The 288358-nt window shown below is 43.3% G+C and overlaps 2 protein-coding genes across 4 annotated transcripts; both read left to right on the forward strand.

The window, feature by feature from the left end:
* Positions 1–39217: 39217 nt before the first annotated feature.
* LOC119660843 (flocculation protein FLO11-like) lies at positions 39218–155857 on the forward strand. Of its 3 annotated transcripts, none has more exons than XM_038069741.1 (5): positions 39219–39869; positions 40591–40727; positions 40803–40937; positions 154551–154777; positions 154831–155857. In XM_038069741.1, coding segments are annotated over exons 3-5 (1056 nt in total). In that variant the 5' UTR covers positions 39219–39869; positions 40591–40727; positions 40803–40935; the 3' UTR covers positions 155658–155857. The 3 variants fall into 3 exon arrangements, with proteins under 3 accessions (XP_037925667.1, XP_037925669.1, XP_037925668.1); XM_038069740.1 differs by having other exon boundaries at positions 39219–39823; XM_038069739.1 differs by lacking the exon at positions 40803–40937 and having other exon boundaries at positions 39218–40471.
* Positions 155858–195845: 39988 nt separating this feature from the next.
* LOC119660838 (putative uncharacterized protein DDB_G0282499) lies at positions 195846–197066 on the forward strand. Its single transcript, XM_038069713.1, has one exon. It carries the CDS (start codon positions 195846–195848, stop codon positions 197064–197066), a length of 1221 nt encoding a protein of 406 aa, XP_037925641.1.
* The last annotated feature ends 91292 nt before the right edge of the window (positions 197067–288358 follow it).

The following is a 288358-nucleotide window of genomic DNA, read 5'->3' on the forward strand; positions in this document are numbered from 1 at the left end:
CCTTCGAAATCCCTACTTTTCACTTAGATTCCACCTTAGTACCCTTTTCTCCTAAAATTTTCGAAATTTCCACTTTTCCTCCAAACTTGACCAAAAGCGAAATTTCATTCAAATTTTCCACTCAACCTAAGTGTGAGTCACGGATTTCAATCACACTTCCAAGGTCAACATCTAGAGCGGAACAACTTTGTCTGAAAATTTATTTTACTTTTGTACTTTTACTTTCCCTGAAAATTTATTTTTCCACCACAACAACCCTAATTTACCGAGAACGGCAACTCCTTTTCGCCAACTCCGAGTGGCTTTCAAGCCTATCAATCAAGACGAACATCGTACCTTCAGTAACCTTTACTCTAAAGCAAATTTTTGGTTACAACAACCTTAATTTGCCCAAAACGGTAACACTCTTTCCCCAACTTAGCTAGGTAGCTTCAACGCCTACTCCTTAATAGAAACAACTTTCACTCACACATTTCCACTCTAAAATTAATTTGGTTACGGCAACCCCAATCTCCGTCCACAGAGTACTCACTACAACTCACTTCGAATCCGCCTTCAAATGGTCCTTCACCTTCAAAAATCCAGTCTTCTTCAATTTCAATTCAATTCTAATAAAATACCCAAAAAAAAAGCCGATCGCAACGGCTCTTTTCAAAAGTTGGTAAGCTTCACCAACACTTTTTATCGATATCCACGTTGATTGCACTACACTTAGCAATTTTCATGCACTGTGTACGGAAAGTTTCCAAAACAAATTCACTTACAACACAGTTTACGCACAGTTTGCACTATACTAAGTAAGATTAACGAATTTTATCCGCAGATTACTACGTATAGTTTGCAAATTCACTTTCCGATCGCGCACACACGTCCGATCATCTCGAATGCTCTAAAATGACAGTACATAGATAGGCACATGAAAGTCCTGGGGGTTTAACTTAAGTACCTGCCAAGTAGGCATAATCCCACGGTCCCCTTCGGACACGGATTGATTTTGGGACCACAATCAGAGCCTTGCCATGACTAGCACAGCGGTGCTGGTTTATACTGAGTGGAGGTTCAGCATTCATACCAGTGGATGCGAGGCCTATCTAACACCTCTGCTGCAATTAAGGGGTACGGCAGCCGAGTTGTACAGCGTAACTCCACGCTTAAGCTCCGCGGAGCTCTGCCGCGTGGTAGGCATAACCACAACCACCATGAAATTCCAACTAGGGGCCAACCGCAAATAACCGGGCCGGGAACACATCTTCCAGGAATTCACCCGGGGCATATGTTCTCAGAGGGCCATCCCGGTTCCCATGGTACCAGATAACCTCCGGTGAGGCTTCGTGGCAGAGCCACTTGAGATGAGTCCCTTGCAGGCTCGGGTCTGATGGCCCTCCTCGAGTACGTGGGGACGGAATTCCCCAACGGGTTAACTGGAATCACCCCGAAGCGGAGAACCGCAGCGGAACCTTTCACCAGCTAACTAGCGCTCTGCGTACAATACAATACAAAGGACATCACAAGACAACACTAGCACCAAACACGCAAGGCTCGCGTGTAATCATTAGCACTTTTACGTATCCCACTGCTAGCAAGGCACTGGCTAACATCGAAGATACCATTCCCCACGTCAACGCCCATGTCGTCTAGATTGCGGATGTCCCGGTACGCTGGACAGACACATAGGTCATGTAACCAGTCCTCAGAACCTGCCCCACACAGAACACAGCCCTGACTGGAGGCGAAGTTGCGCTTGAAGAGAAACTCATTCAGGCTACCTTGCCCCGTCAGGAGGAAGCCCATCTCGATTCCGAAGTCCACGACGGAACTTCCTCTGGCAGACACGTTTCTAACGTACTCATACGTGACCCGACCTTTCCCACATTAATCCCATCTAAGCTGCCACTTAGATGTAACACTTTTATTTAACAGCCTTTGACCGCAAGCGGTCCTAACCCCTCCACCTGTACATCACCAGCTAAATCTATTTGAAGCAAAGGCACGCCCCTCCTGATCTTGTAGGCCGTGCCACGCCGGACTACCTCCAGATAAAGAGGAGAAACACTCAACAAGACCTGCATGGCGTCGGTCGAGACCGTACGATGCACAGGAAGTCACGCTAAAAAAGCCACACGCTTACAAGCGTAGAGCAGCTGCCTGCTCTGCACCGTCAGTGCCAAACCATACAACATAGGGGACCCACACATAGAGCATGCAAGAAAGAGTCCTATATAAATGGATCTAGCAGCTCTCCTGCTTAGACCCCACTCACACCTCATCACACGCCTCAACATACACACCAATTTGGTAAGACGCGGCTGGAGCTCGTGCAGGTGCGCACCCAAAGACATGCGTTCCGCGCTCGTGACTCCCCGGTTTTTCAAAGATACTCCGTTAAATTTGACGCAAGGCGGACGACGTAGGATGCCTTTTAGCATCATCGTAACGGTTTTCTCGTTTGAGATCGCCACACCGACTTTAAGGGATCACGCGCTAGCGATGCGCATGTATTCGGTAGCCTGCTGCTCGAGCTCAAGGCGAGGCAACAAAAATGAGGAGATCATCCGCGTATGCAACACAGTCAACGACGGTCGAAAGCTCACCCAACAGCTCGTTTATCATCAGGTTCCATATAAATGAACCCGCGATGGATCCCTGTGGGCAGCCGCGTTCAACATTCACCCATATACGCTCATTGACACCTTGGACCAATGCTTTCCTACCATGGAAGTAGCTCTTCCACAGAGCTAATTCCTGGCAGTCACACTCACGATTGTGCCTTCGAAATCAACAAAGATTCCAAGGACGCACTTGCGAGGACAACGGACAACAAAGTTCTTAACACACATTAAGGCGTCGTCGGTGGACCTACCAGTACAGAAGCCATACTGCCTGTCAGACGTCAGATGGGATGTTTTCACCCCCAGTCGCTGGACTATAATCCTCTCCAGGACCTTGCCAAGGGCCGGGAAGAGAGATATCGTCCTATACGACCGAGGATTACTCTTATCCTTTCCTGGCGACTTCAGGAGCACAATCATCCTGGCAGTCTTCCAGAGTGCATGGAAACAGCCCTCCCGAAAGCAACAATCAAACAAACACTTGCTTTGCACATCACACAGGTTAGGAATTCAATCCCCTCCCTGAGCACGACCGTCCGGAGACACCGAAGGATCGGATCTCGGAAATAGTTCACCTAGCAGAGCACAAACACTGTCACGCCAAGTCAGCATAAGTTCTCCGTTCACCTTGATGCCAGCTTTGTCGTGACTTCACTTTCCTCTGCAAATCCGATAGACCTTACCTCAAGGGCCACCACAGCGCACACCAACGAATCGCCTCCAGTCGTCTTCGTTCGACTGTCTCTGTTAGAATCATACCAAATAACATAATAGCAGTTCAGCTAAAATTAATAAGTGCATCGACACATTGGTCTACTTTCGCAAAAGTTAATAGAAATTACGTCAACATAATAGCAGTTCAAAGAAAAAATGCTGAACATGCGCTTGTGCCAGAAACGAATCAATAGGTCATGTAAACAGAAATGTGTCAATTGTAAATTGCTTAGTTATAAGATTTCTTTTATAAAAACGAAGTGATAGTAATAGACCAGGCGACTAGCCAAGGAAAGGTGAAACCAGTAGTTTCTTCTTGCTTCCTCCAGCGTACAATAATTTGAGGATTATTGCACCTATCCCGGCAGCCATCAACAATTTAAGGATTGTTGACTAGATATCAATTTAAGGATTGATATCTGCCCCATTTTTACAGTCTCAATAACTCCTTATACGACGAGACACCTCCCTTATAGGCGAGCCTAAGCTGGTCAAACTCAACAACAGAATCGAGATCACTTTGACAACGCACCTTTTGGAATCTTTCCTCAGGCGACCGACTTCCCTCCGCTTAACACGGAGAGGATTCGTCCACCACGTAACATGCTTCCGAGCCCTTCGTTCGCGCTTTGTAAGCATGTCGTCATTGATGCAACACATCCACTGATTCAACAATGCAACCTTTTCATCCACAGACATAAGGACAAAATCAGAGAGGGGTAAGCGACCGGCTAACTCCTCCATCCGAGCAACAGGTTCACCCCAATTACACCCACGTGTATTCCAACGCGCTGGCATAAGCGGGGGATCCACACTCATATTCGCGCCCCTATTGACCAGCACAACCTCAATAGGAGTGTGATCACTAACATTACACCCAGGCAATAATCTCCATGACTGGACAAACGCCTTTGCTGCAAGATTAACACACGTAAAGTCAACATCGCTGACGCCCCTGGGGCTTTTAAACGTGGAAACACTTGACGGTATATTTAGACAAAACAAATGCTTAAGCAGCACCTCGGACTATACCTCCACCCTACGTATAGTACGGTGGCAAGATATGCGCAAGGCAATCTTGCTGTGCTACATAGGGGAGACCGTATGCGCATCTATGCCCAGGATGAATGATGTTCCACGAATACGTGGAACCACCTCATCCAGGTTCGCGACATACTGCTCCAGGTCCTCTGTAGGTGGACAGTACATACTCAAACAGTACCACGGTCCTAGAGGCCCCGTGATTGAGACACATACGCCCCACTCATTAGTGAGCCTCTCAACACAGACGCAATCTAGACGCGTATCATTAAGGGGGTCATCCCGTGTGTCCTAAGGTTTATGGACAGTACCATTGTCCTAGAGGTGCCGTGATTGAGACATTAGTGAGCCTCTCAACACAGACGCAATCTAGACGCGTATCATTATGGGGGTCATCCCGTGTGTCCTAAGGTTTATGGACTAGATATAGCAGATTAATCGTCAGTTAAGGTTTTATGGCTAAAAATTGCATTCTACTTTTTAAATGCGTTTTTTTCGAAACTGCATGTTGAAAATCGGCTACCACTGTAGTCCAAAATCTATCCAACGAAATTCTTTAAAATTTTCAGGACTTATTCAGAATGTATTTCTACGGTTCGCAAACCAGGATAATTGCGATTCATTCAGTATTTTTTTTTTATTCATTGAAAAAACGTCAAAATTCATAAAAAAAAGTTTAACACGGCACCAAAAATTTAGTTTTTAATATTTTTTAATAATCCTTGCGGATTGTAGTTAAGTCTGTACGTTAAAATGCTGTTTACTTTTTTTCTTTAAGATGATCGCAGCGCTCTCTAGCGTGGCAGCAGAAAAACACCTTCTTTGGAGATGGGTGTATAAATTCCTCTGTATTTCAATAACAAACTTTGCGATCGGGCTGGAAAAATTACTATGCACGCTCAAGATATTAATAAATCCCTGGTGAAAAATTCGTATTTGTATCTTTATCCAGTTCTTCATAAAAAAACTTTCTAAAAAAAGCCAAAAAAAAAATGACCTCCACACGGGATGACTTGCCTAAGAACAGCTGCCTTGGTCGACCCCATAGCAGTGAACACCCGCATATCGTCAGGTAAGCCTCTGACGCAGTCATTGCCTGCCAAGGGTTCTTGCAACATAGCCACGTTAATGTTGTTCTCGCGCATGTGCTGGCCGAGATCATGCACCACGGCAGCTGCTCTGGAGCAGCTCAGCTGCAGCAGTTTGAGCGACATGGCACTCAGTGACGAGCGATGGCTCTAGCCACCCGTGCAGTGTAGATGGGGCACAACATCGACCTGAGCATATCCCCGGCCGGACTGCACTGTATCTTAGGAGTACCTGAGCCTTTCGGACGTGCCCCCTTCCCTTCGGGATGGCTTGATTTCTGGCTTGGCCAGATGGTAGATTTCTTGCAAAAATGGTCTTTACAAGTCCCTCACCGGGGGTTGCGACTCTAGCTTGTCGACTTGTTTAACACCACAACCACCTCGAGTCCAACACCAGTGTTGAGTTCCGCGCTAGGACGCGAATGGACCATATTCAACCCCGAGGTACGCGTTCGATGTAGATTCCTCGACATCCGGTGTGATCACCCGTTCGACAGCCTTTAGGCTATTCTCGTAGATTAAGGAAACGCATTTCCGAGCTCATTACCGCCAACGACAATTGTAGGCAATGGTTGTTTCGCTTCGTTGACCTCGCCAGCGGGCTAGGCGACTCTTTTCACATACCGCTTCCAACCCTAATTCTGATTCGTTCATTAAGCACCCATTCTAACACCCTGTGGCCCCAGTTACTCCATTCATCCGATTATCATACTCTCCTCTAACTCGCAGAATTTCTCGAACTTAATGTCTTCCATAAGTCCATCCACCCACTTACGTATTCAGTCGCAACTTCCAATTGCCTTAAGTCTAAAACCCTAGAGGCCTTTTTAGTTTTAAGCACTTCCTTGGAGAAATCATTAAATGCCCAGCAGCCGAAATCACTGCTTCTGCTGAGTCCAAATTTAACTAATTTGCTCCTAAAATCCGCATGCCCCGTGAGGAATTGACTCACATAATGGTTAAATATGGAGCCATTTCATCTTCACTCTCTTTGCTGCATCAGGGAAGAAACTTTTCTTAACTCTTCCTTTTTCACTACTATCCCATTCACTCTGCCATTTCTGTATGATGGGAGCTGTTAGCTTCACCCTTTTTGCCCTCCCTCAGACAAATTCTCGTTGAAGGCCTCTCCTTCAACCGAGTACCTAACTTGGTTCCTAAGCTTATTAGCAAAATATCCCTGAAGCTTTATCGGTAACGGCATCCGTTGAGACAGTCCGGTATGCACCTGTTGCTGCCATAAGCGCCATTCGTTGGGCGGATCTAATTGGCCCAGTATTTGTGTCGCTCGTGACTGGCGCTCACCCTACCGCTCCATACGTTATAACGGGTACCGACAATCCTCTATATATGATGGTCTTGGCCTTATAACCTGATCCCCATCCTCCTCATCAAGCACCAGGTTCCACAGACTTGGTCCAAGTATGGACTCTTGTGGGAAACCCTTGGTGATCATTTTCTCTTCCCTCTGAAAATTTTCTTCTACTGCTACCATCCGATTTTGGAGGTAGCTATAGATGAGCCCATACAGTGCAGGCGCACACCCTCTCTCCTGCAGCTCTTTCAGCACCGCTGGCCACCATAGGTAGTCAAAGGCGCCCTCAATACGGAAGGCAATTGCCAAATCATACCGTACCATGTTGAAGGCCTTTTTGAGGCCAATTGAGACTATGGCGAATGGTCTGCCTGTTTTGGTCTTGGACCTCATAAAATTCCTCAGACACAAAGTGTTGACCCAACAACCAGTACATGTGAGCCAATGGTGATTGGACTCCAGTTGAATATGTCCTCCAGCCCGATGTCCTTTTTTGGTACCAGGACGGTGCGATTAATGTTTAGCACCGGAGGCACCTTTCTCGTCAGGGTGATCGCGTTGAAGAAAACCGTTAGTGTATATATCGGTATTTTTCTCGGCCTGGCGAGATCGATCCCATCAGGGCAAGGTGATGACGGCTTGACTTTTTTAATGAAGGCCTGGATCTCTTCGCAAGTATTGGATTTATAGAGATCTGGGCTTTTTTTCGGCCTTTGATTGGGACTGATGAGCAAGATACTGCAAACAGTTTTGAAAAATAAGTTATTATTTCAGAGTGTTCTGGTTCCAAAGTGACCGCGTCGAAAGACTTGCCGTCCAGCAGTCTTTGGGCCGCCTCCCTAGGGCCGGAGGAACTGTCAACGCTCACGCATGCAGTGAGTTATATTCTTTTGCGTTGAATTAAGGGGGGGGGGGGTCCCCATACATGCAAAAGGGGGGTGTAAACTTTTTTTTCATCAAATATAGTGATGTGGGGTATCAAATTAAAGGCCTCAGTTAGTACTTTTAAAGGCCGGTCTTAGTTTTGACATTTGTTGGAAATGTGGAGAGTGCGGGGGGTTGAATGTTATCATTTTTTTAAGGGGGCCATTCTTAGAAACTACCCAACCGAAAAATCTGAAAAAAATCAGGAGTCTGCCACTTTATGGTGCCTGAGCTCCGAATACCTTCCATACCGATATCTGTTCAAATAAAGTTAATAATAATATACTACTATAATTTTTTGTAATTGGCTAGAAACCCCCCTTAAATTCATCCTAGCACCACAATAGGCTATAATGTAGAGAATGATCTTACCAAGTTTGGTGGAAATCGCACTATTACTAACAAAGTCATAATACGTCAAAATTGTTGCTTCTTTGAAAATTGAAGACTATGAATGTCAATTTCACCCGAAAGTAGATACTCTCAAATAATATATGGATATATTACGTGCTACGTACTAAGAAATACACAAAACCTTCTGTATCTGAAGCGTCCATCTTTCGTGTTTATATGTACATATTTTTTTTTTGTCTATATCTATTAATTCTCTTAATGGATATTAAGTTCAACTTCACCATACGCACGTACAACAATGTTAATATTCGCTAGAATACTACCATTTCGATACAAAAAAAATCGTATTCACACTTGGAAATACAGGTATTATAAAACAGAATACATATCAGTACTCATAAATACGAATACGATTTTACGAAATTTTTTTGTATCAAGAATAAGTCAGTTCTGCATCTACGGTGAACCGTCCTGTAGAACGAGTCCATTCAACTATACTAGAAATCATAAGATGCCCTCACCAGCAATACCCCGATCTTTCTGAAAAAGAAATAGTCGATATTTCGGTAGACCGATACAATAATGTATCATAGTTCACTCTATAACAAATATCAAACCAGTGGATATATTCTTCGGGAGGTCAGAACGAATCAACTACCAGTAGCTATTAAATTGTTGTATCAAATTTAGTCAGGATTTAAGGGTAGGGTAGGAAGTAACAAGGAAACAAAAAGTGCAACTTGCTCGCCATAATCAAATCAAATACCAACAGCTGATGTTTGGGGTAAAAAGGTTTTATATTCATCTTATGCCAGAAAATTTCTACGCACTTTTTTCCATTCGTATATTGTTAAAAACCCAAAATATTCCTCTATATTTTCTCCAAACTACAAGATTTCCTTACATATTGCAGTCGTAGATATTATGCTCAGCCTAAAAGAACAAAAATTTCCTATTACCGGATACTATGTTTACGCATGCACGTATATAAATTGCTTGCACACATATTTCCAATTTACTTCGTGCACAAAAGCATACATATATGCATATAGAGGACGTATACTGAATACCGTTAGTTTAATGTACCACTATGTATATCTAGTTCAGCAGTCAAAATTTTGAAAACTTCTCTGCAAAGACAATGAAATGCGTGTAAAACTTTTATTTTTTCGTGTATTTGAAAAACGAAAATATTTTGGAGCTTCCTATATATTCCTTTATATGGATATCATTGCTATGAATTTAAATTTAAAAAAAAAATAGATAAATGCAACAAAAACAGAAATCGTCAAGCTTTTAACCCATCAAAACTTTGGAAACTTTAGTTCTAACGTTACAGTTTTTAAAAGATGCCTCGTACTAAAACACTCAAAGAAATGAAGGAACTAATGATAACTACAATCGAGAATGGTAACATTTACGGTATGGTGAGTAAAAAAAAAAAATTGTGGAAAGGGATGCAGTAGATCATTCAAAATGAGGTGGACGCCCATCTAACTTAACGAAATCAATGGGCAGATCCTTGATTAGCGTTCCGCAAAAAAATCTGCCTCAAAATACATTGTACATATGTTTGAAAGCAGCTGCTGCATTTTACACCATGTAAATATCGACACTAGCTGCTCTGCGTCTTTTCCGGTAGCGAAACTATGCTGCCATGCTTTCCTAATATTACCTAATTATAATAACTTCTAGTAAAAATGGACTAACGCTATGAAAACCATAAAAAAAACCTTTGATTTCAAAGAACAATATAAAAGACTAAAATTTGGGGAAACGGATACACACTAATCAGTCGCTGATTAGGGTCGCGTTTTGTGTAGCGACGAAAGCAAGCTTAGTCTGTTTGGTACTAATGGATTTAGATATGTTCATCCACCAGGTGGAGCCTGAAACGATCCCAACTTCCAAGTACCAACAGTGAAGCATGGTATTATTTTTCTGTGAAATTTTCAGCACTGACTACATTTATTACAGGGTCCTTTTCATGCCTGGTGCTGGTCCATTGATCCAAATGGAAGGAGTCATGAGATCACCAATGCATTGTGACATTTTGGAAAAGCACATGCTGTCACATGCTCCTGACAAGATGGGAAAAAAGACACGTCGAAGTTTATTTAGAATTGGCTAAATGATAACCAAGTTACAAAAACAGCCTGGCTTTCTCGAAGTCTTCATCTGAATCTTTTTGAACATTTTTGGGAAGAGCTAGACCGACCTATTTGAACTTAAAACTTTCCTAAAACAGCTGAACTAATGGGTGATCTCCGAAAATGGATCGCAATTTCAATAGATGTAATACTAATAATAACTTAGTTAAATCTATTCCGCACCAATGTGAATCAGTAATAAAAGCTAAAGGCGATTCGAAAAGATATTAAAACAAGCCGGAATACCGGAAGCTCGTGCTTCGGGTATAAAGGTTTTGTGTTCATCTTATGTAAGAAACTTCGACGATATGTGCACGTATATAAATTGATCGTAGCATCCATATGTACACATATAGTACGTATATTAGATACGGCTGGTTTAATGTACAAATATATCTATCTGAATTAGACACTACCCGTAAACTTCATTAGCACGCAAATACTATCATATATACCTACATACACAAATGTCTGCCCGGTGTAATTGATATTCATATACAAATGACTAAAAAACTAAAACAAAATAATTCTTTGCGACCCCATTCATAAGAACTCATTTCGTTATGGTATTGATGAACTGAAATGTGATGATGACGTCATATAGGTTGTGGAATGTACGAAATTCACAAAAACTGGCAAAGTTTCACCCCCCATAACTTCTTCTCCCCCCTAACTTCTTCAAACTTCACCAACTTGTGCACTATGTTTTTCATTAAACTTATGCCAAAGTTTATACTTCTGGAATGAACATAAGGGGGGTTGCCGGGTAAATTTCTAAAATGTGAAAATATACTATTATTAACTTTATTTGTGCAGATATCGGAACCGGATGTATTTTGAGACCTAGATTTAGTAGAGATGCACCGCTGTGATTTTTCGGTTGGGTAGGTTTTGAGAACGCGATTTGTTGCACTTTTTGGAGGCCATATTTTGAGCCCTCACTCCCCTATTTTTCACCCAATACCAAATATGGAGCCAGCACTAATTGAGCCCTTCCGTTTGATACTCCATATGGCCACATTCTGTGAAAAAAAATTTTCCAGTCACCTTTCACATATATGGGGAGCCAGGAAAGCCAGGTGATTACACTCAAGAAGGAACAAGTTGGAACGTCAAGTAGTAGAGCTAAGGTCAAAATTCATATACTGAGTGGACAACAACCAACAAACACAACTGCTCAAAAAGCAGGGACAAGCAAAAGCACGTCTGAGATAAATATATCAGACGTCAGGAAGAAAACAGGTCTCAGTGGCGCAGGTGCTCAGTGGTACCTGCGTTATCTGAGGGAAGACCTGAAACCAGAAGAGGCCGTTAAGGAAGCTCAGGACAGACTTAGGCCATCATTATTGGAGCCAAGCGGGGAGCAGTGGAGATAAGCCCGCATAAATTGAATGCTCCCAAAAAATCCAAACCTGAACCGAAGAGGTGAGAAAACCCGAGCAGTGGTGAAGCCAAGAATCAGTAAGCCCGCCATTAGCTACGCTAGTGCAATCAAGGGCATTCGAGTGGCCATACTGCTAAAAATGTTTTCTGAGCTAATACTCACTCGTGAAGAGCAGGAAACTGTCGCAGACCTTGCCGTCAGGCAGATGTGGAAGGGATGGAGTGTTCACTCCGCAACGTTAGACACAGTTCCTAAATTGCCAGATTGGGAAGGAGTAGAACTGTCAACCTGTGCTGGGGGTTATTTACCAAGAGCGCACATGATGACAGTGTTCTCCCGAAAGCCGCAACAATGAAAACGAAAGATCTCCTGGGTCTTCAAATCGTTCAGAATGAGGATCTCCATGCGCGATTATGGAGAGTCTCCGGAAGTAAGGCGGAGGGCAAGGGTAGACTCCTTACGATCGGGGTAGATGACAGATCCCTGGTGGCAATCAAACGCCGGAGTTGCCATACCAACATACCTGTGAAGTGCACAGGGAAAAGCCGAGGAAAGACGCCTCGAAGGAGACACCGGGAGGAAAGTATACCGAAGTCCCCGAAGAATTCTCAAAAGCCACCGGAGCTAGCCGCTAAACTGGTGAAGCGCTGTGAGAAGAGGACGTTACCACTTCTCCTCGACTGCGATACCAACGCCCCTCACTAAGTCAATCGAAGAGGTGAACACCTTCTTGAATTTATTCTTAGCAATAAGTTAGAAGTTGGAAGTCCCGACGAAATTGATAAGACTGACTAGGCTGACCCTGACCAATGTGCGAGGCCAGATAAAATCAGAAGGATCACACTCCACCATTCGACATCAACAACGGTCTACAGGATTCCCTATCATGCGTCCTCTTTAACCTGGCCCTCGAGAAAGTGATCCGCGATGCTGAGGTAAATGCAAGAGGTGCAATCCTCTTTAAGTCCACCCAACTACTGACTTATGCTGACGATATCGACATCATGTGAAGAACGACCCGAGACGTACAAACTGCCTTCATCCAGATCGAGCAGACGGCGCGAGATCTAGGACTGCACATCAATGACAAGACAAAATATATGGTGGCAACGTTAGCACCGAAAACCAATCAACCAACAACATCAAACCGCAGTGGTAAAACAGGAAGAATAAAGATAGGAGAATAGAACTTCGAGACCGTTGATTATTTCACATATCTAGGGTCGAAAATGCCAACCGATAACAACTATAATGATGAAATCCATGCACGGTTGTTGTCAGCCAACAGCGCCTATTTCAGCTTACAAAAACTGTTCCGCTCAAAGCGTGTCACCATAGGGTCAAAGCTTTTACTGTACAAGACAATGATCTTGCCATTCCTCATTTATTCCTCGGAGACTTGAGTTCTTAGCACGAAAAATTGCGAATTCTTGGCCGCGTTCGAAAGAAGAATCCTCTGAAGAATTTTTGGCCCCTTACATGAGGATGGACGATTCCGTAGCCTACATAACGACGAAATCTATGAGCGATACCATGATCGTCAAGTTGTGGATAAAATCCGGCTCAACAGGTTGCGGTGGGCGGATCGTCTAATTCGTACTGAAGAGGATGATTCAGCCCCGAAAGTGTATAAGGGCAATATATATGGTAGGAAAAGAAGACGAAGCAGACCCTGCCTAAGATGAAGCGATGGCGTAGGGCAGGACGCCAGACAGTTTTTGCGCCATTGATGATGATGAATAAGTTAGAAATATACAATCATAGGGAACATTCGAACATTTGTGACCAGCACTAGACAAGAGGTTCTAGATATAACTCTAATGAACGGGCTGGTCAGCAATTGGAAAGTGTCGGATTAGCCCTCTATATCTGCTCAGAAAATAATCAGATTCGACATTGAGGGCAACTCCGTAATAAAAAGAATAATAAGGAATCCCCGAAGGATGGATTGGGATTCCTATGCAGCACACCTGAACAACAACATGGGTCACCTTCAAGGAGGCGGTGCCATACAGAGACGGGGAGCTTTACGGGTGGCGTCTGCGTACCACACAGTCTCTGAACCGACCGTGATGGTGATCGCGGGAGTTATCCCCGTTGCTCTTCTTGCTAGGGAGCGTCAGACCATATACAAGCGCAAGGGAGATGAGCCAAGGGAGGTGGTTGTTCGCGAAGAACGGCAACACACTCTAGACGAGTGGTAGCTTTCTTGGCAAAATGAAACTAGAGGCAGATGGACTGCGCGGCTCATCGGCAACTTAGGTGCGTGGCTGAATCGGAAGCATGGTGAGACTGACTATTTCCTTACCCAATTTTTAAGTGGGCATGGAAGTTTTCAAGTCTTACCTGCACAAGATTGGAAAGGCGCGTTCTCCGGATTGTGTGTTTTGCAATGGGGTTGTGGACGATGCCCACCACACTTTTTTTTCTTGTGGAAGGTGGGTGGTTCGTCAGCAGCTCTATTTAAACACAGGGGATCTCTCTCAGACAACATTGTGGAAGAGATGCTGAGGACTGCTGACAGGTGGAACCGTGTTGCCCATTACGTTCGGGCTCTTCTCGTTGCTAAGAAGATAGAACTCGACCGGTGGAGGAGCCGGATGGCAGGGGGATCCTTGAACTGACAGTTCCCTTCCTCCTCTCCCCTCCCGTTGGTGGTGTGGATGGAGGTCAACCTTTGATCCTCTAGTGTTTCATAGAGCAGGGAGCGGTTCCTCAGATAGTCCCTCAAAATCCGTAAGCGATAGTTCGGCACGTTGAAGTTATTGTCCAGTGTGCCTAGAATGTCTTTCCATCTTACGGAATTGAAGGCGTTTCTGACGTCAAGCGTTACGAGGAGCACCACCCGTCGAGTTCGGCGGCTATGTGCCCCTGCTCGTCGAACGGCGTCCACGACCTGCATGACAGCATCAATTGTCGATCTCCCTGCCCTAAAACCAAACTGCCGGGGAGATAAATCTCCGACAGCGCGTATCGCTTCAGCGAGTCTACTTCTGATGAGTTTTTTGAACACTTTCCCAGCAGTATCAAGCATATATAGTGGGCGGTATGAAGACGGCAATTCGGGATCGCCTTTCCCTTTAGGGATCAGTGCAAGCCAGCCTCGCAACTTTCCAACGAGCAGGGAAAATGCCCTCTTTCAGGTCTGGCCGGTGTTGGAATACCAGTTTGTATACCTCTGCTGGAATACCATCGGGTCCAGGCGCCTTCTTGTTTTTCATAGAGAGGACTGCCTGTTCCAATTCTTTTATAGAGAAAAGTGGTATTTTGAGGCTTAGATTTCATACAGTTGCACCACTGTGATTCTTGGTTGAGTAGGTTCTGAGAATGAGAACTGTTCCACTTTTTAGGGCACACATTTTGAGCTCTCACTCCCCGATGTTCCACCTAATATTAGAAATGAGATCATTTTCGGAAAGTACTAATCGAGCCCTTTCATTTTACATAACACACATGACCATATTCGGTGATAAAAAAATTTACACCCCCCTTCGCATCTATGAGGAGCCCCCTTCAAACACAACACAAAATGGCGCTGCATGTAAAGGACCACGCAGACCACATCTTCCCACCAAATTTGGTGACACTCCGTTCAGCCGTTTCCGAGTAAATCTGGTGTGACATATAGACAAAGACATAATCGGACAGACAGACATTGAACCGACTTTAATAAAGTTTTTTTTCACACAAACCCCAAAAAATAGATTTCACCGAAGTTATTGAGGGGTTCAGGAAAATGAAGGCACGAAAATATGTACATTAGTTTGTTGCTGGTTCATATTCTTATATGCAGGGGAGGAAAAAAAGTATTGAGATTCACGTTTTTATGTGAGGTAAATGCGAGGGTCCGATCCGCTTTAAGTCCACTCAACTACTGGCCTATGCTGACGATATTGACATCATGGGAAGAACGACTCGAGACGTACAAACTGCTTTCATCCAGATCGATCGAGCACGCGGGAAGATATCTTGGGCTGCACATTAATGAAGGGAAGACAACATATATGGTAGCAACGTCAGCACTAAAAACCAACCAACCAAAAACACCAAATCGCAGTGTTCAAACGGGAAGGATAAGGATAGCAGACAACAACTTTGGGACCGTTGTTAGTTTCTCCTATCTAGGGTCGAAAATCCATAAGAGCTTTGATGATGAAATCCGCACACGGTTTTGACAGCCAACAGAGCCTATTTCAGCTTACAAAAACTGTTCCGCTCGAAACGTCTCACCATAGGGTCAAAGCTCTTACTGTATTCCTCGGAAACCCGGGTTCTTAGCAAGAAAAATCGCGAACTCTTGGCTACGTTCGAGAGAAATATCCTGCGAAGAATTTTCGGCCCTTTACATGAGGATGGACGATAGTTTGGGGTAAGCTACGTCGAGCGGAGAAGCGACTTAACAGACGGAAAAAGGAAGCCTGGGAGAACCAACAGGTCTGCGAACTCGAAAAGTACAGGGAGCAACCTTACCGGGCGCGAAAGTTTTACCAGCAAGTCAGCAGGATGAAGCCTTACACACCTCGATGTTCATCCTGTCGAGACAAAGAGAGAAATCTTATTTGCGACAGGATGGGCATATTGGAGGGATGGGTTGAGTACTTTGATGAACAACCGGAACATCGGTCCCGCTAACTGACGACGACGGACAAATACTGCCACCATCAAGTATAGTAGAAACAGTCCGTACAATTCATCGGCTTAAAAATCATAAGTCGTCAGGAGCCGATGGAATTACAACCGAATTAGTTAAATATGGAGGCGACCAATTATACCAAGTGGTTCATCAACTTGTGCTCAAGGTATGGGACAGCGAATCAATGCCTGACGACTGGCAAAGAGGCATTATCTGTCTCATACATAAAAAGGAGCGATATCGCACAGTGCAACAATTATAGAGGTATCACGTTGCTGAGTACCATCTATAAGATATTCTCCGCTATCTTGTTAGGCCGGATAGTCCAGAACATCACTGCCCCATACCAAAGAGGCTTCAATCCAGGCAAATCAGCAACAGATCAGATTTTCTCTCTACGGCAAGCGATGGAAAAACTGTTGGAATATGGACACAAGTTGCACCATCTATTCATCGACTTTAAAGCCGCCTATGATAGCATAGCCAGGGTAAAACTCGGTATCTCGATGAAACTAATAAGACTGACTAGGCTGACCCTGACCAATGTGCGAGGCCAGATAAAAGCAGCAGGATCACACTCAAGACCATTCGACATCAACAACGGTCTACGACAAAGGGATGCCCTATCATGCGTCCTCTTTAACCTGGCCCTCGAGAAAGTGATCCGTGATGCTGATGTAAATTCAAGAGGTTTAAGTCCACCCAGTCCACCCAACTAATTACCTATGCTGACGATATCGACACCATGGGAAGAACGACCCGACACGTACAAACTGCCTTCATCCAAATCGAGTAGGCGGCGCGAGATCTTGGGCTGCACATCAATGAAGACAAGACAAAATATATGGTGGCAACGTCAGCATCGAAAACCAACCAACCAACAACATCAAACCGCACTGGTCAAACGGGAAGAATAAAGATAGGAGAATACAACTTTGAGACCGTTGATAATTTCTCCTATATAGGGTCGAAAATCACAACCGATAACAGTTACAACGATGAAATCCATGCACGGTTGTTGCCGGCCAACAGAGACTATTTCAGCTTACAAAGATTGTTCCGCTCGAAACGTCTCACCATAGGGTCAAAGCTCTTACTGTAAAAGACAATGATCTAGCCAGTCCTTATGCATTCCTCGGAGACTTGGGTTCTTAGCAAGAAGAATTGCGAACTCTCGGCCGCGTTCGAGAGAAGAATCCTCTGAAGAATTTTTGGCCCCTACATAAGGATGGACGATTCGATTCTACATAATGACGAAATCTATGAGCGATACCATGACCGTCCGGTTGTGGATAAAATCCGGCTCAATAGGTTACGGTGGGCGGGTCACTTAGTCCGTATGGATGAGGATGACACAGCCCGAAAAGCCTAAAAGGGCAATATCTATAGTAGGAAAAGAATACGAGGCAGACCCTGCCTAAGATGGAGCGATGGCGTAGATCAGGACGCCAGACAGCTCTTAGGGATTACACATTGGTGGACATCGGCGCAAAACCGGGATGTCTGGAGTTCCTTATTAAGGTAGGTTTTGACGGAATACCGGTTGTTGCACCGTTGATGATGATGATCAGAACGGCGAACCGGTTCGACAGTGGAAAATATTTCTGGCCGTCCATGAACCAGGAGAAAAGCGTTCGCGAAACGTCAGGTTCGCCCGGCAACTCTATTTGTGGGATTACGTCCTGAGTTCCTCCGCTGAACCCGCGCGGTTTCATTTGGGAGTGGAGTGACGTGGCGCACATCGGAGGCATGAACCACGACTGCATTCATCATCATCAACGGCGCAACAACCGGTATCGGATCTAGGCCTGCCTTAAGAAAGAACTCCAGACACCTCGATTTTGCACCGAGGTTCACCAATTCGATATCCCTAAAAGTTGTCTGGCGTCCTGACTCTTCTTTTTCTACCATATATATTGCCTTTATAGACATTCCGGGCTGGATTATCCTAACCCATATGGATTAGGTGACCCGTCCACCGCAATCTATTGAGCCGGACTTTATCCGCAACCAGACGATCATGGTTTCGCCCATAGATTTCGTCGTTAGATAAGCTACGGAATCATCCATCCTCAAGTAGGGGCCCAGGAATTCTGCGGACCATTCTTCTCTCGAACGCGGCCAATAGTTTGCAGCTTTCTTCGCTAAGAACCCAAGCCTCCGAGGAATACATGAGGACTGGTAAGATCTTGTCTTGTCCAGTAAGAGCTTTGACCCTATGATGAGGCGTTTCGAGCGAAGCAGTTTTTGTAAGCTGAAATAGGCTCTGTTGGCTGACAACAACCGTGCGCGGATTTCATCATCGTAGCTGTTATCGGTTGGGATTTTCGACCCTAGATGAGAAAAATTTTCAACGGTCTCGGTCGATGTAATATCCTATCTTCATTGTTTTCATTTGACCAGTGCGATTCGATGTTGTTCGTTCTTTCTTTTTTGGCGCTGACGTTGCCACCATGTACTTCGTTTTGCCTTCATTGATGTGCAGCCGAAGATCTCGTGCCGCCTGCTCGATCTGGATGAAGATAGATTGGACATCTCGGGGTGTTCTTCCTATGATGTCAATATCAGCAGCGTAGGCCAATTTCATTTTTTGGCTGACTGAGAAACCTACTCCGAGCACACGGTTTACTGGTTGGCCGCTCTAATATATGGTGGAGTGGCTCTTCTCCAGGAAAGCGGTCCCTGTCCAGCGCATCTCTTGCAACGCTGTTACATTAGTCTTGTATTTGGACAGGCGATCGGCTACCTGTTCAGCAACATTCGGCCTGTACAGGGAGCGCATATTTCATGAGAAAATGCGCAAATCGTTAGTCCGTTGTCGTCGCCGGGTTCGTCGTTTTAAAATTCATCCTGTCCGAGACTTGTTCCGTGGCTTCGTAACTACCGTTTTCCATGTAGGGTTGTCAGCACAACCCAACCCTCTACCTGGAGGACCAGTAGGTACAATTTGTCCTGTTTTTGGGCACGGGAGACTCGCCTTCATGCTTCTCCATCTGTAGATTTTCATTAAGAAAGGACTCCTAGCGATCACCACGTGGAGGTGGAAATAGGGTTCGGTAGTAGAGCTGTTGGTGTTGGTTCAGTAGGCGTTTCCCAGATTGTATGCTCCGTCGTGGGCTACCAATCGTATCGCGGCTTAGCACGAGGCTTACGGCAGGTGGGGATCAACTTGCGGATACTTACGGAACGGCAGAGGGTCGACAAAATGGAATACCGGCAACGGGAGAAGGAAGAAATCTTGTTTGACTCAATCAGTAAACAGTAATTTTCAATCAGATATACCCGACTAGGCTTAGGGGTGAAGCTTACCAATTAATAATGGCAAACCAACCTTCAACTTCAAGAAGCTACCTATAAGGAACCACCTAACAAGGAATACATACCAAGAATTGGTTAATAAATTGCTAACAATGAGGCAATCAGCTCTCAAACCCTTAATTACTTTCTTGTCCAGGTTGAGACAACACTTTGGAACATGCAAAGAGGCAGCTTCTGCAAAATACGGGTCAACTCGCTACCTAGGTGTTTTGCTATCGACACAATGAGAAACGGAATTGCCAATCAGTATTTGTGTCAGTATCCTCTTACACTTGGTGATAAAGGGAAGGAGAAGCGCAGAGAGCATTGGACATGAAAAGGCTGCAGCAAACGGCTTTCCATAAAATAGGTACATACCCAGAACCCGGTTTTCCCCGGTTATTTCGGTGCTCCACCATCCACTTTGTTACCAAACAATACAACCAATGCATATTTGAATCTTATAAGTATTAACTTGGGTACTAGCATATCACCAGGAAACACTCAAAAACAGACTAATAATAACATGTTAGATATCGCCTTCTGTTTGTAGTTAAGTCCAAAATTAATAGACTAATGAAAACAATTACGATTCTATGGTTCTATTTATACTAAAAACACTAATTACCTAAATTACTTTTACCAAGAAAGAAAATAGAAAAAAACATTAAATTATTAACTTAATTATCTATTAATTACCGCGGCAAGTCTTATTAGTTTTGAGGGGCAATTACCGGAATCTGTATTTAATAACCGCGTCGCGTCTTCTCTTAGAATTTCCAGACTTTCCCAAGGGTCCAGGGTTGTCGTTCGGTTTGTATGCCTCAAGAGCTCAAGGTTATCGCGTTGAATGCTATGGGCTTCTTCGATTATGTGCGCTGCCACTGATGACCTTATGGACGATTTTTGTTTCCGAACACAATTTACCGCTTCCCTAATATGCTCGTCAAATCTCGTCGTTATCAGGCGTTTCGTTTTTCCTATGTATATTTTGTTGCAGTCGCTGCACGTTATTCGGTAAATCCCACTTTTCTCGTTCGCTCCCAAGGGATCCTTAACGCTGCCCAGTAAACTCCGCAAGGTGGATGATCGACTCGAACCTACGATTTCCAGTTGGTACTTTTTTGCCCAATGTTGTTGAATAGGTAGGAGTATGGGATACTTATTCGTCTGGTGGTTGCCTCCTTCTGCTGCGAAAATAGCGTTGTATAGGCATGCCTATTATGTTGCCTAACTTTCCTTCCAATCAATTTCTCAATGGTCTGAGAATTATACCCATTTTTAACAGCGGTGTCAATAATGTACTCTCGTTCTTTATTGAAACCGCTTATTGAAAGAGGGTATGTGATCAGTCGGTGAATCATGCAATTATAGGCAGCCATTTTTTGGGGAAACGTGTGATGTGAAGTTACCGGTATCGTTCTCTGCGTTGCTGTAGGCTTACGGTATATCTCGAACTTAAGCTTTAAGCGTTAGAGTTGACGACATTTAGATCCAGGAACGGTAGAACCCCATCCTTTTCTACCTCTAGTGTAAACTCGATTTTATTATGAATCTTGTTTATAGAGGAGATGACCATGTCGTCCCTACTAACGATCGCAAATACGTCGTCTACATACCTAAACCATACTTTAGGCATTATTCCCCTCGATTCAATTTCTTCTTCGATTGATGACATAAACCTTTCAGTGAGTAATGGCGAGAGGGGGTTCCCCATCGCTACACCCGAAGTAGTTTTGTAGAATTTGTCCCGAAATGTAAAATAGTTTTCGTTCATGCAGAGCCTGGCAAGGTTAGCATAGATACGAACTTTTCTTCTCCATTCCGGTGGTGTGTTGGGAAACAATGCCTTTACATCAAACGACACCATCACCTCGTCATCACCCATCCTCTCAATGCGTTGCAGCTTCTCTATTAATTCATGGGAGTTAGCAACTGAGTACTTGCTATTCGTCGTCCCCAGGTTCTGGCACTCATTAATCAACCACTTGGCTATGTTGTACGTCGGTGAGTTCGAGTCAGCAATAATTTCTCGCATCTCATCTCCTTCCTTGCGGATCTTCGGCTGACATCTGATTCTTGGAAGCGCAGGATTAGGCATTCGGAGTCGCCCAATATTCGGGAATACAGCACTAGCTTCCTTCAATGCTCGATCAACCCTTTTGATGGATTCGGGCAGTGGATTGTTCCGCAGTTCGAAGAAATTTCCACTCTCCAATTTTCGAAAAACAGCCTGGTCATACTTAGTTTTTTCCATGACAACGACGTTGTTCCCCTTGTCCGCCTTGAGAAAGTATAGCGGCTTATCACGAAGTTCACGTATTATTTTTAATTCGCGTTTACAAATCTTTAACGGCGCGTTATTCCGAATGATTTTTGTCAGACCCGAACGAATTTCATCCTTGGTTTCGTTATCCAAGAATTTTATACCCGCCTCGATATTTACCACGGTTTCGTCGACAACCTTGGTTGGTGGTACCGCGAAACCACCAGACGAATAAGTATCCCATACTCCTACCTATTCAACAACATTGGGCAAAAAAGTACCAACTGGAAATCGTAGGTTCGAGTCGATCATCCACCTTGCGGAGTTTACTGGGCAGCGTTAAGGATCCCTTGGGAGCGAACGAGAAAAGTGGGATTTACCGAATAACGTGCAGCGACTGCAACAAAATATACATAGGAAAAACGAAACGCCTGATAACGACGAGATTTGACGAGCATATTAGGGAAGCGGTAAATTGTGTTCGGAAACAAAAATCGTCCATAAGGTCATCAGTGGCAGCGCACATAATCGAAGAAGCCATTCAACGCGATAACCTTGAGCTCTTGAGGCATACAAACCGAACGACAACCCTGGACCCTTGGGAAAGTCTGGAAATTCTAAGAGAAGACGCGACGCGGTTATTAAATACAGATTCCGGTAATTGCCCCTCAAAACTAATAAGACTTGCCGCGGTAATTAATAGATAATTAAGTTAATAATTTAATGTTTTTTTCTATTTTCTTTCTTGGTAAAAGTAATTTAGGTAATTAGTGTTTTTAGTATAAATAGAATCATAGAATCGTAATTGTTTTCATTAGCTTTGTACTGATGAAGGGAGTAAGTTACTCCCGAAATATATATATACATAATAAAATAAAATTGTAGTTGGGATTAAGCTAATGGTCTATTAATTTTTAGACTAATAATAGCTTGCAAACAATTTCAAAACGAGTAATTAAGAAAGTTACATGTTTCTATTGTAGGAAAAAGTACGATGAGCTTTTCAAACGGAAAAACACACCTTACTGTACGGAGTGCAAAATGTACAATCATGATGTACAGAATTGTAATAAAATAATTTGAGAATCTAGCGCAAACAGTGTTACAGGGCCTCAAAAAGAAGATCAAACTGGAACAACAAACCATACACATTCAGGAAGGGAACATGGTTGTTATTTTTGTGGACAAACAGAATATAGCAAAAGATTGTCACGCGGGAATCGCGTCAACAGGAAAACACCCAAAGGACGAGCTAAAATCCCTAAACTCGGTCAATATAGATAGTAACTTAGGGTATAACCACACATCACGAGTAACAGTTTCATCTGTCTGTGTACCACTGGATATAGCGGCACGGAAGGAGGTAAAACTTGTAGACACTGGTGCGGAAGCAATTCTTCAGTAAATCATGCAGAGGCATGCAAAATATGTACGAGGCTGAATGGGATGGACAAAAAAAGAACTACCTCGTTCTGTAAAGTTACACGTTTTAAAGAAGACTTGTTTATTCTCGAAAAACCAATTATAATCAGCGATATTAGAAATACGTTGTTCTGGTGACGATCTAATTTAGAATACTGGCCGCGAGAAGATATGCGTGAGGTATCTTTATTACCTTAAAAAGCTGACTGTGCGTCTGGCAACTGCAATTAACGTGAGAAACATATTTTCTCACGTTTTGCATATTGAGGTCATGTTTCTGGAATGCAGACGCTGATGCATATCAGCGCGGTAGCGAAAGAAAGCAGCTCTCCCACCTTGCAGCTTGAAATCTCTCTGAAGTCACCAAAGAATGGTTTACCCACTGTCCGCAGTCTGACTCTAACCAGAGCTGGGCAATCGCAGAGAAAGTGCATGAGAATTTCCCTTCCTTCTCCGCAGCTTCGGCAAAGCGAATTGTAGGGTATGCCGAGCCTAGTGGCATAGTCCCCTATGGGCCAATGCCCCGTGTAGACCGTCGTAATTTTGAATGTCTGGCACAGGAGCTCTGTGTCTGTTATAAGCGGGCTAAATTATCCTTGACTTAGCACAGCTCGTAAGCCTTCGCCATCTTAGGCCCGCGGCTGCTAGGTAGTGCGAGTAAACTCGGCCCCCGACAGCCGCCAGCGAAACACCGACTGTATTCGCCGAAGGACTGCCAAGTGCAGAGCCTCGCCCTATCACTCCGTCAGCCCGCTCATTCCCCTCTATGCTTCTTCCTTGAAGTGTGTTACACCACTTCATACAAGACCGTAACGGTACACAACAGAATTAAGTTCTCTATGCGAGGCAGCTTACAAAAACTGTTCCGCTCGAAACATCTCACCATAGAGTCTAAGCTCTTACTGTACAAGACAATGGTCTTGCCAGTCCTCATGTATTCCTCGGAAACTTGGGTTTTTTAGCAAGAAAAATTGCGAATTCTTGGCCGCGTTCGAGAGAAGGATCCTCCGAAGAATTATTGGTCCCTACATGAGGATGAACGATTCCGTAGCCTACACAATGACGAAATCTATGAGCGATACCATGATCGTCAGGTTGTGGATAAAATCCGGCTCAATAGGTTACGGTGGGCGGGTCACTTAATCCGTATGGATGAGGATGATCCCACCCGGAAAGTCTATAAGGGCAATATCTATGGTGGAAAAAGAAGACGATGCAGACCCTGCCTAAGATGGAGCGATGGCGTAGGCCAGGACGCCAGACAGCTTTTAGGGATATCGAATTGGTGGACATCGGCGCAAAACCGGGATGTTCCTAATTAAGGCAGGCTTAGACGGGATACCGGTTGTTGCGCCGTTGATGATGATGGGAGGCAATGTGGCCAGTATTGCGCTCGCCCGAGATTTCTATCCTGATTTGAGTCAGGTTCTCATTCACAGCTGAGTCGACTGGTATCCGATGTCAAATCACGATACAAATCCCACTGCTACCAGTGAGTGCCTTGTGCTCTAACTATTGAGCTATCCGGACACATAGCCATACAAAATCAAAATTACCATTTTCTAGTTTTATCCAACGACCAAAAAGAATGCGAATGGTGCAAACTCACCGAAGACTGAATTGAAGATACCCTCCGGGGGGTGGAATTTTTTTCGAAATGACCGCTGAAATCAAATGATCAATTCTAGGCAAAAAATGGTTTATGAAATTTTTTTGAGCATGTAGTAGTTTTTGAGTAATTTATGCTCAAACATCAACTTCATAAAAAATGTATTTTTTAAACGGGTTTTTGCAAAAACCGTACGCTTCATGTGAAGCTCCGGTGTGAAGCAAAAACAAAGCACATAACAAGACGAATTTTCTGTTTTCTTAGCACTGCACCTAAGAAAACACTAACGAAGTTATACCTCGATAAACGTAAACTTGCAATGACTAAATGAAAAATTAATATTTTCAATCTCAAAGTTGTTCCCTTCTTCTTTGTCCCGTTCATAAGCGAGGTCAACCCGTCGTGATCGGTTGCGCCATTTTATTTTATCAAGGCCTGATATGGGTTTAGTCTTGATGCCATCACTACATGACTGCATGAATTACATGACCGTGCCATAGAAGACGTCTCCCTCGTAATTTTTCCACGATCGGTGCAACCCCATATCGATCGCGGATATCCTCATTTTGGATGTGATCAAAGTGTGTCACGCCACTAGTTCAACGTAACATCTCCGTCGCCGTTACCGCAGACGCCGTTCATTGTCCTCGATATTCAGTCAACACTCAGAACCATAGAGGCGACACGGTGGACTACATTGCGGTAAATTGTAGATGTGAGACATTCATTGACGTGTCGATCGCGAAGAACGCCAGTTCTGGAACGCTCACTTCATTAAGGTTACGTTAACGCGTAAAGCAATTTCATAACGCAGTTTTGGTTGCTAATATTGCCCCGGGATATTTAAATCGCTTAGTTCTGAGCAGGTCACTGACGGTCATTGACCGCGATACTGGCTATTTCATGAGGATCATCATCAACGGTGCAACAACCGGTATCCGGTCTAGGCCTGCCTTAATAGGAACGTAATAGGAACTTCACACATCCCGGTTTTCCACCGAGGTCCACCAATTCGATATCCTTAAAAGCTGTCTGGCGTCCTGACCTACGCCATCGCTCCATCTTAGGTAGGATCTGCATCGTTTTCTTTTTCTACCATAGATACTGCCCTTATAGACTTTCCGGGTGGGATCATCTTCATCCATACGGATTAAGTGGCCCGCCCACCGTAACCTATTGAGCCGGATTTTATCCAAAACTTGATGGTCATGGTATCGCTCATAGATTTCGTCATTATGTAGGCTATCGTTCACCCTCATGTAATAATAATTATAATAATCGTTGGCCCAACAATCCATATTGGACCAAGGCCTTGAAGTGGGTTACAGCACTTCATTCACGACCGTAAAGGTACACCACAGTGCACTGTGGCAATGTTGTCAGCATTGCGCTCGCCCGAGATTATTACCCTGATTTGACTCAGGTCCACATTCACAGCTGAGTCGACTGGTGTCCGACATCCAGTCACGATAACAAATTCCTCTGCCCCCAGCGAGATTTGAACGGCGACCTTTTATTACAACAGCTCAGCGCTCTAACCACTTGAGCCACTCATCCTCATGTAGGGGGGCAACACTTTCTGGGAGGATTCTTCTTTCGAACGCGACCAAGAGTTCGCAATTCTTCTTACTTAAAACCCAAGTCTCCGAGGAATACATGAGGACTAGCAAGATCATTGTCTTGTACAGCAAGAGCTTTGACCCTATGGTGAGACGTTTCGAGCGGAAAAGTGTTTGTAAGCTGAAAAAGGCTCTGTTGGCTGACAACAACCGTGCACGGATTTCATCATCGTAGCTGTTATCGGTTGGGATTTTCGACCCTAGATAGGAGAAATTATCAACGGTCTCAAAGTTGTATTCTCCTATCTTTATTCTCCCCGTTCGACCAGTGCGGTTTGATGTTGTTGGTTGATTGGTTTTCGGTGCTGACGTTGCCACCATATACTTGTCTTGTCATTGATGTGCAGCCCAAGATCTCGCGCCGCCTACTCGATTTGGATGAAGGCAGTTTGTACGTCTCGGGTCGTTCTTCCCATGTTGTCGATATCGTCAGCACAGGTAAGTAGTTGGGTGGACTTAGAGAGGATCGTACCTCTTGAATTTACCTCAGCATCACGGATCACTTTCTCGATGGCCAGGTTAAAGAGGACGCATGATAGGGCATCCCCTTGTCGTAGACCGTTGTTGATGTCGAATGGTTTTGAGTGTGATCATGCTGCTTTTATCTGGTCTTGCATATTGGTCAGGGTCAGCCTAGTCAGTCTTATCAATTTTATGGGGATACCGAATTCCCTCATGGTCGTGGACAGTTTTACCCTGGCTATGCTATCATAGCCGGCTTTAAAGTCGATGAATATATGGTGCAACTGGTATCCATATTCCAACAGTTTTTCATCGTTTACCGCAGAGAGAAAATCTGATTTGTTACTGATTTGCCTGGAGTGAAGCCTCTTTGGTATGGGTCAATGATATTCTGGGCGTATGGGGCTATCCGGCCTAGCAAGATAACGGACAATATTTTATAGATGGTACTCAGCAACGTGATACCTCCCTTCTTATGTATGAGACAGATAATGCCTCGTTGCCAATCATCAGGCATTGATTCGCTGTCCCATACCTTGAGCACAAGTTGATGAACCGCTTGGTGTATTTGGTCGCCTCCATATTTAACCAATTCGGCTGTAACTCCATTGGCTCCTGGCGACTTATGATATTTTAGTCGATGAATTGAACGGACTTTTTCTTCTATACTTGGTGTTCAGTATTTGTTCGTCGTCTTGAGTTGGCGGGCCCTCCAACTCGACGGCTGTTCAGTAGCTCGTCAAACTACTCAACCCGTCGCTCCAATATGGCCATTCTGTCGGAAATCAGATTTCCCTCTTTGTCTCGGCAGAATAAGCGTCGAGGTGTAAAAGGCTTGATCCTGCTGACTTGTTGATTAAACTTGCGCGTGGCGTGGTTGCTTCTTGTACTAGTTCACAGACTTGTTGGTTCTCCCAGGCTTCCTTTTTCCGTCTGTGGAGTTGTTTCGCCGCTCGATGAAGTTCGTGATAAGTCTCTGCGCGTATCCGCGTTCTTTGAGAATGCAACATTATTCGGTATGCGCCATTCTTCCATCCCGTTGCTAGCTTACTTCATCGTCAAACCAGCCGTTCCGACTCCTTTTGCCGCTGGGGCCAAGTATGTTTGTGCCGGTATCAATGATAACGTTCTTCAGCTGATAGTGAAGATCATTTGTTGATGCTTCATCTCGAGGATCTCTGTTGACTGCGGTTATTATGGCATCCGTTTTCCTCTTATAGATGTTGCGGAGGGCTAACTCCGCCATGCTATTAACATAGTATGCTGGTCCCAAGCCCAGGTAAAGGAGGAGGGTTTGAGGCGACGTACTCTGTACTATCCTCAGTAAAACAAAAATAAAGTGCTGAGATCAGGGAAAGAGATAAATAGGGTATAGTTGGAGTTATTCTACTACGCTAAATCCTACCTGATTTCTCTTGGTGACAGGCCCCGCGACAGGTCGACCAAGAAAATGCATACAATGTCGTTACACAAACATGATGATCGGATTGAGTCACAAGCCTCGGAGAAATGCTAGGGTAGGGCAGGCCCCGGTCCTGTCGAGAAATGGGCAAGGGTTTCTGACGCATGGACAGCGTCAGGACGTAAGCAAGTTAGTACGAACGCAACGAACAAAACAAATACGTGTCTGCACGCTAACTGTTGGTACCCTAACTGGAAAGACCGAGGGACTCGCAAGAGCCCTTAGGAAAAGGCGCATTGATATCTGCGCCCTGCAAAAAATCCGATGGTCTGGTGCCAAAAGCTGCGACATTGAACGCGAACGCGGTAAAAATGGCCACAAACTTCTCTATTTTGGTAACCCACACACTCAATATGGTGTTGGCATTACCATCTCAGAGCGTTTTCGTGATGCCATTAAAGAAGTCGAACGATTTGGTGATCGGCTGATGAAGTTCATCATTATATTAGCTGATCGCACTATTCACTTCTTCACCTCGTACGCACCACAGACAGGTCGACCTGATGCCGAGAAAGATGCCTTCTGGCAACTTCTCGATGAAAAGACTTGTCACGTGCCTGCTGACGACTACATAATCATTGCCGGCGGCCTTAATGGGCATGCGGGGGAAAAGGCAGAAGATAACAGGTGCCATGGAGGAAAAGGGTTCGGAGCGCGCAATGAGGCTGGCGATCGTATAATCGATGTTGCGGACACCCATGACCTTGTACTTATGAATACATGGTTCATCAAACGATTGTCTCATCTTCCTACATTTTATAGTGGGAACAGTAAAATGCAAATCGACTGTATTCTCATAAGACGCCAACATTTTATCACCGTCACTGATGGCGAAGTCGTTCCCTTTGTGACCATCACACCTCAACATCGGCCGTTGATTGCCGTCCTGCGAATTAAGCCACCGATAAAACAGCATGAGGAACGCACTGGCCTGCGACGCATTAAATGGTGGCGATTTGGTGAGAAGAAAGAAGAAACGACCTCACTCATACGCGGCCTCTGCAACCCTCGGGGTCACCAAGCCCGGTAAGCGGTACATCAACCGAGATACTTGGCTTTGGAATGATGATGTTGTAATGAAGGTGCGTGAAAAGAAACGCCTCTACCACATATTTCTCGACGATAAAACGCCTGCTAATTGGCAAATTTATAAGAATGCCAACCGGGAAGCAAAGAAAGCGGTCGCTGTCACCCGTGCGAAGCATTTCAAAAATCTTTATAGATGTCTGGTAGTCCGTGTGAATACATCAGAATTGAAGTCGGAAGTGAGTTTTGAAATTCCAAGTGTTACGAAGTAATCTTATTCGAGGCGCTTTGTTGCTAGAACTTACATTTCAATAAAGGACAAGTGAACGTTTATAGTGCCAATAGTAGCGAGTGGGATAAAACGGTCCCGGGAGGATTCCCCGGAAAAAGTGCTCATCAGAGACAAGTTGAAAATGCCTAAAATGGCTAAAAGTGTTGGAGTGTCGTCACAAAGTCACTTTTCGGTTTTGGCTGATGAGGTTATTGATCCCATAATTCCCGAAAAGGAACCAGCGCCAAAAAAAATTAAAGTACTGCCAACAACTTTCACGGGGCTACAACGTGGGACTATTCTCGCTATGCTCGGGGAGTTGAAAATTTATAAATGTTCCATTAAAATTATTATATTTCAATTGGATGCAGACTATTGCTAAAGGATATTGCGGATTATGATAAGTTATTGGCTTACTTAACGTAAAATATTTCACTTTCCAACGGCCAGAATTGCGCCCCATTAAAATATTGTTATCAGGGCTGCATGATATGTCCTGTGAACAATTGAAAAAGTATTTGAAAGCGGACTTCAACATTCCCTGCTTAGAAGTTAAAACAAGTCGGGGAACCGGAAGCTGGACGGTTCAGGTACGAAAGGTTTTGTGTATTTCTTAGTACGTAGCACGTAATATATCCATATATTATGTGAGAGTATCCACTTTCGGGTGATATTGACATTCATAGTCTTCAATTTTCAAAGAAGCAACAAATTTGAGGTATTATAACTTTGTTAGTAATAGTGCGACTTCCACCAAACTTGGTAAGATTATTCTCTATATTATAGCCTATATCACTGCAAAATTTCATGGTACTAAGATGAACCTAAGGTGGGTTTCTAACCAATTACAAACAATTGTAGTAATAGACTATTATTAACTTTATTTAAACAGATATCGGCATGTAAGGTATTTTGGAGCCCAGGCACCATATAGTGGCAGCCTCCTGATTTTTTTCAGATTTTTCGGTTTGGTAGTTTCTGAGAATGGCCAACTTAAAAAAGTGATCACTTTCAACCCCCGCGCTCCCCACTCTTCCAACGAATGTCAAAACTAAGATCGGCTTTGAAAAGTACTAATCGAGACCTTTAATTTGATACCCCATATGACTATATTTGATGAAAAAAAATTTTACACCCTCCTTTTGCATGTATGGGGACCCCTCCCTTAAATTCGAAGTAAAAGGATGTAATTCACTGTATGCGTGAGCGTTCACAGTTCCCACCTTTTTACGAAATTTGGTGTCAATCGCAATAACCGTCTCCGAGAAAAATGCGTGTGACGACAGACAGACAGACACACAGACAGTTTACACAAAACCTTAAAAATCAATAGAAAAGAGGAGGTGCTCAATAAAAGCGTTTATCTCCTCTATTTGGAAAGGGAAACGAAAATAAGTTCGCTCAGAGCGCATAAAGCATTATGTACACATTGGTACATTGGAGTTACTACGATAATAAAAGGCGTGGCCCCACGCAATGTAGAATATGTCAAATGTATGGGCGGTTGCTCTCATTGTCACCTCTCTATGAAGTGTATGATTTGTAGTGGCGATCATCATTTTTCCCAATGCGAAGTTAACGATAGAAAACCTGATCGCATCAAATGCGCCAATTGAGGAGAACGTCACTTAGCCAGCGACAAAAATTGTAAACGTCGAATTGAATATGTTGATTTAAAACAAAAGCTGTCGCAGAAGAGTGGAAAGCAGGTGAATGTCGCTTCAGAGAAACAATTCAAAGTTTCCGAATCTTTTTTTCCGAATTTAGTGGGTACAAACTCCGTTGCTAAAATTAGTGGAATATCCAAACCTAACCAACGTACGGAAAATACTCAACTCAATGTTAAGTCAGCGAATTTTTGTGATAATCTGTTCTCTGCACATGAGCTTCTGCTTCTATCACGGGAACTACTGTAACAACTATCGAGTTGTAAAAATAAACATGAACAATTCGATGTTTTAGTTAAATTGACTAACAAATTCCTATACAATTAACAAATTTTTGAAATGTTTGATATGGAACGCTAGAAGTTTAGCAAATAAGAAAACGGAATTTTTTGAGTTTTCATTGTCGAGCAATATTGATATTGCATTAGTTTCGGAAACTTGGTTAAAGAGTGACAGTGCTTTTACGGATCCAAATTTTTTTGTATAAAGAAAAGCAATCTAAGGGCGGTGGTTTTGCAATTTTTATACGAAGAAATATAAAAAATGAATTATTGCCTAACCTAGGAACAATAGCTATTGAATCTATTGGAGTGAAGGTTAAACTTCAGTGGGGCACAGATTTGAATATAATTGCAGCTTATTTTCCAGGTGGGAATTCTAACGACATTAGCGAAAAATTATTTATCAGCGATTTACGGAAATTATGTAACCTAAATGGAAATTTTCTAATTGGCGGTGATCTTAATTACAGAAATACTATTTGGGGTTGCAAGAGGAACAACAAATGGGGGAATATTCTATATAAATACATCCAACCTCACCCCGTCTCAATGTTTTTCGCAGATGAACCAACGTATGTCCTATTTAACAAAAAAGTTTTGCCATCAAATCTAGATGTGGTACTGTGTGATGTCCAGAATATCTGTTCTGCACTAGATGTAGTTAACGAGCTAAACTCTGATCATTTGCCAGAAATCGTAGTGTCCCGAAAACACCTGTTAAAAAATTCATTCATATTTGCTTTTCCCCAGAATTGAAAAAGCTCATTGCGCTCAGAAACGCCTATAGACGTGACTGGCAGAGACACAGAAATGCCAACTCAAAATCTAGGTGGAAGCAAGTAAACTCACTGATTCAAGAGTTACTCATCATTTTAGGAACAATCAGTGGAATAATATGTTGAGCAAACTTAAAAAAGGAGACAAACCATTTTGGAACATTGTTCGAATTTTAAAAAACAAAAATAAACATATTCCGACTTTAGAAGATTGTGGCGAAATTTATATAACTAAGAAAAAGAAGGCGAACCATTTAGCAAGTACATTTGCTAAAAACTTTGGCGAAAATGAGGAACTGCATGATGCAGCAACAGAAATCGAGGTTGAACGGACAGTTAGAAAGTGGAACACACTTTCCATGTCCGAAAGCTTCCCAACGATTAAACCAAAGATTATATGGGATATAATCAAATCGTCTAAACCGAAGTTATCCACGGGCTTTGATAATATCCCCAGCATTTGCACAGGTTGAAGTTGCCAAGGAAAGCAATCGTATTTCTTATGCACATCTTCAATGCATGCATCAAATGTGGCTATTATCCAACTGTTTGGAAATCCGCAAAAATCATCCCGATTTTGAAGCCACAAAAACCTGCTCATTTAGCTAGTAGTTATAGACCTATACGTCTTCTGAGCAATCTTGAGAAGATCATCAAACAACATCTTTCTATCCACGTGGAATGTTAAAAAATGATACCGGACGAACAATTTGGATTTAGGAAAAGGCATTCAGCAAACCATCAGTTATTGCGCGTAAAAAATGCTGTTGAATTAGCTTTCAGTTCAAAACAATCTATGGCCTTAGTGTCCCTAGATATAGAAAAAGCTTTTGATAGAGTTTGGCAAATTGGTTTACTCTACAAGCTCATAAAGGCGAACTTTCCGGCTTACCTTATTAATCTGGTGAATAGTTTCCTTAGTGGCAGATCATTTAAGATGCACATTTATAATAACAGCAGGAGTTCCACAAGGCTCAGTGCTGGCCCCACTATTGTACCTTATATACACACATGATTTTCCTCAGGCAGACGGCGTACAAATTGCAAATTTGCGGACGATACTATAATTTATACAGCAGACACTCTCTATTCTAAAATCCAAACAACAGTGGAACATGCAATAGGTGTTATATTAGAATATTTTCAAAAATGGAAAATTATAATTAACGAACTAAAAACTCAAGCCATATTTTTTACTAAACGTAAATCTATTCCTTATATACCTACCTCAGATTTATCCATAAATGGATGTAAAGTAAAGTGGACTAAGCAGCTTAAGTATTTGGGGTTTACGTTCGACAAATCTTTAATTTATAAAGATCACATTACTCAGACGATAAATAGGGTTAGGGTAGTCTGATTAAAGTTCTGTACCCACTAATTAATAGAAAGTGTCAACTAAGCATAGAAAATAAGCTGTTAATTTTTAAAATGATTTTCCAGCCTGTAATGTCCTATGCAGCTCCAATCTTCGCTACTTGTGCTAAATCGCATACCACAAAACTTCAAATTGTACAAAATAAAGTGCTGAAAATAATATTAATTCGTTCGAAATTTTTCAGCACGAAAGCACTGCTAAAGTTGACTTAATTGATTCAGTAATTATTGTATTGAAAAAGAAATTTTATGATGGGATTTCACTTGTAGATAATCCGTTAATAAGTTCTGTAATGTAAGAAAAAAAATTAGCTTATATAGTTTAATTAGGTTAAGTTAGAATAAGTTTTAGTTTTCGTTCAAGAGGTTTTTAATTGCCATTTTCCTCTAAATTACGCATAATGATATAAAGAATAAATTGCGCGCATGCAACACTTGTAATCGTAAGATGTAAAGTTAGTTTAACTGGACTCTGAATTTCAAACTTTGTTATAGAAAAAACAACTCTGTAACACATTATTGGCAATAAATTATATATATAGATATATGTAAAATCTTTTCGATAAACTGGACACTCGGGATGGCGAGAGAGATCTGTATCGACTTGCTAAAAGCCGTGATGAGCGCACACAGGATATCGAACACTTCTGTTGCATTAATGACAAGAACGGTACTTTGCTTACCAACCGTCGAGCCGCAACGGACAGATGGCGAGAATACTTCGAGCTGATTTCAACTGAAGAATTTGCTCATCCTCCACTTTCACAATCATTGCCGACATTTGGAGCAGTTCCACCAGTCAGCGGAAATGAAGTCGAGGTGGCAATAAAACAAATGAAATCGGGGAAAGCAACAGGACCTGACGACATCGCATCTGAGCTCTGGAAAGCTAAGAGCTGGGACCCAACACTGTGGCTCAGTAAATTCTTTAACCGGGTTATTCAAGAAGGAAGAACACCATCTGACTGGCAAGAAAGTACCACAGTTCCAATATGGAACAAGAAAGGTAGTCCAGCAGAACGTTCAAATTACCGTCCGATGCGGTTACTTTCCCATACCATGAAGATTTTTGAACGCACTCTTGACAACCGTATTCGCGAATTCGTTGAAATAACCGTGAATCAAGCCGGATTTGTCAAGAACTGCGGAACTACTGACGCAATACACGCTGCACGGTTACTCATGGAGAAACACCGTGAGAAGCATCGCCCTCTTTACATTGCCTTTCTGGATCTAGAGTGCCACACGAACTCATCTGGTATGCTTTACGACAACACTTAGTGCCAGAAGAACTCTAGCGCTGGGTTCAATTGCTCTACCACGATCCGAAAAGTAAAGTTCGAAGTATGGCGGGTGTATTAAAACCGCTTCATGTCTCTGTTGGTGTTCATCTCACCACTCCTCTTTATTCTTGTTATGGACATCGTCACACAGGATATCCAACGTCCAGCGCCCTACACACTGCTTTATGCAGATGAGGTTTTCCTAGCATCTGATAGCAAAAATGATCTCGAGCAACTTGTTCAAAAATGAAATGATCGCCTCATGCAACACGGTCTCAGATTGAATTTAAACAAAACTGAATTTTTGACGACCGATCCCCATGAAACAGGCACAATCACTGTCAGCGGCAGTGAGCTGCCCAGAACTGAGCGATTTAAATACCTCGGGTCAACGATATCAGCCAATGGAGAACTGCGTTATGAAATTGCTTCACGCATTAACGCAACGTGGATGAAGTGGCGTTCCGCAACTGGTGTTCTTTGTGATCGACGTATAAACGAACGTCTCAAATATAAAATTTATCGCAATGTTGTCCGTCCAGTTGCTCTCTACGGTTCTGAGTGTTGGCCGGCTACAAAAGACAATGAACGGCGTCTTGCGGTAATGGAAACGAAGATGTTACGTTGGACTAGTGGCGTCACACGTTTAGATCACATCCAAAATGAGGATATTCGCGATCGTTATGGGGTTGTACCGATCGTGGAAAAGTTGCGAGAGAGACGTCTTCGATGGTATGGTCACGCAATTCGTGCCAACGAGAATTCACTTGCCAAGATTGGTCTGAACATCAAGATCGATGGTAAACGACCAAAAGGCAGAACTAAACAACGGTGGCTTGATACGCTAGATGGGGATTTGAAAGCCTCGAGATTGCACCCAGATCAGGCATTCCATAGAGCCAAATGGCGAAACCGATCACGACGAGCCGACCCCGCTTGTGAATGGGACAAAGGCTGAAGAAGAAGAAGAAGAAGAAGAAGATGTTGCGGAGGGCGGTGTTGTGGATGGCTTCAGCGTTAACTCTCACCTGATTGTCAGAGAGGATTCTGGGTAGTGTTTTTATTCGAGCTCGGAGCACCATGCCAACGAGATAGAGATCTGAGTCTATATTGGCCCCCTGTATGTTCTTGCATTCATCAAGGATTAGAGGTGGCGGCGTTCGATCAACACGTGGTCAATTTGGTTGAAAGTGGTCCCGTCTGGAGAGGATCATGCATGTTTGTGGACCGCTTTCCGCGCAAACCAAGCACTTTCAACAACCATTTTGTGTGACACTGCTAATTGAATAATTCGCAGTCCGTTATCATTTGTATTTTGGTGTAAGCTATGAGCTACTTGGCTGCTAAAGTCCCCAAGTATGGTTTTGATGTCATATCTGGGGCAGGCTTCGAGGGTTCTTTCTACTGCCTCGTAGAAGGTATCCTTCTCCGACTCTGTAGTCTCCTCTGTAGGGCCGTGAACGTTAATGAGGCTTATATTTCTAAACTTGCTTCGCAAGCGCAGAGTGCGCAGCCGTTCGCTTATATTTTCAAAGCCGATAACAGCAGGTTTCATATTTGGCTAACTAAGAAACCTACTCCGAGCACATGGTTTACTGGATTGCTTCCATAATATATGGTGTAGCGGCTCTTCTCCAGGAAACCGGTCCCTGTCCAACGCATCTTCTGTAACGCTGTTATATCAGCCCTATATTGGGACAGGGTATCAGCCAATTGCTCAGCACCTTCGTCTCTGTACAGGGAGTACACGTTCCATGAGAAAATGCGCGTTCTTCCTTTGTCACTGCCGGGTTCGTCGTTGTGTAATCCCTCCAGTCCGAGGCTCCTGTTATGGCTTCGTAACACGTTGTTTTCCGTGTAGGTTTGTCGGCCCAACCCAACCCCCAACCTGGCGGACCAGTTGGTACAATTTGTCCCGTTTTTAGGCGCGGGAGACTCACCTTCATCCCGCTCCGTCTGCAGCTTTTCGTTAAGAAAGAGCTCCCAGTGGTCACCACGTGGAGGTGGATATAGGGTTTGGTAGTAGAGCTTTTGGTGTTGGTTCAGCAGGCATTTGCCTGGTTTTATGCTCCATCGTGGGTACCAATCCACGTTTCGCCCTGGGACCTATACTACCCTTTGACCACCAGCATAATTTCAAATGCACAGTTTTTTTTCCAAAAACGGTCTTTGAGAGTTTTATTAGATCGCTACCATAGAAGTGATTTCCGTCATTAGTGAAAATAAGGGTGGGGAGTCTATTGGTATCACTATGGATCGGTTTGGATATTCAAATTTTTTAAAAAGAAATTCACGCAATAGTGCGGCGAAATCAGGGATGAGGTTTAATTTCATTTTTCAACAGGACAGTGATTCGAAACACACTTCTATATGGATAATGTGCAAACTCAATTTCATAGTCCTCCCTAGTCATCAGATTTAAATGCAATCGAGCGTTGATGGGATGAACTAGACAGCAGTATTTGAAAAAGGGGCATAACGAGAAAAGGTGTCCTGAAAAAAGCCTTGACAGAAGCATGGTTACATGTAACACCGGAAATTATAAAAAAGTTAGTAACTTCTATGCGCCACAGATTCCAAGAGGTAATCCAACGAAATAGATGCAGCACTTCCTGCTAATATCTTTGTATTTAATGTAAATAGATATTTTTCAAGAACTGTATGTGGACTTTTGGTGGCAACGTCAGCACCGAAAACCAACCAACCAACAACATCAAACCGCACTGGTCAAACGGGAAGAATATTTTTCCTATCTAGGGTCGAAAATCACAACCGATAAAAGCTACGATGATGCAATCCGCGCACGGTTGTTGTCAGCCAACAGAGCCTATTTCAGCTTACAAATACTTTTCCGCTCGAAGCGTCTCACCATAGGGTCAAGACAATGATCTTGGAAGTTCTCATGTGTTCCTTGGAAACTTGGGTTCTTAGCAAGAAAAATTCCAAACTCTTGGCCGCGTTCGAGAGAAGAAATCTCCGAAGAATTTTTGGCCCCCTACATGAGGATGGATGATTTCGTAGCCTACACAATGACGAAATCTATGAGCGATACCATGACCGTCAGGTTGTGGATAAAATCCGGTTCAATAGGTTACGGTGGGCGGGTCACTTAATCCTTATAGATGAGGATGATCCCACCCGGAAAGTGTATAAGGGCAATATCTATGGTAGAAAAAGAAGACGAGGCCGACCCTGCCTAGGATGGAGCGGTGACCTAGGCAAGGACGCCAGACAGCTTTTAGGGATATCGAATTGGTGGACCTCGGTGGAAAACCGGGATGTCTGGGGTTCCTTATTAAGGCAGGCCTAGACCGGATACCGGTTGTTGCGCCGTTGATGATGATTTTTCTAATAACATTTCTCTGTCTCTACTTATATTTCAAATTGGATTGACGTTAATTTTATTTATATAAATATGTATTTATATTTTGCACAATCAAAACGAAAAGTTTTTGAATTAAAAATTGGCTCAGGTTTGTTTTTACTGAAACAAAGTATAAATTTCTAGCTAGCGTATTTTCACTTTTGCTAAGAAGTGTATATCAAATAAAAACCACTACTAGCCACGGAGACGGTGTTGTTTTTTATCCATTAAACGTTTCGCTAGAAACACCGTGAACGCACATTGACTGCCCAAATTTTATGTCAATCGTCTTGACTGTAAGAATTCGGAGGTTGAAAGAGGTTGAACGACTGGACTAAAAGCAATCGTAGGAAAAAAGGATAGCAGAGAAAGCGAAGCTTTTCCTTCACCCTTGTTCCTTGATGTAGCTTGCAACTCGATATCACACAATTCTCTCTATTTTATGCTATCTAAATTTATTCCTCTTACTCTCAGTGAATTCATCCTGTTTATTAGAGCGTATCTTAGAAAACAATATTCTTCCCTCATTTATGTCCTTTACTGTGCTGTTTTGTGAAAATGTGTAGAAACGTTTTCCATCGTATAATCACCATCTATGCGTCTACGATGCGCATGCACCGCGATACTCTCATGAGCCCAAGGATAATGACAATAGAGTATTTTCTCGATATTCCAGAAAACATTTGGGTGAATAAATGTGGGTATGTCTCGCTTGCAGCTTTCCGAAGGGCACTACATAATTTTTTGAATTGTCCTTAGACAAATGCTTTGTTTGCGGCTGAGTATAGCATCCAACAAAAGCAACAAGAAGGACACAAGTACGAGTCTGACATGTTGACTTTTGTGAGGAAATTCATTTCAATTCTTGGTAGCCCCCACGAATATTATGCTCTTATATGAATTTTTCAAGCACTCTTGATATTTAGTATCCTTAACTATTCAAGTGCGACAGGAGAAATTGAGAGTGGCAGCAGCCGCAGTAGGAAGGGGTACACTTTGTACATGCACTTTGTGATACTCGCATTTTGCGGAACACAGAGATGTTGGAGGAAAGCTGAGTCAGTGTAGGAGATCTTGATCCCTTGACCAGAGTTTTTCCGTGTTTTGTGTAGGTCATAGACTTAAATGTGCGTGTATGGTTCACGAACTTAAACGAGAGTAGCATATGGTCGATTCGACTTGGTCAACATGGCTCCGTTAGCTGTTACGCGAAATGATGCTCCCAACTGTTATCAACTGAACCGAAGTAGAAAGATTATCAGGTCGCGACCTATCGGTTGAGTGTCGGAATGCGCGAAGTGTAAACGCAATGTTTTGAAAAATTCTGTGTCCTTTTTGGTATTGCTTCCTGCTGAAATGTTCTAGTGTTCAACTGTTGTGTATCCAATTTTTACAAGAAAGTTAGTTTTATAATTGGAATCTGACTTCAGTAAGTTATTAATACGAGTTGTGGCTTTGTGTCCGTTACAAAGTGTGTGAGTATGTACAAGGTTACAACTGAAGTCTGTAGCAACCAATGTGTGATGCAAACTGCTGTCAACAGCAAACGATTAAAAGTTGCGAATAGAACCCTGGTTCTTCGAACAGTGAAAAGTGGCAACTTCTTTATTAAAAAATCATTTCTTTTTCAACAAACAAAGTGGTTTTCGCCCATAGACCACGTTTACGTGTGGGTTCCGTGAACTGGTATTTGTCAAGGCTGCACGAGCATTAGGGGCACCACGGACATTCTGTTGTATACGTACGAACAATAGCTTTCAATACACGTGGACTTAAAATGACTTTAAGAAATTCAACAAGTTAGCGGGTGAAGGGGAACCCAAGCACCGAACAGTATAGACATTTTTCCTTATCCCTAAAACGACAACATAGTTGAGCACGCACATTCCATTAGGAGTGAAAAATGGTAGAAAATTTTAACAAAATATTTTATTCTTCGAAATTAGTCGTAGCGGAAACGTTTGCCAATTCAGAAAATTGACATAAATAATTGAAAGATAAAGTACCACCTCCAGGTATTACAGAGAATATGCGACAAATTCAATTATCATTGCTTGTTGTGATAAACTTATGGAGTGTAAGTTCAAAGCTGGATCCGAAAGTTAATTTCCAATTTATTTGTTATCAACTCTTGGGTTTTTTCTTAATTTTCTTTCTAGTTTTGACCCTTTTTTGTTTGAATTTATCCATTCACAGGTCCATGCTACAAAATATTGTTCGTATGAGTTGAACGGAGATCCAAAATACTTTGTGTGCGCCAGAAACGAATATTGCTGCAACTTGGGATGCTGCGTACATTTTGCGTTTCAATTCTATCAATTATGGTATTATTGGTAATGTATCGTTTTATTTGCTAACACATCTTCATTTAGTGTTTCAGTGTTGTATAAATTTGCAGCTAAACTCAGATCTTATTCTGAATTTGAGACGCATCCACTGTCAAAACACGGAAAATTACCCCTTTTTTTCTGTCATAAAAACGTCAATAGTTTCCGATGTAAAAAAGAAATTGGGAAATGTAGGTGTAGCGAAATCATCCATATGTAAGCATAGTATTAAAAAAACTATATTCTGACTATAATCTATTTCACTGACCACATTTTAAACGAAAAAATTCCCTAGAATTTGTTATAAGTCTGAACATAAAGTGTACTTATTTTCATCCTTTAAAGTAAGGGGGAAGGGGTCCCAATACATGCAAAAGCGGAATGTACTGTATTTTTTAAACCAAATATAATCATATGGGGTGTCAAATGAAAGGTCTCGATTAGTACTTTTCGAGGCTTCATTTTTGACATTTGTTGGAAAGGTGGAGTGTGCGGGGGTCGAAAGTGATCAGTTCTTTCACGGACTCATTCTCAGAAACTACCCACGCGTAAAATCTAGGCTCCGAAATATCCACCATACCGATATTTGTCTAAGTAAAGTTAATAATAGTATATTACTGTAATATTTATTAATTTACTGCAAACCCCCTTATGTTCAGCCTAGAATTACAGAATTTTGCAGCGATGTAGGCTCTAACAGACCATGAATTTGAATTTGGTGGAAATCGCACTATTACTGGCAAAGTTATAGTATGTCAAAATTGTCGCTTCTGTGCAAATTCTCTGAATATTCTCACATAATGCATGTATTACGTGTGAGGTCCGTGGAGAAATGTCCACTCAAATGTTTTTACAAACAGAATACACAAAACTTTTCATAACTGAAGCGTCCAGCTTCCGGTTTCCCGACTTGTTATGCTTCTGTGTGGAATATAACCTTATTACGATCGATTAGATTGTATCGTGGTCTGAAGTCGGATACCAATCAACTCAGCTGTGAATGAGTACTTGAGTTAAGTCACCACATTGCCTCCTACAGGGTACTGTAATCCTGTAGCGTACCGTTACGGTCTTGAATGAAGTTGTCTAACACACTTCAAGGCTCTGATCCAATTGGATGGTTGGGACAACGATTATTATTATCATTAAGATCTATTCAATGTCTGTCTGTCTGACTTGCAAACCTAATTTACTCGAAAACTGTTGAACCGATTGTCACAAAATTTGGTGAGAAGGTGTGCTAATGAAATTTCCGTGTAGTGTCCAGTAAAATGGACATGTTCATATATGTATAATTTTGTGCATGGGGTAAAGTGGACATGGGTGAAGATGCGTTAGATCAGTTTAGATTCGTATGTATGTATATATGTATGGATCAGTATGCGGCAACAGGCAATGTTTGTTTATTTAGGATAAGCACAACATTTGTGTATTTTATATATATGTACATATTGGAGTTTGGCAATATATGAAGAAATATTATGTATTCTTAGCTATGGACGAATGGAAAAACTTGCACAGAGAGTTCGTCAATTGAACACGAAACCTTTAAACCCGAAGTGCCCAACTTCCGGTATCCCAATTTGTTTAACTTGTAACAAGTCGAGAAACCAAGCAACCATTTCAGGAATAAAAGGTTTTGTGTATTTTCTATGTAAGAATATTTAAGTGGAAATATGTCCGATTTGTACGTAGCTAGTAACGTTTATCCAGGGGTACAGGATAAGTCGACCTAGATCCGTTAAGGGTGTGTAGTATCCATCATTTCTGACTGATTTCACTATTGAACACCCTCCCCCAAACCGTTTTCGAGATACCCGAATTCTAATTTTTTTTTTAAATTTTTCACATTGCGCAAAGTGAGAGAAAAACGTGTTTAAAGTTTCCAAATTTAGAAAAAAATAAAATCACTCTTAATCTGCGAATCCTGCCTGATGTGTGCTTTTCACATTCTCTACTGTCTGCTCAGCAATTGTGATTTTCGTTGCTTGCTCGCGATTCGTTTATTTTAAAATACTTTAAAACATTTCGAAATTAATGATACAATTTGATATTACTAGATCTGTAAAAAGGAGTGGCAGTATCAGAACAAATACATACTATAACAAGATGCCTATACAAAGTATATATTACGTAAAACAGCTGTTTGACTGTTGCAAAAACGCTTACCCTCGGAAAAGTGTAATAGAATGGAGAGGGAGATTTTAGATATTGATACAATTTTTTTTTGTAAAAAACAAAACCACTTACGGGTTAGCAATAAGCCCATCGCTTTATCGTTGCTTATGTGAATACTTTGTTCTTGAAATATGGACATAAGTTGCACCATATTTTCATCGATTCTAAAGCCGCCAATGATAACATAGCCAGGGTAAAACTGTACACGGCCATGAGAGAATTCGGTATCCTGACGAAATTGATAAGAAATTGACTGCGCCTGACCCATGTGCGAGGCCAGATAAAAGCAGCAGGATCACCCTCGAGACCTTTCAACATCAACAGCGGTCTAAGAGAAGGGTATGCCCCATCATGCGTCCTGTTTAACTTGGCCTTGGAGAAAGTGATTCGTGAAAATGTAAATGCGAGAGGCACCATCATCTTCAAGTCCACCCAACTACTGGCCTACGCTGACGATATTGATATTATGGGAAGAGCAACCCGAGATGAACAGGCTACTTTCATCCAGATCGAGCAAAGGGCGCGAGATCTCGGTCTGCACATTAATGAAGGCAAGACGAAGTACATGGTGACAACATCATCGCTAAAAACCAAAGAACGAACAACATCGTATTGGTCAAAAGAAAACTTTGAGACTTTGAGACCGTTCATATCTAGGGTCGAAAATCAAATCGATAAAATCCGCGCACGGTTGTTGGCAGCCAACAGAGCGTATTTCAACTTACAAAAACCGTTTCGTACGAAACGTTTCATTATAGGGTCAAAGCTCTTACTGTATAAGACTATGATCTTGCCAGTCCTTATGTATTTTTCGGAGACTTGGGTTCTTAGCAAGAAAAATTGCGAACTCTTGACCGCATTGGAGAGAAGAATCCTCTGAAGAATTTTTGCCTCCTATATGAGGATGGACGATTCCGTAGCCTACATAACGATGAAATCTATGAGCGATACCATGGCCGTCAAGTTGTGGATAAAATCCGGTTCAATAGGTTGCGGTGGGCGGATCATCTAATCCGTACGGAAGTTCGCCCGAAAGTCTATAAGGGCAATATCTATGGTAGAAAAAGAAAACGAGGCAGACCCTGTCTGAGGTGGAGTGATGGCGTAGGTCAGGACACCACGATCCCTAAAATATCGAATTGGTGGACCTCGGGGCAACACCGGGATATCTGGAGTTCCTTATTAAGGCAGGCCTAGACCGGATACCGGTTGTTGCGCCGTTGATGACGATGTGAACATTTCCATACCGAAAAGCATTTCCTTTGGGTTTATTACGCGCACCCTCCTCCATAACAGGGTTGAAGGCTCTCAAAATGCTCGCTTTCTCCAACTTGAGTGAGAATTCCTGAGATATAAGCTGAACTTTCTGAGAATAATGGAAGTGAGAAGATTGGAGTCAGGAAAGGAATACTCCCCCTTTCGACATTGTACTTTTGTACTCTGGAAAATCTAGTGGTAGCAGAATCAAATCCGGTGTCCGATTGTTACTGATGCCTTCATATCGTGATAATGCTGACAGCACTCAGATATGTGACGATGAAAGCATGGTCTAGGTGACTGTAAAAACAACGATCATTGACGGGACAATATTTGGACGGTATAAGGTTAGTTAGGTTTCGAATGACCGGCAACGAGCATCTAATCATATCGACCATATAGCGATTGACAGTGGATTTAGAAGATGTCTTCTGAGTGTGCATAATAAAAGAGATGCTGACATTTCATCTGATGATAAGAATTTTCCAACTGCGAAACATGGAGACGGATCGATGAACCAAGGAACAGAGTGTTCTGTTGATAGGTACTGCGCTCGCGACGCACTGGAGCTCTCTTACCGTACGAGAGTACAGAGTACTGTACCTCGTGACAAAAGGAATTTTATTTTATATGATGGGAAATAAAATTCTAAAATCCAATGCAAATTCGTTATCGCTGATGTTCTTCATGCTGCCTTGTCTGGAGGAGTTTATTGGACGCTAACGCTTGCCGTAGGTACCTCGACTAGGATATGCTTACTTTCTAGCGGAGTCTTGGCCAAAAGTGGCTAGATAGCTCTGGAAAAGGAAGTAATCTGAGTTTTGAAGATAAATGCCAGAGAAACTGAAATTATTGCATGAGTATACTCTGCACTGAAGAAGGGAACAAATTCTTCCCGAAATATCGATATTTGCTTAATAAAGGAACCACTACTAACGACGGAGACGGTGTTACGTTTTAATTCCTTAAACCTTTTCCCCAGAAACACCGCGAATCGCACATTGATTATATCGTACTCTCCTTATTAACATTAATGTGGGAGAATATCGAGGTCGTCGAAAAGTTTGTAGATTTAAGAACCGTTGTTTCTGCCGATGAAAATTGATGTTGCTTGACACATTAACAAGGCTAAATCGTCCTTTTCTGTTTTGTCCAAAATTTGGAAACTATCTTTACATCAACATCAAATTGAGGTTTCCCCGCATCAATATTCTCTTTGCACTGCTATATGGAAGCACCCTATCAAAAAGGAGCCGTTGCAGTTACTTGTGAACTTTAAGTTTTCATCAACTTCTGCTTCCATCGTGTCATCTTAGTTCTCTGGTTAGTGGCAACAACAAATAAATGACTTTACCGGCGCACCGGTACTTGGGGATGTGTTGATTAGAAGACGGAAGTGGCAGCCTCTCGATCTCGTTACATCGTGTTCGAATCCCGGTTATCTTGGATGTTTGTTTTGTGTTCATTCTATACCGCGGCTGTCAACTTATCACCCGCACAGGATTAAGTATGACGATAATGGAACTGAAGCATAGCGTCTTTGAAACCTGAAACTTTGTGGGTACCCTATATTCAACAAATAACTCTCTCTTCTCTTAGTCATGAACACCTATGCCGCTTTTCATCACCAGAAATCAGATGAATTACGCCGTTGATCTAATCCTCTTCAATTTATCTATGCACTGCTCTTTTCAATCTCTAGATGCACGTCCCAGCATCGCTCTTGGTGCTCATCATCATCCACACGAATTCGGCACTTAAATCGTGTCATTTCAACAAGCCTATTAAGTTCAACTTTGGAAAGGCCAATTTCGAAGTTCTGAACTCAGCCCTGGCAACACTCAGCTGGATTTCATCAGCTGGATCCTTCAATCCTTCTATACCATTTTAGCTAATCTGCTTCCCTGGTATGTCCTTTTCTCTCTAAAGTCCTTACATCCGTATCATTTAGGGTCAAAACTCGTAGTAAGCAAAAAAAATGTCTCTCGAAACCATATTGATTTCGTTCACTATAAAACCCTAAAGTCGCTAGTAATTAAGTCTAGAAAGGAATGGCCATGGCAAATTGTCGTTGGCGCAACAATCCATATGCGATCAGGGCCTTGAAGTGTGTTAGAGCACTTCATTCAAGACCGTAACGGTACACTATATGAATATAGTACCTATAGGGATTATAGTACCTCCTATAGGCAGGCAATGTGGTCGGCATTTCGCTCGCCCGAGATTATTACCCTGATTTAACTCAGCTGAGTCGATGTCAAATCACGATACAAACCTCAATGCCACATTGAGATTCGAGCCGCAACCTTGCGTACGATAGCCTGGTGCTCTAACCACACAGCTATCCAAACAATGTATAATTGCTTTTTCCTAATGTATAAGTCTCCTCCTCTTCTTATTTTTCTTGTCTCCCCTGTCTGAGGGAAGCCTACCTACATCTTCTGCAATACCCCTTCCTTAGTTGATCAGCTCTTTGTATATCTTCATACCAATTTCGAACTCCATCCCGATGGTGGTCCTGACATCTTGATTAGTTAGATTCCGCTTCCTACTATAGTTTTAAGCATCGAATTTTTTTTTACCATCCCATCGTCCTGATGGCAATGGTATATTAAATTCACTCTCTAGATTGTTCTCTTTAAATAAATAAGCACATAATTTGCAGGTGTGACGAAGCGACCAACTTGCGTGTGTAAAGCACCCAATTGCGACTCTTTTTGGCTATTACATCGTGAAAGAATTTTCGACAACGAATATAGTTCTTCAAACTCAGTAGAAAACAAATTCAGAGGAAGTCAGTGATGTAAATCTTCTTTCAACAAAGACAATTTCGTTACGTTTTATTAAATTAAACTGTATTACTGTAACCAATTCTAGTCTTCTCATGAGAATAATAAAATAGTTTGTGTGTTAAGTTCACTTAGAACGGGTAAGGCCCCAAATATTTGTTCTCACTTAGCACTATCTTACTGTGCTTCCTGTTGAATCACGACCGCATGTTTATGATGATTGATGCGGTTCATCTACCCTTCGATTCACACTGCCAGGATTGCTTCCATGCACTTCACCTCATGAGTGACATTATAGTCCTCATTCATACATCATCATATAGATGTCTGATCCACCGCATGCAGCTTGATTGGAATAACTCTTGCTCTCACCAATGCCGCTGACACGAAAACAGGATGGTAGGTGTATGCGACTCATAAGGCTTTTTGCCGTCAATCCTGCGTTAATCGCTTGCGATATATCCAATTACAAAGGTCAGCAGCCCACACTTTAAACCCATAAAGAAGAATGGCCAGGAACGCATTCATTAGCAAACGTTGTCCACCAGATGCATCGATGTCATCGATCCACAAGTTGTAAAAACTCCAGTTGCAGCCTTCTCGATAGGGATTCGCTTCGAACTTCTCAAAAGCTAGGGGCAATCCGTGTTCTGCATCCACTGTAAAACTTGACGCATGACTATCCCTAGTACATGCTAGGTTTGCTTGGATATCTAACCAGATATTGAAGATGAATCCCTGAGCCACTTCACACGTGATCTTTATTTTCCGTTGCCCTTTTCGGGCCTTCGAGGAAAGAAAAGGGTGCACGGCCACCCACATCTATTCGAGAAGCAACTCCTAAGGACCTGAATGACGACCTTTCTGCAAATTTTTTTCGGAATATTTGGGAGCGCATTTTCAGCGTTCTTCTCGTAAAAGTAAATACGTGAAAACCGTTGAAATTTATTGCCTCGGAAACCTAAAGGCGGGAGGTACAAATCGTCTCCTTTCTCACACCTTCGTCATTGAGACGTTTAATCCCTTCTAACCTGCTTTTTAATAACACTGACCTCATACCACCATTGATTGTTTCAAATAACCCTGCACCAGCGAAAGATCTTTTGGAATATCCGAGTTGGTGAAATGAAAACCAAAGTGTTCTACCAATAGCTTCAGGCAGTGTCGGCTCTTTTCACTAGTCGTCCTTGCAATAATATGTGCCCCTATGAGTTTGCCACGATTTCGGATGAAAGGTTCTCATGCCTAATTGACATCGAGGTCACTGTTAATTGTTTGGCCTCTGATTTGGCGGACGAAGTTATATAAGGTAGCCAGATCACAGAACACAGATTAAGGGGCAGGGTTGCAGCTGACATTATTTTTCCTGATCTGACAGAGTCAATGACGCTCCTTCGCATCCTGCTTTTGAAGCAAAATTTGTATCTTGGGGACGAGTTTTATAATAAATTTGGACTCGGGTTACATTTATTTCTATCCTTCAAATCTTCGACAAAGAATGTCATCACTTTCAATCAACAACAGCTGACTTTCCGCCAGTATCCAGCGTTTGCAGTTGCCATCAACAGTTAGCATCTTTTAAAGTTCAATTCACAGTTTTTCACGTGGTAACCACGTTTTGCTCAAATGGTTGATGAACCAGTCCGCCCTTCACGGTAGACTGGCTGATTGAAACTTTAGGTGCTGCCGAAATGAAATTTGATATTCGAGTTATTTGAGATATTTGAGTTCTTCAATTATAACATTTGAACTCTATCTATAGCTCCCTGCTAGCGCTCGCTTTTCCTTACATGGCGATCCTACCTCTCGCCTTTTCCTTACAAAACCTAATAAGGTCGTCCTAATAAAACCCAGTAGAGCTTACTTTATACTGATGCTGTGAGATTCAAATATTCCAAATAAAGGGGGGCTTTCCTGTGACGCTCGATATTTAAACTTTTTTTACAATTTTTTTCGGCAGTAAAACTAAATTGGATCTTTTCAATCTTTTTCTTTGTTAATAACAAATAAAAAGATTGGGGTCTTGAACTATAATACAAAATTTTAAATCAACGAATTTGATATTAGTTTGTACTTATTTTTTGCGATCAAATTGGGCTCGTCCAAACAAAGGCGAGTTGCTAATGGGAAGCGCAACTCCATTTGTAGTAATCTGAAATCAGAGATTCAAACGTTTTCTTATTTTGTATACTTGCCTCTATCGTGTAAACCATGACTATAATTTTATCTTACTGAGTATCCGGATGGCCCAAATGATTAGAGCGCTGGGCTATCGTAGCGGAAGGCCCCGCTTCAAATCTCGTTGATGGCAGAGAGATTTTTATCGTGACTGGATGTCGGATACCAGTCGACTCACCTGTGAATGAGTACCTGAGTCAAATCAGGGTAATAATCTCGGGTGAACGCAATGCTGACCGCATTGCCTCCTACAGTGTATTGTAGTGTACCGTTACGATCTTGAGCGAAGTGCTCTTAACACACTTCAAGGCCTTGATCCAATATGGATTATTGCGCCAACATTGTTTGTTTGTTCTTTTTTGAAAACGTAATCGAGTAGCGGGTAAATAAGTGATTATGTCAAAATGTCAAAATTTGTAATTTATACTCTAGTAGCAGCTTGAGTGCTTCCTAGTTGTCTATTCGCTGGAGAGAGTCTTTGCTTCAGTTCGTTTACTCGAGTTCGTTTTGTGAAGGTACATCGGATTGCTACTTCATTATTATGAGGACGACTATACTCGTACATCCGATGATCATTGTTCAGGAAGTTGCCATCTAGGAATTGCAAGTCAGACTTCGTCTCATACTTCGTATGCGTCTGGGAGGATTTGTGTCGTCTCTTCAGGGTAAAACTATCTATATTCGGTATTACGCATTATCACGCGACGGATGGGTTTGCCATTATCGAAAACTAATGCAGTGCCAGTTTATGCATTAATGGAATCACATAGTGAAGCACGATTGAATCATTCAAAATTTCCTTTTCTACAGGACTGACTTGCAAGATCTGCTGGGGTTCATCAGTTATTGAAAGAGTTACGTTTGGAATACTCGACGATATTGAATCAAAATGCTGTTGGAGTCCCGCTATTGGGGTTAGTTGATTAATTTCATTGTAGTTATCAGAGATTTGATCGAAGAGAATTTGGCAAGCGGACGCATAGTCAAGAATTCGTTGTTTTACCATTAGTTCTGTTTTCCCCCAATTGCTCTGCCTCTCTTCAGAGAGTAATCCCTGTAACCAAGGTAAGTGACGGCTCCTGTGGTGAGGATTTGTGGCAAATACTTTCCTCCAATCCTTAGCAGGTTACCTCCGATTGACATTAGAGCGATTGAAAATGGGGTCCTTTTGGGTCTGTTATTTCCTTTATAGTTTTGTTGTAGGAATTGTAGGTAGGTAGGTATCAGTGGCCGAGGAGCCCAATTACCGATGTGGTGCGCCGCTTTTATGCCACAAACTCCTAAACCGTGACTGTTGTTATGGGACCAGGGAGGCAGAGTCCGGCTCGAATCTTCAGAGCCAGCCCGTAGCATTCACGAAGGAAAGCAGCTCTCGAACCCTGCAGGTAGAAATATCTCTGAGGTCCCCAAATGGTTTACCCAGTGTCCATAGCCTGAATCTACCTAGAGCTGGGCAATCGCAGAGAAAAAGCAAGAGGGTTTCCCTTTCTTCTCCGCAGCTTCGACAATTTGAATTGTAAGGTATGTTTAGCTTGACGGCATGCTCCCCTATGGGCTAGTGCCCCATGCATACTGCCGTAATTTCGAATGCATTTGCACGCGTCTGGCACAATAGTTCTCCTGTTCGGGCAATGTAATAAGCGGGCCAAATTCACCTCGACTTGGCACAGCTCGTAAGTCTTCGCCATCTAAGACCCGCGGCAGCTAGGCACTGCCAGTAGACTCTGTTCCTGACAGCCGCCAGCGAAACACCGACTGTATTCACCGAAAGGCTGCCAAGAGCAGAGCTTCGGCTGGCCAATTTCATCAGCCCCCCCTCTATGTTTCTATGCCCGAGAACCCAGAGGAGGGTGACCTTGAGCGTGCCGCCCAGACGGTTCAGTGCGCCTGCACTGCCCCACCAGCCTGGAGGATGACGTGGTTGATGGCCCCTTGGCTGCCGGTCAGAATTGCTATGCGCTTGGGGTTCAGATCTCGCTCCAGCCATCAACAAATTTGTAATATCGCCTGTGTTTCCGCTTGGAATACATTTGCAAAACCTGGGAGAACATACGACTCGGATACAATGTGTGGATTCGACAAAACCCCACCGCCGACTCCCCAGGCCATCTTTGATCCATCGGTAAAGAATACTGAGTCATAACCTTGCAACACGCCGTCGCTCCTCCACTTTTCCCTGGGTTGGAAGTACAACTTGCGTGTGGCATAGTTCGTGGGGAATGCCCAGATTTGCCGAGGTACTTCGTTTAGGATGTTACTGTGGCCGTAGAACTTCGCTGCCTAGCATCCGGATTCACTATTTCTGACGGCACTGCACGCTGCAACGTATTTGATGTGGAGGTCTAGGAGGAGCAGATGCAGGAGTACATTGAAAGCGTCTGCCGGGCAGGACGGCAGAGCCCCAGTAGCACCTGCACACGCGGAATCCTATTAAGCTTCATCGTATTAAATTTTTTGCTCAAAGCCTGCTACCATACAATAGAGCCGTATGTTAGGATCGGGTGCACTACGGCGGTGGACATTCAGAGAACCATTTTCGGCCGGAGACCCTATTTCCTTGCAAAGATTCTCATGCAGGCATAGAACGCTATACAGGCCTTCTTAATCCTCAGTTCTATGTTCAATCTCCAATTTAGCTTTGGACCCAGGATTACATCCAGATACTTTACATTACAGAGGAAATCATCAATCAATCTTTGTTCATTCAGCCGTGGTAGGTGGAATTCAGGTATCCTTGCCTTGGTGGTGAATAGCATCAGTTCCGTCTTGGTTGGGTTTATGCCGAGCCCGCATTTTGCGGCCTACAGGCACACCTTCCGCAACGCTCCTTCCTTGATGTTGCTCATAATAGACGGAAGCATCCCTTACACTAATATCACCAAATCGTCGGCATATGCCACCACCTTCACCTAAGTGCTGTCCAATGTCCGTAAAATTTCGCTCATTACAATTAACCAGGGCACCGGAGAGATGCCGCCTCTCTGGGGCGTGCCTCTGTTCATAGCTTTGGTCAGGTGGTTGCTTCCCAGATCCGACAGTATTTTCCTGGTACTTAGCATAGATATAATCCGATCCAATACTGGTCAAGGTTTCCTTGATGGCGTTGGTACTGACGTTACTGAAAGCTCCCTCTATATTCAAGAAGGCAGCTAGGGTATGCTTGTACAGCAGCGACCGCTCAACCATGCCAATTGCTCATGGAGGGCGGTTTCGGTGGATTTACCTTTGAGGTAAGCTTGCTGCGACTTAGAGAAAGGGGTTTTCTCCATAATCGTCCTTAAGTGGATGTCCAGGACGCGCTCTAGGGTTTTCAGCACGAAAAAGGTCAGGCTGATTGTTCGAAAGTTCCTCGCGGACTCATAACCGCGCTTACCCACTTTCGGTATGAAAACTACTCGTGTGCGTCTCCAGTGGAACGTATCCTAAAGAGATGTGGCTCCGGTAAATCTTAGCAAGCCACGCCACAACCTTTTTCTGTTGCTTCTGTAGCATGACTGGCATTATTTATATGCGGAGAAACTGTTTATAGCCCAGCCGATCTTATTCTCGGCAATTACCGATTTGATAGTCTCACACAGCTGGGGTGGCCGCAAACCCTCCAAGGAAAGCTCTGGCTCACAATTTTCTTCGCTGGGAGGAAAGTGCGTTTGAACCAGCAGCTCCAAGGCTTGACTAGAAGATTCCGCGCGCGGATTTACTGGTGCTTTTGATGTTCTGTAGTCCAACCAAGACCACCTCTTAGCGGTCCTGATGGGCGACTTGTACTTTTTCAGGTAATCCTAGTATGGCTGCCAATATTTATGCCTGTAGCAAATGTTGAAGATTTCTCTGTTCAGCCTCCTGATGCTGGAGAGATCTTCATTCCACCACCATGGCAATGTCTTTTGTTGTACTTAGTAGGGCACGAATGCTTTTGACTCCAGTTCGTATGTCGTGCCAATCTTACCAATTTGCGCACCGGAGAGTTTGTTGATAATTACTTAACCAAACTTTCTCCAGTCGATCCTCCTGGGGTCTCTGAAGGGTTTGGAGACCTCTGCGGTGAGATCTAGACTAAAAAGTATCCAACTGTGATCTGAGAAGGATCTCTGGTCAGACCCTCTCCAGTCCTCCACACTAAGAATCCCGTTGTCGATTATTAGGTTGATATCAAGGACCTCCTCACAACCGTCACAGTTCTCCGAGCTGGGGAAATGGAAGGTTGGTGTACCCCCTGTTACACACGGATAGATTTGAAGTTATAATAAAATCAAAGAATGGCTTACCTCTCTCGTTGATTTCGGAGCTGCCCCAAAGCATATGCTTTGCATTGGCGTCCCAACCTATCAACAGGTTGGCCTTCTTTGTTACTATGGTGTACGTCAGATGCTGTAGTTCTTCTGACGGAGCTGATCGGTCGTGAGCCATATAAGCCGAGGAAATATACACGTTGCTTGCCCCCGCCTACTTAGGTCGCTGAAACTCAGGTCTGAACACAGAAAAGCGTGCAGACCCTTCTTCGCGTGAATATATGCTCTAGGTCTGTCCTGATCAGCGTCTTCTGTGCTGTGGAATAAATTAAATTATTTGCTTTGGATCCGTTTGATGGTTCGGTCACCTCCTACGCAGGACTCCTGTATTACTGCGATGTCGATGTCTTCCTCTAGGAGGAAGATAAGCAGATTAGCCGAGGCGCACTTCGAGTGCTGCAGATTTATCTGCGTTACTCTCAGCATGATCTGCTTGCGTGGGGGGTTCGTCAGTCCCTGTCGGATCGTTCCTTATCTCCCCCAACAGCTCAAATCGCACTTTATAGTCGACCTTTTCCATTTATACGGAGTACAAAAGGTTGAATGTTTGTCTGGGGTTCCTCCTTCTTAATAACAACCCAGTCGTCCATGGGAATCCTGCGGTTTTGAAGGTGCAGGGATTGAACGAGCTTGTCCTTATCCATGCGGAATTTTGGCAACCAGATGCGAGCGCCCTCCCAGGGGTCGCTGATCTTAGCGACGCACGAATCGAGAAAGTCCTTAGAGAATTGGTCCTCGCAAGCTATAACGTGGAACCCACGGACCACTTGAGAGAAATGAAAGCAGAGGGTGAATGCCGTGTGTTTGTCTTCGGTTTCCAGGAGATGCTCAATGACCATATCCGACAGGCTGGCTTCAACACTGATTCAGACCTCCGGCGCTAGTTTGCCGCTAGCGGAATTATCATCCTCCAGCGCCACACCTCCCTGGCACATCACTCGCAATTTGTGGCTCGTCGGCTGACTGTTGCTGCGTACTTTTCTTCAGATGTTACTTAGCGTCTGATCTCTTACCCACTGTGTTCCGCTTGTGATCTTGCTCGACCTCGTCTTGAGATTGCGTTTCAGAGCGATGGGCTTCGCCTTCCGCTCGTCTGCCAGGCGTTTGCTATAGTATTCCTCAATAATCGCCTGGTATTTAGTGAGGTCTTTTTCATCTCGCTTGTTGATAGTACCCGTCTCCTTATTCTTGGCAATCTTGCTGAGAATATGCATGGCCTCCTGGTATTGGTTCTTAAGGAGGACACCAGTGGACCTTCACTTCTTAGTCGGTTTCCGGTGACACTTTTGAGGGGTCCCCCGACGACGGGGGTTTCGGGTTTGGAGTTTGACGGCAGTGAACTCCAGGCTGGAAACCACTAGTCTGTCTGCCGCCTCGATCCGAGAGGTTCCAGCGTTTGGTTTCAGCACAGCGGTGCTCTAACTGGCACCGATTGTACTGCTCTCGACGGCTCCTGTCTCCTGGCTGGATGCCAGCAGTTCATCCTCCGATGATGCGCCTGGGATCACCCCTTCTTCTATCGTCGGTTTTTTTTATTTTTAGAATTGAGTCCATGTCTTGGTCTCATGAGTAGTCCAGGCTAGCCCAACCAACGTGGTAATGGTTCACATACTAAAGACCAAGCTCGCCATTGGCCACGCAGCCGTCGGTGTATGCTGTTCCATCTTGGTTTACGGTCCTATCAGCACCTTCTCCAGTACAGGGAGGTCGATCCCCGGGCTGTTGCTTCAGGCCATCCCGCCGCCAGATCTACTTGTCCCTAACACATGACCAGCAGATCCTCGTCAGTTTAATGAGTCCAGCCCGGCCCTACACACTCTTGGCCCGTCCGAAAACTGTTTCACGAGGAGATCTAGACACAGTTCAACAGATGGGCGGATCCTGGCCGGGGGTGACTTCAATGCCAGGGTACTTGAATGGAGCATGCCTCACACGGACTGCAGAGGGAAAAGAATTCTCGAAATGGCGGCGAGAACAGGACTGGAAATTGTAAACACCGGATGCCCAGCTTGCGAGGGAAGTATTCCAGACGTAATCTTCGCGTCGGAGTCACTGGTGTCGCTGGTGGACGCATGGTAGATCTAGAAGACTTCTTGGCAAGTGACCATCAATGCATTGCCTTCGAAGTGGTGGACACAAACTCTCGGTGTGCGCCACTCCGGCATTCTTTCTGTGCATGGAACATTGCGAAATTGAAAACCGTGAGGTTTGTCGAAACTCTTAGAACAGGTCGGGCCGCGCTGGAGGGTACTCCTGGGGCGGGGCGCTGCAACCGACACTTTCGTAAATTCAGTTATGAACCTGATAACGATGGCTTGCGGAGCCTGAGTCTGAGACGCGGCAGGTATATCGTAAGCGGCTCGCGCAAGTGCAGAGACGGGGCGCCAACGTACCACACGGTCTCTGAACTGGCCCTGATGGTGATTGCGGGAGTGATCCCCGTTGCTCTTCTTTCTGAGGAGTGTCAAACCATATACAAGCGAAAGGATGTATTGTGTGACTGACTACTTCCGTATCCAAATTTTAAGTGGGCATGGAGTTTTCAGTCTTACCTGTACAAGATTAGGAAGCCTCAATCTCTGGATTGTGTGTTTTGCACTTTTTTTTCTTGTGGAAGGTGGGATGGAATTCCTCAGCAGCTCTATTTAAACACAAGGAATCTCTCTCCAGACAACATTGCCGAGGAGATGCTGAGGAGTGCTGACAGGTGAAGCCATGTTGCCCATTACGTTCGGGTCCTTCTCGTTGCTAAGAAGATAGAGTTCGGCCAGTGGAGGAGCCGGATTGCAGGGGTTCCTTGAACTGACACTCCTCTTCTTCCTCTGCCCTCCCGTTAATGAAAGGAATTCCCTGATTTTGAAGGCTCCACAAGGCGGGAGAGTTCGGGGACAAGCCCGAAGAAATGTGACAAACGATTCCAGGCTAGCTCTCTGACGATGGGGAGGCATTTAGTTGGTACCGTTCCGGGAGTCCAACACTCTGTGCGAAAATGCATTCGCCTATCCTACCCCAAAAAAAAAACTCCTTTGCAGAACACACAATCAGGAGATTGCGCCTTTCCAATCCAATGAAGGTAAGACTGAAGACCTCCATGTCCACTTAGAATTTGTGTAAGGAAGTAATCAATCCCACCGTGCGTTCAGTTCAGCCACGGGTCTGAATTGTAGATAAGCCGTGCAGTTTATTTGCTCCTTGGCTGGAGCAGGCTCGGGATTCTCCTTCTGGTCAAGATGACTAGTTCGGTTTTTTTCAAAGGCAAGGCTAAAACCATGGGTAGTCATCCATCCATTTACTCGTTGCATCTATATACCAACTCTGCTTGGCTCCTGATTAAAAGTGCGTCCAGCAACAAGTACCGCATTGTCGTATGCATAACCGATCAGGCGCGACACTTCTGGAATATCAAGTCTTTGCAGGCTATCGCAGGGAAAGTTCTAAAGGTCCGGCCCTAGAATGGATCCCTGCGCTACCCCCGACGTGATCTCCATCCTCCTCTGGCCATCTAACGTCTCATAGAGTAAGAAGCTCGGCACGTGAAGTAAGTTTTCTAATATGCCTAGTATATCTGTCCATCTTACGGAATTGAAGGCATTTCTGACATCAAGCGTTATGAGTAGCACTATTCATCGAAATCAGCGGCTGTGTGCTTCGGCTCGTGGATCGCTTCAGCGAGTCTAGTCCTGATCAGCACTTTTTCGGCTGTGTTGCGCAGACGCAGCAATCCAGATGGCAGATGGCAGCTCAGGGTCTCCTTTTTTTCCGCTGATTAGCGCAAGTCTCGTCACCTTGCAGCAACAGGGAAAATGCCCTCCTTGAGGCAAGCATTGGACGTCCCGAACAGAAATTCTGGTCGTTAGCGGAACACCCGTTTGTAAACTTGCGCTGGGATACCATCAGCACCTGGCGTCCTCTTGTTTTTCATGTTGAGAAGGTCTCTTCGAGGTCTCTTATTTTGAAATGGGAGCAGCCCTCGATGCTGTTGACATCAACCTGTACGGGATGCCAGGGGAATAATGTCCGTACAAAGTGACCGAAGAGCACCGATTTTCCGAGTAACAGGTTTATTGTGAGTCCCCACAGGTCGTACCTCGACCTACGTCGTTGGTTAGATTCTACCAACCACGAGCGTTGCTTTTTTTTGTCGCATTGCGGAGTCTCCATTTCTCTGGTCTAGCTTTCGCCTTTATGGCGCGGTAGGATTCGCGGCATTCGAAATTTATTTCGAATGTCGCGAATACCAGCGGGCAGATGACGTCACCGGCGCTCTCCACTCAGTTCAGACCTCGCTACAAGAGTGAAGAACAGGGTAGTTGACGAAAAACGTCAGATAAAAAATAATAATAATAATAAGAAGAAAACCAGTTGGCAGTCATTGTGAGAAGAACGAGTTTCGTGCAGAAAGAAAACGGTTACAGACGGAAAGCAGTATAATTTCTAATATCTCGGAGTTATAATAAGAGTACTTTCTTGAAATTGTGCATTGAACTTTGCAAAATACGAAAAACATGTCAGAAACCTATTTCGAAGAATAGAAGCTCTTAAATTTGTCAGAAACATATTTCGAAGAATAGAAGCTCCTAAATTGGTGACCCCGAAAATCGCGCACAGTGCTGATCGAATCATTGCAAACGTATTAAATGTGCACGTTCTCCATCTTGGAAGGAAACTCCGAAGTGGGAGAAGCATTTCCAACTTTCCCCCACTGTCATTGGATATAATTAACCGAATTTACTACGCGTCTTTCGAAAACGATCCATTTTTCCGTTCTAACGTCAAAAAACATGTACAGTCACTACATCAAAATGTAATTCAGTTCCAATTACAAAACCTGTGGGGCTATCGGAAACAACCACCGCAGTCGTTCCCACCATCGCCGCAGGGTTCGAAGCCGCCGCCGTCAAGACCAGCGCAGCTGACCATCACCAGCGTCACCGCCGTAGCCGCCGCCACAACCGTCGACACCATCACCAGCGTCACCGTCGTAGTCACCGCCACAGCCGTCGACACCATCACCAGCACCGCCTTCGTAGCCGACGCCGCAGCCGTTGCCACCATCAACACAACAGACACCGCCGCGTTAATATGATTTCACAGAATTTTTTTTTTTAAAAAAAAAGGTGGTAAGAGTAAAAACAAAATCGCCGCAAGAGACGGCGTCGAGGCGTTTGCATCGGCATCTTTTCGCTCTTTTAGCGAGCTTTTCATTTTGGGGGTGCGTCGTTCGTCTGGCTTTCTTTTTTCGCTCGTGCGGTCATTTGAAGGTGCGGCCTGCCGTGACGTTTAGGGATTTGGCTAAGTCGGTATTACCTTCCCACAAGTTCGCGTAATAGTTAGTCTTTTGAAATGTCGGTTGACGGCAAAGACGCGGCAGGTCCATCGGACCCGCAAGTGACTGCCCTCGCCGTGCGCGTCCCTCCGTTTTGGCGGCGGAACCCCGAACTGTGGTTCGTGCATTTGGAAGCATAGTTCCAGATGTCCGGGATCACAGCGGACGCGACCCGTTTTAATCACGCGGTGGTCGGCCTGGACGATGAGTCCATCGTGCTGGTGTCTGACGTAGTGAAATCGGCATCACATTCACTGCTCAAGATCGAATTAATCAGGCGCCTGTCAGTAAGTGAGTCAGCACAACTGGATCGCTTGCTGGCAGGCCTAACGTTGGGAGATCGGACTCCCAGCCAATTGATGCGCGAAATGAAGCAATTGGGACGAGTTGATGAAGCCCCTTCGGCTGCGTCGGCTCCTGGAAGGCACCCAGGCGGTCCTCGCGTGTGTCTCAGTTTCCTTGGAGCACTGGCAGCTGCGGCCGACAAAGTGCACGAGGTGCACGTACGCCCGACCATAGCGGCCGTTCAACAGCCATCGGACGAGGTGGGCGACTTAAGGGGCGAAATAGCCGCCTTAACAGCCAGTGTGGCTGCGATACGGGCGACGCTGGACGCTCAGCGTTCGGGCGCCAGATCACGAGCTCACTCGCGGTCTGCCACCCGAAAAGGACGATCAGGTAGCAGGTCGTCAGGACAGTCCACGGACCGAGGGATATGCTGGTACCACCGCAGATTCGGCGATAAAGCCACCAAGTGTACAATCCCTTGCAAATTCACGCCTGCCGGCAAAAAACTAGGTCCGCGGGGGGTCCTGGCGGCGGCCACCCAGAACGCAACGCCACGTCGCCTAACGATTTATGACCCTCTCAGCAGGCGCGGAGGTTTCAGTTCTTCCCGTACCTCGGCAACATCAACTATTTCCACAACCGCTCAAACTGCCGGCAGCAAATTCCTCCCGCATAAACACATACGGGTATAGGCAAGTGGACATGAGTCTTGGCTTGCGTAGGACATTTTCGTGGCGTTTCATCCTGGCGGATGTCAGCTTCCCCATACTAGGCGCAGACTTTCTGTGTCACTATGGATTGCTGGTAGACTTGCAAAACAAATCTCTTATAAATTCCATGACCAACCTCAGTTCGTCGGGACAAATGGTATCTCACCCAGGCAATAATCTTTCCGTTCTTTTAGAAGACATTACCGACTCTCGTGTTCGGGCACTTCTCCAAAAGTTCAGCCAGATTACTACCGAGTGTAGTCTCTCCAAACCAGTGAAGCACAATGTAGAGCACCACATTATCACTACTGGTTCCCCGATCTTCTCGAAGGTGCGTCCTCTACCATCCCAGAAACTGGCTATTGCACGGAGAGAGTTTGAACAACTCGTTCAACAGGGTATCTGCAGGCCCTCAAACAGCTGTTGGTCTTCCCCACTGCATATGGCCCCTAAGCCAAACGGCGAATGGCGCCCATGTGGGGATTACAGAAGGCCAAACGCACAAATTGTTCCTGACCGATATCCAATTTCACTCATCCACGACTTTGCGCATCACCTCGCGAATTGCCGCATTTTTTCGACCTTGGACTTAACCAAGGCTTATCACCAAATCCCAGTAGCTCCTGAAGACATTCCAAAGACGGCAATATGTACACCCTTTGGACTCTTCGAGTTCACCCGAATGACTTTCGGATTGTGCAATGCGACGCAAACCTTTCAAAGGTTCATTCACTCAGTCCTGCGAAACCTCGATTTCTGTTTCGTATATTTGAATGATGTTTTGGTCGCTTCTTCCACTGAGTCTGAGCTCTTAGCCCATCTCGAGTGCATTTTTCAACGTCTCCTTGAGGCCGGTTTAGTCCTAAACGTTGAGAAATTCAAATTTCTTCAAAAAGAAGTGAGATTCATCGGCCTCTTCATTTCCCCTGAAGGAATACAGCCCGACCCAGACGAGGCGCAAGTGATAACAAGCTTCCCGCGTCCAAAGACAGTGGAGGAGTTGAGGAGGTTCTTGGGCATGCTAAACTTCTACCGTCGTTTCCTGCCCAAGGCCGCCCATCACCAGTCCGTGTTAAACGCGTACTTGTCTGGCCCCAAAACTAAGGACACACGAGAGATTGTGTGGTCTGAAGATGCTATCCGCGCGTTTGACAAATCCCATCAACAACTGGCCGACGCTACACTCTTGGCATTCCCTCTGCAAGATGCACCCCTAGCCGTTTTTGTTGCCTCTGACATCGCAGTAGGTGCTGCCCTTCACCAAAAGGTAAATCACGTCTGGCAACCGTTGAGCTTCTTCTCGAAGCAGTTGAATTCCGCTCAACGGAACTGCAGTACCTACGACCGCGAACTGCTCGCCGCGTACTTGAGCATCAAATACTTCCGTTTCTCTCTAGAAGGCAGGCTGTTCACAGTGTTCACGGACCATAAGCTTCTCACGTATGTTTTGAAACAGAAGCCCGACAAAGCGTCCCCTCGTCAGCTTCGACACTTGAGCTTTATAAGCCAGTTTACGTCGGACATCCAGTACGTGTCCGGCAAGGACAATATAGTTGCTGACGCTTTGTCTCGTGTCTCCAACCCCAAATACAAATTTCGGGAGTTGCCCATCTTCGGCTTAAACCTCTCTCTCTGCTGCGAAGACTCGGAAAAGGGACCTCGGCCATACATTCCGGCCACCTTTTGCAAGGAAGTGTTCCACGCGGTTCACGACTTAGCGCATCCAGGCATCAGGACAACAAATCGGCTAGTCACGGAGAAATACTTCTGGCCCTCTATGAATAAGGACGTCAATTCCTGGGCCAGAGAGTGCATCGCATGCCAGAAGTGTAAAGTCTCCAGGCATGTAAGGAAAGAAGTGGGCTCATTCCCTCGCACTACCAAGCGGTTCCACACAATACACCTCGACATAGTAGGGCCTTTCCGAGACTCGCACGGTTATAGGTATTATCTCACAATCATCGACAGGTTTACGCGGTGGTCTGAGGCAATACCTCTGAAAGACATTACGGTGCAATCATGTGCCGAAGCCCTCTGTCGAGAGTGGATACCTCGCTTTGGTGTCCCTGCAGTGGTCATCGCTGACCAGGGAATGCAATTTGAGTTCACCCTTTTCTCGGAGTTGGGCAAACTCCTAGGGTTTAAACGCCAGCGGACTACTGCATACCACCCGCAATCCAATGGGATGCTAGAACGTTGGCACCGGACGCTGAAAGCCGCCATTATGGCACGCGACGATCCGTCCTGGACCCAAGTCTTGCCTTTCGTCCTACTCGGCCTACGTACAACCTGCCGAGAGGAATTAGCTGCCAGCCCCGCGGAGCTGGTATACGGGGAGAACCCGAGACTTCCAAGTGATCCGGTCTTCGACAAGAGATCGGGTCTCACAGAATCGGGGTTGGTGCATCTGCTGAGGGACAATCCCCGACCCAACACTCGTCCGCACTTGTCTGTGCGCCCAAGGAACAGGACACGTGTACGCACGTCCTGGTCAGGACGGATGCCACCCGGAAGCCGCTGCAGCCTCCATATGAGGGCCCGTACCGCGTTCTCGAGAGGGGAGAACATTTCTTCCAGCTCGAGATCGGTGGACACAAAAAGGCGATCGTCCTGTCCAGGCTGAAGCCCGTGTGCATCCCTAAACAACGGCGCGTTCGCTTCAAGGACTGATGGGGAACACAGTTCCGGATTCGGTCGCTGAAATTCCTCGGTTTCATCTGGGGGCGGAGTGATGTGGCGCGGCAGATGACGTCACCGGCGCTCTCCACTCAGTTCAGACCTCGCTACAAGAGTGAAGAACAGAGTAGGTGACGAGAAACGTCAGATAAAAAATAATAATAATGTCCGAATTCCTGCGACGTGTAAAGCTGGTGCTGAAATCGCATCTCTCGGGGAAGAATAAAATAAGTGCGTTGAATGTATTCACCATCCCTTCACTGGCTTATGCATTCGGAATATTGCCGTGGACGAAGACCGACCTGGAAAACGTCCAGCGGCGGATACGGACAACTATGTCCAAATTCCGAATGCATCACCCAAAGTCTGCCGTGGAGCGGATGAACCTGCCTCGTGACATCGGAGGTAGGGGTGTGGTTGACGTGGCGGCACAACATCATCGCCAAGTCGACTCGCTGCGCGTTTATTTTTACAGCAAAGAGCAGGCGAGTCCCTTGCATGCGGCTGTCTGTAAGGCAGACTGTGGACTGACTTCACTTAACTTGAAGGATCGATCTTTCAATCCTCTGAGTGGGGTGAAGTCGGACCAAGAGCGGATCGATGAATGGAAGTCGAAGGCAATGCACGGTAAACACGTGAATTGTCTTTGGCAGCCATTTGTCGATTTGCATCTGCCGAACAGATGGCTGTGTGCTGGGGAGCTCTTTGCTGAGACGGGGGGGTTTATGTGTGCCATTCAGGATGGCGTGGTCGCCACCCGAGCTTATAAAAAGCTCATCATGAAAGAACGGGTGGAGAACGACCAGTGCAGAATGTATGGTTCGGCGTTAGAGACGTTGGACCATCTCATTTCTGGCTGTACTGTTATGGCACCGGTGCAATACATCACCAGGCATAATGCTGTATGTAAGGTTACCCATCAAAACCTTGCATATAAGCATGGGCTGATCACGGGAACATGTCCGGTTTACCGATATGAGCCGCAAGCAGTACTTGATAGTTCTGCTTACAGCACGTATTGGGACCGGCAAGTTCTGACTGATCGCCATACCGCACACAATAAGCCTGGCGTACTGTTAGTTGACTAGACGGGTCGCTCCGCGTATATTGTTGATGTTGCTATCCCCCATAATAGCAACATTGAACGGAAATACGTGGAGAAGAAGGTGAACTATGAGCCATTGGCTCGGGAAATCAAAGAAATTTGGCGTCTCGAGCGGGTGGTTGTAGTTCCCATAATATTGTCAGCTACAGGTATTGTACCTAAATCGATGACGGCTTCCCTTGATGTCCTGGGACTTTCGCACAGTCTGGTTCAAACCATGCAGAAGTACACCATTCTGCATACGTGCTCGATGTTGCGGGGAGTACTCGACGGATTCTCCCACTGACCTACCACCGGCCACCACCACCAGTGCCCCTTTAGTTTTTAAGTAGGTAGGATCGTCCGAGCCTAAATGCTTGGCACTTAGTGCTAGTATTAGGTAAAATCCGGCATCTGCCGAGATTGTGATAACTCGGAAATAATAAGAACTCCACCGAAGCCGGTCCCAAGCCCGGTTGTGAAAGGAGGAGGGATAGATAGCTTCAGTCTGAATGGCTGCACGCCACCGCAGCGTCTCAGGGGGTAGGTGAGGAAAGTGCAGGAACTTCGCAGTCTTGCAGATTACTCACTAAGGAAGCTATCTCAACACCTGGCAGCTAGTGATAAAATGCACCACTAACAATGAGAAGAAGGAGAAATTTGAGGTCCGGTACAGATAACCGCCGGGAGCCGTCTGACTTGGTGACTGGGTCGGGCTCTCGTAATGGACAGCACGGCGTCGAAACCGCTAGTCGTGGGGCGGTTCGACGTCTAGGCGCCACGACGACCAGGAGCACAGCTCCGCCTGCTGCAGCTGTTTTGCTACAATCTGTGGCGACCACTTCAGCAGGTTCGCGTAGGAAGCGGATGAAATGGACTGAAGAAATGAACCTCTTCATCATCCGCTCATACTACGAAATAACGGCGGGAGCAGGTACAACATCTTACCGCCCTTTGTTGCACCAGAGATTCGTCGAGCGTTTCCCGCAATTCGCGCACGTGACTGTGCAGCGAGTCGCAGACCAGTACCGCTTCATTACTCGCAGCGACACAATCCCGGCCACCATCAGGGAGCGTGTTCGACTTGAAGTCATCGGGGAAACTGGTGACCGAGAGTCGATGGGGGCAGAGGCGGCGGCATCAACATAACCACGCCGCACTGCAGGCAACAGGTTCAGTACTCGCCAAAGCACTCTTCTCCACCGTCCAGCTGAGGTTCGGGACGAATTCCAAAGAGCGTGTATAGAATTCTCGGATATGGATCCTTTGCATAGACCAGGTATTCCCAGGCTCTATGCATCTCCAGCAACTCCGGGAATTCTATCTCAAATCAGTGATGAGATTGCATCTAATGTCGCTGCTGCAACTACAATCACTTGTGTATTGTGGTGCAGTTGCGGCTATTAGATTGCACGGTCAGAAGATTCGCTTTCGCGTTTTTGGTTTGAGTGACAAAAGAGATCCACCATGGAAAATTCGTCTGGAACGTCGGCGGGACTCACTAAGGCAGGACATTGCTAGACTGATTCAAATCAACACTGGCAGTGCCAGCCGACGGGTGAGAAATAAAGTGCAGAGGGTTTACCGGAACTATGCCATCCCCTGTGAGACACCCGTTGTTGAAATTCTGGACACACTAAAACAGAAACTTTCTGTCATATGCAGTCGGTTACGACGGTATGGCGAAAGTTATTCCAGACGTGTCCAGAAAGCAACATACGCGAGGAACCAGCGGAGCTTTTTCAGATCTTTCAACGAATCCCAACAGAGCGCCCAGACAATACAGTTCTCGGTGACGGAAGCGAAAGTGTATTGGGGTGGACTTTGGGGGTTACCTGCCCAGCATGCTGAGCATGCTGAGTGGATCACCGCTGAAGGCACCCGCCATGCCAATACACCTGGCAAGAATTTCGCGGATGTTTCCGAAGAGGAAGTTCGACGAGCCATAAACATCTCGAAGAACTGGAGGGGCCCAGGTCTGGATCGGGTGCAGAATTTCTGGTATAAGAAATTTACCAGCGTACACAGTCGGTTGGCACGCAGTATAAATGAGGTCATGAGTCGGCCGGAGAAATTTCCACCTTTCCTTACTGCGGGGATTACCTACCTTATCCCTAAGAAGGGCACGGTGCAGGACCCCGCACACACAAGACCGATCACTTGCTTGTCAACCCTCTACAAATTCATCACGTCCATTATTAGTGGAAGGATCAATGCGCACCTCGAGATCAACTACATTCTGTCCGAGGAGCAGAAGGGCTGCCCAGTTGGGTCAAGGGGTTGCAAAGAGCAACTCATTATCGACTCAGTAGTTGTAGGACAAGCAACTAGAGGCCAGAGAAACCTCTTCTGTTGCTATATCGATTATGCCAAGGCTTTCGACAGCGTTCCGTATACCCGGCTAATCGATATCCTACATCTGTATCGCATTGATCCGAAACTAATAAAGTTTTTGGCGACAGTCATGGAAGGGTGGCATACCACCTTATCAGTCCATACATCTGAGGGTGCTAATACCTCAGAGCCCATCCGTATACGGAGGGGCATCTTCCAGGGGGACTCATTGAGTTCTCTTTGGTTTTGTATGGCACTGAACCCCCTTTCATGGCCACTGAATGAAGCTAGAGGACATAGTTTTGCAATAAAGTATGGCCTACGTGCTAAGTGCGAATTGATACACTTGATGTACTTAGATGACATCAAGCTGCATGCTGGGGCTGACGACCATCTTAGAAGTCTGTTGCGAATAACAGACATGTTCAGCCGTGATATTCGGATGGAGTTTGGATTAGACAAATGTTGAATCCAAGCCATCCGCAAAGGTCATCGCGAGCCGCATGCCGGACATAACATTGGTGACCTCCACATCGAAGCTATGACCGAGACAGACTTCTACAAGTACCTATGAATTCTGCAAGGAACCCATGCTCGAGTTGGTGATCTGAAGGATGCTTTGCTGTCCGAATTCCTGCAACGTGTAAAGCTAGTGCTGAAATCGCATCTCTCGGGGAAGAATAAAATAAGCGCGTTGAATGTATTCGCTATCCCTTCACTGGCTTATGTATTCGGAATATTGCCGTGGACGAAGACCGACCTGGAAAACGTCCAGCGGCGGATACGGACAACTATGTCCAAATTCCGAATGCATCACCCAAAGTCTGCCGTGGAGCGGATGAACCTGCCTCGTGACATCGGAGGTAGGGGCGTGGTTGACGTGGCGGCACAACATCATCGCCAAGTCGATTCGCTGCGCGCTTATTTTTACAGCAAAGAGCAGGCGAGTCCCTTGCATGCGGCTGTCTGTAAGGCAGACTGTGGACTGACTCCACTTAACTTGAAGGATCGATCCTTCAATTCTCTGAGTGGGGTGAAGTCGGACCAAGAGCGGATCGATGAATGGAAGTCGAAGGCAATGCACGGTAAACACGTGAATTGTCTTTGGCAGCCATTTGTCGATTTGCATCTGTCGAACAGATGGCTGTGTGCTGGGGAGCTGTTTGCTGAGACGGGGGGGTTTATGTGTGCCATTCAGGATGGCGTGGTCGCCACCCGAGCTTATAAAAAGCTCATCATGAAAGAACGGGTGGAGAACGACCAGTGCAGAATGTATGGTTCGGCGTTAGAGACGTTGGACCATCTCATTTCTGGCTGTACTGTTATGGCACCGGTGCAATACATCACCAGGCATAATGCTGTATGTAAGGTTATCCATCAAAACCTTGCATATAAGCATGGGCTGATCACGGGAACATGTCCGGTTTACCGATATGAGCCGCAAGCAGTACTTGATAGTTCTGCTTACAGCACGTATTGGGACCGGCAAGTTCTGACTGATCGCCATACCGCACACAATAAGCTTGGCGTACTGTTAGTTGACTAGACGGGTCGCTCCGCGTATATTGTTGATGTTGCTATCCCCCATAATAGCAACATTGAACGGAAATACGTGGAGAAGAAGGTGAACTATGAGCCATTGGCTCGGGAAATCAAAGAAATTTGGCGTCTCGAGCGGGTGGTTGTAGTTCCCATAATATTGTCAGCTACAGGTATTGTACCTAAATCGATGACGGCTTCCCTTGATGTCCTGGGACTTTCGCACAGTCTGGTTCAAACCATGCAGAAGTACACCATTCTGCATACGTGCTCGATGTTGCGGGGAGTACTCGACGGATTCTCCCACTGACCTACCACCGGCCACCACCACCAGTGCCCCTTTAGTTTTTAAGTAGGTAGGATCGTCCGAGCCTAAATGCTTGGCACTTAGTGCTAGTATTAGGTAAAATCCGGCATCTGCCGAGATTGTGATAACTCGGAGAAGAAAGACAGTTGGCAGTCATTGTGAGAAGAACGAGCTTCGTGCAGAAAGAAAACAGTTACAGACGGAAAGCAGTATAATTTCTAATATCTCGGAGTTATAATAAGAATCCTTTCTCGAAATTGTGTATTGAATTTTGTAAAATACGAAAAACATGTCAGAAATCTATTTCGAAGAATAGACGCTCTTAAATTTGTCAGAAATTTATTTCGAAGAATAGAAGCTCCTAAACCTCCTTGCGGACGTGTAAACGGTGTGCCAACGGCAGAGCTTATGACACTTATTCCATAGGTCGGCAATTTCTACCGTCCACCTGAACATAGGAACATGAGGATGGACGATTTCGTAGCATACATAACGATGAAATCTGTGAGCGATACCAGGACCGTCAGGTTGCGGATAAAATCCGGCTCAACAGGTTGTGGTGGGCGGGTTACTCAATCCTTAAGGATGAGGATGATCCAGCCCGGAAAGTCTATACGAGTAATATCTATGGTATAAAAAGAAGACGAGGCAAACCCTGCGTGAGAGGTCAGGACGCCAGACAACTTTTAGGGATATCGAATTGGTGGACCTCGGCGCAAAATTAGGGTGCCTGGATTTCTTTTTGAAGGCAGGCCTAGACCGGATACCGGTTGTTGCGCCTTTGATGATGATGATGATCAGCACCTAGAAGGCCTGTCACGGCAGCATTAAAGTCACTTCCTGCCAGGATTCGCCCTTCGTGCCCAAAACGGCGTCCTCTAGAATATTGAGCTCGCGTCGGAATGCCACGATATCCGGTCCTTGGTCCGGCATTGCTCACTAGATCAGCTTTTACTTTCGCAGCGAACTGAGCAGGCAGCTCGTGACGGGTTGCACTCCGGTGCATGTAAATTTGCAGGATGCGGATCATGCTGGTCGCCCTTTCAAATTCCACGCTGAAGACTGGACATCGTTCCGAACCCACAGTGTGTCCAACACTTTTGTCGATCCTTGCAGAGAATGCAATTCTCGCTTTCGTTGTAGGTCTTCGTTTGGTGAAATACCTAACCGCATCTCCGGTATGCTACTCCTGTCGTGTCTCTGACAAGTTCCAAATACGTGTCCACAGTCTAGACATCTGTAACACTTGGTAGGAGCTATCAGCATACTACCTATCCAATTTTGACTATCCCGCGGTAATGGAGTTCCCTCGTGTGTTGCTTGATGAACTGCTCCATAACGAGTTTTTGCAGCATTCTCAGAAGCGATATCTATTCGGGTATTGCTTACGTATGGAGATTCACGCTTAATGGCCTCCTCCACTTCGACCTTCTCTGCGGAGCAGTCAAGATCTCGGATTTCTGAACAGCACATAGGCTGTAGACTCGAAGTAATCCCCAAGCAGACCCTTGACCGCTTAGCAGAACGTACTCTTGCTAGTCGTTTTGGGGCCTGGTTCGATGCCACACTCCGTATTCCGTACGGAAAACACTTTATTCCATTGCCTTTGGGTTTCATCTTGTAGCGGATTTCACTGAGGACTTCCGCAAATGTCTTGCCTTCCGTGGGAGGAGCCGATTCCCGTTTTTTTTTTCAGTTCGCTTTGCAGTGGGCTATCTGCGATCCGCTTAGTATTTTCGGCGGGAAGTGCGGCTGTTTCTGTTTTCCGCACATCTTCCGCTGATGTCCCTGTTCGCCTGTAGAAGGAAATGCGATCCAGTAGTTCCTCCAGTCCTATCAGCCCGTTTTTGATGCCTTTGCCGAGGTTGTTCTGGAGGAACGCTGCCGACCGCATAGACTTCACCACGGCCTCGCATTTCCTTATGAGTCTTTCTTCTTTGGCTCTAGCTAGGACGGTTGATCGCAATTCTACTCGGTTCGGCTCAGGACTAGTGATTTCGATTGGGCTGTTTTCCGATACAGGGACACTACAGGGTATGCGAGTTGCCATCCCCGCACTGTAAGTCGCTTCACTTTGTAAGGCTTCCTCCTTATTTGGGCATCGCCGCATCACATTGCGTGTTTCAGTCCCCGCTGCCTCTTTTGCTGGTCGCTGCGGTGAGCGATCCATTTTCTACTGCAGAAAATTGGAAATTGAAGGAAGGACAGTTGATTTCCGGTGTCACTTCAGGACAAAGCTGTTTTGCGGTGTGCACGATATCTCGCAATATAATCATCTGAAACAAACAAAATCAAAATGCATTCGTTAAAGGAGAGGATTTTTTTTTCGGTAAAAAAATCGGTTAATTTTGAAAAAAAACCTTAAATTAATAATGGTAAAGAATTCGAAATACATACGGCTCTTCGGGTACAAAGCATTGTATTCTTCTTATGTGAGGAACTCTTTGTTCACATTTCTCCATAGTAAATGCAAAAAATATCTCTCCATATATTGCTAAACTTCAAGTTATAAATAAGTACATCCGTATTAAAACAAACAAACATTGCCTATTACCATATACTATTACATATGTTTATACATATGTACGTATATAAATTGAGCTAACGCATCTCAACATATTTCGCGTGTTCAAAACCATACAAATGTACATAAATTAAATACCGCTTGTACTAACGTACAGAAGCATCCATCTTATTGTACGCTATTCACAAATACGTACATATACATACACATGACCATACAATTGACACTGATCTATAAAAAAAGGTAAAAAAGGAAAACTGAAATATCTCAATGGTGCTCAGAAGCTGAAGAAGGTGGGAAAAATATGTGATCTCGTCATTGTTTCATCAGGTCAATCAACCATCTGCGGGTGTATTCGAGTACATATAGTACTTTCTCAACAAGTAATCAATTTATTAATTATTACTATTATTATGGTTTGATAATTGCCTCTTAACCTTTTTAAGTTGAAATTAGTGTCCATATTTTTTTTTACAGCTGGTATATAAGTTGAAGAAAGAACTAAGTTTTTTCCCTTATCCTGAAAATATTTTTATTTTTTCCCGCATACAATCGTTTCGGAGGAAGGAGGCACGTGGTCTCCGAAACGATTGTATGCGGGAAAAAAAAAATTTTTGCAGGCTAAGAAAAAAAACCTAGTCCTTTTTAAGGTTTTGTGTGAAACAAAACCTTATTAGAATCGAAACGGTGTCTGTCTGTCTGTCACACCCGATTTATTCGGAAACGGCTAGACCGATTGTCACGACAATTGGTGAGAGTATGTAATCTGGTGTTCCCTTTACATGCAGTAAGTGGCGCCAACTTGTGTTAAATCTAAGGGGGGCTCCCCATACATGTGAATGGCGGGTGCAAATTTTTTTTCACAGAATGTAGCTATGTGAATTTCGTGCACTCTGCAACCTGCATAACGTCATCATCACATATCAATTCGTCAATACCACAACGAAATGAGTTCTTATGAATTGGGTCGCAAAGAATTATTTTGTTTTAGTTTTTTAGTTATCTCGTCAACCAGACATGTGTGTTTGAAGGTATATAGTATATGCGTGCTAATGAACTTTGCGGGTAGTGCCTAATTCAAATAGAGAAGTAAATCGGAAATATGGGTACGATCAATTTATATACGTGCATATATGTGTACAGTATTCAGAAATATGCAGTTTGTTTGTTTAGGGTGAGCGTAATATCTACGGCTGTAATATGTACGTATGTCTCGTAGTTTGGAATAATATGAAGGATTATGTTGGACTTGTAGCTATATACGGATAGAAAAATGTGCGTTGAAATTTCTTACATAAGATAAACACAAAACCTTTATACCCGAAACGTGAGCTTCCGGTATTCCGACTTGTCTCAACTTATCCTACCTTTTCCCCAAAATCTAATATTCTTCTAAAACCATTAAGGATATCTGAATCCTTTTCCATCATGTCAACATCTGGAGCGGCTGTGTGATATTTGGAATTTCCAAAACAACAACAATTTTCACCCGCGGAAGCTACTAGATTGGCTCCATTACAAAACACTATTCGAAACTGTGTCGCCGCTTTCCGGTTGTGGAAAAGAAAAAGTTAAACATATGTGTGACAAAGTCACAAGGTCGATCTACAATAAATAGGATCACAGATCTGAACTGCGGTTTCTACAAAGAATAGGGGCATATCATATATCGGTGTGAGACATTCAAGAATCTCCCCATGAGAGACCGCACCAAATTCATCTAAACTAGCAATTTGTGCAAAAATTGTCTGTTGCATAAGAAATCCATAAAATGCAATAGCAAATATACTTGCAAGAAGCCTCATCATACCTTAATACACTATACACAACCAGCATCAGCATCCCCCGATTTAGCAACGAGAAGATGTACCAATAAGGCACCCACCAAAAGGATGATTCTAGCGACCGCGTTTGTCAATGTAATCGTAGATTCTGGTGGGAGAGTAACACTACGAGATCTGAGTGTAATTATGCAGTGTTTCCAGCGATTAATTATTTAAAATAATAAAAAACATTTGTTTTTTCTTATTCGCTGGTGTTGATATTTTTATTTTTGCAAATACCGATATACGAGAGCTGATCGATCCAGAACCGCAGAAATCTTCCTTTCTGGTAAGGCTGCTAAACGAATGGGGCTGCGAACAGAAAACATTGTAAACGTCACCCGAACAACCGTACGAAAACAAGTAGGAATACCAAAAGCTGGGTCTTCGGGTATAAAGGCTTTTTGTTCATCTTTGTGAAAAACTTTCTAAGCACATTTTTCCATTCGTATATGTACATACAGTATGTCAAGTAATTCTTTGCAAACGGAAAATAACTAGAAATATTTCTGTTTGACAGATGGTAAAAAGCAAAATAATACATTTTTTGGTAATTTCTTAAAGTGTAATGTTTTATTGGAATATTAGCTAATAATAATATAATAATCGTTGGCGCAACAATCCATGTTGGATCAGGGCCTTGAAGTGTGTTAGAGCACTTCATTCAAGACCGTAACGGTACACTAGGAGGCAATGTGGTCAGCATTGCGTTCGCCCGAGATTATTACCCTGATTTGACTCAGGTACTCATTCACAGCTGAGTCGACTGGTATCCGACGTCAAATCACGATACAAATTCCACTGCCACCAGTGAGATTTGAACCGCGACCTTCCGTACGACAGCCTTGCGCTCTAACCACTCAGCTATCCGGACACATATTAGCTAATACTTTACAAATAAAAGAACATAAAACTTGTTTCGAGTAAAGATTGAAAGCGTTACAAATAAAAAACTACATTTCTTTTAGTGTCAAATAATTTTTTGCAAAATACATTATTGAATAAAAAAGTGAATAAAAAAAGTAATTAAATTAATATTTTTCATTCTTAATATTTAGTATGGAAACCCTTAGCATCAAGCACAGCCTGCAGTCTCCTTTTCATAGAGGATATCAATTTTTTGACATCGTATTCGTTTGGTATATTTTCCCATTCCTCCTCAATAAAGGCTTTTAACTGCTCTTTTGACTTCGGACTTCTCCTTGCCACTCTTTTTTTAAGATGAGCCCACAAATTTTCGATTGGGTTCAAGTCCGGGCTGTATGCTGGTGTATCGATAACTTTCGCACAATTATAAAGCGCCCAAGATCTACACAAATACGACTTATGTTTAGGGTCGTTGTCTTGGTATAGTTTGAAATTTAATTTATTACGATTACTAGGATCGATAAAACCAAATTTTGTGGCACTTTGAACCAATTCTGTTTTCAGAATATCTAAATAATACTCTTTATCCATTGCTTCGTCAATAAATCTTAATATGCCTACTCCTTTTGATGAAATGCATCCCCAAACCGTGACCGACAATTTCCCGAATTTTACTGTTGGTATAATATTTTTATAACATAAAGCTTCAAGAGGCTTCCTCCAGACTCTATTTGGGCCCTCATTGTAATAGAGCATAATTTTAGTCTCGTCGCAAAAAATACCGTCATCCCAGTATTCGATGGGGTATAAAACATGTTCTTTTGCAAATGAAAATCTTTTATTTATATTAAATGTTGATAACAGCGGTTTTTTCCTGGCTACTCTCGAAGAATATTTATGTTCTAAGAGTACTTTTCTCACTGTTTCATGTGTGATTTGAACTCCACAATCCTTTTCTAGTTCAACAGCCAAAGATCTTGTGGAAGTGTAGGGATTTTCATCGATTTTTCTTATGATTTTTCTTACCTCTCTAGGAGTAAGCTTATTCGGCCTTCCTTGTGAGCAACGTAAATGTATCCTATCTTCTTTTTCAGCGCGATTTATTATATTGTAAACGGTTCTCAATTTATCTGAAAACATTTCCGCAAGCTCCTTTGCAGTTTTTCCTTTACAATAATGAAAATACACTAACTGAATAATATTGTCGAGGGTTCTGCTTCCAGGCATTTTGACTTTAAAAAATTTTCAATGAACAATCAAACAAAATCCAACCGATTGCAAACGGATTTCACTTTGAATGCAGCAACATAAACATATCAATGCGATACCGAATAGTACCATCTAGAATTCTAGAGAATTCTGTCGCTATATGCATGCGTGTACGTATTACAGTGTGTTTTGCAAAGAATTTTTTGACAGTGGAAAATGTGATCACGATTACTTTTGGCGTATTTACATTGCCTTTTGAAATGAAGTATATGTGTTTATTGTGTAAGTAGGTGATTGCCAAACTAACCAACAATTTCCCTTTTTTAAACTTCAAGAATTTTACCATTTATTCATTTTATTTTATATCGAAGTGAAATCTATATAACTGTTTTTTCTTTGCAAAGATTTTCTTGACATACTGTATGTCTAAAAACGCGAAATATTCCTTCATATTTTTTTTTTAAACTATAAAACGTACGTACATGTTACAGACGTAAATATTATGGCCACCGTGAACAAACATTGCCTAAGTTGAAATTAGTGTCCATGTTTTTTTTTTACAGTTGGTATATAACTTGAAAAAAGAGAACTAGAGGAGAGAACTGAGGAAGGAGGCACGTGGTCTACGAAACGATCGTATGCGGGGAAAAAATGAAAATATTTACAGGATAAGGAAAAAAAACCTAGTTCTCTTTTTTCAACTTAAACATTGCCTATTACCAAATAATATACTTATACGTATACAAATTGATCGTACACATATTTCCGATTTACTTCGTGCACAAAAGCATATATGTGCCATATACAGTACGTACATACTTATATTGAATACCGCTGGTTTAATGTACCAATTTATCTACCTGAATTAGGCACTACCCCAAAGCTTCATTAGCTTATATGTACATATAAACACATATATCTATTTCGAGTAATTGATTGATATATAAATAAATAAAATCTTAAAACGAAATGTTTTCATGCGACCCCCCCATTCATATAGGTTCAATTTGTTGTAATCGATATGTTATGATGACTTCATACAAGTTTTAGAATGCAGGAAATTCACATAAAATGTAAAAGTTTCACCTACTATAACTATGTTAATAATAGATGGATTTCCTTCAAACTTCCCGAAATTATAATATGTCTTATGTTATTTCTTATTCCTGCCAAATTTTGTACTTTTAGCATGAACTCAAAACGAGTTTCCGGCTAAGTTTCTAAAACATGGTAATATACTATTATTATCTAGATTTTTCCGTTGGATAGGTTCTGAGAACGAAACCTGTTACACTTTTTGGTAGTCATATTTCCAACCCCCATTCCTCTACATTACACGATTCAAAAATTTCTAATCTATAGGGAGCCCCCCTCTCCCTCCCCCGCCCTTAAACTCAACGGAAAAAGGCGCCACTTGCTACTTGTCAAGGGATTCACAAACCACACATTCTCACCGAAGTTCGTGTCAATCGGTATAGCCGTTTCCGAATGAATCGCATGTGACAAGACAGACACCGACTCTATCTTAATAAGGTTTGATTTCACACAAAATGTTCAAAAGGAACAATCCAATTCACTTCAAAGTTCCTCTCAAGGCTCAATTTTCTCGTTGGAACTTTTATGTCAAAACTGACTTTAACGCTGCCCGAGGATATAATTTTTGTGAATGATCTTAGTCCAATTTGGTCATTAGAGCTTGCAGATCTACACTTTAACAAAGCAGAAACTTTTGAAGAAATTGTTGAAGAGAGCGAATACAAAATACGACTTACTGCATTTACATGCAGTTCTATGTCTACTAAGACATTACATTTAGAGATATGTGTGGATCTGAGCGCGAACGCCTTCCTCGCTGTCTTTCAGAGATTTATCAACTGAAGAAGGCAGCTGGGTATAGTTCGCTCCGATAATGGAATAAGCTTAGTGGGAGCTTCGAAGGTGTTGAAAGATAATTCGCATAAGTTATCATCCGAGATTGAGGTAGATATGGTCCTGATCTTATCACCTCCATGGGATAATGTGTTGCGGGATGAGCGAACAAAAGATGGTTACTGATTCAAATGTTATAGAGATATTTTTGGACGACATTTGAAAGAGAGTAGCTATCTTCAAAAGCGATACAGATGCGAGAATCCTGGAGAGCAGTTAACTGAGAGAGTTGGTGCTAATGAGGGGATTTTTTTACGGGACGTTAAACTGGAGATCGGGGCAAGCTAGGCTTAAAACTGCTGGCAGCGACAACATTCATCGAGCCGTTCATCAGCCCGTTCCTCTCCTACTAGTAGAGGAGAGAAAGCTAAACAGAAGCAAGGAATAATGGTACAGGTAGCGATTATGTCAGTGTCTTCTACCTGCAGAGGTGAACCCCTAGCCGGTAGATCTCCAGTACTAGAGACTAAGGTAGCCAACGATCTGAAATATGCCTTTGCCCCTCAGTAAACGTCACTTGGGACCTGGAACTCATGTCGCAGCGGTTGGAAAAATACCGAAGAATCTGTGAGTGGCAGCAGAGGGTGAAATTCGCGATCATTGTGACGAACTCAAGACCGCAAACGAGTTGCAAGTTGCGGATATCAGTCAAGATCTAACAGGGATATACAATATCAAACGCGTAGAGAGAGTCCAGGGGGGCAGCATTGTGAAGTTAAGAAGCAGGGACAGTAGCTTATTTCGCTACCGAGATGTAGCGGCAAGAGGTGGGGGCTATCATATAAAACATCAGCAGGTCAAAATCGCGGCCTTCACGCTCAATATCACCAACCTAGAATATGATACCATCCACTCTCCATATCGATATCTTTTCAAATTAAGTTAATAATAGTATATTACCATATTTTTGGGAAAATTGTGTAAAACCCCCCTTAAGGTTACCTCAGATTTATAAAAGTTCGTAGTAGTATAAAATATAATATGAAGCATATTATCTCAAAGTTTGATCAAAATCATACTATTACTGACAAAGTTACAGTAGCTCAAAGTTGTCTTTACCGTGTAAATTTACAACCCGAAGTACTAAATCTGACATGCTAAATACATATTCTTAACGGGCTACGTACAAATGGGATAGTATGATTTTGATCAAACTTGGAGATAATATGCTTTATATTATATTTTATAATACTACCAACTTTTATAACTGGAGGATATCAATCACTACATCTCGGGGGTCCATAGGTCCCACCTTCTCACCAAATTTCTTGCCAATCAGTATAGCCGTTTCTGAGAAAAGTGCCTGTGACAGACAAACAGACCAACAGACAGGCATTGAATTGATTTTAATAAGGTTTTGTTTTGCAAACAAAACCTTAAAAATGTTGCACTCTCCGTTCACGTGCTGTATGTAAAGGCAACAACAGATCACACAATTTTCGTGGCCGTTTCCAAATAAATCGGGTGTGACCCCGACAGACAGACAGACATCGAATCGATTCTAATAAGGTTTTATTTCACACAAAACATTGAAAACGTACATAATTGTACAAAATAACAGAGAAAGTCATTTTCAACGAGAAAAAGACATAACGGACAGTTTGATGAATAAGAATTGAAAGACTCGTCCAGGGCCTATTCTGCTTGGGCACTGCCGCGCAATAGGACCTGGACTCCGTATCGATGACTGCGGTTACGTTGGTTTTGGGCTACCGAAATTTAGCTCGGGAACGACGGGGTGGTTCTGTTCCTGCAAAGGTTAAAAAATACTTACTTCTATCACATGCTTTGCATCTCCCTCCTTAGTAGGCTCACAATTGCCTTTACTCAACCATTAATCTTAATACTCACTACTGAATTTTCGTTAATTTATTTTCCTTTCTTGCAAGTAAAGTGGAGAGTCGCTGCGCGTCTAGTGCAACACTTTCTTCCCATGCGGAATCTTACAGAACACTACTCTTTGAAGTGTACTCTGACTCTTCAATATACTTACGCGTTGACCCCGTGTTTATAAAACAAGATGAAAATGTTCTGTTTTTAAGGTTTTGTTTGTAAAACAAAACCTTATTAAAATCGGTTTACTGTCTGTCCGTCTGTCTGTCCGTCACACGCATTTTTCTCGGAGACGGTTGTAGCGATTGGCACCAAATTTGGTAGAAAGATGGGAACTGTGAACGCGATATAGTGAGTTACATCCTTTTACGACGAATTTAAGGGGGGGGGGGGGGGTCCCCATACATGCAAAGGGAGGGTGTAATTTTTTTTTTCATCAAATATAGTCATGTGGGGTATCAAATTAAAGGTCTCGATTAGTACTTTTCGAAGGCAGTATTAGTTTTGACATTTGTTGAAAAGGTGGTGGGTGCGGGTTGAAAGTGGTCATTTTTTTAATGAACCCATTCTCAGAAACTACCCAACCCAAAAATCTGAAAAAAATCAGGGGGCTGTCACTATATGGTGCCTAGGCTCCGAAATACTCTTCATACCGATACCTGTTCAAATAAAGTTAATAATAGTACATTACTATAATTTTTAGTAATTGACAGGAAAACCCCCCTTAAGTTCACCCTAGAATCACAAAATTTTGCAACAGTATAGGCTACAGCATAGAGCATGATCTTGCCAAATTTGGTGAAAATCGCACTATTACTAACAAAGTAATACTAGGTCAAAGCTGTCGCTTCTCTGCAAATTCGAGACTATGAATGTCAATATCACTTGAAGGTGGCTATTTTCACATAATATATGCATATTTTACGTGCTACATGCTAATGGGACAAATGCACACCCAAATCTCTTTATAAAAGAAATACACAAAACCTTTCATACCTGAAGCGTCTAGCTTCCGGTTTCCCGACTTGTTTTCTTCTGTTTTTTCTTTGTGGCAAGTCGAGAACAATCGCGGCTTCCGCATTTAGCACTTAGCCACTTCCATCGGTCTCACTCTTAGTAGGTCGTCGAGCTACTTCGAATTACTGAATAATGATTATCATCCGGTGAAGCTGAAGGTCGGTTGCCACGATACATAACGAGACTTATCTCTAACTTACTTTCTGCCGAAGGTCTATTTTTTGCTTTACGATATAGTTCAAATAGCCCACGGACCCTTCTCCCGCCAACCGGACCGTTTTAACGCAAAGTGTATGCAAACATGCGAAAATGTACTGCTATATCCCGATTGTCGCAAACACTTCAAGCAATGACGCGGTGGTTCTATACTACAGAGACATGGATCTTAAAGGGGAGACAGTATGAATTAAGACTGAGGCCACTAGGTCAGATCGTTAGCGGACAGGACTCTTTGGACTATAGCACAAGTTGCAAGGATAACCGCTTTTGCATATCTATATATAGTCCAGCCCTAAGATCGAGCGGTTTCAGCGATTTATGCAAATTTTGCGGGACTAATTCCGTCGTTAAAATTACCAATTTTTCTGCGCTGTTTTTCAACAGTGTTCTGGTTCAACGGTACGGCTACATCGATTATGAAGCACGATGGTTTTTACTTCAGAAGCAGAACTGGATCGAGTCTGTTGTAAATAACATTGTGGTCGGTGGCAATAGTGTGATCCCACAGTAGTTTGATCCGATCATTTTCCAAGATACTCTACGGAGTATACTTATAATAAGGATGGTTGGTTGCTATTAAGTTATAATAATAATAATAATCGTTGGCGCAACAATCCATATTGGATCAGGGCCTTCAAGTGTGTTAGAGCACTTCATTCAAGACCGTAATGGTACACTAGGAGGCAATGTGGTCAGCATTGCGCTCGCCCGAGATTATTACCCTGATTTGACTCAGGTACTCATTCACAGCTGAGTCGACTGCTATCCGACGTCAAATCACGATACAATTCCCACTACCGCCAGCGAGATTTGAACCGCGACCTTCCGTATGACAGCCTTGTGCTCTAACCACTCAGCTACCCGTACACTTTTTTTGGTGTTATGCTAACGTAAGGTTATACTTCAACGTAAGGTTTTGATGGAGAATCTTGGAGACGGAGTTATGACGGCTGATGGACTCGGTACTGCTCAACATCCTACACGCAGATGTTATGTGCTGGATGGTCTTCTCTTCACAGTTGCATAACCTACAACTGGAGTTGGTGATTGAGGAGTCATGAAGGATGTAACGTTGATAACTTTTTGTTGGGAGCGAAGCATCCTGAATTGAAATTAGGAACGTTTCGGTCTCATAGAAAAGTACACCTTTTGTCAACCATTTGTTCGAGGCTTCGATGTCAATGCCTGACAGCAACAAATTTTTTATATGACCTACGTGAATGGGTTTCTCTTTCCACATGTCGATCTTCTGTTGGACTGAAGTAACATTTGACATGGGATCCCATTTTCTGCTTTTCAAGTTCAAAGGGGATAATTTATTATCTGTCATGACGGTAGCCTGATGTATTTCCTAAAGGTTTGTTTCTCGAAGAAAAACTCTAGAAGAGAATGCACTTGATTATAGTGCAACGTTTTCAAATCAAGAAGGAAGGAACGGATTCCTCTCTGATGACGTGGGAGAGCCATACACAATTTTTCGGCAGCTCTATTCTGCATGTTGTTGTTTGCAAGAACTACCCTTACCTGTCTATTGACAGATTCTGTATCACACCGAAAGTATATGGAAGGACGGGTATGGCGAAGGTGTTGATTGCCATGATTTTATTTTTGCCAGCTCAGTTTTCAGGAGAAGATCCAGATCCCGTTCAAATTCGCCCAGCAACTTTGATTTAATTATTGCCACTTCAGTTGTTGTTTGCAATATGCCGAGGTATTTGTAGAAGTCGTCGGAATCCATACCCTCAATTCGGATGTTATTTTGGCTGTATCCTTCGTTGTCGGTGTGTTTTCCCCGAACAATTATGCCTCTGCGCTATTTCTCCAATCCCAATTGCATGCCGATATCCCTGCTTAACTGGATCGTGATATCCAGCAAGGAGCGAATTTGGTTTTGGTTTTTGTCATACAATTTGATGTAATCAATATACATTAAAGGGCTTGATGTACATTTAGACAATATGTCATCCTTGAAGTGGAACCCGTATTTGCTTTCTTGTAGAAGATGGGATAATGGATTCAAAGCCAAACAAAACCACAGCGGGCTTAGAAAGTCGCCTTGGAAGATGCCTCGCCTGATTGGTAGCTCTCCTGATGTTCCTGATGTTTGTGAGGATACCGATAGCTTCGTGCTTTAATTCTTCATCACTGTTCTGAGGAGAAGAACTATATCCGGATTGATTTTGTACAAGTGTAACACTTGTAGTGACCACAAATGCGATATGGAGTCAAAGGCTGATTTATAATCAGTGTAGGCTGTGGACATATTTCGTTTTTGGTGCACAGCTTGCTTTGCAGCGACCGTATCGATTATAAGGTGTTCTTTACAGCGTCGGAAGCCTTTTGCGTATCCTTTTTGCTCCTCAGCTATGAACATCAAGATGTTTTGAGATGTTTGGGAACAGAACTGAAGTGAAGACCTTGGTAGGAAGAGAACTAATTGGTCGACATTTTGAAGGGCAAGAGGCACCCTGTTCCTTGGGGATGAAAAAAGTTATCCCCTCGGTGAAAAATTGTGGAACTAATTTAGGATCGGCAATCATCTGACTAAAATGATTTGCCAATACACTATGAGTGCTCTTGAACCGCTTCAGCCAGAAGTTTTGGATTTTATCTACTCCCGACGCCTTTTCAAGGGCAGTTTCAACGTCAGCTTCACTAATGTCAATTCCGGGAGGACTTCGCATGAACTTATAAGGTGTGGGAGCCACGCTGCTTCTAAATTGCAGCGGCTGGATTCGCTCCAAACACTTCTCCACAAGTCTTCTGCCTGATCCAGAGCGAAGTTACTTTCCGACTTGAGTTTGTGAAATTTTTATAAATTCCCCGTTGGTTTTGGAAGAACAAGGTATTGTCTGTCCTTTGCTGAAAACTCTTTTGATACCTACGGATGCGATTGGAACATACCGCAAGTTTCTGTCTCAGCACCTCGGGGATTTCTTCGATTGGCACATCATTGGAGAGATGGTAGTTTCCAATGATGTTTGCAACGCATCTGGTGCACTCTTGATGGATTTCCAGGAAGTGCTTGCTTTTCAAATTTTCGGCCCTTTTATTGAGCCGACATACCTAGAACGGTAAAGTCCTCTTGTGCAAACCTCTGTTATTCGCTCTAAGATGTTGAATATGGAGACGAATAATCGTGGCAGCTGCAACGTAGACCAGGCTGTGAACCTCTGTCGCAGTAATTGCACTGGAATGCGGTCAAAGCCTCATTAGTAATTGGGTCGACTTCCCCAGTCATTAAGCTTCTCCTGACTACTGGGTTCGTGGAATGCCATACAGGTGGAGTACTTGTGTTGCTTCTTTGACTAGTCCGGTAAGTTGATGACTCCAGACCGAGCTCAAGTGAAACCTCTTGGAAGATTTATTGCCTAGTTGATAGGGCATCTCCTTTATTATTCACTATTACCCGGTACTGGTTGACGACTTTCTGTTCCGGAACATGACTTATTGCGGAAAACGGGTTATAACCGCATCGCGGAGTCGGTGTCTGTACCCTAATGGAATAGAGTTCCAAATTCGTGACACGGTAATAGGTGCGGACGATAAATTCATAGAGTTGATTTGTCCAAACAATACGACGCCTAGGTCTTCTGTCCCTGGTGGTTGACGGCATAACCACCAAAACATCCAAGGGTGAAGAATTTAAATATTGTTATCCTCAATTTCTTCCCGCGAGTAGCGGGGGAAGCAGTGTCCCATGATTACCTCCAAAGGTAGGGAAGATATTTGGAGGGGAGCCACTGAAATACAGTGTAACGCCACTTTTTGTAGAAGAATTCATCCGATAGGCGCGTCGATCCCTTCACCCCGGATTACGAATTTGTTAAGGAAGTTTACTCCCCCTGAGAAGGAAGAATAGATGAGGGAAGGCGAACACAAATGGGAACGTTCTGCTTGTCCGCGGCTACTTATGTCCAAGACTAACTTGCTATATTCGTAGCTGACCCTGTAGGCCATGTCATTATCCGTAACCCATGACGCGCGCATGCGGTTCTGCGTATGCCACTTAGGTCGGCATTAACCTGGTACACCAAGATTAACCTGGTACATCAGGTATATATATATATATTCCAGTTTTAGTGCTTATTAGTTTGCGTAATTTTCAGTATTATCATAGAATATTCGAATAGTATATATAGCCCTTAATTGGTGTCGATATTTGTAGCTACGTAATTGGTGACGTGGGGCTAAAATGACCCGAATCAGAAACAATTCGAGAAACTGGAAGCTAGACGTTTTAGGTACAAAAGGCTTTGTGTATTCCTTTTACAAAAACATTCGAGTGCACCTTTGTGCCATTAATACCTAGCATGTAATATATGCATATATTAATAATGTTAATATAATGTGAGAATATCTTACCTACTGTAACTTTGTTAGTTAGTACGATTTCCACCTGTTCTATGTTATGGCGCACATTGTCGCCAAATTTCGTGATTCAAGGATGAACTTAAAGGGGGTTGTACCGTCACTTACTAAAACTCATAACTTTCTTTAAACAGATATCCACATGCAGGGTATTTCGGAAGCTAGGCGCCATATAATGGCAGCTTCTTGACTTTTTCAGATTTTTGGGTTGGGTAATTTTTGAGAATGAAAGAAATGATCACTTTCAAACCCAAGCTTTCCAATAAATGTCAAATGCTTCGGAAAGTACTAACGAGACCTTTCATTTGATACCCCATATGACCATATTTGGTAAAGAAAAATTTCACTCCCTTTTGCATGCACGGGAACCCTCTTAAATTCGATGTTGAATGATGTAACTCACTGTATACGTGATCGTTCACAGTTCCCAAATTTCCACCAAATTTGGTGTCAGTCGCTATAACCGCTTCCGAGAAAAATGCCTGTGACAGAGAGATTGTAATAGTAGGTCTTGGCAGGGATTTCCAGCCGTCGGTCTGTTGTTAATTTGGGTTAGTCATTTACAATATATTGTATTTACATGAATTCCACGGGGGTTAGTGAATATTAATTACAATTTTAATTTTAGTTCCAACTAAGGGGCTTTATTTACATGGGAATATATATACAAAAATCCTAGACTGAAGAATTCGCGAGTGACGCGGTACCTATAGGATTTGTCGATGTTTGACCCCATCTCCGTGGATGCCGATCCTCTGTTGATAGATGGTTTATAAAGGTAGGTTGATCGTCATTCCCCTTTCGCGTCTTACTGCTTAACCATAATCAGATTCCTACGATGACGGTTGCTATCAATAACCCTACCCCGGCGCAACCGCGGGAAATATACTGTTCGAGCACATTATCGTCATCAATTACTCCCTTAAGTCCTCGTTTTAATGTCCTCGGTGGAGACTCAACTCGATTTGTGGAAGATTAATCCGAGGGGTGACAGATTTATTCAGTTTACTGTGACGGCTAGTGGAATCTCTTTAATTCGGAAAGGGACCTCGCCCATGACACAATAGTGGAGTTTTACGAGAGTGACAGGAAACCGAATTTCTAACTGAGTGTCATTACAAGTGATTGGTATTTTGTCAACCTGCCCCTTTGAATATCACTCATAGATGGAAACTAACACGGCCGATATAGGTTTCATTCTCTCATCGCGTGATCGAACACCAATCCATTAATTGTTGAGATCTCCCTACAAGAATTGTAGTCCATGAAACCACAACTCAAGGGCTACAAATTTCTGGGGAGACATGCTCCTAGATACACAATCTACAGAGTTATGGCTTGACCTAACGTGGTGATTATTTGTGGGTGAAAGATACGTCGCTGAATCAACTTGTTGTCGATATCCTTCCGACTTCGAATCCAGCAGAGGTTTACCTCGGAGTCTGTATACTTGAGCTTTACGAACCTAGTTGCTAGAATTTTACGCATATCTCTGAACAGCTCCGTTAGAAACACTACACTTTCCAACTCGAGTCTCGGGATCGTGCATGCTTTGAAACTCATACTTGCCCGTGTCTTTAAAGACGCGACCCGCGCTCTGACTGCAATCAACCGTACGATGCCTCCCGGCGGGGTGACCGCCACCGGATACACCGCTGAAGCTTATTAGCTCCATCTCTTCATTCGTACCCATTCCACCAAGTAATCCAGATTTCATTCACGTATTCTAGGGAGAAAAAACCTTTTCTAATTGACTCCGAAATGGGTCTTTAATAGTGTCATCCTAGTCGTAACCTTCTTGCCACAATCTCTGAATTTCTATTCGCCTTATCAACCTCGACATTCGAAATAATTCAGTGACTTTCGTCAATATATTTCAGAACCTCTGCACACATTTGATTTCTGACTTAAAGCATTGAAGACATTCCGCAATTTTGTCGAAGTGGTCTCCCAGCGAACCACGCTTAAATACGACCCAAATTCAAATATTCATAAACTCGTCCGATTTGTCTTTGGTGGTTTTGTTCTTCAGTCACTTTTTCTCCTGACTGAGATAGTACTGCACGATATTATCTTTTCGCCATGCGGTTGGTACCACGTACCGGCTATCATTCGTTTGGTAATGACCCTTTACGAATAGGTACTGACAAGTCTCGTCATCTCTGCGATTAGAGGCATATCTACTTAGAGGCATGTAACCAAAAGCTCTTAAATACCGTGCCCATTCATTGATAGTGACGTACACTGAGGTGAATTTCGGCATGATGAACAGCAGAAGACGAACTATCCCCTTTACATGGACGCATGACAGTCAGATGTTGTCTTTTCCATATTTCGTATTGGAGATTCTCGCGTTTGTTGCACGCTTCCCCCTAATGCATTTGTGGGAGGCACAGTAAATGCATGTATGAGTAGGTTATCTCTTGTGAATTTTTTTCTTATTGCCAAGATATTCTATCTTGGTTATCCCACTTAGACCATCCCAACCGGGTTACATGACCACATAACTACTTTCTAAAAATTGGTCGATGTCATTTATCGTAACTGGCATATTTAGATCTCGCAACGTTAAGTTAAACTCCCTCAACGTTGTTATATCCATTTTCCTGGTCAGGACGAATGGAATGAACGGAATATCTGCATTGAATCCTGCTTTCCATAGGTTCTGAACTGCGTAGCGTATTTTTGTAAGTCAACTACCGCCTGAATTTCCTTTTCTATTAAGGCTCGACGATTACTGTACCTTCGGTCGAGGAGGGCCCATCCTTGATGGTAATTGTCCTCGATTTCAGAGCCATCGTATACGGAATTAAAAAGGCTTTTAAATAACTCGTATTAACTAATATTCCCACTTAATACAGGTATATCTGGAATTAGTGGACTGGGTCCAAATCGATATCCTGGGTTCCAAGGAGAAAAACTATTTGACAAGGTCTGGCTGGGTTCAGGGCAGCGGTTTGGGCCAGGTCCGGTAAATAGTCTGACCGTGCTTGGGTTATACTTCTTTTACAAATAATGTAAAAGAAGTCGGAATAACGGAAGCTGGTGCTTCGGGTACAAAGGTTTTGTGCTCATCTTATGTGAGCGCGCATTTTTCCGTTTATCTACAGCCAAAACCTTAAATATTCCTTCTTTTAGGTACACCACTGTGATTTTTTTCAGATTTTTCGGTTGTATAGGTTCTGACAAAGAGACCTTTTACACCTTTTGAGGGTTATATTTTGAGCTCTCATTAAAAAAAAAATTGCGTTCCCCTTTTACATACCCCTTAAGGGAGGCCTCCCTTAAGCTAAACACAAAATTCGCACCAAGTTTCCGAGCTCTCACTGAAAAAAAAATTGCATTCTCCTTTCACATACCCCCTTAAGGGAGGCCTCCCTTAAGCTAAACACAAAATTCTCATCAAATTTCGGGGCAATCAGTTCAGCTGTTTCCGAATAAATCGGTGCAGCAGACAGACAGACAGACATGGAATCGATTCTAATAAACTTTTGTTCCACACAAAACTTTAAAAAGCATCCTTAAACATATGCCCCCAAAAAAGTCATCTTGGGGAAACGCCTTTGAAAAAGATTGTTTGGAAAGTCACCTTATAAGAAAGGATAAGAAAGGATTTCTCAATCGTAATTACAAACGAAATACAGTTACAAACAAGTTGCACTCGTAGACGAGATTGACACCAAGTATCCATAAATATGCTATTAACATAACGCTACAAGATTACGTAAGGACACAAAGCAACTATCTCCTGGGCGCTCGAGCGAGAGTGTGTACTCGATAATCGCTCAGCTCTACGCTCGTAAAATATAAAGAACACGAGTTTGGCTTTTAAATTTTTACATGCATTCTGCATTCTGATATATCTACCGATACTCGCCATACTAGTATTAAATCCAGACCCATCCACTAAATATCATTGTTAACAATAACCTTTAGATTTGATAGCTGTCGGACTATTACTTTGTGGGATAGAGCATTTTGAGTGAAGCAACTTTTGTTAGTTTGAAGAAAGTGGATGTGTTAATAAAGCATTGCTTTTTGGCAAAAAACATACTGTTGAAACCAAGGCTTGGTTTGATAAACATTATTCAGACTTTGCATCTGGAAAAGTAACCGTTGAGAAGTAATTTGCTAAGTTTAAAAGAGGCAAAACCTGCACCGAGTACGACGCACGCAGTGAACGCCCTAAAGAGGCTGTTACCGATGTAAACACCAAAAAAGTCTACAAAATAATTTTGGATGACCGAAAAGTGAAGTTCATCGAGATAGTTGAGGGTCTCAAGATATCAAAGAAACGTGTCGGACATATCGTGCATGACTGTTTGGGTATGCGAAAAGTGGGTGCTGCGTGAGCCGACCAAAAACAATAACGAATTGACGATTCTGGGCAATGTTTGACACTCTTCCTCCATAAAAAACCCAAATTTATACGTCCATATTTGATACTGGATGAAACACGGCTCTATTATTTCAAACGATCGTCCTCTGAGTGGACTGCTCTTATGATAAGAGCAAGGCGGCGCCAACACCGTCACCGTGTTTCAATAAATTTCAATCCATCTTTATTTTCCGTTTCCATATGATAAATTTTTACTTTACTGTGATTATATCATATTAATACATAAATGTACCCTCTTGCCGACTGTGTTTAGATAATTGTGACTGTGTTTAGATATCATGATAGTTGCAGTTCTCTAGTTAAAGTTGTTTAGTTTTACATTATGACAGATGATTTTTAAATATTCCGTTACATTTGCGCGTTAATGAAATATGTGTATAAATTTCCTAAACTTATTCCTGTTCTGATATTTGAAGTTTATAAGCTTTTCACATTTCTTATATTTGTCATACTAAATTCTGTATTTTCTGTAATTTTCAATAATTATTAATTAAAGTTTCAGTTTCCGGCTCCGTGTATTGGGCAATAACAGGCGATAGTAACGAGGTTACGCACTTCAAGTGCGAAGTTGTGGACTGTCGTTGATGATTTCGCTCTAGGTTAAATAAACCTCTGAAATGTGAGCATTACAACTTAATGAAACAAAACCTTATTACACCCAGCGAAAGAATTATATGTGCAAAAATATATTTGGTATGATTTCTTTTTATAATAATTGTTATTATTCATTGAGTACGCAGATAACTTCGTGTATGTGTGTAGTTTCTTAACACAATCGGTTTTTTTTCATTTTCGCTCTGTTGCGGTACCGTTATTTAACAAAAACTTGCGGCGGCGTCTGTCTGTTGAAGAAAATATTTATATGTGCATTTCAATAGCGATAGTGTTTTGAAGCGCGCAGTGTGAAAGTAATTACGTTTTGTGAGTATTTTAATCAGTAAGGAAATTCAAGAAGAAGGTAAATTTATATTTATAGATTAAAATAGTTATTTTTCGAACAGAAATTTTTTTTTTAAAGCACTATGCCACGTGGAACCACTCTGACGGAAAATGAGCGTGGGATCGTAATTGGTCTTCATGAATCTGGTATGAAAATTGGGGAAATTGCTGCAAGAGTTAATCGCCATCGGAATACGATTAGAAACTTTCTGGACGACTCTGAAAATTATGCCAAAATCAAGCGAAGTGGAAGAAAACCCATGGTTTGTGATAGGACCAAACGGGAAATCGGTCGCCTAGCTGTGTTCAAAAACATGAGTGCTGGACAAATTAAAGCAGAACTGGATCTGCAAGTGACTAGGCGTCGTATTCAACAAATTTTACATGAAAGCAGTAACATTCGATATGAAAACCGCAGTGCCAAACCCAGACTCTTCCCTCACCATAGGAAGGCACGTCTCCAGTTCGCTGAAAAATATAAATTTTGGCACGAAGAGTGGCGAAATGTCATCTTCAGCGATGAGAAAAAGTTTAATCTGGATGGACCAGATGGTTCCCAAAAGTATTGGCGAGATTCCAGACAACCACGACAGACGCGCTACTCTCGCAATTTCAGCGATGGTATGGGCAGGTTTCGGGTACCATGGAAAGACACCAATTTGCTTTATTTCGCATAAAGTCAACGCGCAGATGTACGTGGAACTCCTTAACGATGTATTGTTAGACTTTGCTGAAGATATTTATGGTGAGTCCTGGACTTTTCAGCAGGACAACGCTTCAATACATTCTGCTAAGTTTACAAAGCAATTCTTTGCTTCCAAAAATGTGCCTTTATTGGAGTGGCCTGCTGTCAGTCCAGACTTAAATCCAGTGGAGAATTTGTGGAGTATTCTTTCTCAGCAAGTCTATAAAAATGACCGCCAATTTGACACCCTCAAGGACCTCAAAGAAGCTATCAAGGAAGAATGGGCCAAAATCGACGATTCTATGCCATTTAGATTAAGTCAAGTGGTTTATAATAATGGAGACCATACTAAATACTAAAATATCAATTCTTGTTTTTATAGCTTATCTTTCTTATTTTTTTTATAATCTAATTTACTTTTGCACATATAAATATTTCCTTCGGAGCTTAATTTTTTCACTTTATATTGACTAAAAGAGCCAACAGAATAAAAAGGGCAATCTATTTTTTGTATTCTTATATTAAACCTGTTTCAATAAAAATATAAACAAAATCAAATAAAACCACTTTTGTTATCAATTTCAAAATAATTGTTTGCACATATAATTATTTCGCTGGGTGTAGTATCGACTCGATATCTGTCTGTCACACCCGAACGTGTGGTCTTACATATAGCAAGTAGTGCCACTTTGTGTTGAGCTTAAGGGGGGTTAGAGCATAAAACTGTCACACGGAAGGTCGCGGTTCAAATTTCACTGGTGGCAGTGCAATTTCTATCGTAATTTGACGTCGATTGCCAGCCCACTCAGCTGAGTACCTGAGTCAAATAAGGCTAATAATCTCGGGCGAGCGCAATGCTGACCACATTGCCTCCTATCATCATCATCATAAACGGCGCAACAACCGGTATTCGGCCTAGGCCTGCCTTAATAAGGAACTCCAGACCTCCCGGTTTTGCGCCGGGTTCCATCAATTCGATATCCCTAAAGCTGTCTGGCGTCCTGTGCTACGCCATCGCCAGGCAGGGTCTGCCTCGTCTTCTTTTTCTGCTATAGATATTGCCCTTGTAGACTTTCCGGGTGGAATCATCCTCATCCATACGGATTAAGTGATCCGCCCACTGTAACCTATTGAGCCGGATTTTATCCACAACCTGACGGTCATGGTATCGCTCATCGTCCATCCTCATGTAGGTGGCCAAAAATTCTTCGGAGGATTCTTCTCTCGAACGCGGCCAAGAGTTCGCAATTCTTCTGGCAAGACCATTGTCTTGTACAGTAAGAGCTTCGACCCTATGGTGAAATGTTTCGAGCGAAACAGTTTTTGTAAGCTGAAATAGTCTCTGTTGGCTGCCAATAACCTTGTGCGGATTTCATCGTCATAGCTGTTATCGGTTGTAAATTATCAACGGTCTCAAAGTTGTAGTCTCCTATCTTCATTGTTTTCGTTTGACCAGTGCGATTCGATGTTGTTCGTTCCTTTGGTTTTGGCGCTGACGTTGCCGCCATATAATTCGTCTTGCCTTCATTGATGTGCAGCCCAAGATCTCGCGCCGCCTGCTCGATCTGGATGAAGGCAGTTTGTACATCTCGGGTGGTTCTTCCCATGATGTCGATATCGTCAGCATAAGCCAGTAGTTGGGTGGACTTGAAGAGGATCGTACCTCTTGCATTTACCTCGGCATCACGGATCACTTTCTCGAGGGCCAGGTTAAATAGGACGCATGATAGCGCATCCCCTTGTCGTAGACCGTTGTTGATGTCGAATGATCTTGAGAGTGATCCTGCTGCTTTTATCTGGCCTAACTCATTGGTCAGGGTCAGCCTAGTCAGTCTTATTAATTTCGTCGGGATACCGAATTCTCTCATGGCCGTGTACAGTTTTACCCTGGCTATGCTATCATAGCCGACTTTAAAGTCGATGAAAAGATGGTGCAACTGATGTCCATATTCCAACAGTTTTTCCATCGCTTGCCGCAGAGAGAAAATCTGATCTGTTGCTGATTCGCCTGGAATGAAGCCTCCTTGGTATGGGCTAATGATGTTCTGGGCGTATGGGGGCTATCCGGCCTAGGAAGATAGCGGAGAATATCTTATGGATGTTACTCAGCAACGTGATACCTCTATAATTGCTGCACTGCGTGATATCCCCCTTTCTATGTATGAGGCAGACAATGCCTTGTTGCCAACTGTCAAGCATTGATTCGCTGTCCCATACTTTGAGCATCAGTTGATGAACCGTCTGGTGTAATTGGTCGCCTCCCTATTTAACCAATTCGCCTGTAATTCCATCGACTCCTGGCGACTTATTGTTTTTAAGCCGGTGAATTGCACGGACTGTTTCTTCTATGCTTGGTGGTGGCAGCATTCGTCCGTCGTTTTGAGTTGACGGGGCCCTCCAACTCGCCGATATTTTGGTTATTGAGCAGTTCATCAAGTTCATCGCTCCAACATGCCCATTCTATCGGAAATGAGATTTGCCTCTATGTCTCGGCAGAATAAGCATCGAGGTGTGAAAGGCTTGATCCTGCTGACTTGTCGATAAAACTTGCGCGTGTGGCGCGGTTGCTTCCTGTACTAGTTCACAGACTTGTTGGTTCTCCCAGGCTTCGTTTTTCCATTTGTGAAGTGGCTTCTCCGCTCGACGGAGTTCATGATAAGTCACTGCGCGCACCCGCGTTCTTTGAGAAGAGAAGAGAACATTACTTGGTATGCAGCATTCGTTCCGACTTTTCTTGCGGCTGGGATCTCTGTTGACTGCGGTTATTGCAACATCTATTTCGCCCTTATTGGTGTTCTGGGATCTCTGTTGACTGCGGTTATTGCGGCATCTATTTCGCCCTTATTGGTGTTGCGGAGGGCTATATTGTGAATGACTTCAGTATTCAGTCTCACCTGATTGTCAGAGGGGATTGTAGGTGGTGTCGTAACTCGAGCTCGGAGCACTATGCCAGCAAGTCTATATTGACCCCCCTATATGTTCTGACATTCATCAAGGCGGAGAGGTGGCGGCGTTCAGTCAGCATCCCTATGTAAGCTATGGTAGGCGACGTATCGCCTGAATACGGGCTCCGTGCCTACTTGACTGTTAAAATCTCCAAGTATGATTTTGATATCATACTTAGGGCAGGCTTCGAGGGTCCGTTCACCTGCCTCGTAGAAGGTATCCTTCTCCGACTCTGCAATCTCCTCTGTAGGGGCGTGAACGTTAATGAGGCCTACATTTTAAAACTTGCCTCTCAAAGCCTTTCAAAGGCGATAATAGCAGGTTTCATTTTTTTGGCTGACTAAGAAACCTACTCCGAGCACATGATTTACTGGATGGCTGCGATAGAGGTTGGTGTAGAGGTTCTTCTCTATAAAAACCGGTCCGTGTCCATCGGATCTCTTGCAATGTTGTTACATCAGCCTTATATTGGGACAGGGTATCGGCTCGCTGCTCAGCAGCATTCGGTCTGTACAGAGAGCACACGTTCCATGAAAAAATGCGCAAATCGTTAATCCGTTATCGTTCCCGGGTTCATTGTTGTAAAATCCATCCTGTACGAGGCTCCTGCCGTGGCTTCGTAACATCGGTTTTCCGTGTAGGGTTGATAGCCTTACCCAACCTTCAACCTGGACGACTAGTTGGTACATTTTGTCCCCTTTTAGGCACGGGTGAGTGACCTTCATCCTTCTTCGTCTGCAGTTTTTCAGTAAGAAAGAACTCCCAGCGATCACCACATGGAGGTGAGGATAGGGTTTGGTAGTAGAGCTATTGGCGTTGCTTCAGCGGGTGTTTCCCAGATTTTATGCTCCATCGTGGCTACCAATCCACGTTTCGCCCTGGGACCTATACTACCCTTTGGCCGCCGTACTATAAAGATGCTATCGAAAAATTGGAGGATCGTTGTATCGCCCTCTCTCTGAAATAAAGAGTGCGCAGGAGGGCAGAAAGTGTGGCACGGAGGACTGTTTTTTTAAGATTTTGTGTGAAGCGGAACCTTGCTAAAATCGGTTCAATGTCTATCTGTCCGTCTGTCACACAAAATTTACTCTGGCTTGAGTTATCGTCACGAAATTCATAATGACGTCATTTGAATTGAACTTTTATTTAAACAATCAAACTTAATTTACGAAAGGAAAAAAATAATAGAAACACTTTTTAACCGCGCGAAAGATCCTTCGGAAAGCCCCTCTTAATTTCATCTCAGAAGTACAAAGTTTGGAATCAGCATAGGCGATAATATAGGAAGCAATCCAAGGGGTAGAGCGTGATCATTTATTTAACGGGGCCATTCTCAGAAACTGCTCAACCGGAAAATCTGAAAAAATCAAGAGGCTGCCGCTATATGGTGGCTAGGCTCCGAAATATCTTCCATGCCCATATCCCTTCAAATAAAGTTAATAATAGTATATTACTATAATTTTCAGTCATTGGCTGTAGAACCTCCCTTAAGTTCATCCTAGCACCAATGTAGTGTATAATATAGAGCTTGATTCTACCAATTTTGAATGGAAATCGCACTATCACTAACAAAGTTATAATAGGTCAAAGTTGTTACTTCTTTGGGAATTGAAGATTTTGAATGTGAATATCATCGGAAAGTGAATATTCTCACATTGCGTATATTGTGTGTTACGTACTAATAGGACAAATTCACATTCAAATGTCTTTATAAAAGAAATTCACAAAACCTTTCATCCTTAAAGCACCGAACTTCCGGTTTCCCGACTTGTTTTAGTTATTAGCATATCAGTGTAGTGCAAAGTAAAGTGGAAACGCGAGAGGATGCGTTAGATCAATTTAGATGCGCACATATATACAGGGTGCGGCAACATAACTTCCTTTTTTAAAATGCGCGCTACTCAGTTAGTTGATGTCATAGCGGAGCGCTAGTGGTCTCGTTCAAGAGGGGATACTGTAAAGTTTTGTCCCGACACGCTTCAGTCGCCATCATGCGTTGGAATAGCGAGGAGCGTGCCTTTGCCGTTGAGGTTTACTTTTCAAGCGGATGTTCGGTTATTGCAACACAGCGTGCATTTCGGAATCGCTTTAATTTAGCCCCGTTGGCTCCCGTCCCAGACCGCAAATCAATTGTTACATGGGTCACTACATTCAGACAAACTGCAAGTGCGACAAAAAGAAGAACTGGAGTCCCTCGGCCCGTTAGATCACCTGAGAACATTGAAGCAGTGAGAGCGTCAATGTTGCGATCGCCACGGCGTTCTGCGCGCAAACACGCATCTGCCCTTGGACTATCCGATCGTTCTGTGAGAAGAATTCTTCGTGATGATCTTCATTTTCATCTCTATAAGATGGCGATAGTGCAGGAACTTTCAGAACGTGACTTCAATTCTCGGATGAACGCGTGTGAGCTTCTTCTTGATGTCTTTCTCGAGGGTGCTATTGTTTTTTTAGCGATGAAGCCCATTTTCATTTGTGTGGGTCGGTTAACAAACAAAACATGCGCTATTGGGCTGACACCAACCCTCGAGAATTGCATCAAAAGCCTTTGCATTCACCCAAAGTCACAGTGTGGTGTGCAATTTCCTCAGCTGGAATTATTGGTCGCTGGTTGTTTGAGGAAAATGAGGTTACAGTGACAGTGAATTCGGACCGGTATGTAAACATGCTACAGAAGTTTTTTTCCCACAGCTAGAAAATTTGGTTTTGGGGGACACTTGGTTCCAACAAGATGGTGCAATAGCACACACTTCAGGAGCATCGATGGCTGTTTTGAGGGAACACTTTCCAGAGCGCCTTATCTCAATTAGAGGCGATTTGAAATGGCCGGCGCGCTCTCCCGATCTGTCCCCATGTGATTTTTTGCTATGGGGTTTTTTGAAATCCCGTGTTTATGTGAACCGTAAAAGAAGCCTACAAGATTTGAAGACCAATATCCAAGAAGAAATTGCCAACATAACACCTGCTATGCTAACAAGAGTCATGACAAACGCCAGAAATCGGTTTACGCAATGTATGGAGAATGGGGGACGTCACCAAACAGATTTGATCTTCAAAACAATGTAAATAAAATCTTTAGACATGTACCTACATTATAAAAAATAAATAAATATTTTCCGATGCATACAATAGTTTTTATTGAGTTTTGAAAAAAGGAAGTTATGCTGCCGCACCCTGTATATGTATGCATCGTCATGCGGAAATAGGCAATGTTTATCTATTGAGGATGAAGCCAATATTTATGTTGTTGATATGTATGTATGTGCATATGTGTATCTTGAAGTTTGGCAAAATATGAAGGAATACTTTGTATTCTTTGCTATGTACGAATGGAACATCGTGCATAGAGAGTTTCTCACATAAGATGAACATAAAGCCTTTATACCCGCAACGCCCAGCTTCCGGTATACCGAAATTCAACTAAAGACGAATGACATAATATTGGCTTAATAATAATTACACCTGAGTAAATATTGCAGCTCCAGCAAATGCATTCCGGTGCATCCGGTGGAATTGTGCTTACTAGGTACCGCGTGTTATAATTTCTGACCTATTGACGGGGTTGATGGCGCGTGTTATTACATTTTGCTGACCTTGAAATGGTAACTTATATATGAATATATATAATAGATATCACTATCTATATATTTATTTTCGTAAAATATCTGTCCATAAGTCGGATATACAGCGTTTAGGCTTGATTGAATTACTAATCCTTAAGACGAGTGATATGACATAAATATAAAACAACTACCGATATTTGTAAGCAAGTACATTTCATTTTTCGCTAGCGTGACTTAAATACTGAGTTGCTACGCTGGATGAATGAATGCTGAAATATATTTGAATATGCCATTCCGCACGCATTCAAATTTGTTAACAAAATCAATTATACTTTTCATTCTGATTCAAATTACGTATAAATAAGAATAGGTAAAGTACACAAAGTAGATGGGTAAATGACACCTCATTTGCAAACATGGTGAGATATCTTTTGAAGCATAATGTGAAAGAGGTTATTGAAATATTATAAATATGTAGACATAGCTTTTGAAGCATAATCTGGGATATAATTCAAAAAGCCCACGGACCCTCTTCCCGCCCAACCGGACCGAGGGGCGACCAACCTAAGGATGGGCTGAAGGTAACATCCAAAGGCCCGCATCACGATGATGCGTTCTAACGCAAAGTGTGTGCGACCATGCGAAAATGTATTACTACATCCCGATTGTCGCAAACACTTCAGCCAATGACGCGGAGGTTCTACACTACAGAGACATGGATCTTATATTGAAGACAGTGCGGATCAAGACTGAAACCCATTAGGTCAGATTGTTAGCGGACAGGACTCTTCGGACTACAGCACAGGTTGCAAGGATAACCGCTTTTTGCATCTCCATGTATAGTCCAGCCCTAAGATCGAGCGTTTTCAGCGCTTTATGTAAGTTCTACGGGACTAATCCCGTCGCTGAAATTATTACTGGGACTACTGCGATCTTTTGTAGTCTCCAAGTCTGCTTCATATCGTCTGCCAAGGGGCCGTAGTTCCGGATTTTTTCGTGCTGTTTTTCAACAGTGTTCCGGTCCAACGGTACGGTTACATCGATTATAAAGCACGCTCGTTCTTCCTTCAGAAGCAGAACTAGATCGGGTTTGTTATGATTAACACTGTGGTCGGTGGCAATAGTGTTATCCCACAGTAGTTTGACCCGGTCATTTTCCAAGATTCTCTGCGGAGTATACTTATAGTAAGGATGGTAGGTTGCCACTAAGTTATATAATACTTCAACGCAAGGTTTTGATGGAGAATCTTGCAGACGGAGTTATGACGATTGGTGTACTCGGTACTGTTCAACATCCTGCACGCAGATGTTATGTGCTGGATGGTCTTCTCTTCACAGTTGCATAACCTACAACTGCAGTTGGTGATTGAGGAGTCGTGAAGAATGTATCGTTTATAATTTTTTGTTGGGAGCGAAGCATCCTGAATTGAAGTTAGGAATGCTTCGGTCTCATAGAAAAGTACACCATTAGTCAACCATTTGTTGGAGGCTTCGATGTCAATGCCTGACAACAACAAATTTTTTGTATGACCTCCGTGAATGGGTTTCTCTTTCCACATGTCGGTCTTCTGTTGGACTGAAGTAACATTCGACATGGGATCCCATTCTCTGCTTCTCAAGTTCAAAGGAGATAATTTATTATCTGCCATGAGGGTAGCCTGATGTATTTGGCTAGAGGATTGTTTCTCATAGAAAAACTCACGAAGAGAATGCACTTGATTGTAGTGCAACGTTTTAAATCAAGTACCCCCCTTCCTCCCTGATGACGTGGGATAGTGATCCTCAATTTTTCGGTAGCTCTATTGTGCATGTTGTTGTTTGCAAGAACTACCCTTACTTGTCTATTGACAGATTCTAAATCAGTATTACTTCACTATATCACACCGAAAGTGTATAGAAGGACGGGAATGGCGAAGGTGTTGATTGCCATGATTTTATTTTTCCCGTACAGCTCAGTTTTAAGGACAAGATCCAGACGCCGTTCAAATTCCCCCAGCAACTTAGATTTGATTATTGCCACAGCAGGTGTTGTTGCTTGCAATATGCCGAGGTATTTGTAGACGCCGTCCGAATCCATGTCCTCAATTCGGATGTTATTTTGGCTGTATCCTTCGTTGTCGGTGTGCTTTCCCCGAACAATTGTTTTTATGCGACATTTCTCCAAACCCAACTGCATGCCGATATCCCTGCTGAACTGGATGGTGATGTCCAGCAAGGAGCGAAATTGGTTCTCGTCTTTGGCATACAATTTGATGTCGTCAATGTACATTAAATGGCTCAATGTACATTTCGACAATATGCCATGCTTAACTTGGAACCCGTATTTGCTTTCATGCAAAAGACGGGATAGCGGATTCAAAGCTAAACAAAACCACAGTGGGCTTAGAGAGTCGCCTTGGAAAATGCCACGCCTGATTGGTATCTCTCCTGATGTTTGTGAGGATACCGATAGCTTCATGCTCCAATTCTTCATTACTGTTCTCAGAAGAAGAACGACATTCGGGTTGATTTTATACAAGTGTAACACTTGTAGTAACCACAAATGTGATATGGAGTCAAAGGCTGAGTTGTAATCGATGTAGGCTGTCGAGTTATTTCGTTTTTGGTGGACAGCCTGCTTTACAGCTACCGTATCGATTATACGCTGTTCTTTGCAGCCTCGGGAGCCTGTTGCGCATCCTTTTTGCTCCTCAGCTATTAATTTATGAACATCAAGATGTTTTGAGATGTTCGCGCACAGAACTGAAGTGAAGACCTTGTAGATGGTAGGAAGACAAGTAATTGGTCGACATTTTGAAGAACAAGAGACACCCTGTTCCATGGGGATGAGGAAAGTTATCCCCTTGGTGAAAAATGGTGGAACTAAATCAGGATCGGCAATCATCTGATTGAATTGATTTGCCAATATCCTGTGAGTGCTCTTGAACCGCTTCAGCCAGAAGTTGTGAATCTTGTCAACTCCTGGCGCCTTCCAGTTACCTGCCTTGTCAAGGGCTGCTTTAACGTCGACTTCAGTTACGTCAGGCATGGTCATTTCGGGGAGGGCCTCGCATGAACGCATAAGGTGTGGGAGCCACGCTGCTTCTAAATTGCAACGGCTGGATTTGCTCCAAACACTTCTCCAGAAGTCTTCTGCCTTATCCAGATCGAGGTTACTTTCCCTATCTGAGTTGGTAAGATTTTTGTAGAATCCCCGTTGGTTCTGGAAGAACAAGGTGATGTCTGTCCTTCGCTGAAAGCTTTTCTGATACCTACGGATGCGATTGGAGCATACCGCAAGTTTCTGCTTCAGCACCTCGATGATTTCTTCGATTGGCATATCATTGGGCAGATGGTAGTTTCCAATGATGTTCGCAACGCATCTGTGCACTCTTGATGATGGATTTCGAAGGAGTGCTTGCGTGACGCGACCAATCTCCTTTCTCAACTTTTCGACTCTTTTGTTGAGTCGAAACACCCAGAACGGTAAAGTCCCTCAGCGCATACCTCTGTTATTCGCTCTAAGATGTTGATTATGGAGACGAATAACCGTGGCAGCTGCAACATAGATCAGGCTGTGAACCTCTGTAGCAGAAATCTCGCTAGCCAAACGATCAGCCAAAATTCTGTCAACGGCAGCAATGACTACTACTAAGTTGCCGAAGTAAACTTCAGTTTTGGGATCTTTGGCCTAGCGTCTGGGAAAATCTCAGCATACTCCGTGAATGCGACCTGGAATGCGGTCAAAGCCTCATTATAAATTGGGCCGACATCCCCAGTTACTAAGCTTCTCCTGACTACTGGATTCATGAAGTGCCTTACAGGTGGAGTACTTGTGTTACTCCTTTGACTAGTCCGGTAATTTGATGACTCCAGCCCGAGCTCAAGTGAAACCTCTTGGAAGATTTGTTGCCTAGTTGGTAAGGCAACTCGGTTGTTATTCACGATCACTCGGTACTGGTTGACGACGTTCTGTTCCGGAACATGACTTAGCTGCGGAAATCGGGTTATGAACGCGTCATGTAGTCGATGTCTGTACCCTGATGGATTCCGTTCCAAATCCGTGACACGGTAATAGGCGCGGACGATAAATTCGTTGAGTTGGTTCGTCCAAACCATACGACGCCTAGGTCTCCCGTCCCTGGTGGTTGACGGCATAACCGCCAAAACATCCAAGGGCGAAGAGCCGCTCTGATGTTGTTGAACGACCCTTAACCGTGTTGGGTACTGTCTTCGTGTTCCTGGGGTCCCATTAAAAGAATTTAAATTGTTTTCCCCAATTTTGTTTCCACGAGTATTGGGGGGGCAGTCAACCCTGCAACAGAGCCCCAATGTTGCAATGCCCCATGGTTACCTCCAAAGGTAGGGAAGGTATTTGGAGGGGAGCCGCTGAAATACAGTGTAACGTCACTGCAATTCATCCGATAGGCGCGTCGATCCCTTCACCCCGGATTACGGATTTGTTAAGGAGGTTTACTCCCCCTGAACGGGAAGAATCGATAAGGGAGGACGAACACAAAGGGAACCGTTCTGCTTGTCCGCGGCTACTTATTTACAAGATTAACTTGCGATATTCGTAGCTGACCCGGTGGGTCATGTCATTATCCGCAACCCATGACACGCGCCTGGTCGCATGCAGCTCTGCGTTTGCAACTCAGGTGAGGATAAACCTGGTACGCCAGATATATATATATGTATATATATATATATGAAAAGTGATTAATGTTCTGAATTTGGAAAAATTTAAAAAAAAAATTAAAATGATATGAATGATACCGCCCACTAAGGACCGCCGTGCTGGTTTTTTTAGGAGAGAGCCCCCGGTGTGTGCTATCGCGATTGTTCACTATTCTGCTACTATCATGCGTATTTGTTTCTAAACGGCGATCGCAATGCTGACCACAATGTCTCTTACAGGATACTATAATCCTATAGTGTACCGTTGCGGTCTTGATTGCAGTGCTCTAACACACTTTAAGGCACTGATCTAATATGGATTGTTGCGTTAACGATAATTATTATTATTTGTTTCTAAAATAAAAATTAAAAATCTACCTAATAGATTAAGAGTAATTATAATTGATATAGATACTGATGCAATATGACGATTTAGCGGCGTCCAGTCGGTGTTGGTAAGTTCGGGTGATGACGCACTCAACTTTGTCATGGCCGGCTTAAAATAGGCGTTTAGCGTCGAGTTGGTATATTCTGCCATCAGTAGAATTTCGACGTAGATAGAGAGCGTGATATTGGTTGAACAATTCCTGCGACGTTTGGCAGGATCTCAGATGTGGTCCCACTACATACCGCATGTGCTATAGCTGGAGACGGGGTGACATATAGCCAATACTTTGATGCAGGTTTTCCACATTATCGATTGTTGAATGGTTGTGTTGAATACCTCGCTTCTTCGTGGCTATTATACGTTTCCGTAATTAGGCAGTTCGGATGTGAGAGTGTATCATACAGCGCTCGCGACTGGGCCATGTACGTTTTTCCTTTATATGTAGGTTAATCCTGAAATCTTCTCAAAATATTTTTGAGAGTCATAATTTACCGCAAGAACTTACTCATGAAAATTGCTAATAATGAACGAATTTTTGGAGACATGATGTGGTACTGGCCTGGCCTTAATTGAATCTTATTGGTCAGTACTGTAGATTAAAAAATGTCCTTGGATAATCGTGATGCTGATTAAATGTTCGATTTGGGCTGCCCCCATGTTAGAAACCTTTAGCGTCGCGGATAATCAGGATTCGGTTTTGTTGAGAACATCAACCATATCAATGAGTTGCGCGCTTTCCCATAGGTTGTTTTGGTCTAGTAATATTTTCCATAAGCAATTGTATTTTCCTGGAATCTCTTCTAGATAATCCCTTGCACTTTGATAGGTGCTTAAAAACGTACGTGGAATTTAGATTACATTATAATCTAAATTATTATGCCAATGGTTGAAGTTACCAAATTTCACGAAGCTATCCTTTAATTGGGAGTAAAACTGCCAGTTGGTCTATATGCGCTAATTCGTACTATCCAAGGTTTTGACATCAACTTTCCTTGGTTTTCAATGTAATAGACTTCGTCGTTTACTCCAAAGATCTTAATTAGGAGATTTCTTAACAGTCCTCGTCGTAGTTGGGTTTGAAGGAATTCAGTGGATTGGATTTCACGAGGTTTATCAGCCGTTAGTGTTTGTAGGTGCTGAGTTAGAGCTTTCCATTGTATCTCTTTATCTCTTTATTGTATCTCAGGGTCATTTCGTAAATGGGGTATTTTCATTTTTTACTAGGACTAGTTACCAGAGTTCGAAATTCTTCTGTGGTTTCAGCCATTTCAGCCTCTCTTGTACCCTAGCGAGGTACTCCATGTGCCATTGATCCCAAAACTGAAGTGATAGTTTCTGCGTGAGCTACTATTGCTTCAAGGTTGATAAGTTGTCGGAAACAGATTCCGGAATCAAGTTATCTGTGAGCCGACCGCGGGGTCGGCGGTTGTGGACAGGAGAAAGGCTGATGAAAAAGAAGAAGAATCAAGGTATCTGTAAAAAAGTGACCTGGCGGTGAAACTCCGTTATTGTTTATATCTGTTCTCAGAGATGTCAAAGGACGGTTGTCGCAGCAAGCCTCTGTTTGTGCTAACACATCATACATTTCTTTCATGTTTTGAAGCGGTTCGCCGAATGTTTTTATCAAGTGTCGTTTACTTTGCACCTGCTTCCCAGAGTCCGCCGAAAGGCGGCGTTGACTAAATATGCTTTTTCTTCGATTTCAATGGCTTCGCAAATCATTTTTAATTCCTTTCCAGCTGCAACAAAATTAGTGCCGCAGTCACTATACATATATGTGCTTACATTGTCCTCTCCGCGAAATAAACCGCTTAATAGCTGCGATGCAGGCAGCTAATTCTAAATGCATCGCCATGGTATGTTATCTTGATTAATAATAATAATAATCGTTGGCACAACAATCCAAATTGGATCAGGGCCTTGAAGTGTGTTAGAGCACTTCATTCAAGACTGTAACGGTACACTACAGAACACTGTAGGAGGCAATGTGGTCAGCATTGCGCTCGCCCGAGATTATTACCCTGATTTGACTCAGGTACTCATTCACAGCTGAGTCGACTGGTATCCGACGTCAAGTCACGATGCAAATCCTACTGCCACCAGTGAGATTTGAACCGCGGCCTTCCGTATAACAACCCAGTGCTCTAACCACTTATCTTGATTGGTCTGGCAAAATCTGTACCTGTGGATCAGAGTGGCTTATTTAAAGTCACTCAGCTGGCGGGGAGACTCTCCATTAATTGGGGCTTAGGAATTGCGTTACTTTTAAAACACGGTATGTATTTATTAATGTTTTTACAAATTTTGGCGCGCCTACTATCCAGAATTCCTTTCGCATGGCGTCAACGGTTAATTGTGCAGACCCGTGTAATGTTTTCCAATGAAAATATCTGATTATCATTTCAAATAACTTGCTGTTAGTTGAACGGACACCCATGACCTTGCACTTATGAATACATGGTTCATCAAACGATTGTCTCATCTTCCTACATTTTATAGTGGGAATAGTAAAACGTAAATCGATTATATTCTCATAAAACGCCAACATTTTATCAATGTCACTGATTGCAAAGCCGTTTCCTATGAGACCATCGCACCTCAACATCGGCCATTGATGACCGTCCTGCGAATCAAGCCACCGATAAAACAGTGTGAGGAACACACTGGCCCGCGGCGCATTAAATGGTGACGATTTGATGAGAAGAAAAAAGAAACGATCTCACTGAAACGATTACCGACCATTACGAATGTGGAAGAATCGTGGAACCAAATGAAAGACACTATCCACAAAGCGGCCTCTGCAACCCTCAGGGTCACGAAGCCAGGTAAGCGGTACATTAACAGAGATACTTGGTTGTAGAATGACGATGTTGAAATGAAGCTCCGTGAAAAATAACGCCTCCACCACAAATTTCCCGACGATAAAACGCTGGCCAATTGGCAAATTTATAAGAATGCCAACCGGGAAGCACAGAAAGCAGCTGCTATTACCCGAGCGGACCATTACAAAAATCTTTACGATAAACTGGACATTCGGGATGACGAGAGACATCTGCATCGACTTGCCAAAAGCCGTAACGAACGTACACAGGATATCGAACACCTCTGTTGCGTGGTGTAATTGCGGACCGTAGAATTATGTTCTGAATAAGTTGTGAAAATTTCAAAGAATTTCGTTTGATAGATTTTGGGCAATATTGGCAGCCGATTTTCAACATTTTCAACATTTCAACATTCTGTTTACTAGTGATTGCCTTGTGCGAGTTGCTTACGACGCAAAGTCGTAAACAAGTTAATTGGTGAGTGACCGTTTACAGTACATTAATAGTATTCTGAAATCATGACCTTGGTGCACTTTCGGTACTGTCGTGTCGGGGTTGCTGCCCGGGAAGAAGAGGGAAGCCTGTCCCACGGATACTGGGACTCGTCAGAAGCCGATCGGGCTTGGAAGGAGCCGACAGCTAAGTGTGTTCCGAGTAGCTCGGAGGAGGAGCAGCATTCGGTTAGAAGGTTGACCTGCAGAGGGCGGTCAATAAGATACTGGCCGAGGCTCAGCGGAAGAAGAAGGGTGCAGCGGAGCGAAGTAGTTCTATTGAAAGTGTTGACTCCTCTAACTGCGAGATGAGGGGTGGCAGTAAAGGAGGCCCACAGGGCAAGAGGGAACGGAGCAACAAACCGAGCCGCCCCAAGGTAGAGGAGGCTAAGGTGGAGATGGTCCAGTACGGACAGATTGCTGGCAAACTTGGCAGCATTGTGATGGAGAGCGGAGCCTCTCGTGAGGTCATTGGTGCAGTCACCAATGACGTGATTCTGAGCTACAGCGGGCGCAGAAGATCGCGAAGTTGACGGGGAAGGTGGAAGGACTCATGGCGGCCAGGTGGTCCCTGCTGTGACGGTGCCAGCGGCGGAGACGTGGCCGGTGTTCGTGAAGAGCCGCAATAAGGAGGCTTCACCGAAAGAAGTACCGCAGGTTGTTATGCGCGAAGTAGCTCCTGTGCTGGGAGTCAGGGTTCACACGGTGAACCCACTGGAATCTGGGGGTGGCCCTAAGGGTGTCCTCTGAGAGCAAGAGGCGAAAGGTGGTTGAGAACCCGAAGTTCCCGGAGCACGGTCTGGAGTGGCTACGGTTCAAAAGCTTGGGCCTAGAGTCATAATATATGATATACACTGCTGCGTTAGTGCCAATGAGCTGATGCAGCAGATCCGTGAGAATCATCTCGCGGAGGAGATGTCAGCCGAGAGATTCGGTGAAGAAGTTAAGATTGTCAGGCGGCCGATCCGCTCGGGTCCTGAAGCTGAGTAATAGGGTGCTGGAGGGAACTCCAGCTGTCATTGATAGGTTGACGTCCGCTGAACGGGTGTATGTCAAGTGGTTTAGCTACCGAGCTAGGTTGCATGACATGGCCCCCGCGTGTTTTAGGTGCCTTGCGTTTGACTATAGAGTCGCCGACTGCAAGGCGAAAGATCATGTGTGTGCCCGTTGCTCGCAGAGTGGCCATATGGCCTCCTCTTGCAGTAACGAGATGCGTTCCGGAGAATTCCGGCTGGGCATATGCTCCGGTCGATGTTGTGTCCCACTTACACTGTACGGGTGGTTAGAGTCAACGACCGCCACTGAACGCTATGTCCCTCACACTGCTTTAGTTGTACTGCGCCAGCACGTGCGTGAGAACAACATTAGCGTAGTTTTGTTGCAGTCAATGACTGCGCCAGAGCCATACCTGGCGACATGCGGGTGTTCACTGCTAGGGGGTCGGCCAAGACGGCCGTTGTCGTTAATGATGCGTGTCTATATTGCGTCTGCGTTGAGAGAGAGTCTCTCTCTAATGAGTGGGGCGTATGTGTCTCATTCACGAGTCCTTTAGGACTGTGGTGCCCAAAAAAAATATTTTCAACTGTGGTACTGTTTGAGTATGTACTGTTCACCTACAGACGACCTGGAGCAGTGTACTTCGTACTTGGATGAAGTGGTTCTACGTATTCGTGGAACACGATTCATCCTGGGCATCGACGCGAATGCGGTCTCCTCTACGTGGCATAGCAAGATTGCCTCGCGCACATCTTGCCACCGTGCTATACGCAGGGGGGATGTATTGTCCGAAGTGTTGTTAAAGCACAATTTGTTTTGTCTAAATGTCCCCTCAACTGTTTCGATTTTTGAAAGTTCCAGGGACGTCAGTGACATTGGATGGATGCAATGTGAGTCACCACACTCCTATTGAGGTCGTGCTGGTCAATAGGGGTGTGAATGTGAGTGTTGATCCCCCACTTATGCCGACGCGTTGGAATACGCGTGGGTGTAATTGGGGTGAATATGTTGCTCGGATGGAGGAGTTAGCCGCCCGCTCAATTCTCTCTGAGTTTGTCCTCTTGTCTGTTGATGAAAAGGTTGAACTGTTGAATGAATGGATGTGTTGTGTCAATGATGACATGCTTACGAAGCCCGAACCAAGGGGTCGGAAGCATGTCACGTGGTGGACGAATGCTCCCCGTGCTAAGCGGAGGGAGGTCTGGCGCCTAAGGAAAGATTCCCAAAGGCACGTCGTCAAAGTGATGTCGATTCTGTTGTTGATGTTGATCAGCTTAGTCTCGCCTATAGGCAAGGTATCTCGTATAAGGTATTATTGAAACAGTTGAACGAAGACGACTGGAGGCGATTCGTTGGTGAGCGTTGTGATGACCCTTGGTGTAGGGTCTACCGGATTTGCAGAGGAAAGCGGAGTCACGACATAGTTGGTATCAAGGTGAACGGAGAACCTATGCTGGCTTGGCGTGACAGTGTTTGTGCCCTGCTAGGTGAACTATTTCCGAGATCCGAGCCTTCGGTGTCTCTGGGCGGTCGCGCTCAGGGAGGGGAAGAAATTCCTCCCCTGAGGAGTTGTGAGATCGAGGAGAGCATGGCGACGCTCGGTTCTCGGAAGTCGCCGGACTGGGATGGGATGACTGGCAAGACGTGCAAAGCCATCTGACAGGCCATCCCTTCTCATGTCCAGTGTTTGTTTGGATGTTGTTTTCGGGAGGGTTATTTCCCTGATTCTGGGAAACTACCAGGGTGGTTGTGCTCCTGAAGTCGCCAGAGAAGGATAAGAATAGTCTTCGCTCGTACAGGGCGATATTTCTTTTTCTGGCCCTTGGTAAGGTCCTAGAGAGGATTATGGTCCAGTGACTGGGGGTGAAAACATCCCATCTGACGTCTGACAGGCAGTATGGCTTCCGTACTGGTAAGTCCACCGACGACGCCTTGTCATACCACGTACGTCCTTGGAATCTTTGTTGATTTCAAAGGCGCATTTGATTACCTAAGTTGGTCCTCTGTATTGTCTAAATTTCGTGAGTGTGACTGTCAGGAATTAGCTCTGTGGAAGAGCTACTTCCATGGTAGGAAAGCATTCGTCCAAGGTATCAGTGAGCGTGTGTGGGTGAATGTTGAGCGCGGCTGCCCGCAGGGATCTATCGGGGGTCCATTTATATGATGGACGAAATATTGGGTGAGCTTTCTTCCGTTGTTGAATGTGTAGCTAACGCGGATGATCTCCTCATTCTTGTTGAGGTGAGGGGAGCACTTGCCTTGAGCTCGAGCAGCAGGCTACCGAATATACGCGAATCGTTAGCACGTGGTCCCTTAAATTCGGTGTCGCGATGGTCAACCAACAGTCTTGCGTATTTGGTGTTAGTGTTGTCTTGTGATGTCCTTTATGTTGTATTATACGCAGAGCGGTAGTTAACTGGTGAAAGGTTTCGTTGCGGTTCTCCGCTTCGGGCTGATTCCAGTTAACCCGTTGGGGAGTGCTGTCCCCACGTACTCGAGGGGGCCGATCAGACCCGAGTCTGCAAGGGACTCATTTGAAGTGGCTCCTGCCACGAAGCCTCACTGGAGGTTATCTGGTACCATGGGGACCGGGATGGCCCTCTGAGAACATATGCTCCAGGAGAATTGCCGGAGGATGTGTTCTCTGCCCGGTTATTTGCGGTTGGTCCCTTAGTGGGAGTTTCATGGTGGTTGTGGTTATGCCTACATCGCGGGCAGAACTCCTCGGAGCTCAAGCGTGGAGTTGCCTGTACAACTCGGGTGCCGTACCCCTTAGTTGCGGCAGAGGTGTTAGATAGGCCTCGCATCCACTGGTATGAATGTTGAGCCTGCACTCAGTATAAACCAGTACAGTTGTGCTAGTCATGGCGGGGCTGTAATTGGTCCCAAAATCAATGCGTGTCCGAAGAGCAGCGTGGAATTATGCCTAAACGGCAAGTACTCACGTTCAAGCCCTAGGACTTTCATTTACGAAAGGCCCATGTGCATTCTTTAAATTTATGATTGCTGTGGCCAGTAAAATGTCATGCATGCTTCCAGTTTTGATGTGATTATTGTGTATATTGACTTGATTGGGTGTACGCGTTTTTGATATCTGGATCTTTCACTTGACTGCCTTGGTCCAAATGTAACTTCGAGTTGTGCTTTTTATTGTACATTTTGCACAAAGTGGTTGATTTGCAATTCTGCAAACGATCATTTTAGGGCAGTTGAAACATAGGGTATGGGTTTTCACGAATTTTCTACATTTTTAAATGCTGTTTTTCTAGAATTTTCCACACTTATGTTTATATTTAGCGATGCTTTTTGCAAAATGGGCATCCACTTTTCTCGTTTTGATGAGTTTCTCGCCCAGTGACTAACAGTGACCTGAATTTCCTCTCCAAGTAGTCTGCATAATCCCTCCATGTTGGAATTTTTTTTTTGACCACCCCAAGATAATTCCTACTGCTTTTGTGCTCCCAAGTCCAGCTTATGGGACATGATATGAACGATGATTGGATATCATGTAGAGGCCTCTATGCGGATTCCTCCCATCATCCCGTTTGTTGTATCCAAAATCTCTTTGGCTGCTGATTCTGATTTGATGGCTTGTAAATCTCATATATGCTGTTGAAATGATTCGCTTATTGTCATAACGATTCTACCGAGGTAAGTAGGTTTGTGCTAAGTATATATCCCGTAGCTTTGAGTTTTCATCAAGAAGCACTTGGGATAGTTCATGAAAAGACGGCGACTTTAGATAATTTTGGCGTTTTAATTTGCTCCAGACATATGGGATCGTTATCTGATGCTGGTTGGCTACGTGCTGAGGAGGTCGCTTTTCGTGATCTAACTCCTTGAGAATTTGCCTGAACCTTTCAATCAAATCCAATGCCGTCTCATAGAACGATGTGTAATCCTTGAGTAATGTTTGATTATGCATTTTCAAGTTGTACACAGTTGGGTGCGATTCTTTGCACGTTCTCCGGGCTTCTTGTGGGCGTCTCAGTCGAATTTCAAAGAATTGTGTACTGTACTGGCCCTTGGGATCTTTGACGTTTCTTTTGCAGTGATTCTGCTGATGGTTCCGCCTTGATGTATGAATAGCTAGCTGATCTAGTGCTGATGTAGCTGTCCTGATGTATGGTAGCTTTTGAAGCATAATGTGAAAGAGGTTATTGAAACGTTGTAAACGTGCTGACATAGCTTTTGAAGCATAATGTGGGATTTCTATCATGAAAATCTATTGAACTTTTACATATGAATTTGGTAAAATTCAAAAGAAAAATGAATTTGGAACTCTAACAACCCAAAATAAACAAGTCGGAATACCGGAAGCTCGCGCTTCGGGTATAAAGGTTTTGTATTCATCTTATCTAAGAAATTTCAACGCACATTTTTCTATCCGTATATAGCTACAAATTACGAGACATACGTACATATTACAGCCGTAGATATTACGCTCATCCTAAACAAACAAACTGCCTATTTCCGAATACTGTACACATATAGGCACGTATATAAATTGATCGTACCCATATTTCCGATTTACTTCTTATATCTATCTGAATTAGGCACTAGCCGCAGTCCATTAGCACGCATATACTATATACCTACATACACACATGTCTCGTTGGAATAATTGACATTCACATACAAATGAATAAAAACTCAAACAAAGTAATCCTTTTCCACCCAATTCATAGGAACTTACTTCGTTGTGGCATTGACGAATTGATATGTGATGATGACGTCTGCAGGTTGTAGAGTGCACGAAATTCACAAAAATTGTAAAGTTTTACCCCCTATAACTTTGTTAATAATAGTTGGATTTTCTTCAAACTCACACAACTCAAATTGTGCACCATGTTCTTCGTTACACCTATACTAATTTTTGTACTTCTGGGATGAACATAAGGGGATGCCGGGTAAATTTCTAAAATGTGGAAATATACTATTATTAACTTTATTTGTGCATATATCAGAACGGGAAATATTTTGAGGCCTAGATTTCATAGAGATGCACTACTGTGATTTTTTCAGATTTTTTGGTTGGATAGGTTCTGAGAACGAGACCTGTTACACTTTTTGATGGTCATATTTTGAGCCCTCACTCCCCTATGTTTCACCCAATTTCAAATATTGAACCATTTTCGAAAAGTACTAATTGAGACCTTTCATCTGATACCCCACAAGGCTACATTCTAAGAAAAAAAAATTTGCAGCCTCCTTTGACATGTATGGGGAGCCCCTCCTTAAACTTAACACAAAATGGCGCCAGTTGGTGCATGTAAAGGGAATGGCAGATCACATACTCTTACCCATTTTCGTGACAATCGGTCCAGCCGTTTCCGGCTGTGACAGACAGACAGTAAGACAGACGGACAGACAGACAGACCGACAGACAGACAGACAGACGACATTGCACTGGTTGTTGTCGCAAAGCATCTCGAAGATGCTGAGTTATACTCAAGCGAGGCAATCAGTGCTGTCAAATGCTGGTTAGAGAGCTCTGGTCCGACGCTTGCGGAGGAAAAAACGGAAGCGGTCCTCATCACGAAGCGCCGGATGAGAAATTACGCCTGTGTTAGAGTCGGGAATCATATCATCACTTCCAAGCCGGCCATCAAATACTTGGGGGTGGTGATAGACAGGAAGCTCAGCTATAAGCAACACGTACAGTATGTTTGTGATAAATCATCCAAAGCTAGTATGGCCCTGGCGAGGATGATGCCGAACGTGGGAGGGCCACGGCATACCTCTAGGTTGCTTATAGCCAGGGTGGTGACCTCAATCATGCTCTATGCGACCCCAGTTTGGAGCGAGGCGTTGCGGATGTCAGTTAACACTAGCAAACTGAATGCAGTCTTCAGGAGGACAGCTCTGAGGGTATGCTCTGCCTTGAGGACTGTCTCAGATGATGCAGCATTCGTCATCTCTGGAATGATGCCGATTGACATCTTGGCAGATGAGATGGCGAATATATACCATGCGAAGCCAATCTCTCCCTTATTGCAGACGAAGAAGGCAGGTTTAAATTGGAGAGCTCACCCGACTGTCCAAATTGCGATGGAGTCCCAGAGGACCCAGTGCATGTATTCTTCCACTGTCCGAGATTTGTGGAAGAAAGGAGGAACCTAGAGGAGACTCTAGGAGTGGTGCTGGTATCAGAAAATCTGGTGCCGAAAATGTTAGCACATTAAGAGAATTGGGATGCGGTCAACTCCATGATCGCATCAATTCAAGATAAATTGCGAAAGGCAGAGGAAAGGAGAAAAACGCGGTCACGTGCGCCGCGTATAGAAGAAATGGGATTAAGCTAGAGTGAGCTGACTCCGCCCCGTGATGTAATACCTTATGGTGGTTCCGCGGGGCAGGGAGGGAGTCGGGGGTGGTTTTAGTGGGTAAAAATCCCACACGCTGGTGTGTCCAGACCAGTGTCTTTTGAAGGTTTTCACCTCCTCAAAAAAAAAAAGACAGACAGACAGACGGACAGACAGACATCGAATCGATTCTGATAAGGTTTTGTTTCACACAAAACCTTAAAAAAGGGAAACTGTCATATATGCTGTTTTATATTATCGCTTATACTGATGTCAGATAGCCATATTTTGTAAAGAAAATTGCACCACCCTTTTGCATGTATGTGGAGCGCCCTAAAGGTTATTAGAAAATGACGTCACTTCTCACCAAATTTCGTGATAATCAGTTTAATTGCTTCCGAGAAAATTGGCCGTAACGGAGAGACAGACAGACAGATATTGAACCGATTTTAATAAGGTTTTGTTTTACACAAAACCTTAAAAAAAAACAGAACAAGCTTCAGGTATTGTACAGGTGAGAATTAACCCCTACGGGATGCTCCTGAATTCCCGCAAGTTTTATCCACTAGCTTGCCTATTCCAGGAGTCGGCAGGTTCCCTAGGAGATAGATTAAACGTTGTATCCGCTTCTGAATTTTAACAGTTTATTCATCATCATCGTCAACGGCGCAACAGGCGGTATCCGGTGTAGGTCTGCCTTAATAAGGAATTTGAGACATCTGTTTGACAGCTGTCTAGTGTCCTCACCTATGACATCGTTCCATCTCAAACAGGCTCCGGATTTTATCCACAACTTGATGCTCATGGTATCGCTCATAAAATTCGTCGTTATGTAGGCTACGGAATCGTCCATCCTTATGTAGGGGGCCAAAAATTCTTCGGAGGATTCTTCTCTCGAACGTGGCTAAGAATTTGCTATTTTTCATGCTAAGAACTCAGGTCTCCGAAGAATACATAAAGACTGACAAGATTATTGTCTTGTACAGTAAGAGCTTTGACCCTATGGTAGGACGTTTCGAACGAAATACACTTTGAAAGCTGAAATAGGCTATGTTGTCAGCCAACAACCGTGCAAGGGGGGAATAGGATAGGGGAAATTATCAACCGTCTCAAAGTTGTAGTCTGCCTTTATTTTTCTCATTTGACCAGTGCGGTTTGATGTTGTTGGTTGGTTGGTTTTTGGTGCTGACGTTGCTGCCATGTATTTTGTCTTACCTTCATTGACGTGTAACCCAAGATCTCGCCCCGCCTGCTTGATCTGTATGAAGGGAGTTTGTACGTCTCGATTCGTCCTTCCCATGATGTCGATATTGTCAGCAGGGATTAGTTGTTTGGCGGACTTAAAGAGGATCGTGTCCTTCACATTTAGACCGTCTTAGACCGTTGTTGATGTCGAATGGTCTCGACAGTGATCCAGCTGCTTTTATCTGTCCTCGCACATTGGTCAGGGCCAGCCTAGTTAGTCTTATCAATTTCGTTGGGAAACCGAATTCTCTCATGGCCGTGTACAGTTTTATCCTGGATATGTTATCAGGCTGCCTTAAAGTCGATGAAAGATGGTGCAACTGATGTCAAGATAGCGGAAAATATCGTATGGGTGGTATTCAACGTGATACCTCTATAATTGCGGCACTGCGTGATATCTAACTGTATGGTACAGATAATGCCTCGTTGCCCAATCGTCAGGCGCCGATTCGCTCTCTTGAGCATAAATTGATGAACCATTTGGTGTAATTGGTCGCCTCCATATTTAACTAACTCGGCTGTAATTCCATGGCCTCCTGGTGACTTATGATTTTTAAGCCGATGAATTACACGGACTGTTTTTTTCATACTTGGTGGTGGCAGTATTTACCCGTTGGGTTCAATTGGCGGGACCTCCAACTCGTCGATATTCTGGTTGTTCAGCAGTTCATCACCCCCCCTCAACACATCGCTTCAATATGCCCATTCTGTCGGATATCAGATTTACCTCTTTGCCTCAATAGGATGAGCATCGAGGTGTACATGGCTTCATCCTGTTGACTTGTTGGTGAAACTTCCGTGCCCATGCGGATGCTCCCTGTACTTTTCGAGTTCACTGACCTTTTTGGTTTTCTCAGGCTTCCTTTTTCCGGTTGTGAAGTCGCTTCTCCGCTCACCGGAGTTCGTGATAAGTCCCCACACGTGTCCGCGTCCTTTGAGTATGCAGCATTCTTCCGTTCCGTTCCTAGCTTATATTCATCGTCGAACCTGGCTGGAGCCAGGTAAGTTTGTCGTCGTATTTATACGCCTATCTAAAAAGGTAGCATGCATCTGAATATTTCCACTTTACTGCATGCAGATCGAAGCGAGACACTGCTCAAATTAACAATTAATCCCTAAACAACAAGAAGTTGTACTACCAGAAACTATTAACATATACAAGTCCCATTAAAAATATCAAATTTGCCACAAAAATATCAAATTTGCATTCGCCACCTGATACACATATTCCCGTCCAGATAGAATTCTGCTGACATCATCTCGCATCTTTCCATCCAGGTCGAAAACACGACACTTGCGCCAACATTTTGTTGACACCATGTCTACACCTTGGGCATCGGATGCCAACAATTCACCGGACCACATTCTTAGCATAGATTACGGTCTGCAATGAAGTGCTCTAATACACTTCAAGGCTCTGATCCAATGTGGAATACTGGAAGCTCGCGCTTCGCGTATAAAGGTTTTTTATTCATCTTATGTGAGAAACTTCAACGCATATTTTTCTATCCGTATATAGTTCCAGAACCAACATATTCCTTCATATTTTTCCAAATTACAAGAAATACGTACATATTACAGCCATAGATATTATCCTCACCCTAAACAAACAAACTGCCTATTTCCGAATAATGTACATACAATACAAATAAATTGATCGTATGTAAGTATCCATATTTGCAACTTACTTCGTGCGTAAAAGCATACATATGTACATATGTAGTACGTATATTAAATGCGACTGGTTTAATTTGCAAATATATCTACATGAATTAGACACTACCCGTGAACTTCATTAGCATGCATATACTATAACCTACATACACACATGTCAGTTTGGAGTAATTGATATGATGACTAAAAAAATAAAACAAAATAATTCTTTGCGACCCCCCATTCATATGAATTCGCTTCGTTGTGATATTGGTGAATTGATATGTGATGATGACGTCATAAACATTGTAGAATGTACGAAATTCACAAAAAAATGTTCAAAGTTTCACCCTCTATAACTTTGTTAATAATAATTGGATTTTCTTCAAACTTGAACAAATTGTGCATTATATTATCCCTTATAGCTCTTTCATTTGATACCCCACATGGCCGCAATTTGTGAAAAAAAAATGTTGCACCCTCCATTCACATGTATGAGGAGCCCCCTTAAAAATAACACAAAACAGATCACACGCTCTTACTAATTTTCGTGACAATCGGTCTACCCTCTTCCAAATAAATCGAGTGTGACAGACAGACAGACTCGATTCTAATAAAATTTTGTGTCTGTGTAAACACAAAACCTTAACAAAAGTTAAGAAAAAGTTCCTTTCGCAAAGTTGTCCGAAGATATCGGTGGATGTTGCAGTAAACGATAGCCGAACGAAAGGCTGAACGGGGGAAAACCAAATAAGTTTGTTAGATATTGTGGAAGTGTGGAAGAAACTAAAGGGCCATTCGTAATCCCTATAGGAGGCATAGGAGTCGATAACGTCGACAGCTGTTTCTGCCGTCCTTTTAATGTTAGAGTTTTGTATTCTAACGTTTTTCAAATATTAAATTCCCGAAATATTCTTACTGCATTCACACAATTTTACAATCTTACAATTACAATTTTAATACAAGAATAATACAAATCGAAATAATGGAAATCTTATTGAAAACCTCGTAATAACAGTTTTGTGATGTGAAATCCCGGAAAGTGCTCGTATATCGTCAATTTTCTGCTGACTTCATCCTAATTTAACAATGTCGCGAAACGAGAACCAAATTCGCCGACGAGTTTTGGCAATGTCTCCCGAATGTGTAAATCCTGGACAACCAACCGCAGGACCCGCCCCGACAGTGGTAATTTTTTGAGCAACATCTTCACCCGAACAAAGTGCTCTCCGTCAAGTCGAGTCTTTCATTCGCGATACCGTTGCTAGGGAGTTTCGAGCATCATTCCTTCGATCCACATCCAGAAACCGATCAATCAATAAACGATGATCAGTTAAGGAAGTTGTTCGAATTAGGCCGCATTCCAGACGTAGTTAAGTGCCTTCGTGACTTCTTTGGCCAACCTGGTGAGTTTAGGGCGGCGAAAAGATCTTGGGGATGATCCTAAAACTCTATAAACACCTAAAAGGCCCACCTTGCTATCTCGGTATCCTTAACGTACTTCGGAATAAAATTGTTGGATAGGCGGACACGCGCTGGAGTTCTAAAAAACGCCCTTAAACTAGACTCGCATTTCCGTGTGCTTGACCATGCATTAGGCGGACATGCGTGATCTCGGTACCGTAGAGTACCAGATAACTTGCCAGCACGATCCAAGAATTTTACACTTCTCTGTATCAACACCTATCCCTAATACTTAATGAAATTTCTTGTACAGAAATGAGTAGGGAAGTCATGGATATGATATCCATGGATCCAATCGCGCAGAGACAGAGTCGTTGATACATTTATCAGGGAGCATAAGGCGATTTGCCTAAGTTATTGAATATGAGAGAACCAGCCAACCTGCCAAAAGCCCTTCATCTCTGCTTGAAATTTGAAAATTTCAATTATTGAACACAATACCCTAATCAAAGTTATGGCATAATGCGACGTACACAAGTACCACCGGTCCCGCCACGACCAAGTTTCCAACAACGCACACCAATATCACTAGCGCGACAAAAGTTTTACCTTCATAACCCGTAACAGACATTTATGCCAAAATATCCATCAAATTATTCTCTGCATAAAGCTGCCGACAACAATTGCCGCAACGTTGTCTGCATAATCGACTAGGCGCGACTTTTCGGACATATTGACTCTCAGCAGACTATAGTAGGAAGCATTCCAGAGGTCCGTCCCTAAGATGGATCTCTGTGCTACTCTCAACGGGGTTTCCGTCCCCCTCTGGCCCTCTAGCGTCTCATAGAGCAAGGGGCGGTCTTTCAGATAATCCTTTAATATCCGCAAGGGATAGCTTGGCACGTGGAATGAATTTTCTAATGTGCCTAGTACATCCATCTTACGAAACTGAAGGCATTCCTTACATCAAGCGTTTTGAGGAGCACTATCAGTCGAAATCGAGGCTGCGTGCCTAGGTTCGATGAGCCGCACGATCTCCCTGTTCTAATCCCGAACTATCTTGGGGATAAGCCCCGGTAACATGGATCGCTGCTTTTATTTATCGCGCTGCGGAGTTTTTTTGTTGATCTATACTGTGCCTTTATGGTGCATGCCTGCTCGTTGGCGTGTAAATGTTGCGCCAGACATCGGAGCTTATGACACTCGCTCCGTAGGTCGAGAGTTTCTGCCGTGTCCCAGTACATAGAGGGCGCGTTACCGCTGAGGCCATTCCGGATCAAGCTTTACACGCCGTCGTTATCAGGTTGATTATTTAATTTACGACGACGCCAGCTGCGATGCTACTACCCGGAGCGCCCTCCAGCACGGCTCTACCTGCTCCAAGAGCTGCGTCAAATTTCCCGATGTTCACCCTCGCAACATTCCACAGGCAGGGGGAGCGTCGCGTTGGTGCTCGTAGTGTCAACCACTTCGAACGCGATGTGCTGGTGATGACTCGCTGAGAATTCTTCCAGGACTCGCCACCCGTCCACCGATGATGCCAGAGATTCCAACGCAAAAGTCAGGAATGCTTCCTTCACAGCCTGGGTGCCGAAACGTTGGAATGGATCCGGTGTTTAAAACTACGGTTCTCCCTGCCATTTACAAAATCCATTTTCCTCTGGAGTCTGACTGAGGCATGCCCCATTCAAGAGCCTTGGCATTAAAATCACCGTCCCTCCATATTCGAAACGACGTCCTCCAGAGCATCAGGCCGGCGCCGGCATCGTCTCGTTCGGCGTCAGGTAAACCCTTAAAAAATGTTATCCCTTAACACTGGAGCCAGATAAACCAATTCCCCCGGCCTTCGGCAAGAACACGAAGTCGAACGTCGTCGCGAACCCATGGCAGCGGTGCCCGATAAGCGGAGATAGCATCAAGTCGGGTTCCGTTTCGGTACTACTCGCTAATTAGCACTAGACCAGCAATTACTTCCACAACGAATTGCGCTAGCAACTGGTGAGCGGTTGCACTCCAGTGCATGTTAATTTGTAAAATGCGGATCATGACATTCGCGCCAAAGTCAGCTCCGCCCTAAAGATGTCCACAGTGTGTGCGACGCTCTCACCAGACTCACCACGATCCCTACAGAGAACTCAACTTTCGCCTTCATTGCAGATCTTCGCTTGGTGACTTACCTGGCCGCACCTCCGGCATGCTGTCCTCCTCTTCGTTCCCTTGCAAGTTGTTGAGGTGTGTTCATAGTCCAGACACCTGTAGCGGTTGGTGGGGACTATCCGTACCCTGCACACTACCCATCCAAATTTGATTTTCCCGCTGCTAAGTAGTTTCCTTGCATATTGCTTGGAGATTTTCACCACGGGGTGTGTTTGGCTTCGAGCATTTGCAGAAGTGATACCTATCCGGGTATTAGTTACGTCTGGACATTCACGATTTATAGCCTCCTCCACTTCGACCTTTTCTGCGAGGCAGTCAAGATCCCAGCTTTCCAGAGAATAATCCCTTGACCACTTCAGAACGTACTCTTGCTAGTCATCTTCAGAGCCAGGTCGACGGGTACTCCGTCACCGCTCATTTTCCGTATGGAAGAGACCTCTGCTCCGTTGTCTTTGGTTTTTGCCCCAGTTCGTTTTGCAGTGGGCTATCTACGGTCCCTTTGGTACTAGCAATGTTCTCAGCGGGGAGTGCGGCTTTTTCTGTTTTACAGTGATCTTCCGCTGCTCTCCACGTTTGCCTTCAGAAGGAGATGGGATCCAGTAGTTTCTCCAGTTCCATCAGCCCCCCGCATACGTCTTTCCTCTTCGGCGCTAGCTAGAACGGTCGACAAACGCACCCAGCTCTTCGTCATTCCCTGCTATTTCATCGATTTTTTTCTTGGTTTACGTTTATTCTTCATGGAAAATTCACCAGCGCATCGTGTGCAAGGAAACGGGTTGCAATAATCAGGAATGGATGTACTCTTGAGGCCACAGCCCCTACTCCAGTTCCCTGAGGCCTGTTCTACGCTTAGCTGATCCTGTAATTCACGGTCGAATCAGTGCTCACTCGGGGCAACGGGGTCTACTAACTCCGATTTAATGCACATTAGCCGACCAGGGGACCGAAGGGGCTGGCTCCTGATATACGTTACAACTACCAACTTGACAGATCACCCTTTGCAAGGCAGGAGCCCAACGATTTTTCTTTCTTTTCTTTCGCTGCAGCAAGTGACTCGAAGCCTTTCTCCTGAAAATTTAATTTAAATTTGGACAAATAGTCGTCAGTAAAGCTGGAAATGGGTTTCGACCTTCGAATTCTTTCAGTCAAGACCGATTGACATAAAATTTTTAGATGGGAGTAGAGGGTGGCATAAGAAACAAAAGTTATATAGTGCCGATATGCACCTCCATCCTCCCACACCCGTCGGTGGGGTGGAGGTGGAATTTTTTTTTCGAAATAACCACAGAAATCGATTAAATGGTCAATGATCAAGCAAAAAGTATCTTATGAAAATTTCTCGTATAAATAGTAGTTTTCGAGTTATTCATTCTCAATCATATCGTTTCTTCATTGAAAAAATAAATGTTTTTCAACGGTTCTTCGCAATTAACCCGAAAACCATGCATTTCATGTAGAAATGATGCGAACTAGAAACAAACCTCATTTAATAACAAAAAGGATGAATCTTTTCATGTTTTTTGTAGGGGCAATACCGGCTGAGTTATAGCTGGTCAAACGTAAATTTTTAATGTCTAAAAAAATTAATATTTTCAAGGTCAAATAACGCAAAATCAGTAACTTTTAGTGGAAATTGTTCTAAAGTTATTTTAAAGCGGTCGAGAAGACTTTTACAAGAACGCATGATTCAATAATAATAATCGTTGGCCCAACAACCCAATTGGATCAGGGCCTTAAAGTGTGTTAGAGCACTTCATTCAAGACCGTAACGTTACACTACAGGATAGCCTGTGGGAGCCAATGTGGTCAGCATTGCACTCGCCCGAGATTATTACCCTGATTTGACTCACAGCTAAGTCGACTGGTATCCGACGTCAACTCACTGCCAGCAGTGAGATTTCCGTACGACAGTCTTGTGCTCTAACTACTCGGCTATCCGAACACTGATGATTCGAAGGGATAAATAATAACGAAGCTATGACCAAAATATTGAAATTATCAGGATTTTTTATATAAAAATCAATGTTTTCACATATAAATCGAAAGTTAAAAGCCGAATCCCTTGAGAATCAACTGTATTTAAGCCTTCCCAATAAATTCTGCAGACTTGGTGGATTTAGAAAAGGTGAGATTTACTTCAAGCAATTTTTTTCTGCTTACTTAATCTTTTACAAAAGAAAAGGCCACATTTTTGTACTTGAGTATTTTTTCACTACCCTTTCAAGGTCTTATGTGAAATTTGGGGAGAACATGTGGTCTGTAAACCGCTATACGTGCAGAGAGTGGCATTTGTATTGGCTTCGAGGGGGGCATAAAAGCAAAAGGGGAGAATATGGTCATGTGGGTTATCAAATGAATTAGTACTTTTCGAAAATGATCTTATTTCTGACGTTGAGTAAAGCGCAGCGGAGTGGGGACCGAAAATGCGTGCCCCAAAAAGTGAAGCAGGTCTCGTTCTTAGAAGCTATCCAACCGAAATATCTGAAAAAATCTCAGTAATACACCTATACAAAATCTAAACGCTAAAGTACATCCTATCCCGATATCTGGTCAAATAAAGTTAGTAGTAGCTTTTTGCTGTATTTTAGAAATTTATAATAGCGTCCTCTATCTTTGAAATTTTTAATCCTCCTCAAGTTTATTGTACATACACACTATTTCGCATGATACTGGCAGATTTCACGGTAATCGTATTGAAATCAACAAAGTCATAGTACATCAAATTAATACTTTTCGTGAGAGAATTACCAATTACTCTCGTTACTAGTTGGAGGCACTAATGCTGAAACCACACTCCCATGTGACAATTGGTTTGGTATGTAGGATGCGCGATGCCTTTTACGGTTTAGGGTATTTTGAGGAGAGGTAATATCGGATTTTTATTTGCAGTTTTTTGCTTTTTTCTCAATTGTAAATTATATAATCCGAACGTTTTCTTTCTGCCTGTAAATTATTAGAAAATTTCTTTAAAACGCTTTCAGCCGAAAACAATTTAGTAAATGTATTAATTACCAATTGCCTGATAATCCCAATAAGATGATCAAATACTCAAACCACCGATGATTAGTTTGGGGGATAGCGGATGTAGGCTTCGTGGATTCCGTGAGATCACAATAGTTAAACGTTAAACGGACAAAATGAGAATTCTGGGATAACGCCTTAAAGTTTTGAACACTAAAAAATTTGGGATTAAAAGTTCATAAGTGAGTTCTATCGGGCTACCTCACTCCGAATCATCGATACCAGGTCCATTTTGCAATCATCCATGGTGTCTAAAACATCTTTTTGCTTCTGTCTATGATGAATCCTGTTTTGTTTTGTTTGTTTTTCAGCTTCCTCCTTTGCTCGGCCTATACGTAGTCAGTTGATCGGGCCCACTCATGAGCGTTTGATCTACTACTGATTCCCATGTCTTGCATTAAGGTTAGATAAGCAAAGGCACCTTCATTGAAGACACAGGCTGCCACATAAGATGCAATTTCAACGATGGCAGAGGTTACACCCATGTGTTGATGAGGTTTTTCAAATAAGTTGGTTCAAACTCTCATTGTTGTTCTGTGTGCACCTCCCACACATCGCTCCAGGAAGGCATCTTTGCTCAGATCTCCATAGATGGGCTTGATGACATCCAAAACATCATATACGTATGCTTGAACAAATTCAATGCATTAGCAGCTGCAGCTTTTTGCCATGCCTGCTTGATAATTAGCATTGACAATAGCGCGCTCGAGTCAGGTAGATTGAAAAATCCGACAGGTATAAAAATAGTCATAAATTCGTCAATTTTGTCCCGATCGACTTGAAATTTAGACACAACATTCTTGAAATTTGATGCATTCATTTAAGTCAAAAAAAAAGTCAAACCCTACTCCCCTCTTAAGTCCGAATTGTCAAGGAGAAAATCAAAAACATTGTTAAATCTATACAACTGGCAAAATTAAATGCCATAAACTCAAATATTCTATCAAAATTAGAAGTAAGCACAATAATGGAGAAACTAAATATGCCTGCAGAGGTTAAAGTGGCAGGAAATGAGGCCCATGTATTCTACCTTATAGATAATCAAGATGCAGGAAGTGTCGCCTTGCAAATGATGAAGCAACTCCACATTAACAACATCAAGTTAATCCGCTCCATCAAGACAAAAGAGGGATTAACAACCTATGTCACAATTGGATTAATACCTAATAATACTTAATATTTACCATCATCCTCCAGAAGCATCTACAACATCCCTTGAATGAGGGCATTCAAAATTGAAGAGGGGAGTAGTTAACACCTTCTGTGGAGGCACAGGCTAATTAACCCGGATTCGTCCGGGCTTCGCACGGGAACAATGCAATTCAATTACTAAGTGAAACTCACCTGCTTGAGTGGCTCGCCTACTAGTGGGTAGCAAGGTGAGAGCTACGAGGTTGAGCAATCGGGAGGTAAAAAGTCAGTGAGAAGTGATGTAGAAAATAAAAGAAAGCTGAGTCAAGTTTTTCCCTTCTGTACTTACTAACTCATCCGTAGTTTATATATTAATTAGATATTTATATAATCAAAATGTCATTGTTTTTTAATTATATTTTATGAATAATAAATGATTTAATTACTGGACAAAAGTAGCCAAAAAATATTTGTGAATCCTACAGTCCTAAATATCAAATATCAAATTCGCTACCCGATACACATATTCCAGTCCAGAGAACATTCTACTGACATTTTTATAGTTGCTGCAATTTATGTAGGATCAGCTGCGCACTATTTTATACTTAATATGAGAAGAAAATAAATACGATGTCAATTTCTTTTTATATAAATGCAAATATGTAGTTGATGGTTAATCGAATAATATTAACATAGTTGTCTGGCACGCGGATTCATGAGATCAGTTATTAAAATACTTGCTACTTTCGCAATCTTTCATTGAGTTCGATGTGCAATTAGGTAAAAGACTCTTTTTCTAGACTTTTTTAAAACAAGAGGCTTATTATATAGGCTTAACTTATAAACACACAATTTTATATAAAAGAAAAAGGAAAATAAAGTTTGATTTATGCCCAGTAATGATCTGAATTTTATGAGTTTCTTGGTCGTAATAAAATCACACTTTTGCTGCTATTCTACGTTCTCACAAGTAGCTGTAGTCATGAATAAGTGGGGAAGGAAAACTATCACACGCGACTGTCTGCGGTGAAGACTGGAGCAGAAGAGACCGGTTGTTCTCCATGCGGTCGCTCTGCCTCCAACCAACGGCACTTTTTCACCGCTGGCTCCCACTCCTGTGGCGAGTTCTAAAACGCGCGGAGAGCGCCGGCGGCGTCATCTATCCGCTCGCATTCGCAACATGCTGTTTTTCGAAATAAATTTCGAATGTTGCCAATCTTATGCGATAACACGAAATTTGCATCAGCATTCCGTTGACACTAAGCCAACATTTCACCGGACCGCACTCTCGTTATCGCCGCATGTTAAAGCAAAATGCTATACATATCACTCGCTTTCCAATACACCTTCGAGGTGTAAAGAACATAAAAATTACAATAAAATGTGTTCCCTTGCGGAACTAGTGTTTAACATAAGCATACTTCTGTCCCGAATAATTGATACTGACATATAAGTAAATAACTAAAAAGCATCAAGAAAGGAAAGCTAAAATGCGCCCCGCATTCACGTTTGGGAGTACAGTTAATTCTCGTTAAACACAAAACTTTGACTTTCTAGACGTTTGTTAGGTGGATTGCCTTGAACCTTGGCAGAATTGTGTCTTATATGATTACTTATACTGACACTGAAATTTCGTCCTGCTAGAATGAACTAAAAGGGTTTGAGTAAATTTCTAAACTATAGTTATGTGCTATTATCGACTTCATTTGAGCAGATATCCTAATGGGATCTATTTTGATGCCTAGATTTTGCATCAACGCATTACTGTGATTTTTTGAGATTATTTTGAGATTATTCGCCCGGGTTAATTCTGAGAACGAGAGCTTTTTCATTTTTTAGGCACCCATTTTGAGTCCTCACTCCCCTGTGTTTCACTCAATATAAAAAACATCTCTTTCGAAAAGTCCCAGCAGTTTTGTTTGTTATCCAACATGACCGTATTGACTGTGAAAAAAAATTGCTCCGCCCCTTCCGCATGTATGGGCAGTAAATTAACCCAAAATCGGAAATTCGACTCATCTTAACTTTGTTATTAAATATAGACTTCGCTTGAAACTTTCTGGATTTAAGCCCTATATTATCGTCTATGATCACTCCTACCCGTAGAATGAATTCAACGCGGTCTTTCTGGTAAATCTCTAAAATTTAGCAATATATTTCATTAACTTTATTTGAGCAAATAACGGGATGGGATATATTTTGAAACCTAAATAGATCTTCGCGATTATTTTCAGATTTTCCGGTGGAAAACGTTCTGAGAACGAGAATTATTCCACTTTCTAGTACCTACATTTTGGGTCCTAGTTCCTTTACCTTTTAGCTGATATGCCTACTTCTGAAAAGTACTAATTGAGCTTTCATTTGATACCATTATTATATTCCGACGAAAAAATCTTCACACTTCTCTTTCAGCTGCATGGGGAGTTCCCCCTTAAACTAAACATGCAATCATCCTACTCGCCGTATGTAGAGGGACTCATAGATTACACGTTCTCACCAAATAGGTTCGGCCGTTTCCGAGTAAATCGGATGTGACCGATAGACAAAGAGGCAGACAGACGGACACAAAATCTTAAAAAGAGCTCAAATGGCTATGTGGAAAATTCACAGACATTTGCAGTATGGCAAACGAACTTTTTATTAGCAATAATTTTTATAGTCAACATATTCAGCTGTTGCACGTCTCACTTCAATCCGCCAATACCAATACCAAAACAAACAAAAGTTTTTGTAGTTCTCATATAAGAATAGTTGAGTAGATGTTTGTCCCATTTGTACCTAGTCCGTAATGTTCATATATCCATATATTATCTCAGGCTATTTGCTTTAGTGTGACAATTATAGTCTTGCATTGATATTATAACTTTCTAGTATAGCAGTAGTATTATTTTCACCAAACTTTTCATGTTCGATATTTTAGATTATATTACTGCTAAATTTTACAATCGAAGGATGAACTTAGCGAGATTTTCCATTCAATTTCTACCGACGATGGATCCGGGTCAAGTGCCGGCCTTTCGATATCAATACCTGTGTTCGAACCCCGGTTGTTTTGGTTGTTTGTGTTCGTATTCGTTCTATCCGACTGCTATAGGCTTATGACTTGCACAGCATATAGTATATTGATAATGAAATTGAAGCATAGTCTTACTGAGATACACTATATTCCACAAAGGAGTGGCCCGCGAAAAATACATTATTAACCTTGTTTGAGCAGATATTGGGGAGAGGGCACTTCGGAGCCTAGCGACCGTATTTCGGCAGGCTTTTATTTTTTTTCCGTTCCGCGAATAGATTCTGAGAATGGGCCCGTGGGAGAAATGACGATTTTCCATTCCCTGCACTCCCCTTTTTGCTTTAAATGCCATTTAATTCCCTACATTCAATAGGATTAACCGTTTCTGAAAAAAGACAGAAAAACAGACAGTAAACCGACTTTCATAAGTGTTTAGTTGTCTATTCTTTCTTGCTTTCCGTTAATGTGGTTACAGATCACGTCGGGGTCACCACTTTAGTTGTCTATTCTTTCTTGCTTTCCGTTAATGTGGAAAATTTCGTTGAAATGAAGTTTTACTTGTGATTAGAATTGAAAATTGCAAAGCAGCTGTTTTAGGAGCACAATTATACTTTTCGCTAATTAGTTCAATTCACTTTCGACATTTCTTTTACAATTTAAATTCAGACAAACTTTTAACCGTATTTAGTTAATTATTAATTTTAATTGCACTTAATTTTATAAAACTGCTATACATTAAAAGAAGACTTCCATTCGAATATTGATGAATATTGTTTGATTGGAAAACGTGCTGTGTGAACTGCCCGGTGGTCTAGACAGGAGAGACCGTTTCTAAAATGTTAGATATTGCCTTATGTTTGTAGTTAAGTCTAAAATTGATAGACCAGTAGCTTACTCCAAACTACAATTTTATTTTATTATGTATATATATATTTCGGGAGCAACTTACTCCCTTCATCAGTACAAAGCTACTCTAGAGGCCGGCTTATTTCCATGCGGTCTTTTCCTGTCCCAACCAACGGCACTTTCTCACCGCTAGTCCTCCACTCTCGTGGCGAGCTCTAAAAAGTGGAGAGTTCGGCGCCCCATCTATTTGCCACGCCACATCACTCCGCCCCCTGATTAAACCTAGGGGGTTTCGGCGACCGATCCCGGAACTTCGTTCACCGTCAATCCGCGAAGCGGACACGCCGCTGCATCGGGGTGCACACGGGTTTCAGCCTGGGCAGAACGTGCGTGCACGTGTCCAGTTCCTTGGGCGAACAGGCACGTGTGGACGAGTGTCGGGTGGGTGGTGTGGCTTTTATGCGTCGGAGATTGTTCCTCAGCAGACGCACCAACTCCGACTGTGTGAGACCCGATCTCTTGTCGAAGACCGGATCGCTTGGGAGTCTTGGGTTCTCCCCGTATACCAGCTTCGCGGGGCTGGCAGCAAATTCCTCTTGGCGGGTTCTACGTAGGCCGAGTAGGACGAGAGGCAAGACTTGAGTCAAGGACGGATCGTCGCGTGCCATAATGGCGGCTTTCAGCGTCCGGTGCCAACGTTCTAGCATCCCATTGGATTGCGGGTGGTATGCAGTAGTCCGCTGGCGTTTAAAACCCAGGAGTTTGCCTAAATCCGAGAAAAGGGTGGACTCAAATTGCATTCCCTGGTCAGTGATGACCACTACAGGGACGCCAAAGCGTGGTATCCACTCTCGGCAGAGGGCTTCGGCATAAGATTGCGCCGTAATGTCTTTCAGAGGTATTGCCTCAGACCACCGCGTGAACCTGTCAATGATTGTGAGGCAATACTTGTAACCGTGCGAGTCTCGCAAAGGCCCTACTATGTCGAGGTGTATGATGTGGAAACGCCTGGTAGTGCGAGGGAATGAGCCCACTACTTTCCTTACATGCCTGGAGACTTTACACTTCTGGCATGCGATGCACTCTCTGGCCCAGAAATTGACATCCTTGTTCATGGGGGGCCAGAAGTATTTCTCTCTGACTCCAGATCAGAAGGTTGCGTGTTCAGATCACGTCGGGGTCACCACTTTAGTTGTCTATTCTTTCTTGCTTTCCGTTAATGTGGAAAATTTCGTTGAAATGAAGTTTTACTTGTGATTAGAATTGAAAATTGCAAAGCAGCTGTTTTAGGAGCACAATTATACTTTTCGCTAATTATTATAGTTCAATTCACTGTCGACATTTTTTTCACAATTTAAATTCAGACAAACTTTTAACCGTATTAAGTTAATTAATTTTAATTGCACTTAATTTTATAAAACTGCTATACATTAAAAGAAGACTTCCATTCGAATATTTATTTATTTATTTAATTAACGGACAACAAACAGAAAGAATTCCAATTAATTATTGTCCTCAGGAGGAGGAGAAAGCAAAAAACTTATCCTACGTTTAAAACTATTTAAAGTAGGGAAGTTAAAAGGACCAAGCTGTTTTGCATTATAATTTCGGCAAAGCCTGGGAATCGGGGAATGAAAATAGACTTCGAGCTCCGCGAAAGGCACGTTGAAAATATCTGCGTTACGTGTGTTATAAGACGCAGGACGGCAGGTGATCTCGTCAGCGGCGGAGCAGTCCATCAGGCCCGAGGAAAGTTTAAAGAATGTGCATAGATCCAGATAGGATCTACGCTACGAGGGGTAATCCACACGAGGGAGGCTTTTCTTAAAGAAGCGAGAACGGGTGAATTTACGTTGTACATTTTCAAGGGCAAGACAATCACAGTTACGAGTGGGTGACCAGATCACGGAGCAATACTCGAGGGTATTCCTCACAAGGGAATTGAAGAGAGCTAAGGAGGGTTGGATGGAGTCAAAATCAGAGGAGGAGCGAAGAATAAAGCCTGACAATTTTGCTGCTCGAATGATGACATCGAGGCAATGGGTGTCAAAGCGGACTTTATTGTCGAAAGTGACTCTGAGGTCTTGAGTGGAATTTAAGCAGGATAAGGAATGTCCGTTAAGCGAGTAGGAGAAAGAAGTGGGTGAGGATTTTAGGGAGTAGCACATAGAGTGACACTTTCTGCCGTTTAGCGCTAAACCATTAGTCGAGCACCAACGAGCCAGAGTGTCCAGGTTATTCTGAAGGGAAACACAGTCCATAGGCGACGATATAGCGGAAAACAGCTTAAGGTCGTCTGCATAGAGTAAACAGGGACAAGTAAGGAGGGGAGGGGAAAATATGATTCATATGACGCGACGACAATATGAAATTCAACTGCACCACGCTCCACTCATAATCTTTAACACATATCGATGAAATTATTCGCGCACGACAAATAAAAATTCTTACTTATGGTAAACAGTGTCCTGCTAAAAGTCAGTAACTATTCAGAATTTCCGACTTCCCAGATCTCCTCAAACACTCCTAAATCCGTCTTCAAAGTCTGCTAATTATTTGTATACCCACCTACCACTCGGACTGAATACCAGCTCCCTAGCTTTTTCTGCATTGATTGCATAATGGTACAGGGTGCGGCAGCATAACTTCCTTTTTTCAAAACTCAATAAAAACTATTGTATGCATCGGAAAATATTTATTTATTTTTTATAATTACATTGTTTTGAAGATCAAATCTGTTAGGTGACGTCCCCCATTCTCCATACATTGCGTAAACCGATTTCTGGCGTTTGTCATGACTCTTGTTAGCATAGCAGGTTTTATGTTGGCAATTTCTTCTTGGATGTGTCTTCAAATCTTGTAGGGTTCTTGGACGGTTCACCCACACAAATGAAAATGGGCTTTATCGCTAAAAAAAACCATAGCACCCTCGGGAACGACATCAAGAAGAAGCTCACACGCGTTCATCCGAGAATTGAAGTCACGTTCTGAAAGTTCCTGCACTATCGCCATCTTATAGGGATGAAAATGAAAATCATCACGAAGAATTCTACTCACAGAACGATCGGATAGTCCAAGGGCAGATGCGTGTTTGCGCGCAGAACGCCGTGGCGATCGCAACATTGACGCTCTCACTGCTTCAATGTTCTCAGGTAATCTAACGGGCCGAGGGACTCCAGTTCTTCCTTTTGTCGCACTTGCAGTTTGTCTGAATGTAGTGACCCATGTAACAATTGATTTGCGATCTGGGACGGGAGCCAACGGGGCTAAATTAAAGCGATTCCGAAATGCACGCTGTGTTGCAATAACCGAACATCCGCTTGAAAAGTAAACCTCAACGGCAAAGGCACGCTCCTCACTATTCCAACGCATGATGGCGACTGAACCGTGTCGGGACAAAATTTTACAGTATCCCCTCTTGAACGAGACCACTAGCGCTCCGCTATGACATCAACTGAGTGGCGCGCATTTTAAAAAAGAAGTTATTCTGCCGCACCCTGTATTTGGTTGTCCGAAAAACCACCACTTAAAAATCTAGCTTGAGTCTTTCAGCATCTACAAGCCGGGAATTAAAAGCTAAACCTTGATAAATGTAAATTCTTTCAATTAGAAGTACCCTACCTCGATCATCAAATTTTCCGCTAAATCAAGATTACCTCCAGCAAATGTGAGATTCTGTAATTATTATAGATGTTCTGCCCCTAATTTCGCGAAAGTAGCATTACCTCTAAATCAATTGTTACGTAAAAATTCTGAATTTGAATAGTCACCGCTATGCACTACACCGTTCGAAACATTGCTGGGTCCATATCCTATCAGCCAGATTGCGCAGCACAGGCTGTTTTTGCATGCAATTGCACAACGCAACGTTGGGCATCGCGGTGTTGTGCAATTTGTTTGACACTGTACGGGTCCCCTAACGATATCAGTAGTATCGTGTCGTAGCTTTCACTCATAAAAAATAAATTTAAGGGGGTCATCCTGTGTGAAGGCTGTTTTTTTTTTGGCTTTTTGTTAGAAATTTTTTTGTGAGGAACTGGATAAAGATACAAATATGAATTTTTCACCATATATTTACTAATATCTTGAGCGTCCATAGTAATTTTTCCACCCCGATCGCATAGTTGGTTATTGAAATACAGGGCAATTTATACACCAGAGGTGTTTTTCTGCTGCCGGGCTAGAGGGTGCTGTGACCATCTTAATGAAAAAAAGTAAACGGCATTTTAACGTACAGACTTAACTGTACTGTACAAACTAGGGATTATTAAAAAATATTAAAAGCTAAATTTTTGGTGACGTGTTCAACTTTTTTTTGTGAAATTTGGTGTTTTTTCACGGTTTTTCAATCAATAAAAAAAAACTACTGAACGAATCGCAATTATCCTAATTTGCGGACCGTAGAAATATGTTCTTAATAAGTCGTGAAAATTTCAAAGAATTTGGTTTGATAGATTTTGGGTTATGGTGGCAGCCGATTTTCAACATGCAGTTTCGAGAAAAACGCATTTAAAAAGTTGAATGCGATTTTTAGCCATAAAAACTTAACTGACGATTAATCTGCTATACCTAATCCATAAACCTTAGGTTTCTTGAAGAAACACATGTACAGCCTTGGCTTCAATTTTTGTCTTTTTAGCGAAGTCTTTCGGATCGATAAATACGAGCTTTATTACGGCGATCGACATAAATCTGGCATCTGACTTATCACGTGTTTAACACTACAATCTCCGAACGACTCCAAATATTAAAAAATCATTTTACCCATATATTCTACACTATATCTAGATACAATTGATGCCAAAAAAAAAATCGATTCCGCAGATCCGATACACGGGATGACCCCCTTAAGCCTTAGGTATGTGCACTCTTAGTGGCATTTAATTGTATGAATTTCGTAACATAAAATATAGGAAGATGCATACGTTAATCGTAGAAACTTGAAGATTATGTGGAATGCCACGGTTTTGTGCGCGGACCATCGACCTGCGTGCATATTTTGTTATGAAAATCATACAGTTAAATGCCATTGAGAGTGCACATACCTCCGGCTTAAATTCAATTTTTATGAATGGAAGCGACGGGACTAATGCAGTTGACATTAATAATCTGTACTTGCAACATAAATAGAGCCTTCCGTAGTTCTCAAAACGAATTCATTCAAATTAATTATATTCAAAAGTGGCAGCCGAAAACGAAAAGCGCCGCCAAATTGCGAATAGACTGAATTTAAGCCGGAGGTATGCGCACCCTTAGTGGCATTTAATTGTATGAATTTCATAACATAAAATACAGGAATACTCATACGCCAATTCGAAAAACTTCAAGATTATGGGCAATACCGCGATTTTGTCCACGGCAATCGACCTGCGTGCTCATTTTATATTATGAAAATCATAAAATTATTTCTCACTAAGATTGCACATACCTCCGGCTTAAATTTGTTTTTTATGAATGGAAGCCACGGGACTAGGCATAGAAATAGAAGGAATGTATAAAAATCAATCACACCAGCATCAGTGCAGGAACACAGAGCTGGAAATAGATGTGAACAATATGTTCCATACCAAGGCTCTGAAACTATCAGCCGAAGTGAATTATTCACTACAATAAATACAACTGCATTTAAAACACTTGCGAACAATACAGTGTACAGTATAGTACAGTATGTTATCTGAAATGTCGGATTTCACAAAGTAGTGATTAATTTCGATTTTGGTGTGTCAAACCGCCGCCAGATGGTGCTGACGGTATTGAGTAATAGAGTATAAATAGTTTTACATTTGGTCAATTTTTTATTTCAATTTTCAAATCTATTGTGCTTGTAGAGAAATAAACAAGTCGGAATACTGCGGGTACTGCAAGCTGGCGATTCGGGTATAAAAGTTTTGTATTCATCGTTTGTGCGAAACTTTTTACGCACATTCTTTCAGTCGTATATAGCTAAAAACACAAAATATTCCTTTATATTTTTTTTTTAAACTACAAAATATACGTACATATTGCAAACATAGATTTTATGCTCACCCTAAGCAAATAAACACTACTTATTACAGAATACTGTAATGTACTGTTAAAAAAAGTATTCGTCTGCTTACTTTTTCCGGGATTGACTTGATGATATTGATGATAAAAGACAATGTTCAGTTATATCCTTATTTTTCTCTATTATCTGTTCTTTAGAAATAAAATGAGAAAGAAGCACTTCACTCCACCGTTATAAAGAAAAAACAAAAACACAAAATAAACGCCAGTATTACACACCAAAAACGTATTAATCTCTATGCATTTTGTCTTGAAATATTACCAGATAACGGTACTTACCAACGCATTTGGTGCGTTGTAGTCTATTCAGTGTTACATTTTAAAGTGAACCGATTCCAAGCGTTAGTAAGCTAGTTAGTAATTAATTAATTGCAATATGGGACGAGAGCACCGAGAAACAACTACGGAAGAATGAAAAATAGATAGGAGAAATTATCAACGGTCTCAAAGTTGTAGTCTCCTATCTTTATTCTTGCCATTTGACCGGTGGGGTTGATGTTTTTGGTTAGTTGGTTTTCGGTTCTGACGCCATGAATTTTGCCTTGCTTTTATTGATGTGCACCCCAAGATCTCGCGCCGCCTCCTTGATCTGGAAGAAGGCAGTTTGTACGTCTCGAATCGTTCTTCCCATGATGTCGATATCGTCAGCATAGGCCAGTAGTTGGGTGGAATTGAAGAGGATCGTACCTTAGCATCACGGATCACTTTCTCCAGAGCCAGGTAAAAGAGGACGCATGATAGGGCATCCCCTTGTCGTAGACCGTTGTTGATTTCGAATGGTTTTGAGTGTGATCATGCTGCTTTTATCTGGTCTCGCACATTCGTCAGGGTCAGCCTAGTCAGTCTTATCAATTTTATGGGGATAACGAATTCCCTCATGGTCGTGGACAGTTTTACCCTGGCTATGCTATCATAGCCGGCTTTAAAGTCGATGAATAGATAGTGCAACTGGTATCCATATTCCAACAGTTTTTCATCGTTTACCGCAGAGAGAAAATCTGATTTGTTACTGATTTGCCTGGAGTGAAGCCTCTTTGGTATGGGCCAATGATGTTCTGGACGCATGGAGCTATCCGACCTAGTAAGATAGTGGAGAATATTTTATAGATGGTACCCAGCAACATATAGACAATAGAGGTGTCTATAATTGCTGCACTGTGTTATATTTCCCTTTTTATGTATGAGACAGATAATGCCTCTTTTTCCGTCGTCAGGCATTGATTCGCTGTTCCATACCTTGAGCACAAGTTGACGAACCACCTGGTGCAACTGGTCGCCTCCATATTTAACCAATTCGCCTGTAATTCCATCGGCTCCTGGCGACGTATGATTTTTAAGGCATGAATTGCACGGACTGTTTCTTCTATACTTGGTGGTGGCAGTATTTGTCCGTCGTTTTCAGTTGGTGGAACCTCTAACTCGCCAATATTCTGGTTGTTCAGTAGTTCATCAAAGTACTCAATCCATCGTTCCAATATGCTCATTCTATCGGAAATCAGATTTCCCTCTTTGTCTCGGTAGGATGAGCATCGAGGTGTATAAGGTTTCATCCTGTTGACTTGTTGGTAAAACTTCCGCGCCTGGCGTGGTTGCTCCCTGTACTTTTCTATTGGTTCTGCCAGGCTTCCTTTTTCCGTCTGTAAAGTCGCTTCTCCGCCCAACGGAGTTCGTGATAAGTCTATGCGTATGCCCGCGTTCTTTGAGAATGCAACATTACTCGGTATGCAGCATTTTTTCGTTCCATAGCTAGCTTACATTCATCGTCAAATCGGCCGTTCCGACTTTTTTTTTGAGCTATGGCCAAGTATGTTTGTGGCCGTATCAATGATAACGTTCTTCAGGTGGTTGTAAAGATTGTGGTATTTTATTACAGGCCTGTACTGAACCGCCGCTGACGCTTAGTTTGCTTCAATATTTATCCGGGTCAAAGTCGTTTGGCCATTCGTCAGAAAGTTAATCCACTATCGAGTTATTCGTCGTTCACGACCGCCCGCTCGCACATTCACAGCGTTCAATTTATCCACTTTGCCGCAAGGAACTCCACTGATACAAACTGGTTACACGTTGCTTACTCAATTATTCTGCATCCAAGCACTCTGCTAATGGTTAGGCAAACAAATAAACAATTTGTAAGAAAAATAAAACGCCACACTTGTATAAGAATCGCGAACGATACAGAATGTATTTCCATCTATTCTGGATTGGATATATTGTTTTAATTATTTTTCATCGAGCGTAGATCAAGATCATTTGTTGATGCTTCATCTCCAGGATCTCTGTTGACTGCTAATATTGGGGCATCCATTTCGCATTGCGGGGGACGGTGTTGTGATTGGCTTCAGTGTTCACTCTCACCTGATTGTCACGTCAGAGGTGCTCCTAGGTGGTGTCGTAATTCCAGCTCGTAGCAATATGTCAACGAGGTAATGATCTGAGTTTATATTGGCTCCCCTATATGTTCTGGCATTCATCAAGGCTGAGCGGTGGCGGCATTCAATCAGCATGTGGTCAATTTGGTTCAAAGTGGTCCTGACTGGAGAGGCCCACGTATGTTTGTGGACCGCTTTCCGCGCAAACCACCAACCATTCCGTGCGATACTGCTAACTGAATAATCCACAGTCCGTTATTATTGGTATCTCTATGTGAGCTATGGGAGCCGACGTATCGCCTGAATACGGGCTCCATCCCTACTCGACTGTTGAAATCTCCAAGTATGATTTTGTGATCATACTTGGGGTAGGCCTCGAGGGTCTGCTCAACTGCGTCATAGAAGGTATTCTTCTCCGACTCTGCAGTCTCCTCTGTAGGGGCGTTTATCAGGTTTATATTTCTAAACTTGCCTCGCAAACGCAGAGTGTATAGCCTTTCGCTTATATTTTCAAAGCCGATAACAGCAGGTTTCATTTTTTTGGCTGACAAAGAACCTACTCCGAGCACATGGTTTACTAGATGGCCACTATAATAGATGGTGTATCGATTCTTCTCCAGGAAACCGGTCCCTACCCATCGCATCTCTTGCAACACTGTTACATCAGCCTTATATTGGAACAGGGTATCGGTTAGCTGCTCAGCAGCATTCGGTCTGTATAGGGAACGCACGTTAAATGAGAAAATTCGCAAATCGTTAATCCGTTGTCGTTGCCGAGTTCGTCGTTTTGAAATCAATTCTGTCCGAGGCTCCTTCCGTGGCTTCGTAACAGGTTGTTTTCCGTGTAGGGTTGACAGCCCTACCCAACCCCCAACCTGGAGGTCCAAAATATGGACGAAGCAAACTTGTGAAATGGATGAAAAAATCCTAATTTCTACAATAAAACACGGAGGGGGATGACTGCTGGTATGGGATTGTATAAGCGCTAATGGAGAGGGCGACTTGTACATTTTCGATGGGAATATCGAGTACAAAGCCTATATTAATATTTCCAAATGTCATCTCCACAGAAGCGTGGAAAATGTGGGTCGACCTCTAAGTTGCATTTTTTGTTAAGATATTGACCCGAAACACATGGCAATAAATACAATTGTGGCTCTACAACACTTCAATAAATTTCGAAATTCCAAAGAGTGGAAAATAAAACCCGGAGCAGACATATTATACTTCAAACAAAAATGACTTACGAATTGCTCTTCAGGAAGAATGAAGAACCATTTCAAGACATATAACAGAAAATCTCGTAAATTAACTCTCAATTCGGTTACAAGCTATTATTAACAACAAAAATAGACTTCAACGCAGTACCGACTCACTACGCATCAACATGTTTTGGTAAGTACCGTTAAGATAAGCAGACGAATAATTTTTTGGCACACTGCATATAAATTGATCGTATGTATATTTGCGACTTACTTGGTGTATGCACATATACAGTACGTATATTGAATACCGCTAGTTTAATGTACAAATACATCTACCTAATTAGATACTACCCGGGAGCTTCATTAGCACATCCATAAAATCAAACAAAAAAAAATTAAATAAATACATTCATATGTCTGTCTCGAGTAATTGATGTTGATATAAAAATGACTAAACAAGTCGGAATGCCGGAAGCTGGACGCTTCAGGTATAAAGGTTTTGTGTTCATCTTTTGTGAGAAATATTCCTTGATATACATGTGTATTTCCCAACTCCAACTCCGTCGTTATATAATGATGACGGCAACGTAGAGTGCGATAAATTCACGTGAAAAACGCAATTTTGACCTTCTAGAACTTTGTTAAGAATAGTTGGATTTTTGTCCAAGTTTCTAAAATTATATATTATGTGATTCTTTTTGAGAATTAAGGGGTCCTAAGTCCGCATCACCTTAATGCCGGACCGGACCAAATGGGGAGCAACTTGCTCCCTCTTTTTTTGGTCCACGGACCCCTCGCTTAGGGCTTAGCACCCAAACTTTAAAAAAAGGGTCACGCGATGACGGCTTTACAGTTTCTTACCAGGGCAGAGGCAAATCATCAGACGTTGTCTCACCTCTGCCCTGAGAGCAGCGTAACCGAAGCAGCTCGCAGATGTTAAGTGCTCCTTTATATAATTCGCAGAACACAACATGACTACGAACTATATTGAGTGCAAATCCGCCATATTGACCAGTGCTTGGCCAGAGGCGAAAATATTTTGTTTGAGAATTGTGGGGTCCTCAACTTACTCCCTCTTGTTTTGGTCCAAGGACCCCTCGTTTAAAGCTTAGCACCCAAACTTTAAAAATCATCATCATCAACGGCGCAACAACCGGTACTCGGTCTTGGCCTGTCTTATTACGGACCTCCAGACATCCCCGTTTTGCACTGAGGTCCACCAATTTGACATCCCTAAAAGCTGTCTGGCGTCCTGACCTACGCCATCGCTGCATCTTAGGCAGGGTCTGCCTCATCTTCTTTTTCTGCCATAGATATTACCCTGATAGACTTTCCGGGCTGGATCATCCTCATCCATACGGATTAAGTGACCCGTCGACCGTAACCTATTGAGCCGGCTTTTATCCACAACCTGACGGTCATGGTATCGCTCATAGATTTCATCGTTATGTAGGGGGCCAAAAATTCTTCGGAGGATTCTTCTCTTGAACGCGGCCAAGGGTTCGCAATTCTCCTTGCAAGAACCCAAGTCCCTCTCAAACGCAGCCAAGAGTTCGCAATTCTTCTTGCTAAGAACCCAACCCCCTCTGAGGACTGGCAAGATCATTATCTTGTACAGTAAGAGCTTTGATCCTATGGTAAGACGTTTCGAGCTCTGTTGGCTGACAACAACCGTGCGCGGATTTCATCGTCGTAGCTGTTATCGGTTGTGATTTTCGACCCTAGATAGGAGAAATTATCGACGGTCGTAAAGTTGTATTCTCCTATCTTTGTTCTTCCTGTTTGACCAGTGCGGTTTGATGTTGGTTGGTTTGTCTTCGGTGCTGACGTTGCCACCATATATTTTGTCTTGCCTTCATTGATGTGCAGCCCAAGATCTCGCGCCGCCTGCTCGATCTGGATGAAGGTAGTTTTTACGTCTCGGGTGGTTCTTCCCATGATGTCGATATCGTCAGCATAGGCCAGTAGTTGGGTAGACTTAAAGAGGATCGCACCTCTTGCATTTACCTCAGCATTACGGATCACTTTCTCGAGGGCGAGGTTAAAGAGGACGCATGATAGAGCATCCCCTTTTTGTAGAGCATTATTGATGTCGAATGGTCTTGAGAGTGATCCTGCTGCTTCCTTATCTGGCCTCGCACATTGGTCAGGGTCAGCCTAGTCATTCTTATAAGTTTCGTCGGGATACCGAATTCTCTCATGGCCGTGTACAGTTTCTTACCAGGGCAGGAGCAAATCGTCAGACGCTGCCTCATCTCTGCCCTGGGAGCAGCGTGACCAAAGCGTCTCGCAGATGTTAAGCGCTCCTTTATATAATTCGCAGAACATAACATGACTACGAATTAAAAATATTTTTTTTGAGAATTGTGGGGTCCTCAGTCCGGATCAACTTAATGGCGGACTTAACATAGTGGGATGTGATGAAAAGTAGATATTGTACGTCAATCACCGCAGATCGGTACAATGGTCAGATATCGGTGAGGATCCAAAACATATGCCAAAACTGAGCCTTTATTCGAAGAAGGTTATGGTGACTGTTTGATCGACTACCACTTTATGCATTTAGATCACTTTTTGGGGGAAAACAGTTTAAAAATAAAGCGGGTTTCAAAATTGCTTATTTTGATTAATAAAATGTATTTTCATAAGAGTTGCAGTTGTTTGAAGTTTTGCTACCAAATCCGACATTTCAACAACCTAATAGATATCCAAATATGCAAACCTTTAATTACAATAACAGATAAATCGAAAATCACAGAAATGTAGTATAACACTCACTCTTTTCCAGTAGCAGGATACATTGGATTAGGTAAAATGTATAATAAATCTACAAGAAATATATAAATGGAAAAACATTAAAAAGACAATAGCCTGTTATGTTAAAAACTATACTTTCTCCAGCTCGAGGCAGAATTCCGACGATAGAGGTTGAACATTCTGGACGTAAGTAAAGTAAGATGGTAGGACTCTGGACAGTACTCTCTCTTGTGGAAATTTGCTTCTGTGGTCTAGAAAGCGAAATAATAGCACACACAAATCCGGTGTCGGATTGTTTCTGACGGCTACCACACTCCTCTTGACCTGGGAACCGTTTTCTGAAAGACCACCGACCAAGAGGCGGCGTAAGATCTGGCTGACTGTATAATTTTAGAAGCAGATCTATGAATGGAGAGGATTGAAGGCTTTATTGATTGGTGCAGGCAATGTTGGCTGCAACGCGTTCGAATTTCGATACCGAGCGAAACCCCCGGCAAGTTCATCGTAGTGAACGTCGCGATAAAGAAAAATTTGTTATTGCGCAGGGGAGTGCATCATGAAAGAACTTGCATGTTGTCGCAAATCTTTCAATGGCCATTTAGAAGACACACAAAAAGCAGAACACACAGAACACAAAAACAAAACAAAACAGTCGACTCCTCATCCATTATGACGAGCAACTAAAGAGATGGAAAGAACGCTTTACCATGTTTCTTTAGAATATCACATCAGCTGAAATTCGGTCTCTCGTTGATGAAATGGCCAGTCACCATAGCATGTGGATATGAACTCTTCCTCCAAGCAGAAGAAAAACCATTTCGGCTATCAATGCACCCAAACGGACTAAAACCGCTGCAATCGGCAGTCTACTCGCAGAGTTGTTTATCGCCGCGTCGGCAGTTTCTGCAGATCTGCTGCTTTCACTCATACAGAAATCCTGGGAATCCAAAACCTTTCTCAGAGAATGGAATGAGCGTTAAAATTCCAAACAAGGGCACCCATTTTGAGTGTGATAATTCAAGAGGTATCTGTGTGCTCCCTGCCGTGGCAAAACAATAGCTAAATTATCCTACAGCCTATCAAAGAACATCTTGAAAGCTTAATACGCAGAGAACAGGCTTGTTTCCGCTCCGGATGTTCCTGCATTAGCTGTGTTCCGTACCCGCGAGCCTCCCGGAGCGCACGGACGACGAACGCGCTGAAAGTCCTTCCGTTTTGTAGTGAGCGTTTTATGTGCACTTCTAAACGGATTTGAGGGTTCTGCTAGCGCTCAACTATCAAAACGGAATTTTGAGAGGTAATTATTTAGGAAATACATTTGTATGTTTTTGAACTAATGTCCCAACAACGAACATGGGTTTACGAATAACGCTCGCGGTTTGCTGCAAACCTGAAATGGTACGCTTCGCGAGGCTCGTGAACATTATGAACTCCAAAGGGAATTCAGCTATTGACTCCTCCAATACCCTGTGGATCATTTTTCGAACAGTGCGGCAAGATAACATCAGAGAGGAATTTAAGGTCGAAAGCGGAATCCGCCAGGGTTGCATCTTGTCGTCGATATTATTTCTTCTTGTTGCCGGTGGCGTTCTTCATGCTGCTTTGTTCGAAGGATGTGAAGGAGTTCAATGGACGGTATTTTTCCTCAAATTACTTGACTATGCTGATGACATCTATTTTCTTCCTCACAACGTCATGGACCTTGGCTAAATGGCTTTGAATTTGGAAAGAGTAGCAATTAGGGTTGGCTCTCAGTCTGGCGGGTCATCGTACGAAAGACAATATGTTAATGATTTTCGCAAATTATTCTTAACCGAATGCAGTATTCGCAGATGACGCTGGCTTTGCTTTGTAAAGTGAAAACTGAGAAGAAGGTAGGGTTGCTATAAATAATGGATTGACCAGGGTATAGAATTGGTGGACGTCCTGTAAATTAATAATAAACTTAAACAAAACATCATTCATGAGATTATGATTAATTAGAAGTGGATATTGTGAGAATTGCACCGTAAGTCTTAAAGAAACCAATCTGCAGTATATAAGGTAAAGTACCTCAGGGTGATAGTCGATCGGAATTTGGGATGGATAGCGCGGGAACAATAGACTCCCCACATTAGAAAATAACCATGTTTTTTTTCATGCCGAAATAGTAGTTTACCCGGCCTAATTACCATTTCCGTTGAAAAGAAAAGAACAATTCGGAACGCCTATTTATTATGTGTGTGGCGTCACGGAGCGAGCAATTTCAATTTCATCTACGTGAAAGCGTACGATTTAGTGTTTGTTACTTGTAGGAATTATTGCATGAAAGGACAATCCTCCTTTACCTTACATTTCGGCAGTAACGGTAACAAGCTATTTAGTAAATTCTGGCAAATACAATGTTCCCAAAAATAAATATATCAAAACTAAAATTTCAATATGTTGTTTACCACAAATTAATTATACTAAATAGAATAATAGTGTTGTAATGCTGATTAATATGTCTCCATCGATTGCTTCAAGCATATTTTCGATTTTACAAGTGTGGGAAATTATATTAACGCAAATCTTCGCCATATTGTTTCATAATTGATTTGCAAGTGCCAAAATGAGAGAGAAAATGAGTGGGTGGAGTGCAGTTAATGCACAAGGATTAAGTTTACACTACTTTGCGGCTATAGCGCCCCAACACAGTTGTACAAGAAATTTCACTCGCAAAGAAGGGAATTGCACTGAGTGGGATTCAAACTTTGGACCGGTTGAATATTCTACGGAACCTTTTCTCTTGTGACTTGATTTGAATTAGACTCATTTATCTTCGGCTTCCTTTGCGATATCGCAGCCACAGGCCGAATTTTCTCAGGATGGGTCGACCTGCGTTTTTGGAAGTGGGATCTAAGGAGAACTAGGAATTAGAAAATGCTCAAGATCTTCTTCCAACTGAAACATGAACAAGTCGAAAAACCAAAAGCTTAACGCTTCAGGTATGAAAGGCTGTGTACATTGCTTATATAAGCATATTCCATCGTTAATTTGTACTTAACTCATCATGCTTTTGCATTTAGTTGATCAGACCATTTATTTTAGTATAACACTGGCACTCAAAGTCTTAGAACCAAATCTGGTAGTATCAGATTTATCCTGATAGTTCTAGGGTAAACCTCAGGGGGGTTCTCAGGTAATTTCTAAAACATATCGTTATAATAAAATTGGTGATGTACTATTATTTATTTTATTTAAACAGGTATCGGTATGGAGAGTATTTTGTGACTTAGATATCATGTGCATGGACCACCATATTTGTTTTGAGATATTTGGGTGGGGTGGGATTGGGTTGTTTCTGAAAACGCCTAATTGAAGTAACTGACTTTTCGGGACCCCCTTACTCCTTCCCTTTGCAACCGATATCAAAACTGACACCGGCTTCGGAAAGTAGTAATTTTATACCATACATGAGTATATTCGGTGAAAAAAAATTGTACACCCTCTTTTGCGTGTATGGGGACCCTTAAATTCAACGTGGAATGAGTTGCATGCAAGGGGATTCACAGGTTCCATTTTTCTACCGAATTTCGTATCAATAGGAGTTGTGACATGCTGACGGACAGACAGACAGTCAGCCGATTTTCATAAGGCTTCATTTTACGAAAGATCTTAAAAATGAATAACAATGGCATGAAACTCTAACGCAGTCATATATGGAATACCAATTGAGATTGGAGTTCAATTTTAAAAAATTCTAACTGACATATACTGAAATAATATTAATCTCTCTCAAAAGGAATTGAATTTCGTTGAACGATCATTTCTTCCGAATATTTCCTTCTGGAAGAGTCAAAAAAGCTTTCCCCGGGATTTTCACGGAATTATTTCTGCAGCAGGGCCCGAAACAATATATCACCGTCCTTGATATTTCACGCGAGCTAAGCACTCATAAATAACCACCAATAAAAATATCAACATATAGCAGCAAGGTATTTTTTTATGATTTTCAATAAATTAAATAGGGGCTCAACCGGGATGGAGGGAAAGTGAACCGGGCAACGACAAAAAGGATAAAATACTGCAGTTGCTCCAACGAGTATCGACGTTTACTACGAAACATCCAGTTAAGCTGGACTCCCTAAGGGTATAAACCGAACATTCGACTAAAGAACTTCAGGGAGACATATCAGAAAGACGTCAATCAACAACTTCAAGACGTTAAAAAGAATTCGTTGAGACTAGCTACCGTGAGTAGGGTTAAGCGTGAAGTGAAATTAAGCATTTTGCAAAGTGCCACTGGATTTTAGGAAAATTCGGAACTATCCACACTTAGTGAGATAAAAGGAATAAGAAGTGAATTGGAAAGCACAGCAGAATTCGCTTCTGGGCAATAAATTAATCAGACTGAAATTAGGAAACAAGAATAAAATGGAAATCACCCCAATACGCACTGATTGGGAAGTGCTGGAAAATCAAATTTTTCGTCTAGAACAATTAATAACCACACAGAACAAAATATTAAATCTCCATAATCCAAATATACCAACAGAAACATTCACAGATGCAATATGTGAATATAACAATGTTCCCAAGTTAATATAAATATATTTACAAAACTGCATACATTTTCTGGGGTAGAAAGCGAACATCGCCCTTGGAGGAAAATGGCAGTGTTTTTACACGACACAGTAAAATTTCAAACAAACACACCCACAGAGAAATTTTAATCATAATATGGTCTAAAATTGTTTGATCAGTCATAGAAATCCTGATCAATAATAATATAAGGCAAAACCTGAAAGCCATAATTGAACGATTAGATGCGGCGTACTCAGTTAACCACCGCCGTATGTCTTGGAAAACGAGATGCCTTTAAATAGACAAGGATCAACTAATTTAGAAACCGTCATTTATAAACTGAGTGTCCATCTCGATCTGATAATTTCAAAAATAGAAATGGCTAATAAAAAACGTAGAAGCCATAAACGCCTTAACTGCAGAAATGGAGATAAAGGGGATCAAAACATTTATCCTTGCATTAAATAGTATAGCTACACGCATTACGTTTATATTAGCGAAATGCGAAGAATTCCATCATATCAATTATTTTCATGAGAATTAAGATAGAAATATTGGATTTCTAACGGTAAAAATTTTATTTGAAAGTAGGTTTACTGATGCTTTTTTGCGACATTCAAAAGATTTATCGGTAAACACGATTTCCTAGAACCATAAATGTACTTAAGCTGATGAAAACATTAAATACTCAGACCTTTGTGTCAACAATAAATTAAAAAACAAAAATGGATAAATTGGCAAAAGGATATTTAATTTCATTACAGTAATGAATTAAATAGAAAAAAAGTCAATACTGAATTAAGTAATATAACTATTGCAAATGATCATTTTCTGCAGTAGTGACAAAAAAAATTTCAAATATAGACATGTAATCAATTTTTCAATGTTAAGTGATGAAATCGAATATTTAAAAAGCTGAATATGAATTCTATATTTATCACTCATTTCGTATTCGATATGTGCAATGAGAATTAAAGTGTCTCCGACTCATTGATTATTAATCCGAAATCGGATGAAAATTAAGAAATTACATAGAAGTTGTGGAAGAGATTTAGCTAAACGTGTAGGATGAGCATGCTAACGCAATTAGTAGAAGTACTAACTTGTTACTGTATCTTGCAATCCTACACAAATAAGGAAATTGACAATCGATCTTGACGAAGATCTCCCGATATACATGCATGGCTGCGTGTGAAAACAGGTTTGGCTTGAAACCCTACCACTTGTACAGTTTACGCTTTAAGATTGATAAGAAAAGATGTCGCTCGGAGATACGACGGGAAAAGATATAAGAAGAAATATCTGGATTGAGTTACTTGGCAAGAAAGCAAACAAGGCATACTCGTACGTCAAAATAGAAATTGAAAAAAATTCTTTTGTGTTTTATTAGATTAAACATTTGTAATCCTTACACGTGCTCTTGATATGGAGCAAATTGACTTACTAAATATAGTAGTTCTAGCCTTTTGACGTATTAATTTTCCATTGTTCGCACTCAAAACTACCATATTGTGACGAAAATCACTTTGAGAAAAATATCTGCGACGTCAGTTTCAAAAGTAGACCCGTTGGTTGTAAATACGCCTCGAATCGCACCAATTGAAGAAATTGTTCTATAATTAATTGTGCAGTATGGTTGTATAATTTGATGTAAAATAAACGCTTATATTAAAGTTATAGAACCGTTTTTAAGATTTCGTGTGAAACAAAACCTTATTAGAATCGACTCTATGTCTATCTGTTTGTCACGCCCGATTTATTCGGAAACGGCTAAACTGTCTGATGTTCCCTTTACATATAGCAAGTTAAGTTTAAAGCGGGTTCCCTATACATGTGAAAATGTAACAAGTCTCGTTCTCAGAGCCTATGCAACCGAAAAATCTGCAAAAAATCACAGTGGTGTATCTAAACGAAATCTAGGCCTCACTACACATCCCATTCCGAGAGAGTTGAGAGTTGATGATTGAGGAGTCGTGAAGGATGTACCGCTTGTAATTTTTTGTTAGGAGCGAGGTTTCCTGAATTGAAGTTAGGAATGCTTCGACCACATAGAACAGTTTTATGATTTCACAAATATTCCTGATGCACCGCCGCATAACTCCCGTGGAGGTGAATTGCCACTCGAAATCCTTATCGCAATGATTGAACACGAACGTTGCCTCGATATTCCTCATCAATCATGCCGGCACCCACGTCGACGAAATTCGTGGCAGTGTTGCTGAAGTAACAGTTTCTGCTGCTTCTATGTCGCATTGGCATTGGCCGATATGACCAAATTGATAACGAAAATGTGAAGAAATATTGATTATTTCTATTTTTGTGATTAAAATCACATTCTAGCACCGTACGGAAGAAATCCACGATAGTGAGTGAGAAGATCAAAAACCTTACTTTATTTTTACTAAATTGTAACCACCAAACTACGTGTGTTTTCTATGACGGTTGCAGCCGAAGAGACCGGTTGATTTTCCATGCGGTCTCTTTGTCTCTAACCAACGGAACTTTTTCACTGCTGGCTTTTCCCTCTCGTGGCGAGTTCGAATAAACCACGGAGAGCACCGGCGGCGTCATCTATCCGCTCGCATTAACAACATTCGAAATAAATTTCGAACTTGCGTGCACGTGTGCAGTTTCCTTGGCGCACAGACAGGCGCGGACGAGTATTGGGTGGGAGGTGTGGTTTTCATGCGTCGAAGATTGTCCCTCAGCAGACGCAGCAATCTCGACTCTGTGAGACCCGATCTCTTGTCGAAGACCGGATCACTTGGGAGCCTTGGGTTCTTCCCGTATACCAGCTCCGCGGGGCTGGCAGCAAATTCCTCTTGGCGGGTTGTTTGTAGGCCGAGGAGGACGAAAGGCAAGACCTGAGTCCAGGACGGATCGTCGCGTGCCATAATGGCGGCTTTCAGCGTCCGGTGCCAACGTTCTAGCATTCCATTGGATTGCGGCTGGTATGCAGTAGTCCGCTGGCGTTTAAAATCCAGGAGTTTGCCTAACTCCGAGAAAAGGGTGGACTCAAATTGGATTCCCTGTTCAGTGATGACCACTGTAGGGACGCCAAAGCGGGGGATCCAGTCTGGACAGAGGGCTTCGGCACAAGATTGCACCGTAATAATCTAACGTAAACTGAAACTGGCTTAAAAAGCTCAGGTGTCGAAGCTGACGAGGGGACGCTTTGTCGGGCTTTTGTTTCAAAGCACACATAATGCCCTTCAGAGGCTTATGGTCCGTGGATAGTGTGAACGGCCTGCTTCTAGGGAGTAGCGGAAGTATTTAATGCTCAAGTCCGCGGAGAGCGTTTCTCGATCGGAGGTACTGTAGTTCCGTTGAGCGGTGTTCAACTGCTTAGGGAAGAAACTCAACGGCTGCCAGACCTGATTCACCTTTTGGTGAAGAGCAGCACCTACTGCGATGTCGGCTAGGGGTGGATCTTGTAGGGGAAATGCCAAGAGTGTAGCGTTGGCCAGTTGTTGATGGGATTTATCAAACGCGCGGACAGCCTCTTCAGACCACACGATCACTCGTGTGTCTTTTGTTCTGGGACCAGACAAGTACCCGTTCTGGTCTGGAAGAGTCTGTGCGTTTAGCCTTCTGTAATCCCCACAGGGGCGCCATTCGCCGTTTGCTTAGGAACCGTAGGTAGTGGGGAAGACCAACAGCTGTTTGAAAGTCTACAGATACCCTGTTGAACAAGTTGCTCAAATTCCTTCCGCGCAATAGTCAGTTTCTGGGGTGGTAGAGGAGCATTTTCGAGGAGATCGGGCAATCAGTACTGTTAATGTGGTGCTACACACTGTGCTTCACTGGTTTTGAGAGACTACATCCGGTAGTAATCTGGTTGAACTTTTGGAGGAGTCCCCGAACACGAGAGTCGGTAATGTCCTCGTAAAAACACGGAATGATTGTTAGTTGGGTGAGATGCCATTTGGCCCGAGGAATTAAGTTTGGTCGTGTGATCTATAAGAGACTTGTTTTGCAAGTCCACTAGCAACCCATAGTGACACAAGAAGTCTGCGCCCAGTAGGGGAAGCTGACATTCTCCATGAATCACCACGAAAACGTCCTACGCAAGCCAAGACTCACGTCCACTTGTCTATACCCGTAGGTGTTGATTCGGGAGGAATTTGCTGCCGCAAGTTTCAATGGTTGAGAAAATAGCCGATGGTGCCGGGGTACGGGAAGAACCGAAAGGTCCGCACCAGTATGTACGAGGTAGTTGCGCCTGCTGAAGGGATCAAAAATCGTTAGGCGACATGGCGCTGCGTTCTGAGTGACCGTCGTCAGGACCTCCCGTGGACCTAGTTTTTTGTTGTAGGCGCGAATTTACACGGGAGCGTACATCTGGTAGCTTTATCGCCGAATCTACGATATTACCAACAAATGTTTCGGTCCGTTGGCTGTCCTGACGACCTGCTACCCGATCGCCCTTTTCGAGCAGCAGACCGTGAGTGAGCTCGCGGCCTGCCGCGCGAACGTCCTGCGTCACCCGCATTTCAGCCATACTGGCTGCTAAGGCGGCTATCTCGCGCTTCAGCTCGCCAACTTCGTCCGAAGGCTGCTGAACGGCCGCTATCGTCGGGTGCGGGTGCACCTTATCGGCCGCAGCTGCCAGTGCCTTAAAAGAACCGGAGACGCACGTGAGGACCGCCTGGGTGCCCTCCGGGAGTCGACGCAGTCAGAACGATTTCCTTAAGTCATCGTCGATCTTGCTCCCAGCCAATTGCTTCGCGAAATGAGTTCGATCGGCCAACCTACCAGCAAGTGATCTAGTTTAGTTGATTCACTTACCGACAGGTGTTTGATCAACTCGGTCTTTAAAAGAGTGTAAGAGGCCGACTTTACTATGTAGGCCACCAGTAGGATGGACTCCTCATCTAGACCTACCATCGCGTAGTTAAATTTCGTCGCGTCCGTAGTGATCCCGGACATCTGGAACTGCGCCTCTAGATGGATGAACCACAGCTCCGGATTTAGTCGGCAAAATGGAGTGACACGCACAGCGAGGGCGGTCAACTAAGGGTCTGATGGGCCTGTCGCGTCTTTATTATCAACCGACGTCTCCAAAAGCTGATTTTACGACGGGAGTTTTTGTCGAAGACGCGACGATACCGAATTCTACGAGACCTTACTTTGACCACGGCAGGCCGCGCCCACAAATGTCCGCACGAGCGAAGCAGAAACCCCAACGACTCACCCCGAAGTGGACGCTTGATGCGCAGACCGAAAAAAATTAAAACTAATTCGCCAAAAGAGCGGAAATCCACCGATGAAAAATTTCGCAAACAATGTCGGTGCCGTCTCTTCCAGCGATCTAATTTTTATTGTATGTAAAAAAAAAATAATAACTCGGCAAAATAATAACTCGGAAAAATAATAACTCGGAACTTAAAACTTGAATTTTTTTACCTAAGCGTGCGATTGATCCTTGACGGCGGCTCCGGCTCCCTGCGGTGACATCGTCTAAGTCAGCTGGTTGTTGAGTTTGGAAAGCTGAAGTGGCTGCAGTCAATTGAAATGAAATTATATGATGCCAGCACTCAAGATTTGTGAAAAAAGAATATCCAAATATCACCGGGAAGGTACAAGGCCGTTAGGTAGGGCCACGAATTCAACGAAGGGGCAACGAAAATGTCCGCCGGTGGAACTTTGACAGTTCGGGACGTGGGAGCAGCTTTTCCTTATTCCAATCGGGCGAGTTCCTCGGGGTCACCACTTTTATGATTTCACAAATATTTCCGATGCTCCGTCGCATAACTCCCGTGGAGGTGAATTGCCACTCGAAATCCTTATCGTAATGATTGAACACGAACGTTGCCTCGATATTCCTCATCAATCATGCCGGCACCCACGTCGACGAAATTCTTGGCAGTGTTGCTGAAGTAACAGTTTCTGCTGCTTTTATGTCAAATTGGCATTGGCCGATATGACCAAATTGATAACGAAAATGTGAAGAAATATTGATTACTTTTATTTTTATGATTAAAATCACATTTTAGCACCGTACCGAAGAAATCCACGAAAGCGAGTCAGAAGATAAAAAACTTTACTTTATTTTTACTAACTTGTAACCATCGAAATACGTGTGTTTTCTGTGAAGCCTGGAGCCGAAGAAACCTGTTGGTTTTCCATGCGGTCCCTTTGTTTCCAACCTATCGGAACTTTTCACTGCTAGCTTTCCCCTCTCGTGGCGAGTTCGAATAAGCCACGGAGAGCGCCGGCGGGGTCATCTATCCGCTCGCATTAACAACATTCGAAATAAATTTCGAATGTTATTAACTCTGCTGCACCAGAACAGTATCATTTGTTGGAGTTTTCGATGTCAATGTTTGGCAATAAAAAATTTTAACCTCCGCGAATGGTATATATATACCTCGCGTTCCAGGTTGATCCTGACCTAAGCTGCAAACGCAGAACTGCATGCGACCAGGCGCGTGTCATGGGTTGCGAATAACGACATGACCCACCGGGTCAGCTACGATTATCGCAAATTAATCTTCTAAGTAGCCGGGGATAAGCAGAACGTTTCCATTTGTGTTCGTCTTCCGTTACCTATTCTTCCTTTCCTGGAGGATTCGTTGCGTCTATCGGATAAATTGCAGTGACGTTACACTGTATTTCAGCGGTTCCCCTCCAAATGCCTTCCCCACCTTTGGAGGTAACCATGGGGCTTTGCCATATTTGGGCTCTGTTGCAGGGCTGACGGGTTCCCCATTACTCGTGGTATATACAATTTTTGGACATTTCTTTAAATTCTTTTAGTGGGACCCCGGGGACACGTAGACAGTACCCAACACGGTTAAGAGTCGCTCCTCAAACACAGAGCGGCTCTTCGCCCTTGGATGTTTTGGCAATTATGCTGTCAACCACCAGGGACGGAAGACCTAGGCGTTATATGGTTTGGACGAACCAGCTTATCAAATTTATCGCCCGCGACTATTTCTCTTTGACGGATTTGGAACGGAATCCATCAAGGTACAGACACCGACTCCATGACGCGTTCATAGCCCGCATTCCGGAACTAAGTTATGTTCTGGAGCAGAACGTCGTCAATCAGTACCGGGTGATGGTGAAAGATAATCGAGTTTCCCTACCAGCTAGGTAACAAATTTTCCACGAAGTTTCACTTGAGCTTGGTTTGGAGTCATCAAATTACCTGACTGAACAAAGGAGTAAGGAGTAAGGCACTCCATGAACCCAGTACTCAGGAGAAGCTTAGTGACCCAATTTATAATGAGAGTCTGACCGTATTCCAGGTCGCATTCACAGAATATGCTGACATTCTCTCAGATGCTAACCCAAGCATCCCAAAACTGAAGTTTACTTCGCAACTAATAACATCATTCCTGCCGTTGACAGAATTTTGGTTCATCGTTTGACCAGTGAGATTACTGCTACAGAGGTTCACAGCCTGGTTTACGTTGCAGCTGCCACCGTTATTCGTCTCAATAATCACTATCTTGGAGTGAATAACAGAGGTACGCGAACCTTACCGTCCTGGGTATTTCGACTTAACATATCCAAGATAAGGATATCCGCGATCGAGGATATCCGCGAAAAATTGCGAGAGAGACGTCTTGGATGGTATAGTTACACAATTCATACTAACGAGAATTCACTTGCCAAGATTAGTCTGAACATCGAAGTCGATGGTAAACGACCAAAAGGCAGGCCGAAACAACGGTGGCTTGATATGCTGGATGGGGATTTAAAAGCCTCGAGATTTCACCCAGATCGATAGAGCCAAATGACGAAACCGATCACGACGCTTGGGAACGGGGCAAAGGCTGAAGAAAAAGAAGAAGGAAAGAGTCGAAAAGTTGAGAAAGGAGATTGGTCGTGTCACGCAAGCACTTCTTGGAAATTCATCACCAAGAGTGCATAGATGCGTTGCGAACATCATTGGAAACTACCATCTGTCCAATGATATGACAATCAAAGAAATCCGCGAGGTGCTGAAGCAGAAACTTGCTATGCTCCAATCGCATCCGTAGGTATCAGAGAATCTTTTTGCGAAGGACAGACAAAACCTTGTTCTTCCAAAACCAACGGGGATTCTATAAAAGTTTCACGAAATCAAGTCGTGAAGTCGATCTGGACCAGGCAGAAAACTTCTGGAGAAGTGTTTGGAGCGAACCCAGCCGTTGAAATTTAGAAGCAGCGTTGCTCGCACACCTTATGCGGGGTCCTCCCTGAAATGACAATCCCTGACGTAGCAGAAGCTGACGTGGAAGCAGCCCTTGAAAAGGTAAGTAATTGGAAGACGCCAGGAATAGAAAAGATTCACAACTTCTGGCTGAGGTGGTTCAAGATAATTCACAGGGTATTGGCAAATAATTTTAACGGTTATAATGCCCTTCAAAATATCGACCAATTAGTTGTATTCCTACCATCTACAGGGTCTTCACTTCAGTTTTGTGCGCGAACATCTCAAAACATCTTGATGTTCATAAATTGATAGCAGAGGAACAAAAAGGATTCGCAAAATCCATCGATACAGTAGCAGTAAAGCAGGCTGTCCACCAAAGACGAAATATCTCGACAGCCTACATCGATTATAAATCAGCCTTTGACCCCATATCGCATTCATGGTTACTACAAGTGTTACGCTTATACAAATTCATCCCAAATGTGGTTCTTCTCCTGAGAACAGTGATAAGGAATTGGAGCACGAAGCTATTGGTATCCTCACAAACATCAGGAGAGATACCAATCATGCGTGCCATCTTCCAAGGCGACTCTCTAAGCCAACTGTGATTTTGTTCGGCTTTGAATCTACTATCCCAACTTCTGAATGAAAGCAAATACGGGTTCCAAGTTAAGCATAGGATATTGTCGAAGTGTACATTAGGTCATTTAATGTATTTTGACGACTTCAAATTGTATGCCAAAGACGAAAACCAAATTCGCTCCTTGCTGGACATCACCATTTCGTTTTTGTTGAACTGTTGAGAAATGTCGCATAAAAACAATTTTTCAGGGAAAACACATCGACAACGAAGGATACAGTCGTAATAACATCCAAATTGAGGAGATGGATTCGAACGACGTCTACAAATACCACGGCATATTGCAAGCAAAAACATCTGCTGGGGCAATAATTAAATCAAAGCTGCTGGGGGAATTTGCATGGCATCTGCATGGCAATCAGCACCTTCGTCATTCCCGTACTTCTATATACTTTCGGTGTAATTCTGTATGCTTTCGGTGTAACAGACGGGTAAGGGTAGTTCTTGCAAAGAACAACATGCACAATGACATCAGAGAGGAAGGGGGTTACTTGATTTGAAAACATTGCACTATAATCAAGTGCATTCTCTTCGAGAGTTTTTCCTTGAGAAGCAATCATCATCATCATCATCAATGGCGCAACAACCGGTATCCGGTCTAGGCCTGCTTCAATAAGGAACTCCAGACATCCCGGTTTTGCGCCAAGGTCCACTAATTCGATATCCCTAAAAGCTGTCTGGCGTCCTGACCTGCGCCATCGCTGCATCTTAGGCAGGGTCTGCCTCGTCTTCTTTTTCTACTATAGATATTGCCCTTATAGACTTTCCGGGTGGGATCATCCTCATCCATACGGATTAAGTGACCCGCCCACCGTAACCTAGTGAGCCGGATTTTATCCACAACCGGACGGTCATGGTATCGTTCATAGATTTCGTCATTGTGTAGGCTACGGAATCGTCCATCCTCATGTAGGGGGCCAAAAATTCTTCGGAGGATTCTTCTCTCGAACGCGGCCAAGAGTTCGCAATTTTTCTTGCTAAGAACCCAAGTTTCCGAGGAATACATGAGGACTGGTAAGATCATAGTCTTGTACAGTAAGAGCTTTGACCCTATGGTGAGGCGTTTCGAGCGGAACAATCTTTGTAAGCTGAAAAAGGCTCTGTTGGCTGACAACAACCGTGCGCGGATTTCATCATCGTAGTTGTTATCGGTTGTGATTTTCGATCCTAGATAGGAGAAATTGTCAACGGTTTCAAAGTTGTATTCTCCTATCCTTATTCTTCTTCGTGTTTGACCAGTGCGGTTTGATGTTGTTGGTTGATTCGTCTTCGGTGCTGACGTTGCTACCATATATTTTGTCTGAAGAGAAGTAAGCAATCGTCTAGCCAAATATATCAGCCCACCGTCATGACAGATAAATAATTATTTGCTTTGTTAAGTAATACCCGTCTGCAAGATTCTCCATCAAAACCTTTGGCAACCTACCATCTTTATTATAAGTATACTCGACAGAGAATCTTAAAGCTGGACTGGAGACATTGAGGTGCAAGAAGCGACAATCCTTACCGTCCCAGTCCTGTTCGGTAACAATCTGACCTAGTGAGCTTCAGTTTTCATTCGCATTGTCTTCCAGTTAAGATCGATGTCTCTGTAGTATAGAACTACTGTCACTGCATGAAGTGTTTGCGACAATCAGGATGTAGCAATACATTTCCGCATGGTCGCACACACTTTGCGTTAAAACGCATCATCGCTGTGATGCGGGCCTTTGGATGTTGTCCATCTTTAGGTTGGTCGCCCCTCCGTCCGGTTGGGCTGAAGGAGGGTCCGTGGTCTTTTTGAACTACATATATATAATATCCATGCGGTCCAGAAAATTAAGAAAACTCAATGATTCTATAGATGGTAGCCCTGATTGATTGGAAGCCAAAAACTGGGAAAATATATGATAACACGTTTCTCATAGCTAACTATTGTAGAACGTACGTAAGAGGAAGAAAAAACTAAAAACAAGTCGGCAAACCGGGAGCTCCGCGCTTCAGGTATTCAAAGTTTTGTTTGTTTCGTCAGTGAGTATATTTGTGTGCAGAACTATTCCATTTGTACGTAGTCTGTAATGTATATGCATTTAGCATGTCAGACTACTCACTTTAGTGTGATATTGAAATTTAGTATTTTGGAATAACAGTCGACTCAGCTGTGAATGAGTATCTGAGTCAAATCAGGGTAATAATCTCGGGCGAGCGCAATGTTGACCACATTGCCTCCTACAGTATACTGTAGTATATTGTATAAATGGTTTGTTTTTTTGTTAGCCGGGTCCGTCAATAGTCAATCCACTCCGAGACTTCTTTCGTTGCTAGTTCTACACCAACGCTCTTCCTGGAGGTTGGTAGAGTGGTCGTTTTTAGGAGCGGGAAACTCATCTTTTTCCTTATCCGTCTGCCGTTTTTCATTATCATTATTTACAGGTGGAGATAGATTTGGTAGGAGAGCTGTTGGTGTTGGTTCAGCAAATTCTGTGCTCCATTGTGTGGCAATGCACACCTTCGCTATGGGATTTGTAGTACTTTTTAATTGGAGAATGATATCAGGCCTCGTCATTACGAAGGCTTACTAATTTTCCGTCTATACTGCATTTTGCTTATCTTTGGAAATTTTTTTCTATGTTAATATATACTTAACTTATTATGCACTGTTTTAAGTCTCCTTGTAGCTAAAATGGTATTCAAATTACAGTACTAATATTGCTTTGTTAACCCTCTGTACAGGCTGTTGCTTATTTTCATGTTCGTGATATGTTCAGGAGGCAGTTGGTGGTACAAGTTCTGTCGTCAAAGCGAAAATGCATCACATTATCCGTCCATACCACTTACTATCGAACCATCAGCTCGACCCAATTTTTCAGACTCCCGAACACATCGCACTACTGCTCGTGCCTTTGATCGTACTTCTGCAACAGAACCGTCATCATATTATTTCCACCGGATCTGGAAAGGTAGGCCGACCGGGTATCATACCGGCCTTGAACTAATCTTTTACATTTTTTAGCCAATAACGTAACAACCTCGCCAAATTGCTACACATCTATTGTTCAGTATCACAATGCAGAACTAGACGGGAGGCGCCAGCATTATGGGTGCCCATATTATCAGCTGTATGAACCACCCCCGTCTTATGAGTCTGTAGTGCAGGTATCAGACTCTGGAAATAACAGGAAAACGTCATGTGTACTGGTCCCTGCCACTACTGCTACAACACCGCAAATGAGTGCTTGCGTGTCTTCGGTACCGACAACATCGGCTGCCCCGCCTCCATTGTTATCGCCACCAAAGTCCAGCAGAGGCACGAGTTCTCAGCCTCAAGTAGTGTCAACCAACCGCCATCACCTACACGAGCTATGCCCAGCAACATCAACCACAACTTCTGAATCATTCGGCGTACCTCTTCCACAGCATTTATTGCATGATAACAATCAAAATTCAATGCCGTCCACTTCCAATATTTCACAGTACTCCTGCAACAGGAATCAACAGCAACACTTGTTCCATCATTCTCTTCATCACCACAAAATGCATTATCAAAGTCACCATTTGCTTTATCATCCTACGATACATAGTCTTGATGTAAATACAACTGTAACAATAGGTAAATCCTCAACTCCGTCGAATCGCGCGCACGGTGGAAGCTCATACCAGCTAATTTCATCTAATATTCCGTTCCCCACCACACCAGCAACGACAACACAACCATCATCTTCTCCAGCACCAACCGCACAATCATCATCTTCTCCAGCACCAACTGCACAATCATCATCCGTGCCAATAACTGCGCTGCCGCCGTCTGGACCAATTGACGAAAATGATACAAGGGTTTAGAGATCTATGTGTACGTCATTTTCCGCACTTATAAGCAGCCGGTAGCTAGATGATTTCATGCTAGGTAGGGAAGGGTCTTTGCAGCGTAAAAGTGCAACTGTCAAGAAAATATGTAAATACCGTGTGTCAAAAATGTATTCGTCTGCTAACCTTTTTCGTGATAAAAATAGAATTCTCATAACTAAATAAAAAAGACAATATCCAACTTTTTTCTGTATTATCTATTCTTTAGAAAGAAAATAAAAAATAAGCACTTCACTCCATTGTTACAAAGAAAATAAACGTGATCATTACACAAGTAAAAAAAGTCTGGAAACGGGAAGTTAGACGTTTCAGGTATAAAAGGTTTTGTGTTTCCCTATGTGAGGAACATGACAGTTCCGCGTGTAAATAGTTATATTCAACGATGCGCTATCTTCTAAAGATCCATTTACACAAAAAATTGATCAGAAAACAGTGTATTGACAATAGTCAACCTCATACGCTACACATTAGGAGTTCAACATCATTAGCAAATGTGAGGAAGTTATTCCACAAGAGATACAAACAAGTCTGAATACCGAAAGCTGGACGCTTCGGATATAAAGTTTTTGTGCTAATATTGTATGAGAAATTTTCTCTTTCCTTTCTCATTCGTATGTACTTCAATACAAAATATTCCTTGATACACATATGCATTTCCAAACCCCAACTTCACCGTTCATTAAAGTTCACTTTAACATCTATCGTGATGACGTCATACACGTCTTAGAATGCCATAAATTCAGGTGAAATACACTGTTCTGAGCTTCAATAACTTTGTTAATAAAAGTTGGATTTTTCTAAAACTTTCCAAAATTGTGCATTATGTTATTGTTTCTAACCGTACCAAATTTTATACTTGTAGGATGAACTTTAGGGGGGAGGTTTCAGGTCAATTTTGGAAATATGGAAATATGCCATTACTAACTTTACTTGTGCAGATATCCAAACGGCATGTATTTTGGGGCCTAGATTTGATATTTATGCACCACTGTAATTTTTTTCAGATTTTGAGCACTATCTCCTCTATGTTTCGCCTAATTTCAGAAATATCAGTTTCTAAAAGAACTAATCGAGTCATTTTGTTTGATACCCCACATGACCACATCCTGTGAAAAAACTTTACACCCCTCTTTCGCTTGTATGAGGAGCCCCCTTGGGACACAGAGCCTACATATCCTTACCAAATTTCGTGACAATTGGCTTAGTGGTTTCCGTGCAAATCGGGTGTGACAGACAGACAGACGGTGAATCGATTTTAATATGGTTTTGTTTCCTACAAAACCTTGAAACTGGTTGGGGAGGAGAGATGCTTCATGAATGAAATTTCAATATTTCACTCGGATTTCAATTATTCTCGTTAATTGTGACGTCAGCACCTTACTCGCATGACTTAAGATGCAAAAAATTCGGGCGAAATTGATGAGTTTGAGCTGCTTAGTTTTGCCATTAACAGGCTGATCGGCTTGAAACTTGGCAGGCGTATCCGCGATACTTAGTTTATTTAGGGTTACATCTTAAAGCGATAGATTTCAAGCCTTGTAAGTTAACCCTTGACTGGTGTCGATATTTTTAGCTAAGTAATTGGTGTCGAGGGTCCAAAATGACTCCAATTGGAAACAAGTTGGTATACCTGAAGCTGGGTGCTTCCAGTAAAAGATTTTGTGGTTATATTATGTGAGGAACTCCCAATGCGTGTTTTTCTATCCGTACATAGCTGGAAATGCAAAATATTCCTTCATTAATTGCTAATGTCCAGATATACATATGTACATACATATCAAAGGCATAAATATCGTGCTAATCCTACATAAGCAAACGTTGCTCATCCAAACTGATCTAACGCATCTCCACGCACTTCCACGTTACCCCGTGCACAAAAGAATACAAATATGTACTTAAAGTAAATGCCACTGGTATTAACATACGTACATGTCTCTGCTATTGGACCCTACCCGCAAACTTAATTAGCACATACATATATGTAGATACGCATCTTCTCGAGTAGAGCGGCAAACACAATTGAAATACGTGCGGAATGCGCATGAGAAAAGCTCTCATTCGCACGCAGGTCCAATGTACAATCACGATTTCAGGTCGGCAAAGTTCGCTCCACGTCGGCAAGGTTCATTTTCGGCTGTTACTTTGAATGTAATTAATTTAAATGAATTCGTTTTGAGAAGTGCAGAGAGCACTATTTGCGTTCCAAGTGCTAATCGCTTCCATTCATACAAATTAAATTTAATCCAGAGTTTTGCGCTTTTAGTTGCATTTAATTGCACGAATTTCATAATATCAAATACAGGAAGATGCATAAACTAATTGCATAAGCTTGAAGATTTGTAAAATACAGTGATTTTATGCATGCGCGGACAATCGGCTTGCGTGCATATTTTATGTTGTTTCATACAAAACTTTATTAAAATCGTTTGAATATCGAGTGGCGTCATTTGGAGTTAAGTTTAATGGGGCTCCCCACACATGTGAAAGGGGGGTGTACGTGTTTTTCATAGAATATGGACATGTGTCTGAAAAAATCACAAGAGGAAAATAAAATCCGGGATAGATATATTTCAAAGAAAAATTACTTACGAATTGCTCTCCAGGAAAAATGGAGAACAATTTCAATAGGTACAACAGAAAATCTTGTGAATTTAATGCCAACCGAGTCACAAGCTATTATTAAGACCCACCAACATGTTTTGGTCTTGAAATATTACTAGATAACGGTACTGCTTTTTCAAAAGAAAACGCATGTGTGAAACAAAACCTTATTAAAATCGATTTGATGTCTGTCTGTCCATATGTCTATCTTTGTAAGAAGGTGGAAATCGTCTGGTCTGGGGGTGTGGGATTTTTACCCACCAAAACCACACCGACCCCAGAATAAAGCGAGATTGAGCTCATTACCCTGGCGATAAGTAGCCAACAAGTATACCGTGGCCTTCCCACGTTCGGCATTATTCTCGCTAGGACCATACTCGTCGTGGATCCCTTGTCAAAAGAATATTGCGCGAGTTGTTTAAACTTAACTTCGTATCTATCATTTCCAAATATTTGATGGTCAGTTTGGAACTGACGATGTGATTGCGGGTTCAAATTTGGGCGTAATTTCGCTTCCGGCGCTTTGTGAAGTGCTAGTCCAGCGCTCTCTCAGGACTTAACAGCACTGACTGAGTATAACTCCAACCGACTACAACCAATGCAATATCATCGCATAATCACCACCGTGGCCTCCTTCCGAAACGGAAGGTTAAGTACATCATTGCACATGATGTTCCACAGTACGGAGCCCTGTGGGACACCTGCGAAGACAACGTCCTCCTTGGGTTCATTATCGGTATAATACCAGAGCGTCCGATCTCGCAGGTAACCATCGACAATATCTGCGAGATAGGAACACATCAATTGTGGCCAGGCGCTTTCGTATAAGGTTTCAATTGGCCGAATTAAACGTATTCTTCACGTCCAGGATCACCATCGTCACCATCACTTAATGTTGCCTGGTACTGCCCCTTCTGTCAACTACATTTTCGGCCAAGATAGTAACCATTGTAGACGGCCATGAGAGATTTAAGTATCCCAATGAAATTGATAAGACTGACTAGGCTGACCCTGACCAATGTGCATGACCAGCTAAAAGCAACAGGATCACTCTCGAGACCATTCAACATCAACAACGGCCTAAGACAAGGGGATACCCTATCATGCGTCCCCTTTTACTTGGCCCTGGAGAAAGTGATTCCCGATGCCGATGTAAATGTGAGGGGTACGATCCTCTTCAAGTCCACCCAACTACTGGCCTATGCTGACGATATTAATATCATGGGAGGAACAACTCGAGATGTACAGTCCACCTTTATCCAGATCGAGCAGGCGGCGCGAGGTCTTGCACTGCACATGAAGGCAAGATGAAGTACATGGTGGCAACGTCAGCGCCGAAACCAAAACCGAAAGAACGTACAACATCGAATCGCACTGGTGAAACGAAAACAATGAATATAGGAGACTACAATTTTGAGGCCTTTGAAAATTTCTCCCATCTAGGGTCGAAAATCACAATCGATAACAGCTATGAAGAAGAAATCCGCGCACGGTTGTTGTCAGCCAACAAAGCCTATTTCAGCTTACAAAAACTTTTTCGCTCGAAATGTCTCACCATAGGGTGAAAGCTCTCTCTTTCCAGTCCTTATATATTCCTCGGAGGCTTGGGTTCTTAGCAAAAAAAAACTGCGTTCCTCCGAAGAATTTTTGGTCCCCTACATGAGGATGGACGATTACGTAGCCTACATAACAATGAAATCTATGAGCCATACCATGAATGCCTGGTCGTGGATAAAATCGGGCTCAATAGGTTGCAGTGGGTGGCTCACTTGATCCGTATGGGTGAGGATGATCCAGCCCGGAAAGTCTATAAGGGCAATATCTATGGTAGGAAAAGAAGACGAGGCAAACCCTGCCTCCCTGGCAGGAGCGATGGCGTAGGTCAGGATGCCAGACAATATTTTAGGGATATCGAATTGGTGGACCTCAGTGCAAAACCGGGATGTCTGGAGGTCCGTAATAAGACGGGCCAAGACCGGATACCGGTTGTTGCACGGTTGTTGATGATGATAGTAACCATCGTGATGGCATCAATGCTTGATGTTTCGGCGATATCCTAGACGACCTCGTGCAGGGGCTATTCTGCATGGGCGTCGGCCAAGCTCGCGCACTAGCTCCTGGATTTAAATTTGGTGGCCGTGGTTGCTCTCGTTGCGGGCTGCCGTAACTTAGTTGCGGAACGATAAGGTATTCGAACTCCTGAAGAGGAAAAGCTAAAGATTTATTACTATTACTTACGTCGTTGCTCAACTCTTGAACTCTTGGATTTATTATGAAAACTCGCGTTTCCACTTTCAAAAACTTAGTTTATTTCCAAAAAAAACAATATTTTACTTTTGACTGTTCTATTTCTGAATTTCTTATATAATCTAAAGGCGAATTAAAATCAATCCCGCGTGTAAAGTGTTCTCGATTAGAACACTTTAGCTCTTTCCGGAGACTTCTCGAATACTAAAAATCAAAAGTAATGTCAATCTTTAGTTCACCTATCTTTGATCCTTCCGTCTTTACACATTAGTTCGAAAGTGTTCCTGTATACAAGACAAGAACACTTGTTTATTATTATTTATTTTGTTGTTTGTGGCAAATCTACACCTTTTGCTGTGTGCACAATTGCGAAGTGATGACACGGAAGAGAACCATGTCGAGGCCAAATACACCATTTGGTAGGTAATATGCTTATGTAACGACGGAAAAGAATCTCGCTATGCCGAAATAGGCCATTTGTATAGCATGTGATGTAACGACGGAAGAGCAGCAGATTTGTTTTCATTGGGGTGGCTCCAAAGATGCGGTTGCTGGAGAAAATTTGGCTAAGTAGCTTAAACATCCTCCCGCGCAAAAAAGTCAAATTGTCTTTGACCTTGACTGTTATCTTTCTCTAATGGCAAGCGGTCCCAAGTGTCTGGTTATGAAAACCCTTGTATTTGTGTCACTCGTTGCCAGCTCGCATTTCAAGGGTGTAACGCGATCCATCTCTATCTAATTTCATTCATGTATTCTAGGGACGAGAACATATTTTCTAGTTGCCTTCGGGACGGTTCCTCAATAGTGTCATCTAAGTCGTAACCTTCCTGCCATAGACGTTGAATTTCTATTCTCAGCTTCATTACAACTCGAAGCAACCAACCAATAGGATCAAAAATCGAAGCGGCTATACTAAGCACTCTTCGTTTGGTATACCCCACATTTACATTTGGCTTGATACTGTATAGGAAACAGTCATCCCTGGGACTATAGTGCAGGCCAAGGCTCTTAAGATCCCTATCTGCCCTATCAACCTCAACATATGAACTAATTCGGTGACTTTCGTCAATATATTTTAGAACCTCTGGATAATTCGTCGCCCACTTCGTTAGCGGAAGTTCCCCTTTTCCTTGAGTTTCTGTGATTTTACGGATGACCTCTTGAGCTTCTTTTATACTGGACACTCCGTACAACAGATTATCCATATAGAGGAGTTGACCTCCTCATTAGGAGGATTGCGGTCTGCCACCTGGTGAAGCGTTCGAACTGCTTTCAGGGTGCACAGTCTAACCCGTAGGTCACCGTTTTCAGGTAAAACTCTCCTATTAGTTCCTCAGGCTTTGCCCACCAGAGAATCCTAAGCCTGATCTGGTCCTCCGGTCTCAAAAGTATCTGCCGATACATCTTATCATCGTAATATCACTGGAGTATACATATGCAAACCTGCGTATTCTGGTGAGAATGTTGAAAATATGGTTTACACCTTTGGAAAAGGATGGATCATCTTTCTCGCCATTTGATATCGGACTGGAAGCATTGAAGACATTCTGCAATTTTGTCGAAGTGGCCTCCTGGCGAACCACACTTAAATACGGGATATAATATATTAGGTTGTTGCAAATGAAATGTCCGATATTTGAGTAAAACTTCAAAAAACTATAACTTTTATGAAAATTAATTTTATTAGTCAAAATAAGAACCAGCAGCTTCAATGCACTTCTCCCAACGAGATACAAGGGCATTTATTCCAGTTTCGTAAAAGTCTGGGTTTCTAGAGCTAAGAAATTCTTCAAAGGCACTTTTGACAGCTACTTCATTGCTGAATTGTTTCCCCGCCAAAAAGTGATCCAAATGCTTAAAAAAGTGGTAGTCGGTTGGCGAGAGGTCGGGTGAATATGGTGGATGAGGAAGAGTCTCATATCGTAATTCATTTAATTTTTGGACCGTCATTCTGGAAACATGAGGTCGGGCGTTATCATGGAGCAGTATCACTCCATCTTTGTTGACCAATCTAGGCCGCTGAACACGTAATTTCTTGTGCATTTCATCAAGTTGGGCACAATATTTCTCCGCATTAATTGTTTCACCACGCTCCAAAAACGAATAATGAATAATTCCAGATGCAGACCACCAAACAGTTACCATTACCTTCTTCGGGTGAAGGCTCGGTTTTGGCATGTGTTGTGGAGGCTGATCGGCATCTAGCCATTGCGCTGATCTGCGACGGTTGTCGTACAATATCCACTTTTCATCGCATGTCACTATTCTGCGCAAAAAGGGATTGTTCCTGTTGCGGTTGAGTAGAGAACTGGATATTTCCATTCGCAGCGCCATGTTTTGCTCGTTGAGTTCATGCGGAACCCACTTATCAAGCTTCTTCACCTTCCCAAGCTGTTGTAAGTGCCGAGATACTGTCGAATAGTGTACGCCTATTTTCTCTGCAATGTCACGAATCGATGATCGGGGATCAGATTCCACTATCAAACGCAACTCGTCGTTGTCGATCGATGGTCCTGGGTGTCCACGAGGTTCACTTTGGAGGGTCATGTCGCCTGATCGGAATTTTTCGAACCACCGCTGTGTCGTTCGTTCGTTTGCTGCGTCAGCTCCAAATGCTCTGCAAATGTTTCTGGTTGCCTCCGCTGCGTTGTGACCAAGTTTAAATTCATATAGAAAAAGTAGACGTTTTTGACTGCCTTCCATGCTTGTTTCTTTGAGTTTTACTTGGAACTTCAATGACGATTGAAACTGAAACGACTCCTTGATCGAACGAACGACTACTTATACTCAATTATCCCATACCACCAGAGTCACCTTGCGGCAGTTTTAAACATTAAAATCATAACTAACTTCACTTCATTGAAAAATCCGACATTTCATTTGCAACAACCTAACACCTCGCCACTAGTGTCAGCCTGAAGACCCATTGGGACTTCAGCCATGTGGCCCAAATTCAAACATTCTCTCATAAACTCATCCGATTTTAGCTTGTGGTCTTTGTTTTTCAACCACCTTTTCTCCTGACCGAGATAGTGGTGCACAGCCATGTGGTAGGAGTTTCCTAGCTTAATATTATCTTGTCGCCACGGGGTCGGTACCACGTAACGGCCATCATTCTTTCGGTAATGACTCTTTACGAATAGATCCTCACAAAAATTTCGTCATCTATGCGATTAGATTCATCTCTACTTAGGGGCATATCCCAAAAAGCCCTTATGTCCCCTTCCCATTTCTTGATAGTGACATGCGTTGAGGTGAACTTCGATACCGAAGATTCCGCCGGGCCAGACACTATCCATCCCAACTTCGTGTTCTAGAGCAGGAAACTATCTACGGTTTCTACTCCATTCACGAAAAGATGTGGAAGGATACTATACCCCAATAAAACTGGAACATAAGATGCATGTTCCGTTACGGGGTCCGCCAACTTCTTCCCTTGAAACAACGCCTTTACTTGCTGCGAGACCTGTGGAAGGGAACCTTTAGTTAGCCGTCTGACTACTAGCGCTTTAGTGCTAACCTCGAAACCATCGTCCAATTTAAGGGTCAGACACACAACCGCTGATACTTTCCCTGCTGACACACCACCTACCCCCGAAATTTCGATGTTGGCCTTTTTCTTTTTTAACCGAAGTTTCTGTACTAGATCTTCGGTTATATAGTTGCTCTGACTGCCTTGATCGATCAAACATCGAACTGGAACAGCATGTCTTTCTCTTGCCTCTAGCTTAACGACTGCTGTTGGAAGAACAGCTCCCGACCATGACAATGCTGTCGAGTTTTCGGCATGATGAACAGCAGAAGACGGATTATCCCTTTGCACGGATGCATGGCAGTAAGATATTGCCCTTTGCTTCCCCATACATAAGAAGCATTTAGTCCACTTTCTTGTTCCACCATCTGATTTGGAGAGCAAGGTTATCTCTCCTCCTTCTCCGCAGTTTGCACAGTGTCTCCCGAACCTCTTCAACTTTTAATACCCGCTTCTGCTGGCCTTCAATGATCTCCTGGATTTCCATTTTTATTATACCAATCTCTTTCAACTGGCGGTCAATTAATTAATTTTAATATTTTCGTTTCGCACGGACAGTTTATATCAACTACAGATAGAAAATGTGGGAGGCGCAACACTATAAGGACCTTTCCTTTGGTCTAAACGCGTCCACGTAACAACAACAATAATTTTTAAAATTTCCGTTTCGCAGGGAAAATATATATGAGCGCAACACAATAAGGAACTTGCCTTGGGTCTGAACGCGCCCCCGTATTAACAACACCGCAGAAATTCACACCAACGATGTTAGAGTGTCGTTAAAGAAACGTGGGAGGCGCAACACTATAAGGACCTTGCTTTGGGTCTGAACGCGCCTACGTATCAACAACACCACCGAAATGAACACCAACAATACTAGAGTGTCGTTAGAGAAACGTAGGAGGCGGAAAACTATGCGGACTTCGCCTTGGGTCTGAACGCGCCCACGTATCATCAATAACACAGAAATTCACACCAACGATGCTAGAGTGTCGTTAGAGAAACGTGGGAGGCGCGGGAATAGGCAACATAAATATATATATATATATAGTTAAAAAAGCCCACGGACCCTCTTCCCGCCCAACCGGACCGAGGGGCGACCAACCTAAGGATGGGCTGAAGGCAACATCCAAAGGCTCGCATCACAGCGATCATGCGTTTTAACGCAAAGTGTGTGCGACCATGCGAAAATGTATTATTACATCCCGATTGTCGCAAACACTTCAGCCAATGACGCGGAGGTTCTACACTACAGAGACATGGATCTTATATCGAAGACAGTGCGGATCAAGACTAAAATCCATTACGTCAGATTCTTGCCGGACAGGATTCTTCGGACTATAGCACAGGTTGCAAGGATAACCGCCTTTTGCATCTCCATGTATAGTCCAGCCCTAAGATCGAGCGTTTTCAGCGCTTTATGTAAGCTCTGCGGGACTAATCCCGTCGCTGAAATTACTACTGGGACTACTTCGATCTTTTGTAGTCTCCAGATCTGCTTCACATCGTCTGCCAAGGGGCCGTAGTTCCGGATTTTTTCGTGCTGTTTTTCAACAGTGTTCCGGTCCAACGGTACGGCTACATCGATTATAAAGCACGCTCGTTCTTCCTTCAGAAACAGAACTAGATCGGGTTTGTTATGATTAACACTGTGGTCAGTGTCAATAGTGTGATCCCACAGCAGTTTGACCCGATCATTTTCCAAGATTCTCTGCGGAGTATACTTATAGTAAGGATGGTAAGTTGCCACTAAGTTATACTTCCACGCAAGGTCTTGATGGTGAATCTTGCAGACGGAGTTATGACGATTGGTGTCCTCGGTACTGCTCAACATCCTGCACGCAGATGTTATGTGCTGGATGGTCTCCTCTTCACAGTTGCATAACCTACAACTGGAGTTGGTGATTGAGGAGTCGTGAATTTTTTGTTGGGAGCGAAGCATCCTGAATTGAAGTTAGGAATGCTTCGGTCTCATAGAAGAGTACACCATTAGTCAACCATTTGTTGGAGGCTTCGATGTCAATGCCTGACAACAACAAATTTTTTATATGACCTCCGTGAATGGGTTTCTCTTTCCACATGTCAATCTTCTGTTGGACTGAAGTAACATTCGACATGGGATCCCATTCTCTGCTTCTCAAGTTCAAAGCAGATAGTTTATTATCTGCCATGACGGTAGCCTGATGTATTTGGCTAGAGGATTGTTTCTCATAGAAAAACTCACGAAGAGAATGCACTTGATTGTAGGGCAACGTTTTTAAATCAAGTACCCTCCTTCCTCCCTGATGACGTGGGATAGTGATACTCAATTTTTCGGCAGCTCTATTGAGCATGTTGTTGTTTGCAAGAACTACCCTTACCTGTCTATTGACAGATTCTAAATCAGTATTACTCCGGTGTATCACACCGAAAGTGTATAGAAGGACGGGAATGGCGAAGGTGTTGATTGCCATGATTTTATTTTTCCCGTACAGCTCAGTTTTAAGGACAAGATCCAGACGCCGTTCAAATTCCCCCAGCAACTTAGATTTGATTATTGCCACTGCAGGTGTTCTTGCTTGCAATATGCCGAGGTACTTGTAGACGTCGTCCGAATCCATACCCTCACTTCGGATGTTATTTTGGCTGTATCCTTCGTTGTCGGTGTGCTTTCCCCGAACAATTGTTTTTATGCGACATTTCTCCAAACCCAACTGCATGCCGATATCCCTGCTGAACTGGATGGTGATGTCCAGCAAGGAGCGAAGTTGGTTCTCGTCTTTGGCATACAATTTGATGTCGTCAATGTTCATTAAATGGCTTAATGTACATTTCGACAATATGCCGTGCTTGACTTGGAACCCGTATCTGCTTTCATGCAAAAGATGGGATAACGGATTCAAAGCCAAACAAAACAACAGTAGGCTTGGAGAGTCGCCTTGGAAAATGCCACCCCTGATTGGTATCTCTCCTGATGTTTGTGAGGATACCGATAGCTTCGTGCTCCAATTCTTCATTACTGTTCTCAGAAGAAGAACGACATTCGGGTTGATTTTATACAAGCGTAACACTTGTAGTAACCACGAATGTGATATGGAGTCAAAAGCTGATTTATAATCGATGTAGGCTGTCGAGATATTTCGTTTCAGCCAGAAGTTGTGAACCTTGTCAACTCCTGGCGCCTTCCAGTTACCTGCGTTGTCAAGGGCTGCTTCAACTTCGACTTCAGTTACGTCAGGCATGGTCATTCCGGGGAGGGCTTCGCATGAACGCATAAGGTGTGGGAGCGACGCTGCTTCTAAATTGCAACGGCTGGATTCGCTCCAAACACTTCTCCAGAAGTCTTCTGCCTGATTCAGATCGAGGTTACTTTCCCTATTTGAGTTGGTGAGCATACCGCAAGTTTCTGCTTCAGCACCTCAAGGATTTCTTCGATTGATGTAGAATCTGCATCCTTCCAGGACGAAGTCCAATCAAAGGAGGGAGGGGTTACATGTAACGCTTACCCTATAAAAGAAACATCAATAACTCATAATAAGATAAGCCTGAGTATCCAACACTTGAACCATAAACAAGAAGTCGTTATCTAATAACTTAAACACTTTCAGAGACTTAGGAATATAAAATGCATATTCAGCTATGAGTTATTGAAAGAATAGAGTTACTGGGAAAAATTAGAGAAAGAAAGATCACAAGATCAGCAAATTGTGCCCTTTGATAAGAAATAGTATTTAAGCAAGAATTGTTCAAAAGATAAGTTAGTTCTAGAGGAAACTTTGACAGCGCAACCAACGAATAAAGATTATCTTCTCTAACTGTGCGAAACTAATTAACCAACAAACAACCGTAATAATCGGGCAACCTACTCAAAAATAAAAATAACTACAAATCAGTTAATAAAAATAGGGCTAGCATTGCCACAGGAGAATATTCCGAATATTCTCTGCCAACCAGGTTAGAAAAAACTGAGTTGGAATAAAATAAAATAAACACAATAACACCCATAGTTATTATTAGTGCTAATACCTTCAGAAAGCACCTGGTGGGGCGGTACGCGTACGGGAGCACTGAAGTCCAGTAAATCCAATCATAAATCCAGTTCATCGAGAACATTACTGCGGATCTCGACCTAGTAGATCTAGGTAACGAAAAACGAAGGTAAGACGTAAATCTACACAAAAGTACCTTTACCGAGGCTCTTCACCAACCCAAAACACCGAAACGAGGAAGAATTAATACAACATAATAAAATCAAATCACCAAACAAAATTGGAAATGGCATATCAACCAAATACATCAAGTTCAGGGACAACAAATGAATCTCAACCCTTCACATTACCAATAATAGAAGTCATAAGGAGAGCAGAAAATGCGCCAATATTTGAAGGAGACAAACAAGCCTTACACATGTGGATTACATATGTGGAAAAAATTCTACAAATGGCAGAAATAGGAGACAAAAGAAACTTTGTATATGGAATCCTCATCCAGCGAATAAAAGGACCAGCACAAAAACTATCATATATTTAAGTTTACCTGATAAAGATTGGTATTCTGTAAAAGATAGGTTTTGACAGGAATTTGGAGTATCGGACTCATACGAATCCTTACTTCGCAAATTAGCAAAAACTACCAGTTATAACGAAAAACAAAAAAGAAATTACCTTATATACACAACTTATAACAGACTATTAAATGCAAAAAACACATTTCATTTAAAATACGAACAAGATCCCAACATACTAGAAGCTCTTGCCTATAATCATAAAAACTTAGACAAAATTATCCTAAGTAAATTTCAAGCAGTAATACCCCGAGCAGAAGCATGGGCAGTAAACTCAATAAAACCAAATAATATTACAGAAGCTTGTAATTATATAATATAATAGCAGACAGAATTGACTCGATGGCAATAAAACAAGACCTTATACCGTACAAATATAAACCAAGGAACAACTATAATAACTCCAACTACAATAAAACTTATTAAAACCCATATAAGACTGTAGACAATCAAAAATCAGCCTAGACCAAGAATGCTTACAACAATTCGAAAGAATAAAACCAGATACCCCAATAATAATAAACGGATTAGGAGGAAATTTCAATGTACAATTTAAAATGAAGACGGAGATGCCCAAAGAATTCAACATGCCATCCAACCACAAAATTCTATGGAATATAATGAACTTCTCAGGAAAATCATTTAAGGGAATAATCGGTCAAAATCTACTTCACCCATTAGGAGCAATAATCGATATATTTAATGGTACAATAGTCATAAACGGGAACAAATCAAAATTCAATTACGCAACCCCGGAAGAACTAAACGTTCAAACCACTGAACCAATCAAAGACCAAAAATACGGAAAATTAAAAGAAAACTTTCTTTTAAGGAACAACAGTCTCTCACCAAAATCCTAAAAAATTCAGCAAACTCCTATACAAGGATGGAGAATTATTAACAGCTACCTGCCAAACCAAGCATAAGTTAGACCTAACTTCCGAAAAACCTATCTACACCAAAATTTACCGTTTTCCACCCATTCACGAAAAAGAAGTAAATAGACAAATAATGGAGATGTTAGAACAAAAAATCATTCGCAAATCTAATTCACCCTATAATTCCCCAATCTGGATTGTACCCAAAAAACAAGACAATTCCAACTTACCCAAATGGAGAATAGTCATAGACTACAGGAAATTGAATGAAATCACAATAGAAGACAAATTTCCAATCCCTAATATTGAATCACTATTTGACAAACTTGGTAAAGCACAATATTTCACCACCATTGACCTAGAAAAAGGGTTCCATCAGATAGAGGTAGAAGAAAAAGATCGATATACAACGCCGTTTTCAATTCCTCAAGGTCACTTCGAATTCAATAGAGTGCCCTTCGGTCTAAGAAACGCACCTGCAATACATAAATACATAAACAAAATATGTGTAGTATACCTAGATGATATATTAATCTTCGCTACTTCCCTGGAGGAAATGGAACAAAACAACCAGAAAATATTTTCAAAACTTCATAACCTTAAAGATCCCGATTCAAAAATTCTAAGATGAAAAATCAAGCTTAATGAGTATAATTTCGATGTAAATTACGTGAAAGGTAAAGAAAATCAAATCGCTGATTTCTTAAGCCGCATAAACACGAATAGAAACGAAATCTATTACCAAAGCAACGTCCCTTCAGACTTAGCAATTCATTCAGGCAGAGAGGAATTAAAAGATCATATCCCCATTAGTGAAAGAATTGTAAACGCCTGTAAAAATCAAATTATAATAGTAAGAAAAAAGCAAAACGAACTAAAAATAATTAACAAGAATAGACATGTATTCATTGATGAAACAGATCTCGAAAACGTAGACCTAATAACGGAAATTCTAAAACGAAACATACCAGAAAATGGAAAAATTGGTATATACAGCGAACTAAACTACCCAGAATATAATAAAGTTCAGAAAGAGATCATAAAACTATTCAGTAATAATAAAAAGCTGAAATTCATAAAATACAGCAAGCGAGCAATTGATCTTCTAGATCAAGAGCAAACACTCAGAATCATTAAGACCGAGCACGATAAAAACCACCTAGGAACCAACAAAACATACCTAGAATTAAAAAATAAATACTACTTCCCCAAACTAGAAAAGTTGATAAATGAATATATAGACAACTGCGAAACATGTGGAAAAACAAAGTATGGCAGAAAACCATACAAAACCAAGTTTGAGATATCCGAAACCCCTGAAAACGTAAATTAAATAATATACATCGACCTGTATATGAATAAAAATAAAACTTCTTTTACAGCAATGGACAAATTTTATAAATTTTTATATGTAAAATTTACCCTCGACAGAAACGCAGTAACATTACAGAAAGTAATGCAAGAATACCTAACAATAATGGGAAAACCAAAGAAAATTACAACGGATAATGAATTCGACATAATAACCTTACAACAATAGCTTAAACACAAGGACATCGACGTACATATTCCAGTACCTGGATCACACACTGGAACGGCAGATATTAACAGATTACAAACACCCTTACAGAAAAAATTAGAACACTTCAGATACTAAACAAACAAAAAGACTAATTAATAGTATTTAGAAGCAGCAGAAGCTTATAACAATATAACCCATTCCACAACAGAACATAAACCAGTAGAAATCCAATTTGGACACATAAATAAAGACAAATTACTTGAAAAACTGAAAAACAAAAAAGACAAATGGATCGACAAACTCAACAAGAAACGAGAAGACATACCAGACATAAACAACAAACAATTATTCATCAAACAAACAATTAGACGAAAAAACGACCCATCATACAAACTTCAGGAAATAGACAAACACGAAAATAATCAAATAATCCGACAAAAAGATAACAAAAAAATAAACTTCGATCGTATAAAAGGAAAAACTAAATACTTTAAAGATAAAGAACAATTATTCTCCCCACAACAAAGAGAAGAGACTAATGCTAAATACCTCATAGAAAAATTCGGACTATCCCTATACGAAAACGATATACAAACCCTTGATAAAGAAAATTGATAATATAATAAATGTCTATCTAAATCTCATAAAAAACCATAATGAAGAGAATAAACTCCCCAAAATTCTAATTTTCAATACATTTTTCATCAACAAACTCATAAAAGATGGATACAATTCAATCAGAAGATGGACAAAAAACGAAAACATTTTTAAATACAATCTCATCCTAATACCCACTCATGTAGGAAACAACCACTGGACTTTGATAGTAGTAAATAACAAAACCAAAACAATCTCTAACTACGACTCATTAGGAAACAACAGTAACCACACCCTATTAAAATTACAAGATTACCTTAAATCAGAATCCCTTGACAAATTAAAACAAGAATTAACAGAAAACTATATTTCCATCAACGAGATAAACAATTATTATTGCGGAATCTACACTCTTAAATTTGCAGAACTAATAGCCCAGAATAAACGACTAGCATTCACACAGAATAACATACCCCTGTTCAGAAAACAAATAAAACAAAACATCCTAAACCAAAAAATAACCATCAAATAATTAAAAGCGTAAATCAGCAAATTTCAATCAACAATAGAATCGAAACACAAATTCAAAAACTAATAAATACGGTAAAAGAAGATCGAGCACTCATTGAACAAAAATTACAAGAAAATTCAGAAGAAACCCAATACTTATCAACACTAATAAATATACAAATACTGCAAAACGAAATAGAAATACTGCAGGATAATTTAATGTCAGCTAGAATAGAATTAATGAGCAGAAACATTTTAACGAAAGAAGAAATCCTTGATTTTAGTATTGATATAAACAAACTTAAATATGTGAAATTGGCACTAGCTTCAAATAAAATTAAGCCAACAGAATTACTATTTATAATTAAAATTCCCAATAATATTGTAACTCTTTATAAATACATTGTACCTGATAAAACAACATATGAAATAAAATTTGAACCCAGTAATATTGTAAAATATAAAAACAAATCCTACCATTACAAAAACGAAGATTATGTAAAGGATCTAAAACAAAGCAGATTATGCTTCCATTTAAACGAAACATGTACCAAAATTAAAAGAACAGAAGGATATATAATATTACAGAAATAGAAACAGGACTTATAATCACAGTACAACAAAAAACTGATTGGCATAGTAATTGCGACGAGAGAAAACAAAAAGATTCGGGTAATTTCCTATTTAATTTTGATAATTGTTCAATAAATATAAATAAAATAACTTTTCATAACCATATACCTGAATACAAATCTAGAATCATCATACCAATCATTATTAATACCTCAAAACATTATCATCAACCCACTTGGGAACAAATTAACGAATTTCAAATAGAAAACTTCGAAAAAATAACAGAAATCCAATATACAGGAGAGAAAACAATAATTTCAACTTCGATTGTACTTTTTATAATCATAATAATGATCACTCTTACATTCTATTGCTACTGTAAATTAAACAAGAAACAAATCATCAAACATAATACCTAAAAGTAAAAATCAGCCAATAAAATCCAATAAAGATGTAGAATCTGCATCCTTCGAGGACGAAGTCCAATCAAAGGAGGGAGGCTTTACATGTAACGCTTACCCTATAAAATAAACATCAATAACTCATAATAAGATAAGCCTGAGTATCCAACCAAACAAGAAGTCGTTATCAAATAACATAAACACTTTCAGAGACGGAGGAATATAAAATGCATATTCAGCTATAAGTTATTGAAAGAATAGAGTTACTGGGAAAAATCAGATAAAGAAAGATCACAAGATCAGCAGTTTGTGCCCTTTGATAAGAAACAGTATTTAAGCAAGAATTGTTCAAAAGATAAGTTAGTTCTAGAGGAAACTTTGACAACGCAATCAACGAATAAAGATTATCTTCTTAAACTCTGTTGTTTTTTTCCCACTCGCGGGAAAAGGCAACATAAGTATATATATATATATATAGTTAAAAAAGCCCACGGACCCTCTTCCCGCCGACCGGACCGAGGGCCGACCAACCTAAGGATGGGCTGAAGGCAACATCCAAAGGCCCGCATCACAGCGATGATGAGTTTTAATGCAAAGTGTGTGCGACCATGCGAAAATGTATTACTACATCCCGATTGTCGCAAACACTCCTGCCAATGACACGGAGGTTCTACACTACAGAGACATGGATCTTATATCGAAGATAGTGCGGATCAAGACTGAAACCCATTAGGTCAGATTATTACCGGACAAGACTCTTCGGACTATAGCACAGGTTGCAAGGACAACTGCTTTTTGCATCTCCTTGTATAGTCCAGCCCTAAGATCGAGCGTTTTCAGCGCTTTATGTAAGTTCTGCGGGACTAATCCCGTCGCTGAAATTACTACTGGGACTACTTCGATCTTTTGTAGTCTCTAAGTCTCCTTCATATCGTCTGCCAAGGGGCCGTAGTTCCGGATTTTTTCGTGCTGTTTTTCAACAGTGTTCCGGTCCAACGGTACGGCTACATCGATTATAAAGCACGCTCGTTCTTCCTTCAGAAGCAGAACTAGATCGGGTTTGTTATGATTAACACTGTGGTCAGTGTCAATAGTGTGATCCCACAGTAGTTTGACCCGATCATTTTCCGAGATTCTCTGCGGAGTATACTTATAGTAAGGATGGTAAGTTGCCATTAAGTTATACTTAAACGCAAGGTCTTGATGGAGAATCTTGCAGACGGAGTTATGACGATTGGTGTCCTCGGTACTGCTCAACATCCTGCACGCAGATGTTATGTGCTGGATGGTCTCCTCTTCACAGTTGCATAACCTACAAGTGGAGTTGGTGATTGAGGAGTCGTGAAGAATGTACCGTTTATAATTTTTTGTTGGGAGCGAAGCATCCTGAATTGAAGTTAGGAATGCTTCGGTCTCATAGAAGAGTACACCATTAGTCAACCATTTGTTGGAGGCTTCGATGTCAATGCCTGACAACAGCAAATTATTTATATGACCTCCGTGAATGGGTTTCTCTTTCCACATGTCGATCTTCTGTTGGACTGAAGTAACATTCGACATGGGATCCCATTGTCTGCTTCTCAAGTTCAAAGGAGATAATTTATTATCTGCCATGACGGTAGCCTTTTAACTTTAATAGTCCAATTCTTTGCAAACCACAATTTTTAGGTACACCGGAACATAGACTAGGTTTTTACAATCAATACTCGATAGATTTAATCATTAGACTTTATTAATTAATTTATTTTAAGAATCAATAAGAATGAAGTGACTATTTACACGTTAGAGGCAGAAGAGAATTATCTCGCTTCATGTGCTTCTTTTCCGCCCCTAACTCATGGCACACTTTTCTCGCTAGGCTTCCACTCCCGTGGCGAGCTCTACAAAGTGGATAGTTCCGCGCCATCTATTTGTTCGCATTCGCAACATTCGAAATAAATTTCGAATGCTGCGAATCCTGCCGCGCCACATTACTCCGCCCCCAGATGAAACCTAGGGGTTTCGGCGACTGAGCCCGGAACTTCGTTCACCGTCAATCCACAAAACGGACACGACGCTGCTTCGGGGCGGACACGGGTTTCAGCCTGGACAGAGAGACCGCCTTCCTGATCTCGTGCTGGAAGAAATGTTCTCCCCGCTCGAGAACGCGGTACGGGCCCTCATATGGAGGCTGCAGCGGCTTCCGGACGGCATCCGTCCTGACCAGAACGTGCGTGCACGTGTCCAGTTCCTTGGGCGAACAGGCAGGTGTGGACGAGTGTCGGGTGGGTGGTGTGGCTTTTATGCGTCGGAGATTGTCTCTCAGCAGACGCACCAACCCCGACTCTGTGAGACCTGATCTCTTGTCGAAGACCGGATCGCTTGGGAGTCTCGGGTTCTCCCCCTATACCAGCTCTGCGGGGCTGGCAGCAAATTCCTCTCGGCGGGTTGTACGTTGGCCGAGTAGGACGAGAGGCAAGACTTGGGACCAGGACGGATCGTCGCGTGCCATAATGGCGGCTTTCAGCGTCCGGTGCCAACGTTTTAGCATCCCATTGGATTGCGGGTGGTATGCAGTAGTCCGCTGGCATTTAAAACCAGGGAGTTTGCCTAACTCGGAGAAAAGGGTGGACTCAAATTGCATTCCCTGGTCAGTGATGACCACTGCAGGGACGCCAAAGCGGGGTATCCACTCTCGACAGAGGGCTTCGGCACAAGATTGCGCCGTAATGTCTTTCGGAGGTATTGCCTCAGGCCACCGCGTAAACCTGTCGATGATTGTGAGACAATACCTATAACCGTGCGAGTAAAAAGGAAACTTCTTTTCGACGCGAGTGTTAAAACTGTTCTAACTACACGGCAGGCCGAACCCACAAATTCACGCACGTACAAAGAAATCAATTCGTTGTTGGAAAGGCATGAGTTAATCAATAGAGGACTATCATCACCGATTGAAGGTAAAAAGGCTATCAATTCCAGATTTGCTTGGAATCGGAAGCTCAAGGAATAGCTTGTTTGGATCACAAACCGGATCAATATCCCCTTCACCGAACAATTATGCTTCGCTTATGACCAGTTCAACCGGATCGTCAATATCGCCCGGCATTAGCATGTCGTCAACGCAGAATTTTGACGCTTTTTCGTTCGATAACATTGACCTTTGAAGGTATTTTAGCACGTTGTCAACTTACGATATTTTTCTCCTTCAAGCTATTTATTGAATATTTTCAAATCGAAATATTAAGATCCAAAATGATTCAAAGATGTGAACCGAAGATGTTCTCAAAAACTCAAGATTTCGATTAATGCAATTTATTTAGAGTTCGTATCTTTATAATTTCCTATCATCAATATTTAACACTTCTTCTCCTTAAAGTATTTTATTTTTTTACGTATTTCGAATATTTAAATTTTAATTTAATAATGAAGGGCGATACAAAATGAATGGTAATAAATGTTTTATCCCACTGTTTATGACTTCAGAACAAAGATCAGTATTAATGTGTTCACCGCCGCGGTTGGAAACAGAAGAGACCGGCTTATTTCCATGCGGTTCTTACTGTCCCAACTAACGGCATTTTTCCACCGCTAATTCTCCACTCCCTTGGTGCGTTCTAAAATGAGTGAGTGGAGAGTTCCGCGCCATCTACCCGTTCGCATCCGCAACAGGAGCGGTGTACTTCCACCTCGTTCGCATAAAGTTATAAACTATTCACCAAAAGTGTTTCTGGGTGGAATTCCATGGGATATTAGTGAACAATCATTGATACAAATTTTCAAACCTTTCGGCCAAATCAGGGTTGAATGGCCAGGTAAAGAGCAGCAAGCTTCCCAACCCAAGGGGTATGTTTACATAATTTTTGAATCTGAAAAGCAAGTTAAAGCGGCTTTTATAGAGATCAAAACTTCGAAATTCACCAAAAAGGTACAAGTGGATCCCTATTTAGAGCATTCCTTGCGCTCTATCTGTGGTGTACAACATGGTCCATATTATTGCCGAGAATTATCCTGTTTCAGGTATTTCTGTTGATCATGCTGGCAATGGCAGCATACCACTGATGCTTTTCGCAATCACAAGCCACTTACGCGAAATTCAAAATCACAGCAGTTGGTGGGTGTAGGTCCGCAACCAGCTCCGGTTGCCGCCTCCGCGTCTGCTGCCCAGCCGCAAAACAACAATCCTTCGATGATTAACAAACAGCAGATTCAACAGCAATAATTTACTTTAACGTATATTTGATATATCGTTTTTTTTTTTGTTAGTTGTTATATATTATTGATGAACCTCCTCACTCTATATATTTTTATTGCTGCTGTGCAGAATATTGTAAGGTTGTGATATCGGTGGATGTTGGCGTTCAACGTTAATGGACGGGTTCAAGAGAGAGGTCGTACGAGAAAAGCGAGAAAGTTACTAATTAGAATGTTTAATCTTTTTAAGACTAATCCTAAAAAAACAAATCTATAAATTTCAAAAAGTATTAATATGCAAATTTTACAAGATAAGGATGTTCAAGCGATTTCACCGGATTTTCTCCAGCAGCCGCATCTTTGGAGCTAGCCCCATGAAACCCAGTCTGCCTGCGCATTTAACCTCTTCCGTCCTTACATCACATGCTATGCAAATGGCCTGTTTGGACATCACGAGATTCTTTTCCGCCTTTGCATCAGCATGTTACATACCAAATGGTATATTTGGCCTCGACATGACTTTCTTCCGTGTCAGCAGTTCGCAGCGCAACAGCAGGTGTCGATTTGTCGCCGACAACCAAATTTATAATAACAAACAAGTGTTATTGTGTTGTGTACAAGAACACTTTCAAAGCAATGTGTAAACACGGAAGGGTCAAACATTGGTGATTTTAAGAATAACGTTACTTTTACTTTTGGGTTGTGAACAAGCCTCTGAACAGAGCTAAAGGGTTCTATCCGAGAACACTTTACGCGCGGGAATTACTTTAAAATCGCTTTTGAGATTAATTAAGTAAAAATTATTAATAAGAGTGAAATAGAATATTGTGATTAGAAAATAAAGGTATTTTGAAGTGGAGTCGCGAGTGTTTTCATTTACTTAAGCCATACAAATCAAGTAAGTATTCTTTCTAACCCCTTTAGTGTTTTCTGTTTCAGTGGTGTTTGATTACCCCATCGTTCCGAAGTTAGGTTTCGGCAACCCGGAACGAGAGCAACCACGGTCCTCTAGTAAAACATCCAGGTGCTAGTGCGCGAGCTTGGCCAACGCCGAGCAGGGTAGTTCACTGGAAGAGGCCGTTTAGGAGAATGCTGAAACAGCTGGTCCGTCGAGCCGGATAACGATCCAAAGTAAGTTTTTAAAGAAAATTACTATTATAAAAATAATTTCTCTTGTGAAAAAATATATATATAAAGTGCGGGAAATTATAGTGATTGTGTTTCGTTTACACAACATAAAACACTACTTGAACGTCAACGTTGGTGTGCATTGTTTTTTGTGTTGTTGATTCGTGGGCGCGTTCAAACCCAAGGCAAAGTTCCTTATAGCGTTGCGCCTCCCACGTTTCTCTAACGACATTCTATCATCGTTGGTGTGAATTTTTGTGGTGTTGTTGATCCGTGGGCGCGTTCAAACCCAAGGCAAAGTCCTTATAGTGTTGCGCCTCCCACGTTTCTCTAACGACACTCTAACAACGTTGGTGTGATTTTTTGTAGTGTTGTTGATTCGTGGGCGCGTTCAACCCAAGGCAAAGTCCTTATAGTGTTGCGCCTCCCACGTTTCTCGAACGACACTCTATCATCGTTAGTGTGAATTTTTGTAGTGTTGTTGATTCGTGGGCGCGTTCAACCCAAGGCAAAGTCCTTATAATGTTGCGCCTCCCACGTTTCTCTAACGACACTCTATCCACGTTGGTGTGATTTTTTGTAGTGTTGTTGATCCGTGGGCGCGTTCAAACCCAAGGCAAAGTCCTTATAGTGTTGCGCCTCCCACGTTTCTCTAACGACACTCTAACATCGTTGGTGTGATTTTTTGTAGTGTTGTTGATCCGTGGGCGCGTTCAGACCCAAGGCAAAGTCCTTATAGTGTTGCGCCTCCCACGTTTCTCGAACGACACTCTAACATCGTTGGTGTGAATTTTTGTGGTGTTGTTGATCCGTGGGCGCGTTCAAACCCAAGGCAAAGTCCTTTTAGTGTTGCGCCTCCCACGTTTCTCTAACGACACTCTATCATCGTTGGTGTGAATTTTTGTGGTGTTGTTGATCCGTGGGCGCGTTCAAACCCAAGGCAAAGTCCTTATAGTGTTGCGCCTCCCACGTTTCTCAAACGACACTCTAACATCGTTGGTGTGTATTTTTATTATTGTTGTTGTTACGTGGGCGCGTTCAGACCAAAGGAAAGATCCTTACAGTGTTGCGCCTCCCACGTATTTTGTGTGTCGTTCTTATACACTGTCCGTACCAAACGGAAATATTTAATTCGATTAAGTGACAACCAGTTGAAATAGAACCAAAAATGGAGATCCAGGAGATCATTGAAGCTCAGCAAAAGCGGGTTTTGAAAGTTGAAGAGGTTCGCGAGACGCTATGCAAACTGCGGCAGGAAAAGCGAACTAAGGAACGCTTTGAAACCGCGTGGAGTGAGGTCCGGCAGATCTATTTAGAGTTCATCGCAGAACATAAACGGCTTCTATTATTGAATCCCTCGGCAGATTTAATATATTTTCGAGAGAATAAGCTGGGACTCATGCAATCAGTTTATTTGAAAACAAAGGAGTTCGTTGAGAGAGTTCATCCCTCTCTTATCCCTGAGGAGAGACAAACAGAGGTCGACCCGTTAACTTTGGGACCAGTTAGGGAGCAAGTCCCTAAACTTCCGCCAGTGACTCAAAATTATGTAGATCCCGGTGAAGGAAGTTCGAGTAGGGGGGCCGTCCCAAGACAAGTTGAAACAGGGTTATTAGAACGAGACTTGGGCATAGACGTCAACGACAGACTCCAAGGTGAAGCGCCAGCTAGGGATCTGCCCAGGAGTTCAAGCAGATGTGAAGTTGCATTTGGAGGGGCATGGGGGGCCTGTGATAAGGATAGACAAAATTATCCAACGTGGAGAGACGAACCGCGTACATCTAATCTTGGGCCCTTCCCCACCCATCTACGACCGGACTATTTATTAGATCCTAGTCAGCCCCGCCCAGAATATTTGCGGACTCCTGGACCAAACCGCTCAGAATCCTTCTTGGATCCAGCCAAACCCGGCCAAACCATTTTGGTCCTTCGAGCCATTTTTCCCCTTGGAACTCAGGATATCGTTTTAGACCCGCCCCACCAATCCCAGATATTCCAATATTCAGTGGGGACATCAGTCAATACGAACCATTCAAAAGCCTCTTTAACTCTGTATACGATGGTTCTGAAATCGGTTTTGCGGAGCGCTTAATGATGCTTCAGAGCAAGTTAAGAGGCGATGCAAAACGTGTAATCGACCATTTAGGGATATACGGAGAGAATTACCAACAAGCATGGGTTCTTCTTGACCGAAGGTACAGTAATCGTCGGGCCTTAATAGAAAAGGAAATTCAGGCGTTAGTTGACTTACCTCAGATAAACCAAAGGGAGGCTAGAACGCTGGGAAGAGCATTGGATACCATGCGTTCCGCAGTTCAGAACCTACGGAAAGCAGGATTCAATGCAGATGAAGGTATTCCATTCATTCCGTTCGTCCTGACGAGGAAAATGGATATGACAACTCGGAGGGAGTTCGACTTAACGTTACGAGATCCAAAAATGCCCGTTACGATAAACGACATAGACCAATTTCTAGAAAATAGATATGTGGTCATGTCCCCCGGTTGGGATGGTCTAAGTGGGATATCCAAGGCGGAGGATCTTGGGAATAAGAGAAAAACCCAGAAGGAGGTAGCCTTGGTCTCCAAGTCGGATGGTGAAAAGAGAAACTGGATTAAATGCTTCTTATGTATGGGGAAGCACTTCACAGCCCAGTGTCCTCAATTCATTGAAAGTACCGACAAGGAGAAACTGCTCCGCCGTTATCATGTTTGCATTTACTGTCTCTCCCACAAATATATCAGGGGGGAAGCGTGCAATAAACGCAAGAATCTCCAATGCGAAATATGCAAAGGGCAACATCTTACTGCCATGCATCCGTGCAAAGGGGATAACCCGTCTTCTGCTGTTCATCATGCCAAAAATTCGACAGCATTGTCATGGTCCGGAACCGTTCTTCCAACAGCTGTCGTTAAGCTAGAGGCAAGAGAAGGACATGCCGTTCCAGTTCGGTGCTTGATCGATCAAGGCAGTCAAAGCAGCTATATAACCGAAGATCTAGTACAGAAACTTCGGTTAAAAAAGAAAAAGACCAACATCGAAATTTCAGGGGTAGGTGGTGTGTCAGCAGGGAAAGTGTCAGCGGTTGTGTGTCTCACCCTTAAATTGGACGATGGTTCCGAGGTCAGCACTAAAGCGTTAGTAGTCAGACGGGTAACTAAAGGTTCCCTTCCACAAGTACCGCCGCAAGTAAAGGCATTGTTTCAAGGGAAGAAGTTGGCGGATCCCGTAACGGAACATGCATCTCACGTTCCAGTTTTATTAGGGTCTAGTGTCCTTCCACAACTTTTCGTGAATGGAGTAGAAACCGTAGATGGTTTCCTGCTCCAGAACACGAAATTGGGATGGATTGTGTCTGGTCCGGCGGAATCCTCGGTATCAAAGTTTACCTCAACACATGTCACTATCAAGGAATGGGAACAGGACTTAAGGGCTTTTTGGGATATGCCCCTAAGTAGAGATGAATCTAGTCGCATAGATGACGAAATTTGTGAGGACCTAATCGTAAAGGGTCATTACCGAGAGAATGATGGCCGATACGTGGTACCGACCCCGTGGCGACAAGATAATATTAAACTAGGAAACTCGTACCACAAGGCTGTGCAGCACTATCTCGGTCAGGAGAAAAGGTGGTTGAAAAACAAAGACCACAAGCTCAAATCGGATGAGTTTATGGAAGAATATTTTAATTTGGACCACATGGCTGAAGTTCCAAAGGATCATCAATCTGACACTAGCGGCGAAGTATATTATATCCCGTATTTAAGCGTGGTTCGCCAAGAGGCCACGTCGACGAAATTGCGGAATGTCTTCAATGCTTCCAGTCCGACATCAAATGGTGTGAGCCTTAACGAGATGATCCATCCCGGTCCAAAGTTGCAAAACCATATTTTCGACATTGTCACTAGAATACGCAGGTTTGCGTATGTATACTCTAGTGACATTACTAAGATGTATCGGCAGATACTTTTGAGACCAGAGGATCAGATCAGGCTTAGGATTCTCTGGCGGGCGAAGCCTCAAGAACCGATAAGAGAGTTTTACTTGAAAACGGTGACCTACGGGTTAGACTGTGCACCCTGGCAAGCAATTCGAACGCTTCACCAGGTGGCAGACGACAATGCTCCTGATGAGGAGATCAACTGGATCATCAAGAACGCGTTCTATATGGATGATCTGTTATACGGGGCGTCCAGTATAAAAGAAGCTCAAGACGTCAACCGGAAAATCACAGAAACTCTAGGGAAAGGCAAACTTCCGCTAACGGAGTGGGCAGTCGTCAGGTATCAACAAAAACTACTCTTCGGGAGGCAAATTTTCAGAATTCAGAAGGGATTGAATATCGAGAAAAACTATTGGCTGTCCACGCTAAACCCTTTTGTCGATCAGGTATTTGGGGTTCTCCGAGTGGGAGGAAGATTAGAGCAGGCGCTCATCCCGTTTGAGCAGAAACACCCTATAATTCTCGGCAAGTGTCACCTAGCTGACCTCATAATTCAACATGTTCATAAGTTTCACCAACATTGTGGAACAGGACTCACAATGACTATCATCCGAGAAAGATATTACATTCCAGCATTGCAGCAGAGGGTGAAGAAGTGGATTAGGGGATGCGTTAGGTGCGTTCGAATGCGAGGAGCCACTATAATCCCGAAAATGGCAGACCTTCCTCCCGAGCGAATCAGGTCATTCGCTGTTTTTGAAAATGTGGGAACCGATCTGTGCGGACCATTTCAAATAAAAGCATCAAATTTACGGACCACAAAATCTATGAAGGTCTACATAGTGGTCTTCGTATGTATGTCTACTAAAGCGATACATTTAGAGCTCTGTACGGATCTTACCACAAATGCATTTTTGGCTGCGTTTCAAAGCCGGCGAGGCCAGCCGAAAATGGTTCGCTCCGACAACGGCACAAACTTAGTAGGGGCTTCCAAAGTGCTCAGGGAAGCCTGGGGAAAGTTGACCAGTGAATGCGAGGAGAGGTTGGCTCAGCGTCAGATCGTATGGCATCATAATCCCCCAAGAGCCAGCCACTACGGAGGGCTATTTGAGGCAGCAGTGGGGAGTCTAAAACGCTACATAAAGCGGATGCCTTCAATTCCCAACCTGACATATGAAAACTTTCAAAACTGCCGTCTGCACATGGGAAGCAATATTAAACAGCCGACCATTGTATCCGCTTGCTGATAATAGTCATGACCTACAGGTACTAACTCCTGCACATTTCATCATTCAAAGAAGCCTATTGTCACCTCCGGCTGGGGAAGGTCTAAATGAAAGTCTCCCAGCAACCAAAAAATGGCTTCAGATCCAGGAACTGCAGAAGCATTTCTGGGCCAAATTCGAGACTGACTATTTGGGGTATCTACAGAAGCGGTATAAATGGAAGGCCCCCGGTAGGCAACTGAGGCCAGGTGAACTTGTTCTAATCAAAGAAAGTGGTCACAGGCCATTAGATTGGAAGACCGGGCGAGTGTTAGAAGTTTTTCCAGATCTACAGGGCACCATCCGTCAAGTAAAACTAAAAACTGCTGGTAGGGACAATATACATCGTGCCGTGCATCAGCTCGTTCCCCTTCTTCCAGAAGAGGAAGCTGAGCCCTCTCAAGCGCAGGAAGCAGATGATAATGCGTTAGAACCGGACAAGGTTCCACCTAACATTCCCTTCCGAACGCGAAGCGGAAAAGGATGGAAACCGTGGTCTCTAGCGCAAGTGGCTACTCTGCCGTGTATATGCCGAATGCCCGCCACAGTGGTGTCCTGGGCAGTGGACCCGGTCTTGGAAACCAGAATTTTGGAATTGGGATTAGTGCAGGTAAAGGCATTTGACCAAAAATATACTATTGCAACCTCAGTAAACCTCACGCGTGATCTCGACACAATGTCGCAACAGTTGGAAAAGTTCCATAGGATATGTGAGCAGCAGATGGTGGAGGAAGACCAAGAACATTGCAACGAGCTGAAACTTGCAAGCGAACTCCAAGTCGCTGATGTTAATCGACGGTTGACCGCTTCTTATAAGGTCAACCGAGTTAGGCGGGCCTTTGGTATAGTCCCCATTTTATCAAGTAGTTTATTGAAAACAGGTGCTAAGTATATCCCAGGTCTCTTAGCGGCGGGGACAGTAGCTTACCTTAGTTACCGAGACATAGTTATTCGCGAGGAAGTGAAAGCTCTTAGACATCAACAGACAAAAATCGCAGCGTTAACATTAAACATCACGGACCTAGAGTACCATCAGGTGGAGAACCAGATAAATCAGCTAATGGAGCAGCAGGGGAAAGAAATGTTAAGGCAGGAGCTGTCGGAGTTCTCCCTAGGAATTAAAACATTAATTAGCGAAATCGTTGCCAAACATGAGCAATTACGAAACATTCGACCTACCAAGGAACTGACTGCTTTTATAAGCCAGGTTAATAGGGAGGTCGCTGGGGTAGTCCTGCCGAAACAAGATGAGCCAGAAAGAGTGTTCGAGGTTAATCCAGTGTCTGCATGGCTTCAGAATGATCTCGTTACGATCGAATATACAATTCCTCTTGCGTATAAAGAGGAATTTAGACAGGTAGCAGTTATCACCCCTCCAGATTCTAAAAATAACACTTGGGACTTGGGGACAACGGTACCATTCCGCATCCTATTCGTTGGGCCCAATGCGGACAAGTTTTTCTTCGAGGAAGAGTCTACAGAGATTCTTCCTCGTCTATATGAGACAAAATTGTTACGCTCTGGACCATCATGTATTAAGGAAATTATACGGGGAGGCCAACAATTAAAGGATTGGTGTTCGACCACGCGGTGGAGCAATGAGACCTACATCGGTCGCATTAGCCCCCATGTTGGAGTGATATTCAAAGGGCAAGTTGATAAAATACCAATCACGTGTAATGACACTCAGTTAGAAATTCGGTTTCCTGTTTCTCTAGTAGAGCTCGACTATTGTACCATGGGCGAGGTCCCCTTCCAGATAAAAGAGATTCCACGAGCCATTACAGTAAACTGGACAAAGGTATATGAAACAGTCACTCCTCGGTTTAATCTTCCATCAACCGAGATCAGTCTCGTCCGGGACAACAAGCACCTTATAGCCACATTAAAGAGAGAACTCGATGGAGTAATTAATGACGATAATGTGTTCAAACAATACATTCCCCACGGTTGTACTTTGGCAGGGTTATTAGTAGGGGCCGTTATCGTAGGTATTTGGGTGCGGTTAGCCAGAAAGAAGCGAAAGGGGGATGACGATCACCCTACCTTTATAAGCCATCTAGCAACAGCGGATCGGCAGCACGGGAGATGGGGTCAAGAATCGACAAACCCTATAGGTATCATGTCACCCGCAAATTCCTCAGTCTAGAATTCCTGTGTATACATTCCCATGTAAAAAAACAAACCCGTAGTTGGATCCGAAACTGTAATATAAATAAATGAAATTAAATAATAAACATTAACCTACGTAAAATTCTTGTGTATGAATGGATTGTAAATAAGTGACTAATACAAATTAACAACAGACCGGCGGCAAAAAAGTCACGGTCAAGAACAGTAGCATGGTGTCAAGGTATCAGATTTGTTTTGATTGTTTTTTGTTTTTTGTTATGTTGGGTGACAGTCGCTGGATATGTGTTGTTTTGGTAGCATGAGTGCAAGCAAAAATGAATGCAGACGCGTGCAAAAGTGATTCAATGTCTGGGGCAGCCGGCGCTCTGATTTCAAATGTGCAAAGTCAACGCTTGATGGATCACATTTCTTTACCGTGGTACGTCATCGTGAAACTGAGCTGATGAGGTATTCCCTAGGCATTGAATCGTTTTCGAGTAATTTTGATTACTACGCGTGTAGTTTAATTACTACCAATAGGTAGCACACTTAAGTGCACAATGAAAAAAAAAAACGAAATATAAGTAATCTGAGAACAATTAACTGAGAGTAAAAATATTGCAGAAATAGTAAGCAAAAAACGAAATGTGGTGATTTTGTGAAGTATGAATATTTTCTAAATCAACACTAAAATTAACTATAAACACAAAATGCATATGAACATAATGATAACTACATCATATACAAGCAAAATAGCATCCAATTAAACGATTCAAGTTTTCCAGGCGTTTGTAAAAACGACCAAGTATTTATATTTGTGTAATTATTACATTCTTCATTTTCATCCTCTTGTAACAAAGTCCTAGGGTTAAATAGCCTTTTTTATTATAATTTTTAAAAGAGCAGATTCGATTATAAAAGAATAATGAACACAATGAAGAAAATAAGAACGATACATTTAAGAACAAACAAAATTGTGGACCCTTCCGCAAAAAGAAAATTAGGCATAAGCTTTGATATGTATAATACTAACAAGACAATCGACTTCATCGGAAAAAAGCAACACATCAACACCCGGAAGACAATTCTGCATCAATCGGAGATCTACCAGGGGACTGGCTATTGATGGAAGGGGTTATTAAGACGCTACGCACTACTTAGGGGTTTCCGTTTTGGGCGCCATCATTTCGATCGTTAGAGGTAGAAGGATGGCCTTACACCCTTAGAATGCAAGCTGGCAACGAGTGACACCAATACAAGAGTTTCCATATCCAGAAACTTGGGACCGTTTGCCAATAGATAACAGTCCAGGTCCAGGCAATTGGACTTTCTTTGCGCGGGAGGATGTTCAAGCGATTTCACCGGATTTTCTCCAGCAGCCGCATCTTTGGAGCTAGCCCCATGAAACCCAGTCTGCCTGCGCATTTAACCTCTTCCGTCCTTACATCACATGCTATGCAAATGGCCTGTTTGGACATCACGAGATTCTTTTCCGCCTTTGCATCAGCATGTTACATACCAAATGGTATATTTGGCCTCGACATGACTTTCTTCCGTGTCAGCAGTTCGCAGCGCAACAGCAGGTGTCGATTTGTCGCCGACAACCAAATTTATAATAACAAACAAGTGTTATTGTGTTGTGTACAAGAACACTTTCAAAGCAATGTGTAAACACGGAAGGGTCAAACATTGGTGATTTTAAGAATAACGTTACTTTTACTTTTGGGTTGTGAACAAGCCTCTGAACAGAGCTAAAGGGTTCTATCCGAGAACACTTTACGCGCGGGAATTACTTTAAAATCGCTTTTGAGATTAATTAAGTAAAAATTATTAATAAGAGTGAAATAGAATATTGTGATTAGAAAATAAAGGTATTTTGAAGTGGAGTCGCGAGTGTTTTCATTTACTTAAGCCATACAAATCAAGTAAGTATTCTTTCTAACCCCTTTAGTGTTTTCTGTTTCAGTGGTGTTTGATTACCCCATCGTTCCGAAGTTAGGTTTCGGCAACCCGGAACGAGAGCAACCACGGTCCTCTAGTAAAACATCCAGGTGCTAGTGCGCGAGCTTGGCCAACGCCGAGCAGGGTAGTTCACTGGAAGAGGCCGTTTACGAGAATGCTGAAACAGTGATAGTCGTCTAAATATCTCTCTAACGTTTAGTAATTTGGAATAATTTCTCTTAAATGTTGTCCCATGCGGTTTAAAAAGTTTTCAAGGAAAATTCCGTTTTATGTAGGAAAAAAAAAAAACGAAAATGCCGCGCCACATCCTGATGTATTTGGCTAGAGGATTGTTACTCACAGAAAACTCATGAAGAGAATGCACTTGATTGTAGTGCAACGTTTTTAAATACTTTTTTGATGACGTGGGATAGTGATACTCAATTTTTTGGCAGCTCTATTGAGGATGTTGTTGTTTGCAAGAACTATCCTTACCCGTCTATTGACAGATTCTAAATCAGTACTACTCCACTGTATCACACCGAAAGTGTATAGAAGGACGGGAATGGCGAAGGTGTTGATTGCCATGATTTTATTTTTCTCGTACAGCTCAGTTTTAAGGACAACATCCAGACGCCGTTCAAATTCCCCCAGCAACTTAGATTTGATTATTGCCACAGCAGGTGTTGTTGCTTGCAATATGCCGAGGTATTTGTAGACGTCGTCCTAATCCATGCCCTCAATTCGGATGTTATTTTGGCTGTATCCTTCGTTGTCGGTGTGTTTTCCCCGAACAATTGTTTTTATGCGACATTTCTCCAAACCCAACTGCATGCCGATATTCCTGCTGAACTGGATGGTGATGTCCAGCAAGGAGCAAAGTTGGTTCTCGTCTTTGGCATACAATTTGATGTCGTCAATGTACATTAAATGGCTTAATGTACATTTCAACAATATGCCATGCTTGACTTGGAACCCGTATTTGCTTTCATGCAAAAGATGGGATAGCGGATTCAAAGCCAAACAAAACCACAGTGGGCTTAGAGAGTCGCCTTGGAAAATGCCACGCCTGATTGGTATCTCCTTTGATGTTTGTGAGGATACCGATAGCTTCGTGCTCCAATTCTTCATTACTGGTCTCAGAAGAAGAACGACATTCGAGTTGATTTTATACAAGCGCAACACTTGTAGTAACCACGAATGTGATATGGACTCAAAGGCTGATTTATAATCGATGTAGGCTGACGAGATGTTTCGTTTTTGGAGGACAGCCTGCTTTACAGCTACCGTATCGATTATAAGCTGTTCTTTGCAGCCTCGGGAGCCTTTTGCGCATCCTTTTTGCTCATCAGCTATCAATTTATGAACATCAAGATGTTTTGAGATATTCGCGCACAGAACTGAAGTGAAGACCTTGTAGATGGTAGGAAGACAAGTAATTGGTCGACATTTTGAAGGGCAGGGTATATATATATATATATATATATGTACCCTGGCGTACCAGGTTTATCCTCACCTGAGTTGCAAACGCAGAGCTGCATGCGACCAGGCGCGTGTCATGGGTTGCGGATAATGACATGACCCACCGGGTCAGCTACGAATATCGCAAGTTAATCTTGTAAATAGGTTGCCGCGGACAAGCAGAACGTTTCCCTTTGTGTTCGTCCTCCCTTACCGATTCTTCCCGTTCTGGGGGAATAAATATCCTTAACAAATCCGTAATGCGGGGTGAAGGGATCGACGCGCCTATCGGATGAATTGCAGTGACGTTACACTGTATTTCAGCGGCTCCCTCCCAAATACCTTCCCTACTTTTGGAGATAACCATGGGGCATTGCAACATTGGGGCTCTGTTGCAGGGTTGACTGCCCCCCCAATACTCGTGGGAACAAAATTGGGGAAAATAATTCAAATTCTTTTGATGGAACCCCAGGGACACGAAGACAGTACCCAACACGGTTAAGGGTCGTTCAACAACATCAGAGCGGCCAGGGACGGGAGACCTAGGCGTCGTGTGGCTTGGACGAACCAACTCAACGAATTTATCGTCCGCGCCTATTACCGTGTCACGGATTTGGAAGGGAATCCATCAGGGTACAGACATCGACTACATGACGCGTTCATAACCCGATTTCCGGAGCTAAGTCATGTTCCGGAACAGAACGTCGTTAACCAGTACCGGGTGATCGTGAATAACAACCGAGTTGCCTTACCAACTAGGCAACAAATCTTCCAAGAGGTTTCACTTGAGCTCGGGCTGGAGTCATCAAATTACCGGACTAGTCAAAGGAGTAACACAAGTACTCCACCTGTAAGGCACTCCATGAATCCAGTAGTCAGGAGAAGCTTAGTAACTGGGGATGTCGACCCAATTTATAATGAGGCTTTGATCGCATTCCAGGTCGGATCCACAGAGTATGCTGAGATTCTCCCAGACGCTAAGCCAAAGATCCCAAAACTGAAGTTTACTTCGGCAACTACTAACATCATTGCTGCCGTTGGCAGAATTTTGGCTGATCGTTTGGCTAGCAAGATTATTGCTACAGAGGTTCACAGCCTGATCTACGTTGCAGCTGCCACGGCTATTCGTCCCCATAATCAACATCTTAGAGCGAATAACAGAGGTATGCGCAGAAGGACTTCACCGTTCTGGGTGTTTCGACTCAACAAAAGAGTCGAAAAGTTGAGAAAGGAGATTGGTCGCGTCACGAAAGCACTCCTTTGAAATCCATCATCAAGAGTGCACAGATGCGTTGCGAACATCATTGGAAACTACCATCTGTCCAATGATATGCCAATCGAAAAAATCCTCGAGGTGCTGAAGCAGAAACTTGCGGTATGCTCCAATCGCATCCATAGGTATCAAAAAAACTTTCAGCGAAGGACAGACAACACCTTGTTCTTTCAGAACCAACGGGGATTCTACAAAAATCTCACCAACTCAGATAGGGAAAGTAACCTCGATCTGGATCAGGCAGAAGACTTCTGGAGAAGTGTTTGGAGCGAATCCAGCCGTTGCAATTTAGAAGCAGCGTGGCTCCCACACCTTATGCGTTCATGCGAGGCCCTCCCCGAAATGACCATGCCTGACGTAACTGAAGTCGACGCTGAAGCAGCCTTTGACAAGGCAGGTAACTGGAAGGCGCCAGGAGTTGACAAGATTCACAACTTCTGGCTGAGGCGGTTCAAGAGCACTCACAGGATATTGGCAAATCAATTTAATCAGGTGGTTGCCGATCCTGATTTAGTTCCACAATTTTTCACCAAGGGGATAACTATCCCCATCCCCAAGGAACAGGGTGTCTCTTGCCCTTCAAAATGTCGACCAATTACTTCCCTGTCTACCATCTACAAGTTCTTCACTTCAGTTCTGTGCGCAAACATCTCAAGACATCTTGATGTTCATAAATTGATAGCTGAGAAGCAAAAAGGTTGCGCAAAAGGCTCCCGAGGCTGCAAAGAACAGCTTATAATCGATACGGTAGTTGTAAAGCAGGCTGTACATCAGAAAGGAAATATCTCGACAGCCTATATCGATTATAAATCAGCCTTTGAGTCCATATCACATTCGTGGTTACTACAAGTGTTACGCTTGTATAAAATCAACCCGAATGTCGTTCTTCTTCTGAGAACAGTAATGAAGAATTGGAGCACGTAGCTATCGGTATCCTCACAAACATCAGGAGAGATACCAATCAGGCGTGGCATTTTCCGAGGCAACTCTCCAAGCCTACTGTGGTTTTGTTTGGCTTTGAATCCGCTGTCCCATCTTTTTCATGAAAGCAAATACGGGTTCCAAGTCAAGCATGGCATATTGTCGAAATGTACACGACATCAAATTGTATGCCAAAGACGAGAACCAACTTCGCTCCTTGCTGGACATCACCATCCAGTTCAGCAGGGATATCGGCATGCAATTGGGTTTGGAGAAATGTCGCATAAAAACAATTGTTCGGGGAAAACACACCGACAACGAAGGATACAGCCAAAATAACATCCGAATTGAGGGTATGGATTCGGACGACGTCTACAAAACCTCGGCATATTGCAAGCAACAGCACCTGCTGTGGCAATAATCAAATCTAAGTTGCTGGGGGAATTTGAACGGCGTCTGGATGTTGTCCTTAAAACTGAGCTGTACGAGAAAAATAAAATCATGGCAATCAACACCTTCACCATTCGCGTCCTTCTATACACTTTCGGTGTGATACGGTGGAGTAATACTGATTTAGAATCTGTCAATAGACGGGTAAGGATAGTTCTTGCAAACAACAACATCCACAATAGAGCTGCCGAAAAATTGAGTATCACTCTCCCATGTCATCAGGGAGGAAGGAGGGTACTTGATTTAAAAACGTTGCACTACAATCAAGTGCATTCTCTTCGTGAGTTTTTCTATGAGAAACAATCCTCTAGCCAAATACATCAGGCTACCGTCATGGCAGATAATAAATTATCTCCTTTGAACTTGAGAAGCAGAGAATGGGATCCTATGTCGAATGTTACTTCAGTCCAACAGAAGATCGACATATGGAAAGAGAAACCCATTCACGGAGGTCATATAAAAAATTTGTTGTTGTCAGGCATTGACATCGAAGCCTCCAACAAATGGTTGACTAATCGTGTACTTTTCTATGAGACCGAAGCATTCCTAACTTCAATTCAGGATGCTTCGCTCCCAACAAAAAATTATAAACGGTACATCCTTCACGACTTCTCAATCACCAACTCCGCTTGTAGGTTATGCAATTGTGAAGAGGAGACCATCCAGCACACAACATCTGCGTGCAGGATGTTGAGCAGTACCGAGTACACCAATCAACAATAATAACAAACTTGTTAGCACTGATGAAGGGAACAAGTGGTTCCCGGAATGTCGGTATTTGCAAGAATAAATATCCACACCAACGAAAAAGAAACAAGAAGTTTTTATTATTTCAATTAATTAATCGTTGGAAACACCGCATAATTTCACTCAGAGTACCGTTTATAATTTTGGTTTGGAGTGAAGCATCCTGAATTGAAGGTTGGTGTAATGACCCTCAGTTAGAAATTCGGTTTCTTGTTACTCTCGTAGAACTCGGCTATTGTATCATGGGCGAGGTCCTTTTCCATATTAAAGAGATTCCACGAGCCATCATAGTAAACTGAACAAAGGTGTATGAAACAATCATCCCTTGGTTTAATCTTCCATCAACCGAATTCAGTCTCGTCCGCGACTATCAGCATATTATAGCGAGAACTTTATGGAGTAATTAATGAAGACAATGTGTTCGAACAATACATTTCGCACGGTTATACTGAAGCAGGGTTATTAGTAGGGGCCGTTATAGTAGGAATCTGAGTATGGTTAGCCAGAAAAAAAAGAGAGGATGACGGTCACCGCACTTTTATAAGCCAGCTAGCAATAAAGGATCGGCAGCACAGGAGATGGGATCAAACATCGACAAATCATATAGGTACTGTCTCAACCGCAAATTCCTCAGTCTAGAATTTCTGTATATACATTCCCAAGTAAAAGAAAACCCGTAGTTGGATCCGAAATTAAAATTGTATATTGTGTCCGGATAGCTGAGTGGTTAGAGCACAAGGCTGTCGTATGGAAGGTCGCGGTTCAAATCTCACGGCGGACAGTGGAATTTGTATCGTAATTTGACGTCGGATACTAGCCGACTCAACTTTGAGTGAGTACCTGAACCAAATCAGGGTAATAATCCCAGGCGAGCACAATGCTGACCACATTGCGATTATTATTATTATTTCCGAGTTATCACAATCTCGGCAGATGCCGGATTTTACCTAATACTAACACTAAGTGCCAAGCATTTAGGCTCGGGCAATCTTACCTACTTAAAAACTAAAGGGGCGCTGGTGGTGGTGGCCGGTGGTAGGTCAGTGGGAGAATCCGTCGAGTACTCCCCGCAACATCGAGCACGTATGCAGAATGGTGTACTTCTACATGGATTGAACCAGACTGTGCGAAAGTCCCAGGACATCAAGGGAAGCCGTCAGGGATTTAGGTACAATACCTGTAGCTGACAATATTATGGGAACTACAACCACCCGCTCGAGACGCTAAATTTCTTTGATTTCCCGAGCCAATGGCTCATAGTTCACCTTCTTCTCCACGTATTTCCGTTCAATGTTGCTATTATGGGGGATAGCAACATCAATAATATACGCGGAGCGACCCGTCTTGTCAACTAACAGTACGTCAGGCTTATTGTGTGCGGTATGGCGATCAGTCAGAACTTGCCGGTCCCAATACATGCTGTAAGCAGAACTATCAAGTACTGCTTGCGGCTCATATCGGTAAACCGGACATGTTCCCGTGATCAGCCCATGCTTACATGCAAGGTTTTGATGGATAACCTTACATACCGCATTATGCCTGGTGATGTATTGCACCGGTGCCATAACAGTACAGCCAGAAATGAGATGGTCCAACGTCTTTAACGCCGAACCACACATTCTGCACTGGTCGTTCTCCACCCGTTCTTTCATGATGAGCTTTTTATAAGCTCGGGTGGGGACCACGCCATCCTGAATGGCACACATGAACCCCTCCGTCTCAGCAAAGAGTTCCCCAGCACACAGCCATCTGTTGGACAGATGCAAATCGACAAATGGCTGCCAAAGATAATTCACGTGTTTACCGTGCATTGCCTTCGACTTCCATTCATCGATCCGCTCTTGGTCCGACTTCACCCCACTCAGAGGATTGAAAGATCGATCCTTCAAGTTAAGTGAAGTCAGTCCACAGTCTGCCTTACAGACAGCCGCATGCAAGGGACTCGCCTGCTCTTTGCTGTAAAAATAAGCTGTATATTGTATTGTATATTAATAATATTAATTAATATTCACTAACCCACGTAAATTATATAATATCATAAGTGACTAATCTAAATTAACAACAGGCCGGCGGCAGAAAGTCACGGCTAAGAACAGGAGGATGGGTTCAATTTCTCAGATTTCCTAAAGGCCAGGTCGAGATTAAAAAAATCAAATTTTTAAGGTTTTGTGTTGTATTTGAATCGAGTTGATGTCTTTTGTTTGTTTTCATTTCAATCTCGTCTAAGCGTTTTGTAACTACTGTAACCCCGATATCGTCCGTAAAGCTAATGGTTGTCACGCCGTTAGGAAGGCGTAGCGTCAACACTCCATCGGACATAATTAACCACAGTAAAGGCAGAGGTGAGGCAGCGTCTGATGATTTGCCTCTGCCCTGGTAAGAAACCGTAAAGCCGTCGTCGCTTGACTTTTTTTTAATTTAGCTGTGATAATTTAAATTCGTTTGAAAATAAAGAGAAATAGGGAAAGTGAAAACGCGGGTGTTTTAGTTACTGGATACTCGGAAGTTCATTGTGGAGCCATAACGTAAGTGGTAGAATTAAGCTTAACAGCTTAACTTTTGGAGGAGTAGGTCACCCAGTCGTTTCCGAGCTAAGTTCCGGCAGCTCGGAACGAGTATAACCACGGCATTCGAAGCAAAATCCAGGGCCTAGTGCGCGAGTTACGTTATCCGAAACCCCACATTCCGCACAAAATATAAACGACGTCCGTTCCAGCAACGTGACTAGGGAGTCCAGTTTCACTAGAACGGACTGGTCTTTGCTTAACTTGCAAATTTAGACCATGGGAATAGAATTCAAATTCTTAATTCTGGAATCTCGAAAAGCAATTTATGCAACCTTGCATTTTTGCGCAACGGTGCAATCAATTTTGCAATTATGTTTTAAGTTAGTCTTAAGACCGCCGCTGGTTGATTCGGTTGGAACAACCATTATTAAAATAAAGTAATTAAAACACAAAATATAGTTTTTTTTAAGATAAGCCAAAGCTCATCATATAACTGGCGCAGTCGGAGTTTTTGGTCCTTTTCAAAAGAATAAGGACTATCGAACCGTGAATTTAGAAATAATCGCGAAAATTGTTCTGATCTGAAGACAGTGACCAACAAATCAGTGTTGTTCTTAGTTTATGTAACTACATATGTAGATAAAAAACAGTGAACCCAAACCTAAAGAGTCAGTGCAATTGTGAAAATATTTAGTGTCAATTGCAAACCCAAAAATCAATCCAATTGTGAAAATATATATTGCGGATCGCAAACTCTTTGAGCATTATTAGTTTTGATGCGATCAGCGAGATCCATTACGTTCGACAACAACCGATCGATAAATCAAACTTCGAATAATATAATGGCGAACCCAGAGATGGAAATTGTAGCGCTTCGACAGGCACTACAGGATTTGCACGCCCAATACCAACAGGACATCGAAAGTCTGCGGCAACAACTACAACAATATCAGCAACAACCACAGCAGTTACAACAGCGAGAGATAAGAGAATTGGAGTTATCAACGGACCAAATTCTGAACAGATTTAGCCATGTTAAAACATTTACTGGCCAAGGAAGTTACACGTTGATGGAGTTTATCAACGGTGTGGAAAACATAATTTCCCTATGTAGTAACAACGAGTATTTGATTAGACATGGATTGATAATCATTATCAAAGAAAAAATACAAGGAGAAGCCAAACGGTGTATTCAGCGATTAGGCGAAAATGTGACGTGGGATGCTGTTAAAATGGAGCTGAGAGCCAACTTCAGGCCCAGGAAAAGTTACAAAAAACTCATGGACGAATGCCGATCACTTAAAGTGAGTACTCCTCGTGAATTATTTGATAACTTTAGAGTAATTTGTAATAGTTTAAATGAGTTATATGAGTTCGACGACAATAAACCCACAAATTATTCACCTGAAAACAATAATAAAAATTTGGTAGATGTCGTTAAGGACATGCTTACTGGTAGTTACCGTATTAACATTACTCAAAATATGTCCTTAATTGAGGTCTTCAATAAATTTGATGATTTAGACTTGTTAGACGAGACGGAAGTAATTCACTATAGTTATCGCAAAAATAGAAATCGTGAAGTGAATGGAAAGGAATCCAAAAGAGGAAACTTTAAAAATTCTGGAAATAACAATTTCCAATCGTATCACCGTAGTAACGATTCACAACCAAACAGTGATTATAATAATTTCAAACCAAATCGCTACAATAACAATTTCAATCGTAATAATAATAATGACAAAAATAACTCTCAACCAAACCAATACAACCATTCCAATCGTACTAAAAATTATAATTCCAAGCCAACTGACGGCTATAACCAAAAATATTCAAATTATAATACAGACAACTCGGGACAGTTTCGACAAAACACAAACTCAGAACAGTACAGAAACTTCGACAACAATAGTTCTGGACATACTAGACAATCTAACAACAAAAACTCTAGACAATTTAAAACAAGACAAAACAATTTTGACGATTCAGAGCCTATGGAAGTTGGGAATATCCAGGGAGATATAAATTTTCAGGAAGAGCCTCAGGAAAAACCTTGCCCTTAGTGTCTTTAACTATCGATAATACCAAACTTAGGTTTCTGACCAAACATTTTAAAAAAGTATCCACTAGAAAAACTTCCAAAATCACTTTTCTTCACAACATTAAACGGTATCAGTGAAGTTCGCAACAAAATAGTAACCCCTATACCCGACGAATTCAATATTCGTGGCACTCTTTCATGGAAAGTGATGGAGTTAGTAGGCCGCTAATATGACGGTATCATCGGAACAAATTTTCTTATCCCTCTAAAAGCAAAAATCAATTTAGACAAGGGTCACATAGAAATTAACAACAATAAACTTTATTTTGAGTATAAGGACAACCCTTACATCATAAACGAAATTTGCAACCTAGAATCCGGTACGATCGATAAACTTAATCTCGATCATTTAAATTGTATCGAAAAACAAGCCATATTAAAAACTTTAAAGGAATTTCAAAGCCTTTTCTATAAGGAAGGTGACAAATTAACTTGCACTCATGAGACAAAACATGAAATTGTGACAACAGTTAATAACCCTATATATTCTAAAATATATAGATACCCTCAAGTCCATGAGGAAGAAATTGGCAAGCAAATTAAAGAAATGCTTGACCAGGGTATTATTACGCAAAGTAATTCCCCTTATAATAGTCCACTATAGATTGTTCCAAAAAAATTGGACAATTCCGGGACCCAAAAATGGCGCATCGTTATAGACTATAGGCGTCTAAACGAAGTCACAATCAGCGATCGCTTCCCTATACCAAACATTGAAGGCATCCTCGATAAACTAGGGAGAGCACAATATTTTACTAGCATTGACTTAGCGAAGGGATTTCACCAAATCCTGGTGAAGCCCGAGGACAGGAAAAAAACGGCATTCTCCACTCCATTTGGTCATTATGAATATATCAGAATGCCATTTGGATTGAAGAATGCACCCTCAACCTTTCAACGGTTGATGAATACCGTTCTGAGAGGTCTAATTAACAAAATTTGTGTGGTCTACCTCGACGACATTTTAATCTTTAGTACGTCGCTTGAGGAGCACATAAATAGTATAAGAAAAGTATTTGATAGGTTGAAGGAGTCAAACCTAAAAATTCAAATAGATAAATGCAGTTTCCTGAAAAAAGAAACTGAATATCTTGGTCATATTTTAACCCCTGAAGGAGTTAAACCCAACCCAAACAAAATAAAAGTAATTCGTGACTTAAAATTACCTACCACCACCAAACAAATTAAGCAGTTCCTGGGAGTAACTGGGTATTATCGTAAATTCATTAAGGATTACGCAAAAGTTGCATACCCTCTAACTAGATACCTCAAAAAGGGAATGACTATAAACAAAAATGATCCCAATTACATAGCAGCCTTCGATAAATTGAAGGAAATCATCACTAATCACCCCATTCTTAAATATCCAGACTTTACAAAAAAATTTAAATTAGTTACAGATGCTAGCAACTTCGCCTTGGGAGCAGTTCTTACACAAGAAGGACATCCTATATGTTACGCATCTAGAACTCTTAACAATCATGAGAAAAATTACTCAACGATTGAGAAAGAGTTACTTGCCATAGTCTGGGGAACACGATATTTTCGACCCTATTTGTTTGGTAAAGAATTCGACCTGCAAACAGACCACCAGCCAATCAAATGGCTCCAAACAAAGTACACTGGCAAGGACATTAACCCACGCTTACAGAGGTGGTTAATTTCACTAGGAGAGTATAATATGAAAATTGATTACATAAAAGGGAAAGACAACCGCATAGCGGACTTTCTAAGCCGTATCAACAGTAATACACAAGAAATCAATTTACTACAAGAACCAGTTTTCGAAATACACGACATATTCGGAGATCAATGGAACAACCCATCTGAAGATGAGGTGAATGCCATCGATGAATCAATAGAAGTCCAAACTATTCACTCACAAGAGGAGAATTTTGATGATCACATACCTATTTTGGAAACAGTAGTAAATCGCTTTAAAACCCAAATTATACTAAAAGAAAAAAAGGATCATGAAATTGAGTACCCTTTCAAAAACAGAAGAATCTTCGTGGATACACAAGATTTCGAAAACGGAAATCTTAGTGATATTCTACGTAGATATATTACCAAAGGAAAAGTAGGTATTTATTCGTATCTTAACGACCACGAATATAATAAACTGCAACAAATTATAATCAATTTATACAGAGGTACTGACACAACTAAATTCGTCAAATGTAGCTTTCTTGCCACTGATATCGAAGAAGAGGAAGAATTGCGTAAACAGATATCACTGTACCACAAAAATGAGTCAGGACATTCTGGGATAATACCAACATACGAGGGAATCAAAACCAAAATTTATAACCCAAAATTGAAAATTGCAGTCCACCAAATAATCAATAATTGCGATATTTGCAGCGGAGCAAAATATGATAGGAACCCGATCAAGAAAAAATTCCATCTAACTGAAACCGCCTCAACAATTAATGAAATCATTCATGTTGATATTTATTCAATCTGCAAACATCCATTTATAAATTTCATCGATAAATTTTCCAAACATGCAGTCAGCTTCTATTTGGAAGATACACTCTTCTTGAAAAAATAATACAAATCCTATCAATTAGAGGAAAGGTAAAGAAGTTTATACTTGACAATGGGTTCAATACAATTAACATAAAAGAATATTTTAACGAACAGAAAATACAATATCATTTCACAAAGCCCAACAGTCATACTGGGAACGCTGATATCGAAAGATTTCACAACACAATCACCGAAAGGATCCGAGCACTCAATTTGGAGGAAAAACGCCCTATACGGATACAAATGTTACTAGCAGTAAAATATTATAACACAAGTTATCATTCCACAATTAAATCCACTCCTCTAGATGTCATGGAACATAAAGTAAACCATGATACTATCAAAGAAAGGATAGAGAAAACTAAACACAAAATTATAGGAAAGAGAAATGAAAACCGACAGGAGTATACAGAAACCAGAAAAGAAGGATTTATTAAAAACTATAAATCCGTTAGGCACAAAGAGCAACCTAAATTTAGGAAATATAAACTTAAAAACATTCATGAGAGTAATATCAAAAGACCGTTCAAATTCGGGAACCATTCAGAAAATGAAAAGAATGGAAATATAAATGAATTTCCAGAATTCACCAATGAACAAATAGCCGTGATCAATGAAGCAACATCTCAAGGTTCAGACAAGGATGTACTAATATCAAAATTTGGCATAAATATTACTAGAAGCGACATAAAAACATTAATGGAAAACAATTGGCTAAATGATAATATCATCAATTTTTACTTGAATCTTATTATGGAGCGGAGTGAACAACAAACTCCAGACGGATTGAAGGTATATGCCATGAGTACGTTTTTCTAACTAACTTTCTAACTTTTAACTTCTACGAGGCTATAGTTCGATTAAAAGATGGACCAGAAAAGTGGATATCTTTTCGAACGATGTGATCTTAATCCCAGTTCACGTTAATCAGCTACATTGGTGCCTGGCAACCATCGACATAAAAAATAAGGCAATCAGGTACTATGATTCATTAGGTACGCCGAATTCAGCATTACTCGATACTTTGGAAAATTATTTACAAGCCGAGTCATTGGATAAACGGAAGGAACCATTTGACACATCCGATTTTGTAAAGGAAAACGTCAAAGAAACCCCGCAGCAGGAAAATGGGAATGATTGCGGCGTATTTAGCTGCATCGTCGCCGAATATATTTCACGTAATAGCAAAATAACGTTTTCACAAACACATATCCCATACCTTCGAAAAAAGATAATTCTAGAGATAATACAGGGAAAACTACTTCTTTAACAAAGATAACCATACTTCCGCAACCCAACCAGTAAAAATTCGTAAATTTTTCAGGTATTGTTCATAATTGGAATCCTAGCCATGATCCCGTTGTCTCAACAAACGTTAGTTATAGAAAAAATCAACTCCGAAATGGGATACGTCGAAATAAAGACCGACGAAATCGAATTAGTTAGTAACTTTGATATAGTGCTACACATAATCCACCCCAAGGATATATTAGATTTAGTCACTAAAATCGAATTAACCATAAATTCAATCAAACCAAATATAAATAAGAATCTAGCAACTTACCAAATAGAAAGTATCAAATCTTGTATCAGAACACTAATCCCGCATAAATCTAAACGAGGTCTTATTAACCTGGGTGGTACAGCAATGAACTGGATATTCGGGACAATGGACAACGACGATCGACGAAACATAGAGAAACACTTGACGACCATTGACCAGAATACGCACAACTTGATACAGAACCTCAACCAACAAATAAAAATTAACAACAATTTTAATAAAACCTTAAATCTCATTCGAAACGCTGTCGAATCTGATAGATTGGCAATTTCAAATAAAATTAATAGCATTACCGTAGCAGAAGAACGAAATTTTTGGCAAAATCTATTCCTAGAACAAATGATTAAATTAGATCTGATTAAAAGACAAATCGAAACCATACAGGAAACCATATCATCAGCCCGAACCGGTATTTTATTTTCCAACATACTTACCATTGAAGAAATTAAGAATTATGACATTGACTTTAATAAACTTTCGAACATAAAACTAGGAGTAGCCAAATATATCAATGATTCAATCGTACTCGCGATCAAAATTCCAACCAAAACTATAAAGCTCGATAAAAAACTTTTAATACCCATTGCAACATCTGACGGTAAACAGATTGATCAGGAACCGGAATACATTATTGAATTCAATAACAAAACATATTACTACCAGGAAGCAAAGTCCCTAAAAGAACTTTTTCCAAGCAAAAATTGTATAGTTAAAAATAATTGTAAATTCATCAAAAGTGCGCAAGATGAATTAATCGAAATCGGAAACGATATTGTCATTCTTAATAATATGAACAATGTAAAACTCAATAGTTCTTGCGATTCCAGAAAAACGATACTTGCCGGAAACTATTTTATTAACTTTAGAAATTGTACCCTTCAAATCAATGACAGGATTTTTAGCAACAAAATTGTTAAGTACATAAGTAAATTTGTGATCCTAGAAAACAAATACTTACCACAAACCAATGCAAAATTAACTTTTGAAGAAATTGTATATAACCAAGAAGATAACATAAAAGAAATTCAGGAATTGAAGTCTCATAAATTGATAAATTCCAAATTAAATATTTCAATATATGTTATAATAACCATCGTTTTGATTTCAATAACATATATTTATTGTAAACATAAAAAATTCAAAGTTAAAATTATTAACCGGCTTCAGGAGAATCCAGAATTAAGGGGGGGAGGAGTTACGTTATCCGAAACCCCACATTCCGCACAAAATATAAACGACGTCCGTTCCAGCAACGTGACTAGGGAGTCCAGTTTCACTAGAACGGACTGGTCTTTGCTTAACTTGCAAATTTAGACCATGGGAATAGAATTCAAATTCTTAATTCTGGAATCTCGAAAAGCAATTTATGCAACCTTGCATTTTTGCGCAACGGTGCAATCAATTTTGCAATTATGTTTTAAGTTAGTCTTAAGACCGCCGCTGGTTGATTCGGTTGGAACAACCATTATTAAAATAAAGTAATTAAAACACAAAATATAGTTTTTTTTTAAGATAAGCCAAAGCTCATCATATAACTCGCGCGCTTGGCGGATGCCCAAGCAGAATAGCCCCTGGACGAGGTCGCCTAGGACATTGCCGAAACAGCTCTTCTGTATTCCGGGCACCTACTGCTGCCTGTAATGTGCTGATGGTCCACCTCCTTCTTTCCTTTGCACAGTAGGTAATTTGGGTTTGCTCCACAGTCTTGTCGAAATCGCTTTCTTCCTTTCCGCATCTCCTGCATTGCTTTGACCTGTCATTTGGACTAGTGTATGTCTTCGCAATATGACCGAAGCCGAACTGCTTCTCCAACGCTTCGTGAACCTCCTCCTTCATCGTAATTTCATCTATACCTTTGCAGATTATGGTGTTCTCCGGCCTGCTAACCCTTATATCGGCTTCCTGTCCTAATGACTTTCTGATTTGGCTCAATAATTTGTCCGCAGTTACATCATCATCGTCAACGGCGCAAAAACCGGTATCCGGTCTAGGCCTGCCTTAATAAGGAACTCCAGACATCCCGGTTTTGCGCCGAGGTCCACCAATTCGATGGTAGGTAGGTAGGTATCAGTGGCCGCTCCGAGGAGCCCAATTAGCGTTGTTATAGGAACAGGGAAGCAGAGTCCAGCTGGCTCGGATCTTCAGAGCCAGCCCGTAGCATTCACGAAGGAAAGCAGCTCTCCGACCCTGCAGCTAGAAATCTCGCTAAGGTCCGCAAAGAATGGTTTACCCAGTGTCCGCAGCCTGACTCGAGCCAGAGCCGGGCAATCGCAGAGAAAGTGCATGAGGGTTTCCCTTCCTTCTCCGCAGCTTCGGCAATGCGAGTTGTAGGGTAAGCCGAGCCTAGCGGCATGGTCCCCTATGGGCCAGTGCCCCGTGAAGACCGCCGTAATCTTGAATGCATTTGCACGCGTCTGGCACAGGAGCTCTCGTGATCGGGCCATGTTGTAAGCGGGCCAAATTCTCCTTGATTTGGCACAGCTTGTAAGCCTTCGCCATCTCAGGCCCGCGGCTGCTAGGTAGTGCGAGTAGACTCGGCCCCCGACAGCCGCCAGCGGAACACCGACTGTATTCCCCGAGGGACTGCCAAGAGCAGAGCCTTGCCTGGCCAATCCGTCAGCCCGCTCATTCCCCTCTATGTTCCTATGCCCGGGAACCCAGAGGAGAGTGATCTTGAGCGTGCCGCCTAGATGGTTGAGCGTGTCTCTGCACTGCCCCACCAACCGGGAAGATGTCGTCGTTGAGCACAAGGCCTTGATGGCCGCTTGGCTGTCGGTCAGAATGGCTATGTTACGCTTGGGGCTCGAATCACGCTCCAGCCATCGACAGACTTCCAATATCGCCAGTACTTCCGCCTGGAATACACTGGCGAAACCTGGGAGACCATACGACTTGGATACACCGTGTGTATTCGAGAAAAGCCCCGCGCCGACTCCATAGGCCATCTTTGATCCGTCCGTAAAGAATGCCGTGTCATAGTCTTGCAACACGCACCGGTCTTCCACTTTGCCCTGGTTGGAAGGTCCACAGCAAAGTTTCTCGTGAAGTTCAGCTTGCGTGTGACACAGTCCGTGGGGGATGCCCAGATTTCCCGAGGTATTTAATCTAGAATGTTGCTGTGGCCGTAGGACTTCGCTGTCCAACATCCGGACTCACGTAGTCTGACGGCACTGCACGCTGCAACATATTTGATGTGGAGGTCAAGGGGGAGGATATGCAGGAGTATATTGAGAGCATCTGCCGGGCAGGACTACAGAGCCCCCGTAGCACCTGCACACGCGGTTCTTTGAATCCTATTAAGCTTCGTTCTATTGTATTTCTTCTTCAAAGCCTGCCACCATACAATAGATCCGTACGTCAGTATCGGACGCACTACAGCGGTGTACATCCAGAGAACCATCCTCGGCCGGAGATCCCATTTCTTGGCAAAGGTTCTCTTACAGGCATAGAAGGCAATGCAGGCCTCCTTAACCCTCAGTTCTATGTTCAACCTCCAATTTAGCTTAGGATCCAGGATTACACCCAGATACTTTACATTAGAGGAAAGAACCAATCTTTGTTCATTCAGCCGTGGTAGATGGAATTCAGGTATCCTTGTCTTGGTGGTGAATAGCATCAGTTGCGTTTTGGTTGGGTTTATGCTGAGTCCGCATCTTGCGGCCCACAGGCACACCTTTCGCAACGCTCCTTCCATGATGTCGCTCATAATGGACAGAAACATCCCTGATGCTAATATCACCAAGTCGTCGGCATACGCCACCACCTTCACCCCGCTGCTGTCCAATGTACGTAAAATTTTGTCCATTACTATTAACCAGAGCACCGGTGAGATAGCACCACCCTAGGGCGTGCCTCTGTTCACAGCTCTGGTCAAGTGGTTGCCTCCCAGATCGGACTGGATTATCCTGGTACTCAGCATGGATATAATCCAATGCGTGAGATACCCCTCCAGTCCAATACCGGTCAAGGCTTCCTTGATGGCGTTGGTACTGACGGTGTTGAAAGCTCCTTCTATATCCAAGAAGGCAGCAAGGGTATACTGCTTGTACAGCAGCGTGCCAATTACCTCGTGGAGGGCGGTTTCTGTGGATTTTCCTTTGAGGTAGGCATGCTGGGACTTAGAGAAAGGCGTTCTCTCCATAATCGTCCTTAAGTGAATGTCCAGGATGCGTTCTAGGGTCTTCAGCACGAAAGAGGTCAGGCTGATTGGCCGAAAGTCCTTCGCGGACTCATGACCTCGCCTGTCCGCTTTCGGTATGAAAACCACCCGTGCGCGCCTCCAGGACTGCGGTACGTATCCTAAAGTGATGCAGCTTCGGTAAATCTCAACAAGCCACGGCACAACCCTTTCCTGCTGCTTCTGTAGCATGACTGGCATTATGCCATCTGGGCCTGGAGATTTGTATGCGGAGAAGCTGTTTATAGCCCAGCCGATCCTATCCCCGGTAATTACCGATTTGATAGTCTCACACAGCTGGGGTTGCCGCAAACCCTCCAAGCGAGGTTCTGACTCACAGTCCTCCTCGCTGGAGGGAAAGTGCATTTGCACCAGCAGCTCCAAGGTTTCACTAGAAGATTCCGTTCAGGAGCCTTCCGACTTTTTAAGGAAGGATGGACTCTTATGTTCCTTGGACAGAATCTTATTGAGCCTCGCGGATTCACTAGTGCTTTCAATGTTCTGACAATAGTCTAGCCAAGACCGCCTCTTGGCGGTCCTGATAGCCGACTTGTATTTCTTTAGGCAGTCCTTGTATGGCTGCCAATATTTTTGCCTGTAGCAGATGTTGAAGATTTCTCTGGTCAGCTTCCTGATACTAGAGAGATCTTCGTTCCACCACGGTGGCAGGGTCTTTTTGCTGTACTTAGCAGGGCACGAGACTTTTGAAGGCAGTATCAAAAGCCTTCGCCAGAGCCCTGACCTTTGACTCCAGTTCGTCTGTCGTGCCAATCCTACCAATTTGCGCACCGGAGAGTTTGTTCTTAATTACCTGACCAAACTTTCTCCAGTCGATCCTCCTGGGGTCTCTAAAGGGCTTGGAGACCTCTGCGGCGAGATCTAGACTGAAGAGTATCCAACTGTGGTCAGAGAAGGATCTCTGGTCAGACCCTCTCCAGTCCTCCCCCTAAGAATCCCGTTGTCGGTTATTAGGGTGATATCAAGGACCTCCTCCCAACCGTCACAGTTCTCCGAGCAGGGGAAATGAAAGGTTGGTGTACTGCCCCTGTTACACACCGATTGATTTGAAGTAATAATAAAATCAAAGACTGACTCACCTCTTTCGTTGATTTCGGAGCTGCCCCAAAGCCTATGCCTGGCATTTGCGTCGGAGCCTATCAGCAGGTTGGCTTTCTTTAGTCTTATGGTGTTCGTCAGATGTTGTAGTTCCTCTGGCGGAGCTGATCGGTCGTGAGCCATGTACGCCGAGGAAATATACACGTTCTCTGCCCCCACCTGCTCCAGCTTGACCGCAACTGGGTCACTGGAGCTCAGGTCCGGGCACAGGAAAGCGTGCAGACTCTTCCTCGCAAGAATACATGCTCTAGGTTTAGCCTGATCAGCGTCTCCGGTGCTGTGGAATAAATTAAAATATTTGTTTTGGAGCCCTTTGATGGTTCGGTCGCTTCCGACCCAGAGCTCCTGTATTAATGCGATGTCGATGTCTTCCTCTAAGAGAAGGACGAGCAGATTAGCCGAGGCACACTTCGAGTGCTGCAGATTTATCTGCGTTACCCTCAGCATGATCTGCTTGCGTGGGGGGTTTGTCAGCCCCCGTCGGACCGTCGATCGTCATCTCCTCCAACAGTTCGTTGGCGGCGTCGATTGGGTCAAGGTCGTCGTCCGGTTTTGCAGAGCGGAACACTTTTACTTTGGCATTCCTGACTCCGAACCACACTTTATAATCAGCCTTTTTTAATGCCTCCAGGCACTCCTCGTTTATGCGGAGTAGTACGGGCTGGCTGTTTATCTGAGGTTCCTCCTCCTTTATAACAACCCAGTCGTCCATGGGGATCCCGGGGTTGTGAAGGCGCAGGAAATGGACCAGCTTGTCCTTCTCCATGCGGATCTTCGGCAACCAAATGCGAGCGACCGGTCTCCTGGGAATCTCGTCGTAAGGGATAATCTTGAGCTTAACGCCCTCCCAAGCGTCGCTGATCTTAGCGTCGCACGAGCCGAGAAAGTCCTTAGAGAACTGGTCCATGCGAGCTATTACGTGGAACCCACGGACCACCTGAGATGAATCAAAGTGGGGAGTGAGTCCCGGGTGTTTGCCTCCGGTTTCCACGAGATGTTCATAGACCATGCCCGACAGCCTAGTCTCAACACTGGTCCACACCTCCAGCGTTAGTTTGCCGCTAGCAGAATTGCCATCCGCCAGCGCCACACGTAAGTGACTCCTGGCCACATCGCTGAAGGGCTTCGCAGTACGTGGCCCGCCGGCTGACGGTTGCTGTACAATTTCCTCCGTATGTTGCTTGGCGTCTGCGCTCTTGCCCACTCTGCTCCGCTTCTTATCTTGTTCGACCTCGTCTTCAGATCGGTTGCGTTTTAGAGCGATGGGCTTCGCCTTCTGCTCGTCACCCCGGCGTTTGCTGTTGTATTCATCAACAATCGCCTGGGATTTAGCGAGGTCTTTTTCATCCCGCTCGTCGACAGTACCGGCCTCCTTATTCTTGGCAATCTTGCCGAGAATATGCATGGCCTTCTGGTACTGACTCTTGAGCAGGACATCCGTGGACCTTCGCTTCTTAGCCGGTTTCCGGCGACCGGCATTCTTGTCGGTTTTCGCTTTCGAGGGATCCCCCGACGCTGAGGGCTTCGGGTCAGGAGTACTATGTCTGGTACTCGCTACACCCAGCCTGACGGCAGTGGGTTCCAGGCTGGAACCCACTAGTCCGTCTGACGCCTCGCTCCGGGAGGTCCCTCCGGTTGGTTTCAGCACAACGGTGCTACGGCTGGCACCGAGTGTACTGCTCTCGACGGCCACTGTCTCCTGGCTGGAGGCTAGCAGCTCGTCCTCCGATGATGCACCTGGCATCAGCGCCTCCTCTTCTATCGTCGTTTTGGTTTTTTTATTAATTGAGTCCATGTCTTGGTCCCACGAGTAGTCCGGGAAGAATGTCCACCCTGGCTGGCCCGGTCACCAGAGTAAGGGTCTTATTTGAAACTGAAGGTGTCCAAGGTATTCAGAGTTCGCATACTGAAGACCAAGCTCCCCATTGGCCACGCAGCCCTCGACGTATGCTGTTCCACCTTGGCTTGGGATCCTATTAGCACCTTCTCCGGTGCAGGGAGGACGATCCCCGGGCTGTTGCTTCAGTCCATCCCCCCGCCAAATCTACTTGCCCCTAACACATAACCGACAAGCAGATCCTCGTCAGTTGGATGAGCCTACTCCCAGCCCGGCCCTACACACTCTTGGCCCGCCCGAAGACGGTTTCCAGCGGCCACCACGCGGAGGTCGTGTGAGGACTTGCCTAATTATGCAACTTTAACCTGAAGCGTAATCAGACCAGGCCGCCAATTCGATATCCCTAAAAGCTGTCTGGCGTCCTGACCTACGCCATCGCTCCATCTTAGGCAGGGTCTGCCTTGTCTTCTTTTTCTACCATAGATATTGCCCTTATAGACTTTCCGGGTGGGATCAGTTTCCGAGGAATACATGAGGACTGGCAAGATCATAGTCTTGTACAGTAAGAGCTTTGACCCTATGGTGAGACGTTTCGAGCGGAACAATCTTTATAAGTCGAAATAGGCTCTGTTGGCTGACAACAACCGTGAGCGGATTTCATTATCGTAGCTGTTCTCGGTTGTGATTTTCGACCCTAGATAGGAGAAATTATCAACGGTCTCGGAATTGTATTCTCCTATCTTTATTCTCCCTGTTTGACCACTGCGGGTTGATGTTGTTGCTTGGTTGGTTTTCGGTGCTGACGTTGCCACCATATATTTTGTCTTGTTTTCATTGATGTGCAGCCCAAGATCTCGCGCCGCCTCCTCGATCAGGAAGAAGGCAGTTTGTACGTCTCCGGTCGTTATTCCCATGATGTCGATTGATATCGTCAGCATAGGCCAGTAGTTGGGTGGACTTGAAGAGGATCGTACCTCTTGCATTTACCTCAGCATCACGGATCACTTTCTCGAGGGCCAGGTTAAAGAGGACATATGATAGGGCATCCCCTTGACGTAGACCGTGGTTGATGTCGAATGGTCTTGAGAGTGATCCTGTTGCTTTTATCTGGTCTCGCACATTGGTCAGGGTCAGCCTAGTCAGTCTTATTAATTTCGTCTTGATACCGAAATTCTCTCATGGCCGTGTACAGTTTTACCCTGGTTATGGTATCATAGGCGGCTTTAAGGTCGATGAACAGATGGTGCAACTGTTGTCCATATTCCATCGCTTGCCGCAGAGAGAAATTCTGATCTGTTGCTGATTTGCCTGGAGTGAAGCCTCTTTGGTATGGGCCAATGATGTTCTGGGCGTATGGAGCTATCCGGTCTAGCAAGATAGCGGAGCAGTTACATCCTTGGACTTTTTAAGCTCCAACATATGACCTCGCTTCTATGACGTCTAATTCGGCTGATATTGTTTTCAAGTTGGTGAGTTCGGGGTCTGCCTACACTCTCCTAAGAAAGTCGGCATATGACCCTTCACCTCATTTCGAAGTGATAATCACCTCCGGTCTTATCTTCCTCCGATCGCTTCATCTCCGCGGTTTCATCTTCCTTCAGACTTCTGCATTCGCTTTTGGAGTTCCGGTCCGTTTTCTCGAGGTCGCCGCTCCAACAGTGCCGCTGGCAGCTTCAGTCGTAGTTCTCGTCTGCTCAGCCTTTTTGGGAGTTGAATACTTTTTTATTTTCGGGGTTTGTTGGTCTGTTAAGAAATTCAGATTTTCGGGCAGCCTCTTACCCGATTTGTCCCCTTTTGTATTTAGAACAGGCGTTACTTGAGTCGTCTGGTTTACTTTTTCATTTGACGGCCTTGCTTTTGTTTCGTCTTGGGTCTTGCCGTACGCTAAACGGATGCCTATTATCATCTCCAGCTGTTCCTCCATATTTGGTTTTATTTCTGAGTCGACGTTTATTTTCCATCTACCCGGCCTGCGCATAGACATGCCCATACACGCATATCTCCGGATGTGTACATGTGCATGCCCATGACAAATTCGCCGAGCATTCCCTTATCCGCACGAAGGACGCTCCTAATGGGAGATTTGGCAACTCCACACAGGATATACATGTAAATATATAGTTAACAAAAAACCCAAGGACACTCTTTCCGCCAAACCGGACAGAGGGGGGACCAACCTAAGGATGGATTGAAGGCAACATCCAAAGGCGTGTGCGACCATGTGAAAATGTATTGCTACATTCCGATTGTCGCAAACGCTTCAAGCAATGGCACGGGGACCATATTACAGAGCCATAGATCTTAAATGGAAGACGGTACGAATCAAGACTGAAGCCAATTAGGTTAGATTGTTACCGGACAGAACTATTCGGACTATAGCGCAGGTTGCAAGGATAGCCGCCTTTTCATTTCCTCCGCCTTTTCAGCGCTTTATGTAAATTCTGCGAGACTAATCCCTTTGGTGAAATCACAACTGTGACTACTTCGATCTTTTGTAGTCTCCAAATCTGCTTCATATAGTCCACCAAGGGACCGTAATTCCGGATTCTTTTTTTTGCTGTTTTTAAACAGTGTTCCGGTCCAACGGTACGGCTACATCGATTAGCACGCTCGTTCCTCCTTCAGAAACAGAACTAGATCCGGTCTGTTGGGATTAACACTGTGGTCAGTGGTAAAAGTGTGATCCCACAGTAGTTTGACCCTATCATTTTCCAAGATTCTCTTCGGAATATACGTATTGTAAGGATGGTAAGCTGTCATTAAGTTGTATTTCAACCCAAAGTTTTGATGGAGAATCTTGTATCTTGACGATTGGTGTACTTGGCACTGCTCAACATCCTGCACGCAGATGTTATGTGCTGGATGGTCTCCTCTTCACAGTTGCATAACCTACTTCTGAGGTTGGTGATTGCGGAGTCATCAAGGATGAACTCTTTGTAATTTTTTGTTGAAAGTGAAGCAGTCTGAATTGAAGTAAGGAATGCTTCGGTCTCATAGAAAGTACACCATTAGCCAACCAACAAATTTTTGATATGGCCTCCGTGAATGGGTTTCTTTCTCCACATGTTGGTCTTCTGTTGGATTGAAGTAACATTCGACATGGGATCCCATTCCCTGCTTTTCAAGTTCAAAGGAGATAATTTAATTATCCCCCATGACGGTAGTCTCGTGTAATTGGCTATAGGGGTGTTTCCCAAAGTTTCCCAACTTTTGGGAGAAACGGTTCAAGAGCAGTCACGGAGCATTAGCTAATCATTTTAATCAGATGATTGTCGCTCCGAAATTAGTTGCACGATTTTTCACTTTCCTCATCCCCAAGGAATAGGGTGCCTTTGCCCTTCAAAATTTCGACCAATTACATGTCTTCCTACCATCTGCCACGTCTTCGCTTCAGTCCTGTGCGAGAACATCTGAAAACATCTTAATTCAGACCTCTCAACGAATCCCAACAGAGCGTCCAGACAGTGCAGTTTTCCGTGACGGAAGCGGAAGAATATTGGGGTGGACTTTGGAGGTTACCCGCCCAGCATACTGAATGGACCACCGCCGATGGCATCCGCCATTCCAATACACCTGGCATGAATTTTGCGGATGTTACCAAAGAGAAAGTTCGATGAGCCATAAACAGCTCGAAGAGCTGGAGGGGCCCAGGTCTGGATCGGGTGCAGAATTCCTGGTATTAGAAATTTACGAGCGTATACAGTCGGTGGGCACGCAGTATAAATGAGGTCATGAGTCGGCGGGAGGTATTTCCACCCTTCCACACTGCGGGGATTACCTACCTTATCCCTAAGGAGGACATGGTGCAGGACCTCGCAGGCACAAGGCCGATTACTTGCTTACCAACCCTCTACAAATTCATCACGTCGGGCTCTCGTAATGGACAGCACGGCGTCGAAACCGCTAGTCGTGGGGCGGTTCGACGTCTAGGCACCACGACGACCAGGAGCGCAGCTCCGCCTGCTGCAGCTGTTTCGCCACAATCTGTGGCGACCACTTCAGCAGGTTCGCGTAGGAAGCGGATGAAATGGACTGAAGAAATGAACCTCTTCATCATCCGCTCATACTACGAAATAACGGCGGGGGCGGGTACAACATCTTACCGGCCCTTATTGCACCAGAGATTCGTCGAGCGTTTCCCGCAATTCGCGCACGTGACTGTGCAGCGAGTCGCAGACCAGTACCACTTTATTACTCGCAGCGACACAATCCCGGCCACCATCAGGGAGCGTGTTCGACTTGAAGTCATTGGGGAAACTGGTGACCGAGAGTCGATGGGGGCAGAGGCGGCGGCATCAACATAACCACGCCGCACTGCAGGCAACAGGTTCAGTACTCGCCGAAGCACTTTTCTCCACCGTCCAGTTAAGGTTTCCGCTGAGGTTCGGTACGAATTCCAAAGAGCGTGTATAGAATTCTCGGATATGGATCCTTTGCATAGACCAGGTATTCCCAGGCTCTATGCATCTCCAGCAACTCCGGGAATTCTATCTCAAATCAATGATGAGATTGCGTCTCGACTGTGTGCTGATATGTCGCTGCTGCAACTACAATCACTTGTGTATTGTGGTGCAGTTGCGGCTATTAGATTGCACGGTCAGAAGATTCGCTTTCGCGTTATTGGTTTGAGTGACAAAAGAGATCCACCATGGAAAATTCGTCTGGAACGTCGGCGGGACTCACTAAGGCAGAACATTGCTAGACTGATTCAGATCAGCACTGGCAGTGCCAGCCGACGGGTGAGAAATAAAGTGCAGAGGGTTTACCGGAACTATGCCATCCCCTGTGAGACACCCGTTGTTGAAATTCTGGACACACTAAAACAGAAACTTTCTGTCATATGCAGTCGGTTACGACGGTATGGCGAAAGTTATTCCAGACGTGTCCAGAATGCAACATACGCGAGGAGCCAGCGGAACTTTTTCAGATCTCTCAACGAATCCCAACAGAGCGCCCAGAGAATACAGTTCTCGGTGACGGAAGCGAAAGAGTACTGGGGTGGACTTTGGGGGTTACCTGCCCAGCATGCTGAGTGGATCACCGCCGAAGGCACCCGCCATGCCAATACACCTGGCATGAATTTCACGGATGTTACCGAAGAGGAAGTTCGACGAGCCATAAACAGCTCGAAGAACTGGAGGGGCCCAGGTCTGGATCGGGTGCAGAATTTCTGGTATTAGAAATTTACGAGCGTATACAGTCGGTGGGCACGCTGTATAAATGAGGTCATGAGTCGGCGGGAGGTATTTCCACCCTTCCTCACTGCGGGGATTACCTACCTTATCCGTAAGAGGGACACGGTGCAGGACCTCGCAGACACAAGACCGATCACTTGCTTACCAACCCTCTACAAATTCATCACGTCCATTATTAGTGGAAGGATCAATGCGCACCTCGAGACCAACAACATTCTGTCCGAGGAGCAGAAGGGCTGCCGAGTTGGGTCAAGGGGTTGCAAAGAGCAACTCATTATCGACTCGGTAGTTGTAGGACAAGCAACTAGATCCCAGAGAAACCTCTTCAGTGGCTATATTGATTATGCCAAGGCTTTCGACAGCGTTCCGCATACCTGGCTAATCGATATCCTACATCTGTATCGCATTGATCCGAAACTAATAAAGTTTTTGGCGACAGTCATGGAAGGGTGGCATACCACCTTATCAGTCCGTACATCTGAGGGTGCTAATACCTCAGAGCCCATCCGTATACGGAGGGGCATCTTCCAGGGGGATTCATTGAGTCCCCTTTGGTTTTGTATGGCACTGAATCCCCTTTCATGGCCACTGAATGATGCTAAAGGACATGGTTTTGCAATAAAGTGTGGCCTACGTGCTAAGTGCGGACTGACACACTTGATGTACTTAGATGACATCAAGCTGTATGCTGGTACTGACGACCATCTTAGAAGTCTGTTGCGAATAATAGACATGTTCAGCCGTGATATTCGGATGGAGTTTGGATTAGACAAATGTCGAATCCAAGCCATCCGCAAAGGTCATCACGGGCCACTTGCCGGACATAGCATTGGTGACCTCCACATCGAAGCTATGACCGAGACAGACTTCTACAAGTACCTAGGAATTCTGCAAGGAACCCATGCTCGAGTTGGTGATCTGAAGGATGCTCTGCTGTCCGAATTCCTGCGACGTGTAAAGCTGGTGCTGAAATCACATCTCTCGGGGAAGAATAACATAAGCGCGTTGAATGTATTCGCCATCCCTTCACTGGCTTATGCATTCGGAATATTGCCGTGGACGAAGACCGACCTGGAAAACGTCCAGCGGCGGATACGGACAACTATGTCCAAATTCCGAATGCATCACCCAAAGTCTGCCGTGGAGCGGATGAACCTGCCTCGTGACATCGGAGGTAGAGGCGTGGTTGACGTGGCGGCACAACATCATCGCCAAGTCGATTCGCTGCGCGCTTATTTTTACAGCAAAGAGCAGGCGAGTCCCTTGCATGCGGCTGTCTGTAAGGCAGACTGTGGACTGACTCCACTTAATTTGAAGGATCGATCCTTCGATCCTCTGAGTGGGGTGAAGTCGGACCAAGAGCGGATCGATGAATGGAAGTCGAAGGCAATGCGCGGTAAACACGTAAATTGTCTTTGGCAACCATTTGTCGATTTGCATCTGTCCAACAGATGGCTGTGTGCTGCGGAGGTCTTTGCTTAGACGGAGGGGTTTATGTGTGCCATTCAGGATGGCGTGGTCGCCACCCGAGTTTATAAAAAGCTCATCATGAAAGAACGGGTGGAGAACGACCAGTGCAGAATGTGTGGTTCGGCGTCAGAGACGTTGGACCATCTCATTTCTGGCTGTACTGTTATGGCACCGGTGCAATACATCACCAGGCATAATGCTGTATGTAAGGTTATCCATCAAAACCTTGCATATAAGCATGGGCTGATTACGGGAACATGTCCGGTTTACCGATATGAGCCGCAAGCAGTACTTGATAGTTCTGCTTACAGCATGTATTGGGACCGGCAAGTTCTGACTGATCGCCATACCGCACACAACAAGCCTGACGTACTGTTAGTTGACAAGACGGGTCGCTCCGCGTATATTATTGATGTTACTATCCCCCATAATAGCAACATTGAACGGAAATACGTGGAGAAGAAGGTGAACTATGAGCCATTGGCTCGGAAAATCAAAGAAATTTGGCGTCTCGAGCGGGTGGTTGTAGTTCCCATAATATTGTCAGCTACAGGTATGGTACCTAAATCCCTGACGGCTTCCCTTGATGTCCTGGGACTTTCGTACAGTTTGGTTCAAACCATGCAGAAGCACACCATTCTGCATACGTGCTCGATGTTGCGGGGAGTACTCGACGGATTCTCCCACTGACCTACCACCGGCCACCACCACCAGTGCCCCTTTTAGTTTTTAAGTAGGTAGGATCGTCCGAGCCTAAATGCTTGGCCCTTAGTGCTATTATAGTATTAGGTAAAATCCGGCATCTGCCGAGATTGTGATAACTCGGAAATAATAATAATCGACCCAGTCACAATTGCAATAACAATCACAGACAAAAGCTTAACCAAACCCCTCGTTATAAGAATTATAGGTTTAATAATAGAAACAATAATAACAGACCTAATAACTACAATAATCAAAATAACTATAATAGTCAAAATGAAAATAGGCAACAACACCACTACAATCAGGATAGCAAACCAGAGTCTATGCAAGTAGACAACTCCAATTAGTATCGTAGAAATAATTATAATCAAAATCAAGTCGAAGGACCGATGCAGGATCTTCTACATTAAGTATAGATGGAAAATATTACAAAATTGACGAAATAAAAGAATTAGAAAACCCTATTCCAATCTTGGGATTAGGAAGTAAATATTACAAAAATCAAAAATTAAAAACAAATATTCCACTCGAGTTCAATCTGACTAATAGTCATAAAATATTATGGAACGTTATGGATTTCCAAAACAAGAAATTCAAAGCCATAGTAGGACAAAACTTACTGTATCCTCTAAACGCAAAATTAAACATTGGAGAAGGGAATATAACGTTAAGTTGCTTTTCAACTATGCGGTACCTGATGAGATAAATCATCAAACCGAGTTGGAATCCAATACTGCTACTAGAAACAAGTTGTTCGAAAGTTTGAACAGTGAAGAATCAAAAATATTAAGGAAAATATTCAAGGAAAACGAGAATATTTTCTACAATGAAGGCGATAATTTGACTTGTACGACACAAACAAAACACGAGATCGAAACAAAAGCAAATAAACCTGTATTCTAAAATTTATCGAGGGAGAACCCAAATAGAGGATATGTTAAAACAAAACATTATCCGCCCTTCAAATTAACCATATAATGCACCTATTTGGATAGTACCCAAAAAGTTGGACAATTCTGGCAAAACTAATCGGAAAATAGTCATCGATTACAGAAAATTAAACGATGAAACAATAGAGGATAAATATCCAATACCGAATATAGAAGGCATCTTTGATAAATTGGGAAAAGCCCAATACTTCACAATACTAGATTTAGCTAAAGGCTTTCACCAAATTGAGATCAATGAAAATGATCGTTTCAAAACAGCCTTTTCTACACCACAAGGATATTAAAAGTTCAATCGAATGCCCTTTGGATTAAAAAAATGCTCCTGCTACCTTCCAGAGAATGATGAACGTAGATTTGAAGGAACACCTCAATAAAATATGTGTTGTATATCTAGATGATATTCTGATATTTGCAACTTCTCTACAAGAAATGGAAGTTCACGTACTATCAATTGATGGAATAAAGCCAAACCTAGACGAAGTAAACATAATCAGAAACCTCAAAATCCCAGATAAAAAAAAGAAAATAAAATCTTTCTCAGGCATCACAGGATATTATCGAAAACTTATAAACAACTATGCAAAAATTGCATTACAATTAACACATGCCCTAAAGAAAACGAATAAAATAAACATAAATGATCCTAAATATATTTCAGCCTTTGAAAAACTCAAAGATTTAGTAATTAATTATCCTATAATACACTATCCCGACTTTAACTAAAATTCGTCCTAACTACCGATGCTTCAGACAAAGCAATTGGAGCCGTTCTATCACAACAAGGACATCCTATTTCATTCGTGAGTAGAACCCTCAACAAACGTGAACGGAACTATTCGACAATAGAAAAGGAGCCATAGTATGGGCTACCCAGTATTTTCGACCCAACCTCTATGGAGTAAAATTTGATATCCGCACAGATCATGGACCCCTTGTTTGGCTTAACAACCTAAAAGAACGTAATAGCAACTTACAACATTCGAAAATCAAACTGAACGAATATAACTTTGATATAGAATATGCAAAAGGAAAAGACACCAAAGTTGCTGATTTTCTCAGTCGTATTAACGCAGATAACCATGAAATAAATATGTTAGGAGATGATGGATACTATGAAGGAATAAGTGATGATGCAACAATACACTCCGAGGAAGAAGACCAAAACGATCTTATCCCAATTAAAGAAGTTATTGTTAATTTATTCAAAACGCAGATAGTAATAGTAAATAAGTCGAGAAACCGGAAGCTGGGCGCTTCAGGTATGAAAGGTTTCTGTGAGTATATTTGAGTGAAGAACTATCCCATTTGTACGTAGCCCGTTAGGTATATGCATTTAGCAAGTCGGACTACCCACTTGAGTGTGATAATTATATTCAGTTGCAAAAAATTTACACGGTAAAATCAACTTTGAGCTACTGTAACTTTGTTACTAATAGTATGATTTGGATAATATGCTTCATATTATATTTTATACTACTACCAACTTTTGTTACTCTGAGATAAACTTAACTCTTAACTTAAACTCAATTTCCCCAAAAATATGGTAATGTACTATTATTAACTTAATTTGAACAGGTATCGATATGGAGAGTATTTTGAGGCCTGGGCACCAGATGGAGGCAGCTTCATGATTTTTTTCAGATTTTTCTGTTGGGTTGTTTCTGAGTTTAACCGGGTCCGTTAAAGAAATCATCACTTTCTACCCCTCCCACTCCCTGCCTATCTAACAAATCTCAAAACTAGGATCGACTTCGAAAAGTACTAATCGAGACGTTTCAATTGATACCCCACATGGCACGGTGAAAAAAAGTTTTACACCCCCTTTTACATGTATGGGGACCCCCCCTTAATCTCAACGTGGAAGGATATTACTCACTATATGTCTGGGGATCCACAATTCCCAACTTATCACCAAATTTCGTGTCAATCGGCCGTTTCTGAGAAAAGTGGTTGTGACAGACAGATAGACAGACATTGTTGGAGATCTCAAAGTTGACGAGCTTCTTTTGAATGGATCTCTTCCTTGTTCTTGGAGCACCTCCTGCTATCGCGCATCTTGAACATATGCGGTCGGTGTTATTACGGTTTTTGTCATCCAACGATCTGCCCTCAGTTCATCATTGCTTGGTCTTGTTACTGGTGTTCTCGGTAAGGTCGTACTTTGCTTCAACACTTCCTTCTCCAGATCCAAATGACTTGTAACATTATATGCCAAGGTGGCCAAGTTGTCCATCACCGAGGCATTGCGGTCGAGGGATCTCCACCAATGCCAAAGACGATGAAGGATAAAGTACAGGCAAGGTCAATAAACGCTAAAAGTAAAGAAACGTATAAAAGGAGTAACCCTACCAGGGCTTATAGGGAGCAGAGTCCCGATCCGGATGAATTACCCTTCACCCATCATCATCATCAAAGGTGCAACAACCAGTATCCGGTTTAGGCCTGCCTTAAGAAGGAACTCCAGACTCCCGGTTTTGCGCCGAGGTCCACCAATTCGATATCCCTAAAAGCTGTCTGGCGTCCTGGCTTACGCCATCCCTCCATCTTAGGCAGGGTCTGTCTCGTCTTCTTTTTCTACCATAGATATTGCCCTGATAGACTTTCCGGGCTGGATCATCCTCATGCATACGGATTAAGTGACCCGCCCACCGTAACGTATTGAGCCGGATTTTATCCACAACCGGACAGTCAGAGATTTCGTCATTATGTAGGCTACGGAATCGTCCATCCTCATGTAGGGGGCCACAAATTCTTCGGAGGATTCTTCTCTCGAACGCGGCCAAGAGTTCGCAATTCTTCTTGCTAAGAAACCAAGTCCCCCAGGAATATATGGCAAGATCATTGTCTTGTACAGCAAGAGCTTTGACCTTATGGTGAGACGTTTCGAGCGAAACAGTTTTTGTTAGCTAAAATAGGCTCAGTTGGCTGACAACAACTGTGCGCGGATTTCCTCATCGTAACTGTTATCGGTTGTGATTTTCGACCCTAGATAGGAGAAATTATCAACTCTCTCATTCTGTCTGTATTCTCCTATCCTTATTCTTCCTGTTTGCCCAGTGCGGTTTGCTGTCGTTGGTTGGCTGGGACAAAAATAGTTGAGCTGTCCGAGTTTATTACGGAAAGCACAACGTGCACCAAGCCATAAAGAATATGGTTAGGGCTACTAGAGTCCCCTATAATAGATCGCAGATGGAGGAAAGGAATAATAGGGATACGCCCAACCCCGCTGTGCCAACAGTATCACAAGCGACCCAAGTGACGCCTAACCGTACTATTATAGAATCATAGCGAAATAAAAGAATACGTGAAAAAGAGGGGATCCTATAAATAATCAGCAGGCGCCTAAAAGAAAAAAAGGTGGACAGGACATTCAGAAACCAGCACCAACAGCTCTGAAGGAGGAAAGCGTACAGCGAACTCGACCAGCGTTGCGAAGCCCAAGACGAACGAAAACAATGGATGGACTAAAGTTACCAACAAAAGAAAAAGTGCGAACTCGTCCAGATGCGATTGTTATCTCCAGTAAGGGCAATCTGTCCTACGCGGAGCTACTCAAAAAGGTCAAAGCAGATCCCGACCTAAAAGATCTGCGCGGAAATGTGAACAGAATCCGAAGAACCCAGAAAGGAAATCTCATGTTCGAGCTGAAAAGAGCCAGCTTAGACAAAGCTGATGACTTTCGCACTCAAGTGAAAAACTCACTTGGGGAGAATGCCATAGTGCGTGCCCAAAAGCATGAGGTCTGTATACAATGTAAGGACCTCGATGAAGTCGAATCGAAAGGAGAAATTTGTACATTCAAGTTGAAAGAACTTACAGACGAGTCTGTTGTGGGCCTTCGAAAAGCCTATGGTGGCATTCAAACGGCCACAATACGAGTACCAGCGGAGGCAGCACAGATGTTGCTGCCGGAAGGGTTCGGATTGGATGGGTTCTCTGCCGTTTGAGAGAGCAAACGTCACTAAAGAAGTATTTTAAATGTCTCATATTTGGGCACTGCGCGGAGGTATGCACCAGCAGATCCGATCGATGCAGAAGGTGTGGGGAGAAAGGCCATATTACCAGAGAGTGCACTCCCCCTCGGACACCACCTTGTCGTGCTGGGGGAGCCTGTAGTAGTTTACAACTACACTAAGGGTGTCCAAAAATATGAATATGGAAACGATGGATATAAACTCTCCAAGTGGTAAGAAGTCGCAGACTTCGAATCCACCCAGCAATCATGTCGCGGCCGAGGCGCGGATTTTGGAGGCCTCACCACATTCATACTCGCCTATAGATCAATCTGTAGAAGGCATGCTTTCCGACTCAGTGAAAAGTTTGCATTTAGTGCCTACGGCGAAGTTAGTCAGAAAGGAAAGTACGGAAACTCTCAAATTGGGAGAAACTGGAAATCCGACTACGGCCGGCCGGTCCGCGGTATTACAGCCCAAATCTACCCGCAAGCGGAAGAGGAAGGCCCGGCAGAAGGGAACTTCGGCCACCAAGGAGGGGGGACTACAGGCTGAATCCTGCCTGTCAGAACCTTCTCCTTCATCCTTACGGGGAAGAGCGGAAGAACGGGAAGCTGGTGACGTGGACGCTACTGGTTTAACGCCAATATGTGGAAATGGATCCAAGCGGTCCGGACACCGTGAACCTGGAAAGGCCCTAAGCCGACGGCGGAAGAGAGCACTGCGAAGGAAGATGAAACACCTTGGGAATGAGGACATGGACGTGGCTGTACCACTAGGCGCGGTAACGTCTAGAGAAATCGGACGCAAGAAAACGGAATCTAAGGCGGAAGGTGGGGATAAACTGGAAACTCCGGTGAAATCCATACTGGACGGACCAGACTCTTCTGTCAGCGGTAATGCGCGCAAGAAGCGTAAGACCAACACATCTGCTGTGGCCAACGCTTTATTGTGCTCCGCACCAGGGCTTATATTCACGCGTCTCGCGGGGATTAAGACCGGTGTGCCGGGAGGTGATCAAATCAGCGAGAGAGATCTCAATGAAGCTGGTCCTCCCCACAGGAATACGAACACGAAGGCGGGAAGGAAGAGGACGTATGCGCAAACTGCAGCCTCTGTTCTGACTGCTGCCGTGGGAGTTTCCTCCAAGGATGGCAAAATGTCAGAGGGACAATTTACCATCTTCCGGGAATGCCTGTGGAAAAAAATGCTGGAACGAAGCCACGATTTAACGATCAAGGTTTTCGTGATGGGCTTCTCCATTTGGAGTGCGCTGACGAGGCTGCCTTAAAGTGGCTTCAACAGGTAATCCCAACTTTGAGTTCCGGCGGTCGGCCCAAGTTCACTATTGTGAACACTGAGCTACGCAGGACAGAACATGTCGGATGTTGGTTACTGGGCCCTCGAAGGAAGGTAGAGGACATCATCCGCATGCTGGGTGAACAGAACCCGGGCATGGACTTTGGACACTGGAGGGTAAAGTTCATGAATGCCAGGAAGGACAAATCTACAAACGTGGAGGGTTTCAACTTGGTGTTCGAACTGGACCAAAAGAGTCTGGATGTGCTCCGGGGAAGTCACCATATGGTGCTCCACTTTTTCCTATATAGACTGAAATAGGGCATCATCTCCATTTTGAGAGCGAAGAACAATGACTCACACAACATAGAGCAAATTGCAGCATCTTCGGTGCGCTCTCCCACAATGGAGACGTGCGCGGAGGATAGTGCATACAGGGGCGGAACCCCCGTATGGGGGCTCGCACTGGGGAAGGGACTACAGGGTGAATCCTACCTGCTAGTAACTTCTCCTACACTTTCCAAGGAGCAGGCGGAAGGAAGGGAAGCCAGAGACGTGAACGGAACTGACTTGATGCCAGTTCGAGTGATCGAATCTATGCGACCCGGACACCGCAAACCAACTAAGGTGCTAAGTGGAAAACAGACGAATGCCCTGCGGGATGAGATGAGATCTTTTGTGGATGAGAACATGGGAATTGCGGTACTTCCAAGTACGGCTTTTCTCAGAGAAATCAATCACGAGGGGATCGAGTCTCTGGCGGTATGGTGTGGGGGAAACCCCGTCATACGCGGACTGCCGCATACGCTTCTAACTGTTTTCCATAAGACAATAGACTAAGTTTATGTCGAAAAACATAAAGATTGGTCAAATCAACCTGCAGCATGCCAAAGCTCCCTCCTACCTGTTGGCAGCGGGAATGACAAAGCTACAGGATTTCCCCTATATCTTTCTGGTGCAAGAACCGTGGGTTCGATTTAACAGAATCTGTGGTATTGGATCAGTAAAGGGGGCTAGGATCTTCTACGTCGAAAGATCCATAAGACCGAGAGCTTGCGTCCTGATGTCAATACGGTTAGAGGCAACTATGCTGAGACAATATTGTTCCCAGGACTTAGCTACGGTCATCATACAATACCAGATAAACGGCGAGAGGAAAAACATCATAGTTGCCTCCGCTTATTTACCCTATGATTCTTTGTATTCTCCACCGACGCAAGAAATTATGGATCTGGTGGCGTATGCAGAATCAAGTGGTCTCGAAAGGTTGCGATGCGAATGCTCAACATATTTGTTGAGGCAGTAGCAAATGCAATCCAAGAGGAGAGAAGCTATTTGATTTCATCACTTCAGCTGGTCTTATAACTGCAAACGTAGGGTGCGCCCCTGCGTTCGGGGGACCGAGAGGAAGCGAAGTAATTGTTAGAGTTGATTACACACTGGCGAGTGCTAGACGAGGTCTCACTGTCAGATCATCGATATCTAGAATTCAATCTGACTATCTGACGGGCGAACAGTCTGCAGTACAAAGATGGAGCCCTAGGAAAACGGATTGGGCAAAGTTCAATGAACTTCTTGGCAATAAAGTACAGTTCCCTAGGCGACTAAGGACTCCTTTGGTGCTGGAAGATGAATTGAAAACTCTGAACTGCACACTTTTAGAGTGCTATGAAGAGGCTTGTCCTATTTCCCGAGGCTAAAGCGGTAAAACGGTTCCTTGGTGGAACCGAGAACTGCAAAAACTCAGGAAATCAACCAGGCGACTTCTAAATCGTGCTTGCAAAAGTAACAAGCACGAAGACTGGTTAAATTTCAGAAACTCACAACGTGAATATAAGAGGCTCGTGAGGTGCTCGAAACGAGACTCCTTTAGAGTGTACTGTGACGAACTGGAAGGCGAAAGGGAGACTTCAAGGCTGTGCAGAGTGCTCAAAAAGGATGAGTCGGCCAAGTTGGATTCTCTTAGAAAACCCGACGGTACTTTCACGAGCTCCAGACTGGACTCAGTACAGACCCTCCTGGAAGTACACCACCCGGGAGAACGGGTGAGAGAAGTGGTAGGGGGAGAGTTGACGGTTCTTGCAACTCCTTCAACACGCAAGTGTTGCAAGGGGAACTGGAACTCTGCGAAAGCGGTTGTTACCCATGAAAAGGTGAGAGCTGCCATACTGTCCTCTGAACATTTCAAAGCACTTGGCATGGATGGCATCTATCCGGCAATGCTAAAGGAGGGAATGGAGCATTTAGAGCGACCTCTAAGAAATATTTTTCGAGTATGTCTTGCTCTGGCCTACGTGTCTTCTTCTTGGCAACAGGTTAAGGTAGTTTTCATACCGAAACCTGGGAAAGATGACTTTTCCAATCCAAAGAACTTCAGACAGATCAGCTTGACTTCATTCTTGCTGAAAGGTTTGGAGAGACTGGTGGAGCGTCACATTCGTGGAATCGCGCTTAGGTCACACCCACTTAGTGAAAACCAACATGCTTACCAACGTGGGAAGTCCTGTGAGTCTGCTCTTCATTGTTTGGTCACAAAGATAGAGGATGCAACTTTGAATGGTGAGTACGCGGTGGGGGATTCGGATATTGAAGGGGCTTTTGACTGTGCGCCTTTTCAAAAACTTTGTGATGCCGCCAGAGCGTATGGTGTTGATGATGCTTTAATTAAGTGGATCCATGCTACGCTAACGCAAAGATTGTTGTGCGCTGAGGCAAGGGTCGATCGCTACCTGACTACGGAAGCAACGTGCTGATCGACTCACTGCTATGCGAACTGCAAAATTTGCCAATACACGCTCAAGGTTATGCTGATGACGCGGCTGTACTTGCTATTGATCCGGATCTTGGAACGGTTTATAGGAATATACAGCGTGCTGTTGATTTGATAGACAGCTGGTGCCCTAGACATGGTTTGTCAGTTAATCCAAATAAAACCACAATGGTTTTATTCACAAAAAGGAGAAAACTGGATGGACTTTGTCTCCCTGAGATGAGGGGTACTACCCTTCAACTCTCCGAAGAAGTGAAATATCTGGGGGTCACTCTAGATAAAAAATTTCTTTGGAACAAACATGTAGAGGTAAAGATGAAACGAGCTCTCACAGCTTATGGGCCTTTGCCTCGACATGGGGACTCAGGCCTTATGTTGTAATGTGGATATACGTTGCCATCATTAGGCCGATGTTCCTATATGCATCCGTAATGTGGTGGGTTAGGGTGAGATGAAAAGGTTTTCACCGTAAACTAGCCGCACTGCAAAGAACTGTTTGTTTGGGTATCACTGGTGCCATGAGCACGGCATCCGGCGCAGCTCAGAATGCACTACTCAATTTGCAGCCCCTGGATATATTTATTCAAAGCACTGCAATGAGAGCAGCTCATAGGCTAATTCGAATAGATCTATGGGAAAACAACGGATGTGGGGGGCACAGAGCATTGGAAGAGTTACTGGGAGGACTGAATCCAGTTCTTACAATGCCTTCCGATTCTCGTGTCTCCATACATCTGTTTGGTAGAAGATATGTAGTTACGCTGAACCGTAGAGAGGACCTGAAGCGTAGAGAGGACTGGGAAGACCCAGAGGAATGCGTGGCGGGATGTACGGAAGTCTTCTATACCGATGGCTCAAAAACAGAAAAGGGTTCTGGAGCCGGAGTCTACCTCTCGAATAAAAACGAGAAGTGGGCTTTTCCTTTGGGACAATATGCAACGGTTTTTCAAGCCGAAGTTCATACGATCCTAAGGGTGCCAAACTGGGTGATTGACGAGCGATTGAAGGGCAGGCGCATCACAATCTGCATTGACAGTCAAGTTGCACTGAGGTCATTGAGCAGTCCTTTCATCACCTCGAAAATCGTTCAGGAATGCAGAAACCGTTTGAACTCTATGTCTAGATTGAATACGGTGGAACTACTCTGGGTACCTGGTCACTGTGGCATAGAGGGAAATGAAATCTCGGACGCTTTAGCGAAAGAGGGGTCAATCTCCCCTATGCCGGGACCGGAGCCAGCAATTGGGGTATCAGTAGCATTGGCTAAATCTGTTTTCAAAAACTGGGAACAAGTTTCCCATAATGACAGGTGGCAGAGCCTAAATGCTGCTCGACACATCAAACTTTTCCTGCCAGAACCGAACATACGTACCGCAAAGTTTATCCTGTCGAAAAGCAGGAGGACTTGCAGGTGTATTGTGGGCATTTTGACAGGCCATAATACACTAGTTGGGCATATGTTCAGAATAGGAATTACCGAGGATGATACGTGTCCCTCCTGTAATGAGGAAGCGGAATCCATGGAGCATTTCCTATGTGAATGCCCCGCCTATGGACGCATCAGGCATCAGATCTTTGGTGCCGATGTTCTCCAATTGCGACGGGTAGCATCACATCCACTAACGGAAATCCTGCGATACGTTAACGAATCTGGAATATTCCGTTAGACGGGGGTGGTGAGTACAATGGGCCAACACGGCCTGAGTGCTCAGAAGCTGTAGCTTCTCCCCCACCATACACACACACACACCAGAGAGTGCAATAGGGAATGCCTATTGTACGAAGCAAAAGAGGGAAAGGATAACCGCCACATTGCCGGAAGTGGCAAATGTCCGGAATTTAGGAAGGCGCTCACTGCAATGAGAAAATGAGGTTTATTCAAATAAACCTTAACCATTGCAGGGTCGCTCAGGATTTACTTTAGCAAACCACGTTCGAATCTGAGATGGAAGTTGCCATCATAAGTGAACCATATAGAAACCGTCACGGTGACATATGGGTTACAGATTTGACTGGCGGAGCGGCGATATGGGCTTGCGGTCGACAGGCCATACAATGTACTGCAAGTCAGACAGCCAGTGGCTTTGTGTGGGCGAAAATAAGTGGTGTATATGTATACAGCTGCTACGCCCCACCAAGTTTGATACTGTCTGAATTCGAGCAAATGCTTGATAATATTAAAAAATTTTAAATATTGGCTATGCGGTTTCGATCACAGGGCAGAGGCGATCTCATCACACGCTGCCTCAGCGCCTCTACCCTGCGGGGCAGCGTGACCGAAAGCGGCAACAGGTGACAATTGGCTCGTTCCACCACCAAGGGTATGAATTACAACGAGCGAAATCGCATTTGTTTGAACCTACAACTGGTTAGAGCTAATAAAAATGAATTTTGATTTGGCATCAGCTTGGCCTTAGCCCACCATCTACTTGATGGTGGGCTGCACATATTTGAGAAGCAACTTACTTCTGCTATTCAGTGCGCGGACTACTCTCTCGTGGGCGAGCGCCCAGTACTTTTAAAAATTTTTAAATATTGGCTATGCGGTTGCGATCGCAGGGCAGAGGCGATCTCATCAGACGCTGCCTCAGCTAAGGTTGAGGGTATGCTCTGCCTTCAGGACTGTCTCAGATGATGCAGCATTCGTTATCTCTAGAATGATGCCGATTGACACCTTGGCAGATAAGATGGTGAATATGTACAATGCGAAGCCAATCTCTTCCTTATTACAGACGAAGAATGCTGACAGGAAGGAATCCATAAATATAATAGATGGCAAGAGCGGTGGGAACGCTCGGGAAAGGGTCGGTGGACTCACAGACTCATTCCAGCCATCAAGGAGTGGTTTGAGAGACGACACGGTGAGATTAATTATAATCTCACCCAGTTTCTCACGGGGCATGGAGGATATCGGCAATACCTGCACAGGTTTAAATTGGACACCTCACCCGACTGTCCAAATTGCGATGGAGTCCCAGAGGACCCAGAGCATGTATTCTTCCACTGCCCGAGATTTGTGGAAGAAAGGAGGAAACTAGAGGACACTTTAGGATAGGTGCTGGCATCAGAAAATGTGGTGCCGAAAATGCCAGCACATCAAGAAAATTGAGATGCGGTCAACTCCATGATTTCATCTATCCAAACTCCAAATCAAACTGCGAAAGGCAGAGGAGAGGAGAAAAGCACGGTCACGTGCGCCACGTATAGAAGAAAGGTGTCTAAGCTAGAATGAGCTGACTTCGCCCCGTGATGTAATACCTTATGGTGGTTCTGCGGGGCAGGGAGGGATTCGGGGGTGGTTTTAGTGTGTAAAAATCCCACACGCTGGTGTGACCAGACCAGTGTCTTTTGAAGATTTCCACCTCCTGAAAAAAAAAGACAGACAGACATTGAATCGATTTTAATAAGGTTTTGTTTTGCAAACAAAACCTTAAAAAGAAGAAAGAATTAGAAACCATTATCAAAAGAAGAAAAGTGGACTGGCGTTTTAGTCCAATATAATTCGCAACCTTGTCGTGTTTTTGCGATGATAAAAGGGAACGTTTTTCCACCTGTTGGCACTTTCGGTCACGCTGCTCCCAGGGCAGAGGTGAGGCAGCGTCTGATGAGTTGCCTCTGCCCTGGACGAAACCGTCAGTCATTTTTTGATTTTTTAATAAAAGTACAAAGTACAGTACAAAAGTACAGTACAAAATCACATACTGGAAACGCTGATATGAACAGATGTCATAATTCCTTGGCAGAACAAATTAGAATTCTAACAATTACAGAACTCGAACTCGAAATTCAAGAAAAAGTCCTTAAAGCAACAGAATATTATAACAATATTATACACGATACAACACAGTACAAACCTGTAGGCCTAATCAACAAAGAAAAATTGTACGAAAAACTGAAAAGCACAAAATGTAAATGGATAAACTATCAGAATAGGAAACGTGAGAAACAACCAGAGATCGAACAAAAAGATATCTATATTAAAAACTATACAAATGAAAGCCACAAAGAGCAACCAAAATTTAGGAAAGTCGATGTAATCAAATGTAAAAACGTTGAAATATTATTAGTCAAAAATAACAGAATCAGAAATAAAATACATCCCGAAAGAATAAAAGAATAAAGAAATATACTAACGTAATTGACCAATTTAAAACAGAGATAACTGATGAACAAAAACTAACTATTGAAAAAGCATTAAATCAAGGACCACAGAATTAAACTTTAATTACAAAGTTTGGAATAAATCATCGGCGCAAAAACTGGTATCCGGTCTAGGCCTGCCTCAATAAGGAACTGCAGACATCCCGGTTTTGCGCCGAGGTCCACCAATTCGATATCCTTAAAAGCTGTCTGGCGTCCTGACTTACGCCATCGCTCCATCTCAGGCAGGGTCTGTCTCGTCTTCTTTTTCTACCATAGATATTGCCCTTATAGACTTTCCGGGTTGGATCCTCCTCATCCATACGGATTAAGTGACCCGCCCACCGTAACCTATTGAGCCGGATTTTATCCACAACCGGACGGTCATGGTATCGCTAATAGATTTCGCCGTAATGTAGGCTACGGAATTGTCCATCTTCATCTACGGGGCCAAACATTTTTGAGAGGATTCTTCTCTCGAACGCGGCCAAGAGTTCGCAATTCTTCTTGCTAAGAACCCAAGTCTCCGAGGAATACATGAAGACTGGCAAGATCATTGTATTGGACAGTAAGAACTTTGACCGGGTAGCTGAGTGGTTAGAGCACAAGGCTGTCGTACGGAAGGTCGCGGTTCAAATCTCGCTGGCGACAGTGGGATTTGTATCGTGATTTGACGTCGGATACCAGTCGACTCAGCTGTGAATGAGTACCTGAGTCAAATCAGGGTAATAATCTCGGGCGAGCGCAATTCTGACCACATTGCCTCCTAGTGTACCGTTACGGTCTTGAATGAAGTACTCTAACACACTTGAAGGCCCTGATCCAATATGGATTGTTGTGCCAATGATTATTATTATTATTATTATTAAGAACTTTGACCCTGTGGTGAGACGTTTCGAGCGGAACAATCTTTATAAGCCGAAATAGGCTCAGTTGGCTGACAACAACCGGGCGCGGATCTCATCATCGTAGCTGTTCTCGGTTGTGATTTTCGACCCTAGATAGGAGAAATTATCAACGGTCTCAAAGTTGTATTCTCCTATCTTTATTCTTCCCGTTTGACGAGTGCGGTTTGATGTTGTTGGTTGGTTGGTTTTTGGTGCTGACGTTGCCACCATATATTTTGTCTTGCTTTCATTGATGTGCAGCCCAAGAACTCGCGCCGCCTGCTCGATCTAGATGAAAGCAGTTTGTATGTCTCGGGTCGTTATTCCCATGATGTCGATAGCGTCAGCGTACGCCAGTAGTTAGGTGGACTTAAAAGGGATCGTACCTCTTGCATTTACATCAGCATCACGGATCACCTTCTTGAGAGCCAGGTTAAAGAGGACGTATGATGGGGCATCCCCTTGTCGTAGACCGTTTTTGATGTCGAATGGTCTTGAGAGTGATCCTGCTGCTTTTATTTGGCCTCGCACATTGGTCGGGGTCTGCCTACCCAGTCTTATTAATTTCGTTGGGATACCGAATTCTCTCATGGCCGTGTACAGTTTTACCTGGCAATGATATCATAAGTGGCTTTAAAGTGGATGAATAGATGGTGCAACTGGTGACCATATTTCAACCGTTTTTTCATCGCTTGCCGCACAAAGAAAATCTGATCTGTTGCTGATTTGCCTGGATTGAAGCCTCTTTGGTATGGGCCAATGATGTTCTGGGCGTATGGGGCTATCCGGCCTAGCAAAATAGCGGAGAATATCTTATAGATGGTACTCAGCAACGTGATACCTCTATAATTGCTGCACTGTGCGATATCTCCCTTTTTATGTATGAGACAGATAATGCCTCTTTGCCAGTCGTCAGGCATTGATTCGCTGTCCCATACCTTCAGCACAAGTTGATAAACCACTTGGTCCACCAACTGGTCGCCTCCATATTTAAACAATTCGGCTGTAATTCCATCGGCTCCTGGCGACTTACGGTTTTTTAGCAGATGAATTGCACGGACTGTTTCTCCTAAAAAATCCTATGGACAACTATAATATTCATTCTGCTAACATTCAATCGGATAACAAGTGCCGAAATAACAATCGAAAACATAAAATCTGAACCCAGAATAATTTTAATCAAAAAGGACCCAATTAGGCTACCAAAAGACTATCGCAGAATATACCATAAAATAGATTTAGAACAATACGAAAAAGCTTTAGAAGAAGTCACTAAAGTTATGGAACCGAACCCATATACCCTTAAAACAATAAAAGCCATAAAAGGAGAGCTGAAACTATTAAATTTTAACAAATCCAAAATTAATACATCCAAACCTAGAAAACCCAAATAGAAGGCAAAATTACAAAAAACGAAAACCATAATCTCACAAACTATGCCAACATCAAACCTATTATTCGACATATGCAATTCAGCAGGACAAAAATGGATATAAAGATATATGTAACAATAACATCAGAAATAGAAGAGGGTTAATAAATCCCATAGGTAATGTATACGAATGGATATTTGGATTAATGGACAACGACAATTATGAAGAAATAACGGAACACCTAAAAATAATTGATACTAATAATCACGCTACAATAGAATCAATGAATAATCAAATCGGAATAGATAAAGCTTTCGAAAATAATTTAAATAAAATTGTATCTAGTATCAACCAAACTAACGGACAATATAAAAGATTAGCCATAGATATAAATAATGCCTCAAAACAAATGAATTAAATACTAACAACAATTCAACTAAATCATAACCTGGGTCTGATAAAAGACGAGCTTGAGAAAATAATAGACAACGTAAACTCAGTCAAAGCAGGAATAATGACTAGATCAATATTAACCTATTATGATTCCCGGAGGATAACTTTTGAAGAACTAAAACAAATAACAATCAATGTTTTAAGTAATGAAGACAAAATAATATTTGCCGTCAGTATCCCTAGGCGGATAGGTATAGGTGGTCAAAGGGTAGCATAGGTCCCAGGGCGAAACGTGGATTGGTACCCACGATGGAGTATAAAACCTGGGAAATGCCTGCTGAACCAACACCAACAGCTCTACTACCAACCCTATCTCCACCTCCACGTGGTGACCGCTGGGAGTTCTCTCTTAACGAAAAGCTGCAGACGGAGAAGGATGAAGGCGAGCCTCCCGCGCCTAAAAACGGGACAAATTTTACCAACTGTTCCTCCAGGTTGGGTAGGAAAACACGGAAAACAACTTGTTACGAAGCCACAACAGGAGCCTCCGACTGGACGGATTATACAACGACGAACCCGGCAACGACAAGAGAATAACGATTTGTGCATTTTCTCATGGAGCGTGCGCTCCCTGTACAGAGATGAAGCTGAGAAGCAGCTAGCCGATACCCTGTCCCAATATAGGGCTAATGTAACAGCGTTACAGGAGATGCTTTGGACAGGGACCGGTTTCCTGGAGAAGAGCCACTACACCATATATTATAGTGGCCATCCAGTAAACCATGTGCTCGGAGTAGGTTTCTTAGTCAGCCAAATATGAAACCTGCTGTTATCGGCTTTGAAAATATAAGCGATCGGCTATGCACACTGCGCTTGCGAGGCAAGTTTAGAAATATAAGCCTCATTAACGTTCACGCCCCTACAGAAGAGACTGTAGAGTTGGAGAAGGATATCTTCTATGAGCCAGTAGAACGAACCATCGAAGCCTGTCCCAGATAAGATATCAAAATCATATTTGGGAATTTTAATAGCCAAGTAGGGAAGGAACCCGTATTCAGGCGATACGTTGGCTCCTATAGCTTACACGAAAATACAAATGATAACGGACTGCGGATTATTTAATTAGCAGGGTCACACGAAATGGTTGTTGGAAGTACCTGGTTTGCGCGGAAAGCGGTCCACAAACATACGTGGGCCAAATTGACCACGTGTTGATTGAAGGCCGCCACCTCTCAGCCTCGATGAATGTCAGAACATATAGGGGGGCCAATATAGACTCGGATCACTATCTCGTTGGCATGGTGCTCCGAGCTCGAATAACAATACCACCTAGAATCCCCTCTGACAATCAGGTAAGAGTTAACACTGAAGCCATCCACAACACAACCCTCCGCGACACCTATAAGAGGAAAATGGATGCCGCAATAACCGCAATCAACAGAGGATCTGGAGATGAAGCATCAACAAATGATCTTCACAACCACCTGAAGAACGTTATCATGGATACGGCCACAAACATACTTGGCCCCAGCCGCAAAAGGAGTCGGAACGGCTGGTTTGACGATGAATGTAAGCTGGCAACGGAACGGAAGAATTCCGCATATCGAGTAATGTTGCATTCTCAAAGAACGCGGCCGCGCGCAGAGACTTATCGCGAACTCCGTCGAGCGGAGAAGCGACTTCACAGACGGATAAAGGAAGCCTGGGAGAACCAACAAGTCTGTGAACTAGAAAAGTACAGGGAGCAACCGCACCAGGCGCGGAAGTTTTACCCACAAGTCAGCAGGATGAAACCTTATACACCTCGATGCTCATCCTGCCGAGACAAAGAGGGAAATCTGATTTCCGACAGAATGGGCATATTGGAGCGATGGATTGAGTACTTTGATGAGCTACTGAACAACCAGCACATCGGCAATTTTGAGGTTCCACCAACTGAAGACGACGGACAAATACTGCCACCACCAAGTTTAGGAGAAAGTCCGTGCAATTCATCGGCTAAACAATCATAAGTCGCCAGGAGCCGATGGATTTACAGCCGAATTGGTTAAATATGGAGGCGACCAGTTACACTAAGTGGTTTATCAACTTGTGCTGAAGGTATGGGACAGCGAATCAATGCCTGACGATTGGCAACGAGGCATTATCTGTCTCATACATAAAAAGGGAGATATCACACAGTGCAGCAATTATAGAGGTATCACGTTGCTGAGTACCATCTATAAGATATTCTCCACTATCTTGCTAGGCCGGATAGCCCCATACGTACAGAACATAATTGGCCCATACCAAAGAGGCTTCAATCCAGGCAAATCAGCAACAGATCAGATTTTCTTTGTGCGGCAAGCGATGGAAAAACTGCTGAAATATGGACAACAGTTGCACCATCTATTCATCGATTTTAAAGCCGCTTATGATAGCATAGCCAGGGTAAAACTATTAACGGCCACGAGAGAATTCGGTATCCCAACGAAACTAATAAGACTGACTAGGCTGACCCCGACAAATGTGCGAGGCCAGATAAAAGCAGCAGGATCACTATCAAGACCATTCGACATCAACAACGGTCTACGACAAGGGGATGCCCTATTATGCGCCTCTTTAACCTGGCCCTCGAGAAAGTGATCCGTGATGCTGATGTAAATGCAAGAGGTACGATCCTCTTTAAGTCCACCCAACTACTGGCCTATGCTGACGATATCGACTTCGTGGAAAGAACCACCCGAGACCTACAAACTGCCTTCATGCAGATCGAGCAGGCGGCGCGCAATACTGGGCTGCACATCAATGAAAGCAAGACAAAATATATGGTGGCAACGTCAGCACCGAAGACGAACCAACCAACAACATCAAACCGCACTGGTCAAACAGGAAGAATAAAGATAGGAGAATACAACTTTGAGACCGTTGATTATTTTCGCCTATCTAGGGTCGAAAATCACAACCGAGAACAGCTACGATAATGAAATCCCCGCACGGTTGTTGTTAGCCAACAGAGCCTATTTCAGCTTACAAAAACTCTTCCGCTCGAAACGTCTCACCATAGGGTCAAAGCTCTTACTGTACAAGAGACTATGATCTTGCCAGTCCTCATGTATTCCTCGGAAACTTGGGTTCTTAGCAAGAAGAATTGCGAACTCTTGGCCGCGTTCGAGAGAAGAATCCTCCGAAGAATTTTTAGCCCCCTACATGAGGATGGACGATTCCTTAGCCTACCCAGTGACGAAATCTATGAGCGATACCATGACCGTCCGGTTGTGGATAAAATCCGGCTTAATAGGTTTCGGTGGGCGGGTCACTTAATCCGTGTGGATGGGGATGATCCCACCCGGAAAGTCTATAAGGGCAATATCTATAGTAGAAAAAGAAGACGAGACTGGCCCTGCCTAAGATGGAGCGATGGCGTAGCCCAGGACGCCAGACAGCTTTTAAGGATATCGAATTGGTGGACCTCGGCGCAAAACCGGCATGTCTGGAGCTCCTTATTAAGGCAGGCCTAGACCGGATACCGGTTGTTGCGCCGTTGATGATGATCCCTATACTAACTGAACCATTATTAACAGACTATGTAAGGAAAATATCAAATTATAAATCAGAATACTTAAATATAAACATTAGCGAAGTAGTATTATATAACAACCAGTATTATGATAGACGAAAACATGTAAAGTTATTAAAAACCACACTAACCTGTAAAAATTCTGTAATTTCTATCATAAAAATAGACAACAACGAAAAAAGAATAGAAGAAATAGAAAAATGACTTCTCTTAATAACAAATATACACGATAATACTATATTAAACAGAACTGCAATGAAAAAACATATCACCTTGATGGAAATTATATGAGATTTAGCAATTGTAAAATAGAAATAAAAAACAAGACATATACTAATACGGTTAAAGGATTTCAGCAAATATTAACTTTAAATCCAATTAAATACATTACCAATTTAAACTACGAAGTAAATTTATTATAGCAAAAATGGAATTGCAAAGCATGGAAAATCAGAAAAAGATAGAAGAAGCGAAATTCGAAAATAAAAGAAATATAATAACAATAAGTTCTTCATTTGCGATTATAATTATAATAATGATCCTTATTATCATAGTATACCTATATTGTAAAGACAAAAAACATTAATAAAAGTTGAAATAAATAAAGACGTAGAACAATCCCAAATCAAAGACGTGAAGGATAACGTCAATCTGGTTGAAAATGAAGAAGCTCTTTCTGGGCCACGTCCGCAGCCTTCGCGCATTCGTTAGATTTTGTGGCTGATGAGAGCCGTGTCTTCAGATTTCTGTCCGTTATTATAGACTCCGCTCTTTAGAACATATGATGAAACACTGACCAGTTAAATCTACTCAAAGCTAGGAAGTGCCAAGTTCCGAATAAAAGGAGCAAAGCCCAGTGCAGAAATATCTCACTTAGACATTTTAAGTAGTAAGTGGGATACTCTCTATGTTAGAGTGAGATAGCACGATAGAGCTTTTAAGCTTTCATACTATCTCGCTCGCTCCGTCTCTTTCACACTGCGAGCTTTCGGGTGCGCGCCTTGGGTAAGGGGTGTGCCTTTTGCTGGGGGCTTTGGGCTGTGTGTCTTAGGTGGGGGCTTTGGGCTGTGTGCCTTAGGTGGGGGCTTTGGGTGTGTGCCTTGGGGTGAGGGGCGTGCCTTTGTTGGAGGCTTTGTAAATTTTGCGACTTGGGTACGGGTTGTTTTTTGTGGGGAGCCTGTACTTTTGTTCGGCGAGGGGGAGGGTGTTTGTTGGTGTGGGAGGTTTGTGTCTTTGTGTCTTTGGGATATTAAGCTCTATTGCTGTTTTTTTAGGATAAGTACTTTTGCTGTGTGTCTTGGATAATACTGAGTTATGTTTTGGTGTGTTTCTGGGATATGAAGCTTAAATGGGCGTCTTGGGAGATGTCAAGCTATTTTTGGTGTTTCTGAGATAGCGATCTTTTTCAAGTGTTTTTGGGGAGTGTCAAGTTTTATTTGGTGCCTTTGGTATCGATCTTTTTGGGGTGTTTTTTTTTGGGTTATTAAGCTGGTTTGGTGTGTATATGAGATAGCGATGTTTTCCGAGTGCTTTTTGGAGAGTGTTAAGTTGTTTGGGTGTCTTTATAGGGGGAATCGATCTTTTTGGTGTGCCTTTTGGGGTTCATTAAGCTGTTTTGATGTATTTGTCTTTGCGGTGAGTGCCTTGGTTGAAGTTGGGTTTGTGAGGATCACGGCGGGCGGCTATGGTGCGGGCTTTAGGTAGTAGGCTTCGCCGCGGACTTAAGGCGGTTGGCTTGGCCGATGCAGATTTTGCGGTTATCATTGCTGACTTAGGTAATGGGATTAAGTTTAAATGAAAAAGTTCGTTGATAAAGTTCAAATATTTATTTTATTATACTTATTTACACATACATCATTCAATATTTTTTTGAAATTAACAATATGTGTACACTTATTTATATATCTTTCTCTTTATTTCACAATGTAACGTATAAATTTCATATACAAATTATGAAATTCGTTACAAATTGTGTGGTGATGTTATTTAAAACTCTTATCTTATAAACTATTTCACAATATTATGCGAGATTTTGAATATTACTTTAAATTACAGTGCATAAGCTGAATAATTATTATTTTGGACAAATTTTATTTTGAAATAATTGCGTTTCTGCGCATCCATACCTTCGAAAACGAAATAGTGTTCCTGTATGGCGTTCAGCTCATCGATCTGCTTCTGGTTACAAATCTTTTCGGAGAAGCGAGTAAGAAAACAAAATTGTTATTACTAAAATGGACGGTAAATGAGATATTTTTAACCCACCTCTAAACTGGATATTGACACATAGGTCTGGGGTAATGTTTCGCTGACATTGTTCAGGATATCGATGGTTTTCTAAACGCTGACCAAATTTAGTTTTAACAAGCTTGAATTCGGTGATGAGATATTTTTTACCCACCTCTAAACTGGATATTGACACATAGGTCTGGGATAATGTTTCGCTGACATTGTTCAGGATTTCGATGGTATTCTAAGGAAACAAATAATAAACTATTGTAAAATATTTTCTTAAGTAAATCAAGAAAATTGTACTAGCGACCCAAACTTGAAGTTGGCGCTCGGTTCTCTTGCGCTAAGGGCGCATCGAATTTACATTTACAATTAAAATGGAAGAAATATTAGCGACCCATACATAAAGTTGGCGCTGAGTTTTCTTGCGCTAAAAGCACATAGAATTTTACTTCAGAAAGAGATTTTTTTAGTTTCGGAGACAGATTTTTTCTGTTTCATAAAAGTCAAAAAGAAAAGTATATAATAGCGACCCAAACATAAAGTTGGCGCTTAGCTTTCTTGCGCTAAAAGCGCATTGAATCAATTAAAGCGATGTTAAATAAACTTACCATGTTGGTATAATGCAGCCTTGCAAATGATAATTACCTCCAGAAGAAATTCCTTTTATACATGTAGTCGCTACATGAGAACTTCATATAGCGATCATGAAGATATCTACATAGCTAATAAACAAGTCGGGAAACCGGAAGCTGGTTTTGTGTATTTCTTAGTACGTAGCACGTAATATATCCATATATTATATGAGAGTATCCACTTTCGGGTGATATTGACATTCATAGTCTTCAATTTTCAAAGAAGCAACAAATTTGAGATATTAGAACTTTGTTAGTAATAGTGCGATTTCCACCAAACTTGGTAAGATCATGCTCTATATTATAGCCTATATCACTGCAAAATTTCATAGTGCTAAGATGAACTTAAGGGGGTTTCTAACCAATTACAAAAAATTGTAGTAATATACTATTATTAACTTTATTTAAACAGATATCGGCATGGAAGGTATTTCGGAGCCCAGGCACCATATAGTGGCAGCCTCCTAATTTTTTTCAGATTTTTCGGTTTGGTAATTTCTGAGAATGGCCCCCTTAAAGAAGTTATCAATTTCAACCCCCCGCGCTCCCCACCCTTCCAACGAATGTCAAAACTAAGATCGGCTTTGAAAAGTACTAATCGAGACCTTTAATTTGATACCCCACATAACTATATTTGATGAAAAAGAAATTTACACCCCCCTTTTGCATGTATGGGGACCTCCCCTTAAATTCGACATGAAAGGATGTAATTCACTGTATGCGTGAGCGTTCACAGTTCCCACCTTTCTACCAAATTTGGTGTCAATCGCTATAACCGTCTCCGAGAAAAATGCGTGTGACGGACAGACAGACAGACAGACAAAAAGACAGAACTACTGCTGGTGGAATGATGAACTGACCGGTCTTCGATCAGCCTGCCACCGAGCCAGAAGGGCGCCTCAGAGGGCGGTAGGTAGAGTCGATCAGGGGCAGAAAGAGTGCGCCTATAAGGCAGCCCGCAAAACCCTCAAGCTCGCCATCCAGCGAAGCAAGACAAAATGCTTTAAGGAGCTCTGCTCAGAAGCGGACATCAACCCGTGGGGGAGTGCTTACAGAATAGTGATGGGACGACTCAGAGGCCGCTCCTCTCCGCAGATTACGTGTCCCACCCCCTTGCTGAAAATCATCCAGGGGTTATTCCCCCAGCAAGAGGAGAGCACCGACATGTTCCAACCACCTCTGAATGTGACGGCAATTCCTCCAGTCACCAGAGACGAGCTGCTGGAGATCTGCGGCAGAATAGGAGACAATAAAGCGCCGGGCCTGGACGGAGCTGAGCTGAGCTGTTCGAAGCGTGCATCTCCGAGGGAATATTTCCGGCGGCTTGGAAGCGACAGAAGTTGGTACTTCTGCCTAAGCCTGGTAAACCTCCAGGTGAACCATCGTCATACCGACCCATATGTCTTTTTGACATGGTGGGGAAAATGTTAGAGCGGGTAATCTTTAATAGATTACTCCCGGTTGTTGAGGGCCAAGGCGGCCTTTCAGATCGGCAGTATGGGTTCCGAAAAGCCAGATCAACAATTGATGCCATCAAATTGGTTACTGGCTTCGCCGAAGATGCAATTCACGAAAAGGGTAGTACTAGCAAATATTGCGTGGTAGTAACCCAGGACGTGAAAAATGCATTCGATTCGGCCAATTGGAATCTAATACGCAAATCCCGAAGATTGGTATTCCCGCCTATCTCGCTGCTATCGTCGATAGTTACTTAACTGAAAGGAGGCTATGGTATGATACTGATGACGGACCGCAGGAGTACGTTGTTTCCGCCGTTGTCCCACAGGGCTCCGTATTGGGCCCACTACTGTGGAACATCATGTACAACGATGAACTTAATCTTCCCCTTCCGGAGGAAGCCACAGTGGTGGGTTACGCTGACGACATAGCACTGGTTGTTGTCGCAAAGCACCTTGAAGATGCTGAGTTATACTCAAGCGAGGCAATCAGTGCTGTCAAATGCTGGTTGGAGAGCTCTGGTTTGACGCTTGCGGAGGAAAAAACAGAAGCGGTCCTCATCACGAAGCGCCGGAAGAGAAATTACGCCTGTGTTAGAATTGGGAATCATATCATCACTTCCAAGCCGACCATCAAATACTTGGGGGTGATGATAGACAAGAAGCTCAGCTATAAGCAACACGTACAGTATGTTTGTGATAAATCATCCACTGCCAGTATGGCCCTGGCGAGGATGATGTCGAACGTGGGAGGGCCACGGCATACCTCTAGGTTGCTTATAGCCAGGGTGGTGACCTCAATCATGCTCTATGCGACCCCAGTTTGGAGCGAGGCATTGAGGATGCCAGTTAACACTAGCAAACTGAATGCAGTCTACAGGAGGACAGCTCTGAGGGTATGCTCTGCCTTCAGGACTGTCTCAGATGATGCAGCATTCGTCATCTCTGGAATGATGCCGATTGACATCTTGGCAGATGAGATGACGAATATATACCATGCGAAGCCAATCTCTCCCTTATCGCAAACGAAGAAGGCTGAGAGGGAGAGATCCATAAATAGATGGCAAGAGCGGTGGGAATACTCGGGAAAGGGTCGGTGGGCTCATAGGCTCATTCCTGCCATCAAGAAGTGGTTTGAGAGACGACACGGTGAGATTAATTACAATCTCACCCAGTTTCTCACGGGGCATGGAGGATATCTCCAATACCTTCACAGGTTTAAATTGGAGACCTCACCCGACTGTCCAAATTACGATAGAGTCCCAGAGGACCCAGAGCATGTATTCTTCCACTGTCCGAGATTTGTGGAAGAAAGGAGGAATCTAGAGGAGACTCTAGGAGAGGTGCTGGCACCAGAAAATCTGGTGCCGAAAATGCTAGCACATCAAGAGAATTGGGATGCGGTCAACTCCATGATCGCATCTATTCAATATAAATTGCGAAAGGCAGAGGAGAGGAGAAAAGTGCGATCACGTGCGCCGCGTATAGAAGAAATGGGATTAAGCTAGAGTGAGCTGACTCCGCCCGGTGATGTAATACCTATGGTGGTTCCGCGTGGCAGGGAGGGATTCGGGGGTGGTTTTAGTGGGTAAAAATCGCACACGCTGGTGTGTCCAGACCAGTGTCTTTTGAAAAAAAAAAACAAGTCGGGAAACCGGAAGCTAAACGCTTCAGGTACGAAAGGTTTTGTGTATTTCTTAGTACGTAGCACGTAATATATCCATATATTATGTGATAGTATCCACTTTCGGGTGATACTGACATTCATAGTCTTCAATTTTCAAAGAAGCAACAAATTTGAGGTATTATAACTTTGTTAGTAATGGTGCGATTTCCACCAAACTTGGTAAGATCATGCTCTATAGTATAGCTTATATCACTGCAAAATTGCATGGTACTAGGATGAAGTTAAGGGGGGTTTCTAGCCAATTACAAAAAATTGTATTAATATACTATTATTAACTTTATTTGAACAGATATCGGCATGGAAGGTATTTCGGAGCCCAGGCACCATATAGTGGCAACCTCCTGATTTTTTTCAGATTTTGCGGTTTGGTAGTTTCTTAGAATTGCCCCCTTAAAAAGTGATCAATTTCAACCCCCCGCGCTCCCCACCCTTCCAACGAATGTCAAAACTAAGATCGGCTTTGAAAAGTACTAATCGAGACCTTTAATTTGATACCCCACATGACTATATTTGATGAAAAAAAATTGTGCACCCCCCTTTTGCATGTATGGGGACCTCCCCTTAAATTCGACGTAAAAGGATGTTATTCACTGTATGCGTGAGCGTTCACAGTTCCCACCTTTCTACCAAATTTGGTGTCAATCGCTATAGCCGTCTCCGAGAAAAATGCGTGTGACGGACAGACAGACAGACAGACGGACAGACAGACAGACAGACAGACAGACAGTAAACCGATTTTAATAAGGTTTTGTGTTTACACAAAACCTTAAAAAGACAGACAGACAGGGAGGCAGGGAGGGAGTCGCGGGTGGTTTTAGTGGGTAAAAATCCCGCACGCTGGTGTGTCCAGACCAGTGTCTTTTTGAAGATTTCCACCTCCTCAACAAAAAAAAAGACAGACAGACAGTAAACCGATTTTAATAAGATTTTGTGTTTACACAAAACCTTAAAAATCATCATCATCATGATACTTGCCTTGTAATTTATCCAGGATAGTTTTGTGATGTTTTATGTTCTCTGAAATTGATTACACAGCATCTGCATATGTAAACTTCCTACAAATCCATAATACTATATGTAATGTAAGAATGTAAACTCCTTACAATTTCATTTGTCTGTTGATTTATTGCAATATTTGGCACGAAAAAATGCACGGAACCAAGAGATTGCGATAATGAAGATTTGTTGCTTGTGAACATTATGATTTGATTCATCCAGTATAGTCTGATCTTTTATTTTTTTTTTTGACTCCCTAAAGAATACGTATAAATAGTGCAAATTTCAAGTGGGAAATCCGCAGAAATTTTGAGACGATCAGGAAGGTAGCAGTGGGGTAAGAGTCAGGTTTTCTAACTTTATTTCAGATGTAACCAATAATAAATTAGAGCAACAGTACCGTTGGCTTATTAACTAAGGTATTCAAATAATAATGAGCTTTTCAGCTCTTTCAAAATAAAAAAAAAATATAAAAGAAGCATACAGTAAATCAAAATTTTCTAAAAATGACTTTCACTTTTAATTTAATTCAGCTCTTACAAAATTCTGTTACTTTGGGTAAAAAGTTTAAATAAAAAATTTTTCAAAATTATAGATGAGTGTGTAAAATTGTCAGATTGTTCAACTATAACCAATAGTACAAATAGACCAGCAGCTTCCACTTCATCGATATGTGTTGCTACTACTGTTACGAATGCGCACAGTAATAGCAGTAATCAAAATTATCAAGTCGGTTCAGGAGTGAAAGAAAAAATCAAAATAATTTCAAAAAAAGTGACAAATTTCAAGAAATTTAATGTGATGGGGGTAAACATGATTTTCAGATTGAATGAGTTTAAAGATCCTGAGGAAAATATTTTGGAAGGTCTTAGAAATACCTTTAACGAAGTTGTAAGTGAAAAATTCTAAGGAGAGTAGTAAAATTTCAATGTATATTTCATTGCCAAACTCGCCGCACTAGAAACCTATATGGTCTAGTTTAAGACCTGTAAGCGAGCTAAATGGCGAACACATTCTATCATTAATATCAAGCATTAATCAGTCAAATTCAACATTTCTTTGAGACGATATTATACAGATTGATGCAAATATCGTCAATTTTCCATTTGGGAAGGGTAGAATTAATCCAAAAATGCTAAGTGAAGCTGAAGTCCTATCGAAAAAACTAGCGTTGTAGATGTTGGCAAAGAAGGGGATGTCCATTGTCTTCCGAGAAGTATTTGCTATGTTTTGGATAGTGAAATAGCAAAAAAAAGTTTAAGCAAGGCAGCTAAAAAACTTTGTAAACTTGCAAATATAAATGTGAGTGAAATAAATGGCTGTAGCTTACTAGATCTGTATAAATTTCAAAAGTATCTCAACAATTATCAGATTGTTGTGTTCAATGATATCACTAATCCAAATTCTATACTATTTAAAATTCCATATAATTTTTTTATGACCGAAATAAAAAAAATTTACGTGTATTATTCCGCATTACAAAACCATTACTACGTTATCAAATCGCTTACAGTCTTTTTTAATAAGAATTATGCCTGCAATTATTGCGATAATGTCAGCAATTACAGATTTCATAAATGTGCAATGAAATGTCCACACTGTTATTGCTATCCTCCTTGCCAATTTACTTCTACATTGAGGGATTGCCTAAAGTGTAGTCGATCGTTTAGAGGAGAACACTGTTATCTACAGTATATTCAGAATAAAATTCATAAAGATAGTGTTTGTGACTCCTTACAAATCTGTAAGATATGTAACAAGCTCTTGAACTTTGTTATTAGAGATAAAAGAGAGCATACATGTAATGAGTACTATTGCCAAACATGTTATAAAGTAGTTCCACAAGAACATCTATGTTATAATACATTCAACCATACCGGGGGAAGGGTAATTCACGTTTTCTAATTATTTTTTTCGACTACGAAACCACACAAGATACTATTTACGGTGCATCTCCAGATACACATTTACATATTGTAATTTAATAACTGCCCATCAAGTGTGTTTTTCATGTTATAATGACTTACATATCAAATAATTGTGTCAATTGTGGTAAAAGAGAGCATATCTTCCAATATAATGAAGAGATCGATGTTGTGAAGCAATTTATCGATTACGTGTTTATGACGCGATCTTATGTGACAAACATTATTTGCGTTGCCCATAATTTTCAAGGCTTCGATGGACACTTTCTAATATCAGAAATTTTGAATAGAAAATTCGCCATTAATCCTGTAATGAATGGCGCTAAAAATGTTAGTTTTATTGATTCTTTAAATTTCCAAATTTTCTGATGTGTTTGGATTTAAAAATCATAATAAGGGTTACTACCCATAGTTTTTCAATACAAAGGAAAATTTTAATTATATTGCGAAATACCCGACACCAAAAATGTATGGTTACAATTCAATGAAGCAAAAAGAGAGACAGAAATTTTTAGAATGGTACAGTTAAAATTGTATAAAAAATGTTTGATAATAAAAATGAAATGTTAAAGTACTGTATCAATGATGTCACTATTTTACGTTTTACGTCATCCTCATCATCAACGGCGCAACAACCGGTATCCGGTCTAGGCTTGCCTTAATAAGGAACTCCAAACATTTCGGTTTTGCGCCGAGGTCCACCAATTCGATATTCCCAAAAGCTGTCTGGCGACCTGACCTACACTATCGCTCCATCTTAGGCAGAGTCTGCCTCGTCTTCTTTCTACCATAGATGTTGCCCTTATAGACTATCCGGGTGAGATCATCCTCATCCATACGGATTAAGTGACCCGCCCACCGTAACCTATTGAGCCGGATTTTATCCACAACCGGACGGTTATGGTATCGCTCATAGATTTCGTCATTGTGTAGGCTACGGAATCGTCCATCCTCATGTAGGGGGCCAAAAATTCTTCGGAGGATTCTTCTCTCGAACGCGGCCAAGAGTTCCCAATTTTTCTTGCTAAGAACCCAAGTTTCCGAGGAATACATGAGGACTGGCAAGATCATAGTCTCGTACAGTAAGAGCTTTGACCCTATGGTGAGACGTTTCGAGCGGATCAATCTTTGTAAGCTGAAATAGGCTCTGTTGGCTGACAACAACCGTGCGCGGATTTCATCATCGTAGCTGTTCTCGTTTGTGATTTTCGACCCTAGATAGGAGAAATTGTCAGCGGTCTCAAAGTTGTATTCTCTTATTCTTCTTCGTGTTTGTGTTTGACCAGTGCGGTTTGATGTTGTTGGTTGATTCGTCTTCGGTGCTGACGTTCCCACCATATATTTTGTCTTGTGGTTGCTCCCTGTACTTTTCTAGTTCATAGACTTGTTGGTTCTCCCAGGCTTCCTTTTTCCGACTGTTAAGTCGCTTCTCCGCTCGCCGGAGTTCGTGATAAGTCTCTGCGCGTGCCCGCGTTCTTTGAGAATGCAACATTACTCGGTATGCGGCATTCTTCCGTTCCGTTGCCAGCTTACATTCATCGTCAAACCAGCCGTTCCGACTCCTTTTGCGGCTGGGGCCAAGTATGTTTGTGGCCGTATCCATGATAACGTTCTTCAGGTGAATGTGAAGATCATTTGTTGATGCTTCATCTCTGTTGACTGCGGTTATTGCGGCATCCATTTCCCTCTTAAAGGTGTCGCGGAGGGCTGTGTTGTGGATGGCTTCAGTGTTCACTCTCACCTGATTGTCAGAGGGGATTCTAGGTGGTATTGTTATTCGAGCTCGGAGCACCATGCCAACGAGATAGTGATCCGAGTCTATATTGGCCCCCCGATATGTTCTGACATTAATCAAGGCTGAGAGGTGGCGGCGTTCGATCAACACGTGGTCAATTTGGTTGAAAGTGGCCCCGTCTGCAGAGGCCCACGTATGTTTGTGGACCGCTTTTCGCGCAAACCAGGTACTTCCAACAACCATTTCGTGTGACCCTGCTAATTGAATAATCCGCTGTTCGGTATCATTTGTTTTTTCGTGTAAGCTATGGGAGCCAACGTATCGCCTGAATACGGGTTCCTTCCCTACTTGGCTGTTAAAATCCCCAAATATGATTTTAATATCATATCTGGGACAGGCTTCAAGGGTTCGTTCTACTGCCTCATAGAAGGTATCCTTCTCCCACTCTGCAGTCTCCTCTATAGGGGCGTGAACGTTTATGAGGCTTATATTTCTAAATTTGCCTCGCAAGCGCAGAGTGCATAGCCGTTCGCTTATGTTTTCAAAGCTGATAACAGCAGGTTTCATTTTTTGGCTGACTAAGAAACCCACTCCGAGCACATGGTTTACTGGATGACCGTTATAATATATAGTGTAGTGGCTCTTCATCAGGAAACCGGTCCCTGTCCATCGCATCTCTTGCAACGCTGTTTTATCAGCCCTATATTGGGACAGCGTATCGGCTAGCTGCTCATCAGCTTCATCTCTGTACAGGGAGCGCACGTTCCATGAGAAAATGCGCAAATTGTTGATCCGTTGTCGTTGTCGGGTCCGTCGTTTTAAAGTCCGTCCTGTCCGAGGCTCCTGTTGTGGCTTCGTAACAAGTTGTTTTCCATGTAGGGTTGTCAGCCCTACCCAACCCCCAACCTCGAGGATCAGTTGGTACAATTTTTCCCGTTCTTAGGCGCGGGAGACTCGCCTTCATCCTTCTCCGTCTGCAGCTGTTCGTTAAGAAAGAGCTCCCAGCGGTCACCACGTGGTTTTATGCTCCATCGTGGGTACCAATTCACGTTTCGCCCTGGGACCTATGCTACCCTTTGACCACAGAAAATAATAATGCCTTTAAATGTATACACGAAGAATGTGAAAGACAAATTACCTGCACATGGGTGATTCCTGAAGTAGCCATGGCAGTTAAGCAAGGTTATAAAATACTTAAGGTTTTTGAAGTGTGGAAATATGATTACACAATATTTGACCCAAAAACGCAAAATGGTGGATTATTCACCGAATATGTAAACACATTTTTGAAAATCAAGCAAGAAGGTAGCGGTTGGGGTAGAGAATGTAAAACAGAAGTAGATAAAGAGAATTTCTTGAAAAAATTTGAAGAGCGTGAAAGTATTAAACTGGATATAGACAATATAAAGAATTTTCTGGAAAGCAAGCGGCGGAAAAACTGATTTTGAATTGTTTTTGGGCTAAGTTTGCTCAAAGGGAAAATAAATCATTCACAAGCGTGTTTAGTGATTTCAAAGAGTTTTGCAATTTTATTCAATCACCGGGAATGGAGATATCATCCATTTTACTTATCAATGAGGACACAATGTGGGTAAACTGGATATTTTGATGAAAATCTAAACATGTTCCCGCACATTAATCTTCCCATTGCAGCATTCACAACTGCCTTTGCACGGATAAAACTGTATGAAGCAATGGAAAATATCGGTAACGCGCTTCTTTATTGAGACACTGACAGTTAAATGTTTATTGAAAATAAAAAGACACCTTCCATTTTTAAAATATCGGATTATTTAGGCGAAGTCGTCCTAATGCATTTATTTCGGAATTTGTATCCATTGGTCCTAAAACATATAGTTTTAAAGTTGAAATTTCTCCTGATGCTCAATATATCACAAAATGTAAGGGTATAACAATCAATTTTCAAACATCCAAAATTGTAAACTTTAATCATTTAAAATGTTTGGTAATGGGAGAAGCTGAGGAAGAAAATGGGGCGATTATCAAGTATGAAAATAAAATTAAGCGAAAATGAGTAGGAATTGTTATAACAGAACCGCAGAAAAAAACTCTGGCATTTACTTTTAATAAAAGAATTCTCGTGGATAATCATTTATCCTATCCATACGGCTTTAAGAGAATTAAATTACAAGAATGAAAAGAGAAGAATAATAAATATAAATAGGGATGCTTCTTTTTTTTCAGTATTCTGATGGCAGATTCGGAAAAGATAGTGCAATACGTTATGGAATCTAACAAAAAGTCAGTTATTGTTGATGTCCAGTTTGTAGTTGGTAACAATAAGCGAATGTTTGTAAAAGAACTAGCTACATTGAACACTGACTCCATTAACCCTGTTTTGTATCATTTCAAACCTCCGTTCCCGAAGGAAGAACTTAACGCAAAAAGTGAATTGCAATCAGATTATAATTATAACTTCATAAATGGATTAACGTGGTCGAATGGCGTCATTGATTATAATCATTTACCTGAAATTTTATCAACCCTAGAAGGTTCAGTAATATATGTAAAAGGAAAAGAGAAAGCAAAAGTTTTGAAAAAATACCTTAAAGACGTTGAAATTATTCAGGCAGACATCTCCAAACTGGGTCTTTTAAAAAAGCATAAAACAAATTGTATGCTACATGGGGAATCGCCAAATGTTAGGTGTGCTTTAGAAAATACTGTGAATATGTATATGTATCTGCTGAAAAATAAAATCATTGAATAAAACAGAAAATATTGCCTTTTATTTAATTTGCTCTTTTATTTCTTTATAAACACAAAGTAGCGCTACAAAATATATTTCATAAAAAAGTCTGGAATAATTAACATGAACGTAAGATACTCTCGATGGTATAAAGAAATCTTCGTCTGGCAGTTTGATGGGTGTTTTTCTCTCGGCATTTTGTAACGTATCCATTATAGTATTCTTTCACGCTCTCTGATGCACTGTTGTTGTGGTTCATAACAATATTAAAGAACCGCATCATCTCATATAGCTTCAAAAGTTCAAGTGTCTGCAATTGGATACTGCCCTGACCCACTGGAATTTTGTATTTTTTCGAAAGCCCAAACTGATTTTCCGGTAAAAAGTCTCCTGTTTCCTCTTTAAGCTTGTTAATATGGTCGAAAACTGAATAATTTGTCGATACTGGAAACCGTCCATGAAGATGAAAAATGATTTTGGCTTCAAAGTTTGAAGGATCAAAACCGAGCACAATTTTTCGGTTCTGGCATCCGTCTAAGTAATAGGTGTAATTTATCAGCACTTGTTCTCCCGGCACTGGACATTTTCTATCTTTCACCGTTTTGGTCGTTGTTTTTTTCTCACTTTTCAACTTAACTCATCTCGAGGAGTACATAAATTTCCTCCTGTTATATATGCACATGATTTTTTGAATACACTTTTCTGTATAAAGTAACAACTTTAGTGTCATTCCAAGTGAAATCATATAATGAAAATTGGTTTAGAAAATTTCTAAGACTTCGTCCCTTACAACGCCAGTAAAGATACATACAACAGTAATACCCACAGGTGGATGCAAACGCACTTTGTAACCGTTTCTTATTATTTATAAATACAGACGAATTAGTCATGAGAAACTTTTGAAAAAAAATATTTACTGGGTAACCTCCAACTGAATCAAAGTACAACCCAATGAGTTCCACTTTTGTAAGAAGGATCTGTGATAACTGTCACACATTTAATTCGCTTCGGTAAATAATTACATGGAAAAACGCCTTTGAAGAATCTTGATGGTATTTTGTTCGTTCTGAGTGTTCTGTTTAATTCAATCGTGTTCATTCCTGTTCAGAAAAGTTGCAAGCTTCAATATTAATAATTTTCGAGTGCGATGTTACATAGCGCTTTATAAATTCCTTTACACCCTCATCTTGAACAAATACCGTAGTAAATTTCGCCAATGTTTTTATAACGTCTTCATCCAACCGTCTCAGCTCCAAATTGCCGCATCTTCCCAATTGTTCCACACCTGCGAGATTGCTTGTTGTAGTAGGATATCTAAAGGTGATCTCTCTGGTGAACAACTTATTATCCGCAGTAATACTAGCGAACGACACCTTTTTAAAGAAAGCTGAATCACCTCCAGGGAGATAGTCAACCTTCACTAAACAACTCATTTCGACTTTCGATTAAATGTGGAAGAATGTCGGAATGTCGGTACTATATATACATTTTAATAGCTTGTGAAAACATTCCGAGCCTTGTCTATCTCGATACTGCTATCATACTCTGCGTAAACAACGCATTTGACGCTTTTATTTCGAGCGTCTTTCAATCGCCCCTCGATCCTAATCGTGCCCTGGTTGAGTAGACTTCCACATGTTGAATTGTAGGAATTGTCCGGAGTGAGATCAAACGCCAAGAAGAACGCTCCATTATCGAAAATTTTTTTTGATATTTGATGATCATTGTCGGAATAATGTATTCCAGTACCCTTGAACAAGCTTAGATATCCTCGCGTACCAATGGGAGTTTCATTTGAAAAGTCAAACTTTAGAGGTTGGTTCGGTACTTGTACTCCATTGACTGATAAATTGAACCTTGTCAGATTATTGTGTTTAAAGTTGTATGAATTTTTCGACTGTTTTCCTGTATATTCCTCATTGTCTACCATACCAAACACTAGCAGGTTAGGTAATTGTCCAATGACCACATTATCGAGTGAAAGTGAAAATGTGTTTGCAGGTAGAGTATATGTCTTCACTTCTACACGTTTATATGGATATATTGCATTAGATTTTTGGAGAACACTTTCATGCGCAAGTAAGATGTTGACGGGTTGACAGTTACATGGTTCATATACATTGTCGCCTCTATAATTTTGATTAGTGTTGGCGGAACGTCGTCTTTACAATGCAAGTAAAATTCTGGTTTTTCTAGCGAAAAAATGACACGCAAATCTACCCCGTTGATTAGCAACTTATTTTGATTTAAGATATCTCCATGAACTTTTCCCATAAACTACACCACATTGCTGTGTGCAAGCAATTTGGATCTTTTACTATATCCTTGGTTTGAATCAGATGGCTTTCCACTTTCAACTATGTTCATCTCATTCTCATCGAGATACCATCCGACAGACTCCAAATGGGTTTCGGCGGTATTCTTGCCATAATTTAGCAAATTTTCAATATACGCTCTGTATTGATAATTGTGGTCAGTTTGCGCTATTGGCCTACCATTTAACTGTATTGTACATTGTCTGAACAGCGAATGCAGAACATTATTGACAACGCCAATTGGTGGAGCAGCTTTAACGTACAATTCCTCTTTCCCATCTTTTGCTTTAATAAGTTGTACTTTTAGTCGAAGATATATGCTAGACAGATCGCGGTATGTATCGCCATGACCTAACGACACAAATTCTAAAACGGTAGAGTTATCTAATGAAGCTATGGGCTTGTATGCTACTTCCTCTGTTTTTAAAATATTACTTTGAATTGGCGAACTTGAGAAAAGATCTAGTTCAGACTTCGTGCACTCTTTGTAAGACATTTCTACTTATCAAAAATGTCTATCACACGTTTACGTATCTGCCTTTTGTGTGGTTTGCCTTGCTTTCAAGACGGAGATTTTTTAACAGCTTTTCTTCCTTTAGAATACCTCCTGCGTTTAAACTTCGAAATCGATCTTGATTTTTTCGTCTCAAAGGGATTGGGTCTTTTTCGAGATGAATAATTATTGATAACAACGTTATGTATACCTCTGCAGAGTTTATTTATACCTTTCTGGGTTATCTCCCAGGCAGCAGTTTTAGCCCGCCTCTTTAGAATGGTCTTAATCGGCTTACCTCCTACTTCTGATAGTATTGCCTTACCAGTTTTTACTGCTTGTTGTTTTAAGGTTGTAGCTTCTGGCGAGACCGTGGGGCTTGCGTGTCGCACTAAACCTCTAAAGAAACTACCAACACCTCCACCGTGCTGACTAATATCTGGTGGTCGATAAAAATTTTGAATTGAGGAATTCCCGCCACTCTGGATTAGGTAATAACGTGTGAAATAGGAATCCATGTCTGTGATAATTCAAACTCCTTAAGTCTTCCAATCAGAGTATAGCTGGTTGACATCCAGACAGTATATTTATACTTTATCGACGTTCAAAATGCAGCATGAGGTATGATGGAGCCTCTCTTGCACGGAATTCAATCAATTCGCTTTGCTGTTTAGTTACTTTCATAGAAATACTTTCAATAAAAGTTTTTTCGATTGGATGATATTCTATGTTCTATGTTCAAATCTTAACAATTTCCCACACTCTTCCAGTGGTATTAAGCGTAGGCATCGTACGAATCTATCACCCACCATTGTCGGTCTTACAATGTCACTGGAGATAAAAGCCATTCCTCCATTGCCATATTTGCTAGATACAGTAGGCGACTCTTCTGAAGTACCCTTCGATATTCCCCCAACTTTTTTATCCAAATATCGACTTTCATCTAGTATCATTGAAAGTTCTTTGCTAAAGCCTCTACCAGAATCAGAGGTTTTCTTATCAAGCTTTCCACTAACTTCACCAATTAATTCATTAAGACTGCTAATTTTATTCATTACTAGCTGACCCGACAGACTTCATACTGCCTCAATCGATAAATAAAAACCTAAACTTTTGTATAAAATAATTTTAAAACAAACAAAACGAATCTGTATTTAACAAGTCGGGAAACCGGAAGCTGGACGCTTCAGGTACGAAAGGTTTTGTGTATTTCTTAGTACGTAGCACGTAATATATCCATATATCATGTGAGAGTATCCACTTTCGGGTGATATTGACATTCATAGCCTTCAATTTTCAAAGAAGCAACAAATTTGAGGTATTATAACTTTGTTAGTAATGGTGCGATTTCCACCAAACTTGGTAATATCATGCTCTATATTATAGCCTATATCACTGCAAAATTTCATAGTACTAGGATGAACCTAAGGCGGGTTCCTAACCAATTACAAAAAATTGTAGTAATATACTATTATTAACTTTATTTAAACAGATATCGGCATGGAAGGTATTTCGGAGCCCAGGTACCATATAGTGGCAGACTTCTTATTTTTTTCAGATTTTTCGGTTTGGTAGTTTCTGAGAATGGCCCGCTTAAAGAAGTGATCAATTTCAACCCCCCGCGCTCCCCACCCTTCCAACGAATGTCAAAACTAAGGTCGGCTTTGAAAAGTACTAATCGAGACCTTTAATTTGATACCCCACATGACTATATTTGATGAAAAAAAATTTTACACCCCCTTTTTGCATGTATGGGGACCCCCCCCTTAAATTCGACGTAAAAGGATGTAATTCACTGTATGCGTGAGCGTTCACAGTTCCCACCTTTTTACCAAACTTGGTGTCAATCGCTATAACCGTCTCCGAGAAAAATGCGTGTGACGGACAGACAGACAGACAGACAGACAGACAGACAGTAAACCGATTTTAATAAGGTTTTGTGTTTACACAAAACCTTAAAAAATGAGCGCATTACCTGGAATGTCACTATCACAAGGGATTGACAAAGTAAAAAAAGTTCTCGCGCACTCATAGATATCGTAACACAATATCGTAATACTTCCTTCCGTGTTCTAAAGCGCAACAGGATGGATTGCCATATTAGTTGGTTGTCAAATCGAATGTAATATTTGACATGGTTGCGTTCAGAAATTTAATTTGTAACAAAACTTAATATCTAGTCTAGGTCTAGGTAGTCTAGTTTGGTCTTGAAATATTTATGGAAATTCAGAGAAGGTTTAAACGGTGAGAAACAAAAATGCTAAAAACAGAAATTCTATTTTCCAATACAACATGTTCTGAGCTGTGGAAGATTTGATGTCTTTTGTCTTTTTAGAAATAAAAGATTGTCACTTGGTTGTCAAATATTTCTAGTTGCGTGTGTGTGATGATCGAACTTTATTAAATATCAATAAAGTTCAAATTGACTCTAAATTTTATTTAGAAAAAAACGTTTATATGGGAAGAAGAAAAGTGCTGTTTTTAGGGTTTTACCAGCAATTATTCGAATTTTTCGCACCTTTTAAACCTTCCCTAGACCTCCACGAACATTTCCAAACCAAGATAAGATAAATCGGTTTAGCCGTTCTCGAGTTTTAGCGAGACTAACGAACAGCAATTGATTTTTATATATAAGATTGAGGTGTATTCTTCATGAATCTTTTCAGATGATGCGGTTTTTTCATCCGGGAGCCTTTCCATTATACGATGAATATCGCTTTCCATTGTTTTAATCTTCTCTAATAATATTGCACTGTCAGTAGTTGGAATCTTGCTAAGAGATTCAGCGGATGGTGGCGGCAAAGTTGCACCTAAAACAATAATGGATTCTAAACTGTCATACATTCTTCGTTTCCTTGGGATTTGACCTATAATCACATTAATGAAGTATTCAATAGAGGGATATGTATAACTTTTCAAAATAACTTTCACTACAGCAGTGTCGGATTGTTTTATGTTTAGTGTAAATTCAGTCGGAAGAGCCTCGTAAGAAGCTTCAGCTATGACTTTATCTGTTAAATCAGCCTCTAAACGTTTCCACATTTTCTCTTTTACTCTGGTGACCCCCCGATTACTTGGATCAGGGGATCTATTCTGGTTAGAAAAGAATAAAGCAACGGTGTAAAATCAATTAACCCATCTTTATTGCTTATCTCTTTGAGCTGCTTTTGCGTCCAGTTAAGTGAACCATGAAAGTCATCAAAAACCAGTACAATTCGCAAAGTTATGGGATCAGCTTTAGTTATTTCTGGTAAATCACGTATTGTTCTCTTCCTACCACTTTCCTCAATTGATTCGCCGGGAAATCTTTTTGTGCTCACCTTTTGCACTGGCAATGCTACTTCTGTGGTTCCCACACACCAGGTATCGTTTAGTTTACACAATCTTGGTGATATATTTCAAAAATGTGCGTGTGTGTTATCGGGGTAAAAGAGCAACGAACTATTACTTAGGAGGGAAATGTAAAAGTCATTGCTTTTTATATCGACGGGCATCTTTATTACTTTATATCCTTTCCCAATCATGTTCACTTTGCCTTGCAGTTTTTTTCACTGGAAAAGATATTTCATATTGACCACGATCTAGACGTGAAGGTTTTAATGTAGTCTTTTTGACAGCACCTTTTTGCTTCCATTTATACCCTTCCTCTTCTCTTTCCTCTAACTTCTCCATAGCTCTGGCAACTTCACCGGGACTCATGTCTATAGCAACTCTTTATTGAGTTATACCATCATCAGCTGTTATTATCCTATAATCATCCGTGCCTGATCTACTTGTACTAGTTTTCTGCATTTTCGGCTGCTGAAGATTTTTGGCAACACTACTTGCTGATAAACGTCGTTTAGCTGCAGGTGAAAGGGATTTTTTGGGTGGCGTTATTTCTTCAGACTCACCCGTCAAGAACGGTTCCCTTTCTGGTGATGTCTGGGTTGATAAATCTTCTTTAAAAATCAATCTTGTCTGCGTCTGATTGCCTCGAAGACTTTCCTTTTTGCTCAAACCTCTACTAGCTGCTGAAAAATCGCCTTTTAGCTCTGGAACATGTCTACCTCGTCGTTTGGTGTTTAAAAATTTTATTAGCTCATTTCTATAGCTATACCACTTATTCATATCAGGAAGGTTTTTATTCTTCAGTATTTCACTCATCGCCTAATCAAACAAAGTCTGATTGTTCGATTCTTCAATAACGTCTTTGAGGTTTTCGGATACCTCGGGAGATAATAGAAGCATTTTGTTAAGAACATTGTTTCTCTGCATATTTGCTTTTAAATAACTGCTCCTATAGGACTTGAAAGTAGACTATCTAATAATATGGGAACAAAGCCACCCCGCTGTATAGGCACTTTCCGTTGTTTTCGAACAGAGCGCTGTGCTTCAGCCAACTTTCGCATATTCTTTTTATACTTGCAGAGTTGGTTAAATACTTTTCTGCTTGGAAGGTGGTTACCATTGAGGGTGTTAATTGTATTTTCACATATCGCTTTTATCACTTCCGGATCAGCCGTCTTCATTAACGCATTTCTTAAACAGGATTTAGGATTCTTGAGAACGCACAATATATGCTTGTTGTCCTTTAATCGTCTCACTTTCGACACCATGATTATTCCTTATACCGTCTGGTGAACAATAGCATGTAAGGAAATTTTTTTTAAAAATATCGGTCCGAAATCTAAGGATTTCGTTTATACCTTGGGTTAAATCCACTAGCAAATAACTATACGGCCTCTGTGTGATATCTTTATATATTTTCACTAGCTCTTTACTATTCTCTGGATAAATCTGTTTAGCAAGATGGAGAAACTGACTTTTGTCCCACCGGTTTTTAAAAACTACTAGGTATTTGCAATTAAGCGCTATGTCGCGACAGAATTTGCCTTGGTGAAACACATTTTGTGTGACTAAAACTACTGAAAAGTTACGATGATGGGACTCTTTTGTGAAAAGCCCACACACCTGCCTTGAAAAAGCATTCAACATCATGTCGTCTAATACAATTAGTGTCAGCTCATTTTGGATGTTGGTAAATTCATCTGGAATAGTATCCAAGTATTCAATGTTTGCAAATGATAAGTTTGAAGGTAGGGCATGTTTCTCTGCATTACACCAAATAATTTTCTTAATTTGAGGTTGTATTAGAGATGTGTTGTTTAGAAGATTTGCTATAAATGTTGTCTTCCCCCATCCTGAAGGACCGGCAAGCATCATTGTAAATGGATGAATAAACTTTAACATAGTTCTTATCTCGTGTACAAAGCCGTGTACGTACAATCAATATAAAAATAAAATCCAAGCCGATATTTATACGCATTTATTATGAAAATGAGTAGGAGACAGGTTATCAACGAGCTACATAAACCGGCCCACAGAAATTTTAGACGTCGAGGTGTCGTTATCAAAGGTATAGATGACTTATGGCAGGCAGATTTGGTTGATATGAGTGCATTTTTGAGTGACAACCAAGGATTCAAATTTCTCCTTACAGTCATCGACACATTTTCGAAATTTGCCTGGGCAGCGCCAATCAAAAATAAAAGCGGGGGCGAAGTGGCAAGAGCGATGGAGACAATTCTAAACCAAAAACGTGTACCAAGAAGTTTGCAGGCAGATGATGGCAAAGAATTTTTTAATAGAACGTTTAAACAATTGATGAAGAAATTCGAGATCAATCACTACTCTACCTACAGTTCCTTGAAAGCGTCAATTGTAGAAAGATTTAACCGTACGCTAAAACATTTTATGTCGAAAGAATTCAGTATGAACAGGAACTACTATTGGATCAATTTGCTCGGCAGATTAATAAAGAAATACAATATGACCAAACATCGTACCATTCAAATGAAGCCGGTAGATGTTGGCCCATCAAACGAAATCAAGTTATTATCAACCGTGCATAGAAAGGTTAACGTAACCTCGAAACCGAAATTAAAAAAAGGCGATTATGTAAGAATTAGCAAGCACAAACATGTCTTTGAAAACGGCTACATTCCAAATTGGTCCACAGAAATATTCAGGGTAGATCAGATAAAAAATACAGAACCGCGTACTTATACTCTTAAAGATTACCAAGGAAATTTAATAAAAGCAGGTTTCTATGAACTGGAATTACTACAAACAAAGCAATCAGATGTATATCTCGTAGAAAACATCTTAAAGAGGAGGGGGATCGTGTGAAGATTGTCAAGTGGCTTGGTTTCACATCCGACCACAACTCCTGGATTAATATAAAAGACGTCATTTAAAGTGGAAACTCGCAGTCAAAATGTTAAACTTAAAACGTGAATACGATCGTCTGAAAACTTTCAGCAATTTGAACATTGAGGATAGAAAGGCGCAAAAATTTGCAAAAAGTGGATATTTTATACAAATTTAAAAGACTATATTAAGTGCTATGTCTGGGCGTTAGAAGTGAACGCCTTCAACACTCCCTCAGACATTGAAGCTGAACATCTGCGTCTTTCACCAATATGTGTTTATGTTAACGGAGAAGATGTGTGCGGACCTTTTAATCGACCGAGTGTTAAATCATCGTCTTCGAAGAGTCACAACCATATTTTCAACCTAATGAAGCTATAGCGGCAGTAGTTATAGCCCTAGATTTTGCCTATTATATACACCAAAATTGTAATGGCTTCATCAAACATTCCGAATTACACACATTTTAGATGCACAGTAGAAAATATATATAAATAAGTGTACATACATTGTTAATTCTAAGAATATTGAATGATGTATGTGTAAATAAGTATAATAAAATAAATATTTGAAATTTATCAACGAACTTTTTCATTTAAACTTAATCCCATTATCTAAGTCAGCAATAATAACCGCAAAATCTGCATCGGCCAGGCCAACCGCCTCAAGTCCGCGGCGAAACCTACTATCTAAACCCCGCACCATAGCCGCCCGCCGTGATCCCCATAAACCCCACTTCAACCAAGACACTCACCGCAAAGACCGATACCCAGACAAATACATCAGAACAGCTTAAAACCCCAAAAAGCACACCAAAAAGATCGATATCCTCTATAAAGACACCCAAACAACTTAACACTCCCCAAAAACCACTCGGAAAACATCGCTATCTCATATACACACCAAACCAGCTTAATAACCCACAAAAAGCATACCAAAAAGATCGATACCCCATAAAGGCACCAAATAAAAGTTGACACTCCCCAAAAACACTTGAAAAAGATCGCTATCTCAGAAACACACCAAAACTAGCTGGACATCTCCCAAGACGCCCATTGAAGCTTCATATCCCAGAAACACACCAAAACATAACTCGGTATTATCCAAGACACATAGCAAAAGTACTTATCCTAGAAAAACACAATAGAGCTTAATATACCCAAGACACAAACCATCCCCAGACACGAACCCCGCCCCGGCAAAAGCGCAGGCCCCAACACAAGGCAATACCCCGTACCCAAGTCGCAAAACCCACAAAGCCCTCACCATAGGCACGCCTTCACCCAAGGCACACACCCAAAGCCCCCACCAAAGGCACACAGCCCAAAGTCCCCACCAAAGGCACACACCCAAAGCACCCAGCAAAGGCACACCCCTTACCCAAGGCGTGCACCCGAAAGCTCGTAGGTCGAAAGAAACGGAGCGAGCGAGATAGGATGAAAGCTTAAAAGCTCTATCGTCCTTTCTCACTCTAACACACAGAACCTATTGGGAGAGTATCCCACTTACTACTATTTTATTAAGGCCTAAACAAAATAAATACTGACTCCTATGGAAGTCCAAGAACTTATTGATGCTCTACAAGAAATGTTATTCAAGATCGAAGAAATCCAAGAGTCTTTATACAAACTAAGGCAGCAGAAGCGAACTTTAGAAAGGTTCGAGTCCGCCTGGAAGCGGATCCAGAAGACCTATTCAGAGTTTGTGGAGGATATATTGTTAAATTCATCAGAGGATTTAGTTTACTTTCGCGAAGATAAAGTAGGCGTTATGCAAGAAGTTTCCACAAAAGCCAAGGACTTCATCAACAAGGTGCATGCCCGGCTCATTCCTGAGGATGAAGAAGGTGAGCCTATTGCAAGTATTGATGAAGGAGCAGCTGGACAAGCACCCAAAATTCCATCTGTGGAGTTCGACAGGGGACCCCGCAGTCGTGGATTGGCCACAGATAATAAAGGTCAATGTAGTGGGGTGATTCCACGGCTTGGAGAGAATAAGATTTGGTCGACGGCCAGACTAGGACTATCAAACATCAATGGGGCCCAGAATGCACCATCAGCAGGCGTCCAGCCGAAGTACAGTTTCTTTTGGAGGAGTTTGGGGACCACGTTATCCCAGGGATCAAAATTACCCGGCGTGGAATAGCGAGCTTCATTCTTTCAACTATGCTAACGGCCCTGCTCAGGTACACCTAGACGATTTGCCCTCCTGGAGTCGAGGATAGAGGCACCCTGCCTACCAATTCTAGACATCCCGAGTTACAGTGACGATATTAGTCAGTACGAGCCATCTAAAAGCCTTTTCAACTCAATGTGCAATGGTTCCGAAATAGGCTATGCGGAACGCATGATGATGCTTCAAAGCAAACTGAAAGGCGATGCCAAACGGGTAATCAACCATTTGGGGGTTTACGGAGATCGGCGGTATAGCAATCGTCGGGGGCTAATAGAGAAGGAAATCCAAGCATTGATTGATCTTCCGCAAATAAGCCAGAAATACTCCAGGACGCTTTACAAGGCTCTGGATACAATGCGCTCTGTGGTCCAAAATCTACGAAAAGCAGGTTTCAAGACGGACGAAGGCGTTCCATTTATTCCCTTTATCATAACAAGGAAAATGGACGTGGCGACGCGTAGAGACTTCGGGTTGTCGTCATTATTCTGTTAAGGGAAAGTCGTTACAGAAGCTTAAATTACCAGTCACTCTCAATGAGGTAGATCAGTTTTTGAAAAATAGGTACGTAGTTATTTCTCCTGGCTGGGCTGGTGTCGGTGGGATGTCCAGAGCAGGCGGCCTCCCTAGCAAGAAGAAAAGTTAAAAGGAGCAAGTGTTTCCTGTGCATGGGTAAGCGCCCCACGATTCAATGTCCCCACCTAGCCAACAGTGACGACAAGAAGAGATTACTACGACACTATCATTTATGTATTTACTGCGCCTCCCACAAATATAAAAGAGGAGAAACTTGCAACGAGCGCAGGAACTTCCAATTTGAAATTTGTCACGAGCAGCACCTCATTATAATGCAGGAGGAAGAAATATGAGATACAATCAGTTCATCATGCAGAGAATCTCAACGGAGCTATCATACTCAGCTACCGTCCTTCCCACCGCGGTAGTTAGGGTAGCAAAGAAGGATGGGCAAGTCCTTCCGGTTCGCTGTTTCATCGACCAGGGAAGCCAGAGCAACTATGTAACTGAGGATTTAGTCCAGAAACTGAGGTTGAGAAAAAAGAAGGCCAATATTGAGGTGTCTGGGGTGGGGGGTGTGTCTGCCGGAAAGGTGTCGTCGATTGTCTGCCTCACCGTTTACTTGGATGATGAAACCGAGATCAGTACTAAGGCACTGGTGGTAAAACGCGTGACTAAAGGCTCTCTGCCGCAGGCCCCGCGCCAGTTGAAGGCGTTGCTGCAAGAGAGAAAGTTAGCTGATCCAGTAATGGAATATGCATCGCATGTTCCAGTGTTGTTGGGTTTCAGTATCCTAACTTCTTGAACGGAGTAGAAACTGTCGACAACTTCTTGCTTCACGCACGTTTCAATGGAAGGGTGGGAATAAAAACTGAAAACCTTCTGGGATATGCCCCTAAGCAGAGACGATTCGAATCTCATCGACTAGTAGGTCTGCGAAAAACTCTATGTGAAAAACCATTACAGAACAGAGGATGGAAAATATGTGGTACCAATTCCGTGGCGGCAAGAGAAGGTCAAGCTGGGTAACTCTTACCATAAAGCCGCGCAGTTTTATCTAGCACAGGAGAAGAGGTGGCGGAGGAATGAGAACCATAAACTCAAGTCGGATGAATTTATCAGCGAATTTTTGACTTTGGGCCACATGTCCAAAGTTCCAACCGAACTCCAGGGAGACACTAGCGGGAAGGTTTATTATATCCCGTATCTGAGTGTAATACGGCAGGAGGCCATCACCACTTCCAGTCCGACATCGAATAGGGTTAGCTTGAACGAAATAATTCACCCCGGGCCGAAGCTAATTCTCACAAGTATACGCAGGTTTGAATATGTGTATTCTTGCGACATCACTAAGATGTTGCGACAGATATTAGTGAAACCGGAGGATCAAATAAGACTCAGGATTTTGTGGAGAGCTAACCCTGAGGATCCAATCGGAGAATATTTCCTGAAAACGCTTACTTGCGGTCTAGACTGCGCACCCTGGCAAGCGATTCGCACCCTCCATCAAATGGCAGATGATGATGGCCCCGACGAGGAGGTGCGCTGGATCATCAAGAATGCATTTTATATAGGTGACCTGTTGTACGGGGCATCCAGTGTAAAAGAAGAAGAATTTCAAAAACATTAGCTAAGGGCAAGCTACTGTGGCGCGGCAGGATTCGCAGCATTCGAAATTTATTTCGAATGTTGCGAGTGCGAGCGAATAGATGGCGCGGATCTATCCACTTTGCGGGAGTGGAAGATCGCAGAAAAGTGTGCCATGAGTTGTTGTCTAAAACGTAGTAGACACACAAAAAATTAATCTAATGCAGTAATTATGTTTTTCGTAAATGTCTCTGATTTGTAATATATGAATAAATACTGAAGTCTTTTGAATTAAAAATAGGAAAACGGAAGTTGAGTCCGCCGACTAAGATTAGGTCAAATAACATGTATAACTAATTTAATAATAAATGTTAACTTAAATATTATAATAAATATAAGTAATGTTAAATACTTAATTGGTGACCCCGATATTTAAAAAACGACAAATTATCCGCCATCGCCGCCATTGGTGAAGTTCTATTGACGACAAAATTCGTCCGAGCAACACGGCAGAAATAGAACTTCCAAACACCGAGAAGTGGAGTGGAGTGCCGTTGTAAACATCACGAAAACGTGTCGCATCTCCACATCCCGAGTCGGAGCAGAGGCAAGAAAAAACGCGAGAAAACCTTCTCTACACAGTGTACTGCGCGACACACGTCGGACCCTCTCCAGAAGTAGATTTTCACGCGACTTCCCGTACGCACGCCCTCCTGCACAACACCTTTCACGCACCGGACTAGTCATCATTGTCACAACGATCAACAACAGCAGCAAACGGCTGTCCCCGTCGCCGCCACCGCTGCCGTCCACAGTCGCCGCAACCACCACCGCTGCCATCACAGACGCAGCAGCTGTCACCGGTGCTGCCACAGACGCAGCAGCTGCCACCGCTGTCGCTACAGACGCCATCAACGCAGCCCCAGCCACCATCATTGCCGCAGCCACTTCCGCCGCCGAAATCGTCTCCACCATCGCCGCAGAGGTCGAAGCCGCCGCCGTCACTGCAGCCCTCGCCGTCAAGATCAGCGCAGCTGACCGACACCAGCATCACCGCTATCAGGCAGACACCGAAGACCCCGCCACCATCGCTGCAGCAGAAGCCGCCACCACCGCCGCCGCCTTCACATCAACGCCGTCTTCACCAAAGAGGCCGCAGCAGCGAAGCATTATTGTAATTTATTATTGTTCAATACATTAAAAGTTTAAAAAAAAAAAATAGTAATAAAAGATTGAAATCGCTGCAAGAGACGGCGAAGAGGTGTTTAGCATCGCGAGTTCACCATTTTCATTGGTGGTGTTTTCGGTCTGCGCTGGAGAGCGTCCGCTTCGCTCATCATTTTTTTTTTCTCGTTTCGTGCGTGCATTTGTGGGTGCGGCCTGCCGTGTCGGTGTAAAGTTCAACGCGTTTCAGTATAAACTCACCGCGTTTACATCTCAATCTCGTACTTCTCTGTAAGAAAAATGTCTTTTGACAATAAAGACGCGGCAGGCCCATCGGACCCGCAAGTGACCGCCCTCGCCGTACGCGTTCCTCCGTTTTGGCGGCGGAACCCCGAGCTGTGGTTCGTGCATTTGGAAGCACAATTCCAAATGTCCGGCATCACATCGGACGCGACCCGCTTCAACTACGCGGTGGTCGGCCTGGACGAAGAGTCCATACTTCTGGTGTCCGACGTGGTGAAGTCGACATCGTACGTGCAGCTCAAGAGCGAGTTGATCAGGCGCCTGTCGGCAAGCGAGTCGGCAAAATTAGACCACTTGCTGGTGGGTTTAACGTTGGGTGATCGAACTCCCAGCCAATTGCTTCGTGAAATGAGGCAATTGGGTGGGAGCAAGATCGGCGACGACCTCATCAAGTCGCTCTGGCTGCGCCGGCTCCCGGAGGGCACCCAGGCGATCCTCGCTTGCGTCTCCGGTTCCTTGGAGGAACTGGCAGCGACGGCCGACCAGGTCCAGGAGGTGTACGTACGCCCAACCTTGGCGGCCGTTCAACCACCGTCGGATGAGGTGGGTGAATTGAGGCGCGAGATTGCTGCTTTAACAGCCAGTATGGCCGAGATGCGGGCGACGTTGGACGCTCAGCGTTCGGGCGCCAGATCGTGAGCACGCTCACGGTCTGCCACCCGAAAAGGGCGATCAGGTAGCAGGCCGTCAAGACAGTCCACGGACCAAGGGATTTGCTGGTACCACCGCAGATTCGGGGATAAAGCGACAAGATGTACGCTACCGTGTAGATTCTCTCCTACCGCAAAAAACTAGGTCCGCGGGGGGTCTTGGCGGCGGCCACCCAGAACGCAGCGCCACGTCGCCTAACTATTTTCGACCCCCTCAGCGGGCGCAGCTACCTCATCGATACTGGTGCGGAGGTTTCGGTTCTTCCCGTACCTCGGCAACATCAACTTTTCCCTCAACCGCTAAAACTTGCGGCAGCAAATTCCTCCCGCATAAACACGTACGGGTATAGGCAAGTGGACGTGAGTCTTGGCTTGCGTAGGACGTTTTCGTGGCGTTTCATCCTGGCGGATGTCAGCTTCCCCATACTAGGCGCAGACTTCCTGTGTCACTATGGATTGCTGGTGGACTTGCAAAACAAGTCTCTTATAGATTCCACGACCAACCTTAATTCGTCGGGACATATGGTATCTCACCCAGGCAATAATCTTTCCGTTCTTTTAGAAGACATTACCGACTCTCGTGTTCGGGCACTTCTCCAAAAGTTCAGCCAGATTACTACCAACTGTGGTCTCTCCAAACCAGTGAAGCACAATGTGCAGCACCACATTATCACTACTGGTTCCCCGATCTTCTCGAAGGTGCGTCCTCTACCATCTCAGAAGCTGGCAATTGCACGGAAAGAGTTTGAACAACTCGTTCAACAGGGTATCTGCAGGCCCTCAAACAGCTGTTGGTCTTCCCCACTGCATATGGTCCCTAAGCCAAACGGCGAATGGCATCCCATGTGGGGATTACAGAAGGCTAAATGCACAGACTGTTCCTGACCGATATCCAATTCCACTCATCCACGACTTTGCGCATCACCTCGCGAATTGCCGCATCTTTTCGACCTTGGACTTAACCAAGGCTTATCACCAGATCCCAGTAGCTCCTGAAGACATTCCAAAGACGGCAATATGCACACCCTTTGGACTCTTCGAGTTCACCCGGATGACTTTCGGATTGTGCAACGCGGCGCAAACCTTTCAAAGGTTCATTCACTCAGTCCTGCGAAACCTCGAATTCTGTTTCGTATATTTGGATGATGTTTTGGTCGCTTCTTCCACTGAGTCTGAGCACTTAGCCCATCTCGAGTGCATTTTTCAACGTCTCCTTGAGGCCGGTTTAGTCCTAAACGTTGAGAAATGCAAATTCCTTCAACAACAGGTGAGATTCCTCGGCCATTTCATTTCCCCTGAAGGAATACAGCCCGACCCAGACAAAGTGCAAGCGATAACAAGCTTCCCGCGTCCAAAGACAGTGAGGGAGTTGAGGAGGTTCTTGGGCATGCTAAACTTCTACCGTCGTTTCCTGCCCAAGGCCGCCCATCTCCAGTCCATTTTGAACGCGTACTTGTCTGGCCCCAAAACTAAGGACACACGAGAGATCGTGTGGTTTGAAGAGGCTATCTGCGCGTTTGACAAATCCCGTCAACAACTGGCCGACGCTACACTCTTGGCATTCCCTCTGCAAGATGCCCCCCTAGCCGTTTTTGTTGATGCCTCTGACATTGCAGTAGGTGCTGCCCTTCACCAAAAGGTGGACCAAGTTTGGCAGCCGTTGAGCTTCTTCTCGAAGCAGTTGAATCCCGCTCAACGGAACTACAGCACCTACGATCGCGAACTGCTCGCCGCATACCTGTCCATCAAATACTTCCGTTTCTCCCTAGAAGGCAGGCCGTTCACAGTGTTCACGGACCATAAGCCTCTCACGTTCGCTTTGAAACAGAAGCCCGACAAAGCGTCCCCTCGTCAGCTTGGACACCTGAGCTTCATAAGCCAGTTCACGTCAGACATCCAGCACGTGTCCGGGAAGGACAACATTGTTGCTGACGCTTTGTCTCGTGTCTCCGAAGTTAACATCCCCGCCTCACTCGATTTCTCGGCTATTGCCAAGGCGCAAGTGGATGACGCAGCACTTCAGAGCCTCATGTCCAACCCCAAATACAAATTTCGGGAGTCGCCCATCTTCGGCTCAAACCTCTCGCTCTGCTGCGAAGACTCGGAAAAGGGACCTCGGCCATACATTCCGGCCACATTTCGCAAGGAAGTGTTCCACGCAGTTCACGACTTGGCGCACCCCGGCATCAGGACAACAAACCGGTTAGTCACCGGAAAATACTTCTGGCCCTCCATGAACAAGGATATCAATTCCTGGGCCAGAGAGTGCATCGCATGCCAAAAGTGTAAAGTCTCCAGACATGTAAGGAAAGAAGTGGGCTCATTCCCCCGCACTACCAAGCGTTTCCACACGATACACCTCGACATAATAGGGCCTTTGCGAGACTCGCACGGTTATAAGTATTGCCTCACAATCATCGACAGGTTCACGCGGTGGCCTGAGGCAATACCTCTGAAAGACATTACGGCGCAATCTTGTGCCGAAGCCCTCTGCCGAGAGTGGATACCTCGCTTTGGCGTCCCTGCAGTGGTCATCACTGACCAGGGAATGCAATTTGAGTCCACCCTTTTCTCCGAGTTAGGCAAACTCCCTGGTTTTAAACGCCAGCGGACTACGGCATACCACCCACAATCCAATGCGATGCTGGAACGTTGGCACCGGACGCTGAAAGCCGCCATTATGGCACGCGACGACCCGTCCTGGACGCAAGTCTTGCCTCTCGTCCTACTCGGCCTTCGTACAACCCGCCGAGAGGAATTTGCTGCCAGCCCCGCGGAGCTGGTTTACGGGGAGAACCCAAGACTCCCAAGCGATCCGGTCTTCGACAAGAGATCGGGTCTCACGGAGTCGGGGTTGGTGCGTCTGCTGAGGGACAATCTCCGACGCATCAAGGCGCCACCACCCACTCGACACTCGTCCATACCTGCCAGTTCGCCCAAGGAGCTGGACACTTGCACGCACGTGCTGATCAGGACGGATGCCGTCCGGAAGCCGCTGCAGCCTCCATATGAGGGCCCGTACCGCGTTCTCGAGCGGGGAGAACATTTCTTCCAGCTCGAGATCGGTGGTCACAAAAAGGCGGTCTCTTTGTCCAGGCTGAAACCCGCGTGCGCCCCGAAGCAACGTCGTGTCCGCTTTGTGGATTAAGGGCGAACGAATTTCGGGGATCAGTCGCCGAAACCCCTAGGTTTCATCTGGGGGCGGAGTGATGTGGCGCGGCAGGATTCGCAGCATTCGAAATTTATTTCGAATGTTGCGAGTGCGAGCGAATAGATGGCGCGGATCTATCCACTTTGCGGGAGTGGAAGATCGCAGAAAAGTGTGCCATGAGTTGTTGTCTAAAACGTAGTAGACACACAAAAAATTAATCTAATGCAGTAATTATGTTTTTCGTAAATGTCTCTGATTTGTAATATATGAATAAATACTGAAGTCTTTTGAATTAAAAATAGGAAAACGGAAGTTGAGTCCGCCGACTAAGATTAGGTCAAATAACATGTATAACTAATTTAATAATAAATGTTAACTTAAATATTATAATAAATATACGTAATGTTAAATACTTAACTACTATTAACCGAATGGGCGTCCAACAGTACGTAGACGTCCTGCAACAGATTGACAAAAGTCACCAAATGGACTCATATGTCGAACTAGAGAAGGCGAAAAAGGATCTCTACATACTAGGTTTGCATTATTCGCCGAAAGACGACTGTTTTCAATACAGGATTAACCCAAGTCTGAGCATCGTGTATGGTATACGAAACAACGGGTGCTAAGTATAGCCGCCTCGATGTTTGATCCAATCGGTTGGTTGTTTCCAGTCATAATGAAGCTGCGCATTGAAATTCAGCGGCTGTGGCATGAGGGTTACGACTGGGACCATGTCATAATCGATTCATCCAGAGAACAGTTGGAGAAAGTTTTATCTTCGCTGATGTGTCTAAATGAGGCAAGGGTCCCCCGTTGGACTGGACACCTGTCCACGAAAGAGGAAATGGAACTTAAAGGGTTCAGTGATGCATCGAGTGATGGCTACGCCGCGGTTATTTATAGTAGAAGAAAGGTTGGAGTAGGCTATAGCGTGCGGTTAATTGCCGCTCGAGGACGCGTCACTCCTCTTAAAACAAAAACAAACCTGAAGTCTAGGGCCTGTACGATCCCAAAGCTCGAATTAGAGAGTATAGAGCTCCTGGCGAAATTGTACAGAGACGTCCGGGACAGTTTAGGGGGTGCTCCCGTGAGGTTTACAGCTTACACGGACTCTGAGGTGGCCCTTTGCTGGATTCGAAGCCGAAAAACCATTGACAATAAGCTAGTTCAGCGAAGGGTCGCAGCCATACAAGAGTATATTTGCCCAGCAGAAATTCATCACGTAAAATCCAAACTGAATCCGATGAATTGTGCTTCTAGGGGGATGTATCCGCAAAAGCTCATTTCTCACGATTTGCAGGACACCGGGCCGCCGTTCTTGCAGGAGGTACTCCCTCTCACGACATTTGGTGATGAAGGAGCAGAGACGTTAGTTCATTTAGCGGAAATCAGTACCGGGTCCCAGTCTTCCTTGGATTTTGTGCTTCGCTTCTCGACTTTACCTCGGCTGGTGAACACCGTTGCAAGATGCCTCTGATGGAGGAACGGGAAGACAGGACCTTATTCAGTTCATTAGTTGCAGTGGGCGGAGTGCGCAGTGATTCGATATCAGCAGTACCAACTCTTCGGGAAACAAATGGATAGGATTCGGATAGGTATAGCAATAGAAAAACATAATTGGCTGTGAACGCTCAACCCATTCATAGACGAGACTTCCGGGATTCTTCGCGCGGGAGGAAGATTGGAACATGTGCTCAGACCCTTTGAGCAGAAACATCCGATAATTCTAGGGAAACTGCATTTGGTTGACTTGATAATTAATCAAATCCACCGAGCCAATCAGCATTGCGGGACAGGTCTTACCATGTCCATTGTGCGGGAAATATATTTTATTCCCGCCTTACAACAGAGGGTAGTGTGGGGTGGATCAGAGCGTGTGTCAGAATGCGAGGAGAAGCTGCCGACGACCTTTGAAAACATCGGTACGGATTTATGCGGGCTATTTCAAATCAAAGCGTCGAATCTGCGAACGTTGAAAACAATGAAAGTTTACAAAGTGGTGTTCGTTTGCATGGCCACGAAAGCGATACACTTGGAAATCTGCATGGATCTCACCACCAACGCATTTTCAACGTTTCAACGGTTCATTAGCCGCAGGGGGCAGCCTAAAAGAGTTCGATGCGGTAATGGGACAAACTTGGTAGGGGCCTCAAAAGTACTTCGGGTGGTCTGGCGTAGGCTGATATCTGAGTGTGAAGGAAGACTGGCTCAACGCCTAGCCATTTAGAGGGTCCATTTGAGGCCGCAGTTGGCAGCCTGAAACGTTATGTCAAAAGGATGCCTTCCATATTCAACTTCACGAAAGACAACTTTGATACTGCCATTTGCACGTGGAGGCAATACTAAAGAGCCGGCTGTTGTACCCATTAGTCGACAATAGCCATTACCTGTATTAACTCTCACTCACTTCCTGGTCCAAAGGAGCCTTCTGGCGCCCCCGTTGGGCGAAGGGCTACGCGAAGGCCTGATGGCGACCAAGAGATGCCTCCAGATTCAAGAGCTACAGCTACATTTCTGGTCCAAGTTTGAGGATGACTATTTGGGTTATCTCCAAAAACGTTACAAGTGGAAGGAACCGGGAAGGCCAGTGACTGAAGGAGACTTGGTACTGATCCGAGAGAATGGTCATAGTCCGTTAGACTAGAGAATGGCGCGAGTACTAGACGTCTACCCAGATCTTAAAGGGGTCGTGCGGCAAGTAAGGCTTAGAACAATCGGCAGCGAGAATGTCCATCGGGCGGTACATCAACTTGCTCCCCTTCTTTCAGAAGGGAAAAAGAAGCTACCACCGGAGGGTAAGGTTGCTGGTACTACGATAAAATCGGGGACGGTCTCGTAGGGCACCGCACCGAGAACAAAGGGAAGGGTCAGACGGGCGCATTTAGCCACTTTGCTGTGTTTATGCCTGATCCCAGTGCCTGTGGTTCCATGGTCAGTGGATTCGGTTTTAGAAACCAAAGTAGTAGAACTGGGATTAAAAACAAGCCTTCGACCTTAAGTATACTATCGCGACTTCAGTGAATTTCACACGGGACCTGGACCTCATGAAACAGCAATTGGAGAAATTCGGCAAAATATGCGGACGACAGACAATGGAGGAAATTCGGGACCATTGTAATGAGCTCAAGGTTGCAAATGAGCTACAAGCGGAGGAAGTTAGCCGGCGGCTGAACGCCGCATACAAAAACAAACGGCTAAAGCGGGCCTTTGGTGCAGTTCCCATAGTGGTCGGACTAGTTGGTAGTCCGACGACGTACCGAATCGGGAGTCCAACACTGTGTGCGTAAATGCCCCAAAAAAAAAAAAATAGTGGCTAGTAGCCTCCTGAGGCTGGGTGCAAGTATATACCTGGCAGCTGCGGGAACAGTAGCATACCTTAGTTATCAAGATGTAGCTATTCATGACGAGGTGGAGACTATGAAGCATCAGCAGACTATGATTGCAGCTTTGACGCGCAATATCACGAACTTAGAGTATCAGCAGGTCGAGGGGCAAATAAACAGACTAATGGAGCAGCAGGGGAAAACAATGCTGAAACAAGAGATTTCAGAATCCTCCATGGGGGTCGAAACCCTGATAAGGGAGATCAGTGTTAAACCAGCTACGCAGCATTCGTCCCACAAAGGAGCTGGCGGGGTATGTAATTCGTATTAATACAGAGGTGCCTGGGATCATATTGCCAGAGTTAGATGAGCCGGACCAAATATTTGATGCGCACATAGCGGCAACATGGCTCCAAAATGAGTTAGTCACCATGGAGTATCTGATCCCTCTTGCATACAAAGAGAAGTTCAGACATGTAGCAATTGTTGCCGCGCCTGTGAAGAAGCATTCCTGGGATCTTGGAGTTGCCGGACCAGAGCAGGAGAAATATTTTTTTGAGGAGGATGCTACTGAAATCCTTCCTCGTTTATATGAGGCGAAGCTGGTTCGTACTGGGCCGTCATGCATCCAGGAGATTGAACGGGGAAATAAGAAGTTGCAGGACTGGTGCTTAGTGAAGCAATGGAATAATGGAACATACATCGGTCATGTGAAGGAAAATTTAGGAGTGATTTTCAAGGGACGAACGGACAGGATACCAATCACTTGCAACGGCACCCAACTAGAGATCCGTTTTCCTGTCACGTTCATGGAATTAGATTACTGCACCTTAGATGCAGTTTCTTTTACGGTAAAACAAATTCCCCGGGCAATCACGGTTAACTGGACTAAGGTGTATGAGACCGCAACATCACGGGTTGATCTTCCGCACCCCAGCTTCAAGGTCCCAAGAGCTGAAATCCATGCCATAGAGGAGCTAAATCGACAGCTGGAGGGGAAGATTAGCCAAGGAGTTGAGTTGGAGCAGTATATTCCGCACGGTTGTGCCGGGGTTGAAGTGCCATTAGGCGCCGCCGTGGCATGGGCAATAAGGAAAAAGGCCGGGGGAACGGATAGTCCTCCTACGTTTTTTAGCCACCTATCGCTAGAAGACAGGCAATCAGGGTGACGACTAGGATAGATGACGCCGCAGCGCGTACCGGTTCGTTCTTTTAGGGAGTGGCTGGCATTATTCTCTCTCTTGCGAAAAGGGGGAGTCATGTACATACTTTAACACTAATTAACACTCATTCAAAGTATTAAACCTCTTTTAAATAGTATGCAAAGTCACTAACCGAGGTGTTTTTCCATATGTAAATATAGATAGCTCCTAACAATGCTTCAACCACTAGCTTAAGTTCATTCATTTGGGTGTAAATAGTTGACTTGGGTAAAATTGCATCGCAAATTATTGGTAAAAAGGGATACAAAACTGTATAAAATTAGTATGAGAATGAGATGTTTGAGTGTCAGTATTCAAAGTCGTGTGCTAGGTAGCCAATGTATTGTTAGCAAAAAAGGAGGAAATTAAGAAACCCGTCGAATAAGGCAAAGTCAAAAACATATATAAATGCCAATTGCTAAATAGAAAGACTGTAAATGGCCATGAAAAAAGAAATAGTAAAGGAACTATATAAAATCTGTAAAATTGTCAAAATGATTAAATAGAATAATGTAACACTCATAAATCTAAACATAAATAGAGCTACAGTAAATTGTATTATAACATATAAAACATTATAACGTAAAATTATGTAAGTTATGGTAAAGTTATGTCAAGCATATTAAGGTAGCAGCTTGAGGATGAAATTTGCTTGAGTGATACATAGCAAAGAAATCTCCCACGAAACTTTATAGCAGATTGATAGGGTCCGGTAGGTGCCTGGATAAGGAAAGTTGTGTCAAGCAGCATGGACGAATTGCTCTGGCAAAATTGAAAAAAGAAAACGGAACGAATCTCACAGCAAGCAATCTTCGCAGGCGTAGCTAATTATTTTATTATTCGGCTATTCGGCTACTGGGGAAATTTTATAATTACATCGTTGGATGTTCTTCACGTGGGAGGATGTTTACCAGAATCGTCTAATGGCTATCGAGGTCTCGCTCTTGCGCTCCCTCCAACTCCCTTGGGGTTTCGTGAAGGTGAAATCATGGTGCGAATAGGATAGCACAGCCAAGTAAAGGATTAAAGAATGCTCGATTATCATCATAATAAAAATAGGTTGGTAATATCTGTTAAGTCATTTTCGTCAAGTAGGCACTTTTGTAATTTAATCGTGCCTGCAAATTAAAATGAAACAGTACTAATGTAGGCCATGGTCGCGTAAATTGCCCATATAGCACGAGGTTTGTATGCACTTTTGTTATGTAATCGTGTATGCAACCGAAAATGCAACAAACCAAACTAAATAATGTTCAGGCCGACCATGATCAATAGCGAGGTCAGTGCAAATTTTTGTTATGTAATTACTTGCACTGGCTTCCGGACGCAAAGTTGCTGGCGGAATAGGTGAAGTGATGCGTTGATTCGATCAATAGAGTGAGTATATTTTTAACGACTGGGCGCGCAGACACAAGTCTGCACCTAGACCTAAGGCAGGCAAAGCATTTAACGTAAATTGTTAAATAAAGTGGAAAAGAATAAGTTTAAGTGTTTTCTTTTTTCGGACGTGAGAAGTGGGAAGTGATTTGGAATTGAAGAGCCGAGGAAGTGCAGGTAAGCGATAGGGTTGAAGGTTTTTCATTTTACAGGACACAAGGGAACACTAGCTTGGAGAACTCGCGCCAATCGAACGACTTCTGAACATAAGACGAGCCTGCTAGGAAGCAAGTAGGAATTCTGGAGCAGAGGAGGAGCAGTCTACTCCTTTAAATAGCCTGCAAAAGTGGAAGAAACCAAAGCGCGGAAGCCCGAACAATGGATTAAGGTGAGCAACAAGAGGAAAAAGGACAAAAAGAAGCTCTACCCGGAAATAATAATTATTACCAAGAAGGGAAAGCAGCTACGATGCGGAAATCCGCGCAGGGTTGTTGTCAGCCAACAGAGCCTATTTCAGCTTACAAAAACTGTTCCGCTCGAAACGTCTCACCATAGGGTCAAAGCTCTTATTTACTGCCAGTCCTCATGTATTCCTCGGGGACTTGGGTTCTTAGCAAGAAGAATTGCGAACTCTTGGCCACGTTCGAAGAATTTTTGGCCCCCTACATGAGGATAGACAATTCCGTAGCCTACATAACGACGAAATCTATGAGCGATACCATGACCGTCCGATTGTGGATAAAATCCGGCTTAATAGGTTACGGTGGGCGAGTCACTTAATCCGTATGGATGAGGATGATCCAGCCCGGAAAGTCTATAAGGGCAAAATCTATGGTAGAAAAAGAAGACGAGGCAGACCCTGCCTAAGATGGAGCGATGGCTTAGGCCATAACGCCAGAGAGCTTTTAGGGATATCGAATTGGTGGACCCCGGTGCAAAACCGGGATGTCTGGAATTCCTTCTTAAGGCAAGCCTAGACCGGATACTGGTTGCTGCGCCGTTGGTGATGATGAAGAAGGGAAATATGTCCTATGCCGACATCCTCCGAAAAGTGAAATCAGACCCGGTACTGATGAATTTGAGAGATAGTGATGCTGGAACTAAGTAGATCCGCCGATAAGTCGCCGATAACTTCCGCGGCAAGGTGGAAAAAATATTAGGAGTGGAAGCTGAGGTAAGAGCTCGGCGGCAGGAGATAGTGATTGAATGCAAGGACCTAGATGAGGTCACCTCACGGGAGGACATCTGTGCTGCACTAAAGCAACAGTTCAACCCTAGCGATATAGACCAGAGTGCCATAAAAAGAATGAGGAAGGCATATGGCGGCACACCGACCGCTATTATTAGTTTCCCGGCGGAATCAGCTATTAAGTTGATTACTGCGGGCAAGGTAAGAATAGGTTGGGTAGTGTATAGATTCAGGGAGCAAATATCTCTAAAGAAATGCTTCAGATGCCTCGATTTCGGCCATTTTGCGGCGGCATGCACTAGTCAGCATGATAGGTCGAGAAGTTGCAGGAAGTGTGGGGAAGAGGGCCACCCCATCAAAGAATGACCGGAGATCCACGGTGTATGCTGTGTAGTGGGAAAGAGGTCGTGGACGACCGGCATGTTGCGGCAAGCAGCAGATATCCGGCATATAGGAGGGAGCTGAATCGCACAGGCAAATGAGATTGATACAAATCAATCACAATGACTGTGAGGCAGCTCAGGACCTGTTCTCGCAAACCATTTGAGAGTCGAATGTGGATGTCGCGGTACTCTGCCAGCCATACAGAAACCATGGCAGTGCGACTTGGGCGGTGGATGCGTCTGGCAACGCCGCAATCTGGGCATGCGGAAGACAGGCCATTCAGGAAGTAATGCCACCCCGACAGCCGGTTTTGTAAGGGCACAGGTCAACGGTGCCCATGCTACACTCGGCCTAGTGCAACCTCAGCACAATATGAGGAGATGTTAGACAGTCTGGTGTTTGACGCTAGAGACCGCAGTCCTAAAATAATTCTGGGCTATTTCAACGTTGAAGCCGACTGACGAACACCAGAGGCCAAATTCTTCTGGAGTCTTTTGCGGAGTTGGACATCGTGCTGGCCAACGTTGGATGCGTGCCCACCTTTCGAGGTAAAGGGTCTTCTTTGATCGTCGACCTGACATTTGTTAGCACTTCAGAGACCAAACTAGTGGTGGAACAAGGAGATCGCTGCCTTGAGATCCTCTTGTCTGCGGGCGAGGAGACTTTCCCACAGGACAAGGGGAAGCCCGGAATACCAAGAGCCTGAGCAGGCATACAGGGATCTGCGAAGCAACCTTAAAAAGGCCATACGGAGAAGCAAGCGGGAATGCTACCAGAAGTTCTGTACGGAGGCTGATACGAATCCGTGGGGTACAGCCTACCAAGTTGTAATGAACAAGATCCGCGGGCAAAAATCACCTCAACTGGCATCCCCACAGCTCTTGTTGCAAATAATTACAACTATTTTCCCGCAGCAGGAGCAGGATGAAAGTGAACCCCAACTGGCACCTCAGCAGGACGTCTTCTCGATCCTTGGTGTTACCGAAGAGGAACTTCAGGAAATCTGCAGACGTATTGGGGATAGCAAGGCTCCGGGATTGGACAGAATTCCGAACAAGGCTCTGAAGGTGGCGGTCAAAGCCTGACTAAGGTGGTTCGCAAGCTCATTCAAACCGTGCATGGCGGAAGGAGTATCCGCCCAATAGAAGAAGCAAAAGGTGGTTTTGCTACCCAAGCCCCAAAAACCACATGATGTGTCCTCTTCATATCGTCCTATTTGTCTCTTAGACACCATGGGGAAGATGTTGGAAAGGGTTATATACAACAGGCTGCTCCCGTTCATAGAGCTTGCGGGTGGTCTTTCAGAGCGGCAATATGGGTTTCGGCGAGCCCGTTCTACAGTCAATGCAGTAGCAAAGGTCGTGGAATTGGCTCGAAATGCAATGGCCATGGGCAAATGCAGTGCTCTGGTGACGCTGGACGTCAAAAATGTTTTCAACTCAACCAACTAGGGCTGGATTAAAGACAGTTTGGCCAAACTGGGTGTTCCTAGTTACTTGGCTCGGCTAATGGAGGGTTACCTTTCGGACAGGCTTCTCTTGTACGAGACGGACAACGGGCCGAAGGAGTACATTATGACAGCAGGTGTGCCTCAAAGTTCCGTATTGGGACCACTGCTGGGTGCCGGAGGAGACAACGCTAATTGGTTTTGCGGATGACCTGGCGGTAGTTGCAATTGTAAAGCATCCCGAGGATGTGGAGCTTTATGCAAATGAAGGCATTCATACCATCAAGTCATGGTTACGAATAGCCAAGCTAGACCTGGCGGATCAAAAAACGGAGGCGGTCCTCATTACCAACCGCAGGAAAAACAACACGGTTAATATCTGGGTTGGTAATCGTGAGGTCGTCTCAAAATCAATTGTCAAATACCTGGGGGGTGATGATCGATGCAAGTTGAGTTTCAAGGGACACTTGTATTATGCGCGGAAGAAGGCGGCAAATGCTAGCTCATCCCTTGCAAGGATGATGCCTAACGTGGGAGGACCGAAATATAGTCGCAGGCTACTCATCGCGGGAGTGGTGAAGTCGATCCTGTTATACGCGGCCCCTGTTTGGGAGAGAGCGATGACCGACGCTGTAAACCGGAGGAAGATAAGTTCGGCATACCGGCCTATTGCGTTAAGGGTGTGCAGCGTATTTAGGACGACGTCGACGGAGGCAGTGGGTGTCATCGCGGGAATGATCCCTATAGATCTTCCAGCGAGCAAGGTACACTGGCGCTACGAAAAACGGGAGGCAAATCCAGATTTCCGAAAAGCCGTCAGGAGAGAAATGTATGGCAAGTGGCAACAACGGTGGGATAACTCCGACAAGGGCCGGTGGACCCATACATTAATCCCGTGTTTCGAGAAATGAGTCAACCGAAAGCACGGAGAATTGAATTACCACCTAACACAGTTCCTTGCGGGGCACTGTGGCTATTGGAAGTACATGCATCGCTTCGAGTTGGACGAGTCTCCCAACTGTCCTGAATGCGGTGCTACACCCGACGACCCGGAGCACGTTATGTTCCATTGTTTCTGTGCGCCAATCATCTGCGATAGGCATAATTTATCTTTCTCCAGTTCTGTACGTTATCCAAAACCGCCGCCTATACAGGCGGCACGTACAACAATATGGACCGTACGACAGCAGCTATCAGCAGGCTACTACAGTGTTTTGGCCCACTTGCGTTCCGCATCTTCCTGGCAAGGACAGTGGTGAGTTTTGCAGCTTTTTCACAGGCGTACAATATATGCCCTTAGAAACACAGCCTGGCATGGAGAGTTACGCCAAGGTATTTGATGGTCGACTTTGAGACCAACCTGTTAACTGATCGTATTTCTTTTCCGGCGATTTGTAATGAGGATTGCCTCTGTCTTTTCCTCCGCTACCCTAAAGCCAGGACCTTACAGCCATGACCGACTCAATGGCGTAAACCTCCACATACTTCGGGAGCTTTGCAACGATCACTATCGTCAGATCATCTGCAAAACCGACCAGCGTAGCTTCCTCTGCTACGGGAAGCAAGAGCACCTCGTTATATATCACGTTCCAGAGCAGAGGGCCCAACACCGAACCTTGTGGTATCCCTGCTGTAATGATGTATTCAATGGGCCCGTCGTCCGTCTCGTACCAGAGAGCTCTCTCCGACAGGTGACTCTCGATTAGCTTAGCTAAGTAACCAGGTGCATTAATTTTGGCCAATGACTCCTTAATGCGGCCCCAGTTGGCGGAGTTGAATGCATTTTTTACATCCATCGTAACCACGGCACAGCACTTGCCCGAAAACATTGCCTCTCGAGCCAAGTCCACCACTCTTCCCACCGCACGAACAGTAGAGCGAGCTTTCCGCAACCCATATTGTTCATCCGCAAGACCATTCCCGTCGTCCACGACAGGAAGCAATCTATTGTAGATAGTGCGCCCGAACATCTTCCCCATAGTGTCCAACAAACAGATAGGCCGATAGGATGCTGGATGCTCCGGTGGCTTACCGGATTTGGGCAACAACCCAAGTTTTTACCTTCTCCATTGTGGAAGAAATATGCATTCCGTCATGCATACCTTGAAGGTATTTATGAACCAATCAATTCTGGTCCCCACCGCCAGCTTCAGTGCTTTATTAGGGATACCATCGCCGATCCTTCCGCATACCCCCTGAAGTTCCTCCTCGGTAACGCGAGGTATTACATCCACTTCGAATTGGGCCTCGTTTTGATACCTGCTCCCCATATGGTGCGGAAAGAGCGTGGTTACAATTTTTTTTGTAGAAGCCGTCGACAGGTCTCCTGAAGCGACCTTTACCCCTGCGCCTTCTTCATAACCAGCCAGTTGGCCATCCCCCGGGGTTTATGTTCCCATCCATAGACAGTCGCTTAAAGCAATCTCTTTTGCTCGTACGAATGGCCTCCTTTACGTTGCGTGGCAGACGTCCTATAATCCCGTTCGCGCTCCTCGTGATCGGGGTTTTCCCTGGATCGCTGGAACTGCTTTCTTGCTCGATGGCATGAAGATATTTTTTTTGGGAGATTGGTAGATGAATGCGTTTACGCAGAGAGTGTTGGACTCCCGCAATAGCGCGGTAATCGACTGCCAACTACACACCCCCCTGCCATCAGAGAACTAGCCTGGAACCGTTTGACACATTACTTCGGAGTAGCCCTCCCGCTTCCCCGCCTTTGGGAGCCTTCAAGTCAGGAATTCCTTTCACCAACGGGAAGGGAGGGGAGGAAGGGAGTTGTTAGTTCAGGTAACCCCTTCTCTGACAGTGTTGTCTGGAGAGAGCTCTCCTGTGTCTGCATAAAGCTGCTGACGAAAGTCGTCCCACCTCTCGCAAGAGAAAAGTGTGTTCAGCGTTGTCCACATACTCCATTCCAGAACACAAAATTAGGAGATCGCGCCTTCCCAATCCTGTGCAGGTGAGATTGAAAACTTCCATGTCCATTTAGAAGTTGGGTAAGGAAGTAATCAATCTCACCGTGCGTTCTGTTCAACCATGGGTCTAATTTGTCAATGAGCCGCGCAGTCCACTTGCGCCTTGGCTCATTTTGCCAAGCAAGTTTGCAACGGTGCGTTGACATTGTTCACGGGCAACCACCTCTCTTAAGCTTTCGCCTTTAAGGCGAGAAATAGCTTTACGCTCCTTGGCAACGGGGGCAACGGGGATCACTCCCGCAATCACCATCACAGCCGGTTCGGTGACGGTGCGATAACCGCTGGTTTTGACTCTATAGTCAACTCGATATGGGACGCAGGGTCGGGATTCTCCTTCTGGTCAGGATGACTACTTCGGTTTTTTCCAGCGCAAGGTTGAAACCGGGAGCAGTCATCCATACACTTATCCGTCGCATCAATGTGCCAAGTCTGCTTTGCGCCTGTTCAACAGTGCGTCCGGCAACAAGTGCCTCAACGTCGTCTGCATAACCGACATGGCGCGACTCTTCGAGCATATCGGGTCTCAGCAGACTATCGTACGAAGCGTTTTAGAGGTCCGGCCCTAAGATGGATCCCTGTGTTACTCCCGACGTGATTTCCATCCTCTTCTGGCCCTCTAGCGTCTCATAGAGCAGGGAGCGGTCTTTCAGGTAATCCCTCAATATCCGCAAGAGATAGCTTGGCACGTGAAAGGAGTTCTCTAGTGCGCCTAGCATATCTGTCCATCTTACGGAATTGAATGCATCTCTGACATCAAGCGTTATGAGGAGCACTATCCGTCGAGATCGGCGGTTGTGTGCCCCGGCTCGATTAAACGCATCTATGACCTCCATAACAGCATCTACTGTAGATCTCCCTGTACTGAACCCGAACTGCTGCCCCGGCAGCGCGGATCGTTTCAGCGGGTCTACTCCTGATGAGCTTCTCGAGCACTTTTCCGCCGTGTTAAGCATACACAGCGGTCGGTATGCCGACAGGAGCTGCGGGTCTCCAGCAACAAGGAAAAATGCCTTCCTTCAAGCAAGCGTTGAACACTTCAAACAGCAATTCTGACCGTTGGCAGAACACCAGCATCAGGGCTTGGCGCGTTCTTATTTTTCATAGTGAGAACCGCTTCTTCGAGCTATCTCATTGTGAAAATGGGAGAATCCCCGCTTTCCCCGCTATTTACATTAACCTATACTGGGTGCCTGGGGAACAATGTCCGCACAATGCGGTCGATCTGGTCGGTACTTAGTATGCATGGCCTCCGCAAAGCCCCATTTTTCCGGGTGACAAGCGTATACCCAAGTCTCCACGGGTCCTCATTCACCTCGTTAACATGGTTCTGCCTGCCGCGAGCTTTGCTTTTATTTACAGCGCTGCGGAGTCCCCTTTTTGCTGATCTATGCTGTGGCTTTATGGCACATGCCTGCTCGTTGGCATGCAAGCGTTGTGCCAAACGGCGGAGCTTATGCCACTCCCTCCGTAGGTCGGCAATTTCTACCGTCCACCAGTACATAGAAGGCTTGTCGTGCCTAGGACCCCTCCAGGGCATGGAAGCTTCACACGCAAGAGCTTCGGCGAACTTCCCGATGTTCACCCTCGTGGCACTCCACAGGCAGGGGGAGCGTCACCTTGGTGCTCGCCGGCAAGTAGCGTCAACCACTTCGAACGTGATGTACTGTTGATCACTTGCCGAGAAGTCTTCCAGGACTCGCCACCCGTCCACCAATGGTGCCAGAGATTCCGATGCAAAAGTGATGTCGGGAATGCTTCCTTCACAGTGTGGGCACTCAAACGTTGGTATGGACCCGATGTTTAAAACTATGAGCCCGGTTCTCGCTGCTATTTTCAGAATTCGTTTCCGTCTGAAGTCTGACTAAGGCATGCCTATTCAAGAGTCCTGGTGTTAAAATCACTGCCTGTCCCTCCGTGCTCGAAACGGCGTCCTCCAAAGCATCAAGCCGGCGACGAAAGTCCAGCATCGTCTCGTTCTGCGTTAGTTGAACGCTAAAAAACATTACCCCTAAACACCGGATACAGACAAACCCGTTCCCCCGGCCTTCGGCAAGAACACGAAGACACAGAACAGATGGCAGTGGTGCCCGATAAGTCGAGATGCCATGCGGACGGGTTCTTGTTTCGGTAACGCTCGCTAATCACCACTAGGTCAGCATTTACTCCCGCAGCGAACTGTGCTAGCAATTGGTGAGCAGTTGCACTCCGATGCATGTTAACTTGTAGCAATTGGTGGGGACTATACTCATTCGCACCCTGCATACTACCCATTTGATTTTAATTCTCCCGCTGCTAAAGAGTTTCCTCCCATATTGCTCGGGGACTTCCACCACGGCGAGCTTGTGGCCTCGAACATTTACAGAGTTGATACATACCCGGGCATTGGTTACCTCTGGACATTCAGGCTTTAGTGCCTCCTCTAATTCGACCTTCCTGTGAGGCAGTCAAGATGCCGGATTTCTAGAGAGCACATGGGCTCTAGGCTGGAAAAAAGACCCTTCACCCCCAACAACCCCTTGATCGCTTCGCAGAACGTACTCTTGTTAGTCGTCTTTGGGCCCAGTTCGACGAGAACTCCGCCAGCCCTCGTTTTCCGTATGGAAGACAACTCTGCTCCATTGTCCTTGGGTATCATCCTGTAGCGGACTTCACTAAGCACTTCCACAAATGTCTTGCCTTCGTCGGCTTAATAATCAAAGCCGAAGGTCTAGTCTTTCTTCGTTTCCTGGTCTTTTCTGTTCCTGGCTTTTGGTTGGGAGCCTCCTTGTCTTTGGACAGATGTGTCTCTGGCGGCGGAGTCAATTGTTTTTTTTTTCCTTCTTCGCCTTCTTTTTTGGGCCTTGGAAACTACTTCAATAAAGTCTCCTTCGGGCACATCGTCCTCTTTCCGGTTTTTCCCCAGTTCGCTTTGCAGTAGGCTATCTGCGGTCCGTTTGACACAAGCAGCGTTCTCAGCAGGAAGTGCAGCTGTTTCTGCTCTCCAATTGTCTTCCGCTGTTCTCCACGTTCGATCTAAGCCGATCTTAGCTTCGCGATTTCGCTATTCCACCAATAGTCTGGCTCTTTGCTTGCAAACTCTCGCCTTCGGAGCATAGCAGCGTTGCATGCCTCGGTCACCCATCCTGTGATTCTCGATGCCATTTCGGTTGTCATGACCCGCCAGAGCTTCAGAGAACGTATCTTGCTCGAACCCCCCGTCGTCGAGCCCGGCATCCCTACTCGCTTTTCGCTAGCATTCAACCCGTCACTTGCCCCACCAGCGACTTTAATGCTCACTGACATACCAGGTAGTTCCCCTTCCCAATGCGGTGCTAACGTACGTGAGGTCAACAATAAAACACAGGGTTCTCCCTCTGAACGTAGATGAGTTCTCAACATTGACAAGTACAACATCCAACTCGGCAAATGCCACGAGCAGGATACGTCCTCTCTCGTTTGTCCTTCGGCTATCCCACTCGCAGGACCAGGCATTGAAGTCACCCGATATGATTTTCGGGGTATGACTCCTTACGTCCAGCAACAAATGTTGTAGAATCTCCTCGTACTGCGCCCGTGTTGCGCTAGGAGGAGCATAACAGCTGTAGACATGAATCCCGCCCATTTTTGCTCTCGAGAAACCAGCTTCCGGACGTTACATAGCTTCCTGCCCGCCGCACGCCCATATCGCTGCCTTACCGGTCTGGTCCCTGATCCAGACACCATGACCCTAGTTCCGATAGAGTTCACAAATAATGGCAACGTCAATTCCCTTCCCTTGGATGGTCTGTGAGAGGAGGTCTTGCGCCGCCACTTAGTTGTTGAGATTGATTTGAATCAAACTCATTTGGGCCATGTATTTAGCGCTCTCCTGAACACTGAACATCTGCTACTGCCAGTAATATGGAGATTGTCGATGTCCTCCTTTCCTTGGCAATATGTCCATCTCCTCCGCACTTTCTGCACCGCTTTGATCTATCATGGGCGCTGGTGCATGCTGCGGCTATGTGCCCAAAGTCGAGGAACCTGAAGCATCTTTTCATGTCCACACGCTCACTGAGACGGCAGCTGTCCCAACCTATCTTGACTCTGCCTGCCGCTAGTAATTTGCACGCTGGCTCTGCTAGGAGACTAATAACGGCAGTCTGCATCCCCCCATAAGCCTTCCCCCCTTCCTGTAGTCCCGGAAGCTCGAACACCTTTCCAGTGCTGAACCTCATCGATGTGCTTGCACTCGAAAGTTACCTCCTGCCGTCTGGTCCTTACTTCAGCCTGCTGGCGAAAGAATTTTTCGACCTGACCGAGGAATTTCTCCGCTGTTTTTTCATTCGATTTCTTTAGCTCTAGCATGAGGTCGCAGCCTCCTAATTCGGTTGACACTGTTTCCTAGATCCCTAAGCTTCGGGTCCGATTTAACTTTCTTAAAAATGTCGACATAAATCACTTCCCCCTTTTCGGAAATGATGATCACTTCTGGACCTATCCTCCTCCTATCCTTCCTCTTCTTCGAGACAACCACGCCTCCGTGCCTCGCACTTCGTGCTTTGCCTCATTTGCAGGCATCACAGTTACTGCCTTTCCTTTGACATCGTTGCCTGTTTTCAATGCTTTCTCCGGTTTCTTTGGTGAAGAGTGTTTCATCCCTTTGGGGATCTATTGGGGTCCAGGTTCTTCACACCTATCATCTGGTATCAGAATTACTTCGCTGGGCTTGGCTTCCTTAAATTTTTCCGTCATTGTCTGACAAACTCCTCGCTCCTCTAGCGATCTCGCTCGATTAGGTGGCGATCTAAGGACCACTGAACTCCTTCTGAAAATATCTGGTATGAAGTTAGGTGTCCCCTCCTGGACACCTGCAACCGAGGCAGTACGGTCGCCGGTCCCGTCGGTTGGGAGCCGGTTCGTTCGATCCCAAAAACCACCGGCGTTGGGATTTTCAAGCATTCTGTTGTTTGTGCTGGTATTTTGTTGTTCGCATCCATTTGCTTGTTTGAGTATTGGCCCCAAATTCAGGCACGGGTTCGCGTTCACGGACCACAGCAGTGGCAAATGCCAACATTTTGCTTCCCGCTACCCCCGTGCTCCATAGGAAGTCCTATCCCTCCAGTCGTCCTTTCCCCTTTTTAAACTGCCTGCTTACCATCAGCAGGCAGCCGCCGAAGGTGCCGTAGACATTCAGGAGTAGTCCAATCTGCGCGTCTCCTGGGTTAGCTTAAACTAATGTCCGTCCATCTGTCTGTCTGTCCGTTCTTTTAGTCGTACTAACTCAGATGTTTCCCCTAGTTTAAGGCGTGCTACCTTCCTAAACCACAGTTCATCCGTCTCAGGAATACAGCAAAGTGGCGTGTTGGATTTTGGATCCCGCGGAACCGCTCATCTCAACCGAACAGCTACAACCTTACCCGGGTCGCCGTATCGCCCATGCGGAAAGAAACATTGACGTCCCACTGACACGTACGTCTGGGAAGACCGCCTACAAGATTATACAGCTGGTTGCCGTACTATCTTACGTCAGTACCCAAAAGCCAATTTTTATCCACGGGTGGGCGGTTTTTGGGAGTGAGAAAGCGGGCTCTCGGTCGTCGATATTCAACGACCCCAGTGATTCAGTAGTGGGAAACTTGGCTACTGTGGCATCTAATGCTACAAGAGATAATGCTGGAGCGGAAATTTGGTCCACACCGGATCCTTTTAGGAGGAGTTCGAAGCTTGGGAGATAACCACCGATGACAATGGTTCCCATTGGTAGTCGAGATTTGTCGTGGAACTCTGAAAGAAACATGAATAGTCCCTTGATCGAAATCATTCCTTGTAGTGCAAGGCGCGAGAGTAAACGGGAACATACCGGAATGCGGTTCGTTACACTCGGACAACGAATAAATGAACTGTGCGAGTACATCAAGGAGAGGCGAAATATCCATCAAAATATTCGAGCCTTGATAAGACGCATTAAATTGTCTTATTTGTCTTATATCAAGAAGAAGGAAAGCATTCCCAAGCGCCAGGTGGTAAGGTCACAAGGGAAACACAGGTGACGCCTCCCCAAGATAAGGCAGGCGGAAAAACGGACTAGAGACGGTACCGGTGAGCCTCTAGGACCGCAGGAAGTCCCGAAGAAAAAAAAGCCTCTTCCGCGGCGAGGTGGAAGAAGTATTAGGAGAGGAAGCTGAGGTAAGAGCCCGGTAGCAGGAGATAGTGGTTGAACACAAGGACCTAGATGAGGTCACCTCACGGGAGGACATCTGTGCTGCGCTAAAGCAACAGTTCAACCCTAGCGATATAGACCAGAGTGCCATAAAAGGATGAAGAAGTTTCCCGGCGGAATCAGCTATTAAGTTGATTACCGCGAGCAAGGTAAGAATAGGTTGGGTCGTGTGTAGATTCAGGGAGCAAATATCTCTAAAGAAATGCTTCAGATGCCTCGATTTCGGCCATTTTGCGGCGGCATGCAACTAGTCACCATAATAGGTCGAGAAGTTGCAGGAAGTGTGGGGAAGAGGGCCACCCCATCAAAGAATGACCGGAGATCCACGGTGTATGCTGTGTAGTGGGAATGAGGTCGTGGACGACCGGCATGTTGCGGAAAGAAGCAGATGTCCGGCATATAGGAGGGAGCTGAACCGCACAGGCAAATGAGATTGATACAAATCAATCACAATGACTGTGAGGCAGGACCTGTTCTCGCAAACCATTTGAGAGTCGAATGTGGATGTCGCGGTACTTTGCCAGCCATACAGAGAAACCATGGTAGTGCGACTTGGGCGGTGGATGCGTCTGGCAACGCCGCAATCTGGGCATGCGGAAGACAGGCCATTCAGGAAGTAATGCCACCCCTGACAGCCAGTTTTATAAAGGCACAGGTCAATGGTGTCCATATTTACAGCTGTTACGCTCCTCCTAGTGCAACCTTAGCGTCATATGAGGAGATGTTACACAGTCTGGTGTTGGACGCTAGAGACCGCAGCCCTAAAATTATTGCGGGCGATTTCAACGCGTGGGCCCAGAAGTGGGGAAGCCGATCGACGAACACCAGAGCTCAAATTCTGCGGGACTCTTTTGCGGAGTTGGACATCGTGCTGACGTGACGTTGGATGCGTGCCCACCTTTCGAGGTAGAGGGTCGGTTCGAAGGTTGATCTGACATTTTTTAGCACTTCACTGGTGAGGGAGATGGCTTGGCAAGTGAGTGAGCACTACACCCACAGTGACCACCAGACCATCTTCCCCAGCATTAAAAGCCGGGGAAGCAATCAACGACGCTCTGGAGATAAAAAGGGTAAAGCGGTTGGCTGCTCTATTGGAGCTCTCGAGGAGGAGACATTCCTGGCCGCATTGGAGGGAGCCCATGATCCGGATGGAATAGCGGTGGAAAGGGTCACTCCCTCAGCGTGTCACCGAAGCATGCGACGCTACGATACCACGGCGAATTTTGCACCACGGCAAGAGGCCAAACTACTATTGGAACAAGGAGATCGCTGCCTTGAGATCCTCTTGTCTCCGATCGAGGATGAGGGAAGGCCGGAACACCAGGAGCGTGAGGAGAAATACAGGGATCTGCGAAGCAACCTTAAGAAGGTCATACGAAGAAGCAAGCGGAAATGCTACCAGAAGTTCTGTACGGAGGCTGATACGAATCCGTGGGGTACAGCCTACCAAGTTGTAATGAACCCACGGCTCTTGTTGCAAATAATTACAACTATTTTCCCGCAGCAGGAGCAGGATGAAAGTGAATCCCAACTGGCACCTCAGCAGGACGTCTTCTCGATCCTTGGTGTTACCGAAGAGGAACTTCAGGAAATCTGCAGACGTATTGGGGATAGCAAGGCTCCGGGATTGGACAGAATTCCGAACAAGACTCTGAAGGTGGCAGTCAAAGCCTGACTAAGGTGGTTCGCAAGCTCATTCAAACCGTGCATGGCGGAAGGAGTATCCGCCCAGTAGAAGAGGCAGAAGGTGGTGTTGCTACCCAAGCCCCAAAAACCACACGATGTGTCCTCTTCATATCGTCCTATTTGTCTCTTAGACACCATGGGGAAGATGTTGAAAAGGGTAATATACAACAGGCTGCTCCCGTTCATAGAGCTTGCGGGTGGTCTTTCAGAGCGGCAATATGGGTTTCGGCGAGCCCGTTCTACAGTCATTGCAGTAGCAAAGGTCGTGAAATTGGCTCGAAATGCAATGGCCATGGGCAAATGCAGTGCTCTGGTGACGCTGGACGTCAAAAATGTTTTCAACTCAACCAACTAGGGCTGGATTAAAGACGGTTTGGCCAAACTGGGTGTTCCTAGTTACTTGGCTCGGCTAATGAAGGATTACCTTTCGGACAGGCTTCTCTTGTACGAGACGGACAACGGGCCGAAGGAGTACATTATGACAGCAGGTGTGCCTCAAAGTTCCGTATTGGGACCACTGCTGGGTGCCGGAGGAGGCAACGCTGATTGGTTTTGCGGATGACCTGGCGGTAGTTGTAATTGTAAAGCATCCCAAGGATGTGGAGCTTTATGCAAATGAAGGCATTCATGCCATCAAGTCATGGTTACGAATAGCCAAGCTAGACCTGGCGGATCAAAACACGGAGGCGGTCCTCATTACCAACCGCAGGAAAAACAACACGGTTAATATCTGGGTTGGTAATCGTGAGGTCGTCTCAAAATCAATTGTCAAATACCTGGGGGTGATGATCGATGCAAGTTGAGTTTCAAGGGACACTTGTATTATGCGCCGAAGAAGGCGGCAAATGCTAGCTCATCCCTTGCAAGGATGATGCCTAACGTGGGAGGACCGAAATATAGTCGCAGGCTACTCATCGCGGGAGTGGTGAAGTCGATCCTGTTATACGCGGCCCCTGTTTGGGAGAGAGCGATGACCGACGTTGTAAACCGGAGGAAGATAAGTTCGGCATACCGGCCTATTGCCAATCCCACACGCTGCTGCAACCTTGCGCGGCAGCGTCTTGACAGGATTTCCTCCATATATATAGATTAAAAAAGCCCACGGACCCTCTTCCCGCCCAACCGGACCGAGGGGCGACCAACCTAAGGATGGGCTCAAGGCAACATCCAAAGGCCCGCATCACAGCGATGATGCGTTTTAACGCAAAGTGTGTTCGACCATGCGAAAACGTATTCCTACATCCCGATTGTCACAAACACTTCAGCCAATGACGCGGTGGTTCTACACTACAGAGACATGGATCTTATGTCGAAGACAATGCGGATCAAGATTGAAACCCATTAAGTCAGACTGTTACCGGATAGGTCTCTTCGGACTATAGCACAGGTTGCAAGGATAACCGCTTTTTGCATCTCCATGTGTAGTCCAGCCCTAAGATCGAGCGTTTTCAGCGCTTTACGTAAGTTCTGCGGGACTAATCCCGTCGCTGAAATTACTACTGGGACTACTTCGATCTTTTGTAGTCTCCAGGTCTGCTTCATATCGTCAGCCAAGGGGCCGTAGTTCCGGATTTGCTCGTGCCGTTTTTCAACAGTGTTCCGGTCCAACGGTACGGCTACATCGATTATAAAGCACGCTCGTCCTTCCTT

The sequence above is a fragment of the Hermetia illucens genome, chromosome 7 (assembly GCF_905115235.1).
Source record: "Hermetia illucens chromosome 7, iHerIll2.2.curated.20191125, whole genome shotgun sequence".
NCBI lineage: Eukaryota > Metazoa > Arthropoda > Insecta > Diptera > Stratiomyidae > Hermetia > Hermetia illucens.

Coding starts and splice junctions, on each gene's coding strand:
- LOC119660843 (XM_038069739.1), top strand. CDS start 40,424: ATGCGACAAATTCAATTATCATTGCTTGTTGTGATAAACTTATGGAGT. Junction 40,472..40,590: donor TTGTGATAAACTTATGGAGT/GTAAGTTCAAAG, acceptor ATCCATTCACAG/GTCCATGCTACAAAATATTG. Junction 154,778..154,830: donor TTTCCACCGGATCTGGAAAG/GTAGGCCGACCG, acceptor TACATTTTTTAG/CCAATAACGTAACAACCTCG.
- LOC119660838 (XM_038069713.1), top strand. CDS start 195,846: ATGGCGAACCCAGAGATGGAAATTGTAGCGCTTCGACAGGCACTACAG.